The sequence below is a fragment of the Varanus komodoensis genome, unplaced genomic scaffold (genome assembly GCF_004798865.1).
Source record: "Varanus komodoensis strain SLA01 unplaced genomic scaffold, ASM479886v1 scaffold2, whole genome shotgun sequence".
Taxonomy (NCBI): Eukaryota; Metazoa; Chordata; class Lepidosauria; order Squamata; family Varanidae; genus Varanus; species Varanus komodoensis.
In genome coordinates this window covers 12,839,676-13,066,432 of record NW_025335568.1, presented here as the reverse complement: position 1 = coordinate 13,066,432, position 226,757 = coordinate 12,839,676, and the positions used below count along the sequence as shown (strand labels likewise).

General features: G+C 44.1%; 2 protein-coding genes across 11 annotated transcripts; one reads left to right on the top strand and one right to left on the bottom strand.

Moving 5' to 3' along the window:
• The first annotated feature begins 352 nt into the window (after window positions 1-352).
• Window positions 353-8,950, top strand: SLC10A6 (solute carrier family 10 member 6). The gene is made up of 6 exons (XM_044428488.1): window positions 353-720; window positions 3,129-3,247; window positions 4,548-4,636; window positions 5,101-5,276; window positions 6,732-6,889; window positions 8,748-8,950. The coding sequence occupies exons 1-6, from the start codon at window positions 353-355 to the stop codon at window positions 8,948-8,950; spliced, it is 1,113 nt and encodes a 370-aa protein (XP_044284423.1).
• Window positions 8,951-11,113: 2,163 nt separating this feature from the next.
• PTPN13 (protein tyrosine phosphatase non-receptor type 13) lies at window positions 11,114-172,481 on the bottom strand. Of its 10 annotated transcripts, none has more exons than XM_044429300.1 (47): window positions 172,201-172,481; window positions 135,829-135,948; window positions 114,302-114,471; window positions 110,862-110,927; window positions 107,954-108,139; window positions 104,213-104,306; window positions 95,244-95,804; window positions 88,438-88,533; window positions 85,671-85,773; window positions 78,176-78,395; window positions 74,930-75,004; window positions 71,808-71,982; window positions 70,228-70,381; window positions 67,943-68,081; window positions 65,983-66,135; window positions 63,773-63,955; window positions 61,276-61,438; window positions 58,757-59,180; window positions 55,833-55,930; window positions 52,049-52,138; window positions 50,357-50,464; window positions 48,839-48,970; window positions 47,013-47,470; window positions 44,616-44,759; window positions 41,284-41,377; window positions 40,020-40,105; window positions 39,415-39,577; window positions 37,676-37,890; window positions 37,479-37,577; window positions 36,068-36,432; window positions 35,232-35,406; window positions 33,838-33,996; window positions 32,276-32,447; window positions 31,695-31,905; window positions 30,555-30,625; window positions 30,032-30,093; window positions 28,654-28,780; window positions 24,772-24,906; window positions 23,240-23,319; window positions 22,517-22,572; window positions 21,369-21,472; window positions 19,909-20,087; window positions 18,285-18,375; window positions 15,839-16,176; window positions 14,172-14,387; window positions 13,012-13,074; window positions 11,114-12,032 (listed from the first exon to the last, which is right to left on the bottom strand). In XM_044429300.1, the coding sequence occupies exons 2-47, from the start codon at window positions 135,941-135,943 to the stop codon at window positions 11,952-11,954; spliced, it is 7,449 nt and encodes a 2,482-aa protein (XP_044285235.1). In that variant the 5' UTR covers window positions 135,944-135,948; window positions 172,201-172,481; the 3' UTR covers window positions 11,114-11,951. The 10 variants fall into 10 exon arrangements, with proteins under 10 accessions (XP_044285235.1, XP_044285239.1, XP_044285236.1 ...); XM_044429304.1 differs by having other exon boundaries at window positions 19,909-20,057; XM_044429301.1 differs by having other exon boundaries at window positions 24,772-24,903.
• Between the last annotated feature and the right edge of the window lie 54,276 nt (window positions 172,482-226,757).

Sequence of the window (226,757 nt, the reverse complement as noted above, 5' to 3'; positions counted from 1 at the left end):
AGAGGCGCTGACGCGTGCGTGTGTAACAGGCCGTTCTGTTTAGGACCACAGCAGGGCAAAGGGTTAAGTCCCCCTCCTCCCTCACGGTTCTGACCAGACTTGCTCCCATCAGCTCCACACCAAGAATCTGTTGAACAAAAAGCATGCATGCTACACCAAACGTTGTGGCAATGTGTATCTGGCTGGACCGTCAGTTCTCTAATTAGTGAGGCTTGGATAATCTGCTCCAACAGGCAATCCATTCCATGCTGGATGTGCGTGTGTTGCGTTACTTATTAAGGATTTTGAGAAGTTACCTGATGGAATGGGCTATGACAATTCCCAGCAGTGCACTGCACAAAGGAGGTGTGAGATGGCCAACAACTCTGATATTCTGTCTACTTGGAATGAAACATTTGGAGAGAATGAGCAACGCTATGGAAGCAAAAGCTACGAACTGGCAATCTCGGTGGTGGTGCCCGTTGTTACGATCCTTGTTATGCTCTCCATTGGCTGCACCCTTGAGATGAAGAAACTGTGTGGCCACATCAAGAGACCCTGGGGAATCGCTGTGGGGATGATGTGCCAGTTTGGGCTGATGCCCCTCCTAGCCTGCATCTTGCTGATGAACGTCTCCGTGGGATCGATCCAAGCCCTCGCCATATTCTTCATCGGCTGTTGTCCTGGGGGGGCAACGTCCAATGTTATCAGTTACTGGATAGATGCAGACATGGACCTGAGGTAGGACCACAGCACTGCTTTGTTTCATACTTGTGTTGCGTATCAGCTGGGTTAGTGTTGAGTAGAAACCAGTCTGTGCAAAGAATTCCCTTCTAGGATAAATTCCCTTGGTGTGCAGTGAAGCCGCACTTCACAGAGAAGCTTGTGCTATTGAGTCTCTCTCTCTCTCTCATGTACAAGATGCCTCCTGTTTTCCACAAGGGAGCATTCAAACATGTGATCCGGACTGTAGCACGTCACCCATCTGAAGTTGTCCCATGGGTATATCATCTTTTAGACATCAGGCCTCCTCCTTATTTGCTATAGGGATACCTTTGGCCATGTTTCTGTAAAGCAGCTTTCTCCTATCTGGGGTGGGACTGAAATCTTGTCACCTCACTAGCACATGTGGACTGGGGAAGCTGGGAGCTGTAGTCCAACACATTTGCAGAGCACTAGGTTAATCAAGGTCAATAAAGAAGTTTATTTTTTAAATGGATGAGAAATAGATATGTTTCTGTTCTGTGTCAAAGATGAGTTCTGAGATGTTTGTGACATACTGCAAAGTTAATTCCACAGAGAGGAATTCATACAGCCCTAGGGTTGTGACGATAATTTGAATATCAAGAAACAGCACAAAGCAACCCTTTACTATTTGAATATTTTAAAATACAATTTTATTTGTATCTCCCTAGAGATAAGTTGCACTAAATTCAATGGGGCTTATTGGCAAGTCAATGTGAACAGGCCAGCCAGCCTTCGTCCATTTGTACTGGTTTTCTTATGGTTTTAACTGTAATTATTAAATATTGTTTGTTTCGTGGTATAGTAAATGGTGGGCCTATTTCTTTCTGTCAAGTTTTTAGGGCTGCATTATATGGCCACTCCATCATAAGCAAGAGATGAGAGACAAGGCAGACCTAAAAAAATAATCATATCAGAACAAATGTACAAATTTCTTTCTGAAGATGCTGTGGAAGCCTAAGCTGTGAGGTCAGAACATGGTATTCAAGACCCATTTAACTGCCAGGGTGGAAGGGGCAAGCCATTCCCCATTGGAAAGGAGTTCCATCGATTTGGGGCTACCAGTGAGAAGCCACCAAACCAGCATAGTGCAGAAGCCATCACCATGCCCACAACGTTCCAGATTACAAAAAGTGAGCATCAAGTACACCGTCCTTCAGATGGTCTGTAGAAGATCCATGTATTTCTGCTCAGCAGAAGACAACAACTGGAGTGCAGGTGGGAAGGACCCACTTTGGGAAGACGTTAAACCGCTGCAGTGCGATAGCAGTGAGAGTCAGGGTGCTGTACTGTTTAGAGGGCTGGACGGGAGTTCAGAAGTCGTGAGTTCTAGTCCCCACTCCACCACAAAACACACTGAGTGACTTTAGGCCAGCCACTGACTTTTATCCCAAGCCACTTTACAGGGTTGTTGTGAGGTGGGGGGAGGGGCATGTATGCCACTTTGGGTTCCTTTAAAGAGGAAAAATGTGAAATATAAATGTAATAATACACACATAATAAAATTCGCAAGGAAACCCATCTTGCATACTGACTGACCATCCCTCAACTGTCAGGAGACAGTGATGGTGTTGCTAAGTGAGTAGATGTAGGAATAATTTCTAAGAAATCCCAACCCCTGCTGGTGTGGATGTGTTTATTTACACATACCAACTTTTCTGCCACTATCACATAGAGGTTCAAAGAACTATTACAATAGCCAGTGCAAGGAAATAGAAGAGAGCAGCAAAAGGGGAAAAACAAGACACCACTTCCAGAAGATCCAAGAAATCAAAGGGAAGTTGATTAGGAATCCTAAACCCCAAACAAGGGACTCACTATCAGATCAGGAGAAAATAAAGAAAATGTGGAATGAATATACAGAAGAATTGTACAGAAGGATGACAGACCTCATTAAATCAATCTCATGAAGAAAAGCCTGCAGTATTAGAGAGTGCACTGAAAGCTGCTTTGAAAGCATCTCAAATAATAAAGCACCTGGAGTAGACAGGATACCAAGAGAACTATTGCAAGCTGCAGAAAATGAATGCAGATGATGAATCTTAAGACCCAATATGAGATGGAAGAGCTGAATGGAGCTGCCATGGACAGGATATTTTGGAGGGCTTTCATTCATACGGTCACCATAAGTTGTGGAAGGCTTGAGAGCACATAACAACTACAAAAATTGACTGCACACAGTTGCCACATGTTGATGATTTACATGCAGGCTGAATGTATGTGGGTTGCTACTTAGAAGCAACATCTGAAACTCAACTTTAATTGGCCATTTCTGAATAGTGAAATATGGAGGGCTGGGGGAGGTCCAGTTGGCACTGTTGGGGAGGTTGCTGTGGTGGACGCCATTGTCAACCGGCATCCAAGCCACTCCTTGTTGTTACCCATCCCTCTTTCACCTATTGCAGCATCAGTGTGACTGTCTTCTCTAACGTGGCCACCTTGGGAACTATGCCACTTTTCCTCTTCCTCTTCTCATCTTTCTGGGAGTCTGAAGATAATGTTGAAGTTCCGTTCAAGACCATAGGTACTACTTCCGATTCTCTTCCCTCAAGTCTAGCAGATGTGGAGGCAGGTCTTCGCAGAATGTGAGAGAAATCTAGGCCACTTCCATATTTGGAGACCCTCCCATTATATTAAAGAAGGAAGGAAAGTCAAAACATGATCACAGAAATTGTTATATTTTAAATATTTCCATATAAGAAATCAGTGCTTCAAACACAAACAAGATACAGTGCAACCATTTGTAAGAAATGTGCCCCTTCTAGCTTTCTTTGCAATTCCCCAATTATTGTAGAAGAAACTGGGGTTTATGTTACGTATAGCAAGGCCATTCCAACCATCTTGTCCCAGAATTGAATGGTAGTAATTCTCAACCTCCTGAAGCACAGTGGCTAATCTTCTTACTGCCATTGGCCGCAGCTGCTGCTCCTTTTTCCTACCCCTACCCCTACCCCTGGTTTGCTCAGATGCCTGCACCAGAGCAAGAAGCTGGTGAACAAGCAGGTTGTGATGTGGAAGAGGAGAAACAAGTCCAGGAGACTCTTGTCTGTAGGCCCCTGCTGGGCAGGTGCCCTTGTCATACACCCGACTGTGCCTAGCATTGGCAGTGGCACTGGCGATAACCTTTCTGCATGTACAACACTGAGGAGGGACTGCTGACCCACAATCTCGATGCATCCCATTGTGAGGTCATCCCTTCCTTCTTTCTTTCTGGTTATCGAACTCAAGGCAGCCCTATGAAGTGCAGCACTTTTGTTGAAACTTAACCAGCGTCAGAACAGTATGAACTCTAAATAGCCTTCTACCAATGTTCGTTCCAGGAGAAGCATCTGCCCAAGTAGAGCTGAATCCAAGCTGAAAAACCTTCCCCTCTGCCCCCAACCCCCTTCAGTAAAGCTTCTGACTTGACCTTCAGGGTGGGCTCTTGCTTCCTAACACCAAGACAGTAGGAATGATGGAAACCCTCTAGCTGAGCAGATCATTTTTCCTGATGCCACCTTACTGGTTCAAGGACTGGGTCTGCCTTTCCTCCTTCTCTCCTCCCATCCTGAGAGCACTTCCAACTGTTCCAAGCAGGCCAGTTCTCATGCTCTGCCTGAAAACATTCACTGAGTAACCTTGAAGCTTCAAAGTCTTCACCCGAATGAGGCCACCCCATTGAGAAGGAAGACCACCTCTTATCCCAGCTACAGGGTGAGGAAGAGAGCAAAAAGGAGTTGGGAAGCCACATCATCAGTTATGGAGATGGCTGCTAAAGGGAGGTTCAGTGCAGTAGGTTCTAATTTCATCTGCATGCAATGTAACCATCTCTCTCTCCTTTCTAGGGACAATTTTTCCAGGCTTGCTCATACCCACAGCTTGTGGCATTTTTGTAAATTATAGATGGCCCAAACAATCCAAAATAATTCTCAAGGTAAACTCCTGCTAAATGCTTGCAGAAGACAAGAATGTCTTCGTAAATGCTGGGGCTGTCGCTTAGTCATCTGTTATGTGGTTTATTTTATGCTGGTGTTTGCAGTTTTTAGAGTGTTTGCTGTCAATGAGCTTATGTTATACATGGAATTACTGCACGCCACCTGGGGAGGGCTCCTTTCCAGAAATTAAATATTTATTACATTAATCATTTATGATATAATAAAGCAGTCCAGGGAGTTCTACAAATACATTTCCTAGATTCATAGACTGCAGCCCTCCCCCAACTTGGCTGGTGCTCCACAGAAGTGTTGGTGTAAGTCCAGGAGAAAGGGGCATGGTCTTCTGAAGAACCTCAGAGGACTAATTCAGAGACCCCAGGTGGGTTTACCTCCTGGACCTAAAGTTTTGCACTCCTGGTCAACAAAGACCTGACCCGCCTCTCTCTGATCCTATTTGTATTAGGTTGGAAGCATTGTTGGAGCCATACTTGTTCCAGTTCTTGTAATACTCAACGTTGTGATGTATGAAGGTTCTTGGGATGTTGGTCCCTCTCTTCTGAGAGTTGCTGCCATATTCCCATTGGTAGGCTACCTTGCTGGCTTTCTATTGGCCCGTCTCACCTGCCAGTCTTGGCAAAGGTACCCAAGAAATGCTTTGTATGGACAATTTGCTGACATTGAGCTAGAGAAAGAGGAGGTGGCTCTTTCTGGCAGAATAGAGGGAATGGCGGAAATAAACCCAGTCTTCACCAAGAAATGAGGCCCCAAGGAAACAAACCTTGGCCACTTATGGCCACAGGGAGCTCTAAGTATACTAGAAAGGGGATGAGCCCTGGCTGGCTTGCCAAGCCTGGCTGGCTCACGCAGTTTGTTCACTTTGTACTAAATTTTATTGGATAGGAGGTTATGAAATTGTGGAGTTGGAAGGGAATGTGGAGTCCATCTAAAGGTGAGCAAACCTCTGGCCTTTATTGGTGTCCATCTACTGGTGGGCAAACTTCTGACCTACTGCTGTACAGGAGGCATCTATCGTGCTCTTGTAATTCCTTAGAAATGGTAACTTGCAGGTGCCTTACACCAGGGTCTTTCCTAAGCTTTCTGAGTATGCCCATAGAAGGTGAATGATGAGCTATTACAGGCCCAGTGCACTATAAAACCTTACAGTACGGCATGCATTTTTGCAATTCCGCTTTACCACATTGCCACCTTGTGGTTATGTAATGGAACATCTAGAAAATCAGTAAAAGAAAAACCCAGGGAGCGGGGGAAGTGTAAAGGAGACACCCGGGTGCTGCAAAGAATCCAGAAGCATCACTAGAGTGGAACATGAAAACAGGTTAAAAGCCAAATATAGCGAAGCCCTAAGAATTAATAGGTTGATTCTGAGCAGATGATTGGCCCAGGCATTTATAGGTAGTACCACAACTCAGCTCAGAAGTCCTTTCATACAAAAATCTGCTCCTGGTTTCACCCAAAACATGCCTATTTAGGAACTTGATCTAGGAGTGGCATTTTTAGTGGTTGCTTTTGCTAAGACAACTGAAATTCAGAACCTCTTGCTAATCCATTACAAATCAGACCAGGAGATCCTAATCTGCCTACTGTGTGGCCCTGCTGCAGTCCAGGGCCCTGCTCGGTGCAGGATGTGATGAAACAGCCACCTGGCCTCTTCCTACATACATCCACCCCCTCTGTGGGCCGCATGCTCCACAGCTGAACAGCTGCTGCTGCTGCTCCTTCTTCTCTTCCTTACTTACATCCCACCGTTTTTCTTTTGCAAGGAAACCAAGGTAGCTTACCCAATCCCCCTCCTCCCCATTTTATCCTCACAACAACGCCTTGAGGTGGCACAGGCTGAGTCAGTGAATGACCCAAAGCCACCCAGTCAGCTTCACGGACAAGTGGGGGCTAGAACCCAGATCTCCCAAGTTGCAGTCCAACACTCTGCAGTCAGTTGGGCTGACTCCCATCTCACACCAGCTGAACCCCAAAACATGTCTCCAAATGCTTCCCTGCAGTCTCCACCATTCCCATTTTCCTGCTACAATGCTCAATGAATTCAGTTGAATACAATTTATTTTTTTGTGCTTACAGGTGTCGGACAATTTCTGTGGGGACAGGGACTCAAAACATGCAGTTATGTGTCACTGCACTTCAGATGTCTTTCAGCGCAAAGCATTTTGGCCAAGTACTTCCTTTCCTTATGATCTATGCGATTTTTCAGCTGCTATATTTGCTTGGAATAGCGGCTGGTAAGTTGTGCTATTCTGGAATATGCTCTGAGGAAACGGGGGATGCAGGCAGTCAGACCAAGAACAAGGGTAGCTTTAAATTAGCAGCAGCCTGCCTGTGCTGCTCGAGGGCTGTGGCAGGGCCCACCCTGGGTGCCTCAGCTCTCCAATCCCCCCCCTGCTGCCACCCCCACCCATGTGGGGCCCTCAAGAAGAGTCATCCCTGCCCACCCACAACGGAGCCCTCAAGGAGACTCATGCTACCATATCCCACCAAACACCTCCTTGCTGGACTGCCAGGAGCTGCCTTCTGCATGGAAACAGACTCCGGGTCAAGATGGCTGTTTCCCTGCTAATAATTTTTATGGCTAGGAATGAGGAGGTGGTGACACAGTTAAGCCCTCCTCTTTTGGGGTCCTGTGTGTGTGCATATGGGGTGTGTGAACAGCTGCAGTTTGTTGTGGGTATCTATGGGCCCTGCCCACCTGGGCAGTCTCCAAAGGGTCCCCCCTCAGGGCATCTGCAGCCCCACCAGTTCCAAAATGTCACCCCCTTCCTCTAAATTGAGAGATCAGTTTTTGGCATAATGAATGGGCAAGTGTCAATCATTGTATGGCGATGGGGCCAGATATGTTTCTTTTTATTATTACAAGTTTCAGTGACTGGCTTTTCAACAAGAGTGCATGCAATGACACACAGTTTTTAAAAGTGGCAACAAAAAGCATTGATGTTAAAATTCTACCTGGTGATTCCTTTTAATCGGTTACAGTAGCATCACATGGATTTCTAGGTTTCTTTGCTTTAAAAGTGACTATGATAATACACACATTATTAGATATATATGCACATTAGAAAACTAGGGTTGACTAAGTTGTTAATGAAATTCAACAGCAACCTACTACAAGGATGTGTAGTATCTTGTGGAGAAGTCCAGGCATGACCTTAAAATAAATATGCATTTGTATGTAGAGTGTGGGCTTTAAAAGAGGCAAATGTTGTCTGCTGGCAAGGGGGCTAGAGCAGGGGCTGATAATGAATAGGATCAGCACAGGTGTGGAAAGGGAAAAGTAACCCCTTCCTCCCTGACTCAGTCCTAAACACACTTTCTCTTATTAGCAAATACTAGCTTCAGAAATTAGCTTCTAGGGATTCCTCCCAGAAACACAATTGAGGAAAGGGTTAAATTTCCTCAGCCTGCCTGCTTTGATCCAATTAACTATCACCACCTGATTCCATATATTTCTTTTTCAAGTTCTGCCCCTTTGCTGCACAGATGAAGTCTGTATTTTCTGGCCATTCAAGACCACATTTCTCTTCTGGGTAGAATATATCTTCTCAGCTCATAAATGATAATAATTCTTGCTATTGGAAAATGAGATTCTGACCTCACAACTCTGCAGCAATGGCAATTTTTAATGCCATGGAGTGTCACCACTAATGGGCATTGTCTCCAAGTCCCGGATTCCATGTAACAACAATCCAGATCACAGGGTATTGTTGCATATGGGTTATGTGTGAACCCTGCACTGTGGTTTAATTGTGGGTTCTTAACCACAAACACTGCGGAATTCAAAACCCAACAACAGCCATGGGTTCCCTTTCTGGGCTGTTCATGGTTAACAACTCAAAGCTAAAAAACAATGGGCAGGCCTCAGTACGAATGTATTGTTATCGTATAAGCAACGGTAGAGATTGCCTTGGTCTCCAGCTGTTTTTGGTCTACACTTCCCATTATATGACCACTGGCCATGCCTCTTGGAGTTGATGGAGACTGATGCCTGCAGGGCCACAAATTCCACACATGTCCCTGGAGTACGACTGAAAGGCCTGCATAAAATGTTGCCTGCTATGATATGCCATGCCCGTGTGTGGTTTGCAGCTTACCAGACTTACAAGAAACTTCTAAGGAAACCAGCAGCAGAAGAGAGGCCGACTGATCCAGATAGGAAAACGTCAGACAATCTGCATGGCGAGGTCAACCTGGGATTTGAAAAAAGGCAAGGAGCAGATGGTGAATTTCAAGAGGGACAGGAATTCCAAAATGGCTTAGCTGAGCATGGATCTGAATATGCCATGTGTTGAAGAGTTCACAGCCAAGTCAAAGAGGAATCAATAAACAATACCAGGATTGCTGCCTAGGTACGTGAGTGCACCTATTACACCTGCCCTCCTTTGTGCCATTTTACAGAATGCTCTTCTTTGTTCTAAAGAGTGGGAAACATTACATTATTGCTGCAAGCCAATGTGCAATGTTTTCTTTTATATTTTTGATCAATAAAGAATGTGCCATTAAAAACACATTTCTCATTTTTCCACGATTACTTCAGCATTCTCGCTCACAGACAGCATTTTATGCTTGGTTTATCTGTGCAGAAGTCCTTGCTCCAGGCATAACAAAACCTTGAGAAGATTAACACTGATAGTTAATGGGATTGCATATTATCAGCTCCGCTGCTGTGCTGGGAATGCCATAAAAGGGAGAGCACGTCATCTAGTTCAGGCAAGGGCAGATTCCCCTAAGCCCAGAACGTGCAGCTTACCAACCACAGCCAGGTGCCAACTGGTCCTTGGCAGGTGGGGTGGAGGAATACAAAATCGTGGCACAGATGCCGTAGTCAATGCCAGGTGCATTCAGGTGAACCAGAGTGAGGTGACCTACATAAACAAGTACAAATCTGCACCTGAGAATTCTTACAGGCAGAGCTTCTCACTGCCTCATTTAGAGAGGAGGCGGCTTTTTTGCAAATGCAGAAAAACCTGGTGCTCAGAAACCCTTGCCCACCCATTGCAAACCACCCAGCAAATCACCTCCTGCTTATTCCTGGGATACTTGCATCTCTCGCCGCTGCTGCTCCGTCTGAACACTCACAGACACGCATCCTCCTCAGCTGTTCCGCAAATGGAAGAGCTCAGTGGTGGTTGTGACCGTCCTGCGTGGGGCCGGCTGGAGCCCGGGGTTCAGACTAGCTGGCCCAGGAGGCCCTTTCTGACTCACTCTGTTTCTGTGTCAATCATTAAGGGAGCATTTTTATCAAGGGACTCCTCTGAATTCTTGCCAAGTTACAACAGGAAAAAGCAAAGCATTTGAACAGCATATTTAGTACTTAGGTATGGCTCCTTTTACCCTTCTTAATAACTATACTTAATACACTCGTAGCACAAGAGACATGATTCTTAGAACCTAAGGCATGTACTCTAGGTGTCTCCAGTGCTAGTTTTGAGAAGGCTCTTGGGCAAGACACTCACAGTGAGACGCCTTCCTCACCGGGTCTACCACCATTTCACCCGCTGTGGTCGTTCATCTTCCCGTTTCCCATCATTGGCCACCATTTACTTACTTGATAGCCAGTGAGCAAGTAGGCAGTGGAATGATTGCTGCTTCTCCTCCCCACCTCCAGAGCATGGGCCAGGTGAAGAAGCAGGGGGCGGTGGTGAAAACAGGCAGCAAGTCGCAGGGCCTGTCGTCAGTGAGCTCCCGAGGGCTGCAGGCCTCCATCAGGTGCCCAACTTTGTGCACCATTAATACTGGCCCTGCAGATCCCAGTGCCCAAGGCCACTGCATGCATAAAGCCACCGCCAGCAAGGTTCAGACTGCATGAGCAGGCACCAGAAAAACGGCCATGCTAGCAGGAGACAATGGAAGTTTAAGTCCAAGGTCTGCTTCAGTCACGAATAAAGCAGGGGGTGAGACATCCAGTCACGGAGGAAGGTGTGCATAAGCTCCTGTCCTCCTCCATGGATCTGTTCTCCCACAGTCTCTGTCCCCACAGCTGTTCATAGATTAGCATGGCTGGGAGAAAAGCACTTGCAGGACTGGGGTGCGGTGGAGAGAAGATACAAGGCACAAGAACAGACAGGCACAAGAAGTGTTCTGTTCCCCCTAGCGGCAGGATCCTTTTGCTCTTCGCACCCTCTTTGTGCTTCCTTTGTGATGAGCTGGCCAGACAGTGATGCCCTTGGGGCACCATCACCACTGGACTGAAAAATGGGGTGCTACAATGACTGTTTGCTTCTTCACTGACTGGCCTCCAGACGTGCCTGGCCAAACCAGGAGGAACCTGACTCACAGAAGGGCTGGGCCATTTGTGGCCCTCCAGATCTTTTGGTCTACAGCTCCTAACATCAGTCTCTGAGTTTTGCAGGATTCAAGTATTCTTAGAAGCATCTGGGATGGAAGAGCACAAAGTGGAAGGGACCTGAAGCCAGGGAAAAATGGGTCAAATGAAAACAAGACAGGATTGCCACTTTCCATATTTTAAAAGCATCCTTTTATTTACACTATGGAGATGTCTCAGCTGTTACAGGCTCAGGCATCTGATAATTCATCTTCTTTTTGGAAAAGTATATAAATATATACACAAGACTCTATATAAAGTAAACATTGTAACGTGATACAGTAAACGTTTGCTATTTTCCCTTACACTAATATGATGTTCCGCAAAGCTTAAATACTGATTTCAAGTATTTTCTATAAACAGTTCTACTGTATTATAAGTGTTGCAAAAAGACTGCTCTGCTATAAACAAAGTTGAAAAAGAGGCTAATAAAAACGTACCTGTAAGAAAGTCCACCAGGATAAAATATCGCTTTCGTTTCCCACCCTCATTCCCTCTAACATCAAAAATATACTATAAAGCGGGGAAGCACTAACACGTTTTTAAAAAAATAATAAGGTTTTGTTTTTAAAAAAGTCAATTGATTACCATAGTTTGAAATAGCTGTAAAAATGCAGCTGTATTAAAAGTAAGTGGAGTACAAGGATCCCACCCATTAACAGAGCGGGATTGTAGTGGTACTTGGTAGACTGGAAATGGAATTATATAAAGGGCTTACCCACCCTACACATGTACATTGGTTTTTACCACGTTAACTGTCCTGCTTTCCACCAAAGAATGCAGGGAATTGTAGTTTAATGAGGGAGCAGAGGATTTTCTATTACCACTTTCTGTCACAGAACTGCAGTCCTCTAAGAGGATGACATGAATGTTAAACTAGTTTAATTTTGTGGTGTTAATACACCCAAATTAATAAAGAGCCTCCTCTCTCAGTTTCCCTGTTTAAGTGCATATTCAGTTTTAATATGTTAGTTGTTTCTTTGCTGTTCTTCTGCTTGGAGACGTTTTAGGACATATAGAATAACTTGATAGCAGAAAATATACTGGTCCTGCAAAAGGAGGAAGAAATTTATAAACTCATGGGATCAGAAATTATAAGACATATTCACAGGAGCAGATTGCACTTCACAGTTAAGTACATTCCTTTCCACGTTGTAGTACTGTGTTCCATTTTAAGTTTTAACACCCTTCTTTCCTTTATTCCTTCTAAAAAAGTTTCAGGGCTGAATTGCCGGGAGGGGTGGTTGGAGAGGGTCAAATGTGAATTCAAGCTGCATCCAATCTTCACCACCCGTGTGTGTTGGTGAAATTAGCCCATGTTGCTCCCTTGTCCATCATCATCTATCCCGGAGCAACACGGCCACATTTATGAAGGACAAAAGGGGAAGCAAAGAGGAAAAGGCACTCAGTGCATGAGAACTGAGAAAGGCCCCATCGGTCACGGGTACTGTTCAAACCATGGCCAACCAGGGGCTCAAGACTTGTGAGAGAGGGAGAAAATGTCTCCCTTGCACCCACCACATGCTGATGTCCAGGATCGCAACACAGCGTCAGTAAAAGTGAGACGCACTGGCAGAAGCCACATCTGTCGACAGAAGTATGCATGTACCATGGGCACCTAACTTCCTTGCTTTAAAATGTGTCACCTTTGCATATTAGATTTCATCCTTGCAGCAAGTGGAAGAGGCTGGCCAGTTAGAGCGGGTACCGGGGCTTGGGAAATCTAGGCTCTGGTCCTCACTTGGCTATGGAGCCCCATCAGTGAGGGTGTTCAAGGATGGGCTGGACATGCACATGGCGGGCATGTCACGAGCGGAGCCGGCTGGTGCCGGAGGTCAGACTGGAAGGCCCAGGAGGCCCCTTCTGACTCACTCTGTCTCTATGAAGTTCCTTGGGTGACTCTGGGCCAGTCACTCACTCTCAGCCCAACCTACCTCACAGGATTGCTTGGGTTCCATCCAGAAAAAAGTGGAATATAAATAAAATAGAATATAGAATTAATTAAATTAAAAATGCAGAACCGTATACCTCAGTTTGCACCATGCCATGTCTCTGTAGGCGCATTGTCCGCACCACGTCAGAGATGTCAAACTGTTAAGAAAGAGAGAAAAGCATACAGAAAACACGAGTCTGGGATGTGCTTGGGGAAATGTCATGAGAGAAAGTGCCCGGAGCATCATCTCCGGTGGACTGGAATGACACGTTCAACAGCAGATTTCACAAGGCAGCTCTGAAGCGGCATGATGGGAGATACCATGCAGGGGATGCGTCACGCTTTCCCACATCCTGCTTTGCCTCTGGACACCTGCCACCAGCTGCTCTCCCCTCGGGCAGCACAGGCCGCACCCAGGATGCTGCCTGGGGACAAGCGGCTTGGGGCGAGTGGGGTATCTTCAGGGAGGGAACCTGCCAGTTCTCCACTGCAAATCCACCATCCTTACAATCGGGAGCTGCTTGTAGGAAAACATCATCAGACTGGGGAAGCGTTAAGCAACCTTCTTCACATCCACCTGCCACTGCAAATCTCTCTCTTTCCCCTGGTATTTGCTGTGTCTGGTGAAGACCTCAATTCTTAATTTGGAACCACTCCTAAATGCCCAGTGCTGAACTTAGGGAATCTGTGCCCAGTCCAAAAACACTCTGACTAGCTACACACAGCAGGAGGAGTTGCATCATTTGGTACCTTTCCATACATGCTTAATTTACACACATGTCTGAACTCCAAACAGATTTGGATGTTAATCCAATGCTAGTGTGATAAGAAAGTTAGAAGTTCTGAGAAAAGGAGAATCCTTGCATTAGAATTTACGGAGATGGCACTGTATTGCCAAAGGGAATACAGTATACCTCCGATTGCAAGGAGATCGGTTTGGGCTCGCTCAGAGAAAGCAATCTCTGCATGTGCCCGCCCCCGTTTCGCCACGCGTGTGCGCCCGCCCCCCGCCTGGCCCGGCCCGGCCGGCGCACCCTGCCTGCACCGCCTTGGTGGCCGGCGCCCATTGCTGGCACCAAAGTCCCCGTTTTTCACAATTCGCAGGTGCTCTAGGAACACAACCCCCGTGAATTTCGGGGGACTGCTGTATTGTCTGTATCAGTCCTGTAAAGAGAGTTTTGAACGAATATGGATGAAACTGGCTCAAATTTCTGTTCAAAGAAGAATGAAGAGAGTTCTCTCTGAGTTCACATACCTCCAGATCTTGGCTGATCAGTCCCAAGACTACATCTATGCAAATAAGAGTCCCTGATCGTCCAATGCCTGCACTACAATGAGTGATGATTGGCCCCGATTTGTGGATGTGCCTCATGTAAGATATAAACATGAGCAAACAGTCCGGCTGAGAGGGCGTGTCGTGATCGGGCCAGGCAGTAAAGTTCAAATGGGAAATACGCCGAAGTTCGCCTGTCTAGATTGTAAATTTTAAAAACACAGAAAGAGTAAGTGTTAGGGCTTCTGTGAAAAGAAATAAGAAATAAAAGAAACACTAAGCAAATGCAATATGGGTTTTTGATAGCTCCCTCTCTGGCTTTAAAAATCCAATTCAGAGCTGCTTTGCCTAAGCTTCTACCTCTTTGTTGCTCACACAGGGATGTGCAATTCAGCAAAACTTGAGCTCACAGAAGTTCTCTGGATTCCACCTAAAAGTTTGCTCCCAGTCAAGTCTGTGAGAGATTGCAAGCTTTGCTTTTCTTCTTTTTGCATGAAAATCTCTGTATAATTTCATGTGGATTTCCCAAATGTACCCATCAATTCTGTGAATTCTTGAATTCCCCCATTGGTTAAGGCAGATTTGTGTGCGATTTCAAAAGTACACAACTTTCATGCACTTGTTTGACAGATACTCTCAAATGCACTTTTGGTCCACAAATCGCAAGCATGGAAAGAGGCAGACTTCAAATGCGGATCGTGTCCAAGTCCACATTCAGTCTGGAATATATGAAATGAACACAATCCTGGTAAAAAGGGAATGGAAATCTATTTCTGATACATTTCCAGTTTCACATGAGAATGTTATAGAATCAGTTCCAGCCGCCTGGATACATTTCTGCCTGGAAAATGTATCTAGGAGGATACAGTGAGAATGTGTCCCGAAGAAGAGGGGCATCATATCCATCCTGTATGCCCATCTTTCACAGATGCCAGGCTCTTTCCTACGACAGCCAATAGAAATCTACCTGGCCGGTGCTGGTCAGGCTAGACTTCTGCATCCCATCCCTATGCCCCAGCCTTTCCTCAAAGAAGCCTGGGGCCACGGGTCGTGTTTGCCTGTACCCTTGCAACTCCTGCCTTGCCTGGCCCCAAGACCACCTTGGCTCAAACTACCGTGGCTCCCAAGAGGTGAACGACTGGAGCGGCTTGCTTCCTTCACGCTGCTCATGGGGATGAGCCAGGATTGAAACCCTCGCAAGCAAGCTGAGAGAAACCGCTGTGACAAAATCCTGCACCAAACAGGATGGGTCCCCTTGGATGCTTCTTTGGTGGATCCCCAACGGCATGGTGGGGGCTCTTCCTTCTCTTACCTTGCCAGTGTGTGGTGGACCATCTACCCTGCCAGGCAAACTTTGCTGCTGGCACCCCAGATAATTTCCCCACAATTCCTCTGGGGACCCATGGTGCCCCACAGCGATTTTATGCCGGGAACCCAAAGGGGTTGTAGGGAAGGAAACAAAATGGCAGGCATCAGCCACAGCTGCCTGGGCTCCCACACTGGGTGAAGACGCTGGGTGGCTGTGGCCTCAGTCCCGAAGGCTGGGGGCATTAACAGCTGCCCAACCTGCCAATGGCTGATGCCTGTTAGCTTAGGATCATTACAGGAACAAAACTATCCCTCTGCATCCCGGCACCTGGCTCACTTACCTGAATGTCCTCTAGCTCCATCACTCTGATGACAAAGCCTTTGACCTGCTGCAGCCTCACGAGGGAGAGACGGAGCCGGTCACTGATCATGGCGGTCTTCCCGAGGGCGTCGGGCCAGTAGCGCTGGCACTTCACCTTCTCTCCTTCCACCTCCTGGGTCATCATGGCGATGACAGTGCAGCCTTGCTCCCAAGCCATTTGCCAGAAGTCGGACACAGTCGTAGGGAGGGGTCCTTGGCAAGCAATATAAACATATGTCTTACTCCCCACTGGCATCCGGATAAAGCTGGCGTTGATGTAGCCTCCTTCGGCACCCAGCGGCACTCTTGTGCTGTCGTCTGCAATCCCCAGCACAGAAGAACCAGGCGTCATTATTATGGCACGGATACGCTTGGGCACTGTGGCCTGCAAGAGGGCAGGTGTTTGCCCAGAGGCACGCACAATCTAACACTGGACAACAGAGGAAGGAGATACACGTGGAAGCAGGACAAAACAAAGAAAGGACACACTCTTTTCCCGTTCCACCTATTCAGGCTCAGTCCCAGGTTTAGCTATAGGGAAGGTGCTCGTAGGGGTAGCCTCGAAAGTCAACACCCCGAAGACAAGTTCAAAAATGCAGGCTGTTATAGAACAGAACAGGAGGACCAGAAGGGCCCAAGAAGGCCATCAGGTCCGACTCAGTGCAGGACTCCAAGAGAAACCAACTCTCTCAGGTGCAGCTGAGAGCGCACCGTAAATGTCTCCACTGCGGGAGAGCCCACCGCCTTCCTAGGTCATTGTGTTCATTGTCGTTCTTCTTCCTGATGTTCAGCCAGAACTTGTCTTCTGGTAACTTTAACCCCTTATTCTGTGTCCTGCTCTCTGGGATGATCAAGAAGAGAATCTGGCCTTCCTCTTTGTGACAACCTTTCAAGTACTTGAAAGGGAGTATTATATCTCCCCTCAATCTTCTCTTCTCAAGGCTAAACATGCCCAGTTCTTTCAACCTCTCCTCACAGACTTTTGTTTCCAGTCCCTGGATCATCCTTGTTGCTCTCCTCTGAACTCTTTCCAGCTTGTCTGCAACTGTGATGCCCAGGACTGGATGCAGTACTGCAGGTGAGGCCCAACCAGCGCCGAGGGGAACTAATACTTCAAAATAGCATCTGCCCTTTCAGCAGCCACACCGCATTGTTGCCTCACACTAACACAACAGATCTAGTAGATTTACCACTGCCAGGAAAGGTTTGCCCATAAAGCTAATGGATCTCAGCTGCCCATTTCAAGCCATTCCAGGGTGTTTTGCATTACAACAGGGTATCTCACAGCAATATACTCTTGCTGGGAAAATCCTGGATCTCCTCAGTATCATGAAGTTTGCAGCTAAGCAAAAAGGAAACACAGAAGCCTCTGGGGCACACGGAAGATGACTTCATTCCCCAGTGCGGGGACGGACGGAAAGGCTTGCAACATAGGCTGGCTTGCAAGCTGCCATGTCCAAGGGTGTGATTCCTTTGCTTTTTCAAAGTGGGGCAAAGCTTCACGCCTGTTTCTTGAGATACTGACCTGCATGCTAAAAAGCCTGGAAGAGGAATGCCAATCAGGAGAGGCTACAGAATATTGCCAGCCCCCTGTATTAGCTGGAGGCCAGCTAAAGCACGGCTTGAAACTGCTTCTGATGCTTCTGGCACCAAGACAAACGAAGATGCCACTCCAATGCCCAAGGCAAGGCAAGTGGGACTTGTGCTACAGAGCCAAACCGGTGGCCATGTTTCTATTTTGCTTGGTTGGTCTTGCCTGTGTCTACTTTGGCCAACAGAGCTCACTCTCGTATTACTGCCTCACTTCTTAACTTTCTTATTCTCAATCCTTAGAGGCGCTTGGCTGTCTGATACTGTAACAATGGATATCTGTCCCCTGACTGAGCTGCCCTGGTCACCCAACAAGCTGACAGGTGAAGTCCAGGATGGCTGAACAGAGGACTTGACAGCCCTCCTTCCTTCTTCTCCTACTTTTTGCCAACCTGCAAGCAAAACAAATAAAAACAGCAGGCCCTTTGAGTTTTGGATGGGCCATTATACATGGCAGATGTCCCGCTTCCATCTTCACAGACCACGATTTGGTTAGGCTTGTAAATGGTTCAAGGACCCTAAGCCATGAAAACAGCCACCCTGCCCATTCTCCTTCTACAAAGTTCTTCCAGCTCTGGAGAACTTCCACTGCACATCTTCTGACAATCAAAACATGTTTCTCCAGGCACAGGAAATCCCTGTCCAAGGGTCCTTAAAACACCTTCGTTAAATGGCCATAAAGGCACAGAGATAAGTTATTTATTTAGAGAACTTCTATGCCGCCCCATTCGCCTCGGGGCGGCTCACAATCATAAATAAATAACATAATATACGACAATATAATTTAACAGTATAACAGTTAAATGATCAACTGTCTGTTGGCAAGCATGACTTACAGGGCAGTATGTTCTTATATCTATTCTTCTTCCGGTTTTCTTTTGTTTGGCCCACCAGACACTGATCCAAAGGTTTTAAGTCATGAAGATTCTGTAAAGAGACATACAGATTACATTTATTTGGAAGGGAAGGCTATCAATAACAAAATTTTAAAGTTTCCCGACATGTTTGAGCCGGGCTTAGCACAGCCCGAGGTGAAAGAAAGCCAACAGTATCCAGTCCTGGAAACAGATGCATCTGTGTACTGATTATTACTGGAGTATTCACTGATTAAAAAACTTTCAGTGGGTCATTTGCCTTTGAATCACCTTTAACTGAGTTAAAATGTATTTGCCTCTTCCCGAAGTCTGAATATAGGTGCCCTGTTCTAAGGTCACTGGAGTAAGCATGAGACAAGCTTTAGTGACTTGAAAGTTAACTTCATGTTGAAGTTCATTAACTGCAATTTGCCTCCATGGATTAATCAAGTAAGTTTCAGTCAGATCAACTACTGGCTCAAAGCTTGCCATTCTAACTGATTAAGCAAGCAATTTGTGACAATTAAGGGTCATGTTACTCATTGTAGCTATTCTAGACAGTGAATGACTGGAAAACGTTGGGGCACTTTTAAAATTAATAAATACTATACATAAAATACTGAAAAGGCGATTCACTGTGACCAGGTAAAGAGAAAATGGGTTAAGACCATGAACACCTTAGGTTCAAAGAAAGAAAAGTGGAATTCAAATATGAATTGAAAGGCAGGTGTCCAGGATTAATACCACCCCACCCCCTTAGAAACCAGCCTTTGAACAAAACAGGAAGAATTGCATAGAAAAATGATGCTTTGCAAGCTTCTGCTCATAATGAGTCAAGCACAATTTCAGCACTGCTCTTCATTTCTCTTAAGTCATACATATATAGCTGGTTTCCAGAGGTGGCCCACTGAGAGAACGAGGTCATGATCCTGTGCATGCTTTCATAGGAAAGGGCCTACAATCCTGAGCTGGGAAATGGAGTTACTGTTCTAGTTACTGCCTGTGGTTATTTATGCATGACCTTTTCTTTGACTGGTGCATCTGAATGGCTACCGAAATAAAAGGTTGTAAAAAGCAAGAGCCTGCAGATATACATAGTTTGAGCTGTAAGCCCATTTGCGCTGTATTTTGGCATGTGTACAGTCACCTTCAAGGGGGAAAGCTCAAGGGACACCTGCCGTTCCAAAGGTCAGCAGCAAGTGAGTTTGCACCACTGCACAATACCAGCAGGCTGGCCTCTCCATCATGGAAGTCCCAACTCTTCTCAGGACAGGGCTACTATGCACAGTGCTGATTGGCTGAACCCCCTGCCAGTCACAAAGCAGCATCCCCACCATCTACAACCCGTTTCAAAAATTTAGAAAACAAAAATCCAACACAGAACCAATGCTGGATCATACGAGTGTGAAAGCAATGTGAGAAAAACAATCGCGATGCAGATGGTCCAACTGAACTTGGGAGGAAAAGAGTGGAGGTGTTCATTCCAAAGGCATTCTGCAGCTCGAAGGGAGGAGATCAGAGAACTCTCTGTCCCTTTGCTATACAAATGGCAACATTCTCCTATTTGCAGGTAAGGCTGCAGGCAGCCTATGTGAGTGTCACTCACCTCGATCTCCTTACAAGGAATTCCTTGCTCCAGCAGGCCTCGAAGCATCCGGATAGTTGACTTTAATTTGGTGCCCGTGTACTTGCCCGAGGGAAGCACTTGGACAACTGGAAGGGCAGCAAGTTCTTCATTGGTGACTAAGGGGCTATCTGGCACACAGGAGATGAATTTATTGGCATCTATAAAAACGCACATAAAGAGGGGAGCCCACATTGCACTGCCGTCCCCTGGAATACGGCCCTGGTTCCCTGCATGGCAGCGCACCTCCCTTTCAGGTGGTCGGCGGCTGATTAAAACCTAGCACAGCAATTGCTTTTATAGAGGCCACTCATAAATAACCCATGTGGCAAACGGTTTTCCTTCTCCATTATTCCACATGCTCAATGCTTCCCACTTTCTACCAACAGCCCCTTTCTTGCATTTTCCTAGCAGAAAGTAATTTAACAAACTGACTGCTTTGCCTATTTCTCAGCACAATCTGCAAAACACAACTCTTCTCTCTGGGGTCAATTCCATAAAGATGAATGGTGAGAGATTCTGGGGAGGCAAAAGGCGTTCTTGATATAGCCGGACTGTCAGACGAGGGAATTTGCTACCACAGGGTGCCATGACAGCCACAACCTAGAATGGCTTTAAAAGGGGAACAGCCATATTCATGGAGGATGGGCTATGAGTCCTGACGGCTGCATGCTACCTCCAGATTCAGGGGGAGCTGGCTTTTTTTGCCAGGTGCTGAGGAACAAGGGCAGCAAAAAGCTCCTGTACCCACACCCTCTGTGTGAGATTCCCATCGGCATCTTGCTAGCCACTGTGGCAACAGAATGCTGGACTACACAGGGCTTTGGTTTGACTGTCATCGTGTAATTCATGGTGTCTAGCAGAAAGAGGAGGCTTGATAGTAAGCTGTAGTCTTGGATGCAGGTGCCTAGAAAGTACTTGGCAATTCTTGAGCCCCAACTGGGCGAAAAGTAGCCATGCCAAAGGAAATCAAAGGGAGGCATTTTCTGACATACTGACCAGTCATCCTTGTTAAGAATCAATACACCAGGCAACTCTGCAACCGGGGCTCGACTACAGAGTTGCTGGCTATGCACCGTCACTTCTGAACACAGAGGAAACAGGTGCTTCGCAAAGAGTAGGTCACAGGCCCAATCCAGTTAAAGGGATGGGAAGAACCTCTTCTGAAGACTCTGGAAAGTCACTGCTAAAAGTAGACTATGGTGAGCTAAAATGCTTGGTTTAAGAAAGCTTCCTATGTGGCAACCATTTTATATGGGAGACTATGCTGGACGCAGCTGGAGTGGAGGCTCCCGGCTACTGGAATTTCAGCCTGCTCTGAATGTGTGACTCTGTCCAGGGCAGGGCAGGGCAGGGCAGGGCAGGCTAATTTCGTCACTGAAATGTGATAAAATGTGGCAAGCTGAACCGTATCTACTCAGAAAATTCCACTGGCTTGTTACCTTTCACAGACTGTGGCTGGTTTAATGATTCAATTGGCAACTCCTCGCTTCCCCAGGTAATCTCGTCTTCCTCTCCCTGACCCATCAAAGGTTGCTGAAGTAATCTTGAAAAGACAAACATTTCCTTAAGAGACCTCAAAGAGCTGTGAAATAATCTGGGGGAAAAATCTGTCCATGATGGCATGAAATTGGCCCACTCTTTTGAGCTGTAAACTCAGTAAGCTCAGTTGTAAATCAGAAAATTAGGGCAAAATTTGAGCGGGATGGCCTTGGGTATCTGGGCAGCCAAAATGCTCACAGCACATCCCATCCTGGAGCTCTTGTGCTTTTCCAGATCTGTTTCTGAACAGGCCTGTGATCTGCTATCTCTCAGGAGGGCACAGTTGCCAGTCGTGATTCCAACGGCCACGTGGTGCAACACCTGTCGCATCCCAAGGCCTTAACTGATCCCTCAGCCAAATCCCCACAAATAAATGCCCACTAATGGTGCCCTTGCCTCTAGCAATGCAAATTACCTTTTCCACTGAGCAGAGTGAGCTATATAAGCATTTTCCAGGATTTCCAGGGAAGGGAGACCCTTTTCTCCACATCTTCCCTGCAGCAATCCGAATATGGATTGCTCTTTTCCTGCTGCTGCTACCATAGCAGAAGCAGTAATTTTACTAGGATTGCAAGTGTGTGTGTGTGAGTTACTCCCAACTCCTTGCCAGTATCACATGCAGTCCTCAGGACAAAAAGGTTGTGGATCCCGTCAAGATCCTCCGGTTAGCTCCTTACTGTTGGGTGCTCTAACTTAGCTCAGGTCAGCAGTGCTTCTACGGCAGGGGTCTCAAACGCGCGGCCTGCGGGCCCATTGCCGGGACGGGCGGGGCACGGGGGAGGGGCCCTGCGGCCTTCAAAGCACCGGCGGCGCCTGGGCCGGCCGTGGGATGAGCGGCCCACCACCACCGCGGTGGTGGAATACTTGATGCGGCCCAGCCTCACCCAGACTCTACTCCCAGCGGCCCCCAGGTCAGTTGAGTTTGAGACCCCTGGTCTACGCTGTCCCATCTCCAGGATTCTAGGCCAGCTCAGGGTCCCTGTGTGACCACTGAATGCTACATCCAGCCCTATATGAGCTTGCGTACATTTTCGGGAAAAGAGCTCACCTTTCAGAAATCCTTTTGTCATTACAGTGCTCTTCGCAGCCATTTATTTGGGGTGGCTAGGAAGAAAAACAAGGTAAAATGGTTGAACGAATAGTTCAGTGGCTCATAACTCATTCCAGCAGAGGTGGGTGTGGACTTTCCAAGAAGGAACAAAATTCCCTGCCTTTCCGTAATGGATTACTCTTCGTGAAAGAGGAGAATCTCGGCAAATGTTGCACTGGCAATTCTTTCGCGCTACTATCTTGCTTCAGGGCCTTGTTAGACAATCACAGGCCTTTTTAAAAGTCTTCAAAGAGTTTCTGCTCTTGTGGGATTTTTGCCATTGTGTGATATTCCTGCAGGAGACTTTTGCACCAGAGAAACAGAGGTACTGAGGAAGGATAACCTGGCTACAGGTGGATACAGAGACCATTTCCCCTCTTTTTTTCCAAAAAGAAGGAAAGAAACAGGGGAAACTAGGGAATGTAGCGCCTTCAAAGAACTGGGCAGCATCTGGTTACCAGGTCTAGTACTTTAATTTAAAAATGGATATCCCAAATTTTAAAAAGCAAATTAACAAATTGTGATAAACATATTACAATTAAAACATGTATAAAACTAATCTAGCAAGAGATTCAAAAGCAGAAGCAGTAAATAAGTAAAATGTATTTCTAATGTGTTTGAGAAGTTTGATATTATTCTGTTTAAATGATAATGCCATAATTGCCTCCACATCTATTTTACCTCTGGAAAATCTTCAGGCAGGGATGACCCATCACAGTCTGTGTCTTCCGATTTCTCTTCTGAAAGCTTCCCATTTGTCTCTATAGGAAACGAAACACGATGCATAATTAACATTTATTAAAACATTAGGTGAGTTTTAAAAAAAAACGGCGAGAAATCCAAAAGCAGCACTAGAAAATGAGTCACAAGATTCCATACAGTAATCAATGCAACTTAAAAGCCTGTTGAAAAGGATGTCTTAAGGGTTCACTTAAACAAAGAGAAGGAGTCAGGTGGAATTCCCCAGAAATGATATTTCAAAAATTAGGTGTCACTGCAAGAAACATTCCTTCTCTCAATGAAAAATGGCAGTTTTTTGCAAGTTTCACATAAATGCCATATTGCTCAGTTCCCAAGATTATCCTTAAACAGATCCTCCAGTTTTGGATCTGTAGCTATACACACCGAAACAAGGGTAAAAAGTGTTTTGCTACTGATACAGGTCAAGGGATTTGCAAACAGATTACTTTAAGCAGCGCGGCTGGTATTCTAGGGACAAACGTTTTATGTGAAGTTAATGAATCTGCAAACTAAAATAGAATGAAGAAGACTTCTGCACTATGCTGACCTCTGCAGCAGACCTCCTAAAAATCAGTCTTGCAAAACTACATCAGTTCTGGAATGGCCCCGTTTATAGAGCTGTGCAGTTCCTCTTTGCCAGTATGTGCTACGAACGAAAGGGGCAGTTATTCTTGGCATGTGTTCCAAGGTCAGGCAGACTTGGACTCATCAGATGAGGGATCCTGGGAACCAGAATCCTCAGAGGTTGAAAGGGAAGAAGTGTGGGGGCAAGTGTTATCTAAGGAAACCCTCTTCAGGTGTTCAGGTGGACATTGTGAATAGTCTGGAATTACAAGTGCAGGGAGGGGACATGGGAGAAACAGAGCGAGTCAGAAGGGGTCTCCTGGGCCATCTAGTCTGACCCCCGGCTCCAGCCAGCTCCACTCACGACATGCCTACCATGTGTATGTCCAGCCTATCCTTAAACACCCTCACGGATGGGGCCTCAACCACCACCCATGGAAGCCCATTCCATACCCTCGGAGTCTTAACCGTCAGGAAATACTTCCTGGCATCCACGCTAAAACTCGGTTCCCTGAGCTTTGCTCCATTGGAATACATTCTGTGGGCTCCTGCAGCCAGCTGAGCCTGGCATGACTCCGGACCACAAGACATGATGTCAATAGAGATGGGACAACCAGTTGAAGGGCAAAGAACAGAAAAGAGGCTTTCCCATTCCCAAAGGGGTCCTCCTAGAGGGAAGCAGCCCAAGGATACTCAAAAGGAGGGTTATTGGAAGTAGTTGCTAGATTGGGTTCAATGATCTACTCTATGCATGCTCAGAGACACAATCTTTGTTATTTGTGTTTATTGGAAGTGCACTGGAGAATAAAGAGCCTTTGCCAAAAAATGGTTTGTCGTTCTGGAAGAGCGAAGGGGGAAACCGAGCTCACAACAGCATGCAGGGTAGTCTAACAGTTATGCAACTGTACCTGGCACATGGTTTGCAGCTATGGCGTTACTACGGTTTAACAGGTTCTGGGCTTCCTCATCGACAACATCTAGAAGGTACTGGATGACTTCATTGTGATCCTCCTCATCATAAGAATCTTCATCTTGTAGTTCTGCTTTAAAATTAAAAAGACACATCAATTATTCTTGCAGGAGAAAGAAAGCACAACATACATGCAATCATGTACTGTGAGGTTTCGTGTATATCTTTAAATGTCATACCAGTGTTTAGATTCCTTTTCTTTGCTTTTTAATATTAGGCAAACCTTCAAAAATGCCCAAACACACCATCCTTCTACCGTCCCTGGAAACAAATGAAAGCATGACCGTGCTATCCCATGCTGGTGACTCAGACGTAAGTGGGTCTCACTCTTCACAAAGTGTTTCGGTTTGCAGTCATACCATCTAAAATCCATATAATAGGTTGTATCTAATCTGAGTTGCAGTACAGGCAGTCCCCGAGTTATGAGCGAGTTACAAACAACCTGCATTTATGAGCTGCCATAAGGCCTATTCATTAAAAAAAAATATTGCAGAAAGTCACCATAGAGAAGAAGTGAAAGGGGAGGGAGGGAGGCCCCCAGAGCATGCCTCCCTGCCCTGCCCTGCCCATCCGGAGGGGGAAATCTCTCTGGCGTCTCCTTGCTACAAAGAGGAGACACTGCCGGATCTGGGCAGGGAGGGCCCTAGACATATCTGCAGTTTTTCCACTTTCCTGTGCTCCTAACACCCACGAATGTGGAGGGCAGACTCTATGTGGTCCGACTTGCATACAAATTTGACTTAAAGACTAATTTCCATTTTCTCAGGAACGGAACTCGTTAGTGACCCAGTGACTGCCTGTAGCAGTACCTGACATTTTATCCCATCTTTTCTCTTATTTATTTAATTTCTATACCACCCAACAGTCAAAGCTGTCTTGTAAGGAACCCAAGTTACTTAAGTCATAACTAACCAAAGCCTCATTCATTTCACCCAGTGTCCTTGAGTAGGACTATCAATGGGTACAACTCATAGGACCACCTTGGATGCAACACTTACTGACTGAATAATGAAAGGTTTCACACTTCCTTGGGATTGTGCACTTTCCCATCCTTTCAGGTGTGGCTCTGAGTCTTGATCTTTGATTGATAATTTTTATCTTGTTCAAAGCATAGCCAAAAGTGTGTTGTCTAAACTAACTATGGTTAGTGAAATAATTCTTTTTCAAACCAGTGTATGAAACTGGCTTGCATCAAGTAACCAGAACTGGTATTAACGCAGTTTAGGGTTTGGACAACACATGTGAACTGTAGCTGAAACGAAGGCAGAAGCTTCTGATCGCCATCTTGCAGCTGGGCCAGAGAAGAGGGGAGCACAAACCCAGGGGAAGCTCGGCTCGTTCCCTGTGCAATAAACTTGGGTTTAGTGTTATGCCCAAATACAGCCATGGTAGGACAGAAATGGGGATGTGCATGTACGGCATTTAGAATGGCCAGTGTTCAAAGCTACTCCTGCAGCTATCCTTGAAGAGCACACTGAACTGAAGCAATTAGGAAATGATCACAATTAGCTTCCATGCGATCGTGCAAAACTTTCCAATTTCTACATATCAAGGTTTTGTCAAAGTCTACCTGGATTGAATCTGGTAAAAGTGGAATTTTCTCACCATCCCATGACCATGGTCTCTCTTTTGCCATGCTTCCATCTCCTTACTCTGCTGCCACTCATAATTAAGAAATTTGTATTGCAAGCTCATCAAGGAAGGCACCTATTTTCCACAGTGTCATCTATACTGATGGCACTACAAAAATCAATGACTGGACAATGTGATTGTTTAATCACACAGATCAGAGGTCCTGAGCCTGCAGCTCAGCTGAGGCCCACTGTGAGCGACTGACCAAATTCCTTCTTCTGATTTGTTTCGCCATAAGACATCCCCATATGCGATGTGCTTTTCCCACTGCTGCTAGCAGTGAGGAATGGGTGACCTATTTGTTATGCTCAAAATCCTACGAGCTAGGCTCCAGCAGTATGTGGACCGAGAACTACCAGGAGTACAGGCAGGATTTTGAAGAGGGAGAGGGACTAGAGATCAAATTGCCAACATATGCTGGATCATGGAGAAAGCTAGGGAGTTCCAGAAAAACATCTACTCCTGCTTAATTAACTATGCTAAAGCCTTTGATTGTGTGGATCACAACAAATTGTGGCAAGTTCTTAAAGAGATGGGAGTACCAGACCATCTTATTTGTCTCTTGAGAAACCTATTTGCGGGTCAAGAAGCAACAGTGAGAACTGGACACGGAACCACTGATTGGTTCAACATTGAGATAGGAGTTCAGCAAGGCTGTATACTGTCGCCCTGCCTATTTAACTTGTATGCAGAGCACATCATGAGAAAGGTGGGGCTGGATGAATCTCCAGTTGGAATTAAGATTGCTGGGAGAAATATCAACAACCTCAGATATGCAGATGATACCACTCTCATGGCAGAAAGTGGAGAGGAACTAAAGAGCCTCTTGATGCGGGTGAAGGAGGAGAGTGCAAAAGTTGGCTTGAAACTCAACATTAAGAAAACTAAGATCATGGCATCCAGTCCTCTCACTTCCTGGCAAATAGATGGGGAAGAAATGGAGGTAGTGACAGATTTTATTTTCCTGGGCGCCAAGATCACTGCAGATGGGGACTGCAGCCAAGAAATTAAAAGACGCTTGCTCCTGAGGAGGAAAGCTATGGCAAATCTAGACAGCATACTAAAGAGCAGAGACATCACCCTGCCAACAAAAGTGCGTATAGTCAAGGCTATGGTTTTCCCAGTTGCAATGTATGGCTGTGAAAGCTGGACCATAAGGCTGAGCGCCAAAGGATTGAGGCCTTTGAATTGTGGTGCTGGAGGAGACTCCTGCAAGTCCAGTGGACCGCAAGACGATCAAACCGGTCAGTCCTAGAGGAGATCAACCCTGACTGCTCTTTACAAGGCCAGATCCTGAAGATGAAACTCAGATACTTTGGCCACCTAATGAGAAGGAAGGACTCCCTGGAGAAGAGCCTAATGCTGGGAACAATAGATGGCAAAAGAAGGGGATGGCAGAGGATGAGGTGGCTGGATGGAGTCACTGAGGCAGTTGGTGTGAGCTTAAGTGGGCTCCGGGGGATGGTGGAGGACAGGAAGGCCTGGAGGAATGTTGTCCATGGGGTCGCGATGGGTCGGACATGACTTCGCGACTAACAACAACAACAACAATCCCTGTGTCAGCATCATGCACAGTCCTTGGCATGGTAAAGGCTGTGCGCCTTTTGTATAGCTAATTACAGTAATACAGCAAGTACAGACAACATAGTCATAAAACAAAGAAAACTGTAGGGGTGCATTATTAGTAATAATAATACTCAGTGTATTCCAGTGCACTCCAAAAAGCAGGAGTGCATAAAGGGGCCACATTACCTGAAGGATAATTTCTTCTCACATATACCTGCCCAGTCCTTGCAATTCTCTCTCTCCAGGTGCCCGTGCTGAATGAGCTGAGGCAGATGGCTATGGGGGCTTTTTCAGTGGTGGCCCCTTGGATGCAGCATGTCCTCCCCAGAGAGACTTGCCAGGCATCACCACTGTAGTCTTCTTGGTACCAGGTGAAGACCGACTTATTTTGCCAGTTTTCAGTTATGTTTTAAATGCGAATTGCTATGTTTTCAGATATTCCTTTGCCACTGGTTTTTCTTCCAGCTCTCTTGTGTTTTAAACCTTCAAGATGTGCATGCTATGGTTTACTGTATCATTGCATTTTATGTTTTTAAGTTTTATGAACCAGCTTCAGTGACTGCATGTTACAGAAATGTAAACTTCAATGAGGTCACAACTTTTACCACTCCATTCTCCTTACCTGAGTTGTTATTGTAGCTGGAAAAATCAGAAGCCTGACCAGCAGCGTCACTTGGGGGCATTTCTTTACAGACAGAGACATGTGCTGGCCCTTTTGGCTGGTGGCTGCTGTTAATTTCACCATTAATCTAGCAAAATCAAGAAGTGAGAGTCAGTTTTCTGTTTAAACATGAATTGCAATATGGGTTTTGATGCTTTGGCCCAAGGATAAAATAAGAGCTATAAGTCCTTGGTGAGGCATATGATTTATATGGATAGGATCTTAGGTTCAGCCTACGGACTGTTCAGGTGCAGGTGAAAAAGACGCTTCTCTGAAACCCTAGAATGCTCTTGTCAATCAAGAAAGCCAATACTGAGCCAAACAGATCAGTAGCTGGACTATGTACAAGAGCAGCTGAAGGCGGTACTGGGGTCAATTCTCCCAGAGTGCAGCATTTCAAGGAGGTTACTTCAGAACCTGACTTTGAGCTGGGAATTCCTAGCTGAAATGCCATGAGATAAGCCAAGAGGCTGTAGAAAGCAGAGCTCGTGTGCTTTGAGGAAAACACTGTTGAACAGGAAGTGGCAGCGTGAGGGTGGATGTAACATGATCAGTCCCACAGTCCAGTATCAGATCAAAAGACCTGACCAATCAGTAACATCTAAGATCTCACAAGCAGCAGGAACCTCCCAGAGGGTGGAGCTAACTCCAATTGGGTGAAAAGGGGAAACCAGCCCCCAACAGCTTCCTATGATGCTAAGAGACAGCATTTGGCAATGACATCAAACCATGAGCTAGGCTTGGGTTAAATGGTTTTTCCTAGACCATGTTCACTAGGGCACAAAGTTTCCCATGGGCAAGTGTTCTGAAAAATATAGCTGTGATCAATGCTAGTGCATTCACCCAAGGATGATAACCACTGGATGACGCTTGTACATCTTGCTAACAATCATGCCCCACACCTGGCTTGCATCCACTGAATTCTTGAGTCACTATGGGTGCACGATGCCACTGATCTTCAACAGGTGGCCCAGGTTCCACATATGCATTGTGGCTCTTTCATTTTCTGAGGATGAAGGGCCTCCTTCCCTTCCCAATCTGCCTTGAAAACTGACATCACACCACTGGTTTGCCTCTTCCTACTGACAACCATCTGCTGAGTGCATGGATTCTGGGAAGTGGGCCTCACCTGGCTAGGTTGGAGGACCCAAGGTACTTCTTCCCATGTGCTGAGAAGAGGAAGACCATGACATGAGGTTCCCCCGCCCCATGTTTCTACTGATGTAAAATTTGTCCTGGGCCAACTGCTGTCCTTTAAAGAGACGCCTCTCATAGGACCCCTTTCCACCTGCAGAACCTGCAAGGGTGAACACAGCCCAACTGTATCCTGACTACTTACCTTGGGCACATGTGCTTCAGATCCTGTTTCTGCTTTGACGCAGGGTTCTCCATGAAAGTGGCCTTAAAAACAGCGGGGGAAGAGGACAGGATGGGTAATTTGTCGACAAATTACTTCTAAGGTTTTGTATCTCCAGAGACAGCAGATCTAACCATTTGGGACGAAAATTGGCATTCCTCATGGGAACATTACAAACTTGCTGTGTTCATATCCAAACCCTAGCTCAAAAGGCTTTCCATGACATCCGTACTTCCTAGGAAATGGGTCCCATGAGGGGAAGGGTATTGCTCAGTGAGCAGGGCCATACACTCCGATGAAAGACCCCAGCTTTGACGGCCAGGTAGCCCTGAAGAGTCACTCATTCAAGACAAACATGGTCTGGTTTGGGATAAGGCAGCTGCCCGTGTTTCTGTGCAAATTCGCTTAAACATCCATTTGAGAAATCACCCATAGCATTATTTCTCATGTCTAAAGCATCAGCAGATGGCCTTCACAATGCGCATTTAAAATACAATACGCTTACCATTGTGCTTGACTGAACTCAGGCCAAAGCTGTCGGAGTTTTTGGACCTTGGAAACACTGGATGACCGTCCCTGAAAGAAGAAGAAGAAACCCCATATTCAAAATTCTGCCAATGATTTAAAATGCACCGCCTCTCTCTCACACACACCAATATATACATTATCAGTAAAAGCAATGTTTCACAAATTTATTAAGTAGGAACTGATCCCATAAGGTCTGACCAAAGAATTCTGAGGCTAGAATTACTGTGAACAGAAGGGCATGTTATGTGGCACTTCATAGTGCAGAGAAGAGTTTTCTTTTATGAATGCTAGAAGAAGGGACTTCTTGTAAATTGAATCCCGTACGTTGCAAATGGGCCTTTAGGGTCAAGGTACAGGTCACTTGGCAAATTTCACTTCGTTATCACTTGAAGGGCCAAGCTACCAAGATAAGGCAGGTAACAAAGGTGGAATGCTGCCCTCTGCCAATCTCATTACTAAAGTATCAGATTTTATTATTTTTTTCCATTATACAATGAATGATTAGCAGTTCCTTCAGTAAAATTCTACCTAATGACCATCTTTACATTCATCTGTTCTAGCCCACAAATAATTTTTTCAGCAGGAGTGAGAACGTCAGATCTGAGGACCACAATTGACCTACCAGGATTCCCCAGGTGGTTATTTTCCCTCTTCTAACCTCAGTCTTTCTCCTCATCCTCTAGTCCTTTGGTGACTTCTTGGCTTTGTGCAGTTTTCCTCTTATTCTAAAAGGCTGAAATGTTCACTACTAAGAATTACTTTACTGACAGTAAGCGCTTAAAAGCTACTAATATGTTTGGTGCCCAGGCCCTTCCAGATTGAGAGCTTTCCAAATAGAGTTCCCAAGATGGTCTGAAATCTGCTTGGATCTCCCTCAAATGCTCACTCTTCATTAGTGCAAAGATTACTATTTCAATCATCCGTAACTGCAGTGCAGGAGGAAAGTCAGCGCTCCAGAGTTGGACTGGCATGGATCCCAGGGCCAGGAGAAAGCTGCCATGGTGGAACCAAGCAACCAGGGCTGCCACCAGTGCCTGGACCGGAGATGGGGCTTCTGCTATTTCAAATTTCACCACGAAGGACAGGCAGCAATAAATTCGACGGTCGTAGGAAGTACCTGGTTCCTTTCAGTATCACAGTGGGAAGCGACATTTCCAGAACCCTCTTCGCTTCTTTCAGAGTCATTCCCTGAGTGCTGATCCCGTTAATGTAATGGATGATGTCCAGCGTGTGGAGAGTCCCCTCCAGGGCCGCGGCAGATTTGGGACTGATGTCACTAATGTATACGACCTGAGCAAGGCTGTCCTGGCCGCCGGCGAGGGAGAGGCCTGGAGGGAAGGAAAGGAAGTAGCTACATACATGTCCCTCCATTCTAGGCTGTTATACAGAAAGTGCTGCTTCTGCAGCAGGGCCGAGCAACGTCTATGGGTCAGGAGGCCGCATTGCTTGAATGGTTCCCACAAGGGGCCACCACCCTTTCACCCTTCCATTCTGCCAGGAAAAAATCCAGGCGATTCTCCTTTGAAAGAAGGCCTGAAAGAAAACACACTGCTAAAGAAAAACAGCAATTGTGGCAGCAGGAGCTGCAGAGCAAAGCCCAGCCTGCCCACCACGTGAAGCCCCAAGCTGCTTGCCCACGTTCGAGAGCAACGTATTGCGCTCCCGTGCAGGGATGCATGCCACAAAACTTTTGTTTACCCAGGTCTTCTTTGTGGCATGTTAGGACAATGTCAGGCAGCAAATGTGGCATCACAGGTATCTTGGGTAACTCCAGAACACGTCCGAGCACCAGTCGGACCATCTTTGGGGCAGCTCGGAGAAAGCTGACTGCATCAGTGTGGCTCATATTTGTGACGTCTGTATCATTAACCTGTGAAGAAGATGAATAGCAGTCAGAGGGGGAGAGAGAGAGATTTAAGCAGTGGTGCTGATTAAAACAAGCCAACATTTCCAAATGGATTGCCTGATGCTGATGCTGGCTAGCAGTAACATGCCTGCCATGATGACAGTAGGGCAAGGTGGAGAGAAGTCACCGCTTCTTGAGGATCTCTGTTGGAGGGAGGAAACGGTCTGTTTCCAGAACCACCAATACTGTTCAATAAAAGAGAACTACAAATACTATTGATCAGGGATACTAGAACCACAGTCCTCTGCCCTCTTCGGCCAAATCAGGAAGTTCATTAAAGTATATCTCACCTTTCTTCATAAAATATATTCAAGGAGGCTCCCAAGATGTAAAATAGAAGTAATAATATATAACACCAAGTAAGCTGCAATAGCGGACTGCAGGTGGTGCAGTGGTTTAAACCGCTGTGCTGCTGGATCGAAAGGTCGCCGGTTCGAATCTGCACAACCGGGTGAGTTCCCGTTGCTCTGTCCCAGCTCCTGCCAACCTTGCAGTTCGAAAGCATGCAAATGCAAGTAGATAAATAGGTCCCACTTTGGTGGGCAGGTAACAGCGTTCCGTGCACTTCGGTGTTTAGTCATGCCGGCCACATGACCACGGAGACTGTCTGCGGACAAATGCTGGCTCCCTCGGCCAGGAAACGGAGATGAGCACCACCCCCTAGAGTCAGGCATGACTGGATTGCAATGTCAAGGGGAAACCTTTTACCTTTACCTTTAAGCTGCAATAAAAGCAACCTTATAACAAGAACGTGGCAGAATAAAAAAATCACAAAGGAAGTAATTTTAAGAACCATGTGCTGGTCCATAATGAAAATAGCTAGAGAAGCCCAAACTAAATTTAAACCATTATCACCCTATTAATATAAATAAAAACAAACACCATTATGTAAAAACAATACAATACACAAATGTTCATGTACAAAACAGAGTACTAATCTCCTCCCAATTATCACAATGTAGAACACACCTAGCAAAATTGGGCCAGAACGAAATGCCTTTGAAAATAAGTATATTTTCTATCATACCAACAATTCCTAAAACACGACTATAACTCTAAAAAAGCTTTCCCTGGAAATGGACATTTTTGGCCGAGGAGGTCTCTCAAGGAGCCCATGCTATTAGCATACTCATCACATGTCCAAGGACACAGGTGTATGAATCACCTTTAGCTAGTTTGAGCAGCAACCTCAGCGTTGCTGTTGGATCCTAACAGAAACTCAGGGTGTTGAGGGCTTTCCCACAAGGCTAGCCTGCATTTGCACCGTCTCCTCTGAAGTCCTTTTGGCCTGTGTGGCTTTTGCAACATGACAGTCAAGGGGCCAAGAGATTGCGGTTTTTCAATTTCACCTCACCTTGATCAAGCGATCTCCAGGTCGCAATCTCCCATCACTTTTGGCAGGGTCCTGAATAACGTCATGGATGTAACAGCCAATATTATCATTGCCTTTGGTCACCGTGAATCCAAGGCTGCCCTTCTCCGATTTGGTAAGGACAACATGAAGTTCCACCTCCTGCAGAAGAAACACACATTGGTGCCTAGCAAACACAATGCCACTGGGCAGAGTTGCATGTCACAATAAGCCCTGCAAATGAGTCACAATGGGCACAGAGGTCACTGAAGATCCATGGTGCACCTGACAGGTCACTGGACTGTGGGTCCTCAAGTTAGTTCCAGCATGCATTGCAGGGGGTAAAAAACCTGTTTTGTCTCCCCTGTGAAACAGATTTGGCTGAGACGGAGGTTACGCAATGAAAGATATGCTGGGCAGGGATCTGAACATGGCTTAGTACAGTGCTCTGCCTACCACACCACACTGGATCTTTGCTTAATCTTGAAATACAATGTATCTTGGTTTGCATATATGGAAACTATTGGCTTAAAACATGGCCGGTCCAACATGCAGGCCACAAAGAGCGTGTGGCCCCACTGCAGGCTCTGTCTCTGCTTCCTTTAGCCACTGGATTTTCAGTGGTGGTGCAGGATGAAAAACTTGTTTTTAGGTAGAATCACTCCCCCCACACCCCAAGTTCCAAACAGCACATGCTTTACATGGCTGGTCCAATCCTTAGCATTTGCAAGCAGGACTGGGAAACACCCGCACCTGCAATCCAAGAAAACTGCTGCGACTCACTGACTGGGTGCAGATGACACAGTACACCATACTTGAGGGTTGAATATGGGAAGAATGTGGGTTGTCATTGGAATGTGGGTTGTTGTTCAAACAAGGCTTGTTAACTGTGAACAACTCATGAAGAGAACCCATGGTCTGTTTTGGGTTGCAAACTGTGGGTTGTTTGCTGCAGCTTCTCATCTTGGCTGGGCTCAGCCGACCGTTTCAACAACAGTTGTTCAAGTGACATCCCATACTCAACCCTTGAATGTGGGTTGTTGTGCTGTTTGAACACAATTCTGAGCTGGATAAACCAAGAGTCCTCATGTTCCTATTTATTTATTTATAGCATTTTTATGCCGCCCCCCTCGCAGAAAGCCTCGGGGCGGCTTACAAAGAAGATAAACAACATAGAATAACATTAATATTAATAACTATTATGTGGTACAGTCCAGAAAACTTCACCTTTTCGTTCTGTGTAATGTGCAATTTGGCTAACATTTTGCACAAAACCCCAGCAGGGAGTAACTATGTAGTTTTCATGTTTTGCTGAGATTCCACAGCTTCCCACAGAACAGGTGCGCGCGCGCGCACACACACACACACACACACAGAGGAAAAAAGTGGGAAATTACCGGTTCATATTCATCAGCATGTTTTTCAAGCTGGTTGAAAAGCGATACCAGGCCCCCCTGTGGTGTGGCGAGTTCAGAGAGAGAACAGCTGTATTTCTCATCCGTTGATCCAGGTGTGATGGTTCTACAGCTTGGTATTGGTGGCAAATCCATCAGCAGAGGAGATGGAGGGGAACTAAAGGTTGAAGAACGAGAACAATTAGGTAGGCTCCAAGGTTGTCAGGAGAGGGCTGGGTTTGTATTGAGTCAAACGGCAGCTTCAGTAACATGAGGTTTATTTAATATAGTCACTCTATTTCTCCTCCCACCTCTTGGTTCCATCATTGGACCTTCAGGGTGGCTCAGCCATGTTTGTTTAGGCATCTGTCTAAGTTATTTTTGGCATAGGAGGCAGAACATCATTCAACCTTCTCTCTTTGCCCCTCATGGTAAAAATGCAATAATAACTAAGTAACTTAAAATTTGCTCCCCTTCATGACACACAAAATCTACTGTCTGAGGAAACCTTACATTACCTGGGGCCAACTCTGGACCTAATTTTTCCCATCAACACAGGAGCTCATTCACCCAGGTGTTTTCCTTTTAGTTCACATTCAATGTCAGAGACAAAAAGTGAAGAGAGAGAACTTAAGGTGCTGGAAGGGGGTGTCTAGCTCTGATAGTCTGCTAGATGCAAAGATTAAAAATCAAGTCCCACATAATATTTGAATGGGAAAGATACCTATGTCCTGAACTTCACAGCAAGTCCAGTAAGCTCAGAGCCACAGTTATCAAATTAAAAACAAACAAGGCTATATAAAGAAAAACCTGCAATGAAATAGGCCCACAAAACATACCTGTCCTCCATTTTTGGTTGCCTAGGTGACTCATGAGAAGAGTGATATATCGTGCGAATAGCTTCCTCCTGACTGCAGGGCATTTCATAAGGACTATGTGCTTGAGTGGGAGATTTGTTTGGAGTCTGGTACAGAGCAGAACCCCACTTGGCGCTTGCTATTTGGGTCATGCTGGAAACAAGCTCTTCCCCTCCACTCCCGCTGCTATCACTGTAGCTGTCTCTCCGAGAGGGTGACTTGGCACATTTCCTGCTCTTATCTGTGGCTTCATTTTCATCAGAACTGTCATCTTGTTCTCTGTTAGATGGCTGAAGGCTTCCTTTGCTGATATCAGGGAAAATCTGTGGTGGGGAATGGATAGGGGTCTGCAGAAGAAAAAAGGAAGATGTTTGTAAGAAACAAAACCAGCTGGCATTTCAGGGAGAGTTCCATCCTTAAAGGCAGCCTAAAACATTTTAAATGTTGTTGCTGTTATCATTATATCTATCTCCCACCTATTCCCAAAGATTGGAACTCTAGGAGGGTAGATAATTAAAAATAAAGATATTTAAGGTAAATACAGGCATTTTGAACCTTAGGCCTGTGAGCCAAATTTAGCCTATCTGGGGTCCCAATCCATTCTGCGGTTGGCCACACAATGATTTCCTTCCTCCAGTCATTTGGTATTTCCTGACTTGCAGTTTTCCCTTATCCAAAAAGTTTGACACGCCCTTCCAAAGCCTTGGCTACTAGTAATCACAACTATAACATATTGATACATGGGGTATTTTCACCCTGGCCCTTTGTCCCTGTTCCATTTTGTCTTTCTCTCCACCCTCCTCTAGAACGTGCCCCCCAAAACTGAATTCAACCCTTGGGCTGAAAGCAGTTCAGAAGCTCCTTATCAAATAGGGTTCAGTTAATTAAACAAAACTGAACTGATCCTAAAGAATCCCCTGCAGTCAGCAAATCAGCAGATCTAAAGTGGTGCTTATACATGCTAGAACCACAGAGAGCAAACGCTGTCCGAGAAGAGACGAGTGTTGTTGCAAGATCTCTTACTTAGGCCTAGTTTCCCCTTAAAGCGGACACTTCCATTGCTCCTGGCCTTTCGTTGTTATTTCACTTGCTTACCAATCTAGTAGCACTGAAGCCTAGTTACACATTAACTGAACTTCAGAGCTTTTAATTTAGCATCTCATATAGAAAAGAAATTAACCCCACAGCATGCAAACCAGACTATGTATGAAATTACATAAGAGGCCTATGTCCCATCACAATTGCTAAAGGGAAATGTTAAATATAACCCACGTTTGCATCTTACCTTCAACCCTCTATCTCAGCTTAGTGCAACTACACATTTGGAAAATTACATGTGATGTTTCACAAAAAGGAACTTCTCTCGTCTAACCCAATATGCTATAGTTCTTACCAATAAAGAGGGATCAATTTCTGGAAGTATTCCAGGAAGTGGCCTGCAGAGGAGAAGGGTGACTTCAGGAGATGTTCCTCTGAGAGCTGAGATAACTTCCTGGAGGAATAGAACATGGAAAATAAGGCACAGGTCTAACTGATGTGGATAAAGGTGCCTACTGCTAAAAGAACGCAATACAGCGAAGCGCTGCTCACCTGTTGGGACAGTCCTTTCAGAGAAGACCCATTCACTTTCAGGATGACATCCCCAACTTCAATCTGCCCACTTTCTGCAGCAGGCTGCCCGGGAAAGAGCTTTTTGACTCGGACTATGCTGGAACCTGGCTGTTCCGGGGAAACACTGTCTTCACGACAGAAGCTGAACCCCAGGCCTGAACTGTTTTTCACTAGCTTCACCTCAAACGAGTTGTCTGCAAAAGATCAGTATGAACCACGTTATCACAAGGATAAAGATGCTTGCTGGGTCATGCACAGCCGTGCTGTCTCAGGAATCTAAGCAGTTGCGGTACATTCACAACAGACAGAAATCTGAGCATTGATCCATGTGCAGCCGAAGATGCTTGGATTGGTAGAATCGATGATAAACAGAATGGTTTTTACGTCTCCCATGAGAAACTCAAGAAGAAAAGCAGCAAGCCAAGAAACACAGAGGAGTGTGGGAATACCCCATCACAGACAGTCACAGGTGAGGACGTGAGAGATTTATAATGGCAATGAGGAAACTTTGGGCACCACCTGTGCTCCTACACTAGTGCTACTGATGCAACACTTGGAGAAACAAACATTTGCACAATGATAGCATTTCTAGCACGACAGTTTGCCCAGGAAACCCACTGCACTAGGATGTGCTATTGATTATCACTAGCACACAAGCATTGTTGGGATACCCTGCAGACAAGACGGAACAGATGGGCCTCACATGCTAACAATGCACCGCACACAAACACACTGTGTAGTCCCTCTGCCCTACACTAACCACTGCAAAAAGGGCAAGTGATAAACCTAGAACAAGCATGGTGTCTCTTGCAGTGATGGATGTGAATGGTTTTGTTTTACGAAAAAGGAGCTGATGGCATGACCGCTCTTCATGCCAAGAGCCCCTGGGAACGGGCCCTTGACAGACACAGACTGTTGAATGGGAAAGCAAATCGAAACCGTGCATTTGTGATGCAACTGGAAAGAAAGAGAACATGTCTCCATCATTAAAGCAAGGCCAGATGATGAAGAACAAGAAGCAGCAGATTGAGGAGAGAGAATAAGGGAACAGGGAGCCATGGAAAAACATATCAGGAAATTCAGGTGAGCAAGCAAGACATCCAAGACACAGAGAGAAAGACGAGGAAAATAATTTGGCTCCATCATCATCATCACCATCCTGACTATTCTCAGTAACTTGGACTCAAGGCAGCTCACATTAAAAAAATTATACAATTAAAACACTCAAAAATACAGAAATTAAAAATTTTGTTTTTTTTAAGTTTTTATTATTTTCTACCAGAAATTAAAAATTGCATTGGTTAGATATTAAAATTACACAAAATATCCTTATTAAAAACACTACAAACAATATAGAGAGTAAACTCACAGACTCAGATCATTCCCAAAGGCCTGCTATAACAAAATAGATTTTGCTTACTTTCAGAAACCCAACAAGGTGCCAAGCCAGCCTCCCTGGGAAGGAAATTCCAGAGCTTTGGGGCAGCCACCAAGAAGGCCCTCTCCTACATTCCCACCAGAGGTTCCCTGTGAGGGTGGTGAAACCAAGATAAAGGCCTCCCCAGAAGGTCTTAAACTCTCTGTGCAAAGGATTTGCCCAAGCAGTTACTTTAATGTCACAGTAAATCTCAGTCAAAACACCTAATATTCTAAAGATAAACCATTGTTTGTAATCCCTGTGAGGTCTGAGAGCACCTTGGATTCCAACAGGTCCTTACCATCAGTGACAAAATTGTACTCTTTGGCACTTGCTGATTTCCTCACGGGCCTCTCTGGAGCCCCACCATGACTGGGCTGGTTTGGAGGTGTACTCTGTGGTGTCACTGGAGCATGGACTCTAGATGATGAAAGCTGCCCCTTCTCTAAGACCAGGTGAACCTCCTGCAGACACAATCACAAATGAGTGAGCACTAAGTCACAGAGACCCCTCTTAGCAGATTCTCGGTTTCCGAATCGCAAAGCAGCAACCGATGTTCAACTAAGCCGGCAGAAGGGGCGGAAAAGCCCTACAGGATTGGCCAACTCCTTGGCACACAGTTCTAGAGAAGAGAAAGCACAGACACATCTGTCCTAATCCTTCATGTCGACAGCAGCAGCACTTAGCTTGGTCAAAGCCACCGCACCTGCGCTTGCTCTGGCAGCAGCTACTCTTGCCCAACAGGGAGCAGCCGTTGCTCTCAGGGCAGACAATCCCTGTCACCATGACTAAGATTGGGTTGGTACAGGATAGCAGCTCCTCCTCTACCTCTGTGGGACCTCTTCCAACTTAGAAAGAGAACACAGGAAGTGAAAACATAAGAAGGGCAGGGTGATAACCTCCTACCTGGCCAGTATTCCTCAGGATTTCCACAGCTTGTTTATGGGTTGCTCCTTCCAATGTAACCCCATTGACAGAAAGCACACGATCACCTAAGAACCAAGGATGGGAAAATTACAGGGAGACTGGGAAATGTGTATGCAGAGGATGGGCATGATTCCCTGAAGATGTCTTCTGTTCAAGGCCTACTCAGTAGCTATTCCTTTGATTCATGCAGGGGAATGTCCAGCAGGGTGCACAGATGAGACAGTTAAAAAAAAAACCTCCCTCTGCTCCAGCATCCCATTCGCAACAGCAGACAGAGAGAAGTCCTTGGGGCGCTCACAAGCCACGCCTGCCCAAGACGCTTTGCTGCCTGAGGCAAATGGCAAAATGGTGCCCTCACCCCAAAACTGCAAGCAGTCCAGACAAAATGTGTTGACCATTTGATTTCAAGCCAGAATTTCTGCAAAGAGAAAGAAACGAATCCATACCCAGAGTAATCCTAGGGCCCTTAGGCAGCATCCAGGCCAGAATTCTGAAAAGAGCTTGGACTTCAGTCCTGCTGACCTACGCTCAGCTCACCCTTCCCTACTTGCAGCTGGCATGGAAAAACTGTGCCAGCTGCCATTCTGAGATTGAGAGCTCAATTTTGAAGAGGAGTTAATGGGGGTGTTCCAGAAAGCAGGTTGGGGAAGAGATGGGACCATTGGAATACTAAGTATGAAGTGCTAAATATGTGGATATTTCTCGTCCTCCCTTTTGCCTTTTAACTCTATCCAGTCCTGGAATGCAGCCACCAAGAGCTTCTCTGAAATGGAATCCAGCCTTTGGGTTGAAAGAAATTCAACTTGATTGCTGGAATACATCACTTTGGGCCAGTCACTCACTCACTCCTGCCTAGCCTACCTCACAGGATTGTTGCTCTAAGGATAGAATGAACCTGTGTAAGCCATCTTGGGTTTCTCAGAAGGAAAAAAAAGGCAAGATATAAGTGTAGTAGAATAATAATGATAATTTTATGAAAACTTTAAAAGAAATGTCAAAAGTTATATTGGACAGTGCAGCAGTGCAAGAGAAAGGGCCAACAGTACACGAGGAAGGGGACCCTTTATGGAGGGTCCCAGAGCAAGCTGGCCCAGCTCCTGCCTCCCAACTCCAAACCAGGAAGGCCCTATTAAGAGTACCTTGCTCAAAGACTAAAGTTTTCAGCATCCCGCATATCTCGTAATCTGCAAAAGATATAATTCCAACCAAGTTCTGATACGAAAATAGGAATAATTATACATGCCTTTTTGAATTCTACCATCAGCTTCTGCAGCTCCCTTAGGAATAATAGCCTTCACATAAAGGCCTCCATGTCTCACGTTGGTATTCACACCACCCTATGGGTCATTAAAAAGAAGATTTAATGGAAACAAAGGTCTCTAACCCTCAAACACCAACACAATCTCTTAAGGAGTCCAGTAAACAGCCATGCAGGCTATCAAGCAAAGGGAAGCAGCCAAAAATGACACTCACTACATAATCACACTATTACTTTCTGAATCCCATGCAAAGAACTGCAGATGGAAAAACACATTCCAAGGCTCCCTTCAAAGTGACAGTTGTGAGAAGAGAGTGACCAAGAATATTTATGCAAGTTAACCAAAGCTTGAGTCTCTGTGAGACCATCATGCATCTTCAGCCATTCAGAAATAGATATGAAAGGAGTAGAAAAACTAAGATCCACTTCTTCCTTATGGAAAGCTGGAAAAACAAAAAGACTGGATAGTCTTGGTAGCGGTTTCTGTTAATGTTTGACGGTCTGGTGAAGTTTGCCACTGTGCCTTTTTTTCTTGATGAGATCCCTGTGCCTTAAATTGCTAACTCCAAGCAAGAACTCAACATGCTGTATTGCCAGGATGGGAAAGGCTCAGGTGCCTCAGTTCATCCTGTACAACCTTGCAAAAGCACTACCAGGGAAAAACTGGCCACTTTAAGTAACCCATGGTTCCTGGAGAGAAGTTCCATGTCAAGGAAAACAGGAGTTAGGATGGAGTCTGTCAATACATTCAAAGCTGAAAACTTCCTTTAAGAGAGCTTGCCTCTCGTGGTTTTAGATGAATTCTATGCGTATGTACTTGGAAGCAAGTCCTATTGTGTCTGGTAGGCCCACTCCCTTCCTCAACCTGATAATCCCCCAGATGTGTTGGAGGACAACTCTGATCGTTCCCAGGCAGCATCACCATTGGCCAGGAATGATGGGAATAAAGTCCAACACATCTGAAGGGCAGCTGTGCAGAAGTGAGAGATCCCGGGATACTTTGGCTTTCCGGCTCAGGTTGGAAATCACAACCAGGGAATGCAGAGCACACCTGTACAGCAAGCTCCTCAGAAACAGGGAATTTGTTTTCCAAGGCCTAATACAGGTGGCAAAGTGCTGCACTATTTTAAAAAAAGGCTGGCACTCTTAATAATTTGGACAAATATCTCAGAACTCAAGACTGAGTTGCTTTTCTTGGGTTGAACCATGCAGGTCTCTATTTAACTATCTACATTTGTTATCCTGCTTTCCACAGCCAAACTGTTGTCAAAATTCTGAAACGCAACCCTGCAGCCTAATCTTTGGATTGTGTACCAAAGATTGCCATTTAAAAGCACTTTCCAACACCCCTGTGAGCAGCAATGAATGTAAGCACATGGCATCCTATAGCCACTTTCTGAGGTTATCTTTAAAGTGACATTGTCAAGTAGCTGCACGACAAATACACAGCCTGGGTAGATCTGATTGCTTTATAGGAAACAGGTGCATAAGAAGAGGTTAAAGTTGCCAAGCTTGTAACCCAGAGATGCTGCATGAAACTACCAGAATGCTGAATGGGCAGGAGCTAGTGCAGATCCATAGCATCTCATGCCATTCCTCCCTCAGCTAGTATGAGACCTTCTTCCCCAGCTTGCTGGAAGTGTGTGTGTGTGTGTGTGTGTGTGTGTTGGTGGGAAAACTTAAATCCTGCTTGGTACAGCAGCTTCAACAGGAGTGTGAAGGAAGGGATGGGAGAGGAAAAGAGTGGGAGACACAGAATCAGTACCTTCTATTTTCTTGGCTCTTTGAAAGCAATGCAAGCAATACCTCTTGGTTGCAAGCCAGCCATCCAAAAATAATGTGCAACTGGAAATACTTGGTGGAATTCTACTTTGCACCAGCAGAGGGAGCTCAATCCTATGGATATTTAGACAGGAAGACTCCCACACCTCCCAGGTTTCAGAATTGTGTCGAATAGGATGCCTTTGCACTCAGGGTCAGATCAGAAATGGCGTATGGTATGGAATCCTGGACATTATAGGGGCTTTTTCTATTTAAGCATGCACGGGATTATGCCCTCAGTGACATGCCAATACATTGTGGGGGGCAGGGGGAAGCCCAAGGATAAGGCTTCTGTCATGCAATCCCATTGCCTCATCCATGGAATTTTACAGGGGGACAACATCTCACGGTTTTTATTTTGTAAGCTTCTCATGTTTCCCCACTGCTGCTTCTAAAATCGACTGCAGAGGAAAGGACAGAAGAGCTGCATGGTGCCCTCTGACTGGAAGCGCTAACAGCTCTCCATTTGGAAGCCTGCAAGGTCATTGTTAACCCTGATAAGAAATGCACTGGTTTTCCTGCAAGGACCAGGTGGATTCCCAGTGCAATTGAACTGCCTCAAAATACAAGACAGGAAAGAGTCTATTTTCTTCTTCTGTCATTTTCAGAGTAGTAATCTGTCAGGAAATGGGTCTGCAAAGGGGAACTCTATACATTACAGTGGTGGTCAGAAATGCTGGCGTTTCATGCAGGAGGCACATGAAATGTGTCTGTGCTCCATTAATGTAGAAGAACTCTGGACTGCATTTTGCAAATTAGCCTAATCTTTTCCAGACCAATAAGGTGCTGGTTATGTTGCATACTTTAATAGCCTAATTATACTTTTTGCATTCTATTTTATTTGACCTGCTGTTCTATTCCACTGCCACAATTTCTGTCATAATAATGTCATTTTTTAAAGCTTGTGCAGGACCCTGCTGTTTTTTTCTGGGCCAATCAGAATCTCAGATGTGTGAATTTAAGTGCATTGACATTCATGGTAATCCTTTATGCCACTCAAATTTGCTTCTAGATTTTTAAAGGGACTGTTGTTTGATTCTACTCTTATTTAACATATTACATAATTTGTTCTGCATCCTTGGCTCTTGGTCCTTTTCCTAAAGTCCTTTCATAAGAAAGTCACCATGTTGTTATTGTTTTGAAGGTTTTTTTGTTATACAAATGTTATTTTACTTATCGTAGAGAAAACCTTGTTGCAATAGGATATGTTTAGTTACCTTTATTCTATTCAAAGACAGTTGCATCAAGGTATTGAATTGGGTCTGTTTTGCAGGAAACCAAATGTAACCCTGTGTTTGTTCTGATAAACAGAGCTACTTTCTGTCCCATATATTTGCACAGTTGTACGATTGCAGCTCTGATGGCTGTTGGAAAAGGCTGCAGTGTAGCAGCTGGCAAGTACTTGACTGTGCCTCTTTAAAGTCCACTGCTTCCCTGTAAATCAGACATTTTAACAGGTCACTTGGAGTGGAGAAAAGGAGAAAACAGCTAGAAACCTTGTCAAACAGTACCGTGACACTTATTCCCAAGCCGTTATCATTTTTGACCAGTTCAACCTCAAAGATATCTCCAGGCTTAAGAGGTGGTGCAGAAAACTTTTTAGAATTCATTGAGTTGGCCAAATTCATGAACGATGCCTCCTTTATGGGGAAATAAAAGTACAAGAGAAAAAGGATACTCTGTTAGAGAAGTAATTGGTAAGTATGATGGTACACCGTACTTAAGGGATTCAAGGGATTATACACACAAAAATATCCACACACACACAAACACAAGAGGAAGGCTAACACTTTTGTCCAAACATCATACAGACCCCCCAGTCTAGCAGTGCACAGTAGTTTTGGACTTCACTTCCTATTATCCCTAGCCAGGATGCCTATATTTGATTATGAGAGCTGCAGCTCAGCACATCTGGATACAATCAGGTGGGCAAGGCTGATGAAACAGAACGTTTCAACAGGTCCTGCGCACAAAGGGTCATTCGACATTCATCTGCACCAACTCTAAAATGAAGGACTGATGCATCAGAAATGACACAGGCCAGTAATTTGCTGAACAGCTTGATGGGTGATATGGGTAGTTGACCCAAAGGAGCATCATATGAGCTTTAGGGCTGTATATGACACCGGAGACATCCTGTGAATCCTTTTGGATTTAGTGAAGGAATAGAATAATCTCAGCCTAAAAGAAACAGGCAGGACAGAGGGCGATGAGCTATGCAGCCGTTCTGCATTTAAGCACACACTCAAAAACATTAGGGCTTCAAAAACCCTCCAGGTTGATCATGGATTTTTAAAAATACACGATCAGTTCAGTATGGATGCTTCGTGAATGAGAAAAGTTTGGGCTGCAATCTTATGCAAATTGCCAGGATGCACGACCCATTCAATGGGTCCGACTTCTAAGGGGACACAGACAGAATAGTATGACTGAAGTTTGTTCTTCTAGGTTCAGACAGGAACAGATGTATCTTTTGGATGCAAACAGCAGTGAAAATCGTAATGGTCACCCTATTTCTAGCCAGGAATGTAGTAAAGAGTCTCAGAATAGTTGCCTTCCTAGCCTTACCCCATGAGTGAGAATTAGCCTGCCCTGCACCAAAAGAGCCCCAGTTAATTTCACTATTTTAAATTCATTTTAACCTTGTTTTGTTGTTACGGTATCTGTATTATATTTTATTGTTTTGTTTTTTGCACTGTTGAAAGCCACACAGAGTGTTGGTTATGAGGTGGTATAGAAATGAAAATAATAAATGTCCCCTTTTATTGTGTCTTTTAACTTTCCATGGTCCCTTCTCTCTAAGCTTCTCCACAATCTGATGTGCAGATGGCCAGCCTTCACCTCTCTTAGCTTGTGTCAGCTTGTGTTTGTTGTGAACTGTCTTCATGACCCTTAAGGTAAAAGGGTGTCCAGGGTAGGTATAGCAGGGAGGGACCCACAGACAACGCCCTTTGGATGTGTTCCTTCCCTTCACCATGGCAAGCTGCTAATTCTCCTCCCCCTAATTCCAGCCCAAAGCTGCTTATTTTTCCAGCCATTTCAGTTTTTCAAGTTTTGGTTGAAATGTGTGTTGTCGTGTTTTTAGATCTTTCCTGCTGCTGGTTTTTATTCTGGCTTTACATTATTAAAAGTATAACGTTATATGTTTTCTCATATTGTACTCTCGGGTTCTGTGAACTGCCCAGAGAAGTTTGGCTGTGGAACGGCATATGAAATTGCTCAATGAATAAATAGAGTGGAAGTTCCCTTTTTGTGAATACAGAAACCATTTTAAAAAACAGCACTGCATCAGAGCCAAAAGGGAAAGGAGGAGAGAGCGAGAGAGCGTGCACACGGGAGGAAAAATATATCGCATAAATGGCTTTTCCATTTGTGCGCTAACTTCATCACAATATCCAGCTAGTATGTTGTGCTCTCTAAAACATGAAGCTTGTTTCTGTGCTGCACATAAGCAACAGCCCTATTAAAAAGATTTGTATCCACACCAGAGAAAGCACTTAATACATTCAAGACATTTCAAGCCTCATTTTTTTTTTTTTTTGGCAGTACTTTTTTTATCAAGCCTCATTTTTCTGGGCAGGCTGGTGTGTGTGTGTGTGACTCTCACATTGTCCAGCAGCAAGCAAACTAAATGAGTTTCCAAGAAGCAATGCTAGGCTCTTTTTCTGTGATCTTAGTGACTGTATAACACTGAAACACTTGCAAGGAGTTTCACCTTGAAAACCTGTACCCAAAAGGTTAGTAGGAAGTACAGGTGCAGGTAAGCAGTAGAAGCACTGCTGTGACATACTATCCCATCTACCCAACCTCTCCTATCCTCTTTTCTGGGAAAAAACCATGCTGTAATTAATAAACGGCATGCGAGAATGGCAAGCTACAGAAATGCACTGTGCCTTTTTGGTGGTCGTTTGCTCCTGGCTGCTCGAGTAAGTGGCTTCATCCATATCAGAATCCCCTCGGTCGGAATACTCGACTGTCTCCACCATCCCAGGCTTTTTCGCCTTTGCCAGGTGCATCTCCAAAGAAGATCCATTCCTCTCCACGCATTTGGAAAGGGCAAGCTGGGAATCACTGCAAGGCTGGAATTCCTGCTGGGTCCTCTCACTGATGTGGTTTCCAAAACCACCATGTGCTTGACTTTGGGACAAGCTGGCGCTTTCGGTCCTGGAATCCTGAGAGCTCAGGCTTCCATCCCGTTTGCCTGAGCAGAGGCCCGATAAACTTCCAGAGACGGGCCTTGGGTGACTTAGCAGCCTGTTGTGTTCTTCTGAAGAAGATTCAGCTTCGTTGTCTGGTGTGAGTGAAGGTCTCTTTAAATACCCCTTAGTGCCACTGAGAAGACTAGACAATGCTATGGAAAGATGGAGATACCACCAACAAACATTATTGAGTTGCTGTCGAACACACTGGCTCAGTTCAAATACAAATATCTCAGTTTAACATTTCAAGACGTGCACAAGCCTTGAGCAGGCCTATATCTTGTTCTGCCCTTTGGGAACAGGTTTTCCAAGTTGTTGCGATTCGATATCTTGGTGTTTTTATTAACCATAGCTTCCTGTTTTGTCTGAAACAAGGAAACTAAGGTTACAGGAATATAAAAAACCACCATCCTAAATCTTGATTTGAAATTGGTTTAAGAACCTGTTTTGTTGTGATCATTGATGAAAGGAAGGGAGAAATGTTACACAATGGAGCATATGGACCAAAAACCCATTATGTCCAAACAAATCATTGTTTTACCCCACATTTTAGCATTCTAGAGATGCTGCAATATATTGACATGATAAGAAACATAAGGCAGAGCTTCAGACTGGGCTGACCAAAGTTATTTTGATGCCTCAGCAAGACAGAGAAGCTTTCTGAGCGCCAGTGTGGTATAGCAGTTAGAGTGCTGTACTATGACTCAGATGACCTGGGTTCTGGGCCCCACTTGGCCAGGAAACTCACTGGGAGACCTTGACCATCATGGACTCTGTCTAAACTACCTCAAAGAGTTGTTGTGAGGATGAAATGGTGAGGTGGAGGTCCCTTCCTTGCAAATGGAAAATTTGACAATATATAAATGCAATAAATACATTGAATAATACTGGGATAATGCTTAACCTTCAGTACTTTCAACATGATAGACTGCACTCTAACCTAGGTTGTCCAGGTCAAGCCATGCCAAGGACATAGCTCCGTCTTCCAAGAGGGGAATGACCCAGAGGCCTCAGAAGAAGCACCATGTGTCCCAGCATCTGCCACCTGAGGCGGTTGCCTCATGCAGCCTCATGGAAAGCCCAACCCTCTCCAATGGCTGCCAACTAAGATCTGATTAAATGAGCTGCATCTACCTGGAACACACTGACCATTCCACACCTCCACACCCCACAGCTTCCTCCCTTTCTCCCAGAGACTCTCTTTGCTGTTTGCTCGGAAGCCTGGGTTTTGCCACAGGTCTCCACCAGCTGAACCATCATGGGAGCTGGATGTTAACTGGTGAGTTTAAGTACCACAGAACTCCTGGAGAAGGGGCTAAAACCTGCCCCATCCCAGGGCCTCACAATGGACATGAGAGACTAACTCCTACTAATAAGAACATTAGTAGGTTCGAGCTGTTAGAACAGTGCATCCACAAAGAAAACCCCCCTTCCCATTTTACAGACGATTTGCAAACAGGAAGAGGATCCGTCACAATGACTAATCCAAGAGGCAGTTTTTTTTTGTTTTGAATGAATACCTTTGCTAGGCCCCTCCTTCGGCTGCGAGATGACAAGCGTCACATCATCTGGAGCCTGGTCAATGATCTCTAGAGCCCTGTGATGGCTGACACCTTCCAAGCTCACGCTGTTCACCGATATGAGGCGGTCTCCTGTGCAGAGAGAGCGAGGCAGAGGTTAAAACCAACTGGTCCACATATTCCGCCCCGTTCAGGACAGCTGTGGAGCAGCCGACCAAACACGCAGATGCACCACTTGCGCCTCCCACATTGCGCACGGTCCCGTTCCCAAACTACCCCTCCCGTCACTTACACAAGGAGAAATTGTGCGGCAGTAATGCATGCCAAACAGCACTGTGGCTCTTTCGACAGCTTGCCGATTGTCATGCTTCAGTAAAGGAGTTGCAAAATAGATGGGCACATAGCTTTTCCCCCCAACAGAGGGAAGACAGACAAGGCACCAGAAGTTTGGTGTAGACGAGAGGGCCGTCCAGGAACTGGCTAGGCAGGCAACACCGGGCTCGGCTAGCTGGACTGTGCTTGCTCCTTAGTTCCTCCTCTCTCGCCACTGATTTGCCGCTTGACCTGCTTACTGTTGGGTGCTCAGAACGGGACCAGGCTTTTCCCATGCTGTGCTTTCCCCCAGAGCCTTCGTAAATCTTTTACTTGGTTTTCACCAAAAGATTGTGCACTCTGCAGGTGAAATGGGAGAGGCCCGCTGTATTTTGGGACATGTGGCACAGTTTCAATAGCCAAGCTGCACAGAAGCTGCTGAGGTAACTTGTTGTGCTGTGCTAAAGATCCAAAGGGGCTCCAGGAAGCCCCACGCAAGGGAGCCCCTAGGTTTCTTTTATTCTCATTGGTGGCAGTCAGTACCAGTTGACACTGCTCCTCCAGATCTTGGGTCCTCATATGGAGTTGCCTGCAGGCATCAGATCTCTCTCTCTCATTTCTATCCTGCCCCATAGACAAAGCTCTCTGGGCAGTTTACAACAAAACAAAACAGAGTAACTAATAGAATGTCAACAGTTTCCTGCTGTTATTTCACACACAGAGAGAAAGGGAGAGACACTGGGAATGTTATCTATGGATTTACAGAATGCACCAGAAGAACTCCCATCAGATTAATTTTTGAATCCAAAGCAGTTATAAAATAAATGTCTCGTTTACAGAGCCATAATCAGGATGGTTAGGATTGGGAAAAAACAATATTACTGTGTTTAGCTGTGGATTGTTCAAAACAGTTCCTAAAAAATCAAAATAAAACAGATCATTACCCCTTTTTTATAGCATTTCATTTTCTGAAAGAAATAGGAAGTGAAATGCGTATTCGTGTCACTCTGAAGTTAGCATCAACATTTAATGTTTAATATAAAATATTCAATGGCTTTTGCCCATTATGTTGATTTTTAAAAAACAGACCAATTTTAACAGACTAACAGACCAGTTTTTAAAAGACTATTAACAGACTGAATATTTAATATTAATTCAATTTCTATTTCCTATTTATTTCATTGGACAAATTATACCCAAAGTCACCTGGCTTTAGTGATCCCTGTCGATCAGCTGGTCCTCCAGGAGTGATTGAATGAATAAAAATTCCAAGATCAAGTTTTCCAGTTTTCTCCCCACCTGTGATCTGAAATCCTGTTAAAAGCATCTCTTTAGTACCTTTCAAAGATGCACAGTAATACTCTATGAGCTACACATAGTTTGCCTAGATATTTCTTTGGCAAAACAGCATCCTCCAAAGATCTTACTGTGGCCTTATCCAATCTGGTGCCCTCCAGATATTTTGGATTTCAATTCCCATCCTCCCCAGACTGCAAGGCCAAAGGTCAGGAATGCTGGAAGTCCAAAACATTCAGAGGTTATCAGGTTGGGGAAAGATGCCATTGAGCAGCGCATGGATTATAATCAAATTACCTCAGTAGAGAAGCCCCAGGTGCCAAGGTTGTCCAACTTGACAACCTATCCTGAAGGTGTATGATCAGGTTATCAGTCTCTAAAATGGGAAACCAGAATGCTAGTTTCTCTGCCACCAGACTGCCTCTGCAACAACTTTTCAAGCAACTTCTGATATCCACTGTGACAAGAAATAGTCATGCCTTCTATCTAATATTGTTACCGTTGCTAATAATGATGATGAGAATTATCATTATTACACTATTGCTGCACTGCACCCTGTCCTCTTTTGAGGAACCCAAGGCAGCTAACATAGCTCTGTTTTTATACTCAGAACAACCACCCAGTGAAGTAGGTTGGGCTGAGAGTCCGACTGGCCCAAAGTCACCCAAGTGAGCTTCCTGGCCAAGTGAGGACCAGAACCTGGATCTCCCGGGTCTCCAGGGCAACATTTTCACCTCCACACCACACTGCTGCAATTCTTCTATTAGTAATTAAAGAAGAGTTATTGCTAAAAAGCCATCAAGGTGGTACGCAAGCTTAGAAGGCTTCCAAAACGAATCTGGGCTGGTTTGGATGACGCGGCAGTGTGCTGTGCTGGAATCTTCCCAGTGCACATGGGCAGCAAAGGCAGGCCCAGATTGGATGCTTTATATACTGCCTGAACTGGCTCATACCCACATCCGCTGAGATCAGCATCTTCTCCCAACAGCTACTGGCCATGATTGCAACATGGAATCCCTGACCTCATTACACCACTGCGCACCTGGTGCTGGGGATCGTCTTCCAGCATCGTATGCTGCTTATGAGCCCCAGGAAGATTCTGGAGGCTGCTGCTGGATCAGGACACCAAACCAGAGCAGCCTTCCCAACCTGGGTCTTTTACAACTCCCATCACAGCATGATCAGGGAAGCTGGAGATGCTAGTTCAAAATATCTACTGAGCCCAAGATTAGGGAAGGCTGAATGAGAGGTACTCCTGACTTGCTGCTTCAAATGGATCAAGAAGCCAAGGGAACAGACACTAAAAGAAAGAAGGGGAGGGATTAGATAGGGAGAAGGCTGCCACAGGTGAGGTCAGAACATTGGTCCAACTAGCCCAATATGGTCAGTGCTACACGGCAGTGGCTCTCCTACATTTCAGGCAGGTGTTTCCCTTGCCTTACGTGAAATTGCTGGAGCCTGAACTGGGACATCCTGCATGCAAAACATGCAATCTACCACTCTTCAGGTAAGGCTGTTAGCCAGTCACAAGCTTGGCTGCAAGCATATTGCATGCTCCTTTTTGGTTTGTTTCTGAATTTATATGCAATGCAAGCCACGTACCTAAACCACATTTTTCATCTTTTCTCAAGGTCACCAAGTTGATCTCCCTTTCTGGCAATTGCACGGCATTCTGCTTTGTTTGCAGAACATCTGAGAGGGAAAAAAAGAAATAAATAAAAAATTAAAATTGACACCGACACAGTGGGGTGTATTTATTTCTCGAAACATGACGTGACATGAAGGCAAGCTTCATTTAGGTGCAGGGTATAATTAAAAGCAGCAACTCCTACAACCCAAGAGGCATTAATGATAGACCTGAAAACTATTTCAACATTTTGGGAAATGGAAGAACACTGATCAAACTATCCTACTAGGATGTCTAATTCGATGAGCACTCAAAATGTACTGGTTCAAATCCAGGTACTGAATGAAATAGCTTTGAATACATGCACTATCAGTGCAGTTCTTTCACTATCACATATCCCTTATGATGCATGTCTGAGATCTTCTTCCCCTGGTGGAAAGAGTGGTTCACCCTCAGCATGCAGGTAATGAAAGAAAAAGGCACAAATGGGATTTCCCACGGGATGGACATGTGGATGAATTACGTTCATTTTCAGCTTCTTTCAATACAGTCAATTTCAGCTTCTCTCAGTTTCTCATTTTTCATTCTTGGTTTCTCCTGAACACTTTTAAAGTTCACATGAAAAGTCATACACAGGTATGCTTCTGTTAAATATTCTGCTGAAATGCAAGCAATGATTTTTTCGTACACCCTGCTTGGTAGAACGATGCCATTACAAGATTCAGAGAGGTATGAAGTTTGGAGGTTTGAATTGTGATTGGGGCGAAAGTGCAAATCCTCTGGAGCCTTGTTTTGCTATGTCAAAGGCCTGTGCACTAATTCTTTAGTGATGTTCTGAAACGTGAGAGACAATCCCTTTGACTAGTGTTAGCCAGGGCCTGGACCAAGTACCTTTCTGATGGGCAAGCATTTAAGCCAGGCGAAAAAGAACAGCTGGAAAATCAGTTGAGAAGGTAGTTGACATGTGGGAGCGAGTCTGCAGGGAATGAAGGAACTGGGGTACTGGTTGGTATGTGAAGTTTTAGAAGGACTAGGAGAAAGCTGAAGGGAAAGTGAATAGCTAAGGCCTGGATGTTAACTCATTCGTTTTGTGTGGCTGGTGGAAATCATGTGTAGGAAACAGGTGGCTCTATTACGCCAAGAAGCCCCATTCAGATCTTGCCAGAAGCAGGTTGTACAAGCACACAGTAAAACCCCGAAAACCTGTGTAAGCAGCTAGTAGCACAATCAGAGCTGCTTTGGGGTGAGACAAGGACAACACCCAAAAGCTGCACCCGGTTGTGACAGAATATGGCTGAGGTGGAGGTTTTGGCATGAGATAAAAGAAATCAAGAAGCTGTAGCAAAAACACATCTCTTGAGTCCTTAAAATTGTCACCAAGCAGTCTTTGGAAACCTCCAAGCAGATACGAGTAATCCTTTATGTATGAAATATCCCTTTAAAAAATTATTTGCTTAATGGCTCTTCTTTGTCTAGTGTTGATGCCCATCCCACGCCCAAGCTTCTTATTCCACTTGAAGTAGGTTTAAAAGTCGTCTAACACAACTGGTGGCAGTGGGAAAGGGTCAGGTTGTAGAACTCTGAGTAACAGTGTTTCTTAAGCCCAGAAAAACAAGAATTTGCCATAACTAAGAAAACCTATGTGTGGAATTGCCCAGTGAAAGAGCCGCTTTCCCCTGGGTGATGCCGGTTCTGTGGAGGGAAAACTTCTATATAACCCAAAGCAAATAAATGGGAAACACAGATGTTTCAGTGTCAAATTAAGAAATTGAAGCCCTGAACCACGCTGCTTTTCAGACTCAGCACCCTTGACTACAGGTTGAAGGAGCACCTGGGTGTTCGTAAAGCCTGGATCTACAGAGCAGTGAATGAACCTACCAAACTGCATTTTTTGGAAAAGTATATCACTGCAATTGTAACACAAGAATAGGATGAAGTAACTTCCTTTGGCGTTGCATCCTGACCCAAGCAGAAGGTAGACAATTTCTCAGCTTTCCACCTGGGAGCTCAGGGCCATTTGCCTCCTCTTTTACCTGCAGCTTAAAAACCCTTGTAGAAAAGATGGGCTCAGGTGAAGGAGAAGCTTAGCGTTGCTGGCATGCCTCATGGCCGGCTGGGGCCGTGCGACTAGGTCACTCCAGTAGATTCAGTGGCTTTACTGTTTCAGTGAGTTCTCCTGAATTTTCAGTTGGGTGCTAAAGCAAACAAAAGCACTGAACCGGGACGTGTGCCGATGCAGATGCACCCTTGCACTGATGGCCGATGCTGAGGGCAATGGGTCCAACCCAATCCTTTCCTTGGTTTTTTGCAGCCATGGGCGTTGCTGATAGGACAGGCACCTAGCTGTGTGCCACTGCAAATTTTCATTCATTCTGAATAATGAGTATTTAAGTATTGGGGTGTCATTTTATCTATCTTTCCCAAGCTTAGAAAACAGGTCTATTTTCATTTCAATCTGTCTATCTTTCATGCTGCTGAAGAGGAGTAATACATGCATTCCAGACACCAGCAACACTTGCCAGGACTTGCTAAAGTTTTTCCAGGTTGACTCCTTTAAGGCATACTGTGGAGTCTTAAGGCCTCCCTGCTTCATCTTTTTCATTTCATCTTGCTCCCCCTTCTCCCCAGGATAAGTGATGCTGCCTCCTTGTTTCTGTGTCCCCTGTTATGTTTAGGAAGGCATGAGAGATACTCCATTCAGCAACTCCCCTGTTACAGTATTGCAGAAATCCTTGCCTAAGTTGCTCTACTATTCCCAAACCTGTCTGGCCCCAGATGTGTTGGACTACTGCTCCCATCATCTCTCAGAAATTGTAATCCAACACATCTTGAGGAAGTGAGGCTGGAGATGCTACTGTTAAGCCCCTGCCATTAATGCTTAGCATTTAAATAGTCCTTTATCTGACATGTTTCATATCAGGACCAATCAGGCAAGGATAAGAGGGTGCTCTCTTGCACAAATGTAAGCTAGCCTGTTGAAGGCAGAAGTTTACTTCTGCAATAGCAATGGGATAGTTTGGCCACCACCTGTGAAGCAGCAGGCAGGTCTGGGGAGGCCCTATGGGTGGTCTGGTATACACAGCCCTCCTCCAAAGGAGAGGTCCTCTTCTTTGTTCTCCAGAGCCAGCATCCGTCAGCATCATCTTACTTTGTCTAACGGTAGAGCTGGCCCTGCATGATCCACCCATCCACCCTCTTCTCCAGCACCCTTCCGACAAGTCCATAAAGCTGAGGATGATTCTGTTCTTCACAATTCAGAATGAATGAAAGCAAAGCGACTTGAAAGTGAAAGATATTGGTTTGCCCAAACTGTTGTTTGCCTGACAGGAAAACATACTAGGATAAATCCCTTTGATGGAGAAGGGGCATTTTCAAGCAGAAAATTTACTGGATTGGCTTGGGACCAAACTACACATGAGAGATGAGAATATGTCTGTTTTCTTTTAAAATAAAAATTAATAGCAGCAAAGGGGATATTGGGTTTGCTGGTCCCAGTGAATCCATGGCTACTTACCAATTTACAGCTGCCTCCTTTAATCACTACACTGCATTAGTTGTTGCAACACTTATCTGGGAACGAACGTTTTGCTCTTCATAAATTGGAACGAAGTACTTGGATAGTTAGGCACTTAGATTAGGAAAAAAATCAGCATCACCCAGAGCAACTCAAAAGTACACGAACAGTGCAAGGAGATTGCTAAAAACTGGATTATATTTCTAAATGTCATAGTAAAGTTTACAGAATCAAATAGTGCTGACCTACAACAAAGGCTTGGCCAGTTTCTTCAGTAGATGAAGAGTCAGATTCATTTTTCCTTCTTTCTAGGCTGGCATCTAAACCTGCATGAGAGTGTGAACTAAAAGATGGTTGAAATAGTAAAGGAGGAGCAAAGAGGAAAAGAGGAAGCAAAGGGGGACAAAGGAAAAATTTAATGAAATAATGATACAGAAATCTGACTCACAAAGCACACAAATTGATGGAAAGGCGCACAGTTCATTGCCTTAAAGAAAACATTGGTGGAAATTTATGAAACATGAAGTTTCTTCTATGCATGTGGAAGCAGAGCATGTGGGAATAAATATGAAACAGGGTGCTGCAAATATATTTCTTTTGAGAAAAGGAGATGAAAATGAATCCTTCAGTTTTACAAAATGTACAGTACACCCTTATAAGAGAGTGAACCTTGGAAGCTGAAGCATGGTGCACTGGATCGGGAAAAGTTCAGGCAGGTACAGCAACAATAAATATCGGAAAATTGCTCTGAACCTCAATTTCTACCTCCAGAAAGTCTCAAAGTGGAACTCGGCTTGCCTTTGATCAACTATACCAGCCATTTAGTCTCATCTAAGGATCTCAGATACTGACTGTAGTGCAGCCTTCCTTACCTGGCATCCTCCAGATGCCTTGGATTGCAACTGCTTAATTCCTAGCCCATCAGCCAAGTTGGCTAGGAAGGTAGGCGTTGCAGTCCAAGCCATCTGGAGGACGCTGGGTTGAGGAAGGCTGCACTGCAGTGCATTGGAAATAAAAGAGAGGACCTGAATTAGAGAATGTGCATTTTATGGTCTGTGACCATGGTACAGGCAGTCTCCAGGTTCTGAATGAATTCTGTTCCTGAGAATATGGAAATTCATCTTTAAGATGAATTTGTATGTAAGTCAGATCATGTACAGTCGGCACATTCTCAGGGATTAGTGTTACTGTGAAAGTGGAAAACCACGAATCTCTCCCAACTCACCAGCACCTCTTTGTGGCAAGAAAATGCTGGAGAGATTTCTCTCTCTGGATGGGCAGGCAGGAAGACACACTTCGGAAACCCTCCTCGATACCTTTTCACTTCCTATGGATACCTTTTCACATCCTCTATGGGGATGGTGATTTCCCATAGCATTTTTTAATAAAAAAATTAATAGGTTTTATAGCAATTCATTCATAATATGAGTTGTTCATAACTCCAATGTTTGTAACTTGGGACTGCCTGTAGCTGCCTTTCCTAACAAGATACACACATAGTAACCGGAGTTTGCCATTCATATAGCTTCAAGACAAATCTAAATACTGCAGTCTCCTCAGGGGGCCACTGAAAAAGTGCTTCAGTTGTGATGGTGGTGTTGTTGTTGAGGCGGGGTGCCCAGAGGACCTCTGAAATAGTGCCCATTTGGCCAATGCCAGCGCCTTGGCCGGTTCCTTGACCCGGAAGTCAAGGCCCATGTCATCAACAAAGAGTGGGGGCTGGGGTGCAGCAACGCTGGGGATCCAGAGGGACCAGCGCTTCAGTGAGTGGTCCTTCTCCTGGGATCCTGAGCAGTGGGATGGTGTGACGCGGTGTCCTGCAACAGCAGGGGGTTGGGCCTGATGGTCTCCATGGGCCCGTCCAGCTCTACTCTTCTGTGTCCTAGGTGGGATCGACGGAGGCTCAGTGGCAGTGCTTGTACTCCCCTCAGCACCACTGAGTGGCCAGACCACAGCTGGGCCAACAGGGGCTCATCCTGCTGAGTCTGGACAACCCGGCAGTCCTGAAGCCTGGAGCAGTCCGTGTAGACCAAGGGTCCTCAAACTAAGGCCCACGGGCCAGATCTGGCCTGCCATGCTCTGTGAACCAGCCTGCCCCACAGGTTTTGCACTCGCTGGGCGTACATGCGGCTTGCTCGTGAGGAGGTCATTTTGGAAACACTTGGAGAAAGCGATCTCCTCATGAGCAAGTTGGCGCCTTGTCTGGTGGCAGCTTGCTCGCGGGGAGATCGTTTTGGACTCACTCAGAAACAAACTCCTCATGAGCGAGCAAGCAAGCCCCTTGCCCCGTGCCCCCATCTCTGCCTCCCCTCGTGTGCGCCCTGCCTCCACACCGGCCCACGCCTCCCCGCGGGCACTGCCTTGGCGGCCCGTGACCACCACTGGCACCTGTCAACTGGCTCCCTGTTCAAAAAGTCTGAGGACCCCCGAGGTAGACTGTGGACGTTTGAGCATGAGTTGGGAGTGGGTGGCAGATGAGCTGCTGGAAGCAGCTTTGGCTGCAGGGAAGGGATGGGGGCAGGCAGGGATCAATGAGGCAGCCTCTTTGTGGGGGATCCCGACAACCCCGTAAGGGGGACCATTGCTTCGAAGCAGGCACACGCCCTGCCTCAAGCCCCCTGAAGGCCTGTCATCTCCATTGCGATGGTGTTCCACTCACTGGGCACCACGATGGTGCCGTCTCAGCCACACGCAGTGTTTCCATTTTACACGTATGGCCTGAAAGCGCTAGGGCCTGCAATTTATGTCATGCACAGGAGGTTTGAAAACCATTCTCTGTATCTTCTATTGGCATGCTTTTATGGCTACAGGCAGTACAGAACGCTGCATTGTCACTAGACATTGTACCAGTGTGCAAATGTAAATTATCCCTAGAACAATGCCAGCAGCACTTTCTGGTGCAACGAGTTTTCTGGAGAAACCTGTTGTGCCAGCAGTTGCTATTGGCACTGTACCAGAGACAGCTTATGCTTGTGCAATGATGCCTACATTAGCAGTAATGTATCGTTGGATTTTATGTTTTAAGATCTTGTTTTTAATCTATACTTTAGTATTGTCAGTCAGTCAATCAATCTTCTACCTATTCCATGTATCACCAACACAGGAATGCAAGTCGGAGTAGCTACGCCTGGGATGCACTGTTAAAATCAACCCAAAAGAAGGTTCTTACTTGTTTAGTTTTGCTCCTCCAGCCACCGATTCCATATCAGATTTTGGCACCTGCTGAAAGAGCTTCCCCATCAATCCCTCCATCCTGTGTGAGGGCGAGTCCACAGGGGCGAGAGCAGTTTTCGGAAGTGGGCTGACAGTCACTTGATTCTGGGTGAGGTCATGAAAGGATTTGCTCATAATTTTGGGTCTTTCCTCCCATGCTGCCTTCTCATTTTTGTCTCTGGTGCAGCCTTGGGTGGGCTGGAAGAGGGACAGTTCAGAGTAGGAGAGCCGCTTGAGGATTTCCGCTTGCACTGACAAAGGCCGGACCGCCAGTCTGTTTAAGGTGCTGCTGGCCAGGCTGCCGGTGCTGATGGCGCGCCCCATGTTAAACCCTTTCGTGGAATCCGTGTGGAGGTTGAGGCTCCTAAAGGAGGCTCTCTCTGTAAGAAGAAAGAACCAGGCTCATGCACACTGTAAACGCACATAGCAAGAAATGCCTTCATTGAGCATTGGGACACTCAGCAGAAAAAGAGACGGCAGCTCTGACTTGGAAGTCTGTAGGGCTCCAATACATAAAAAGTTGGCTGCAGAGACCTAAGACTGCGTGGCAAAGGGAAAGAGAAGACATCACAGTCAGCTTCACATAAGCATGACAGTTCACGGTAACTTATTTAAGCCACAGTGGGAAGCAGCACATGCTGGTGGCCATTTGGAATATTCAGCCTCTAGAAGAGAGTTGCCATGATTTGTTGTGGCATTTGAAATCAAGCCCTGAAAAAGAAGTCAGTGTAAGATCATAGCCCCTTCTTTGTGAGTAGAGAGCTTTTTTTAAAGCATGGATGTGTGACCACAAGCTCACTCAAGACTACCCCTCTCCTATGCTCAAGGAAGTAAGCAAAGGGGCTGAGATTGTCTGGACCAGTTCCATTAATGGAAATAAACGTTAGAACAGATGTGAAAATTCCCGAGTCCTAGAAATGTTCTCATGTCCTTCCTGTGATGTGACATCATTAAATCTAGTTTCATCCTCCTCCAATTCACTTCCATCCGTGATGGGCAGGGAGGAGAAAACCTCAGTTCTCTATAGCAAGGGTAACGAACCTCAGACTGCAGTCAAGAAATTTGAAGAATGCAACTTGGAAGGGCAGTGACGAAGGAACTAGAAAAGATAATCAAGTGTAAGGAACTTTTAGTGAAGACCAAGGCCAAGAAACACTATGAATATGAAAGCTGGATGATGAAGAAAGCTGACAGGAAGAAAACTGATGTGTTCAAACTATAGTCCTGGAGAGCTTCACAAATACCCTGGAGTGAAAGATGAATAAATTGGTCACAGATCAAATCAAGCCAGAGCTTTCCCTAGAAGCAAAGATGTGAAAACTGTGGCTGTCATACTTTGGATGCATCTTGAGAAGGAAAGACTCTCTGGAGAAGACAATTATACTAGGGAAAGTCACAGGAAGAAGAAGAAAGGCTAAATATGAGATGGGGTGGCACCATAAAGGGACCCTTAAATTTAGAAGAGCTAGGTAGTAGCTGTCATGGATAGGTCGTTTTGGAGGACTCTCATTCATAGGGTCACCAGTCGTTGGAGATCCCTTGATGACTTGACAGCACATAACAAATGGAACCCCAGGCCACAGGCCAGTTTTGGCCTTCCTAGCATCCTGATCTGGCTTTCTTGGATTTCTCAGATAGTCACACCTGCTTCTTCTGGCCACATCTTATGACTGTTTGGTGGCAGTCTAGCTTTTGCACATTTTGTCCCATGCTTGGAATACTTTTCCTAAGGCGTAGCATTAAGCAGTGGTATTGTGCTAAATTTTGAAGCACAGTTACTCATCATGCGTTGTTGGGGTTGCAGAGGTGCATAGTCCTCACGGAGAGTCCCCAGATGCCAGCAGCTGTGTTGATCCTATTCTACACACCAGTTCTGATGGCTTTCCTCTTCCCAGGAATATGTCTTCCCTACAGCTGATGAGCCCTAATAGTCAGTTCATGACTAAGCTACCCCAAGAGACTTTGCATCACAGTAAGGAACAGTATATTGCTGCTGGGAACACCTGGTAGGACTGAAGCTAAGCTCAGGGGGAACGTTGAATTCTGACTAGGGTGGAAGGTGATGCATGCATCTCTGCTAATGAGCGAGTACCTCTGCTGCATTCCACTACTTGAAGTAAGAGTTTTAAATCGCCCAGGGGGCTTTGTCTGCGGGGTGGTACAGAAAAGAAATTAGTAACGACAACGATGAACATGATCATCTAAAGTATGTTGGTGCCTCACTCACCACTGGAATGCAGCCCTTGGGTGAAAAGAGGCTCATTACCCCTGCCCTAAAACGTCCTGCCCCACTTTCTCCTCACTCATTACACATCACAGGGGAGAGGGGAGAGGGTGAACCGTGAGCTTAGAAGGATTTCAAAGGGAATCAGACAGATTCATGGAGGAATCACTCTGTGAATCACCACAAGGAAGTGCCTGACATTCATAACAAGAACAGCAACAAGAGCAGGAAGAACGCCAATTAGCACTTACCAATTTCTTGGGTATCCTGATTACTTTGCCTGGCTCTCATCTGGAGCTGGAATTTATGCTGTGAGGAGCAGAGCTGTAGCAAGTACTGGCAAGTCTTGCTGGTGTCCGTTTGGAATGCATGTTTTATGCCATCGGATATGTTCTGCAGTGTGATCTTTCTCTTCTGTGGTGTGAAAGATAGTTAGATGAAATGAAAATGGGTCTGCTTTCCAAGCTAGGTAGGTACATAAAACAACACTCAAGATATTCTAATGAGAAATACTTAAATACTCATTATTCAAGATGAATGGAAACTTGCACTGGCACACAAGCTGGGTGCCTGTTGTATCAACAACATTGATTGCTACAAGAGAGACTCGGAAAATGCAGTTAGCTTAGGGCAAAATGCTGTGCAAGTCTGGGCAGAACAAAGAGCTGCTGGCTGGGGAAAGCAGTGAGTTATCGGGCCTTTCTTTCTGTCTAAACTTGCAGAGGATTGCACCTTAATATTGAAAGCATTTAGCATGGGCAATTGCAATTCTTTAAAGAGGAGATTTAGGAGGAGATGGGAATGTCCTTCTGTCTCCATCATGGTCCTGACAAAAATACCCCATTCCTCAGCTGCTGTTTGGCCCAGGAGGAAGTTCCTATTAGCACCATATCCATCTCCTGGGACTAGCAGCATCTTTGGTAGTAGTGGGGGAACATCAGGGCTGAAGCTTACAAGCAAAGGATTAATCTTCCTTCTCTGCATGCATGGCACGTTTACATGCAACTATCTTAAAAAACTGAAACAAAAACAAAGGCAGGAATGTTTAATACTCTGCCACCTAGATGAAACCTACTTCTGTTGTTTCCATTAATCATCACTAGACGCTGGGATTCAGAAAGCCTACTGCAATTCAACAGCTGCTTGCCATACTCTGCAGGGACGTAAGAAAAATGCAGTGGACTTGAATGAGTCTGGATCGCTTTGAATCCAACCTGCAGATTATGGAGCAGAACAGCTTTTCCAAGGTTGCAAAGATTCCACAGGATTACAGAATGTCCTTTTATTTTCTGTAATTTTGCACACAATCAGTTGCAGAAAAACATGTGAAGAACAAAAAAAAACCCCTGACCCCAAATCGACATTTTCTCCAATAAGAATATAAATTTGGGAAGGACTTGCCCATTTTCAGAAGCACGAATATGTACAAATACACACGGACACATTTGCGTGAAGTCTGATTCTGTAAAAAAGAGGTGGATGGGCCTCCACAACCACAGATGGAATAGAGTTTGCACAGTTCATACATCCGGTTTCAAACATAACCAGCCAATGCACAAATGAGTTTTCCCTGCCCATTCATACAAGACAGCGTGCAAGCCTTTGCAAATACCAAAAAGTATCTGATGTCAGAAAATGTAGCCTGCAGGAGGGCATCCCTAGAGATGGGATGCAGGATGTGGGGCGGGGGGGGGGGAGTAAGGAAAATGGACCACAATCCAGGCAAAGCAAAGCATTTTTGCCATGCACTGATTTAAATGGAAGAGATGGAGGCACCTGTGTAACCTTCCCTATGTCCCTTCCCATCCCTTAAGATCAGGTGCAGAGGTCCTTCTTCAGGAGCCCTCCCTGAAGGAGATTAGGAGGGCAGCTACCCGGAGAAGGGCCTTCTCAGGGGTAGCACCCCAGTTATGGAATGCGCTCCCCAGAGAGGCTTGCCTGGCGCTGACTTTGTATTCTTTCCGGTGTCAGGTTAAAACCTTTTTATTTACCCATTATTTTAAAAGTTGATTAGGTTTTTAATCTATGGTTTTATTACTAGATGCTATGCTTCATATTTGTCCTGTTTTTATTGTAAGACTGTCCCGAGACAGTCGTAGTCAGATGGTATACAAAAACCTTAAAGAAATAATAATAAAATAATACCCTCACGCTGAAATAACTGAGACTTAAAACATGCTTAACTACTGGGTGGATGGATGGTGTTCTTTATGTTGGGCAGAGAGTCAAAGACCTAAATGTTTTTTAAAAAAAGCAAATGGAGTATTCATGCTGTAGAAAGGCTGCATGTCAAGAAGACAGCTAGTCTAGACATGAACAAGGGCCTTCTGATACTCGAGGAAAGGAAGCAGCAATACATGCAATGTACCGCCTGCATTCTGAAAGGGCCCATCCTGAGAAGGGACACACTGTATGCTTTTTTAATGAGTATTACTACTGGTCTGTGATGCATGAGGTTCCTCATGTTCAGGAGGAACTCTCTTCAGGTCAGCCTCTGCCATAAACCATGTTCTGCCCTCTCCTCAGTTCATCTTCTCTTGCTTCATACAGCTGGGTCTGTTGCTTAAGCCATCTGGGATATATCAACCACGATTGCCTACCCAGCGTGCAACACCTTGTATCATTTCCTGCATGGTTTCAGTACACTATAATTTTAACAGTGTTGGTGACCCGAGCAAGGACAGGGCGCGGGAGGATAGACACTAACTTGTGCCGCCTGGGATTCTATAAGCAATGTTACTAACATACACTGAACGAAATTTTCTTTGTTTCTCTCCATGGGAAACGAAGGACAGGCGTACGGGCTCCATTGTGGACCTCAAAAATCAGGACTCCTTTGGGGCAGACTCCCAGCAAAATTCCAGTCTGAGATTTTTTCTCTGGCAGCACACGATGAAAATGGACACCATATTCTGTCAGCCTTTGGCAAATCTACAACAAGGGAGAGGGAGAGAGAGAGAGATTTGTGAGAAAAAATGTGAAGATGATAAGAGAGCAATAGGATGCTGCGGGTTTAAAAATATGGTCTTACAGCTCTCATCCTTCCACCAGCTGCATTTGACCAATCTAAATTATTATGCTCACACACATTTTATTTCTTGGTTGCTGTTTCCATAGATCACTGCTGTGGTTACCCAGAAGCAGCTGCAACTTTTACCCAGAGGCTGCAGATCAGCCAGTAGAATTCAGCAGCAATCAAACAGGGATAATAACATTCAAAGGCAGGGTAGCCAATGCAGGAACTAATGAATACTTGGAGTGGAATAGACAGTTGTATTGTTGGCCAGTAGCAAAGATCCTTCTTTTCCAACAGGGCCGTTCTCTCTGCCCTTGAACCCTGTGTGAGAAAGGGCAGGAACTAAGGACAGCCATGGCCAGTACACCCTTTCTGTGCAGTGTCAGGCCATAATCCTGGAAAACATCCACAACTGAACATGTTTTTGGAATGAGTTCTCCAAAGAGGTGAACCTGGCACTTAATTTGCATTCTTTTCAGCATCAGGTGAAGACCTTTTTTATTTATTTTCCCAGCATATTAACAACCTAACTTTCAAACTTTTTTATATATTCCATTTTCTGAACCGCTGCTATGCTTCTTTGTTGAATAATAGCACTAGCAATTGCTAGGGTTCTTTTGTTTTTTGTTCTCTTAAATTCATTCATGTGAGTGTATCTTTTAAACTTTTGTTTAATTTTAACTTGTGTTAACCGCCCAGAGAACCTCGGCTACTGGGTGGTGTAAAAATGAATTAAATAAATGCAACCCACCCACCCCCACATGTTTTAAGAAACAGTGATCTCTTTATTTATTTATTAAAACATTTTTATGCCGCCCCATTTGCCGAAGCCTCGGGGCGGCTTACAACAATAAATTAAACTATAATCTTAAATTAAAAAAATATAAACATTAGATTAAAAATACAAAAATACAATATAAAATAAGCCGCTCTTCTCTTTAAGAAACACAAAACACCTCAAAGGAATCCATGGCTCAGAGTCTTTATTGCATGCAAGGTCAAAATTAACTCAAATAGTAGAAATCAGAAACAGGGATGTAAAAGGCCAGCAGTATATTCTAAGACAGGGATTCACAGTCATGGAATTCAAGGCACGGCTATCATTCAGGGTCCAAGCGAGGTCCACGCACGGGAATATCTGGTACTAATAATTTGGTGCCCACACACCTCTTTTGCCTGTGCACCCGCTTTTATGTGGCGGTGGGGCAACGAGAGCTTCCCATCTGCCCATCCAGCCCTGCAGAAATCTTAGCCTGAAAGCAAGACTGCTGTTCCACTTGCTGCTTTCCCTGCTGCCTTTCCAGCTGCCAACACAGCCTCTGAAGCAGCCTCAAAGGTGCCTCTTCTCAGCCAAGTTCCCCTCTTGGTCACTGGCCCAAAGGGCTCCTCAGGCTGGGGCCACTGGGGCGCTGCAGCTCTAACTGTGCCCCCCCGACCGCCTTCTTTGGCAATATGAGGCAGAGATGAATTCACAGCATCCCGACAACCCACACGCTGATGTGGCCCTAAAGCAGCTCCTTCTCAGGGTCTTCCTCTGAACCCACGGCAGCAAGAAAAGGCTTGGTGGGCATGGCAGGGAGGAATGGGCTCCGAAGGAGAGGGCAAATTCCTGGGCGGAAGCAGCATGCAGGTGGCACGGAGGCAGGGCTGGATGCACTGAGAGGAGCGTCCACTGACGGCATCTTGCTCAAGGCACCCAGGACCAGGACCTGCCACGGACAACCCACCCATTCCCACAGTGCGTATTCCCTACCTATGCATCCATTTCTCCTTCAAATGTTGCAGGACAGTCTTAAACTGGGGGATTCAGCATTTCTGAAACACTTGCATGAAGTGGCTTTCCTATGCCTTCTCTTTCCAACGGGCTTCTTTCTCTCTATCCACTCCAGTGCAAGCCGCTTATGAAAACTGATGGGGTCCATGCGGAACTAGCTGCACTAACCTTAAGGAATTCCAATTCAGCCTCTTTTTCAGAAGCACCAGCGTAATTGCTGTGCAGTTTTGGCAATTCTTCTTTGACATTAGAGAGGTCCAGGTTTTCCATCACTCTGGGTGGCAAATAGTGCTCAGACCTGAAATAGGAGAGGCCATGTACCTACAAAAAGAAACATCAGAAGATTAAAAGTGTATAGACCTGGTGACCCATCCTGGCTGTAGCTGGTGCTGCTCAGTAAAGCCAGAATGGTGAAAGCGGGAAAGGTCCTTTTACAGTAAGCTCCAAGCTGCTGTTCAGGAAAAATTACACTGCTGGGCAAAAACTGCTGGTGTGCCGCAAGATTTTTGCCTGGATTTTGTTTCCTCTATTACGAGGACTCCCGAAAGAGGAGATCAGTTTCCATCCAGAATTTCTTTTGGTCCATTTCCTTAGCTGTCCGGTTTTGTGATTGGCTGGCAAAAATCCTGGCTCTGGAGACAGCCAAAGCACCCTCCAATTGGCTGATGCAGATTTATGCAAAGAGGGGGCACCTTGCAGTCTTCCAGATGTTTGGTTTGCAACTTCTATGATTCCTTGCTTTTGGTGATGCTGACTAGGCCTGACAGGAGCTGTAAGCCAAACACCTGGAGGGTCACAAGTTGCCCAGCTCTGCTCTACAACTTTCTTCTGGGGAGCTGTGGAGGCAGCTGTAGTCCTTTCCCGATCCATCCACCACTGCAGACTTCATCCGTGCTGGAGTGGATGCTTCCTTTGGAAGGGCTGTGCTTTGCTCTTTTTCTTCTTCACATCTGCCTCACCTGCTGCACCCATATGTGGTGTTGCACAGCAACCACAACTACAGAAGACTGCATGCTTACCTGGCACGATGGCTCTTGGAGCAGTCATACAACCCACTCTCCTGCAGGTACCTTTATACGTGTGTAGTTCACTCTTCCTTCTTCATACAGCCACTGTGGTGGCCAGAAGAAGGTGGGAGTTATGCCCTTGTGAAAGGTAGGGCACCTGCCAAAACCATAGCCTAAGTTTGGAGGTTTCCTGAATGGAGCTCTGGGCATTATATAGAAATTACAGAACCACTACAAGAACTAGAACTGTCTAAATAGGTATCTTTGATTTCAAATGATTTCTTTGATTTTGATTTTTTGATTTGAGTATCATGTTGTACATCTTTCCTAAGGTTGGAAAGCAGACTCATTTTCATCTGCCTATCTGCCTGCCTATCTATCTACCCACCCACCCACCCAATAGCCAAAGCTCTCTAGTCTAATAAAATTAACTACAGTAACAGCTATGCAACCTGTCTTTTAGTATGATATGAAGAAGCCCAAAGCATCTGCCCACAAAGGAAGATGCTTGCTGTCTCTATGCAGGAGCAACTGCTGTGGTTAACCCATTTTCCTATCAGCAAATTGCCCATCGTCCTCTGTCTCTCTGCCTCAGGAGCAATCCTGGCATGGAATGATCCTGGCATCGTCCAGGCCGGGGGCAGCAGCAGACTTGCCCAGCTTTGGACGAGGCGGCGCTGGGTGTGACATGCAAGCATGCTAAAAGACAAACTTTGCAGTTATTGGAATAGAGCATGCCTCCAGTTTTACACAAACAACACTGCATCAGATATGAGACATCTGGAAATGCTGCCCTGTTTCTGAGCTCTGGGCTCAAGTCCAGTCTTTTCTGACCTCAACAGTGAACCTCCCTCTGCCTTTAGCATCACATTAAAGCCCCAAAGGACCACATCACTTTGGCTTCAAGACCATGAATGAAGAAGCCATTCTATTTCTAGATCCTGTTCTTGAGCCTGTGGCTGAAAAGAAACTCCATTTGGAAGGCCAGCGTGTGCTTTCCCCCCTCTGCATCAGATACGCACAAAGGACAGGCATTTATATAGCACTTCAGAGGATGGAACAAGAACAGGAATTGAAAAGCAGAATTAGAAGGCCGCCCACAGAGGACAAGACATTCTTACTTCAGCTTGGTAATCTCCATATTCTGCCTGGAGGGCCAGTGAGGCCAACAACAAAGCCGTCTCTTCATCACAGTGCATCTTCTCCTCCAGGAGATCTTTCCTTAACTGCAGATAATACTGATGACACGTCAGAGTATGCCTGGCCACAGGGAACAATGGGTGGGGGGGAGGAGAAGAAGCACAGAAAATGTGGTGTGGAGATGATGCTTGACACGGATTCATTGCGGTGGTGATTATCTTTACAGCTGGGAGAAGACAGTAAAGGTCACGATGCGCTGGAATGACCCCCAATGTATGCAGGGGGTTCTAACAGCTGCATCTTGGTGCTAGAAAAAGGCCCTCCATGTACACTTGCTAAGATGTGCAGTGAGAGAACCCTTTCCCAGGATCATACCTGGGTACAAGTAGGTGAGGTGTTCACTGAAGAATGAGGCATTTATGTATTTATTTACTTTTTGGGTCATCACTGTTATATACGGTTATATGTACTGGGGTTTATAAATAATTTTTAACATCTACAGTTGCATTTTCTTTTCATTTTCATTTTGTTTTTAGTTATGAATGTTATTTATTGTTTTGTTATTTAATGTCTTAAATTATTATAATTATTATTGTTTATTGTAATTATCACTACTGTAATTGTTATTGGCTTTAATTACTGTAAGCCATCCTGAGACGTTCTTCCACATAGGATGGGGTAAAAATGTTTTAAATAAATATATATACCACCTTTTGGCCCTAAAAGAGATCCCAAGGTGGTTTTCAGTGACTAAAATCTTACTACAATTAAAGCTAGAGAGCATTTAACAAAACAGAATAAAACAGATTCACAAAAGGTAAGGATAAAATACATTAGCGAATGGCACAGCACTTTAGAGTGATCAAGATACCTCAATAAAAGGGAAATTCCCCAAAGAACAATTTGCAAGATTAGGAACACATTTTGCAACCGTGCCTCCTTAAGAGAGGTTAAAACAGCCAAATAATAATGTCTTTTACATGCCTCATATGAGCGCAAACTCAACCAGCTACTGCTCCGTTCCAACAAATGATGGTTTACGGTTGACCAGGGATATGTGAGGACTCCCAGAAATCAAACTCCACCTACTGCACAAGCAGCACCCCTTCTTGGAGGCAGGATCAGCCACCGTGCTGCAACTGGCACCAAAGAAAGGTCTGCTTGCAAAGGGCTTGCCAGGAAAGCAGCCCACCCACAAGCACTAGCCGCTGCAGCTGACACAAAAGAAGGTTGCCAGTTGCACAGCCAGGGATCCCCAAGCAGTTGTGCCCATCCTCTTGGCTTGGATCACTTTGGAAGATGGGGCTGAGCACAAGGGGAGCCTGAGAATGCTTGGAGGGGGATTCCAACAGGGTTCATCCCAACCCAACTGTTGACCCAAACTGGCAAACTATAGTTGGCTGATGCATTCCAAAACATAACCCTAAAACCAAGATCTGAAACTGTATTTCACTTCTTGTTTGTAGGGTGGTTCAGGTATCAAGACAAATGATGGTCTACCTGAATCATGAAATAATGAACTGATTCTGGGCAGGAGGAGAGAGTGTGAAATACGTTACCAGCCCACTGTGTTGGTTCATACAATCAAAATATTTATTTGAGCCACGGTGGCTTATCTGAATTGCAGCGCATGTCATTCATGATATCCATAACCACCACCCAAGTGCAGCTACTTAGGACATCTGTACCTGGGTGACACAGCTTGTTGGCGGGGAGTCAACCCTCAGATAACCCATGGGCTGCTGTAAGTTTAAATAAGGCTTCAATAAACAGGGATTTACAGTTATCATGTGAACCAGGTCATTAACCGTAATCTTGTAAAATAAGGGTCACAGAAGCCAAGCAAAAGCAGATTGCCTAAAGCCACCTAATGAGTCCATGGAAGAAGGAAGAACTGAACCTGGGCCTCCAAGCAGTTCAGTTTCTACTGATACTAGCAAAGGATTGTAACTAACCCACAGAAGCTGCTGGCCTACAAACAGATGAGAGTCCATGCTTCCATGCTGCTCATGGAGGAGACAAAGAGTCTCAGGGCAGATTCAGGCCCTTTCTTCCTGCAGAAGCAAACTCATTTGCCTGCACAGAATTCCCGGTTCCCTTTGATGACCAAGCCAGTACTAAAATTCAAGGCTGCTCTGAAAACTTCATCTATTTCCTGTCCTACAGGTGGCACAGAAGCAGAACAGAATCTTCACAAAGTGGAAGAACTTGCAGAACACACACCCATGAGGAAAGGAGGATTTAAAAGTGGCATGCAGGCACTCACTGTATCAAACTAACATCATCCACAAAGAATTTAATGCGGAAGAACAAGGTGAAGTTGATTGTATTTTTACTCTTTTTCTTTGGTTCTTCTTTCCAGCCTTCAGGAGCTACTTTTGTTAGTTTCAGCTCTGGATCAATGAAGAAAAATTCATTGTCTGTCATCAAAAAGAAAAAAAAAAGTAATAAGTTATATTGATCATCTGGCTAGTGTTCTATTAACACAACTGTAAAGAAATATTCAAATTCTGGTAATTCCTGCTTGATCATTAACTATTTTATGTGCACTTGATTCTTAGGATGGGATCTAATACCCCTTTTCTTGAAGTAAGTTCCCCTGACCTCAATGGGACCTATTTTTAAGTGGACATGTACAGGGTTGTGTGACTAATTCTTAACTTGTCCTTACAGCAAGGAGGGATAGTGGTATGAAATACTGCAAAATGGACAACTGATAAACTGCTGTGAGCCAGGACAGAGTCAGCAAGTTTGCAGTGTGATGTGAAATAAGGCCAAAGTTACATGTTTGCATGTGACCTGCAGGTTCCTCTGTCCCCCAGCTTGAAGAATTTGCTAGCAGCGGCTGAGACTTCATGTAAGAAATCTAATAGATCTTGACTAGTCCAAGACACTGAAGTCTTTTGCTAAAAATGATATTCCAGGCAGCTACAGCTCTGGAAATACTCTAGGAATCTAATGCCCAATAAAAAGGCATCTTTGCTAACACAGGGCTTGTTCAGTAAGGCTGCTACTATAAAGCTAAAGCAGGCTGTTCATGGCAGAATCCTTGCATGGCCACAGGGGAGAAGCAGAATCCAATTTCTTTAAAATAAACTTATTTATAAACAGCAGCACCTGGGGAATGTTGGTTGGGCCAGTGTATCCACCTGGTGGTTCAGGAGCTATGCATGCTGCCAAACCTACTTGGGAGATAGTATCATCACCAGAGGCAGCTCCTTAAAGCTTTGGACTAAAACTCATTAGAATGGCTACACATTAGGATGGTTATGACGCTGCACTGTCAGGGGTGGCTGGTGGGACAGAACAGATACTCTGGAAGCAGACCGAACTTTCAAGGAGCTATCCATGGTGCTGAAGCAGCTCAGGGGACACCTAGGGGTCTGGGTTCAGCACCTTGAATGACTCATTCAAGGTTCTGGCTAAAGCCATGAGTAGATGCATTACCACCAGCTTTCACTGTAAATAATTTGGACTTCGGGCTCAATGCCACATTCAAAGCAGGAAGCCAATCTTCACCATGTTGATTTTTTAAAAATACTTGTTATGGTTGCTTGTTCTGTGTATAGTCTTAAAAGTTCAGGACAAAAAGCATGCATCACAAAGGAGAGATCTAGCCAGATACAGAGGAAATACAGCCTGGTTCACACGTAATGCTACACCATGGTGTGGTTTGCTGAAATGCCCCTTGTTGTATCTGAAGTCATCTTTGCAATCCAACCATTATGTGCTAACTACAAATATTTGGTCTGTTTGTGTACATGTGTCAGGGAACACTGGCTGCTGTGATCATCGTCTGGTGAGCACACATGCATGCACCAATCCCAAATACAAACCTGTTCTTACCTTTTGAAGTAGCTAAACCGAACAAGTGATGCTCCATTAAACCTATATGGGCCACAACCATGTCAAACACATCTTTGCACACAGTCTTGGTGTCACAGGTGAGTTCCAGCCTCTGTCCACTTAATAGCATGACATTTACTTTCCGACGACTGTCTTCATTTTTTCCTTTCTTGTTCTGTATTTCAGGAAACAAAGCAGCATCCACAATTGCAGAACTGAATATTGAGGAATAGGTAATCCTAATGCAATCCTGTTTATTTTTAACATTTACAATCCACCGTTCTACCTGAGGAGGGCCAAGGGAACTTACAGTTTAGCAGAACACTTCAAAGAAGTGACATCTTTAATTTACACTAACATCACACACAGAGTACAAAGGAATGCACACAGACCCTTTTACAAGATGCTAATAAACTTCAGTAGCTTGTTAAACCGTGTGTGTGCTGCCTGTGTGCCAGATGGATTTACATATTTACCCACACAGGTGCGACTTATGATGTCTGAACCCAGCAAGACTGGTTGGGTAGGTTAACAACCCACTCAGATGCCATGGTCTCCTTTAGAGTCACTGGGTGAACTGTTAAGCAACTCAACCACTCAGCCTCACCAGGTTCACAACAAGCCACATCAGCAAATTGTGTAAATCCATTGAGTATACAACCAGCACATGCAGGGGGGTTAAAGAGCCACTGTGACTTATTAGCTAACCCACAGTTGTGCGAAGTGGCCCATAAACAAGGACTGTAGAATGGCAGGGTAAGTCAAAGTTTTGCCTACCATAATTCCTTTTATACTCTGTGCACTTGGTCCTGCCTAGCATTCACCCACTTTCAGAGAGAGGACGTGTGGGCAGCTACAGTGGTTTCTTTTACCTCCCTGTGCAAGCTGGTTCTGAGCTGCCTATTTAGCAGAGTTATCCTTGCCCAAGCATGGGTTTTTCTTATGTCCGAACTCAGTGAGGGTAGCTAATTCTGGCTTGTTCTGGTTGTGGCTTGTCCTTAAGCATCATGTTGCTACTAACTGAGATAATGTAGACTGGATATGAAATAGAACACGAGGAGTATGTGAAGAAAACACAGGGTACAATCCAGAGGCAGTGAAGTATTACTAAGTCACATTGATCACCATGGAAGAGCTGCCAGTTCAGCATTCTCACTGAGATTCACGGGACTTAAAATGCACAAGTACTATCCTATTTGCTGGAAAGAATAAACGTTGATCTTCATATTCAGAAAAAAGTCAAGCTATGTGGTTGCATCCTCCTGAAATGGTCCCCCATCAGAATGTAAGTGAAGGAACACCAGAAGGAGCCTCATACTTAGTCAGCACGCTGGTCTGTTGAGCCCAGTACTGTTCACACTGACTGGCAGCAGCTCTCCAGAGGACTGTTTTCCATCCCATCCTCAGGATGCCATGCAATCAACCTGGGATTTTCTGCATGCAGTGCCTATGTTCTGCTACAGAATTATGCCCCCTCTGAAAGGCCTGTATATTGAAATGAGGCTGTGCTTTTTTAGAAAGTCTCCCTGCATGCAGAAAGATTGTATAGGAAGGAAAAGACTAAACTTGTAGCCTAACAGGATTAGGGAGTTTTTTTAATCTTGGGGGAGAGGAAGCAATCATGTACCAAGCTGGGAAACAGTTAAAAATGTGTGACAAAAAATACTCCCCAAAATATAAGGCCACCTAACCAGTAAAATAATCTCATTCAAGCAATTCAAAGACAGCTTATTGAAAGACTGCTGCTTTAACTAACCTCCAAAGTAATAAATAAGTAAATAAATGAAAATGAAGGAGAAAGAAAACAAAATAAAAAAGCTACCACTGAAAGATTTTTCTAGGAAGGGAGAGTACATGTTGTGAATACACAAGATCCAAAGTTCAATTTCTCTATCTCTGGTTGAAAAAACCCAAGTAGGGCCAGAAGGGCAGGAATATGGGAGTAATTTGTTCAGTTCACGTTTTAAGGCAAATGTACCCGACTCACGCTTCTTGAACTGTAACGTAGTTATCTGTCTGTATTCACATTTAATTAAATTTTGTGAGGCGGTTATCCAATAACTGTTTACAAAAATGCTTACATAAGAGAAAAGTGCACACAAAACTGCGGGTACTGTGAAAATAACATTCAGAAATGCGTTACATTATTGCTAGTGCAGCATAATGGCTAAATAGTTGGACTAGGACTCAGGGAGTTCGGGTTCTAGGCCCCAGGCAGCTACTAGGTGAATTTGGGCCAATCATGGACTCTCCGCCTAACCTACCTCACAGGGTTGTTGTGAGGATAAGATGGCAAAGAGGAGGAGGTCAGTGAAAGCTTGTGGGAGAAAATAAGGAATATAAAAAATAAAGAATGAATAAATAAGTAAATACATAATATTCTGTTAAGGACAATTGCTTGAAACTGTGTTTATTAGGCAGAGTTGTCCCAAAACTGCATATATTGGGAGGGATGTACACAAAAATGTTTTACAGCAAGTTTTAAAAATACTGCAAAAATGCAGTAAATGCAGACATGAGAAAGCAAAAATGCAAGATGAGAAACTGACAGACTCTGGAAAGACCGTTTCCTGATATCCTTCAGTGCCACAGCCTGCAGTGGACAGCAATGGACCATATAGGCCTGACTGATCATGCTTTCTGAGGCAGTGTCCTACACTTTAAATAAGGTTGCCACGAGTTAGAGTCATGTGAACAGACTCTAGAACAGCAGCGGCCTTCCTCCAGCTCTCCACATATGGGCTGGCAATTGAGATGGAGGAACGCAAGATCAGTGCAGACGTGAATCCACTCTGTGTTTTAGCCTGGGCTGCAAAGGAATTGCTCGTGGTGAACAACTGTATCTGAAAAATAAGTTCAGCACCAAGGGCCACTCATTAATCACTCTAAGCTGCACTCAAGCAGATCATTTAATAACAGTTGGATGTTAGGGAAAGCCAAAGGCAGCTTGGGGTGTTCCACCTGGATTAATGACACTGAAGCAGGGAAACCCATTAAGAGATGTAGGGCAGGGGGAGAAGCTCAAAGAAGATTTTGTAAGAGAAAAAAGATAGGGCCCCCATATCAGTGGAAAACAAGTTATACTGCTTCTAGTGATGGTACATTAACAGTCGAAATCTTACCAAAATTGACTTTGGCAGGTCCAAGGAGGTAAATGGCTCAATGGTGGTTTTCACAAATTCAGGGCCAAAGAAATTCTGCAAATCACAGAATCTTGTATTAGTATTCAGCATTTAAGCAAGCAGTGATTCAGAAGCAATTAAAGATTTGGCAATAGTGATGCTTCCTGGAAAAGGTGTGAGGATTGCCGAGTGATAATAGCACTGCATGTATTGAATAAGAGGTTCTGATGCACAAAGACACAGGCTGTGATAAATCCATTTGTGTCTAAGGTTACTTCTAAACTTTTTTTTGCACCTTCACTCTGCTTCATACATGGAATTTTGTGAGGGGTATCGGTATCGTCATTTTCCTCCTGTAACTCTCCTAAGTTTTCCCACCATTTCTTCCATCCTGTTTCTTACTGCAGAAAATCTGTTAAATAAAAGGCAGAATAGCTGCTTAAAGAAGTCCTGGTTTTCAGAGCTAGGATGGGCTTTATGGAAAAAAGGCAAAGAGGGGAACTTCCCCAGCAATAGGATAGGCTTTGGGGGCCACACCAAGGCCTGATGGGCATCAACTTCTAACGAAGGGCACCAGGCTTAATTGGCTTGGAGCTGTCTTGCCCAAATCATCTCCAGCAAGTGGGGGCTGCTTTTGCTGTGAGAACGAAACTGTTTGCCCATATTCTGTAAGCCGTCTTGAGACATTTGTGAAAAGATGGGATGAAAATGTTTTTATTAAATTAAATTAAAAATGACTGAAGTAGCTTTGTGCTGCTCATGTCCCAGGAAGGAGATGTTAGAGCAGAGCTCGCATGCATATTGACAGACTCCGAAGTCACGAGGAGGAGGAACTTTATAGAATTCAGGGAAAGAGGAATTGTCTTTTGATCTCAGTTTGGAGAGAGGAATTGTGTAATCGGTCACCCAGGTGATATGAAGGCCTAAGCTTGGACTATACAGGAAACCTGCACGGCCATAGATAAATAGAGTGTATGTTTCCTTTTGCTTGTTTATAACCTGCACCCATATTTCATTATTGTATTCAATAAACTGTATGCAATCTTCGACACAGACAGCTTCATTTCTTCCTAAGTACTGCTGAATCTTAAATGAGGAGCCTTGGCTGCACCAGGCCTATAGAGTAGTACAGACCCTTCTTTTGGCAAGCAATTCCAAGTGTCACACAAAGTCTATCTCATATTCCTACCTGACTGTTACGAACATTTTGGAAGGGTCTTCCCTGAGCACCACAATCCACAAGGCTGTGATGGACGTCTACTAGGTAGGAGCCTTCTCTGTAATGGCCCCATCCCAGTGGAACACCCTTCCCAGGGAGACTTGCCCGGCATCTTCACTGTATATATTAAGAGACCAGACTAAGGTTGTCTTCTTCCAAAGAGCATTTACTAAATTTGGTGTCTTTATGGTCAGTTCTACTGCTAGCTCTTTAATATTCATAATATTTTAGTTTTTTAATATTGGTATTTTGCTGTTGCTTTAGAGTCTTAAGAATCTAAATTGCTCCAAGGGCATTTGTCTGTTGAGCGGTATATCAATCTCATCAACAAACAGGTCAGCCTTTCGAATAGTTCTACCATGCCGTAACGAGACGACAGTGTAGAGAAAGAAAAATTCATAGGCGCATTCACATGAAGCTCTGTGCTTCATGACGAGCTGTCGTTTTCCTAATCTGATTGTGCCACTCAGTGAAAGCCTACGAGAGAAATCCAATCAGCATCTCCAACCACTCAACGCAGGGTTGAGTGGCCTGTGTCATCAAACCCTGATGGGAGACATGACAGGGTAATGCACTCAAAAATGTTACCCATGCATCTGTGCATATAGTATACACCCCCTCTGTAGAGCAGCTGCAGCTGGGTCAAGCTACCCCATGTGGTGGCCATCTTCCAACCTTCTCCCATCAGGGAAGTGTGTCTGCACGGACAAGTGTGCTGTGGGACATTCATGAGCTGCAAGGATTCTGGGTACCAGCCAGGCCTCTCACATGGGTATAAGCCTACATGCGTACCCAACATCCCACAAGTCAGAAGATTCGTAGGATTAGCAGGTTATCTTTCAGGGAAGCTTGTCTGCCATTAATGCTCTTCTAATCGAAGAAGCCCTGATAAGATTCCAAACCACTTCAGGTTTGCCTGGGATGTGGCTTGAAAACTACTGAACATACAAGAAATCATGCACACAATGTACCAGGGAGCTGTTTGGACTTGTTCTCTGGCTTTCTGTACTGTCTCATGGGCAATCAGACAAGGACTTTGGTCAACAGCAGTAGGATGGAGAAACTTGAGGAATGTGTTGCTAAATGACTTCACAGTTCTCAACTTGCTGGTGTTAAAACCAGACACTGTAGTCACAGCCCACCTACTCAATAACCTCGACTGCTGCTGGGACATTCAGGATTCCTGGTAAGAATCTAAGAAATTGCATTTCTAATCATGAAAACACACTGAAAGCCACCAGTGTCACAGCCAGAGTATCAGAATGATGCTCACAGGGTGACTTTGCACCAGTCACTGACTCTTGGCCGAAGCTACTTCACAGGGTTGTCGTGAAGGCAAAATGGAGGGGAGGGGAAGGTGTATAAAAGCTGCCTCGGGGTTTGCTGAAGGAAAAGAGTGTGATACAAACAACACAGGTAAAATAAATCTTTAAAAGCTAGGCAAGCCCACGTCTTTAGGCTTATAAGGTGTTGTGAGCAGTTCCCTTCCCTTTTTCCCACTCTCAGGAAACCTTACAAGCACAGTGCTTTTATGAAAACAAGTGACAGGACAGTATAAATCAAAGCAGCATTATCTTTGACATGCAGGAGAAGCATCTGCCCATGGAAAGAGTGGAATTGAAACTGAAACATCCCCGGTTCCCTCCCTTTGAGAAAGAGTCCAGATGTTGCTGGAGGACTCGGTGGCTGGAATATTGGACACTTCTTAACTGGTCTACTTATACTGCCTCTTGCCTCCTAACTGGTTCAAGGAACTCCATCTGCATTAGGGCACCAGCTATGGATATTTGTGCTTAAAAACAAAACCAAAAAAGGCCCAGTGCACTCTGAAACACGAGGCACTTATGGGGTCACACTTAATTCAGTGCACAAAGAGCAGGGATGCACATTTGCATCTGGGACAGGCATTCTGGGAAATGCTCCCAGCCTCTTTCAAGAAAGGGCTGGTGCACATGCTTGCAGGAACAGAAAGCAGTTAGCCTGGAGTGGAGTATCTCTAAAGCATCCCTGCAGGTGAGTTGCATTACCCTTAATTTCCTTTGGGTCATGGCTGTTTCCAGTGCAATTTCTCGCAGCGGGTCTCTCGACATATCAGGCAGAGGCGGCCTCATGACGTCTCCAGGGTAGAGGCTCAGCCGAGACTGCCGGAGGGCCATCTTGGCCTGCAGGTGCAGCATCTCCTCCTCTTGACGCTTCAGCATGACTTCTTGGCTTAACATGTTCCCCTCAAGTGGTGCTTCATATGGCCTGTTGTTGTGGAAGAAGTGTGGGGGAGAGGGGATTACAAAGGGGAAGAAGATTTCAGCAGGGATGCTGTCAGCCGAATGCTCTGTGTCACAACAGAGGAGAATACAAAGTTGATACAGGACAGCCCTTCAGTATCTACTGAAAATTACTTCGGACAGCAAGGAAGCAAAGACACATGGGCTGAGCAGCTCATGATTTAAGAAAACATGGATGGAATTAACCCACTTGCATTCCATGTGTAGATCATTAGAAATAATGGCCACACATGTGGATTCTTTGATGGAGCACAGCTTTTTGGCTCATGCATACACAGCCTAAAACTGGTCGGCTTGTCTGTCATAGGATACAATCCACACCCAAGCTGCAAGTAAATGATTATACAAAAGTGCCCTCAGTGCAGGAATTTCAGAGCACGTGAAGCAGCCCTCTGCAGGAATGCAACATCTTACCCATCAGGAGGGCCTGCAAAATGCCAGCGGCCTTCCGGAACGATGGCATTTAAGGCCTTGAGGTCCGTCTAAATGTTCAACTCTACCCTGAGCTTCTGGGCTTGTGTTCTTAAGTCAAGCCATCAGATTACTGATTAACACTTTGCTGGTAAGATTACCAGTCAGCTGGAAAATGGGACTGTAGCAAAGGCAGAGGCTACAGTAAGCAAAAGATCGTCCACTGTTCTTACCGATTTGCACATTGGGGTCTAGAGAAGGAAGCCAAGGCTAAGGAATGGTTTAGGGAGTGCAGAGTGAAATATGAAGCAGAAGATGCAGAAGCGGAACTGATGGGAAAGGACTAGACATTGTGAAGGCACGAGGTGAAAATAGAACCTGCTGTGCTAGAACTAAGGTTCCTGTACAGCAATATAGGTAGGCCAAAGAGACCAGAGTTTCTGCTCCTTTAAGAGCTGAGGAAGGTGCAGCTTCTCCCTCCACAGTGCTGTGGTCATGAGGAAATGATGGGTGTTTTTGGAACTGAGGCCTATTAACCAAAGCTTCTGGGGGCAATACCTTTGTGGCTTGCCAGATGTTGGAGGAGTGCAACTTCCATCACCCCTCACTTTGGGCCACACGAACTAGGACTGGAGGGGGTTGCAGTCCAGCAACATCTGGATGGCTCACTCCTGCTTTCACCCCTTCTGGGTCCCATAATAAAGCAACACTTCCAATGGTGCTTCCTCTTCACTTAAACCAGATGTTTGGATGCTTTGCCAACAATCAAGATGTGAGAAAATAGCCTCTACTTAAAAAGAAGAAACTTACCAAAATACCAGATGCTCCCTCTAGGCCAACCTTCCCAACTTGGTTTCTTCCAGATGTTTGGGCTTATACTTCCATCAGACCCAGCCTGCAAGTCCAATGGCCAGGGCTGATGGGAGGTGTAGTCTAAAACCTCTGGATGGAAGGCAGCTTTAGGGCTACACACCAAATAGGGAAATAATTGGTGGGGTAAAAGTTAGAACCCCCCTTCTCTCTTGTCACACCTTCACACACAATTTTAGCCTCCTGAATCTGCTTTACATATGCATTTATTTTAATATGAAGTTTTACTACATTCACATGAATGTAAATGTAGTTTGTCCCTGGAAAGAATCAGACTGAAGGAGCAATGGGAAGAGCAGTGGGGGCCAGTGGGAGAGAGAGGCAAGAACAGAAGGAACTGAGAAGGTGCAGTGGAAGAGCTTCAGCAGACACAGCGGGCCCATAATATAAGATGCAAGCCCACGTTTCTCGAATGGAGGGGAGACGGTGGGGATCCTCAGTGGCATGGGGCCCGGACTCAGGGGTGCAGTGCCAGCACCTCCTGATTGGCAAGGATGAAGCTTCACCTACCACCCCTCTTAACCTGAGCTCAGCTCTGGTCCTCACAATAGCTAGAATGCAATGATTTTTTCCAGCAAAAGTATATTGCTCCCTGATGGAATGCAAAGTATTTTGAAATAGAGTAGACTTCAGTGTGCAATTACAACTCACTCGTTTGACAAAAGTCCTGCTCCTGGTGGAGCTAAAACTGCTAAAACAACTCTTTTGATAAGCTTTTGCTATATAACCTTTGCATGACAACAAGCTCATAATTTAGAGATTTTCTAAGCACAGCTGCCAACTGGCACTGAATCTAGTGCATTTCCTTTCACTTTTGCCACAGCACTGAGATCCTAGCACCGCATGCAGTGCTTCCTTTGCTGCTTTTCTTCCATAGCATCTCTAGGGGGCACTGCAGTACAGCAAAGCAGTGCATACAGACAAGTGGAAAGAAGTTTTACTTTCACGATCAAATGCTGCATTTCCTCTACTTTAAAAAGTCTTGCTGGAAGTGCACGTTAAAAACAGCTGTGAAACTGGAGGGTTGCTGTCACATTGTCTCAAAAACCCATGAACAACTGTGAGTAGGGAATGATGAGTGCCTGAAAAATGCCTTCTGCAGTGAAGATCCCAGTCCTCCCCTGACCAAGAACTCACACATCAAGGCCGGACTGCTGCAGGGTCTATTACCTCAGGGTGCAAATGAAGCACAGATGTGGATTCATGCTGGCATGGATACATCTATGCATGCATACAAGCTGGTCAAGTGAGCAAGACCAGGATTTAATGCTTATTTTTATTTATTATAGTAATATTCAAGTCATTTCTTTGCAAGGAACCCAAGGTAGCATACATTTTCCTCCTCTCCATTTTATCCTCATAACACCCCTGTGAGGTAGGGTAGGCTGAGAGTCACTGACTGGCCCAAAGCCCCCCAAGTGAGGATCATGGCTGAGGAGACAAGAGTCCCAGTCCAACACTCCAATCACCACACCATACTGGCTCTCCCGGCAGGAGCCAATCAAGGAGATGACTGGGCTGAAAAAAATTCTGATGTCCTAGTAAGCTAATTCATCAGCTGCGCCCCTATCTGGAGAATGACTGCCTTGCGACAGTGACACATGCGTTGGTGACTTCCCGTTTGGACTTCTGCAACGCGCTCTACGTGGGGCTACCCTTGAAGACGGTCCGGATACTTCAATTGGTCCAAAATAGAGCTGCCAGGCTGCTGACGGGGACTGGACGTTATGTTCACATGACTCCAGTTCTCCGTCAGCTTCACTGGCTTCCCATTGAAGTCCGGGCCCAATTCAAGGTGTTGGTTATGACCTATAAAGCCCTAAACGGCTTGGGTCCTGGTTACCTGAAGGAGCGCTTACATCCTTATATGCCCAGCCGCCCCCTGAGATCGGCGGGAGAGGCCCTTCTCCGGGAGCCCTCCATGGAAGAAGTTAGGAGGGTGGTTACTCGGAGGAGGGCTTTCTCAGCGGTGGCGCCTAAGTTATGGAATGCGCTCCCCAGAGAGGTCCGCCTGGCGCCGTCGTTATTTGTTTTTCGGCGCCAGGCGAAGACCTTTTTATTTAAGCAGTATTTTAAATGTTAATATTATTGAATTTTATTTGGCCAGGGCGGCTTGTTTTATAGTGTATATTTGTATTTTATTGTATATATTTTAAAATGTTATTTTAAATTTTTTGTTGTAAGCCGCCCCGAGGCTTCGGCGAATGGGGCGGCATAAAAATGTTTTAATAAATAAATAAATAAATAAATAAGCTAAGAGGCACAATGTAACATCAAAGACCTTAAAACCAGCGTTGTAGATCTGCCTTAAAATTAGACCTGGCTCTTTTCTACCTCGGGAAGCTGCCCCAAGGATACAGCTAACCAGAACATGACATTTGAATGTAACTAGCACAATTAATCAATTGCTAGAGCTTCCTGCATCCAGCACAATGGTGCACAAGGATGATGGGAGTTGTACTACAACTCATGTGAGGGGTGTCAGGTTGGAGAAAGGCTGCTCTATAGGTCCATCAAATCTTGAAGAAACCAATTATTTTAATTGAGATTGAGTGGGGTATGGGGATTAAGCACTTGTATTACTTAGTTCTAAGTCACTGGGTATTCTCAAATAGGATCAATTTTAGAAGGAATAAATAAAATATATTCCTTGAATACCATTTTCATGAATCTGACAGGTGCCAAATGGCTATGGCACATGTTTCATGCATTCTGCACGATTCCACCATTGCTAGCTTGCTTTTTCTGTTACTTGATTTTTCCAGCAATGCCTATAAAACTCTTTGAACAGCAACTTCTGCAAGATTATTAAGCAGGTTGAGCTGAAGGGCAGGCTGCTGAGTGCGGTGAATTCTGTGAAGAACAGAAGTACAGCATTGGCATTTCTGGCTTACTGATCTTATCTCAAAGGTTTATGAACTGGAGGAGGAAAGAACTATCTTCTCCAATGCTTAAAGGCATTGCAAAGGCAGAGGAAGCCCCCAGCTGTAATCATCTTGAATGTGAAAAGCAACAAAACATTTTCAAACTGGAGAAAAGGCAGCAGCCAATAAGTCATTTTCTTGTGGGTGGATAAAGAAGGGCAGGGCTGATTTACAACACAATAGGGTGCAGCATCTTGGAAAATAGCTATACAGCCCTGCTGTTAACTTCGCTTAAGGTTATTTTTGTTGGCACAGAAATACCACTGCGACAGAGGTCCTGCTCTGAAAAGTGATCATACTATTCAAAAATAACAAGGCATCTTCTTACACCCAGGGACAGTTTGCAAAACACGACAGCTCGATGGCTGGCTGCCAGCTGACATATGCAACTTCTGACGGGGGGTTGTTGTGTTGGGCGATTGCAGCCATTATGGTTAAACAAGCCTTGCATAACCCAGAAAAGACCATGGCCTATGTGAGGGTTCTTCAAGCTTCACATACATCTCGGTGGCCATGTCTCCACCACACAAGAAGACCCAGACTTGTGTGCAAAATGATGCCCATAAGCTCTAAAGCTCATTGTGGGTTAAATAACCCACAGTGAGTCATGGCATGTCATAGGAACCAGGCCACTTCAGGGAATGTCCACACTATGCTCCGTGCGCAGCGATTTAAACAGCACGTCCCCTCTTTGCCTCTAAAGGGTCTCTCTCCCAGTTACAGTGTTTTTTTGCTTCATTCACTTGGTCAGTCTTTTCACCTGCATCAGCCCAGCACCACTACAAACCAAAGGGTTGCTAGACATCCTCTTTGGTCAATTCATCCAAGGAGCCACGAATGCGCACACCCTCCATAGAAGGTGTTGTGGTTCTTCTTGAGGAAATGCACTCACATGCACAGTAGATCCCACATGGAAGGTGAAGAAAGGTGCATCTTGAAGGATAGTGTTCTTCAACATGTTTGCCCAGATAGCACAAGGCATGCTGTGAAACAGTGAGCATTTCTTCCATGAGAAACCATGGAATGAAGTTCTAAGCAGAAATTAGGCTCAAGGACCGATGTAGAATTTGCTGGCTATTTGGGAAATGTTCAAATGCACACTGTGCAAAAACCAACCCTAACTACTGTCAACTCCGTTCTTGGGGTCAGTAGTGCCAGGCCCATGTCAGGGCTTGAGTCCTTACTGCGGGGTCCTGATAACTAAGGTTGGGACGAAACTTACTGGAATCCATCCCTTTAGCATTTGCAGACTTGCTCTTGTACTTGGCCTGGCCTTAGAAAGCAAGCCAAGTCAAGAGGAAAACCACAAACACGCACAGAAAGACAGGCTGCTTACCCATAACAGGTTCTTCACGGGGTCATCTATGCACAGGCACAGAGCCTGAAGGTGTGATGCACAGAGACCACGAAGAATGAAGATTGCACAATCGGCACGAAGGTTGCCTCAGGTAGCATGGAAAAGGGACACTGCTTGTTCAGCATGTGACGCTTGACCCCAGGTGACTGGCCCACAAAGGCTGGGTGAACTTGCCAGGAGTGTGGACTCAGGGCCATGGAAAAACGGACTGCAGACCACGGAGCTGAGCCACTTCCCTCCTGACAGCTGTATGGATCCAAGTGGATTTCACCCAAAGAAACTGTGAGGCTGCTTTGCCGGGAATGCAGCTGACGAGCCCACACTGGCCTCAGCATCACCCACATTCCCCTTTGACTCTTGCTGCAAGTGTCCCAAAGCTGCGCCTACACACTCTTGACTTCCCAGACACATATTTAATTCCTGTATGGCAAGACAGAGTTTTTAGTTGTTGGCTTTTTAAAAAGCAAGACAAAATACTCCTCGTATTTCAAGTCTCGCAGATCAATCCCTCTACACCCACACATTTCTTAGGAAATGAGTCAGAAATACCTCTTTCACAGACTTTACCTCAAACTGATGAAACCTGGGGCTGTTCAAGTCTGAGCAAAGCTGATTTAGGTAGGATATCAGGAAAAATTTACTAGCCTTAAAAAGCGATTGAGCAATGCAATACATTCATCGTTAAAACTGTGGAATCTTTCCACCTTTGAGGGTTTAAGAAATGCATGCGGATCTATAGGGATTTGTGTCAAGCCAAACTACTAGGACCAGGACGGAAGAGGAGATGAACAAGAAAAGAAGCACATGTATTCTCATGCTTCCTCTCTCCTGTACCTCTTTTGACTGTCTGAAACACAATGTTTGCTTCTCCCCTCTTGCTAAGAGGCACAAATTACTTTTCCTATTTGGGGAGGGACACGTGAAGTTCTATTGTAGACAATATGGGAAAGGACGTGTAGTAGAAAAGGCTAAGTGCTCAGGCTTATAAGATTCCATAAGATTTTCCTGTATAGATTCCACAACTGAAGTCACTCTTGCAGGATACAAACAAATCAGACATTTTGGAAGGAAGTTCCAGTGGGCAGCCACTGAAGTTCTAACAATTAGGGTCGCAGGTGTTTCAAGTGGGCAGTTGAGGCTGTCTTAGTCCTCTGGCCTGGTATCTATAGAGGAAGCTGCTTTATACGGACTCCAATGTTGGTCCAGCTTGCTCAGGTATGCCTACACTATTCTCCATGAATCAGCCAGGGGCCTCCCTAGCCCAACCTGCAGATGCAGGAACTGAATTTGGCAGTTGAAGCAGGCACATCAGCTTATGGACAGAAGGCATGTGCTCCATACTCTGAGCTATGGCCCCTCCCAAAACACTTTCACAATAATGAACGAGGGGTGACACCTTCCATAAGTGCAAATAGATCATCTTAAATCAATTACATTAGTTCTGTATAATCAATTATGTTAGTTCTGTATAATTCATCACCACCCTGCAGAGCCCATGTTGGTTTGCACCTAAAATACCATGTAGAAGAAAGAAGAAAATATAATGTTTAAATAATATTTAGCCTGCATTCAGGTGAAATCATCCCAAGAAAATTAAGATGGGATATAAATGTAACAATAAACAAACTGCTTTACACCCCTGTTGTTAAAATTAGAATTCCTCTTTTTATTTTTTTACCTTGATCTTTGCCCCTGGACTCGGCCTGTTGGAGAAGCATCATCTATTCCTGGGCAAGGACTGCTGGAGTCATCCTTCAGTGCCTCAAACCTTCTCACTGACACTTGAAAAAAGAATGGGACAAAAGGTTGTTTAAAATACATTTTACTACAGCAGCAAATACTTTACTAAATGCAAGTGGTAGCCTCCCAGAGGCACTTCCTAGAGGGTCAACCTATGTTCTGCATCAGTGGTGGCGAACCCACGGCACGCGGGCCACAGCGAGCAAGAAGAGGCATCTCTGTCGGCATATGAGCCAAGTAGCCCAGGATTGCCCGGCAGCCGAGCACTGGATAACAGCGCACAGAGGAGCCATGCGCACGCGTGGAAAGGAGCAGCAGTACCAGGCAATGACGTCATGAGCCACAACCCATTAGCTGTGACTCACCCGAGCTTTCGTGTGGCAAATCAGTCAGATGCCAAGGATATAAATATTATTGGCTGAACTGGCTGTGAGTTGTTTTTCCTGAACTAATAGCTCAGCGTTCAGGTTTATTGCAGTGTTGGAACTTTGTGATAAATAAGTGAGTTTTGGGTCGCAGTTTGGGCACTCGGTCTCTAAAAGGATCACCATCACTGGGTTACGGTTGCTTAAACAAGGTCTCCTGGCATGATTTTGGTGGTTGGAATGTGCTTAGAATGGGCAGAAAACACGAGCAGTGCAGAAAAAGCTACTCAAAGAAGGCTTTTTCAAGATTGCATTATGTTCATATGGAACTTTCACCCCCTATTAGGGATAGGGGTGTGCACCAGGGTAGGGTTAGGATTAGAAAAACAAGAAGCCCAGGCATGATTTTGGTGGTTGGAATGTGTTTAGAATGGGCAGAAATGACGAGCTGTGCAGAAAACCTACTCAAGGAAGGCTTTTTCAAAATTGCACTCATTTCATATGGAACTTTCACCCCCTAACAGGGTTAGGGGTGTACACCAGGGTAGGGTTAGGATTAGAAAAACAAGAAGCCCAGGCATGATTTTGGTGGTTGGAATGTGTTTAGAATGGGCAGAAATGATGAGCTGTGCAGAAATAGCTACTCAAGGAGGGCTTTTTCAAAATTGCATTGTTTTCATAAGAAACTTTCAACCCCTAACAGGGTTAGGGGTGTACACCAGGGTAGGGTTAGGGTTGGAAATATAAGGTTTCCTGGTATTATTTTTGTGGTTGTAATGTGTTTAGAATGGGCATAAATGACGAGCTGTGCAGAAAATGCTACTCAAACAAGGCTTTTTCAAAATTGACCTCCTTTCCATGGAAATTCATCCCTCTATTATGGTTACAGGTGAGCACCAGGGTAGGGTTAGGAAAGTGGCAGTGAACCTATGGGATGTGTGGCACAGCAGGCACGCAGAGTTCCCTGTATCAGCACATGGCCCAAGTCACCCCAGTATTACCCGAGCATCGGATAACAGCGCACATAGGGGTCATGCACTTGCTTGGAAAGCTGGAGCAGCGTCAGCAGATGACTTCACGAGCCACGACTCATTTTCTGCCACTCATCCGAGCTTTCGCGTGGTTGGTCAATATATATATACATTTTTTTGCTTGGACTGACTGCGAGTTGTTTTTTCTAAACTAATGCCTCAGTTTTCAGGTTTTATTGTAGTGTTGTCACTTTGCGATAAATTGGTGTGTTCCGGATTGCAGTTTTGGCACTCGTTCTCTAAAAGTTTCGCCATCACTGTTCTAGAGGCATCTCCAAAACGTTTCTTGCACAAGTGGGAATTCTTACAGCAAAACATGTTGTCTCTAACGTCTGTTCTTCCTTCTCTGCATTTACTGTTCATGCTCAGAACAATAAGATGTGACAATCAGACTGGGTTCACCCTACATAATAAACCAAGAGTGGCTTGTTTTGTTGTCTGAATGCAGCAGTATGGCTTGTAGGCCACATACAAGGTGCTCTGGCTGGGTTCAGCCAACACAAGAAGCCATCCCAGCTTATAAACCACCCTGGTTGTGGGAACCCAGTCAGAATTGGTAGTTTGCATTCAGAACCAACTGCCCAGAGAGGTCTAGGGGTATTCTTGGGTTGAAAAGGGAACACACTAAAGAAAAAAGATGGTCACTGCTATGAATGCCAAGAAGTCAGTAAGTAAATATGGGCACTTCCAACCTGAATTTTAATGACATGTATGAGGATTAGCATGGAGCAAGCTATGAATACGGTGGAATATCAGATGGACAAGACGCATGTGAACCTCATGCTTCCAGTTATCATTCCAAATAGAACCTTTGCCTATCTCCTCTTCTGAAGAAATGCATGGGGTGGCTCCTTGTTGGAGCTTTGTCTAGGCAGAGGTCAAAAAATATGTTCTTTCAGACAGTCTTACAGTCTGGAGCTCAGCCTTCAAGACAGGCCTGCTTTTCATTCTTCTCAGCCTCTTTTTATTTTTCCTTGGGTCTTCTCTGTCTTTCAGTTGCTTACTTTCTGGTGCAGCCTAGCTGGACTGTTTCCCATAAAATGCTGTTGTGGAAGAACCAACTAACAACTAGCAACTCTTTCAAATGTCTTCTTCCTTCTTCATTCATGACTCTCTGAATGTGTGTCCAACGAACCCATTACTGATCAGCAATAAATACAAAAAATGTTGCCAGCAGGAAGATGATGAAGTCAATAGCACTGCAGCATCATTTTTAGGAAGGTCACAGCGCACCACTGCTGTACAGTATGTGTTAAACATGTTATCTCCCCACATTTTAAAATAAAACAAAAATTCAAACAGTTCTGACCTTGTTTGAAATCTGCCTCCGAAGAAACGAAAGAAGGGCTTTCACTGTCTGTGCTGTATATGTCATTGTGGTAAGATTTATATCTTTGAACATGCTCTGAAAGAGATTTAAGAAAACAAAAGAATATTCCACACTCAACCAGAATTCAATAATGCAATATGCCACGTGATTATCATTTCAGCATGTTCTCAAATCATGGAAACATGCCATCCAGTTGGTTAGAGCCAATGTGATGGAACTAATTTTCACTTGAGTTCCAATAATTTCAATGGGTCTATTTGGAGTAGAAGTAACACTGGATTCTGCCCCTTGATCTGTTTTTCTGGAATGTCTGAACACAGGATACTGGTGTGAATGGCTCTTTAAAATATGACGCTTAATCCTACAGTCCTCTTGGCTGGGCCACATTACCTGGACAGAACAAACAGGATTCGGACTGGGCACGTCAGACAGTCAACCTGCTCAGATTATTATTAATAAAGGATAAGTCAGATGCAAACAACCTAGATATTAACTATAGAAATGAAAAAAATCTCTTGGGATACTGCTTCTTTTTCCATGCTTAAATCTTTCTGATCCTCTCCCCAAACCAAGATTCAACATTACATTTTGCCATTCCTATCCAAAGTAATGGGTACTTTTAGCCTTGGTTGAGAAACCAAAGTTAAAATATGGTTTCTTAACTAGAATTTAGGGGATTGCTTTAGCATGGTGTTCAGTGATCAGACCCATTATTGCAGAGCCATAATTGAGAATGGAACCAAGAAGGTTAAGAGAAGGAAAAAGGAAAAAAAGCTGAGAACATCAAATGTATGGGAAGCACACAATTCTTCAGCCTGTTCCTGACCACCACATTCTGGTCTGCATTTGGCTAGTGTTACATCTGCATAGACTCTAGCTGTAATTAATTATAATTGATTTATTGACTAAATAGTTGATGCATGAATTCAGAAAACCATTTGCTAAAAGGCTTGGTGTGGACTTTAGCCATTTCTGGAAAAAAATGTGATCAGAAAAGCATAGCTTGTCAACATATGTTTGAAATAAATTTCTTCTTCACCTATGTCTACTATTCTCTGTGCTTTCAGTTTACAACAAAAAGTGGTCCCCCAGTCAGGATGAGGAAAAGAGTATGCAGAGAAGGAGAGGAACTGGATTTAAGTAGAACGAACTGTACATATCAGGACACAATAATCTTGCACATAAAAAACCATGCACACACAGCAAGAGGGCGAAAGGGAGAATAAAATGAAAATGTAAACAAAACACAATGAAGGCTAATTGTTCAGAAAATGTGCTGAAATGGTTATTGCAGTACACACATACAGAAGCCTGGATAGTCTTCTGTAAAAAAAAGGTATTAGTAGAATCAACTAGGGATGTGCAGTGCTGAAAAATCCATTTTGTTTGAGCCCAATGTCTTTCTGCAGCACTTCTGATTCAGTGACCGGAAACAGATGATGCCAGGCTTCCAGACGTGTATGCAAAATAATCATATTTGATATCTGTAGCACCTTTTGTGCAAATAGGGCCTAAATCATTGGATTTATAAAAATGGCTCCGCACCATTTTTAATATGTTCTTGCATTCGGAAGTCCACTCTATAAGCCCAGGCCCAGCATACTGCCTTGGTAAATATCCTTGTCATTTTTGCCCCCTCAGTACTTTGAAGCTGGCTAACCACATTCCCTACTTTACACAGAATTCATCACTGTCAATTCTGTCTGCTTCAACATCAGCACTAAGGTTTTTCACTAAAGGTACCTGATTACTGTACATCAAATAAACACCCTTAATTATTATTTTCAGTTCCCACGATTCATGGAAATGGAGTGAACATTTTGATTTTCTTCTGCCCAATAATTCTTTCCACCAATATGTGTGAGTTTATTGATTTTTTAAAAGCTGAAGGATTGTCTCATTCTATATACACCTGCCAGAATCTATGCAATCTTTCCATGGGAGCCCCTGCCAAACGAAGTAAGGTGTATAGTTTAGTAAAAAGAGGGTCTTTTCTGCTGTGGCACACTGGTTGTGGGATCAATTTACCCTGGGAGGCTTACCTTGCACCTTGTACCCTTTGCAGGACTTGGGGACCTTATTTCCCCAAGAATTTTAGTTTTAAATCCTTTAAAATATTTTAAACCTTTGTACTACTGTTAGGCTTTACTTTGGGTTTTACTCCAAAAGTTTATACTGTAGTTTTCAACTTTTAACTTTTCATAGCAAATCTTGTGCTGTATGTTATAGTTTTTATCGTTCTGAAACACCTAGAGAGCAAAAAATGTAACAAACAAATACATTAATAAAGCTAAAATTTGTACTGCCCAAAATTCACACAAATTTCAGGATCTGAAAATTGCACAAATTTCTTGACCTTTAAAACAAATAAAAGCAAGCAAACTCACACATGATGCTAGCTTGAAGAATAAACCAATGTTGTGTGTGGAGGGGGGGGCAGGGGGTAGACTAAAAATGACCTCATTTGCACAAATCATGGCAAAGGGATATAATAACTGAAAATAATGTAAAATATCTTTTTAGTTCAAGAAGTCAGTACTTGACTAAAGTGTACAAAATTAAGTCTGGTGCTGGATAGAAAATAATGCTAGAAATCAATGGGGTCATCCAATGAAGTTGAACGGTACATGATTCAAGAACCAAAAATTTAGGATTTGCAGAGGTCATTCTTAAATTAGGGAATTCACCTTCTCTGGATGAGGCGGCGACAGTCTCTAATCCAGTTGGAAAATTTCATAAAGATTATGGCTACTGGGGACTACTTGTTACCACCAGGATCAGAGGCAGTGTGAACATGTGTTGCAGGGGACAAATGCCTCCCCCTTCCCTTTGTGAATTTCCCAGAGACATCCTGCTGGCCACTATGGGAAACTGGATATTGGACTAGATAGAACTTTGGTCTGGTTTAATAGAGTTGTTCTTATCTTCAGTTGGATTGTGACGATCCAGCTTTCATTGTCATAGCAATAAGGTTGTTGTATGGCAACAAAGAATTAATAACCATTTTATTGAACATGGCACTGTGTGCACCAACGCCTTCCTGCTAAATTTATCCTGCAGTTCACAGCACGGGTGGAACTTTGTAACATTTAGAATGTTTCAACCTTTCCATGGCTAGATAGGTCCAACCTGAATTAGAATTTCTTAGGATCGTGCCATTTCTTAGCACCACTGCCAAGCATTTGGGGTTGTATCTCATGGGGGCTTTGCACTAGCACAAAGTATTCATATGAGTACAATGTAGGGCATCTGATTTTCACCAATCTTTCCTAACTGTTGCAGCCTTCTCCACTGTATCTGGGACTCAAGAGATCTGGGTTCTAGTTTCTGGTCAGCTATGAGGCTCACTGGGTGACTTTGGGCCAGTCATGGACTCACAGCCTACTCTCACAGGGTTGTTGTTGTGAGGAGAAAATAGAGAGAAGAGGACCTTTAAGCTGCCTTGAGATTTTGCAAAAGAAAGAAAGGCACAGGATAAATGCGATGTAGCAGTAATATCCCATACTGTTCCAGATGGCTCCCCAACTTTAGCTTTTCAAGGTGAGACCTCTTCAGGCTGCAGAAAGGCAGTGAATGGGTGGCATCTGCAAAAATTAGGTGCCCCAACCTGAGTGAGCAGCAGTGCTTCCTGCCAGGTTAAAAGCATTATTGGATGCAACCATCTGGCTCTAAACTAAATCCTGAAACAAAGAGCCGCAACTTCAGAAGGGCCAGTACAAACTTCCATATTTTGCACATTCACGCTAAAATTTCCCAGTCAATGTGCTTCCAAGTTGCAATGTCTAATTTACAGCACAAGAGCCTAATAGTCACATTACCAGCAACAGAACTGTTTGCTTCTCCCTCTCCCAAATGACAGAGAATGCAAATATTTAAAATGTGGGTGGAGGGACCAGAGGGTACTTCAGCCTGTGCATTTGCAATGGGCTACAGCTCAAGCAGTTACAGCAGAAATGTATTTCTTGCTATATAGATGCTATCATTGCAATACTGCCAGCTTTATCACGGACCACTTTTATAAGGAAAAAGGACAATTACAGGTGAGGACTGAGCATCACAAACACTGCGTGAAAGACAAGGGAGTGGCAAGAATGCGGCAAGGATGCCCACTTTCAGTGTGCCACTTTGTCAAATTTTGAATTTAAAAGCCACAATTCTTAGCATGTCCGAGATGACCAAACTGGCTGCAGTGGTGCAGAGAAGGCGGGCAAAGCTCAGTATTGTCCTCACTCTTGGAACATCAGTCTGTTTAGATACTCTGGGAGACAGACTGACACTCACGAAGACAACTGGTGGCTCATACCGACCAATTAACACCAAACTTCAAGGAAGTAGCAAAACCTGGTCTATTTACAACAAGGACTGTTAGGCCAGGAGGGCTACAAAGTGTCAGAGCATGTATTGCAGACACTCTGTGCAGATTTCACACAACAAACACATGAGGCCATCGAGAAGCGATGAAAAATTTAACACTACAGTAGCCCTGAGTGATCCAGGGCGGCTGACCCTGTAATTCCTAAGCACCCTCCCCCTCTTCATACAGCTATGTCAGTTTGGTGGTTCAGCAGGGAAATAAGGTCAATCGAACAGGAAGGATGAATCCAATAGCTTGAGGTAGCTGATCCTGCTTAATCTTGAAAGCTAAGCAGGGTTGGACTGGGTTGCACTCTGGATGGGTGACTTGAGTCCTGCACTGAGCAGGTGGCTGGACTTGATGGCCTTCAAGGCCTCTTCCAACTGTGTAATTCCATGGAATGAGGATCTACTCTGCAGCAATAAAAGCAGCTAAGCAAGCATTAATCTCCACCATCACTGGATCCACACAGAATAGACCAGAGATGTTTTTCACACTAGGCTTGGTCTTCTTTGCCAGAATACTTTGCAAAGAGAGTTTCATGCTCAGCACTTGTGTGGACAGGCAGAATAGGGCTTTTGTCCCAAGGAATCAGAGGGATATGAGCCATCTTATTTTATGGTACAATTTGCAAAAGGGTCAGATATAATCTCCACAACCTCTGGACAGTTCTAACTGCAAACCACTCAGACAGCCTGTGTGCTATAGGGGTGGTATATAGAAGGAAGGAAGGACGGAAGGAAGGAAGGACAGAAGGAATAATATGCACATAAAAGTTAAGAGGCTGAAGTATAAATTCAGGAGTTCCCAGTTCAAATGCTGTTGTTGCCAGGATCTCACTAAGTGACTTTGGGCAAATCACTCTCTCAGTCTCAGTATCTCCCATCTGCAACATGGGCATAATTACTGTGACCTGCCCTAAGCGCCTCACCCATGATCTAAAACAAGAGTGCAGAACAGTAGACCTGGGGCTTCTTAAATGGCCACATCTTGTCTCCCAGATCCTGACTACCAACTGCTTGTTGGTTTCCCATTTTGTGCAGCTTTCCCCCACAGTTCATAAAGAATGAAATGCCTCTTTCCAGGCTTCATTACTGGCAATAAAGGACTGAAACTAAAGTACATCAGTATTTTGCTCCTGCCCCCACTGGAATGCAGTCTCCAAAAGCATCTTTGAAGTGAAATTTCTTCATCTGGTTGAAAGAGTTTTTGTAACCCTGATCTAAACTGGCAGAACTAACTTTCTAACTAGCTTTAGTATAAAGTTAATGAGTCAAGAGGTACACGGAGGTCACAGAGGAAAAGGGTTGCCTCTTGCACCATCAGGTGAGCGGAGACACTTGCCAGAGTCTTACATCGGGAGTGAGAGATTTGAACTTGATATATAAATCTGAATGAATCTGACACAGGTGAGAGATACACAAATACTGGACAGTGGAAGTCTCAAATCTGCTTGCAGAGCACACAAAATCACAGAACAGCAGAGTTGGAAGGGGCCAGAAGGCCATCACATGAATGTCAGGGATGGAAAAATTCTGGCGTTCCACATGCTGTTAGACTGCAACTCCAATAATGAGGTAGCCAATATTGAGGGACAATGGGAGTTGTAGTCTGACAACAGGTTATTTATCCGTGATACAGTCTCTATGAATTTATTTGAGATTTGCACCATTTCATAGAACAATAGAGTTGGAAGGGGCCAATAAGGCCATCGGGTCCAACCAGTTCACACCATCCCACTCAGATGGCTGTCTAGTTTCACTTTGAATATCTCTAGAGTGGGAGAGCCCACCACCTCTCTAGGCAGCTGGTTCCACTGTTGTCTTGCTCTGACACTGAGGAAGCTTTTCTTGATATACAGCCTGAATATGGGTTGTCGCAACTTGAATTGATTATTCCGTGTCCTGCACTCTGGTATCAGCAAGAAGAGATATTTACCTTCCTCTTTGTGACAGCCTTTGAGGTACTTCTAGAGGGATACCATGTCCCCGCTCCGTCTTCTCAAGGCTGAACATGCCCAGTTCTCTCAGTCTCTCCTCGTAGGGCAGTGTTTCCAAACCCTGGATCATTTTTGTTACCCTCCTTTGGACTCTGTCTAATTGTTCTGCATCTTTCTTGAATTTGGTGCCCAGAACTAGACAACTGGACCACCTAATTACTCAAGTGTAATTATTTTTGTTTATTTCTCACCTGTGTCAAATTCATTCTGACTTAAAGATCAAGTTCTCAGACTGGCTGTGTCAACCTTTCCTTTAAACCAAGGTACTGTGCATACTAGGCTACACCAGAAGCAAGTAAACTAACATAAAAGACTTCATTTAAAAAACAACAACAGGCAAAACATACAACGCAGACACCATTGCTGGCTAAGCAGATTGCTGTGCACGGGGGACTTACAGATGGCACACAACAAGCAGGAAGCTTCACTGACCTTCTACATTCATGGCTTCCCTCAGCAACTGCAACTTCTTCTGCCTCTCTTTGATCCGGTCAAAGGCACTTGATAAGGCTGCAGACATGGATGTTTCGGGCACATGACGCACCTGATCTAGTTTTTGAGGGCCAAATATATCCAGGGCTATGCTCCCGTCAGAGTATCTACCCTCCTTGTTTCTGATAGCTGCTGAAGTCCGTACCGACACTGTCCCCGCATGCTGATGTTGCCTCCAAGAATCCCCAACACAGTCTCTCTCCGTTACTTTGTCAGTTGGGCATAGCAAATCCGAGGAAGAGGCCCAAACCTTCCGTTTGGGGCCATCATCAGCTTTCCTTTCCAAGTCAGCCGCTCGGCATCGGTATGGGCAGCAACTGCCTGCATCATCATTGCGGCCCGAGTTGTAATAGGAGGAAATGGCCTGGCCATGTTCTTCTTCGCCTTTCAACCCTCTGATAGACAGGAACCCCATAGACTTACTAAGCCCTTTGTTAAGCATGGCCTGCTGCGAGAACGGGGCTGTATGCACATCTGGAGCATCAGACATTAAACTTCTTCCTGCAATGAGAAGAATCCTTCTTGGATACGTATTGCTTTACAGACAACAGATTGGGTTTTTTGAAATGCAAAGCATACAAAAACAAATATTTAAGGTGTCTGCCAAAATTCTGAAAGGGCAACAAATTTAGTCTGCACCCTAATTCTTGAGCAGACCCCTTAACTTTCTTCCAAATAAAACATGTATTTGGTATTAGTAAGATGAAACAGAATGTGCCCTTGGAAAGCAGTAAGGTCCTGCCCATAGCTGCCCTCCATCGTTAGTTCACCATCAAGGATCATGTAGGGTTTCATGTGCCAAGTGGGTCTCCACCCACTTGCAGATAGCGCCTTGCAAGGACTGCAACGCTGCAGTCAATGCCAGAATTTTGAGGACCTCTAGGCAAGCCAGTATGACCGGGCCCCTTGCTCAGGGGGTCTGCCTCCTTGCCACCACCATCATCAGCTGCTTTGCCTCCTCATGCTCTTTCCCATCATTGACACCTCCTGCGAAGGGCAGACAGCTACTGCATACGTAGGCCATGGCGTCTCCTGCTCTCCACCATCAGTACCTGGGCCAGAATGAGAGGCAGGTGACCAAGCAGACGGCCACAGAGAAGAGGAGCAAGTCCACTGGGCTCACATCAAAGGGCTGGGCTGTTGGGTCTTGACAGGCACTCAACCATGCCTACTCTTCGTTCCAGCCCTGTTGTGGTACACACAAACTCACCTTCTGCCATAATGATGAGCATATTTCTTGGACTGATCAATAGGATTAGTTGTAATAATCCAAACCACTGTGGTGGAGTGGTTAGAGTGCTGAACTGGGACTTGGGAGATCCAGGTTCTAGTCCCCACTCAGTCATGAAGTTCACTGGTTGTCTCTGGGCCTGTCACTGCTTCTCAGCCTAACTTACCTCTCAGGGCTGTTGTTGTGGGGATTAAATGGAAGGCAAGAGAACTTGTAAACTACTTTGGGTAACTAGCAAGAAGGAAAAAGTGGGATATAAATGTAATTTTAAAAATTCAGAACAATGGAAGTGTACAATATATGTTGCCAGAAAGAACTACACTACCACACTGCATCTCCTTAGCCAGTATACCTAAAATGAAATTAACTTTTCCCTCATATTTACTTATTTACAAGAAGTGTAATGTTCAATTTAATCTGCTTTACAAATACACAGAAAGATAGCATCCATTTCAGAGAGCAATCCATAGAAACCTTCTACTGCCGTCCCTTTGGTCTTGTTTTCTTGGGACTAAATGTGGTAATTTCTTCATAAACTCCTGCCTGGGCCCTTCACAAAGTGACCAAATAGGTCAGACTGAGGGAAGGATACTTTAAAAATCCAGTTAAGCAATACCACAAGCCATCTGACATTCTTGAATTTCATTCCAACCCAACCTCCTGAACATTTGCCATGGCTTGCTGAGATGGAAACTTCGATGGAAGTTGGTATAAGCAGGAAAATAGATCTCGTATCCAGACGGAAACAAAACGCAAGGGTCAAAGCATGCATTAAAGGGCAGAATTCAATTTAGTCCAAGGGATAAATATAGCCTTTATCCACTAACTGTCAAACATAAAGTACATCAACCGTGTACATACTTACATAACACCTAATCAATTGTCATCACAATACAACAAGGAATGGCCTCCCAGCTTCTCCCACTTTCAAAGTCATTCCATTGAAGCCAATGGAATTGTACTTGAAGATCTTTGCTCTTTGTTTTCTGGTGCTCCCAGCATATTTACTTCTTTGAGTCATGAATATAAATTTTCTCTATACCAATTTCCTTTCCTTTCCTACTTTTTCTCTTCTTTTCAAAAGCATCTTCTTCATCTATCATTTCCATGCATTTGTTCTCATCCAGTTTCTGTTATTTAATTTGAAGAGGTCTGTGACTGTATTTAAAAAGCCCAATTTATATTTTAAAAATTTCTTCTAAATGCCAACTGATTATTTACTCTTTTGCCCTTGCACATCTTACTGCTAAGTCACTTTAAATTTCTAAATCTGCCTTTCCTCTGCCACCTTCACAACAATGACTTCCTCACTTTTTAAAAGTAATTTGCAAATTATCTTCCCTTAACAAAACATCAATGCCTTTATTATGCTCTTTGAGCAACTGCTTTTATTAATTAGCCTGTCCCTTTGTCATTCTCCTTTTTGTCTTGGTTTCAGGAGTTTTAGTCTGACTAGGTTTACTTCTGTTTTGTTCAAAGAGAGGTTTTCCAGATGCTGTTTATCAATTGACTATAAGAATAAGCTTCTGGCCATCACCACCCAGGACATTACAGTTTAGCAGCATTTAAAGCCTCACAACATTGCTATCCCAGCCAATGAGACCATAGCTTAGTGTTCACTCTAGGGCTTGCTCTCTCGCTCTCTCTCGTTCCTGAACAAATATTTAGAAGGCAGTGTGGTATAGTGGTTAGGAGTGCAGGAGTGGGACTCCGGAGATGTGGGTTCCAGTCCCTACTTGGCCATGGAGCCAACTGAGTGATAGATTCTCAGCCCAACCTACCTCACATGGTAGGTTGCCATTCGTACTATTCATAACGGTGGAACCAGTTGCCTAGAGAGGATGTGGGTTCTCTCGCATTCAGGATGAAACCAGACAGTCATTTGAGTGGGATGGTGTAAGTAGGGTCCTGCCCCCTTCCAACTCTATGTTTCAATAGGGTTGTTGTTGTGGGGATAAGATGGAGCAGGAGGCAGAGAATTCTATGAGCCACTGAGTTCATAAGGAAAAAGTGGAATAGAAATCTAAAAAAATAAATAATACATAAACGTACATATTTCAACATGACTAATTTCCATGGGCTTCTACTTCTTAAATCTTTTATTGCTCTCCTTGACATTATTCCAATTTCTTCCATATTATGGCTAAACATTACAAAAAATGTGCATCATGTGATCCATGATGCTAAATGTGTTTTTAAGCTGCTCCAGTGAGCTCAGTGTGGGAGTGCCCAGAAGAATTAAACATACTGGATTCCGTCTGGAGCATGCCCACCTGCTGAATAAACTTTCTGTATTCTCCCTTCCTTCTCTTGCCACTTTAGGCACACACACAGATACCTATCAAGGCAAATACTGCCTGGGATTCTTCATAACCACAGTTGGTAAATTGACTGCAACTCAAAGAATAAAACCCTGAGTGAAACAACATCAACCACTCAGGTTTTGTTGTTGCCTGCTGATTTTGCAAACAATGATTTTACATCTGCTACAACTCAAAGGTACAATCCTATGCTTAATTATGTACAGCTGGCTGGGATAAGCTAGGAGTTGTCGGGCTTTTCTCTGTCTAAAACACACAAGATTGTACTCTAAACTTGTTCAATGGACCGGTTGAGTTGGAGATGCCAGCTCAGCAAGGAACTGTCTTAGAAGATGATACTACTGTATATCCTTTAAAAAGCCCAGCTTGGTCACTGCTGTGTAAGCCAACATAGGAGTGATCTTCTAGATAAAAAAATAATGACTCTTTGGAAGACTGGGGCAGGCCAAGTCTGAGACTGTAACGATGCCTGGGGGAGGGCAGAATTCCCCACTACAGCAAGGAAGTGGTTGTTCACTGAAGGATACTGACACTTCTTCCAGGCCCAAAGGAGAATGGAGTTATATTGTAATTCTCCATTCTGCCTGTTTATGCAGTAGCAGGCTTCACTGCATTCAATGAAACCTACCCCCAAGTACGGGTCCACAGAACGGCAACTCTGGAGGGGAGGGGAGATGACAAAAATGAGCAGGTTTTCTGATTCCTTTTGGTGGGAGGAGGGGAAATTGCAATGCCAGGATGGCCAAGACCAGGCATGTGTTTAAAGGAAGAATGTGAGGCCTAAGCTATGTCCTACAGTAAATCCATAACATGTAGGTGATGTCAACATTTTATTTATTCCAGTGTAAGCACATGGGGGCTTGTTTCCCCACTGCATGGGGTGCAGGGAAGCTTAAACTTTCCCACCACTCTTTTTTCTGTAAATTCACCACTCCCCCAAAAAACACATACATGCGCTCTCATACATACGCACACTCATTCACACACCTAGTCTTGTGTAGAGGCTAAAAGAAAAAAAAATCTCCATTGCTGCTAATACAACCTTTTTTTCCCTTTGGCTGCCACATGGCTGAGGGATTTAAAGGAAAAAAAATTGGCGAGGTAAGGATTCATCCCGTTGACCATGTGCATGGTAAGGACTGGGGCCTCACAGGTTTGCACTGGAATAGATAAAAACACCAAGATCTCCTACAAGATGTGCATTTAACAGTGCGCAGGGCTTAGCTCCCTGTAACAGAAAATTAGTGGGTGGCGGGGGAACGAAGGAGATGAATGGGATTGCAAAAGACAGCAGTGATTGGAGTTGGAACAGTCCAGTAATTTTTCCTCCCTTTCCTTTCCATTTCATTACTTTTCTTCCACAATTTGTTGTGGATCTCCACTTGTTCAGAATAAGTTTGTTTCAGTTCAGAGGCTTCTGTTCTGGAGGGATTTATTTACAGAGTTCCTCATAATACTTCCACTACGAAACAAAGAAATTAAATTATTAAGTGGCATTTGCATTATTGTGCTACTTTAATAGTGACACCGAACCACAAATTTTGTAATTTAGATACGTGGGCACCTTGTAATGAATGCATTATAAATAATGAGATAAATATTTTAGCATGGCTTCATTTGGAAGAAAAAGGGAGCATATATTTTTGTACTAAATACTAGTCCCAGAAATTTGCAGTAAGCAAATAAAACACACAGCATCCTACGGTTTCAGACTTTGAAACAGGCAAATATATCCTGCTTTTATTGCATATTCAGTAAGCACTTAAAAAGCAGGCATTAACCTTATGGGTTTAGTTTTAGGCCAATCAATGTTGGGAGCTGGGTTTCCTCTTATCCATGTCAAACAATATTCTCTTTGTAAAAGTGCTCTTTATTTCCAATTCACAGCTAACAAACTATGTCCAGAAGAAGGTGAGTCTCTGCATGAACAAAGTGATGGCTGAATGCAAACTAGAAACTATTTCCAAAAGCTCTCCTTTCTTTAGCCCTGGTCTTCATGCCTCTGGGTGCACCTCTCTGGAGAAGGGCTGGTCTCCTAGATCTATGGTGGCCCTCTAACTGGGTAGCCCATATAGCTCAACGCCACATCATCGGTTCAGGAACTGGACTGGGCTTGTCCTCTCACTCTTCCCTTCTCTTCCCTTCAAAACCCTGTCTGTTTCCATGATCTGCGGAACACCTGCATACAGAGGCTTTGGGACAGCCTCATTCTCTTCCACCATCTCATTTCCCATCCCTTCCAGTTCCCATCTGAAGAGATGGTGCCACACCCCAACCCTAGAAAGTGCACCAAGAATAACCGCATCTTTCATTCCCAACAAGAAGAGGACACTGAATGAAAGGAGGTCTCCGTAGGGTACTAATTAGGGTAACCTAGCCTGTGGATCGCTTCAGGACAGAGCACTCCTACTGCTGCAAGTGGAAGTACACCATGTACTTACTCGATCTTTCCCACCTTAACTTTTGTTTTTGGAGTTCAAAACAAGTAAGGAAGAAGTGGTGGGAACTGGGAAAACATGGGAGGTTTACAAATGGAAGACAATGCCATCTGGACACCGCCATAAAACTCCTGAATGAGAGAGAGCAATTGGAGAGTAAAAGCTTTGCCTGGAAACACTTCCTTGGTTATTTAATTCCAATTTTTGCAAACCAGAAAGCCAAATTGTGCACTGTGTAAATCCTGTCTAGCTTTCAGCTTGTGATCCTTGGCACACAGTATTTACCACAGAGAAATCTCCAGGAGGTAAGTACTGTGGGTACATGTATGTCTTTCTCCCATCCCATCACTATCACAGAGAGAAAAATAGTAGTGATTCCAGGCTGAAATACACCTGGGCATGAGCTAATGAGGAAAATACCCAATCTTGCTAGAAAAAAGAGTGTACGTGCATGAGTGTAATTTTGTATGTGCCTATGAAAATCTAATGCTTTTACTACACTGAGTGTCAAAGCAATTGCATGAAATTTCTTTCTCTCCTCCCTCCCTCCCTTTCATTTTACAACTATCTCCCACTTTTCCTTCAAGAAGCACAAGGCAGAATGCATGATCCTGCTCCCTATTTTAGCATCACAACAACCCTGTGAGGTAGGGTAGACTCAGAGTCAGTGAGTAACCCCAAGTCCCCCAGTGAGCTTCATGGCTGAGTGGGGACTAGAACTAGGAATTCCCAAATCCTAGGCCAAAACTCTAACCACCACCCTACAGTGATGAAACCAGTCAAAGTGCATGTTTAACATAAGCAACTCTCCCTTCATCTCTATGTTGTGCTTGGAGAGGGGGGGCATTCAACCCTTTTCCACCCACACTGCAGTCCAAATGAATATCACCCCCACCCCCACCCCTGTCAAGCAAGGAAGCTGCACTGCTGCAATGGAGCACCCCCTCTTGGGATAACAGCGTCTTGCTGGTGGCACAGTGCGTGTGTAAGGGGGTGAAGGCACAGATAGAGGTTTTCATCGGGATTACAGAATGAGAAAGCAGGGAGAAACCAGACCAGCGAACAGGTGCTGTGAATTCCTTGCCTCATCCCTACAGTAAAGATGCTTACATGCTCTTTTATGGAAGTTAACTGAAACAGCACAACCTTATCTCCCTTCCTTGTCTCCCACGGAAGGAAGCTTTTATATACGGACAGCTTCTGAAGCAGAGGGCAAAAGAAACTTTATAAAATCCACGGCAACAGGCACTCATTTGGCTTTCCATTTGGATCCACCATGTGCAAGGCATCCAAGTTACTGGTGCTCAAGAAACCAGATTTGTCACATCAAGAAGTCATCTGTGACAAAAGCACCATCAGCAAGTTTTTCCTTGGCTTTTTGGTTGACAGTCTGCATCCATATTTCATCCCTGTATATCTTCAATAAACTATATATCATCTTTGATAAGGCTTTTTTCCCATCCTACAGTCCCCATCCCTCACCATGGGCTTTTCTGAATTTTGTTGTATTTCAGTCTGGAATTGAAATGGATTGAATTGGCGCATGCAATTGGCACTGGTGCCCCTTGATATACATAAGATACTCAACATGGCAAAGATGCAAGGTATGTGTACTGTGACACAAAAGGCAGGTAAATAAACACCAACTGGCACCTGTTGGTTGCATAAGTATGCATTGCTGCACGAGCCGCTGTGACATGCCTAGATAAACTTATGTCCTCCACTGCCTCCAGAAGTCGCATACTGTACAGTAAGAAGCTGAATGGAGTCCACTTGTGTGCAATTCCAGGGCCACTTAATACCAGTGCTGGAGAGCATCTCTAAGCAAACAGCAACATGAAGACCAAACAGCTATCAAAACAACGCTGGGATAAAGTTACACAGAAGTACTAATCTGGGTTGTTATCAGAAATATCCCAAAACACATATGAACATCCCCAAAGCACAAGTAAATCCATTATTAGAAAATGAACAGAGTATGGCTCAGTTGTGATTCTGCTTAGAGAAGTTTGTCCTCCAAAACTCAGGGACCAGGTAAGAGGACGTGAGCCAGAGAAGCAGCAGCTAGGGAGATCCTTAGCTAAGATGAGAGACACCGTCAATGGGGCAACTATCACCTGGATGCTCCACAAAGCCGTGAGACTTTGGAGCCTGTAAAATGTGAGAAATACAGCAAACAGCCGATGTAGGACAAGGTTCTTTGGCCTGATGAGGCCAAAGCTGAACCTTTTCATCCTTGCTGCAGAGCACTCCATGCAGCACCAAGCCAGCAATGCTCATTGCTCTGAGAACACCATTCCACAGTGAATATGCTGCTGGAAGAATCCTGTGGGGAGACCTTTCCTTGGAAGCAAGTGCCAAACTGTTCAGCATGGAGGGCAAATTGATGGAAGCAAGCACAGGGCAATTCTAGAGGAAATCCTGTTTCCACCTGCAAGGGACCTGGAACTGGTTTCAGAACAAGAACCTGAACGCTTTTAAAAGCCCAGTCAAAGCCCAGACTTCAATCCCATTAAGAATCCGAGGCAAGACTTGAAAGCCGGTGTTCACCAATGGACCCCCTCCAACCTGACAGAGCTGGAGCAGTTTTGCCAGCAAGAATGGGCAAACAGCACAGGATCCAGATGTGTAAAAGGGATAGAAACATTCTGAGGAAAACTTGCAGCTGTGATTGCTGCCAAAGGTGCTTCTACCAAATATTGACTCAGGGGGATGAATACTTGCGCAATCAACAAGTACCAGTTTGTTTTTGTGTCAGGCAATGAAGTGAGCAACCTGTTTTCTGAAGCAAAACCAGTCAGACTGATCGTAACATCAGAAGGCTCTTACCCAAATCACATTATTTATCTAGAAGCAGAAGATTAAAAAGCAGTCGAGATTTCCACAACAGGAGCCTCCCTTCATTTGTAAAACACTAACCTGTGGGAAGTCCTCTCCCTCTCAGCCTCTCCCGGATGGCTTGGCTCCTGTCAGTCTGAAACTTTTTGTCCCCAGTGCAGGAAAGCTGATCTACCTATTAAAAATATGAAATGAAATAAAAGGCAGCTGAAGCAGAACTGGAAGTGGGGGGAGGGAGAAATGATGCCAGCAAGTACTGCATCAAAAGTGAGGATAGTTCAAAAAATTACACACACCTTCTTTTGCCAAACCACAAAGATCTTAAAAAAAATGATTAAGGCATATCTGTCATTGAACCATTAAATTTTTCTACACTGAAAGAACGTGGGCTTAAGTTGGATTGCCTGCCTCTGCAACTGTTGTTTGGTTATGTTGTAGGTATCGTTGGCTGGGCTCCTTTCAGTAATATTTGGCTTGGCTTGTAGTCTTTGTTGAGGGTACTGATACTGAACAATAACTGTCACAGCCATTTTTGCACACGCTAAAAAGCTAAAATGATAAAAGCTAAAATGAAACCAAGCAAAGCAATTTCTATCTGGCTTCATTTATTTAGCCGCAAGTTCTCATACATATATGTAATCTTCATAAGTTGCTTCCAATGAAATGATGAGCATTTCTAGCTGATATGCAAACAGAAGCTTTCTGAAGGAAATAAAAAATTCTAAATAACTATACTTCTAGATAATTTGGTCTGCTGTTATCCCAAAGAAACCCCATTTTAGCACTATGGGTACTTAGCCTATTTCATTAAAGTTATACTGTGACCGCTCCAGCCAGCCTAAAATCAGAAAGAAAAATTGAGTATTTCCTGCATTAAATGTGAAGTGACTTTGAATTGTTTATAAGGGTTAGGACTGATGGATTTCGTTGAATCCAGTTCCATTTCTGGGCCTTTCATTCTCTCATAAACTCACTAGTTGAAAAGGCCTTTTCACAATTTCCTGAACTTGTGTTTCTTCTGGAAAGTGTACACTCAAGTAAATGTGCACTTTTGAAAAGGAGCAGATTGTACCCAAATACACATTTTTTATGCTTTAGCCTATGGGTGGGCGGGGAGGGGGGGGAATGTGCATTTTCACAGGTGTTTTTCTTATATTTCTTACATTTTAAAAATAAATCGGTCAACAATTCCAGAAAGTTTACTAAACAGCAGTCCACAGGTCCTTGGAATATATGCCACTCAGAAAAAGCTGGTCCACTGTGGAGTTTGTGGTAAGCTTCATAAAAACACAACCAATGACTATGTAGTGGATTTCTCCAGCATCCTAGCAGACACCCAGACATGCGTCCAAGGAATTGCAGAGGCCTGTCTGGTGGCACCTGCCAGCAGTTACCTGTTTGGTCAGCATGTGAAATGGGCCTTGGTTTGTAGAACACCCTTTCCATGAGCTCAGTTTTGAGTTGCCATTAAGCATCTCCTGCCCTGAGCCAGGGACTGGCCCCAGTGGCCTTCTGGCCCCTTCCAGCTCTACAATTGTGTGATTCGATGTACCTCCCATGTCCCTGGTGGTAGCATAGCCAATTATCAGCCAATGTCACCAATCCCAAGCAAAAACAAAGCATTTCTGGGGCGGGTTGAAGTCTACAGCTAGGCAGCAGGGCACATGGTCTGCGCACAAGGGCTTGCCAGGAGAATCCCTGGCTTGTGCAGACAGGGCTGGTCTGACACTCTGAAAGTCCAGGGCTGAAACGCTGAAGAGTCGCTGGTTGGGTTCAGGCAGCGTAACAGTCCACACTCAAAAGATGAATATGGCTTGAATGTGGGCTGCTGTCGAAACACGAGTTATCATGCTATCTAAGCCCAGATGAGATAATGAACCACAGAAGGGGTTTTGCGGAAGCGACAGACTGGAGTGACTCATGCCTTTGCCAACACTGTGTGTGATGACACATCTTTATGTACCTGACAGATGGCCTGGGCCTGACAGCACTTGGGAGACTGTCATTCCCTAATTTAAGCAAACAGAACAATAAGAAGTGCAATTACTTGATCATATCAGTCATGCGTCTCCAATGTAATTTACAGGCAAGATGAAGCAGGCCAAATTTCATCCTAGTCTATCGTCTAACCTAGTGAATTTTCCCTAAATAAATCTATAGAGAGTGTTATGCTGCCACACAGGTCTATGAGAGCCAATGAGTTATTTGAATAGAGTTGTTGGAAATAATTTATAATGCAAAGAAGAATAGGGACCTACGTGTTCAGCATCAATCATGTGTGAGAAAGATATCTATCTTAAATTTGCCAAGTTGGATGTCACTGTGAGGCTAAGGCCAAAATTAAGTTCACCTGCACGGTGTGTTCCAGGCTGAAATTATACTACGTAGGTGTGCTGAAAAAATAAATACAAAGGTCATCACTTCCCTTCTCAGCCTAAGGAGAAAGAGTGTCCTTTAAAGGCTGTGCTACAACCACAACTTCCATGAGTGAAATGAACATGCAAAAATTCTGAGACTGTTCACTTGGAGCAAACCTGGCAAGTTCCAGGGAGAGAGAAAAGAGGAAGAGTCAGTCCAAACTGTCTCTTGGCAAGGAAAAGCGGAAAGGAAGTCAAGTCAGAAAGAGGGAAATCCATCCAAGATTCTGTCAGAGGGAAGACTCTCATCCATTTCCAGCCATTGTTCATGTCATGAAAGCAATCTCTAACAAATCAAGATGATGGTAGCGCAACCCTACACATTTACTCAAAAGTAAGCCCTTTTGTTCCAAATAATGCTTACTCTCAGGAAGGAGTGTACAAGTTTGCAGCTCTAACCTTTAAAGGGGGGGCTCCTGCATTTGGAGAAGAGCGGAAAGGATACACAAATTGCCATCATGCCTCAGAATTAAGGTTAATTTGGTCCAGCATTCTGTCGGCCAGAAGGGAAGAGAATTCCCACTTACATCTAGAATTCAGAATTGCATTATATTTGAATGTGGGGCATCGAGTTATCAGAATTAAAGCTACAGCTAGACCTATTCTCTGTGAATCTGTCAAGCCCTTTAAATAGATATCTGACTCTCCCCACATCACACGGCAGCAAATTCTGCAAACTGCTTGTACAGGGGAAAACCCTGTTTGGTTTGCATTTTAATTTGCACTTACTTTCAAGCCAATATGTAAACCAAAACTCAGGCTTTGAAATGTACACCACTCTGAATTTTGCCATAGACTTCTTCAAGCAAACAATGCACACAAAAATGGGTATGTTAAGGAAAAGTGGAAAATAAAATGGCTATATCAGTAAAAGCAACATTAAAATTACACAAATTGCTTGCAAAAAGGGTTAGCACTTGGGAGACTGTCATTAGGCAACACTGTGTTCTTGTAGAGAAATATTTAAAAACAAAACTATCACATTTCAGGAGGAAATCTAAGAGAGGGAAAAAAGAGAAACTGAACCAAACAGAAATTGACAGGTTTCTGTTGGCAGAGAATAGATCAGAGAACAGACTGGCAGAATATAGGCTGATTGTGGCTATTCGCAGGAATTTACACCTATATGCCTGTCTGATGTTTAGGCAGCCTATGGACTGCTTTATCCAGTACAGTTTTCAAGGTAAGCACAGTGTGCGCGCCATGTGATCCTCGCATCACTAGTTCTCTTGCAAGTCTCTGCCTTCTGGGCGAATGAAAAGTTTAAAATTCTCTAAATGATCTTCTCAGTCATTTTTAGAATGTTTCTTTGTGGTAGGTTGAGAAAGTAACTAAGATTTGCCCATTCCTTCACAGAAATTTGGCAAACTTTCAACGATTGCTCAACTTGCTCATTAAGACTTACCCCAGACAAACTCCCCAGAACCAGTTTCACCAACTGTTTCACGTAAGAGAAGGAAGGTGAACAGTTACTGTTCCGTATGTGAGCACTGCAGGCATCCAGAACGGTCCGTACAGACACGCGGGCATAAACGACATCTTCACACATGCCAAGCAGTATGCTGTTTAAATGATCTCCGAGTTTGATGGGCTGATGTTAAAAATAAAATAACATAACATGAACACTCTGTGAATGTTTCAATCACTAGATGATGACATAATCTGGTTAAGGAGGTTTTAAGACAACTTTTCACACACACACACACACACACACACACACACACACACACACCAACAAAAAAAAAGAGAAATGAATGGCTGGTTAAGCAAGGCAAATAGCTTTAAAGGCAAGTAAGTTGGAATTGAAGATCCTGTTTCCAACAGAAGTCTTCCCTCTACAGAGCACCCTTTCCACCTTGGATTCAATCCTTTGACAGCAATCCTGTACATAGTTACTCGGGAGTAAGTGCTGCTGAACGTGGAGGGACCTCTGAGTCAATACTTTCTAATGATCCCAAAGCCCAATCCTTCCTAAATTTACATTTCTAACATTCATCTATTGCTTTTTCTAGTTACAATTGCTTAAAACAAAAACATTTTAAAATGTACCATCAAGATGGAGAACCACTTGAGGATGTGGCAGCTCCTTAAAGGCTAACAAATTTAGGGTAATATAAAGCTTCAATAAATGGGGAGAAAGAAACATATGCATTTGAAAAGTCTATTTACTGCAAGATGTTACAAATTTCATGGACTGGGAAGGTTGCCAACGAAGGAGCATTATAAAATGCAGAAAGCTGTGTTGGTACTGTAAGGAGAAATGAAAAATACAGAATATTGGAGCTGATCATGTGAGATAAAATACATGGGGAAAGAAGTGCAGGAATAAGAACTTCTTTGTTAAAAAAAACCTTTCAGAACAGATGGGGTGGGGGCAAAACAATATCATTGTTTAGGGTAGCTATAACTAAAGACTTAGCCAAGCTGACATTCAATCTCTGGTTAGAGAAGAATGAGAAGAATGCTATGATATGAATGATATGGGAGAAATCAGAAATAACATGCCAATGTATTTATATTACTAGGAAAAATATTTCTAGCAAACCAGTGAAATACATAGAAATAGAGCGAGTCAGAAGGGGCCTCCCGGACCATCTAGTCTGACCTCCGGCACCAGCTGGCTCCGCTCATGACATGCCCACCATGTGCAATACAACACTTCCCTGGTGATATGAGAAGGATAAATCAATGATGATAAGAAACTGCCTCTTATGGCAGTTGACCATTGGTCAATGTGGCTTGGTACCTTTCTACTGTACCAAGAAGCAGTCTAAAACCATCTGTTCTGAAGTATGTTGTGTCTGAGCTGACATTGTGTGCCTAAGTCCCATCAAGTCATCTCTGACTTATGGCAATACTATGAATGAAAGCCCTGCAAGGTCTGACTGGGGTAATTCATTGGCAATTCCATATGGATGGAAGTAACAGCTCTATACTGCAAACAACAGGCGGTAGCTGCACTCTGCTAGGACACAAACGCTCACAATGAAGAAGCATTATGTGAAGAAAGACAGAGTGAAGGAGGCAAACTGACTGGAAAGCCAAAGCCAGCCTGGTCTTGCAGTTACGTGACTACACCCATATAGCTGAGAACTACTTAATTCTTTTCCTGTATTACTAGTTGATCATCTAGTATATTCTGTTGGAAACACACACACACTCCAGGGTGTACGCTGTCTGCTGCTATGATGACTTCCCAGGCACCACAGGTACTTGGATTTCCTCCTTTCAGAATTCACTGTCAGAATTCATAGTGGGTGGTTATCTTCTGATGACATGCCCTGTCGTACAGGACTCATCCTTTAGCGCTCTATTTCCCATTTTTTCTCTAGTTGTTCAGCAGCAGCAATACAAGTAAAACAACAGCAAACCACTACTCCAAAAATCTCGTGTTGTTCTCTGATTTTGCAGCTGCACCGCTCCTCTGTGAAAACACACCCATTTGGGACAAGTTCCTTCCATTTGTGGTCATGAATCAAAGGGCACAGGCAAAGTTTAGCAGCACTGCTTCCACTTCCTATTTCTCCCCAGCAATTATTCTTTTTCAATGTGGATTGCAAGAAAAGCCAACCAACATCATTTTAAAAAATCATTTCTCCAGGATAAATGGAAATAGATCACTTGGAATAGGTGCACAGGAAATTTACACCTATGAATATATAAGTGTATAAAAATACAGGTATCAATAAAAATAGCTATGCATAAGCTGCCAAAGGGTGGATCAAATATTCATATTTTTATCTGCAGGAGGTATCTAAATAACACCTGTACAAATGTTGAAAGCTTCATTAGGTCCTCTATCCATTAAGTTACAGGTGGTACCTGTTTAACTTTCCAGTGTTGCAATATCAGTCTTTTAGTTGTCAAAAAGCACTCAGAAAACTTATTTACATGGACTTGGAATTAACTTCCAAGTAGCAGGTAAATAATTTAAAAGAACATGTGCACTGGAAAATATTAAAAGACATTCCAATACTGTTGCTTCATATTACAGTCTCCTCCCCAAGAGAGGCAGCTATGGGGCATATGGGTAAGAGGAGCATTAGTGGTATTACCCCCCCCCCCCACCCCAGCTGTTAGCCAACACAGAGAAGCCCAAACAGTTTGCTCTCAACACTGCCTTGCAGTGAAGCAACAGCCAACACAAAGTTGTCTGGTGATGTGTTGTTGTGTCTGTAGTAACCACATCATTCTTAGTCTACCTCGCTGTGTTTTTGTGAGGATAAACAGATAGAAGAAAGAGATTTACGTCAGCTGGCAGTAAAAAGGCAAGGTATTAATATAATAATAAAAAACGTATCTTCAGTGCTTACTTGGCTTTGTGGAACATCATAATCAGCTCCCCAATAAAGTGTCATTCCAAGAGAATAAACATGAATCTGCAACACAAGACACATGAGTGGTATTGGGAGTAGGGGGTAGCATATAAGTGCAAAATAAATAATAAGTAAACCTCAAAAAACAAAACAAAAAAAACAAAAAAAAATGACTTATAACTACATGGGATTATGAGAACTGGATTATGCAAAACAGCTGCTGAAAAAGGCAACTTCTTATGTAAACATTTCTGTGAATTGGTAGTTCTGTGTAAGGCTCTTCACAAAATCAGCAATCTGGTTCTTCTACGATGATTTTGTTTACAAGTTTCCAACTCTATTTTGAAAGAAATGAGCTGCATTCAAAACCTGTTATCTGACTAAAGAGTTGAAAAATCAAGAAAACCTGGCAATATTAGAGTTAATACTGATTTCTTTTCTTCTCTTTAGTTTGAATTTAGCAAGTGACTAACAATGCATTATTTTGTCTATCCAGCAATCTGCCAGAAATGTATCACAAAGTACATCATTTCTTTGGTTTAGGAATGAAGTCATAACCCAGCGCTCATGCAACCCTATCATTGTGTTTCAGGAGGTGATTATAGCATGGAAATCCATGCTGGTTTTCAGCACTTTTGTGGGAGAGGCTCAAATTTCAGGCACAAGAGAGGAAACTAAGAGAGACTGGTCCTCAGAAACTCCCTTGATGAACCACAGCTGAAAGCAAAACACAGTGGAAACCAGAAGTAAGGAGCTGAGGCTCAGTGTGCACAACTGAAAACTATTAAGGGTGTGATGCTATTGCAAAAACCATACGTTTCTGAACTGGAAGTCTTCTGCCAGGGAAGGAAGAGCAGCATCCATCTCTGCCTCTCCATTCTCCTGTGCAGATTTTCATGGGAAAGGCCTCTTGCCTCCCCTTGCAGCAGCATTTCAGAGGGGCAGGACAGGTGGCTGAGAATCCCTCAGGATTATTCATCTCTAGACCTCTCCAGCCTCTTACTCTGCCATGCCACTGGAATACCCCCTTTGTGAGCAGGGGAGGAGAACTGGAGCGCCATTCGAACTTGCACAGTTCCTCCCTTCTCCCTCCCTAACTTTCTGGTTTGGGCAAAGCACAGCTTGCCATTATGGGAAAAACAGTTTCCTATTGAAGATGTGAAAGTCTACATCAAATGATAGTTTCATGGGTGCTCATTTGACCACAACCTTTAGCTGGCATTAACTATTGTTGTCCAGATTTGGACATGATGTGACGCTGTGGTTTGCCCCAACTATGAAGGGGGAGTGCAATAGCACGTGTGAGGGAAGGAGGGGAAAGGAAGCAGCACAGAACCCTGTGAGCTCCCACAGCTGAGAGACCTGACCTTCATGCAGGCCCTGCATCTCAACCAGAGATACCTTCCATGGGAACAGGGCAGCAGTGGAGGCCTCTGCCAGAGAAGGGTGTCCTACAGTGCTCTGCTAAAGAGACACCTGGTGAGGCTCAGCAACCTGCTGAGAGCTAGGATTCCTTGCCACAAGTGAACATTTGACTTTCAGTGGCTACTCCCCTGCATTTATATCAATGCTACTCAATGGCTACTTTCAGTGGCTACTCCCCTGCATTTAAATCATTGCTACTCAATGGCTACTTTCAGTGGCTACTCCCCTGTTATTTAAATCAATGCTACTCAATGGCTACTTTCAGTGGCTACTCCCCTGTTATTTAAATCAATGCTACTCAGTGGCTACTTTCAGTGGCTACTCCCCTGCATTTATATCAATGCTACTCAATGGCTACTTTCAGCGGCTACTCCCCTGCATTTAAATCAATGCTACTCAATGGCTACTTTCAGCGGCTACTCCCCTGCATTTATATCAATGCTACTCAATGGCTACTTTCAGCGGCTACTCCCCTGCATTTAAACAATGCTACTCAATGGCTACTTTCAGTGGCTACTCCCCTGTTATTTAAATCATTGCTACTCAATGGCTACTTTCAGTGGCTACTCCCCTGTTATTTAAATCAATGCTACTCAGTGGCTACTTTCAGTGGCTACTCCCCTGCATTTATATTAATGCTACTCAATGGCTACTTTCAGCGGCTACTCCCCTGCATTTAAATCAATGCTACTCAGTGGCTACTTTCAGTGGCTACTCCCCTGCATTGAAATAAATGCAATAGGCAGCAGACTTTGCATTTTGGTAAGCTGGAACACTTCCTGGTTTCACTGGAACTATACTTTTTTTGGATTTATTCCATATGCTGAACCCAGAGCTAACTGGGTCTCTAGTTGTGATGCTCATGAACTGATCCTGATCAAGCAACTATGCTGCAATCTGTAATCTGAAGATCTTTATTGGTATTTCAAGGCTTAGAGTTAATTACTGGAATTAATGCAATAAAAGGTGTTCCTGAGACTTGTGCCTTGGCTTCCGGAAGTCAGGCTTTGTCACCTACAGCCTGACTTGTAGGCTTCCCTACATGTCATAAGGAAAACTAAAGATATTTGCCCTGCACTCCCACTCAGCTTCCCATCTCAGGTAGAATATTTCAGGTGAGCACACTGAACCACTTTCACTCATCAGCAGAATTAAATATCACAATTCAGCACATCGTATTTCCATTATGCAAGTGAATCTTTGGTGTGAACCAAGGCCTAGGTGCAAACAATCATTCCTAAGCCTTGCCCTCTGCATGTAGGACTAACGAGGGAAGGGCTGAATGGACACAGGCTTTCCTGCTCCAGGTCTTCACAATGCACCCCACAGAGGCCCTGCCATTGGTGTACAGGCATGGGGCATGGCCCCATGGTAAAGGGGAGCCTCTGCATAAACTTCCTCTGATACATACAGCCGTACAGAACACAGCGGTGTTCAGGACGCAGCCTGCACAGGGGAGAAAACAGTCTTGCTCTATGCATGTCTCTGTACATGGAGGACATGCCCAAAGGAGGCTGCTTGTATTACCTGTCTGCCTCAAAAAGGAGACAGGTGTCTCACAGGGCCCGAGCCGATTTGCATATGAGTGCACTCACTGGAGCAATGCATATGTGGTGTGGGTCCCATTTGCCCGGGGGCTTATTCCTACCCTCAGCTGTATGTAGAATCAATTAGACTGGGCACAGCATGGATAAAGGAGAAGTTAAGGGCACACTCCTAAGCGTGTGTACACAGAGGGAAACATCTGACAACTCCCAGCATGACTCAGCTAATCCTGCTGGCTGAGGAATGCTGGGAATTGTAGGGCTTTTGATTGTGCCTTAAGTAATTTTGGCAGTGTAGCCAGAAAGACCATGGAGAAGATGCACGGGCTGGATAGCTAGATAACTGAACTTCTGGTACAGAAATAACTAAGCAAACTCTGGGATATTTAAGCTTCACCATCATTCTTTTCCCTTTGCCTAGAAGCAGCCGGAAAAAACCACACACACAACAGAGGCAAGTTGCTGTACCTTTTCGACATCAGAAAGTGATGCAAGCGACTGGTTTTGGAGAACTTCAGGAGCCGTGAATGCTCGCAGGTCTTGGTTAGAGATATTTTCATCTGTAAAGGATACGCTGCCTGATGGAAGCAGCAGAAGAGACCACGGAGAAATGATGAAGCCCAGGGCTGTTGGATCAGCTGCATTTGGAAGGGAGGAAAACCAAGTAGCAATTAAAAAGCAGATTAAAAAGACTTCAAGTCCATTCATTCAACAAAGAAAGTTGATGTACAACAGCAAAGAGGGTTCAAAATGGAGAGCTTACAATTTCTCTTCTTAAAACGGACTCCTTACATTGTTAGGCATATGAATCATCCCCTTTTAGATCTGTAGGAACAAGTTGAATTAACTGGAAAAAAGCAACTGGATAAACACAAATATCTTCCCAAATATCACAGAAATGAATGGTTTTGCAGGAGTCAGTTTCCCCCAGCCATGTGATTTTTTGCAGCCATCTTCTGAAATCTCTGTATGGAGTCAATGCACTTACAGACCTGGTTCAAACATAATGGGCTCATCCAAAAAACAAGTCTTGGTGCTTTATTGCACATTTCTTCTATTTCTCCTCCCACTCTTACCCTCCAATCTTCAAGCAAAACTTCTTGGTTTCTTACGCACAGTTTCCCTGATACATACATCAGTATTCTGTGGTTTAAGAACTGCCTCTGGGCAACACGTATCCCTCACTTTATTGGCAACCTATCCGTATTGAATTTGGCTCAGAAATTCAATGGCCACGCAGCCAGAGAGTTGAAGGCATGGTCTGCTGCCAAAGTCCAGCAGTTTGGCAACAAAACAAGGGAAAATGAGCCCCTTTTTGCTGCCATACCACTGAATTTCTAAGGCAAGCTTGATGTGAGCACAATGTGGTCCCCTTTATGTTTAGAGGGGATCAATCCCCAGACTCTTGGAACTTTTCCACTCCTGCTGTAAACCAAGATTACAAACCAGAATCACCATCATTTTGAGATCTCTTCAATCACAGATTTTTTAGAATTTTGGAGTCAAATTCTCATAGTCCCTCCCATTTTAATTATCAGTGATTGCATGGCCTTGTCAAAATGATGGAATTATGTAGAAAAATCCTGTAACTCGTGTATATTACTTGTGTTCGTTCAGAAAGCTTGGCAAAAGAGTATGAAGTTTTCTGCAAGAGGCCGAGGTTGCATTTGGTCTGCAATTACAAACCTATGCCTGTTGATTTGGGACTAAACTTAGTGCAATTAACTTCTCAGTGCGTGTGTACAGGATCACAGTAATCCAGAGGGAATTTCTTTCCCTTGCTTAGTAGATGAACAAGTCCTCTTACATCATGCGAGGGACATGTCAAATGACTGGACTCCCAAGTCTGCCTACAGGCATCCCCCAGCCGGCCACTGTACAGGTAGAATGCTGAAGCCTTCGTCTGATTTAGCATGGCTCTGCATCAGCAATGAAATGCAAGGTCGTTTGGATTCTACCTTATAAATTAAAGGGGTTCTTGGACTTATGGCAGTAACTATCTTCCCTGAGCATGTCTCTTGGTTTTGTATGAGGACTCCAGCTGCTTCACGTCAGGTTGGTGTAGTGTTAACTGCTACATGATGGAGTTGGACTCAGGAGATCTTGATTCTAATTCCCACTTGGCCGTGGGGTTTACTGGGTAACTTTGGGCCAGTCACTGCCTCACATCCTACCCTACCTCACAGGCTTGTTGTTAAAAGATAAAATGGAGAGGAAGAGAGACTGGTGGGTTCCTGGGAAAAGGAAGACAGGCAGTGAAAAGTAGTAACAATCCTAATACCTGATTTTACACAAGGGAATCATCATTCACTTTGTCAATATGGGAGGACCTACCCAAACACCGTCACCTTCTAGAATAAACCATTCATCAAAACTGTACACCTGTTTCTCAAATGTATTTCAGTCCACAAATCTGAGTTTCACTCCATTGCTGAAGCTGAATCTTTGCAAACAGAATTCTGGAACACGCATAGGTTAACAACCTTGGTGAAAAAATAACAGATACTCTTAGCATCTTTGTGTAATTTCAGTCCTATAATCTATTTGCAGATCATGTAGCTGATCCAAAAGGGGTATCTGTGGTTTCATTATTAATAATATCTTAGCACATCCTCACCCTTGCCTTCCCACTGCAAAGAAAATTGGCAGTATTTCATAGACTCTGTTTTGTACAGTGACCCAATGCCACCTTTAATAGACAATCTAATATTTTTTTCTTTCATTTGTCAAGCAATTATTCAGCACATCAAAGCAAGAGTGGAGCCCTGCAAACTGGAACAACTCTCCTCCCTTAGGCTCTCTTTTTGGCTTGGAAAATTAAGCTGCCAACTAAAAAGAATTACAGCCGTGCCTGTCATATGCTCGTTATCAGAACTAATTCCTGCAGAAAAGATCTGAAGTTACTTGATGCAGCAGTGGGAAACTGTGGACAGAAGAGTGACTCCATACTCCCCACAAGAAACTTCATTCATGCTCTGCGAAAATAATATTGCCATAAAAGAAAAGAAAACACTGAGGCGATGGCTGCCCACACTTGACCTTTTCCAAGAAGAAATTTACCACCAGAAACAGCAGCCCTTGCAACAATAGACCTCGCTGTAGGGAACACAACAAAACTGCTAGATATGCTAAATGATGCATTGCTGAAGCTCTCCTAAAATGCTCTAACCAAGGGAATTATCTGATCCTCTTTCATAATAGTAGGAGCTGAGGTCTTCAGGACAGACAAAAATGGGAATCTAGGGACTCAGTGCACTCCATAGGTTTGGAAGTACAACTCCCATAAGCCATTTTATTTTTATTTATTTTTCGATTTATATCCTGCCTTCTTCCTACAAAGGGCTCAAGGCAACTTACATCCTTCTCCTCCTCCATCTTATCCCCACAACAACCCTGTGAGGTAGGTTGGGCTGAGAGTCTGTGCCTGGCCCAAAGTCTCCCATTTGGCTCCATGGCCGAGCGGGGACTGGAATTGTCTGAGTCCCAGTCCCATGCTCTTAACCACTACACCACACTGGCTCTCGTTGGCCATGATGGTGGAAGCTAATGGGATTTCTAGTCCAAAACATCTGGAGGACAGGGGGTTGCCTACCCCAACTGTATGAATGTGTCCAAGACACAGTCTGGCCCTCTTTCGTGGGAGAATTATCCCACAATTGCAAACGGTAGACAAGGTGCTTGGAGGAAGATAGCTTGTCAGTACCAGTTTGCTGGGAAAGGCAAGTGAGAGGATGCTAGTCCGCTAGTGTGGGCCTCTTGCAGGCATCTGGTTGGTCACTGTGGAAGCAGAACACTGGACTGGGTGGAACTCTGGCTTGGTGCCACAAGGCTCCCTCTCCCCCTTATGTTCTAGCAGAGGGTTGAAGAAACGGGCTTGAGGAACCTGCACATGGCTTGACGGGTGGCAATTTACAAACAGCCTGGAATAACGTCTCAGATGGAAACCAAGAGGAGACAGGCAGACTTCTACCAAGACCTGAGTTCCTCCTCCATGTTCTCCCTGTTGCCCGAAGCTGGGTTCAAGGAACAGTGCTCTTTCCATCATGGCATTCTTGCTCTGCAATGCTCTTCCTAAGGTTTCTAGTGTCATGAAACCTCCACCCCGCAGGTGTTGAGCTCAGCTCCAGCTGTTTCATGAGAGACATGTCATTTTTCTTCATAGCTGCCCCCACAGGGTCTGCTGATCTGAAAGCAAAAGGGCAAATGCTGGCAAAGCGACGTGACAGTTCGTTACCCCATCCTAGAAAGCACAAACCAGCCAGGCACTCTGCATCTGGCATCACTGTTTGCCATCGCTGACTGCTGTGATTGACTGCCATCAATCAATCAGTCAATTGGCACTAGCTCTGGAGTGTTCCAGGTTCCACCCCTGGGCCATGTCCAGGCACAAGAATTCCCCTGTTCAAAGGTTAGGAAATCTTATCAGGCTGGGATATATCAGGAAGACTGCCAGGCAATGGGGCCACCATGCAAGCGGTAGAGCTAGGCTTCCAAAACTGGGAATACTTAGCCTAGCCTTCCCCAATCCAGTGTCCTCACAAAAGGTTGGACTACAGCTCCCATCACCCCCAGCCAGCATGGCCCATCCAGTTTGGGGAAGGCTGACTTGATCCAAGAAATCCAACCTGAGAGGTTTTTAAAATACTGAAAACTATAAACTCATTTCAGGAACTGACCACAAGGCACTCTTTCAAGGAGCTTTGCAAGTATTAGACAACAGGATGCTAGCTGAATGGGGAAAACACAGAACCTCACCACTGTGCACACAAAAGCACAAATTACTGTTGTACCGCTTGTTTGCAAAATAAATTTCTTCTGTTCTCGGCAGCGCGCCCATGAATCCACTTCCAATGGTATGCCAAAAGATGAATGAGGAAAAGCACACAAGCAAAACTATTTTTAAAGCCTCTTCATGTGAAAAGACTTCTGTCTGCTGCACCACGTGCCGGTTAAGATTACCTAGCTGGGATAAAATCCACAGCAGATTAGATATCATAAAATCCCATTTGCATAGAATCAAATGGAAACCAGCCTATGTTTTTGTCACATTGTATTTATTTATTTAAAGGTGTTTTTTTAAATAAAATCACCCTCCTCTGCCAAAAATTAAAAATAAATCTCCCAGAACAGATTAAATGCAATCAGTAAAACAAGATAATTTCTGCCTACAGGTTTATAGTTTTAAAAGAAACAACACACAAGGAAAATGATGGAAAGGGAAAATGAAGAAATTAAGCCATCTCTCAGTAGGGATGCTGGAATGGTTGTGACCTTGGTCATCCGATCAAGATAGGTCCATGGGCCAATTCAAAGTCCTCCAAAAGGCATACCCTCTCCAATGGTCTGAAGATTTCCCAGTTTTTCTGCATATTTCCCCTTATGTTCAAAGGTTGAAATGCCTCTCTTAAGGCTTGATTATCAGAAGTAAGAGCTCTGAGCTGGCGCTTGGGGGTTGGGATAGCTTTTCTGCTTTTGCCTTCAGCCCCACCTGCCATTGGAATGCAGCCCCTGAAAGCTGCTGGGAGGGTGTTTTTTTTTAAACAAAGCATGAACTACTGACAGTCCAGTTCTCACAGTAATAGAGAAGTTCTCTGTCGCTTTTAGTGGTGTGAAAGCTTGGGTGGAAAAGTCTTCCCAGATTTTCCAATTACCCCTGCAAATGTATTTCCCTATTTTTTCTGGTCAATTGTTCTGTTTCCCCCTCCCTTGCAGCAGACAGACATACAGCAAGGAAGACGCAAATGGCAATATGAATTTAATTCTATGCCTTAGCGAAGGCCACAGGCCTTCCGGAGTTTGTCTGAGCACACCACTTGTGTGACTCGCACCAGGTAGGGCTTGTTTCACCCCAGGGAAGAACACTGCGCTAAAACCATTAGTCTTGATATGCTTGTTTTCCACATTCAAAAAGTTATGATGTGGGGAAGCACTTAAACAAGCAATTGTGGTGTTGGGTGTTTGCATGCTGGACTGGGACCTGAGAGTTGAGGGTTCTAGTCTCCTCTCCTCTCAAGAACTGGTGTGGTGTTGGGTGTTAGCATGCTAGACTGGGACCTGAGAGATCTGGGTTCTAGTCTCCTCTTTGCTGTGAAACTCGGGTTACTTGAGTCCAGTTGCTTAATCACGGCATAACCTATGTCACAGGATTGTTGTTGTGGGAATAAAAACAGAGGGGAGAACTATGTAAGCCACCTTGTGTTCCTTGCAAAAGGAGAAGGGCAGGGTGTAAATAATAAAACTATAATAATAAACTATTATGTATTAAGAATACATTATCACGACAACAATTCTTACTGACATGCATGGAAGGGTGAATCAGATGCCTTTTTGCATGCTCAAGTAGAAAAGGATGCTGCACTTCACAATTCTCTCTGAGCTCACTCATAGCACTGCTTCAATAGACATGGACCACTCAGTCTTCTTCACAGGTTCTCAACTCGTTTACTGAACGTGTAACAAGAAGAACACTCCAGGCTCACACCCTCCTTTGTTGCTGTCACAGGGAGGTCATGGTCTGAATCAAACAGCCCCCTTGTACCTTTGGATGCTCTCTGTGTGATTCAGGACTCTGCTTTTCATTATATTTCTGTACCGTCTGGTAGCAGAAGCGGTCTCTCTTGCTCTCCTTCACAGATATAGGAAGCCTTCCTGTGTAGACCACCACCTTCCAGAGTGATGGAAACATGCAGGGAGTGGGACAGGGCTGAAGAGCTCCCCTCCTCATGCATTTGGTCTCCCTCCAGTGTGGCTTTGGCTATATCCAACAGTGAAACCATCCAATGAGTCCTGAGAATGGAGCGCCGAAGGTGCTGCAAGCAATCAGGTCAACCAGCCTGTCTTGAAGCAACAGACCTGGCCTAGTGCTGATACATTTAGGAGCATAGAAAGCCGCCTTGGACCAGCCTGGACCACTGATCTGTCTAGTTCTGCACTGACTGGGAATGACTTTCCTGGTTTGCAGACAGGACACATTCCCTGCCCTTTGTGCACAAACATGGGACCCTTTGTGTGCAAAGCAGGTGGGTTTTTGGCTGAGTGATAGCCCTTTCCTTCACTCAGCCTGCACAACCTGTTAACTTCCTGCCTATTCTCTATGCACAGTCCATCATTTTCACCCTGAGTTTTCCTGCATATCTCGTTGGATTGGCGGTAAATTTCAGAGCCAGCAGCACTAAATAGGGTCTTACGTCCTTCCTATGAGCACACACAGGCAATGCGGTAGACCTCTGCTGTAACTTACGAGTACCTAAGTGAGGGATGGGAACCTGATGCACCTGGGTGTCACATTTTAGTGATGGTGGGTAGGTGGCTGGGGTTGGCAGGACCAAAAATACTAGCTTAAAGCTCTTGCTTCCAGTGGCTTAGGAGAAGCATTTCAGTCTTCCAAACTGGGGAGAATTGCACCAAAGTCAGGAAACCACAAAAAGACTGGTTTTTGGAGAAATGGGATATGAGCCAGGGGAACTGACAGGGCCTTCTGGGGAACAGATAGGGCTGGAATGGAACCCCAGAAAGGCTGGATATTTCCCTCTCCTAATGCAAATTGAAGCAAACAAAAGGATCCTCTACAGGACAGCACATCTGATACCTTAATCTTATTCCCATAGCTACTGATTTGCAAGATTTGTATCACCCCTTCCACAATATCCCAAGAGGTGGTCATAGAAAGGTTCTGCATCTTCAAGGCATCTTCAACTAAATCTCAGACTCCTCTCCGCTTCTATCTCTGGCTGGATTCAGTCAACACAATAACACACACTCCAAGGTTTATTTGTGATCTGAGTCCAAGCAAAATAACAAAGCATGGCAAACAAGCCACAACCCAACAGCAAACTATGGGTTTGAGACAGACAGACAGACAGACAGAGAGAGAGAGAGAGAGAGAGAGAGAGAGATCCTCTTGTTCTAATGCCAAGCTTCTTCAGTGCTCAAGAAAAATCTGCTGATGTCAAAGTAGACCATCTCTCAAGAGTTAGCTCCCCAAAACCAACCTCTCTAGGCTGTTGATAGTAATACTTGACCAGGAGCACCAGCAATTCCCTACTTCCTGATCCTACTCTGGCATGTCCACTTGGCTTCCTCCATTGCCTGGCCTCTTGCCCTTGCTCCAGACCTATTCTTGTCAAAACCACCCTCTGCTCTGTCCCTTGTTACGGCTGCATGCTCTCAGCTCAATGTAATTAAACAAAGGGTGTCTCTTGACAATATGCCCTGAGAGCCATCCGGTTATGCTTTTTACAGCTTGCACAGTTGTATCCTCAAAAGTAATGGGAAAAACAGAGAGGTTTTCCATTTGGAAGCTTCCACTTGGAAGCCTTTTGATTCATAAAATTCGTGCCATCTATAAAGAGATTAGCAGAGCCCTTTAAGCAATAATAGAGCGGAACAAGAAGAGAAAAATCACTCCTGTTTCTCAGTGAGTCCTCTTCTTTTCTCCAGAGTTCATCTTATCATTGCTAAGCAGAATGGAAAAAAGGTCCCTTCTTTCCCCCTAAAACATTGAAAACTTTCCAGCAAAAGAGAATGTTAATCTTCTTTGCAGGACCACTGGATTTTTTTTGGTATGGCTCCTGGTCAGATGTGTGTCATTTTTAGCAATTAGCTACCAGATTGGTGAGCTAATTCCAGAAGTATGCAATCTGGTGAAAGAAACTAGGGAATGTAATAAGTACTGCCAAAAGACAGCTAAAAATTGTGGTTGGTTGGTTTTTCTAAATAATATATCCATTTGGAGACAATGCAGCAACATCATTCTAGCAAACAACATAATACAAAGGAAAAACATTGGGAGGACAAATGGACATTTCTGCCATTATTTTTAGTAGGCATGTAAAGTTTCAAGAAAAGCCGTAATGATTTTGTGCATCTTAAAAACTAAACAGATTTGCAGGTGCACAACCAGTGCCTACACAAATCCCTAGAACAACGCCTCTCATCTTTTAGCCACCTGAAAGTAAGGGTGGTTAAGGGGCTGCTTAGACCAGAGAGACCCTGATACAAATATCCCCTCCCAAGCAAGACAGTCTCTCCAGCACTTCTTGCAAGAGTCTTTATTCTACATAGAAAACTCTAAGTGTGCTCTGAGCACACACAGGGAGATGCGTTGACCCCTCTCTGTCCCCTTTCACCAAAGCTTTGCTAATGAACCCTTCGGGGCCGGTCTCCGGAAGGAGGGGCGCTGTGGAACCAGGTGTGCCTGCATTAGGGTGCCCCCTAACTGGCCCAGCCTGCAGTCCACCTCTTCAGGAGGCTGGCCTTCTCCATCCAAGACATCCCCCCTCCCCCGCCCTTCACCTGCCTCATTCCCACAAGCTGGAGGGAGACTGGGCCCCGTGCACGTCCTTGGGCTTCTCTCGTCCAGAGCAGGCTCGGACTGGCACTGCAGGGGGCAGTGCGCAGATGCAGGCCAGCCTGTTACAACAACAATTCCGTTATCAGAGGGTGAGCTCCGAGCCTGGTCTGGTTCAGCCATCCTCGTATCATCCTCAGAGCCTGAGCTATCAGTCCCACCAAAACAGGCCTTTTCCTGTGTGTGCCTGGGAATCTTGTCAGAGCGCACACACGTGACACCCAGGCATCCAGAAAGGTTATTCAAAGAACAACAGGGAGTTTTGCAGCACCTTGAATACGTCTCCTTTTCACTCCTCCTCTACTGGACATCACCACAGACAGACGATCGTTAGATAAGTGCTTAGCCTGTTCACTTGGAAAACATAACTGACCGCTTTCCCTTGCCTTCCACACTACAGTGCCATGACCTATTATGATGGCTCCCAGTTGCCCCCCGTTTTCCTTAACAAAACCCCACCAGTATCCCTTCCCTTGGCCTCCAATCAGTAATGCTCCTGTTGCACCTGAGTTGAGATACAACATAGAGATGATTTAATTTCCTGAGGCTCCACAAGCCTCCGGATCAAGCTCCACCACCCAAAACCAACAGCTTTTCCAGGGGTCACACTGTTTATCTCCACTCTTTACCTTAAAGAGAAGACATTTTATTATGTCCAGAGGAACAGCTGTGTTAGTCTGTTGCGGCAGAAAGAACAAAGAGACTTGTGGCATTTTAAAAGACTTGCTGAAGATTTCTTGGACTACAACCCACCTAACTGGATGCATGGAAGGGTGATCTGCCATTGTAGTGATGGACTCTCAGCCTAACTTCTCTCACAGCATTGCTGCTGAGAGGATATAAATGGAGTGAAGTGATATTATGTAACCTGTCTTCAATTTCTTGCAGGAAATTAGGCAGGATATAAGTATAACAAATTAATAAACAAAGGTGGGGGAGGTAAATCTTGGAGTTCAAGGTCAATTGAAAGCTTATAGAACCTTGGTCCAATCCTCCTCTGTCAGCTTAATCTACCACATTGTCTATTTTTGAGGATGACTTCAGCTCTTTGTCATTAGAGTGGAACTGACACATAAAATAATCTATCCCCTTCTCTACCAAGGGTGGACACAATCTGAAGGAATAAGGATAAAAGATACGTTTTTGCAGAGACTTGTTGGGGCAATGGACAAACGGCAGGAGTGCAGAAGCTCTTTCAGGCCTGGAGCCAAAGTCCATTCCAGAGAAGCTCTTAACGGCTGTATCCTTGTGGTGGTTGGGGTCAAGGCAAAAGGGGAAGGGCCAAATATCCCAGTAACTTCCCAATAACCTGGTCTGAGGAGAAGCAATTCAAGCTTTTAGGTGGTGGTGGTGGGGGTGTGAGGACAAAAGCTGGAAAACACCAAACAATCATAGGATGGGGAAAGGAGATAGAGCAAGGGAAAGGGAACCCCCAAGGGCTTGATTTGGCCTCCAGGTCAGGGATGTCAATTCCACCTGTTTCATTACCCACAAACCCACCCAGCCACATGGGCAGGAGAAAGCAGGTAGGATTCCAACGGGGCCTTGAAACATTAGAACATTTTTTTTCATTAGAAGCTTGGCATGCCAACAAATGCAGATTTCTTCCAACCCAACTGCCATGAGTGTGAGATGCTGACACATGGTTTGGTATCCACCATCTTCCTGGGTCCTCAACTTCTTTAATTACAGGGGAGGCAGAAGCCTTGCATTGTAACTTTATAGTTAAGCAGGGAAGTGCTTAACTAGGATTACTGAACATCATTTGACTCTCTTGCACATTAAAGGAATGCAGAAATTGTCCCTTTAGTTAAGGTGAGTTGCAGAAGACAAGCCAATCAACACAGCTTCCACCATGCCATGCCTCGAAGTCCCACTGTTTATAAAAATTATTAACTGTTTAGCTAACAATGTGAAATTTTGCATCCACAATCCACCAAGTGTGGTTGATGGTTGTGCAAAATTTCAAAGCAATCTGATCAAAGTTACTGCAGGTACAACAATAAAAGGAAGTTGTACATTTTACTCCAAATTGTGGCACATAATATTATATATTTATTTCAGAGGCTGGGGCAAACTACTGATGTACTTTATTCAAGTTGATTGAGGAAGGTGCATCTTTCATTGATTCTGGGAAATTCTGAGCAGCGGTAGAGAAGTCATTACAGTTCTTTCGCACCATGAAAGCTCAAGGAAACAGCGGTTGGCAAAGTTGTATCAGGCATGTTTCATGTCCTTTTGAAGCAAGAACGCTGCCAGTACTCCAGCATTTCATGAAGAATTTGCAGTGTCCCTTTGGGAACGGGGTAACAACAGGAACCTGAGATAAGAGCGAGGGAATTTTCAAGACTGAAGCAATCATTTTCACTTTCTGAATGGAGGACATGTCTATTCATCAGTCTACACAGATGCGTAAAGCTAATGATGTGTGCACATATGTACTGCAGAATTGTTCTTTAAATTGGAAATGCTACAGAGATATTGTGATGGTATTATGCCCATGCTAAAATGCATAAGGATCTGCAGAAAAGCATATGAAACAGGCTCTAATGAATGAAGAATGTACAGCATCTCTGCCAGCCCCATCTATCTGCCCAATCTGGACCTGGGCCTCGAAAAAAAATGTGGAGTGTATGGAGAGTAATTTGTAAACAAGCACAATTTGTGATGTTGCACCCCATCATTGCTGCATGTCCGTTCAGGCATCAGACTAAGATTCCAATTCCCTGGCACTTGGGCCAACAAAAGAAAGCATCAACTCTGGTTTTAAATCAACAGGAGTTTTAATCAGTATATGCATGCTCATATATGTAATTTAAAACTGCTGGGTTGTTGGTAGTCATGAGATTATTCAGTGCAACAAGTTAATTGCGAAATATTACAAAGCTATTATGCCTCTCCGCAATTTAAGGGGAAGGCCCAAACCTGATACTGTAAGCAACTGACTGAGTCGTCTCTATTATTCTTAAATTCCATAACTAAGACTCAACTGTTTGCATAGAACTCCACGTTCCACCAGATTAACACTGGACAGGACTGAGCACTCCCTTTTCATTAGAGCAACAAGAATCAGTGCCTCCCATCCAACTGTCAAAAATGATGAATGTCTCATCACTCCATAAACACTTACCAGTTGGATAAGTCTCTCTAACATGTCATAGCCATAGAGTGGTGTGAGACTGGTGGACACTTGCATCTGCGATATGATTATCTACATCATTGTGACCATCATTTATATGGTAAACCCATGAACAGAAGAAACGTTTTAATCCCTAAAATGATCACTGACGAAGTCTACCCAAAAACTTGAGGCTATCTCCGCCCCGTTTTCCCATATGGAAGATGCTAGGCTAGTATGTCTGGCGGCTCTCCTACACCATCTTTTCCTGAACACTGCACCACCAGCATGGGCCTCGCCACTGTCCTCCATCCAAGAGACTAATCAGATCCATAGCCACATAGTTCCAGGATCAAATGTGCCTAAACTTGCCTGCCTTGGTCTTTTTGTATTGGCTCACTTGCTTTTTCTCTCCATCTTTTAGGGCCTAGAGGGACCCACCAATACTGAACGCAGACCTCACACTGCACAGCCTAACAAGGCTCTGTGCCATTTTAAAGAACGACACACCTTCTGATATTTTTAGCCTCTGTCACTTTTGTCAGCATTCCAGTTCCAGAGACAGAGTTTGGAAGGATGAAAAGGAAAGACCTGCTCTTCTACATGCACAGATACCCATAACAGACAAAAGAAACATCACTGGAAAGACCTGTTGCTTCTGGCCTCATGCAGTACAAGAAGCAAGATACAGCATGCATCCTCATGAATGATAGCACAGAAGAGACAGCATGCACAATCTGAATAGCAAATAGTGAGGCAGGTAATGAAACAGGTGGAGTAATAGCACTGGCTGAAAACAGGTGTAATTTTTGTGAAGATCAACCCGATATACAACACTCCATCTTTTCCTCTCTGCTGGGCATCTCCTTCCAATCTTGGAAATTAGAATGGGGAAATTGTGTTTTCTGAGGTAAACTTCCTTGTGTGCTTCTTGCACAACACCTTGAGCTCACATTGTGGTGGTTTAGAGCATGGATGGGCAGAAGGTAGACAGAAACATAGAACACAGAAACATAGAAACAGAGCAAGTCAGAAGGGGCCTCCTGGGCCATCTAGTCTGACCCCCGGCTCCAGCTGGCTCCTCTCATGACATGCCTACCATGTGCATATCCAGCCTATCCTTAACCACCCTCACTGTTCAACCCCGAGATCTCCATATGTTTTGGACATCAGCTCCCTGAAAGCCCTGCCAGCATGGCCAATGGTCAGGTTTGCTGGGAGCTGAAGTTTAAACTTCTGGAGATCTACTTTCTGACTTCCTCCAGTTTAGGTGGCTTTAAACTGCCAGATTTGCAGAGGATGGGTCACTTAACATTTAAAATCATAGTCTCCACACTAAGAACCACTATTTCATATACCAACAATGACTGTTCAGAGAGAAAAATGGCCTTGGTGAGGGGAACGCACTGGCACATCCTACAGCAGTATTTTTCAACGGCTGATCTGTGGGCCAGCACCGATCTGCCTACATTTCCTGCTACTGTTGTGCGCGCACACGACAACCACATCCTGCTCACCCGGACCAGTGTGGCACTAGCTGCTCTCATTGACAATCCCCACCTCTTCCTTGGCCGAGGCCCCGGAGGTAAAAGACAGCTCAATGGGAGTCAGCTGGGAGCAAGGTCCCTCTGGGGAGGGCCCAGAAGACCAGCCCTTTCCCTTTTTCTGTTGTGTTTTCTGCTGGGAAGGGAAATGCTGAGGCAGGGTTGCGTCGACTGTGTTTTCTCAGCAGGTCTGTGCTGGTGTATACGGGGGTTGGGGGGGGGGGCTTTGTTGTATTTCATTATTTAACATTATGAATACTACTGTATTAAGTAACTTTGATTTTTTATTGTTCTGCTGTTAATATTGTATTTGAATGTGTATTTGCTATAAGTATAGGATTGCATTTACAGTGATTCTACATTTTGCTATTCTAAATTGTTGATCAAGTATTCTTGAACAGGAGCAACAGCAGATTTTGCAGTAGCCTTATTTCCATTACATTTAATTTCAGTATTTAAGTGAATATTAAATGCTCATTTATGAGCATTTTTTGCTGCTTGGTTTCTGGTTATTTTGGAGAATTTTCATTTTTTGGTATTATATTTAAAAATTAATACACAAAATACTATACTATGCATATAATGCTTTTTATTTCTGCCTCAGTGGCCCCCAAAATAATTTTCCTATTTTTCCTGGTCCCCAGCTGTAAAAGGTTGAAAACCACTGTCCTAGAATATTGCTGGCTATCATGAAGGGCAGGAAGAAGCCTCCTTGCAACACTTCCTGCAGATCTCACTTGTATCGCTGATTTGCGAGCGCTAGGGACGAACACCAGCTCTGCAATGGTCACGTTCCTTAGAACATTAAGCTGGCCACTGCTGGAAACAAATCTCTGTATTAGATTTACCTTTGGACTTATTTGGCAAAGCAATTCTTATGTTCTGATAGATAATTCTTGAAGTTAGACCACGAAGTCAGCATTGGTTACTTTGACATTGGCTAGAAGGCAGGGTGGACAACTCATGACTCTTGAGTTGTTTTGGTCTGCACCTCCCATTACCTTAGTCAACATTAGTCAGTTGTGAAGGATGGCAAGAATTTTAGGTCAAAACATTTGGGGGGCCACAAGTTGTTCAACCCCGCTTCAGAAGCTGTCTCAGAAGCTCTCCCAGAAGTTGTTTCAAGTCCTGCCACTGGAGATCCTTCAACTGAAGATTCTGAAGTTAAACCTCAACTTTCCCACTCTAAAACAGAGCTGTTAGCTCCTGCCACTATACATTGACACAGGAAAGGAAATCCATTCCATTGGACCATTTTCCTTCTCAAGTTTTGAAACTACACATAATACTGCATTTCCACTTTTGCATTAGGAGCACCTGAAATACTCAATTCCAGCCCAGCCCAAAAAACACCCCCTCATGAGTACTTCCACTGTATATATAATGGGGGAGAAGTTGAAAGATCAAGACAACATTAGAAATTCACAGCCAAGCAATATATAGGACAGAGACCTTCTGAGTCAATGTCTGACCACAGGAGAACCCAACTCTTAACTTGTATTTCCAGCAGTCAATTACATTCGTCAATGTATCTAAGTCTTAAAACCAGGTTGGATCTAGCATACAACAGAGCAGTCTTAAGGTACGCTCAAAGTATTCTGTTACATATGTTAGGGTGCGAAAAAAGGATGATGGATACAAATGGATGTAATCCATCAATGCTGAGCTGGGAGTCATGTTAGAAGAGTGAATATACATGTAATCCTATTGTCTGAGAGTGTTGCCTGGGAATCCCAGCAAAAGTAAAACGTGGCTTTGTTTTTATCTCTCAGATCTTGGCCAGGGCGACTTATTGGCCAGGGTAACTTATTTTATACAGTTATGTGTATTTTATATTGTTATTTATGTATTTTAATTTATTTATTTGTAAGCCGCCCCGAGGCTTTGGCGAATGGGGCGGCCAAGAAATTTTCTAAATAAATAAATAAATAAAATCTTTGAGGCTGGTATTATGCAAGCATCCTGGCAGCTCAAGAACATTCTCACATAAACTTCTGAAGTACTGGCTGCGTCTTCTCCTTACTATTCTATTACTGATTAAAAAAACTTGCTGGAAGGCTGGGACCAGTGGTACCCAAATCAGGGTCACTGAAGCCTCTCCTGGGGCCATGTCCAGGGTTGCTATGTCTCACCCATAAAACACTTCCATATTCAAGAGTGCTCAGAAACTGCACATGTGTTCATTTTCCTGCATGCATAAGAAATGGGAAGGCAAGAATCACTGAGGGTTATTTCTCTACCCACAGTCATTATTGTGTTTACCTGCCATGAATGAGGCATGCATGCGATCACCATACCTGGTCATCCACAAACAATGCTTTCAATTTTGGAAATCCGTGCTATCTGGACTGGGCTTCAATTAGGTCCTATGAGTTTTCCCAGTAGAAAGAAGGTGTAATATTTGATGAACATCTTCAGAAGAACTGAAGTGGGCTGGTAGAGGGAGTCCTAGGTAACTGTACTTCTACAAGCACATTCTACAACAAACGTTTAGCGTTCACCTTCTAACGTGACTGTGTTCAGTGTCCAACCTGCCGTACTTTCTTCCAGGCTGCTACAAACTTTGCCAGGAGTGCAAGAAAAGCATTCCACTCCCTCATTTCCTCTAATTTTGGTTTTCTTTCCTTAACCGACAGTCAAAATTCCTTGGGGTCACTATGCATACATGGCCCCCACTGTCCTGCTGGCTTGGGGTTGGGTGGGGAATTCCTTAGATTTTTCAAAGCTAACCTTTTTCGTACTTCTGTAAATCTCAGGTTCTCCTAAGCATGCTGAGACCTCTGGCTTGCTTCTCAGTTTTGGCTCCATTCCTGTCGGCATTCACATCCCCTTATTGGAACAGGGCAGTCCGACTTTTTGTACCGCGAGGGCTACATGAGGACTCCGACACAGAACCCACTTGTACTTGATCCAATGAACGCTCCCAGCGACCTCGAGCTCATCAGCTGGTGAGGCACAGGGTGAGCTGGGGAGAGCTCTCGCGAGGTCGCCCGCCCAAGCTGCTCTCTTCCTGAGCCTCAGGGAGAAAGTGGATGGGACGGTGGTCTCAGGAGAGTTTGCCATAATATTGCCTGGGTCATCACTGGGTTCCAGACGGGGAGGGAACAGAGGGGGTCTGAGTAGCCAGAGGGCCTCAGAGCAAGGCCTCGAGGGCTGCATGTGGCCCACGGGCCATGAGTTGCACCACCCTGTATTAGAAGAATGGTGTCTTTACACAAAGGAAGAAAGTAAAAGAAAAGGGGCAGAAGCAGAGCTACACAGAACTTCAGGAAAAATAATAAGATTCCTGATGGAGAGCACATATCTTTAGCAGTTATGCAGCACCAAATATCAAAATTTAGTGTTTATAAGCAAAATTTGTCCTGCTTGGTACTCTGTAGCCTCTGTGCTTTGTATTGGTACAGAGTGGCTTGTCACCAAATTTTGACTGCATTTTTTCAGAGGGTGCCTCACAAACTACACTGTACCCCCATGGACTGCAGCACGTGGCGGGGGGGGGCATCCAAGTTGCAAAAATGACCTCCCAAAGTTTCCACCCCTTCCAACAGATCTACACCAGCCTAGTGCTAAGGTCACAGAGCTCCCTCTCTAATCTGGAGAAAAGCAACAAGAATGATATAAGAATATGTCTTCAAAGGTTCCTGTTGGAGCTTACTCAAGGGTGAGAGTCAGGGCTGTCCTTGTCACAACCTACAAAAGGGATGGGCCTCTTGAAAAGGGTCTGGTGGCCAATTCTGGGCCCCCTGATTGCAGTGGGGAAGTCAAACAACCCCCCAGCATAATTGCACCAGACTGCTAAATTTCAGTGGCACGGCAGGGAGAAAAGATACACATCAATTTCAAAAGGAGAAAAAAGCGCAGTGCGGAGAGCTCAGAAGAGAACACCCACTTCGTGCCTTGCCTTAAGGGGACATGCACCTTTCATGCCACTGGGCCACTGACATTCAGCAGCTGCACTTTGATGGGCCACAAAACAGGAGCAGGGGCTGCATGTGCGTTGCTCACTCCAGATCCACAACATTCATGCACAGAATTAACTTGCCATCTCTAGGTTACTCATTCCAAAACAACAGGAATATTCTATAACAGGAATATAACTTGCCCAACCTATTATTTTGTTGATAGGCTGAGCCCCAGCTCATCACACAGAGCGGATGCCAGGTGCCGACACAGTGTGTGTCTGTCTTCTTTGCTTCTTGAGCGCCATGGCATTTCTAGTCCAGGCACTGCTTTTAAAAGAATCAACAAGGCAGCAAGGTTTTTCTGGCAAACCAGAGCCAACAAAGCAAACTAAAAAACCATCAGTTAAAGAGAAGGAGATGGATTGTAACATTTCCTCATCCCATGCAGTCAATAAGATATAAACAAATGATGGTATAAAATAAGTGAGTGCTGGTGGAAAACTCTCCAGGGTGACTAATCAATACCGTCAATATTGCGCTAGACGAGTAATTTGTTCCCATCCTTCAGACGATCATGTGCAACAAAAAGCAGATACACTGTGCTGTTCTTTAAGTGTCTCATTTCGGTTTGATTTTACCACTGACTAATACAATCCCAATTTATGAAGGATGAAATTTCCAAGAATGTTTATCATGTCATCAGTGCAGTTCTATCAAATGGTCCAATGTAAGTACACAATTCAGATATGAATTAGTTGAGGGATTTACCTGTGCGGGGGGTGAGGAATCAAACTTCTTCTGAGATCACTGTATTATGACCATTATTAAGATCATTTATACATTACCGTTCATCGTAAAAGGTGGCCAGACACTTCACAATATAAGGCCAACTTAAGGAATAGCAATGCCTGAGGAAGACTGCATTGCTAAAGTCAAACAGCTTTCCTTGCAAAAGGAGAGCTAACTGTTTCACCAGCTGCCTATTTCTTTTTGCATTTTGCTTAGCAATTTTGTCATTTAATGCATTGTTGCTGGCCACATCAAAATGAAAGGAGGGAACAAAAATGATTTAAATTATCATGCAGCTCCTGCACTGCAATCTAGCTTCGTCCAGAGATTGGAAGTGTCTTCAAACAACCTTCTAAGGCAACCTGATGCCTCCAGATATTCTGAACTACAACTCCCATCAGTTCCAGCAGACATGGATCATGAGACATGCAGTCCCATGCTTCTGCTTAAGTGTGTGCAGCAGGGACACAGGCGATCTGGGTTCTAGTTCCCATGCAATCATGGAGCCTACTGGGTGACTTTGGGCCAGTCCCAGACTCTTAGTTCAACCTACTCCACAGGGTTGTTGTTATGAGAAGATTGAGAGGAGGGGGAGAATTATGCAAGACACCTGAGTTCTTTAAAAAGAAAAAAAGGTGGGATATAAATATAATAACTAAATAATACATACTCTGTAAGCAGGCCTATAAGTGCTCTGGTCATGTCAAATGCTATGGAAATACTAAGCATGATTATTATTTCTATATGTCTGATACACAGAGAATAACTGATACAGCTTGTCTCTGTGCCATACAATATTTTGATTTTACCTTCCCTCCCTAGTGCCCTTTATGAGGTATGTAAACAGAATCCTTTTTATGGCAGAAGCAAGATCCAGCATGATGCCTCCTCTGGTGGAATCTACCTTTAGTTGTGAACTGGGCTGTATCGAATTAGCTGAACTGAAAAGAAAACAGTCACATGGACGGGAAAAGAACAAGCAAAGGAAAAAGAGAAAGGGTTTTGGATTGCTCACACTTGTTCACTTCTCAGAGCAAAATGGATGCCAAATACTTACAACTCTGCTCATGTATGCATTGAAAGAGAGGATGGTGGGTTTTAGTGGGAGGGTTTTTCATTTTGTTTTGTTTTTTGGAAAAGCAATAAAACGTGACCTTTGAGACTCGTTTTTGTGTTGAGAAGCTTGGAGTAGGAGGAGAGACGGCCTCGGGCCTCGCTCCTTGGTGCGGCGCCAAATGTGTCATCACAAAGCCAGATTTCCAAATGCTGTGGACAGGAACTTACAGCCCAGCCGTTTCTTCAATACAACTTTTCATAATGCTGATAAATCAAAGCTACTGACACAGCCGTCCATGCTGTGTTCAGAACTGGGGCCCACTGTCTGGTGACAGGCCATGGGAATCTTTCAGAGTTCTTCCTTCAATGTTCAAGCTTCATTCAAAACAAAAACCTCAACTCTCCAGTCCTTTTGCTCACTGGGATAAGGGGAAGTATATTATGAGGACCAGGGCATGGCTGGCTGGCTGGCTTGGACAGGATGAATGCTGAGACCAGGGTGCCGGTGCAAGGCAGAGTGCCATACGAGTTTGTAGCAGCAGCGTGCTTAACGGTCTAGGGTCGAGAAGGAGGAAGCAGACAGTCCAATAAAACACAAGAGAGAAGGTGTGGTCTACAAACAGTCCACAAGTCAAAACCTGGGAGAGCAGTCATGGGAAAGTGATCAGGGTTGAGGAGGGAGGGTGTGGAGATAGGCAGGAGCAGAGGCGAGCATGGCAGGGATGGGTAGATCCAAGCAGAGACTAACTGGAGCAAAGAAGGAACAATCAGAGCACAGCTGGAGTGCTCTGTTTGTATGCCGCCCCGAGGCTTCGGCAAATGGGGCGGCATAAAAATGTTTTAATAAATAATAAATAAATAAAATAAGTAGGGACAACTGGGACAGGGCTGGACCAAGACAGCCCTGGAGCAGGAACCTGAAGTGAAGCACGGAGATGCGGAGATCCAGAGCACCAGGAGCCATGCGAACGGCTTGTGTGGCAGAGCGCAACAGTGCAGAGAGGCGTTTTATGCAGCTGCACCACATGATTGCCTCTCAGCTGTTCCCTGCAAGCGCCTGGGGCTGTGTGCCTGGTTCTGCAGGCGCAGGCACTTGCAGGGTCTGTCAAGTCCTGGTCCTGACATATACAAGAGGTTAAGATCTCTTCTTGCTGGTGCCAGAGTGGAGGACATGGAATAATCAATTCAAGTTGCGACAACCCAGATTCAGGCTGGACATCAGGAAAAGCTTCCCCACTGTCAGGGCAATACGACAGTGGAACCAGCTGCCTAGAGATGTGCTGGGCTCTCCCACACTGGAGACATTCAAGGCGAAACCCAACAGCCACCTGAGCGGGATGGTGTAACGTGGTATCCTGCCAACAGCAGGGGGCTGGACCCGATGGCCTTCATGGCCTCTTCCAACTCTACAGTTCTATGATTCTATATACAAGCCAGATTACTTCCTCTAACAGTGAACCAAGGGGAAGCATCCCAGCAGAAAGAGAAGCAAAGGAGAAACAACAGAGAGCGACCAGCATGCTTGGTGGAACTCAGAGTTGCAGAAGTCCAAGAGTTGCTTGAAAAGGGAAAGGGGATCCATAGCCCAGTGAGCACTGGGCATGCTCAGCAGCCACAGAATGCTGAACACAGCTGGAAAAGAAAAGGTGTGTACACACGTGTGTATAAAAAAGCAGGATATTCTAGAAGAGGACCTGGCGGGACGGCCAGCTGGCACCCTGAGCAGGAGCACTCATTCCAGAGAGGAGGATGCTTTGCAGCATTTTCTTGCAGAGCTCACTTGTTCTATTCAATTATTTAGTTTTCCACATTTTGGCCAACAAGTACACTGGGACAACCGATGTGCTCCGCACTTATTTTTGACATGCCTGACTGGGGGCCACATTGCTTTTCCTTTGCTTCCTGAGTCCTTTTAAAGTATCCTAAACATTTTAATGATTTTTCTATTTACTTTATATTATTTTAGCCTATGTGAGCAAGCTTTACATTTTATCCCTGAAGGTCATTTTGGCAGGTACACTTATCAGCTGGATTGCTTTTGTACTGCTTTCATTTGCACACTTGTGTTATTATGCCTTGTACAACAGCACTTGAGGGAAATATATTTGAGGTGTTTCATACATTTAAGAACAATACTTCTAAGCTTCCCATCTTTTGCAGGAATCAATTTTAGTGTTTCCCAGTAAGAGCCCCAACACCGCAAGGTTTCTGGTGCAGGCCTGGCTACATTGCCTTACCTTTTTGGAACAACTCCTGAAGGCTTTCCGCACTTTGATTCAATATGGCCCATAATTCTTCTTCATGCAGTGGTCCTCCGCGAACCTCCAGGGCCTCGGCTAGTGATACATGCATGTTATCTGAGGAAGCAAGACAGGATGACACTTGTTCAAGAATGTGCCTGAAACTCCACTCAGCTCTTGCTTTCTGGGCAGCTTTTGCATAGAATCTGGGAGGAATTTTCCTCAGAAAGCAACAACCCTTTTGACAGACAGCTGCTGCAATTCAGACTTGCCTGCAAAATTAATTGCTTGAATTCCTGGACACACTGCACAATTGCACAGGCACTGCACACACAGAAGAACTGCTGATGGTCTCAGCAATGAATGAAAGGTCTGATTGGTGCAAAGCAGGTTCAGATAGTCACATTGATTTCCATATTAAGGGAGCAATCCTATGCATGTTTAAACAAAACAAGGACATACAACTATGGCAGTCCCCAGCCAGCTATGCCAGAGTTGCAGGACCTTTTTTCCTGTTTAAAACAGCACAGGATTATGCCTTGTAGGTGCTAAATAAAACATTAAGAACATCTTTCTTTTCTCTTTGTTTCACTGAATGCTTTGCCCTGGCTAGGTTCTACAACTGCAGGGGTAATTTTTATGCTCCTCTAAGACGCTTTGTCCACATTTAGGGACTGGCAGCCAAAAGAGAAACTTAGAAAGCTGCCTTTTATGTTGTCAGGACGTCCATCTCAGCACAGTACTGTCTGCACTGGCTGCGGGTTAGGACAGGGGTCTGTCCCAGCAGGGGTCTTTCCCATCCTTACCTGGACATGCCATAGACTGAACAGGGGGCACAGGTTCCACCTGTGAGCAGCAACCCTCCCCTTAAGGCAGTCTGTGAGCAGTTCAATCTGCACCCGAACAACAAGATGCTCACACTGAGTCAGGGCCGAATCCACCGCTTCATAAGGCCAGTGAGACCCCACTGGCTGCTTCTGTCACCTGCAGAGTTGCAACCTGCGGTAACACCCTCTAGGCATTTGCAAAGGTGGTGCTGCAGCATCACTGCAATTAAAGTGACATTTCCTCCCAGACATGCTATAAAGCATCAGTGCTATTTGTTCACATTCAGTGCATTACTCAAGATAGCAATATGCTAACAAGAGATTTAATGACCAAAATCTTCTGAAATATTTGTTCAATTGTTTTTTTAACAACTGTATGACTGTGACTTGCAAGTTAATTTCAGCAGCATACCTACTTTATATCTTAGGCTTTGTGATTCAGGGATTAAAAAAAGAAACACTAGGTTCAGCGTAATCCAAATTCTGCAGCTGGTATAAATTATGGAAATTCAGTTCCACACATTTATGAGTTCCCCCCATTGTGTGAGGTACAGTAACGTGCAGGATGCAACGAATGGCACAGTAGCTTTACTCCCTGAAAAGTTTATTGAGCAACTCTTTTAGTATTCGATATATCACCACGCATAGCCCCTATAGTCTCAAGCTGGTCTTTGCAACCATAAGGACTAGCAACCTAAAAGCCACAGAAAACTCGATGGGTACAGGGGATGAAGGAAATGGAGACCCAGTTGTGAGAACTAATATTGTGTCCTAGAGAAAGACGCAGCTGATAGCTTCAACACAGAAACATGCTATAGGTCCTACTTGTTAATTAAAAAAGCAATCCAAACTAATTTAAGATTACATTTGTCTTTTATGATACCAATATCAGTGGAGAGAGGCTCAAAAGCCATTTTGGTTGCACATGCAAAATCTGCCTGAGTTAGGATACTGCCCTTCTTATACTGGAATTTTCAGGAAAATATCAGCCCACGTGATAAAACGGAAGTAAAAGCTCCTCTCTGAGCTCACAGAAATGCCTCAAGTTACTCCATATTTGCTTGCAGCCCCACTGACCTGTATTGCTAAGAATTGAATGTTGTGGATATATTCTTGGAGAAAGATGCATATAGCTGCTAGAAGATGAGGGAGCTCCCCGTTTGATAATGCCCTTGTTCCTTCAAAGCCCTTTATTTCAAGCATAAAACTGCTCTGAAAACTTTGGTTGGCTTAATAACAAACACGAGGAAAACAAACTCATATAAATTTGATGTTCCATATGTTCTAATTCTGTTCCAAATTACCTCTAGACACTGTTGGAAAATAATTGTAGCTATAAAAAGAAAAATGGGTGGGTCAGAGTCAAGGGGTCCAAGATGTCTTTGGACTGCCTGCTGAAGCTTGTAAAAGTTTTGAGAGCTTCACTTTCCATTAAGAAAAAAAAAAGGGGGGGGAAGGGAGAGAGAAGGAAATTCCTAGCAGTCAGTTTTGCAGGTCTGAAACTGTCATTCTAAACATACAGGGGGCAAAGTCCCAAATTCATTTCTCTCTTTCTTTTCCACTGGGTTTATTAACAGAATGCAAAGGTAAAATGAATGCAAAATGAAACAATGGGCCAATGCCAATTAACAAAGCAATCACATCCAAATTTGAGACTCTCTCTCCCTCAAGATATAACTGAAGGTTTTCAGGTCAGTTAAAAGCGGAAAGGGAGAACGCCATTAAACTGTGTCTTCAGTCCCAGGATGGGCTGAGGAGGATCTGGTGAAGGAGGGCTTATACAGGAGGTAAGAGGTTTGACCATGCCTGGGTTGGCCTTGGTTGCGTCCATTTCTCAAAGAGGGCCTTGCATCACACATGTCTTGTCTGGATCAGATACAGCACAGAAGCTCCACCAAGTTTGGGGGCTGATCAAAGCATTCTTGGGGTGGGCCTCTCCCTTTCCCACCCCTTTTTTAGTCTTGTGGTACTGGCACCAGCTCGTCTTCCTCTCCCTGCCCCTGCTGGGTGGCTGGCAAAGGACCCCTGTGCCCAGCAAGCTGAGACTGCAGCCCTGTGCCACTTTGAAGTTTTTCCCAACTTTGTAGGCAAGAGCACAGAAGCAGTGCCAGGAATGTCCCTTCATTACTCTGGTTTCCTCATTATCTGCATCCTCACTGCAGGAAGTGATTGCTTGGTTCAAGCTCAGTGCTACTCATATGTAAGCTAGGTTTCCCACTTTGCACCACCAAAACACCGGCCTTTTTTTTTTAAGCAAAAGCTCTTTATTCTCCAATGCACTTCCAGCAAGCGAGTCAACCAAGAATGGGTCTCTGAGCATGCACAGAGCAGTTTGTTGAACTCAGTCCAGCAAGTGCTATTGAGCAGCCTCCTTTTCAGTACCCTTGGGACCCCTCCCTCTGGGATGGCCCTTTCGGAGATGGGCAAGTCTCTTCTCTGTCCATTGCCCCTCTACTCGGTTGGCCCAACTCTCCAGACACTGCACCTCCCTGGAGTTTTAAATCCCGGCCATTCTCAGTGTCCTCCTGAGTACCCGGGCAGGGTGCCCTTGAGATAAGCCCCTCCACTTCTTCCATTTCAGTGTCTGAGGATTCTGGTTCCCAGGGCCCCTCCTCACCTGGTGAGTCCAAATCCGCCAGACTTGGGAAAGCACACCAAGCGTAACTGCCCCTTTCGCTGCCTTATCTGCAACTATTCAGAAAGGCACACATGGATTCCAAAACTGAGTGAAAGCTTATACCCTTGCATTAATAGTCTGAAATCCATTTAACTCTTTCAACATAAAGATTTCTGAAAACCTTTCACTAAACATTTTCAAGGGCTAACAGTCACCCCCAATCCCTGCTCCAAATGGTAAATTTCAAAAAAAGACGGCTAAGTGTTATTTATCCACCCAATATAGCACAACAGAAGCCAAGAAAACTACACGCAGGTGTGTTTTCATCCCACTAGTATATGAAAATCAAGGACAGCGTTCCATCTTGCCTTGTGCAACTGATCACTACCTGCCTGGGCCTTCCTCTTAAGTGATGCAATGTATTAAAATGGCATTTCTAGTTGGAATCAACCCTGTATGGTGAAAACAGTTTATGCAGTTTATGAAAGATCTAAATCTAGGCAGAAGCTGGACAGTCACCTACTTGGGATTCCCCAGCAGCAGACTGCTTGCTCCAAAGTCCTTAATAATACCATGCTTCTAAAAGTACTGCACATTTCTGCATCAAAATATGCCAATCCCCACCCACATTCTCAAAACCTTCATATGACACACCTGCCTGGTGCAGATATAACATTCCTGACCTCCACTGCATGGTTTCATCATCAGAAATATGGTACAACCTGGTATGGGCACCTTCCTTCTCCAACAGGAATCCCCCAGTGCCTTCTATGGCATTTTACCATAGAAGCTACACACTGCAGCTATAACCGGCCATAGATTCAAGGCAAGTTCAATCAGCCTTAGGATGCAAACGTGCACATGTCTAGAAGGGTCAAACTTCTCTCAGACAACTAGCCTTTATCCACCAATGTGGATGCAATGAACTTTGTATACAGCAAACCATGGAAGGGAGGACAGATCAAGAATGGATGAGAGTGTGGAAAGAAACAGCTTTGTGGAATATCCCAAGAGTCTTTTGGGATTTGGAGTTAGGGACCGTGAGCCTGTACTAGGAAGGAATTGGAAGAAGCAAATGGGGATGGATGGGAAAGATAATCAAGCGAAGCCAGAATGAAGTGACAGAGGCCAAAACTCTGTGATAGAGCACATGAGCTGCATGCAGAATGGTCCTGCATCTCCAGGTATGGATGGAAACAATCCTGCCTGCAACTCTGGAGAGCTGCTGCCAGTCAGTGCCAGCAATACTGGGCTAGGTGGATCCATGGTCTGACCCATCAGGACCTACTTGTTCTTAATTATTCTTGGGGAGCTGGCTGGTCAAAAGGAAGGCAGCCGGACAGAGGGTACAAAGTGTTCTTAGGACCAGACTAAAACTACTCTTTTATCCATTTAACTATCAACCATGACGAGGAGGGGACAAGCAGGATCAGACCATGGCCCATGGGGCAGGGAAGTTAATCCTGCTGCCACCTGACATAATCCTGCCAAAACTCTAACTCTCCCCAAAGCTTTTGTCAGCCCTGAAAGGGCAGCCTCTGGCAGTGCTGGAAGAAGCTTCTATGCTCAGCCTAACAGTACCTTCTGGGGAACAACCTTTGATATAGCAGGGAAGGGCTAAATACCTCTCACATGACCTGCTGCTCTCGTGGCTAATACCTCTGATAGATATTGCTGCTGAAGGCAGCATTGCCTTGTGGGTGATCCATCAGGAGACGCATGTGGGTGGTAGACAAGGCGAAAGCCAGAAGCAATCTGGATTACCCATTTCTCTTTGCGTGCCATCCCCTTTTTTCTCACTCCCTCTTCCTTCCCATGCAGCCTGCTTCTTATGGATGGACAGACTGCCCTTGCCGACCGACTGTACACAGAGAAGTTTGAAATTAGGCTGAGGGCTGGATGTCGGACAAGGGCTGCAGGTTGCTCAACAATGGGAGGAGAAGCACTTTGCCAGTATCTACAGAAAGCTTAAAGAGAGAAAGAAGAAAATCAGTGGCAAAGGTTTGCTCTTGAAATTAATGTTGTGGTTATTGAAGTTATAGATGTAATGAGGCACCTGCTAAAGCTGTACAAAAGCACACAAATGTTAATGCACCACAGGGGCAAAGGGCCTGCTGTAGAGTACAATTACAAGTGTTTGCAGGAATCAGATCTTTTCAATGTGCCAAATCTTCCATATCTTCCAGTTTTTTTGGTCCCGTTGGATCTGCTGGCTGGGGGCGATTGGAGCTGAAGTGCGGCACATTTGGAGGGAATCAGGTTGAGAAAATATCTCTATCTGATGTATATTTTATGCAGGCTACCCAGACAGAGGTTCAGAGCATGCCTCTAAAAGCCAACCAGACATTCAAAGGGGGCAAACCCTTTTTGCTGTCCCTTACTTCCATTTTCAAAAATGTATCATCAATCTGTTTATGATGATTTCAAAAGCACACCAGTTTTCCCTTTAGTCAGCAATCCTTCCAACCAGAGCCCTGCCCTCCATTGCTGCTTCTCTGTTTTATTGATTTAAATAAATCAATAAAACAATCACAGAGCGAGGAAACATATGCTACATGCAAGGTAGGGCTTCAAATATTATTTAATCCATGACAAGGGAGGCCCACCTGGAACTGCTGCTGTCCACTGAGCCTGTTTTGAAGAATTTCCAGAAAGCAGCTGTTCAACAATTTGTTCAGCTATTCTTACATTTAGGAAGTGTCTTTCCCAGATAGCCAACTTCTTTCTGGTCTTCACTGTAGCAATTTTGTTTTACAATGGGTGTCTTGTACAAAAGCATATGCTATTTTTGTGGCCTTTACTCATTCTTCTCTATGTCAACAGAACCAAAAGTATGAGCACAACATCCCTAAGGGATGTGTAGCGAGGCTCCAGGAATACATGAAATTCAGCAATAAAAAAAGGTAAAGAAAAAAGTTATTTCTTATGACCATATCCTGCTTAAATTGTACCATTTATTTGCATAGATCCTTAGGACAGACAAATCTTCAGTGTTTCGTTTCCTCGCACATTCTCATGTTTTTTAATTGCAAGTATCTTTTGTCCTATGCCATGAAGACACTAGTGAATTCTGAAACATTCTAACAATAAAAAACCCAACATTCCTCTCCTTTCTGTACTGGCCAAATTCAATTTGCACAGCTATTCCCAGTTTGGGCATAAGCATGTATACTTGTCTGACATATAGCTGATGAAAATGAGAAGCCTAACTCAGTATCATGAAGACAGCTGAATATGAAGGGATTCAAATTCGATTTTTTAAGAGCTATGCACTCCAAGCCTTTGTCTTACACAGACCGATCTGTCAAGTTTTGGTTTCTTCCACCAAAAAAAAAAAAAAAAAAATCAAATCTGTCCTACACCATTTATGAAAAAAAATACCAAGATATTTATTTACGAATTTTAATACCACACGGATGTATATATACATCCCAAACCGAATGCAATAACCCTAGCAACTACTGTAAACCAGCCAAAGAACCTTGGCTATTGGGCAGTACAGAAATGAAATGACATCTTAAGCAGGTGGCTCCCTTATTAATACCAAACTGATTTCACAATGTTAAATAACATAATTCAGTTGCCAAGTTTAACAATGCTGACTTGAGTCTCAACTTCACATCTCATTCCACACTGCTATTCAACAAGCTGGATAATTACAACTACAAAGCAAGCTTAATTCTTGTAAATGTGAATGACCTGCCTAAATAATCACAGGGTTCTTGACTCACGTTCTTCAAACTAAGTGATGGATTTGGCTCCTGTATTTTTCAGGTGCTTTTATACCACCTTGGAAGAGTCTGCTCCAAAAATGGACTTCTAGGTGCACTTTCTCCTCCTCCCAACTTTCAGTTTTAATTGGCATGTAATACAAGTGACTGGAACCGGGGTTAATCCAATAAATAAAAGCGACTAGCAGCATTTCAGAGAGCTTGTTAGTGTGGGTAACCCTATTTAAATAAATAGGCAGATGAGCTCACTGGATCTTGGTATTTGTGACTATTAATAATTTCTGACCAACAATTAAAACAAGTATTTATTTCTTTTTATGAACCAGTTGTTACTAACGCATAGAAATATGTTACATGCTATTCTCTAGCTGGTCATTTGCCTAACTGCTCCATGAAGCAAGACACTGGGCCCAGCTTGCACATCCAAGTATTGTGAATGAGTGAGCACACTGGTGCACACTTCCAGATCATTCCCCCTGTGAGCAGAAAGGGCCAAACAAACCACAGACCTTCTGTTCATAGTTAATTTAGCTTGCCCTCTAAGTCCTTCTAAGTGCACCCAATAACTGCCTGACTTTGAATCTTGGATTCAAATCATGGTTAAGCAGCCATGAGAGCTAACCTTAATGGCAGTTAAAATTTTAGCTGGATTTGTTTGCTTTTAAATTCATATGCTACTGACTAGTCCAAAAGGATTCTCTAGGCAGCTTACAATAAAATCAATAAATACAAATGCTAAAAGCAAAGACAATAAAGCCAATTATAGTAAAATCACAAGCTATTTCAAACAATTAAACATTATAATTATATCAAGTAAGAAGGACAACATGGTATCTTCATAAATAAAAGATCTTAAATCAATTAAAATACCCCGAGAAAAGTTGGTAGTTAAGGTTGGTAGCAAAAATCATAATTCAGAAAGGAGGGTATAGCAGAAGGGATCACATGATCTTGCCATATGCTCTCTGGTTAAGAAATCTGCAACATTATACAGCTTTTATGCATTATATCTAAGGCTGCCTTGATTTCATATAAGGAATTAAATTTGGCTTTATTCAGAGACAGCATAAGCTTTCACTATATTCCTGTGAAACCCATATTGAAAGAAAGGGAGTGTTCCAAACTTTTTTCAGCAAACATACCACATGTAAGGACACACACAAATGCTTTTATGCCAAAACCTCTCAGCACTAAAACCAAACTAGGCTAGATAGCAGAAGATCCATGAATGAATTTCTGCTTTTTTTTAAGTTGCTGATTTCTCTAACTATGGCCACCTCTGTATGCAAAGTAGTAAATGAAATAATCTCATTCTGGACATTAAATAGTAAATGCATTAAACAAATTATTACTTGGCTTCCTTTCTGACATAAACTACTAATTCAAAGCTTTAATGCTGTGTAACAGAAAAATGTGACAATATATGGAGTAAAAACTCCACAACTGCACAGTGTTCTGAAATACTTAGATAATATTTTTCTTTGCTTGACTCAAAGGCTGAGTTACTCAACGCAGATTTTAAATTCTGATCCTGATGGTATAATGCTATGAAATACTGGAGAAGGCTAACAGCAAATAGGATTGTGTGCACAGTGCAACATCTGTCTTGCAATCTCATCAGGTGACAACAAATTCTGGATGGTGTTGGGAGCCAGCCATCAACTGTGGTCTCATGAACCCCTTCTCCAAGGCTTCTGACACCAGCAGAGACTTCAGGAAAAGGGAGTGCCTCACTTTGCATCGGTCTGGGAGTTGCTCAGAATTTGCAAAAATCTTCCTTACCACGTTCAAGTGTCTCCAAACCATGCCATGGAATAGGTTCCTCTATTTCACTGAATCCCTGGGAAAGAGGATGTTTGGTCATTCACACTGGTCAATCCCAAATTCCTGTAGGAAGTAGCTTGCTGTCACTTTGTTCCAGGCACTGGGGAGACTAGAAAGTGCTATGATTCTTCTGCTCACCCCACAAACTCCACATGAAATAATATAAGGACGACTTGCTTTGCACAAGAACTCAGAATGGAGGGAAGACAAGAGAGTTCATTCACACGCTGTCCTGCTTTTGAAGCACTCAAAAGCAGAACTTTTCAGCTTTATTGGGAGCAGTCTCCAAATTCCTTGCTTACCAGTACAAGATGTTCCAGTATCTCTGCCAAATAGAGGCAACTATGATACTCATGTGTTGAGCTCAGCTCATGCACAAGATCTTCTGAATTCAAGATGGCAGCACTCAAAGTCAATTCATTGCTACAATCTTGGCATTATTATTTTCAGTTCTCCTAGGCATAAAGTGTAATGGACGTGCAAAAAAGTCAAGATTTCTGACATTATGATGCCAGTGATGGCAGAGGTCTTGAGAAGTCTGTTCCCTATTGTGGACGCCAACAAAAAATTATGAAAATTTGGAAAGGACGCTGCATGAGGAACAGGATGATCAAAACCATATTTCCTTTACAAACAGCAACATTTTATTACATTTATAACCCGGTATACCATTCTGTTTCCATTGCAGACTGTTACAACTTAAGCATTTGAGGAAGAAAAGACAACAGAAAAAACATATTTCAGACTCCACATAAACTTGGCCTATGATCAAAACCTTTCCACTGTACTGGGTACCATTTTTGACAGAAACTCAATGTACACATTTAATAAACAAATAATCATTTGTTCTTCCTTGCCCAGCTCTTTCCACCATAGGCATCTCCCCATGACACTTATCTTGTCCCCTTTTTGCATATCGCACCTGCTAAACTATAAGCTGCAGGATCAGCTGCTGACCACCAGTACTAATGGTGCAGAGAGAGACCTCTGGACTTGGCAGAAGTCAAGATTTTATCCTGAGGATGATCTATGATGAACCTACTGTCTGAACCAAAAATTTGCACAATTCCAGGGATGAGGAGTTAAATAGACTGGACTGGATTTAATTGCCCATGTAATAAACTGGAACCATGAACAGATCCTTAAAAACTACCCTCTGCTAACAAACCTTCTGCAAGCTTGCTAAGTCACCCAGTGAAAGCACTAAACAGAAGCCACTTGACCTTCAAACTGTTTCTACCTAGTTGGAAAGGCTTTTCTACCTTCAGCTGAGAAAAAGCAGAGATTTTCTGAAGGACAGGTGGGTCGTTAATCTGCCAGGATTGTCCATCTATTTTAGTTCCTGCAAGGGAAGGGTTGCCACTGTCAATAGAGGGAATCCCTAGAAATCTGATTAAGGTTTAGGAACACAGACAGTTTACAACAGGAAACAGCATGTATTTTCAACTCACTTGGGTTGTTAACACCAGATGGAATAAGGAGGTGGAATCAGCTTTCTCCTTATCCAAAGAAAGGAAGCTTCCAACCACCCATTTCTACTTGCATGCTTAAGGCGCTTATGCAGGCACTTGTTCTTGCAAGTTACAACTAGTTTAAAAGCTCAGACATGCAGGTATATCTGTCATTCATGATGAATGACTGCATTCTGCAGAAATTGTGATAACTGTGAATAGCCACAGGGTTCACCAAAAGAGATGGCTCATCTAGAAGGTTAATCATCTTTCCCTACAACAAGGAAAATTCCAGAGGGGGTAGCTATGTTAATTGGTTAGCGCGTGCGCGCGCACACACACAAACACACACGGTCCCCAGGAGTTTCACCACAGTATTTGTAAAGCTGGTCCAAACAAAAAGAAAAGGAAAGCACCCAAGAATGGAGCATATACTCATGATGGAAGAAACAGTAAGGTCACAATCCTATGCATGTTTAGACAGAAACAATTCCATCTTCTAGCATTTCCCATAAATGTAGTACTTTTCTCTGTCTAATTTAGAAAGAAGTCTGCCCATCTCTCTTACAAGAACTATAACATGATTAAGTACGTGAAGACCTTTGAAAAGAAAAAGGCAAGCCATGCAATGCAAGCACAAGGCTTTCCACCATGCAGAAGTCCCAGTACATCTCTAGCAAGGTTGTTCTTTGCTCCTGCTACAAGCCCAGCAACTAGTATCCTGAAATCTTCTGAATGCAAAGCATGATCTGAGGTATGGTTATAATTCCTGTAATGCACACATGCCATATAATTACTGTAGTTCAGTTAACAGAATAATGGAATAGAGAATTTTGGTTATTGGGAAGTACAGAAATTAACTAACTAACTACCAGGGAGGAAAGAAGGAAAACGAGTAGAGGATAGGCAACCTGGTGTTTTCCAGATGTGTTGGACAACTCCCACAAACTCCATCCAGTGGCTATGGTATTGAGGATGTATGGGAGCTGTAGTCCCAGGCATTGGAAGGGCACCAAGTCACCCATGATTTGAAGTAGACCATGGAAACACAAGGCAGGAAAGGACAGATAATCTCTTCCAGAGGAGACACTTGCCACTCAGTTTTAGCACTATCGTGACAGTGGTGCTAGACTGGAAGTCGCCTGGCCAGAAAAGGCATGTCTGCGAAAAGACTTGCATCCCTGAAAAGACTTAAGCTGAACTGGGTTGCTTCCACTGCTGTGATTCAGTGGTAAAGCCACCCCATTATAGAATTAATTACAGTGTTCTCGGGCGTGTGACAAGAAGAAATAAAGAGCAATGAAACCTGAGTGCTGATACACTCTCCCTCCTATTCATTTTTTAGGTGTTGCGCAAATTGATTTCAGTGAAGGAAACCAAAGGGCAGTGACTCCCTTCTTGGCACAGGCTTTGCACGGGGATCCCTCCTTTCCGCCTGGTCCTGCACTTGCGGGCCAATACAGCTCAGTGGTACATTTGCACGCAGAAGTCCTGGTTCCAATTCCTGGCACACTCAGCAAAACGACTGGAGGGCTGCTGCTGGGAAAGAAACGCTGACATCCTGCAGAGCTGATGCCAGCAGGGATGGCTGAGATATTTGCAGGGGGACAAAGTCCAGTGTTCTCTTAATCTGACCTGCAGATTCTGCAGCTGAGTCACATGGAATGCACAATCCAAATTTCCAGGAGGATTTATGCTCATTCCCATTCATTTTAATATGGATTAGTATAAGACTGCAACTACACAGGAGCACTAAGGTGTACTTGTGCAAGAGCACTAATCCACGTTAGTTGTTACTGCAGTATCTCATGTGAATTAGTGCATTTGCCCAAATGAAAATCACCACTAGTGCCAATCAGTGCAACTAGAATCTAATTCTGGTCAAAAAGAATCCAATTTCCATCAGTGAGTAGATGACATAATGAAAGACACAATTTAATCTGGAAACACAGACAGGGCATCGGAGTGAATTATCTCAAACAGATCCGACATCTTCCAACCTGGTACCCTTCAGAGGTTTGGACTTCAGTTCCCATCATAGCCAATGGTCTGGAATGCCATTTGCTACAATCAAAAATATCTGAAGGGTTGGAAAAGTCAGAAGGACCAAGCGTTGGTCCTTTGCTTTTTCAGTTTTTCTCTTATCGAGGAAAAGCCATGACATTTCATAAGCACCAGACTGTAAGCATTGCTTGTTCGTGGACGGACAAATGCTGTTTTGAGAGGCTTATGTTGTCTAGCGCAAATCTTGCAATTAGGAAGATTTAGCTCCAGATTAGTTGAACTAGCCACTCTGGAGGTTTGCATGGTTAGGATGAGAAAGCAAGTGTTGGGAATTGGTGTGTGCAACTAAGCATTTTAAAAGAATCCATTAAAAAGAATTAAATCAGATTTATTTAAACAGGTTGCTTAAAAAAACAAAAGGCAATGTAATTTTAAATTTTCACTTATATTATTACTTGCAAAACAAAACCAAACAACAACTCTGATATAAAATGATCTGAATTTTTAATACAAATAAAACATGTCATTTTGACATGTTTCTCTTACAGCCAAATTCATAACTTTCTATGAAACACATTACATTCAAGTCTGTCTTCACTATGTAAAAGTGGAGGGTAGGGCGGGGTGGGAAACACTTCTAAGGCCAAGCATTATGCATTTACTGTATAATTTTGGCAAATGAGCAGTATTTCCAACTATCTATTTCTGGGCAACCAGGGTTTAAAAAGGGTACAGGTGAAAGTTCTGTTTCACACATTAGAAACTGTTTTTGAATGGTGTGCATCAGTGCTCACTTCACTCTTCACTTACACTGATGGTTCAGAATGGAGAAAATGTTGGTGTCCTTATTCATTCATTTTGTTTATTTATTAAATTTGTATAAAAGCTGCCCATTGGTATCATGCTGTCTGGGCGGCCATTACAATAAGGAATCAATAACAGCATCAAATAAAATACAGTTACATATTATAATAAATAGACAAGATAAACACAATATATAAAAGCAGACAAAATATAAAATAATAAAATTAATAAATTAAAACCAGTGCCATCAATATAGATGGTCTAAGTAGGTGCATCAAAAAAGAAAAAGTTTTCATCAGGGTTAGGGGTAAAAGTGCATCACGTTTTTATATTTATATCCTGCCTTTTTTCTCCTCTTGTAAAGAACCCAAGACACCTTAATTAGTTCATCTCCTCTGCATTTTATCATCACAACAACCTTGTGAACTAGGTTAGGCTCAGAGTTAGTGGCTGGCTCTTAATGAGTTTCATGGCTGAGTAGGATCTAGAACCCAGATGTCCCAAATCCCAGTCCAACACTCTCACCACTACACCATGTTGGAAGGAACCGAAAGACCTGCTAACTATAGACCAACTAGTTTTCTTGATGTTCTTGAGAATGTTTACACTAGCCATCTTCTAATTAAATCAGAAGGCCAGTGATGATAAGCAATAATCATTGGCATATGAAAAAATACACAATTGCTCACACCTTATTTTTATACTATCTTGTGCAAAGTTACACTGCAAATTGCATATTAAATCATAGTCTTGTAAACAAATGACTGAAAAGGTCAGAGAAATTAAAGTTAAAACACACCACCCAACCAATTTGATATCGTATTCATCAAAACTGCAGCTAAAGGGTAAATTTAGACAAAGGTTGCTTTTTGAAATAATATCAACTCAGTTTTTTCTGACTCTTCTTTAGAAGGCCAGATACTGAAGATGAAACTCAATTACTTTGGTCACCTAATGAGAAGAAACAACTCACTGGAGAAGACCCTGATGCTGGGAACAATTGAGGCAAAAGGAGAAGGGGACGGCAGAGGCTAGGTGGGGTCACTGGGGTGGTTGGTGTGGGCTTGGGTGGAGGACAGGAGAGCCTGGAGGAATGTTGTCCACAGGGTTGTGATGGGTCGGACACAACTTTGTGACTAAACAACAAACGACAAGAATATTGGAACTCTGATTTTTCTTATTATTATACAGAACAGACCAATGCATAACTGGATATACAGCATCCAGTTAACATGCCTTTTTCTTCGGGAGATGCATGATTTACAAAATGGAAATAATTACTGAAATAGGTAATTTGAATCAAATTTCTTGGTGATTTAAATTGCTGTTTTAAATTGCTCTGATTTAAATCAATTTAAAAATTCCCCTAGAGGAAGCAGACAGGGAGGGATATTACAGCTCTTTATCATAATATTCATGCAGGTGTGAGGAACAGGATGATCTGGAACAGTGTTTTTAAACCATTTGGCTCCATTCATTTCCTCCCCCCTCCACTCCTCTCTCTCAGAGGAGGGGGGGGGGACTATTTCCCCAAATGAGAGAAGATCCGCAGAGCAATAGCAGGGTCAGAAGGTTTAGCAGTGGCCTCCCTACTAGGGCGCTGATGTTAGAAGATATCCAATAATGCTGTCAGCAGCCCAGATTCCATTTTATCCTCACAAAGATCCACCAGTTGAAAACCAGTCCATCACACTGCACTGCACCCTGGCCACATCTGTACACGTAAACCAATAGGTCTAGCATTACGAGGAACTGCTGCAGTGACCTTCCAGAATTACCATGAAGAGGTTTGAAAGTTCTTCCATTTTAGACCAGCCAGAGTTAGGTGATTAACTTAATGTGATTAACTATAACTGGAATTCCCCGACTGTGATGCTCTCCAAATGCTTTGAGCTGCTTCCCTTGGTCCCTTCCAGCCAGGTCAAGGGTCAAGAATGATGGAAGCAGTTAATCAGAACATCTGGAAGGACCCACACTAGGAAAGGCTGACATTTTGATCTGCTGAAACAAGCTAGCTTAGTAACTGATGGCTAGAACCTGGTTTGTTTCAGTAAACTATGGTGAAGATTTATCACAGTTCACATGGATTCAGACATCAATACATACCAGAGTTAATCTAAATGTATGCAAAATCCCTTGAAATAATGACTGTGACCACACCAGAGAAGGAAGGTGGAGCCTGCAAGCTCAAGACTCGAAACTCACTGTTATCATGTAACACATGGTTGGGGGTGGACCCGATGGCCTTCTGACCTCTTCTAACTCTATTATTCTATGATTTAGTATTCTGGGCAAACAAAACCATCACTTCTAGACACTTGGGCATGAGAACCATTTGCAAGGGATATCTCAAATATACCAAAACAGCACTATCGCAATTAAAGAAAAGTATGCCAAGTTTGAGGTCATTGAGAATGGAACACATATATTAACCACCTACTCATAAAAAGGCCAGTTTGAACAGATATGTTTTAAAAGCTATAATGGCCTATGCCAAAAAATTAAATAAGGTACAGAGCAGCAGAAAGGGAGTTCCACTACTGGAGAAGAAAAAACACACGTATATCTACAACAATTCTTAAATATATAGCCTGCCTTAAAGTTAGGCAACCTCATGCTCTCCAGATGTTTTAGACTACAGTTTCCATGAGCTCCATTTAGCCTGGTCAATCCTCATAAATTATTCATCCATTTTATCTGTCATTTTTCCTCTCAGAAGGAACCCAAGGCAACTTACAATAGCCCTCCTCCATTTTGACCCACACAAGAACCCTGTGAAGTAGGCTGGGCTGAGAGTCCATGACTGGCCCAAAAACACCCAGTGAGTTTCATGGCTGAGTCAGGACTAGAACCTGGATCTCCCAAATCCCTGGTGCTTTTGCTCTAACTCATACATCAAACTGGCCCAAGATGAAGTGGAAGGCTAAAATAATTGAGGGCAACAGATTGTTGTTGTTAGTCGCAAAGTCGTGTCTGACCCATCGCGACCCCATGGACAACATTCCTCCAGGCCTTCCTGTCCTCCATCATCCCCCAGAGTCCACTTAAGCTCATGCTGACTGCTTCAGTGACTCCATCCAGCCACCCCATCTTCTGCCGCCCCCTTCTTCTTTTGCCTTCAGTTGTTCCCAGCATTAGGCTCTTCTCCAGGGAGTCCTTCCTTCTCATTAGGTGGCCAAAGTATTTGAGTTTCATCTTCAGGATCTGGCCTTCTATAGAGCAGTCAGAGTTGATCTCTAGGCCTGACCGGTTTGATCGCCTTGCAGTCCAAGGAACTCGCAGGAGTCTTCTCCAGCACCACAATTCAAAGGCCTCAATTCTTCGCCGCTCGGCCTTCCTTATGGTCCAACTTTCACAGCATACACTGCAACTGGGAAAACCATAGCCTGGACTATATGCACTTTTGTTGGCAGGGTAATGTCTCTGCTTTTTAGTATGCTGCCTAGATTTGCCATAGCTTTCCTCCCCAGGAGCAAGCATCTTAATTTCTTGGCTGCAGTCCCTTTCTGCGGTGATCTTGGAGCCCAGGAAAATAAAATCTGTCACTTTCTTCCCCATCTATTTGCCAGGAAGTGAGAGGACTGGATGCCATGATCTTAGTTTTCTTAATGTTGAGTTTCAAGCCAACTTTTGCACTCTCCTCCTTCACCCGCATCAAGAAGCTCTTTAGTTCCTCTCCACTTTCTGCCATGAGAGTGGTATCATCTGCATATCTGAGGCTGTTGATATTTCTCCCAGCAATCTTAATTCCAACTGGTGATTCATCTAGCCCCACCTTTCTCAAGATATGCTCTGCATATAAGTTAAATAGGCAGGGCGACAGTATACAGCCTTGCCAAACTCCTTTCTCAATTTTGAACCCATCAGTGGTTCCATGTCCAGTTTTCACTGTTGCTTCTTGAGGAAAACAGGTTCCCTATCCCTTAACTTATTTGATGTGTATAAGACTGAATCAAATTTCTGAGAAAACCGGGGGAAATAACTTCCATTCCAACTATTTGCATGGACTCAGAATATTTCCACACTTCAAAAGACCAGAGTAACAGAATGCCCTCCAGACAGTCCATGGCTGGCAAGAACGAATATGTGTTGCCAGAAAGTGAAGAGGAAAATAAGAGCTCCTCTTATGACGGAAGGCCAAGTGTGCTGCAGCCAGAAACTAGAGTTCATGGAACTTTCACAATGTGCAAAGGATAAATCCTTTCATATTATGAGAATTACTGGACAAAGGGACGCATTATACCCATGGCTGCACAGCAGGGGCATAAAATAGCACAAGTTCTTTTCTAAGTGAACTTCCAAATCCCAAGAGAGAGGGACAAAACCTCTAACAGATCATCTTCCTCCACCAGAAGCTTTTCAGGCTACAGGAGAAAGAGACCAAGGGTTGAGAAGTGGGTAAGTTCAGTGGAAGAAAAAGAGACGAGGAGAGGCCAACATGAAGCAACTGTAATCAGGGGCAGAAAAGGCTGCAGAGGATTTCCTAGCTGCTAACAGAAGGATTTTGAAGGATAGCAAACAAGTCAGAAAAAATATGACCATTTTTCACCCAAGAAAAGCCCCACCATTCCTTAAAACTTCGTGCACCGAGAACATAGGAGGTACTGCAAAGAGCGCACACAAGTGACTTTGTAAGATTGCAGCTTTTATTTGCATATAAAATGAACAGCAGAAACTCATGCCCTTTACTTAGATGGCTACTTAGAATTAAGTTCCACTGTATTCAGCGGGACTTGAATCTGCGTAAACATGCACAAGATTGTAGCTGCTTCTTCCTCTTTCAAAAATCTTTTGCCAAAGATGAATGAGATGCTTCCCTGTAAGTGAAGCTACAGGGAACTCTCCCAGAGTTCTCCTCTTTGTCTTGCCACAACTCCTTGTAAGCTAAAATGCTTCTTTGCGTTATCATTTATTTCTTGATCTATGCATGTTTGAGAGAGTCAGCTCTATAAGGTTCTCCCCCGCCACAGATAAACTCAGTTGGTTTTGAAGATCTCAGACACCTGGGTTCCTTTTTTCTTTTGGCATCCACTGGGACCTTCCATTTGCTGAAAGGCACCCAGCCAATCAAAATAAAACTTCCCTCTGATGTAGGTCAGGAGAAAAAAAGGGATCTAAGAGAAACAGCTAGCGTTAAAAGAACCTACATTACTTCAATCCTTTTAGGTAAACAACAGTGTGGCAGGTGGGGAACGAAGCAGGTGTCCCAGCAAGAAATGTTGAGCCAGTGGAGTGGGTTGTGAACACAAGTGTCTATTATCCAGTGTATATGAGAAAGCAATTAAAAGGTAGTATACTCAATATTTTGATCAAAGAAAACTATTTTAAAAAACACCAAGTGTTTGGCAGTCATTCCAGTGCCTTTGCACTTACAGTCAGAACACAGATTAGTTTACCTCTTCAGAAGGATTTTACAGGAATTCTGCCTGAATACCTTTTCCTCCTAGGCTGGCTCACACACCATAGCAAAGCCAGGGGCAAGGGAGCATTTCTTAATGTTTTGAACTTGCATAAGCCTCTCCGCACATGACCCATCACCACGGTTACAAGCCTTGTGGCCTAATAGATCTAAAGGACACCAAGTTGACTATTCTGGAGCTAGCCATGGTTTGGCTGATGTGGTCATAGCCCAGTTCTGTGCATGCTCTTCTTCCCAATCAACGCCATGTGCTCTCCGATCTTGTTATTCACATCCTCTAATGACGGTCTGCAAGCCAGAGAACTTCTTCCAACTGAATTGCATGAAGGGGCTGCACAAGTGATGCAGGGGGACAGCAACATGGGCACAAGTGGCTCTGTGCATGAGACAAAGCCTCTCTGTGGGTGATTCACACATTGCAACGGAAGTGGTTTACCTCCAAACTAGAAGTGGAAACCTTCAAAATCTGGGTCAGCAATTCTGAAGCCTCAACTCTAGTCTCCGCACATGTCTCTCCAACTGGAATGTGGTCAGCCGAGAGGCTGAACTGGTGCCTACTTTGATGCCATTCTGGAATGGTCCGTGACTCCTGACTCAAGAACTTTCCATCAGTTCTATCTTGGCTGGGTCCATCAGGTTTTTAAGTTGCTTCCATCTGATTCTGCTCTTTGTTTTGCACATCTCAAAAGCTGTTCTTTGGATTTTACTGAAAGGATGCATCTCTTGAGGGCTTAAATGGCACATTCTGGCTTGGATTCATACTATGGCTTGTGCAAACAGGAGGGTAATCAATTTGGGCATACCACAGACAAGGAAGTATGTAAGGGATCTGCATATTCAAAGGGAGAGGGAGTGAAGGAGGTCTTGAGATAAGGTCACAGCAACCAAGTAAACCTTAGAAACTTTCACAGTAATGTTGACAATTATAAAATAGGTATCTTCCAGTTACGTGACTCTAATTTTTTATTTATGTTAAACTGTGACACCTATTCCCAAGGCATTCCCAGAAAGCCACTGGAATTCCTTTGAGACAATCTGATCCCCCCCCCGCCCCCACACACACCTTTTTGGAATGTAACTCATCTCCCTTGGCATTACCCCAGTGTGAGTCATCTATCCATCAGACAGTTCTCTTAACAATTTTAGTGTACCAGATAATATCTGACAATTACAGAAGACAAATGACAAGCAAGAATTACAAGAAAAAGTATCGAAACTCTGCCACGATCAAGCATTTGTAACACACAGCTCACCTAACCTGGATCTCCTCTTTATTCACTACCCTATGTTAAACCTCCAGGCTGCGCTTAAAGTGTAATAAACAAGGCACAGAGCTGTTCAATAAATGACAATGAGCCTCTGAGCTGCTTAAGTGAACTTTCGGCACTCCTTATTTTTTATAAGGAGATAATCTTTAACATTCATATTAAGGTCAATCAAAGGACTGCAATGGGCTGAGCGCACCCGGGAGAGCAGCCCTGCATGCCGTCACCCAGAACACCGAGTTTTGGATGATTAAGCTGCTTACTGAAACACCAGTGGCAGGGCAGCAACATGCAGAACAACTGTTATCCATGCTCGGGTGGCCAGGTGGGATCCATTTTCCCCAGCTTACACTTCCGAGCCTGCTTCTAGATGCTTCCTGAGTTCTTCCACAGACTTTACACACCTATGGGAGTTTCTGGGCAAATTCTTACACGGATTATCCCAACAGGCCGTCTAATTAAACTAAAAATAAAACCCACACTGCTCAATAGCTTGAACTTCAAGCAGGTTACCAGGAAACGTATTCTTCTATGGCACATAAACTGTGGCCATCCTCCTTTCACCACCATGTATGCAATATTGAAAAGGCATGGAAGTCCTCAACCAGGTTCAGCATCTGGGGCAGCCATGGCTGGGCAAGCCGCCCCCCAGCAAGGTCCACTGACAAGGGCTGTGGAGCGCCTCTGCCTCTTCATTTTGCAACCTGCTTGTTCATCTGCCTTCTGCTCCAGCCCAGACAATGGCGATGGTAAGAAGAAACCACTGCGGAAGGTGCTGCTCTGGCCTGACAAGCAAGGGAGGACAACCATAATAGAGGAGGAGAAATAGCAGCTGAAGAGAAGGTTGCTACACAGAGGGAGGTGCGCACTGAAGGTGACTTGCCCAAAGGCCACCTGAACCCTGGAACCATCACTGCCCGCAACCGTTTCTCTGCAGAGCAGAGGGGAGGGGAGGCGAGGGAAGAAAGGGCAAGGGCAATTCCATCAGGACAGGGTGCAGAGCCACTTTCCACCCACAGTCCGATTTAGATTTTGAAGAAGTTCTTGGGCACTGCCTACTGATGCTGGTCAGAGCCAGGGCCAAAAGAGGCAAGGCAAGATACCAGTGCACTTCAGTTTAAAGCTCCTGATGCCACTGATGAAGACTTAGGAGAAACACTAACTTTTCAGACTGGGGGAAACCTGCACAAAAGCCAGGAAGCCACAAAATGGGTGGTCAGGCAAGGGGACAGACCCATCTAGGAACTGCAGCAGGGCGGGGTTTGGTCTTTGGGGCTGCGGTTCTGCACCCTCGGCCCGTTATTGTACTCCTGACTGCTGCCAGGGGGTATGAGGCCATGTGTTTGTACACTTAGCTCCAGACTCTTGACCAGAGGATTGGATTAGCTGACTTCCAAAATCCCTTCCTGCTTTATGATCTGAAGACAACGGCTCTGCCTGTGGATCTTCTAGGCCAGGTGCAGGAAAGCCTGCCAAGAGGAGACACCCACGCCCTCAGCAAAGGGGTAAGTGCATGCTCTCGTAGCATCCCACACAGAAGCTGGTGCACTGGGTGCAAGCTCATTTATCCACATGCCCCATGTCACATATGGAGCATTCAGTGCAGGGTCACAGACATATTTTTCCAGCACTGCTCATCTGTCTTAACAAGAGCTGCACGGCAAGCAGAAAACCACTGGCACCACTCCTTCGGCTGCTTGCTTAGTTGCCCTGGAATGGAACAAATTTGTGGGCTTGGCATAAAGCTGGAACAGACCACAAGAGGACATGGCCAAGAATGTTAATATGCACCCACTTACTTACATTGTTCCTAACTTCTATTTAAATCATCTCAGGGTACAATCCTGTGCATCTAAATAGACAGAAAAGTCTCCAACTCTCAGCATGCTGGCTGGGGCATGCTGGAAGCTGGAGGACCCTTTTCCTCTAAACATGGAGTAAGGATTGTGCACTTAAACAGAAGCAGCTGAGCCCAAGCACAGCATGAACTAAGTTCCCAAGTTCTTCCACCTCCCTATTCCACATCACAGGTTTAAACTAACATTGAAAGCAGGAATAACATTATTTATGTGCTACGCGTATATTTCCACAGGATCCATTGTATGTCTCAAAAGTTAGAGTTTATTAGCCCACTCACCTTCTTTATGAAAGTGCTGGGGGAAAAATTTATCCCTTTTCCTTTACACAAGTCCACCGTTGCTGCCCTGCTTACGTAAATACCACACCACTGTGCTGCATGCAGCAGGCTGGCATTCATCCCCCTGTGCAGGGAAGCAGCTCCGAAATTGCATGAAAAGGAGCAAGGAGAAAACCTCTGCTAGTGTGTAGGATTAATGGCTGGAAACAGGCTTTACTTCATAAACTCCGAATTGCAAATCACAGTACCTATATTCCTCATGATAATGAGATAAGTCACGTTCCATCTGTTAAAAGTAACAACAGAGACATAGTCGACTGCTGGACTTGTTTTTCCCTGAAACAAGCTTAAGAGTTCCCCAATCTTAAAGCATAAGCTTTAATATACTTCTTCAACCTGTTACCTTCCAGATATGCAGTTCAATACACTTAGAGGGCACCAGGTTGGGGAAAGGCTCAACAGGCACCTGGCCCGAAGTATCTCTCCCCTTCCCACTGCATACTTCCGCTGCCTCCTCCAACAGAGGCTGAGCTGCAGAGTTGATCAGGGGGAGAATGAGATGCTAGAATTGCCACACCTCAGAGCACAGGTGGTGGATCTGGTTTTTGGAAACGCATCTCCATGAAAAGAACTCCCTGCAGTGAGAAAACTCACATAGCAAAGGGTCTCTGTCCTTCACCTGGTTTTCTGCTTGCAGGGAGTTTTTAACACAGGAGAGGATTCAAAAGAAACTATTATCACCCACCCACTGTCTGAAGTGGCACAATCTATTCTCCTATCACATTTTGCTGCAAGTGTGGACAAGTAAGATTTATTGACCTAACTTCCTTGTTGGAATGACAGTGGTTTTGGTAGGGCTCTTCCTTTTCTTTAATGCACCTCAGCAGCTCACTCTAGGAACCATGCAAAGGACACAAGTGCTACTTAAGGCAAACTATAGTCAAAGAGGAGGTTTTGGCAAGAGACTCAGGAGAAACTGGAAGCAGAAGAAGGTGGCACTGGTACAGGCCTGGCATGGAGACATTCTGAGCTGGGCTGAAAGTTGGAGAAAGTTTTGCATGGCCCATAATGGCTCTGGACAGGGATTAAAGGCCCTAGTCAGCATCCTGGAGAGAAAAGAAAAACATAATAAGGTGTGCTGGTGGCACATTTTGGAATGCAGTGGGTTGGAATATAGTTCAGCAATTCAGCAGCTCCAGGGCCATTATGTGCCTAGCAGAACCCCTCTCCAAGTTTCAGCTCAGTCCATAATGTCTCAGTGTGGTTCAACTAGTAGAACAAAAGCTTCTAAGCAGCAGTTGTAGGTTCAATCCCTGGCATCTCCAGGTAGGGCTAGAAAAATTCTTGCCCAAAACCTGGAAAACCACTGGCAATCAGTACCAACAATATTGGCTTAGAAGGACCAAGGGTCTGAGTCAGGATATGGTGGCTTTAAGTTCCTAATGCCAACCTTCACCAGTGCCAGCTTTCCCAGCTATTTCTTCTTACCCCTTTCCATACTTACCAAGTTGCAATGAGGAAGGAAAGAGAACCAGCAGCAAAGAAGGCTGGTGAAAGCAGAAGGCTCATCCCAAATTTCCAGTTCTTTGGGCAGCCCTGTAAATGGGAAGTTCTCTGGGCGAAGCAAACCAAAGTGAAAGCAAACTAAAGAAAGCAGCAGTACAACAAAACAAAACACAGCACTAAAAATGCAAAATAAGAATGAAACCTAAGCAAACCCAGTTAGCAACCTTACAGCCATTTTTTGTAGCAGCCAACTATAGTTTCTGGACCATTTTCAAAGGCAGCACATTACCACACATTGCAATGCCTCAAACAGGAGACTACCAGAGTCCATCCACTGAAGAAGTGACCTCCTTTAGTATATGTTTTAGTGAAGTTTCCATTCTTATGCACCAGGCCCAGATCATGTAGAGGTCTTTCACCAAGGTATGACTGCATTAATGCTCATCAAAGTTAGGGAGATACCCATGCAATCTTCCCATGCATTATCACACCATCTGCAGCAATTCTACTAACAACCCAACTACCTCCTCAATCCTCTCTTGTGCCCAGGAGGAAAACCCTCTTCTAAACCAACATCTCAAAAAGTAATTATTTCCAGCGAGATTACAATTCATGCTTCCCTTCAAGAAAGGGAATCACTCACAGTCAGTACCCCCAAGCACCCACCAGTGTATGAGCACCCCAAAGTAGCAGCATTATTCTAGATCTCATTTTCATTGAGAAAAACAGCATGGCAAAAATGTGAGATGCTCAGAAACAAACAAACAATCCAGCATCATTCATAATGATTTCCCATCTTAAGATTTTCAACTTTAACAGTAAAGTGTTGTTGCTGTTGTTGCTGATGTTTTAAGAAACCAGTTCAGAGTGTTTGAGGGCAGTGTTTTCAAAAGATGTGACTACCACATAAAAGCAATACACCCATCGATAGTAGTTGAGCAATCAACATATTTATAAAAACAATGTGCACTTCGTATTACTGTGTAGTACAAAAGCTATGACTCGCAGTGTCTCCCCAGTTTACCATATATTTCTCATGTGACTCACTCTGTTGAAATTCTCTGGTCTCTTAAACAGAAAACATCCTTATTTGACTTCTGATCAAAGCTTTGCCTAACTGCCAAGAGAAGTCTCTAGTGTGGAGCTGTACGTGGAATATGCATGTCATGCTACAAATGAGATGTAAAGGAAGATGGACTGAAGAGTCTAACCCAGGTTAACCTTCAAGAAACAACATGCCTACTTGCATGTTGCAAGTAGAAGCAATCCCACTTGTTATCCTTCATAGCAGTATTCTAGAATAAGCTTGCGCAAATCACTGTTTGACAATCTGGTCTCTTCCAGATGCTTTTGACTATGACTCCCATAAACCTCAAGCAGGAGAGCTCATGATCAGAGAGCTGTGGTCCAAACCTTCTACAGGCCCCATGCTGCCTGCCTCTAGTTTAGAAGTTCTTTCTCCAATCACACTTGATTTTCTCTTTATCAAGTTTGGTGAGTTACATTTTAATACAACTCCAAAAACTTTGGTGCTAGAAAAGGCTGTATGAATGCACCTCATTGTCTTCTGTAGCCAACCCACCCTTTTAATAGAGCTGGGAAAAGAGACTTAATAAGAACAGGTGTGCATTCAATTAAAACTGTTTCCAGTTTACAACATATCATCAGTTCACCTGTAATTTGTACACGGGCAGGCTAACCACCCAGGTTGTCTTTCAGTACTGGATAGATTTTGGCAAATGTCAGACACATTCAGACATGCTTTTATTTCTCTCTTTCTTTCTCTCCGGAAGCAGGTGTGAAGGAACCGTATTATAATTCAACTTTCAAAGACCACGTCATTAGTGCCTGGAGGCAAAATCCAGGTTATTTCCCAACACTCATCATTCAACTCGTAAGACCTTCCTTATCAGTTTGAAAGAAATACGTTTGGTTTTGACACTGTCACATTTACCAAAGTAGCATGTTCGCTACTGATTGCAATATTTTGAAACAGACTTTTCCCTAAGTATCAAGATGGGTTTTACTTTTAGCAGGCAAATCATAGTTCATAGAATCACCGAATCATAGAATAGTAGTGTTGGAAGGGGCCAAGAAAACCATTGGGCCAAGAAGACCATTGAAGCGACACATGAAGAGCCAATAAGATCTTATCTGGCCATATAAAACAGCCAAATGTGGCTCGGCTCAAGTTTGTTTGTCTGACTACCTATCCATGCGGTCACTAGCTTGTTTGGTCATCTACTTGAACCATGTGCTTCCCTCTAGGTTCAATGACAATGCATTCTTTCCAACTCTGCTCTTCCTCCAAGCAGAGGAGGAAGGAACACAGAAACCCGAAGTCTATATTCTGTCTTACTTCAGTGGCCAAGCAGTGACTGAGTGGGCTGTATGTCTATCCAGCCCAGCCTACTTTCTTCAGCTTTCCACATGAAGGTATGAAATAGCACTACAGAAAAGCAAAACCTCAAAAGCACATGAAGATGCACCTCTACTAAGACAGCTTTGGTGAAGAATAAACAGCCATGTTGAACATAATTTCATCCATAAAGGAGGAAGGCAACACACACTTGTGAGCTTTCTTTTCCAGATGGCTGGTTATTGATTGTTAATGGTGGACACTGCCAAGAGTTTTGAGACCTTTTCTGCCTAAACATGCATAGGATTGCATTCTTAAGGAAGCCTAGGCAGTCCTTCTTGCTCTTTGCTTGCACTGTAGGACAAAGCAACAGCCCAGCTTATGGGTGCTTCCAGAGAGATGGACTCAAGTACTATTACACTCTGCAGAGATTCCATCTTTCCCTTCTTAATGGTAAAAGAGAAAAACAGAAGATGCTGGGAAGTTAACATAGGATGATTACAAATGGAAGGATTTGCTAGATCCTGCAAAATTTTATGACTGACGCAGGCAATAGCTTAAAAAAATAAAAAGCCTATCTTCTGCCAGTATTTTTTCATCATGTTTACAAGATTCCATTTCCTTGAATCTCAGATTTTGTTTTTACACAGTTGCAGATGCATTTCAATCGAAGAGTTATGCTGATAGATCTGCAGGAAGTACTGGCCATACAAAACTGCAATAAGAGAAAGACAGTGTTTAGGCTACCATCTTCAATGAGCAAAGCACTAAATACTCAGCATGACCATCACTGTTGGATGGAAATAGCCTGGGGTACCTTAATTAACCGTTAATCACTACAATAAGGAACTTTCAGCAACTGTTTCAGTTGTCTATATGCAGACGGAAGTGTGTTCCACATTCATGGAACTACAGTTCACCATGTGTAAAAAAGTAGGGCTGGAATAAAAATTCAGCATCCTGGGAATTTCAAAATTCAGTTAGAAAAAGTCAACATGCTTGTGATACCAAATTAAATCTTAGCAAATATTCCTGGAAGGGGGCAAGGAACCAATATTTGCACAAGTTCGAATGCTAAGTTTCACAGCCCCACATGAAGTCTCTGCCTCTTCTCACAATTAGAAGAAGCGACATTATGTAACTTACGTAATTATATGCAATTAATTTACGTAATATAAAAATGTGAACAGAAACGAGAAAGTTGGCAATGGGTGAGGTGAAGTGCAGCTGCCATTCCGGTAGAACCACAACACTGGCCAAACGTGTTTGGATGGCAACAGAGATGGATGTTGGTTTGAATGATGCCCTGTAGAAGCAATTGTGGGTTTCCACATCGCCTGGGAGAAGGAGCAGTGGAGGCAATAAAGAGGGCACAGCAAATGAGCTTGAGAATTCTGCTCTAGCTCAAAGTCAGCCACAAAGAAGCAAAACCAATAAGCTTGGAGAACAACTTAGCACAGTCAGTGCGGGTTGCCGGGAGCTGAAGTCCTACAGACCTGGAGGGCACAAGGTTGGGAGAGTCAGCCCTTAGATATGTCTTGATACCTTGTCTGGAAATATCTGCAACAGGGACTAGCAACTTGAGGCCCTCTAAACGTTCTGGCCTGTGAGTTCTACCAGCCCTAACCAGCATTTGTGAGGGATGATGAGACAAGTTGCCTCCTTCTGAGCTGCAGACTCCAGCTATGGGGAAAATGCCTCAAACAACGCAATTCAGCATAAATCATGTGATAGCATGAAAGATAAAGCAGTCGTTTAATATGAGAAACTGTGCAAAGCAACTGTAATGCTTCCTTATCACATTTTATTAAACAAGGCAGGCTGATTTTGGAAATACAATCTGAGTCTAAAAGTTTACTTTCAGTAATGAGCAAAGCAGAGAGCCAGTTCTCACATAACATTTGCTTCACAACAACATCTTTGGATCCATTCCATACAGCAGAATAGGCACCCTTCTGCTGTATGTAGTTGATATTTTGAACTCCCATAATCCCTGACCACTATCCTGGATGAGGCTAATGGGACTTGTGGTTGAAACCAAATGGTGGAATACCAGGAAAAACATTGGTGCATTTCTGAAAAAAATCTCAAAAATGCACTGAAATCTTCATTTGGAGGCAACACTACGGCCAAAAGACAGCTCAAGAACAATCCATGATTCAATAACAACCCATACCCTGCGCTATTGTTACATGTGAACCAGGTCTTTGTGAAAACCTATATAACACTGGGAATGCAGGGACACTCATTAAGTAAAAAACAAGCAAGCAAGCCCCCTTGAAGCCTTAAAAAGTAATAGATTTATTCTTGTGTAAGCATTCGGGAACTAGAGGCCACATGATCAAATTCATAAAGCATTGACTTGCGTGGGGAAATATCCATGTATATGGGCTTATATAGCGTGTGTTTCAGCAGACTAACACAACTACTGGTCATAATGGTTCTACGGTACCTTCAGTAGTGGAGTCCTGTCTACAAGCTGGTGGAAGTAAGAGCAGGAAGGTGCTACTACGCTCTTGCCCTCCACAGGGGCATCCCATGAGATCCAGCTTGGCCACCGCCTGATGTTATGCGAAAACGTTCCTCCTTCGGGAATTCAAAAGCCACAGGCTATTTTCCTTGCACAGCATTCTTTACTGACCCAGAAGAGACCCAGAATTAATACTGAGCATGCACAGAGTGGTTTGTTGAAGCTGATCTAGTATCCACCTCCAGGAACTCTCCTTATGAGCATGCCCGGGTGCCAACCCTTTGGGAATGGTCTTCTGAAAGCACACCTGCTAGCCATGTGCTAATCCTCTAATTGGGGTGTTCTCCTCGGATGATGCTGCATCGTGGGGTCAAGAGCCAGGGCTGCCTGGTCTGCGTCTGAGAAACTCCCCTGCTCTGGGTCCCCTCCCGCCAGCTGCACATCTGGTTATTCTCAGGAGCTGCCTGCCCACCTGGAGATCTGGCCTGGCGATAAGCACCTTCACCTCTCTAATCTCAGTGCGGCCCACACTTCCAGCTCCCTCCCGTCCTGCTCCACATTCTGATCCTGATCCTCATGAATCCCAGCTGTTCTCCCTTGAGAAAGAGCAGCCCTTCGTCTCATGCCCAACACGTGACAAGGCTGGCTTCTCGGTGGGTCCAGCAGGGCTCTTCCTACATCCCTATCAGACTGAAAGCTGCCGCCGCCGCCACAGCCAAAGACAAAACATCTCTGGTCATTACCTTGAACTCTCAGTCAAGAGAAAAGTTCTGAATGAAAGCTGAAAAATGGAGCAAGTTCATGCGAAAAGTAAGTCGTAGGCAGCCCTGTCCTGAGTTCCAATGTTTTTTCTAGATACCAAATTGAAAGCAGTTCACAGTATACATGTGGGGGCAGGGGAGGTGCTGAAAGCCATGTCAGTCTGCCTGCCACATTCATCTACTCTGTTAACTAATAGTAGAGTTCATGAGAAATGTCTGCCAGATAAATACTGCAACTTCTTTGCAACTGTTGTACTCACTCTCATAGTACCTCTACGATTATTATTTCATTATCACCATCTATACCAATTACAGGCAGTCTCTGAGTTACAAACATCTAAGTTACAAATAGCCCGTACTTACAAAGTATGTAACCCATGAAGCCTATTATTATTATATTGTTGTTGTTGTTATTATTATTATTTTAATTACAGCAGAAAACTTCATCACCATAGAGATAGAGGAAATGAAAGGGAGGAGAGGGAGGGCCTCCAGAGCATCACCATAGAGAGAGAAAGTAAAAGAGGAGAGAGGGAGGCCTCCAATCCATGCCTTCCTGCCCCATCCATCCAGGGTAGGAAATCTCTCAGGCATTTCCTTGCTGCAAAGAGGGGCACTGGTGAGTTTGGGTGCAGAGGGGGTCTAGCGATATCTGCAATTTTTCCACTTTCATGGGGGTCCTGTACCCCAATCCCCACCAATATGGAGAGCCAACATATAAATTCAACTTAAAGACAAATATCCATTTTTAGGGATGCAGGTGGCACAGTGGTTTAAACTGCTGTGCTGCTGGGCTGGTTGATTAAAAGGTCACTGGTTTGAATCTGCACAATGGGGTTGAGTTCCCATTGCCCCATCCCAGCTCCTGCTAACCTTGCAGTTTGAAAGCATGCAAATGCAAGTGGATAAAAAGGTACCACTTCAGTGGGCAGGTAACAGCGTTCCGTGAACTTCAGTGTCTAGTCATGCTGGCCACATGACCATGGAGACTGTCTGCAGACAAACGCTGGCTCCCTCGGCTAGGAAACGGAGATGAGCACCGCCCCCTAGAGTGAGGCATGACTGGACTTCATGTCAAGGGGAAACCTTCACCTTTATTCACTTTTTTCCTCTCCCAAGACCTCCTTCTCTCCATGTATCCCATAACAAGTCCATTCCACAGGCTGGGCTGCGAGTCTGTGACACTGGGAGCTTCATGACTGAGTGGGGACCAGAATCAGTTCGATGCTCTAAGCTCTAACTGCACGGGTTCTCCTTATTTGCTTAAAAAAATGAAGACCACATGCAGTGAAGGTAATGCTTCCGGATTTTATGCTCCCCACTCCTCCGCCTGTACTATTTGCCTTGCTCTTTTGGTTGAGGTGGAAACAATTCAGTGAAATGCAAAAACAAAACACGCTTTTGCTAATAAGCAAACATTGCAATTAGATGACAGCTACTATTGAAAAAGATAAGATCAAGCTGCAAATCAAAGGGTAATATGTGAAACGGACAGAATAGCTGACAACTGCTTGAAAAGATTTCTAGGCTTTAAATGTAAGGTTTGTCTGCACACTTCCCAGTTCAATTTGGCTTGGCTTAATACCCTGCAGGCTTTCTGTTCTGTTCTAATCTGAAGCTTTGAACCAAATGGGTAGACAAGTACAATCCCCTCTTTCTAGCAACATCACTTAAGCAAAGAAACCTCTCACACGGCAACTGACATCTCCATCATTTCAATACATGCATGAGGACATAGACTAAGCTAGAAACAACCCAGGACAAAGTGTATGCTTTGATGGCAAATGCTTGGTCCCAATACACTTTTCAGAGATAACAAGAATGGGCACTGAACCACTCCCATGCCTGCCAATTCTGCCGTGCAAAGTAGCGAAGGGACCACAGCTCTGTGTGCTTTGTGTGTGGAATCAATCTCTCCCAAGTCAAGTTCAAAGGATCAGGCAGAAGGTGATGGACTGGTCAACTGCTAGTTCAAGTAAACAATCCTGGACTATATGAGCAAATACTGTAAGCTGGTATAAGACAATTCCCTACATGCCCAAGTCATTGGCAGAGAGGAGGCTTATACTGAGTCAGACCTTTGGCCCATCTAAGAGTGGCTCTCCAGGCTCTCCAAAGGTTATAGACCCTGAATTGCTAACATTGAATGATGACCCTTCTTTCCCTCATGCAAATTTTGGACATGCCTGCTAGGTGAGGGAGGACTTCAAGAATAAGGTTGCCCATCCAAACACCAAACTGGATTTCCATTTGTATATATGTTCTAATGTATTCCTGTCCTATCTAAAAAGGAGAAGATACTCCATAATTTATATGGCCAAACATAATCAAGGGGGAAAGGAGCAAAACTATGTAGAAGAGAGATATTCACAAGCATTGTTTTCCTCATTTCATCTTATATTGCAGTTTCTGCAATGCTTCCTCAGGAACTTCTCATGCTCTCGATTTCCTTCTTTGTCATCACACTGAAGACTAACATTGTTAAAATCCACAATCCTTTTTCCAAAAGGAGCACATGGGGAATCCTTTCCTTCCTTCTGAAGCACATGCTTCAAAATTGCTGAGATTTCAGAATACAAGAAGGGAAAAAAGGACATTGGCATAAATCGTGTGGGGACTCTATTTCTGCAGAACTCTAGTGATCACATAGGGCACCAGTGTTGTGTCCTTCCTTTAGGAGGTGTTCCTGGGCTGACCAAGCACTGGGTTTTGTTTTTTTACTGATACTGTGTTTTCATGGTGTCTTATTCCTTGTATCTTCTAATAAATCTAACACTACTAAATATGGTTCACCACGCTAGAATATGTTAGGTGTGGAGCAGTTTATAAAATCTGTGAAATATAAAAATATCCAGTCATCCATAGTCAGAGTGGTGGCATCTCCATAGCATCAAAGACTGAGAAAAGACCTTCCCATCATTGGTTGCATCATCTTTTTATCAGGAGATTGCAGAAGTTGGGTTTTCTAAATGCAAGGCACGTGTTCTTCTATTCAGTTCTTCCCTTCTCCTCCACTGTTTCACTGTGAAATACTACAAGGTGTCTGTACAGACCAGAGGTGAGCACAAAGGATTCAGTTTTGGAGAACTCTTGGGACTCTCAACCCACCTAGTCTTAAAACTCTGTGCAATAGCTGGAAAACCATGAAATGGATGAGTGAAAAGGGCTTGCAGTATGCAGAGCTGGCCCATCCAGGAAGAAAAGCGAGGTGCCTGCATGAGCTGTGCTGCTTCTTCACCCCCAGCCCAATTCAGAAGAGCCCACCATCACCAGCACATCCTCAAGAGAGCCCTGGCAGCTGGCTCCCCATCTTGTGCAGTGCAAAAATGGAGGTGCCACATGGAGCCCTCATGAGCTCTTGGCATCTACCAGACACCTTGCAACATCTTGGCCATGGACTGAGGTCCTGAGAGGCCAGAGCCAGGAGATCAGAGCTCCCTGCTGCTGTTGCTATGCAATCATCTCTTACCGCCACTGCTGGTTTCAACCCCAAAAGGCCCTGGCTGAGTAGGAAGAACATGATGGCAAAGGAAATGGAGTGGGCTCTCCCGGCTGGGGCAACAAGGAGGGAGGGTTCTTCTACAAGGTGGGCTCTACTCTTTCAGGTGGCAAGAGAACCTGCATTGGGCCGAGTGGCAATCTGAGGAACCCAAGCTGCCACCTTTGGCCAAAGGGCTGCCCAATCCCAACACAGACACCTTGCATAGTACTAAAAATCATTTATTTTCCTAGATTAGCATCACGAATTGCCTGCCCGTTGGCTCCATTTTATGTATGTATGTATGTATTTGGTGCTGTACAAATCCCTAGTGTGTTGATTATACCCTTAAATTGGCCCATTTCTGATGTTAACGTAGTGCTTCTCTTTCTCAAAACTGTTTAGGGGACATGCAATCGCCTGCTGTATAATTTCTTAGAGCAGCCTTTCCCACTTGGTTCCTCTTGGTTCCCCAAGTACTATCAGCCCCGACCAGAATGGCCACTAGTCTAGATTGCTGTAAGTTGTAGTCCAAAACATCTGGAGGACATCAAGCAGGGAATTCACGCTTTTTTAAGTTGCAGACCTCTCCGTAGTCCCTTGCCCTAGTTATATTCCCAGTTCAGCTGCAGCCAGTAAACTTTTTCCCCAGTAAAATTACTTTTATAAGGCTTCTAACTTTGAGTGATCTTCCTATTTTGGGCCCTTTCATTACTCCTCACACTTGTACCTGATTTGGAAATAAATTATATGCTGAAATGCAAGAAGCGCATGGAAATCATAATTCCTTGTATTCATATGTTTTAAATTTCAAACTGAGAACGCATGTATCTCTCTTTGGGCAGATGCAGCATTATCTCCACATCTCTTCTTGTAGAGCTGCACAAATCCCTGGCTGGAACACACACTTATTGCTCATCTCTTTAAACCGGCAGGTTCTCCGGGCAGTGCACAATGCATGGAAAATGAGAAACCCAGTACTGCATCTTAGGGTTCCAAGTCAGAGGGACGTCTCTGCACTGGGTCTCCTACTAGGTACTTGTTACATTAAGGACAGGGCTAGGCGGTGAGGTCCCACCTCCACTTGCATATGGTATTTTCCCCTTGGTGAGGATGCCTGAGCAAGGAAGGCTTGTACACTGCTTGCTTCCTCTGCAAGGACACATCCCTACCAGCTTCTCAAGCGGCAAACAGCATCCCCATCACCAAAGCCTACTGGAGGCATGCAATGGGTGGGCCAGTAGCCTCCCACCCGTTTTCTGCATACAGAATGGCGCCAGCCTCAAGGGTAGGCACAGCTGGGCACATGATGAAGGCCCATAACCCAGCAGGACCTACCACCAAGCACTCCCTGGACGTGCTCCTCCTCTTTAATTTTGCAACCTGCTGCTCACCAGTCTCTCACTCTGGCCCAGACGATAGTGAGAGTGATGGGAGACATCAGTGTCGTCTTGCTCCCTGGCTCGCTGCCTGAGATCAAGCAAGCAAAGGGGAGCTTGATAAGAGAGCGGAAGAAGATAAGAGAGTGGAAGAGTGATAAGAGAGTGGAAGAAGAATAAGCACAGCTGGTAAGGCGGCTGACTCATGGGGGAGAGGCCCACTGTGAGTGTCTTGGCCAAGGGGTTCAAGAACCCGGAGCCAGCACTCAGCTGGGAGCCAAAGACTATGGAGTAGAAGAGTGAGTAATGACGGAGGTCCTATCAATGCCTGAAAAGTGCCTGGACCGAGGAGGCTAGATAAAGTAGGGCTACCAGAATGCCCCTGCCCACGAAAAATAAACAGCTGCTGATATTTCAACCATGGCACCCAAATGCTGACTTGCACAAAGTGGTCTGGTTCTCATCCAAAGCCTGCCAAGGACGCCACCATCCTCCTCAGTCAGTCTGCATGGCCAAACACTGTGTGTTATTTTGTTTAGCATGTCTTAAGTTGCTCCAGATGCAAAGTGTCAAAACATCAGCAGAAAAAGTAGCCTGTTATCTCTTTCTCTACCCACTCCCCGCTCCACCGCACCCCACCATGTTGTGACCACAATCTAGGCCAAACTGCAAGAACAGGGGAAACACATCGAACTCACTTCATAAAGAAGTTGTTTGAAAGGCACCAGAAGTCAACAATCAGCTGTGGCCCCATCCTTAGAGGTGTCTTATGCTTAGGAGATTGGGATCCACCCAGCAGAAAAAAACCAGTTGCCCCATTTTAATTCCCAACAAACCAGAGTTCCACAGAGCGCAGTTCCTGCCAGTTCTCTATGAAGTCACTGCCTTTGTTGTTCTAAATATGCAATTTAGAGAGTGACACACTCACCAATATGAGAGAGATTATGATGTGGTTTTGCAGAGGTGTTGATTGTAAGCAGATAAAGTATCAAATGAAACCCATATTATTTCTCATGACTTCCCCAGTAGATTTCTTCTTCGATTCCCACTTCTCCCACAATCATCTTCTCTTTCTGTCTCTTTCTCTGAATCTTAACTGACTTTAAAAGATGTGCAAAGGACTGAAGCCCATGAAAGCAAGAATTCCAAGACCCTCTGAAGAAGAAACTATGAAAGTTACCGGGAATTGTTCACATAGGAAGAGTTTTGCATCTGGGTGTCCCTCAATTTCTTAACTTTCTAAGTTCAAGTCTGATTCCAAACATTTCCCTACAGCTCTGTAAATCTCAACATTCCGCTCAGTGCTGAGGCTTTTGGACAGGAAGAAGCGGGAAGCCATAATAACAACAGCAAAACAACTTGCATCAGATTTTCATTCCTCCCTTGCATTCTTCTGACCAGACAGCACATTTTCCACAATCATTTGAGAGAGAGAGAGAGAGAGAGAGAGAGAGAGAGAGAGAGAGAGAGAGAGAGAGAGGAGAAAACAAGACGCACACAAGTGCTGTTTGAATAAGACAGACACACAAGAAGGGCCCTAAAATTCCATTTCCCGTCTAACCTGAACCTCTGAACTGAAGTCTTGCACAGACTACAACCCTTTCATTAAAAGCTTATAAAGGGCCATCCCAATTCCAAACAGAGAAAGGCTCAATACAGGGTATCTGTTCCCTGACTTTTAACTCCTTATGGAGTCAAAAAAGCTAAAAAATATATATTTAAACATTCCAGGTGGAACAGATCAGCACAAGTCTCAAAGCACGGAGCGTTAAGTCTCCCAAAGCCATGCCCTCCTTACAGCTTTTCCTCGGGGGCTTCTTTTAACGAGTTGTCTCACAGGTGTTTTCCCATCGCACATAATCTCCACCGTAGTGGACACTAGCAGCCCCATCCCTTTGCATTCCCCAAAACTTTTTTATGAACAAGAAAACAAACCGCGGCTGTGGTATGCCTTCCCTCCTCCAAACCCTCTCCTCGGAGGCACCCCCAACCCTCTGCTTCACGCCCCTCCCTCAGACTACGGTGTGCTGGCGAGGGGTGGGGGAAATTCACCCCAGCACATGCAACCCTTCACACTTTCATTCACGAGCACCTTCAGCAGGCCAGCACGCAAGTAACCGGGCATCGTGGTCTCCAAAAGACTTTCTCTCCCCAGAGACGGCCACACATGCAAGCCAAACATGCAGAGCATGGAAAGGTGTCAGGGAAGTTTGGGACAGTTTGAGCCTTTATATTCGCTGATTCCACCCCCCCTCCCCCGATCACGTTTAAATGCAAAGGCAAGGACACCCGATTCCCCGCTTTCGCCGCCCTTCCCCATCCCAAGACTTCACTCACCAGTCGCTCCGGGTTCCAAACCTCGATGCTGGAGTGCAGGAAACAAGGGGAGGCGGGGCGGGGGTCTCTCGTCGCTTCCCTCCTCCACAAGGGGGGCTAAGTAGACTCTGCAGAAGAGCCCAGGGAGGGGAAGGCAAGGCGCAGGGGCCGCTGCAGCCGCATCTCCTCCCGGCGGCTATTTCGCACGCTCGGAAGCCCCCATCTCTGCTCCCGTCCAGCCACCCGCCGCGCCGGTTTGCCTGGCGAGGGGGCGGCAGCCGCTCCAAAGGCGCTGCCCGTGCCGCCGCGGGCTTCTGCAGCCCGGCCCGCTGAGAAGACGCAGGCGGGGGGAAGTCAAGCCAGAGCCGGCCCGGCCCGGCCTCCCCTTCCCGCTCTGCTCCGCGCCCCCCGCCCGCTGCTGCCCCGCGACAGCTCCCGGGAGCGCGTGTGCATGTGCGCGCGCGTCACTCGCCTCCAACGCGGCTGGCTGCCGCCGCCTCTGCGGGGCTGTAACTATTGTAACCAGGCGCGCAGCCTGCCCCGCCTGCGCTCACGCCCCTCTGGCAGCGGGGAAGCTGCTGACACAGGCTGCTCGGGCTCCCGTCTCCCCGCCGGCCCGCCCCGTTCTGGGGCCCTGGCAGGTCTACCGCTCTCCGGTTACTACTAAGCCAGCCTCAAGGCCTGGCCGCCGCCTGGCTGTTCCTTTTTAAAAGCCCAGCTGGAAAAGCTGCCATTCCCCCACGGTGCCTGCGCAGGGCCGGCTTCAGCAGACTTGAAGGAGGATGTTCCTTTCATAATAAGCGGGGTTTTTACCCACTTAGCGTATTTCGAGGTTTGCCACTAGCAGAAGCTGCCCGGGCGCTTCAAGCCAGGCGAAACTTAAAATGCAGCAACACCGCAAAGCGTAACTGAAACACCAGGAATTTCAACAGATTAAAACCGAAGCAAAAACAAGACAACCTAAGGTAAAATCCAGCAGCAGTGCAAAAATCTAACATGCACCTAAAAAAAAAAAGTTCAAAAGCCTGGGAGTAGGTCTGTTGTTAGTATTATACTTGATTAGCATATTTGTTAATTTTAAAGCAAAAAACAAACTTTAAGTGGTTTACTAAGGTCGGGTCCCCAAGCAGTCCCTGGACTCAAGTTTACAATCTAGAAGATACCACACACAAAAAGAATGGTATCGGGAAGGAAAAGGAGGAGGCAGGGGAAGCAAACTGTCAGTAAGTCTTCGTTGCAAAGTTCTTAAAATGTTGCAGTCGTAAACACCTGAGAGTAATCCGCACTGAACACAGTGGGATTGCCAATTAAGCATGCATAGGTTAGTGCTCCCCTATTCTTTCCGGAAGCTGGAGGGAGCCAGGATGCCCTTCCATACAGAAGCCTTTCTTCCATACACAGTTCCATACAACTTGAACTCTTATGCATGTATCCTCTGATAACCCACTGAATTGAGTGGGGCCTTCTCTCAGGCCTTGCCCTACAGAACTAAGCCTGCATAACTGAAATAACTAACAGAGGGGTATCTTATTGCAGCAAAAACAGCAAAGAGTATTGTGGCATGGTAGACGAATGCATTATTCTGCATAAGCTTTTGTGGACATTGTCCACCATCAGATACATGAAACGTTAACCTTAAATTGGGTGGGGCAGGCTGGGGCAAACAGAGGTCAACTGTGCTGTCAGAAGAAACTGAAATGCAAGAAGTACAGTGATAATTCCCTTAACAGCTGCCATTCACAAAATACTGTTGAGTGATTATTCAGACATCTTTGCAATGATGCAGTTAACATAAGCAGTGCAATAGAAAATATCTGGTTTTATTCAAAATAAAGAAAATAAGGCAGGATCTCTTGATTACTTGTATTACAGAAATTTAGTGTAGCTATCACTCTTTAAAACTTTTCTTCCCCCAAGAATAACCACCTTTGTTCAAGAACAGGGTGCTCAAGTTAACAACACAACAGAGTTAAGGCCCTCCAGTGATGCTCATCCAGAGAAACCAAATCCAAATTAAGATTACTAAAATAAACTAAGCCTCCTAAGTAGCCTTTGGACATGTGATTATCTCAAATTCTCCATTCCTTATCTATAGTATGTTAGTAACTGTGACCACACTGATAGGAAATGTGCAGCTGTGATTACTCAAACTTCCTCCTCCTTTTCTGAACAGATCCTTGAACAGAAAACAGGTAAAGACTTGCAAGGATACAACAGATCGCAAAATTTAAATCTCCATAAATGATCTGCAGTCAGAACTGGGGCTCTGACCTCAGAATGCCCTGCTTTATGGTTCCTTCCATGCTGGAAGGGGCTCCATGGTCAGGAGACTGGCCTCAGAGTCAGACCTGGGTAAGCACTCCCAGATGCTGGGAAGGAAGGAGTTAAGCTCTGCCACAGTGCAGAATGTGGTGGGTGTACTTCCTCCTCATGAGCAGGCACCAAAGACTTAGATGGGTGGCCCCTGTACTTCTTGTAGGGCACAAGAAGTACAGGGGCCAGCATCATCTCCATCTTCCTTCCACCCTCAATAAGATGCCCACCATCCTCTGAGCTCATGACTGCAAATGGTTGTATTGTGCTGTAGGTTGGCCAGGAGTTTAAAGGACACGCTGAAATTAAGATCTCCCGAAATCCCTAAACTTATCTTCTCCTATGGGTAGAATATTAAAAAGACCCAGGAGTGAAGGAGGAAGCACTGCTTCTGCAGAATGTAGACAAAAGGGTGTCTTGCAGCTGTCCTGCAGCAGGTCTCGGTGGTTCCTCCCCACGCTCTGTTATCCACTTCTGGTTCCTTCTCTAACAGATTTTCCCACAGGGAGTGTAGCCCTGCAGCAGAGTGGGAAAGGTTCCCCATCCATGACATAAATGGTTGCATAGATGGGGCTGGTTGAACATATGGGCTTAATTTATGTTTCCCAGTCGGCTGCCAACATAAGACTGGAAAGTGTAAACTCCTGTATCAGGGAAGTCATCAGAGGTTTTCCAGAACAGTAAGCTCCCTTATTTTACTAATGTTATTTGTGGATTTTATATTGTAATGGCTGCCCAGAGAGCATTTGCTAACAGGCAGTCTTTAAACAAATTTAATAATATTACTTGTTAAATACCCTTTGGGCAAGGGTTTGTCTCATATTTTCAGTTCCTCATCTAAATCTTGTAATGTCTATGGCTATAAGCATAGAATTCCTTCCCTTGGACATCACAATTAGTATAGATGAACTGTAGATAATAATACACCAAGTGTCATTATATCCATCACATGATACACACATAAAAGGGAATAAATATGTACATGATTTACTGCAAATATAATACAAAGTTTTACTGTTTTATTAAAAAGCAAATAGACAAATGGCATTTCATGGTGCTTTAAGGACTAGATTTTTTATGTCATAAGCTTTTGTGGACTAGAGGCCAATTCATTGAATGCATGAAATATTAACAACTAATTGTTAGATTTAAGCACACATGTTGAGAAGTGTAACTGTGTTCCCAGAGGGAACTGAAATGCAAAAAATATAAGTTGTGATGATTACCTGAACAGTTGCCATTCACAAACTTTTGCATGATAACACAAACATCATTGCAATGTGCTCCAATTAACATATGTAGTGTTTTGTTTTGTTTTAATCCTGCCTTTGCCTTCTTTCAAGCTGGAGAAAATAGAGTTGAATCTCTCTTGAATATTAAGATGACTACCCCTCTGGAAACTGTGTTGTATCCTAGGCAGAACAAGAGAGCAAGTAAATGATTTCAATCTCAATTGCTTTCTCTTGGAAAGTTGCTGTGTTTGCTTGCAAAATGCTTCCTCTGGAAGGTCCACAGGTGTACAAGACTGAGTTAACATCTTGGAAACGCCATGTCTCCAGAGCAAACACTCTGAGGAAAATTTGCTGCCACAGCCCTTTCACAACAACATTTTAAAGCCTCTATCCCACCAGTGAGGACTTTCTGAAGATTGTCTTCTGCATAGGAACCGTGTGGGGCACCACTACCTTGAGCTGCATGCATGCCAGCCCTTCACATGCAGCTTTGGCAATTGCCAGCCAGATGGTTGGAGAATAGAATGACTTGTGCCACATTTTCTATGAGAAATATGAAGGACAATGCTGCTCTTTTATGGAGAACTCTGGACTTGGAACAAATTGTGTGGGTGTATGCATAAGGGTCAAGTTCCTGCTCTGCATGGAAGAAGGCCAAGATTCATTCTCTGGCATCTTCACTTTGAAAAAAGGAAGGGAAAGTGAAAGGGGCTCGAAAGACTCTAAGTCAGAGCAGGGGTGGACAGACAGTAAATTGCCCAATGTCTGGGATATTCACTCTTAGTTCTTCTGGTAGGGGCTTCTGGGAGCAAAAGGCCTGCTTTTTTAAGTGGAGATGCCAGGGATGGAACCTGGGGCCCTCCACATGCAAAGAAGGCCCTAGTATTATACTCCCTCGCCCAAGATAATTGGCTCACGCTCCCATGCTCTGTAGAAAGGATTCAATAAGAATCACCAAGGGGTGCTTATTTGGTGACCCTGGCAGAGAACCAAGGAACGGTCTGACCATCAGGAACATTAAGAGGGCACTGTAACTGGGGAAGGTTTGTGTCCTACTTTATGGAGGGCAATGCTCTCTTAGAAAGAATCTGTATTTGATGGGCCGTCTGGTCCAATTCTAGTTTAAAGATCAAAAGCTATAAAGCAGTGTAGAGGTTATGCAAGTTGTCTAGCACAGACAACTCCTAGACCAGGGATTGTCATGTGCAAACCTTGCACCATGGTTTAACCATGGGTTGTTGACCATGAACAACCCAGGAAGAAAGCCCATGTTTTGTTGATTATTAACAACCTGTAGTTAAGCTATAATGCAAGGTTCACATGTAGTAACAATCCATACTCTGGATTTCTGTTATGTGCAAACTGGGTCAGTATGTATTATAAGAACCCACACCCTGCTATCATGGAGAACTAAGACAATACATTTATGTGATACAGAAGCGTGTGTGTGTGTGTGTGTGTGTGTGTGTGTGTGTACTGGCTGCCAATTGCAGCCCAGGCCCAATTTAAGATGCTGGTAATGACCTACAAAGCCCTGAATGGCTTGGGTCCTGGATACCGGAAGAAGCGCCTTCTTCACTATGTGCCTGCCCACCCCTTGAGATCTGAGGCAGAGGTTCTTCTCCGGGAGCCCTCTTTGAAGGAAATTAGGAGGGTAGCTACCTGGAGAAGGGCCTTTTGGCGGTGGCACCTCGACTTAGGAACATGCTCCCCAGGGAAGTTCATCTGGTGCTGTCACTTATTCTTTTCGGCATCAAGTGAAACCCCTTTTTCCCCCCCAACATTTTAACATTTAATTGGTTTTATCTTTGTTTTTATCATTAATGGTCAGATGCTGTGTGTTGTTTGTTGGTATGTTGTTGCTTTTTGCCTTTTTTTTTTTTGGTAAGCCATCCAGAGACTCTGGTATTGGACAGTATATAAAAGCTTTAAATAAATAATAAATAAATATAAGAATGCTATAATGCCACAAAAATCCCATCAGTAAGAGTTCTGGGATTAGTCAGAGTTTGGAAAAGAGGCAACGATTAGGGCTGTGAAGGATCTAACCCAAAACTTTCTAAACTCAAAAGGAGAAATGAGCTCTGTAGCATTTTCAGTATTTCAAGCCTCTTCGGGCTTCCTGTTGCTTTCTAATGCCTCTTACTTGGCGCAGGGCAGGATGCGGGTTCACAGCCTTGCATGCAGCGTAGAATACTTGATGCTCCTGTCAAATGACGCAAGCACGCAGGCACGGCTGCTCCTCGGAGCTCTGGCCACGATCCAGCAGAGCAGCCCCATTTGCAGTGGTCACGTCTGCAGTCCCAGGACGGTTTCTCATGCATTATGCAGAGGCAATTTCAGGACTGTGGCTGAGGGTCCTTGGGCCAGGTCATCTCTGGGGCAGCTTCTTAGCTGCCGTTGCTCACCCTTCTCGTTCTCAGCATTGCTACCCTGTGCTTGCTTGCCAGCAGGCAGGCAGCCAGGGAGAAGGAGGCGGGGGGGCCTATGGCTCCCACGGATGATTGTGATCAATGTGTGTGAACCCACAAGTACCTGAAGGGTGTGTTTGGCAGAGAGTTATGAAAGTGCACCACTCTTCCTGGAATGCACACTCAGCGACAATCCTGGAATTGCCTCTGCGTAATGTATGGAAAGCGGTTGTGAGACTGCAGACATGGCAAATGCAACTGTGGCAGCTCTGCTGAATTGCGGCCATAGAACAGAGAAGCAGCAGTATCTATGTCTACCGAACCCCACTGTGCCCAGAGCATGAGGACAAGCTGGTTGCATTAGTGGAAGGGAGCAACTCCAGCCGCTCCTGACAGTGGCCCCTGGCTGGAGTGTGGGTCCTCGTGTAACTGTATCTACTACAAGTGTGGGATGGAAGAAAAAGGATAACTTGAGAAAAATGGAGCAGAAAGATTCAGAAAAACAAGGGAAACAGAAGAAAGGACTCCGGAGGCAGGTGATCCCCGTTTCACTGGGGCTTCTTTGCCACTGCAGTGATTGTTTTGAGCATTAAAGGGCCTTGCCTAGTGGTGGCGAACCTATGGCACGCGTGCCACAGTGGGCATGCAGAGCTCTCTATGTTGGCACACGAACCAAGTCACCCCAGCATCGCCCCAGCAGCCGAGCATCGGATAACAGCGCACATAAGGGGCCATGCGCATGCTTGCAAAGGAGTAGTGGCGCTAGGTGATGACATCGCGAGCCGTGACTCATTAGCTGCGACTCATCCGATCTTTCCCATGGCCGGTCAGTGAGCTGCCAAGGATATGTGTGCACCAGGGCAGGGTTAGGGTTAGAGAAACGAGGTGTCCTGGCATGATTTTGATGGTTGGAATGTGTATAGAATGGGCAGAAATGATGAGCTGTGCAGAAAAAGCTACTCAAGGAAGGCTTTTCAAAATTGCATTGTTTTCATATGGAACTTTCACCCCCTAATAGGGTTAGGGGTGTACACCAGGGTACGGTTAGGGTTAGAAAAACAAGGTGTCACAGCATGGTTTTGATGGTTGGAATGTGTTTAGAATGGGCAGAAATGATGAGCTCTGCAGAAAAAGCTACTCAAGGAAGGCTTTTTCAAAATCGCCCTCTTTTCAATGGAACTTTACCCCTCTATTAGGGTTAGGGGTGTGCACCAGGGTAGGGTTAGGGTTAAAAAAATGAAGTGTCCTACTGTGATTTTGGTGGTTGGAATGTGGTTAGAATGGGCAGAAATGATGAGCTGTGCAGACAAAGCTACTCAAGGAAGGTTTTTTCGGAATCGCATTATTTTAATTGAACGTCATCCCTATATTAGGTTAGGGGAGTGCATCAGGGTAGGGTTAGGGCAGTGGTGGCGAACATATGGCATGCGTGCCACAGTGGGCACGCAGAGCCATCTCTGTCAGCATGCGACCCAAGTCACCCCAGCATCACCCCAGCAGCCAAGCATCGGATTACAGCGTGGATAGGGACCATGCGCATGCTCGGAAATGAGCAGCAGTTCCACATGATGACATCACGAGCCACAACTCCTTAGTCGTGACTCATCCAGGCTTCCACATGGCTGGTCAGTGCGCTGCCAAGGATATATATATATATTTGCTTGGACTGGCTGCGAGTTGTTTTTTCTAAACAAAAACCTCAGTGTCCAGGTTTTATGGCAGTGTTGGCACTTTGCAATAAATAAGTGGGTTTTGGGTTGCAGTTTGGGTACTCGGTCTCTAAAAGGTTCGCCATCGCTGGCCTAGCCATTTGCAGGGAGTCGCATTCAACACCATGGATAGCTTCTACAAAGCACAAATAAATGCTGCCATGGATAAGGAGCCCCACGGATATGGGAGTCACCAACCTTCTCCTGAAGGACTGTAGCCCAAGGCTATGGCAAATGCTTTGCTGCAAAAGGAACAGTCCCCAGCAACGGCAGCCAACAGGCTCTGTAGCAGCAGGGCCCGGGAAGACAAGGGCTGCTGCCAGGCAGAGTAGCTGCTGCTGGGCTAACTGGCCTAATGGGCTGATTCAGTGTAAGGCAGGCTTAAATAGACGTCATTTCCAGGAGCAGTAGAGATGGCCACCCGTCTGGACGGCTTTAAAAGGGGATTGGACAAGTTCATGGAGGGGGCAGCCCTGATGTCTATATGCTATCAGAGACGGTATGCGAATACATACCAGTTTTGGGGGTACACAGCCGGGGAGGCGGGGGGGCAGTTGCATTCATGCCCTGCATGTGGACAACTGGCTGGTCACTGTGTGAACAGAACATTGGACTACAGGAACTCTTGGTCTGAGCCACGTGGCTCCACATACGCTCTTGCTTAGAAAATGCTTCCATGTGAATCTCAGCCTGGCATGCCTCACACAGCTGACTTCCAGCTCTTTTTGCCCAGTTATGCAACAGATAATTCCCATGGGATTCCATGCTTCACAATCACAAATTGTCATGTGATAAAGCAAGCTTCCCAAGCCAGTGCCTTCCAAATATGTTGGATTACAATGCCCAGCATCCCTAGCCAGCTGGTTTCTTATCTGTCCTCCAAAGAATGGTGTGTTGCCCCACCCTGCAATGCCTTGAAATAACATTCACACACACTGATGAATGCTCAGGAAGCATGCTGGGTGAATTTGCGGTAGGAAGGAAATGTACAGCCTTATTAATGTTGTGCTGTTGTGTTTTATCACTAAGTATCAGACTTCGTGATAATTGGAGTGGACCCTAAGCAGAAATAAGTTCATTAATTTCAGTGGTTTAACACCACATGTGACTATGTCTGGATTCAGACTAGTGTTCTGTAGATTTTGGCATAGGTTTTCTTGGATATTTTACATCTAAATTATGTTTAATTGTAAAATTAGATCTAATTAAAGCCGAGATTTTAACTACTGTTCTCTTTTGCCCTATATTTTTTTTCTGAAATACTGGGTATAATCTAATCAAACTGAAGCATCTTTAAGGCCTGCAGATTACATAACAGTTACACCCACTTCAGAAAACCTGCTGCACTTTTGCTCACTCTTCCTTGGAGATTATTTGACAAGTAACAAAAGCAGCAAGTCATATTTTCAGAACTTAAATCCTTATCTTAAGGTAGGGACAACGGTATTGGTAAAACTCTTTTGCCAAGGTGTCAAGCCAAGGTGACCATGTGGCATGGTCTGGGGCATGGGTGACGGGAGATAAGGCAGGTACTGGGACCAGGGCAGCAGAATCCAAGGCAGTGCAGAGTCCAGAGTCCATTAGTAAGTCCAAGCCATAGTCATAGAACACAGAACAAGTTCAGGACCAGAAGTGTGTATCTGGGTAAGATAAGGGTGCAGTTATAAACGAGCAAGCCAAGAGTCAAGAAGCAGGAGAACAACCAGTGGTCTGGGTACCTTGAGGTAGGACAACTGGGCAGGATACACAGCAAGGCAGGGTGCCGAAGCTGAACCACAACTAGCAGGAGGACCTGTGTTGCTCAGGCAACACAGTAAGGCAAGGCAACCACCAGATGCAGAAACTGGTCTGCGGCTAGCAGGGAAACCAGCCTAGCTGAAGCAAGAGAGCAAGACAGGATACGTACAGCAAGGCGGGAGCTGGGGCAGGCAAAGTACAGGCACTGCAGCAAACAGAAAGACTTGCATTGCTGAGACCAGTTCTAGAAGGAAGAGTTGACTTTTTTGTAGCTCTTTCTCTAGGGCTCCCAGCTGGCATTCATCCGGAGGCTGAGAGCTCCAGCAGGGCCTGGGACCCATCCTGGGAATACTGAGGTGGGTGTAATGGCCACCAGATGGCACCTCACAGCAGCCCAGCCCCTAATAGTGAAGTCAAGCTGGGATTTCGGTAAGTGTGAGTCATTTCCCCAAGAGGTAGCTGAGTGAACAAGAACACTGTCAACAGTCCAAGAATTGTGACCATGACACCAAACAAGACCATTGATCTCCCTCCTTCCAGATGCCCTTTTGCCAGATTAAAAGTACCCTTACCAGTGTGTGTCTTTAGAACTTGTGCAAGTTTGTTCACATTTCTAAAGAAGTGTATTTGGTAACAAGACAAGGCAAATGATGAGAAGAAATCCAAAACATGTATTGCATTCTCCAAAAAATTATCAACCCTGACAAGAGTATATACCCCAAGTTGGGCTTTGGCTTTGCTATGGATATTTCATATTGTTCAACATGTCAACAGAATAACAGCCTTTTACTTGCTGTAAAATATTCCTGGCTCACAGAGTTCAGGCAGTTGTCCTGAACGTTCCACAACTGTTATTTGAGGAACACACCTAAATCTTGATGAACAAATTAAGAATACATTATTTTTCCAGATCTGATTGGAGCAACCTTATCCTTCTTTCTGGAGATTCAGTCTCTCCTCAGTTTATAAAACATTTTAGAACAGAAGAAATAAATGATCCTGTCCCCAGAGATGGACAATCCAGGACAAGGAATAGGACAGGGAGGAGAATACATTGTGTTGTCCATCACATCTTCGGAACATTCCAGGTAAAGAGTCTTGAAATTCACAACTGTTCTTTAGGCCTTGAGAGCATCTCATGAACATCTCATCTCTTGTGCGCCTCTCAATTAGCAGAACACCCAGCCTCTTGTTCTGATGTACAAAGTAAATCATTTTAGCAGCAATGTTGATTTTAACCTGACCCTAGTCTGGCTTATAGTTTTATTTTAATTTTAAATGCTTTATTTAAAAGTTTTGATGTAACAGTTTTAATTAATTTATTAAAAGCCTTTCTTACCCGTCCACTACAATCGTCTTGGGACAGCTTACAAAAAATTAGTAGAATAAAACAAACACCACCACAATAAAGCAAACACCACAGCACTGAATTGTTTTGTTATACTTTTGGATGTTTTATCAATGCTCTAGTGTTTTAGATTTCAAAAATGTTATGTGATTTTAATTGTTTAATTACATTAGCTCATATATTAGCCCAAGTATGAGCTAATGTAGCAGCTCAAACATTGAAATGATAAATAGATAAATAAATAACTATGTTTGCTTGGAACTGCACTGTGATTGGTGCAAGGGCATTGCGGGGGTGGTGGAATCTTCACAATGAGTATGCATGCCAGAGGAGGCTAGGCAAGACACCATCTGCTTCCTAGAAGCAAGAGCATTTCCCAGCACTGACTGAAACCCATTCTTTGTATGGGAAGTCGCTGGGGAGCTGGTTCAGGCCCACTGCCCTCCATTTTGGCAGAGGAAGTGGTAGAAATGAAAGCATCACAGAAGATGGTGCTGAAGCCTCAGCCTATCCAAGACTGAAAGAGAGATTCAATTAAATAAACTCTTCTTTGTTCAGGACTTGCAAGCATGCAAATCATAATTGTAATGAACTGACTCACTGCTTTTTGGATCATTTATGTAAATATGGTTGCACTCTCTGGCTCCTACTTGCATATCCACAGCAGGTAATTGTTAGGCAATTTGATAATTTGAACCTGGCTTTTGAGCTGTAACAGCTACATTACATGGCACTGTAACTTTTTCAAATTGAAAATTTCCTCCAGTGAACCTGATAGAAAAGAAAACATGCTTTTCATTAGTCGTGGCAATAGTTTCCCATTAGTTCTTCAGCACAAAAGTAAACCAGTTTGGGTAGCAAAATAAGGAGTACAAATGTGATGTGCTGATGTGTATTAATGAAGCATTCAATGGAGGTTTCTACCCCTCTCTCCTGTGGGGTTTCCCTTATCAATAGTCATTTAGTTCCACTGCTGATAGAGATCATATGCACTTAACTTTCCCTTCAGAATCATCTCTGCCCCTTTATGAGAGCAGGTCAGCAAAATAGCCACCAGGATATCGTCGTTTAAGTAAAAATCTCCCGCCTTTGCAAGACGACAGCTAGAATTCTGTTTAGAATGGGGAGCAGCTGAAAGGCCAAATCCAGCTCTGCTGAGGACCAGTGTCTCCTTTGGCTGGTCCCAGTCCCCCTCCTCTGAACCACCAATTATTTGTGCTTTCCTCCTTTTGTGCAGTTCTCCCACCCCCAAAACTTAGAAAGCCTCTTGTAAGGCCCACTCAGTGGCATTAAGAGCTCTATGCTACAATAAGATGCTTTTTTGGGTGTGTGGGGCAGCATCTCTTTTGCATTCAGTGCAGCTCACTGCTAGAATCAGCCCCAAGGTTGAAATGAAATCTGGCCCACAGGGTAAAAGAGGTTCCACACTGATTATTTGTGGAGTTTTCCCTGCTCCACTTGTCTGCATTTTGACCACTTCTGGTCCTTGTTTGTTGGTTTTTGCTCAATTGGTACATCATTTTTGAAAACTACAGAAGTTTTTATGCTTGCTTGATTCTCTTCGGGGACATAGTGTAGACTTCTGTTGGTCTCCAATATGCACATTTTGTGTGCAATCATTGATACTGCTGGTCAGAAAAGGACTACAGCATTTGGAGATTAAGATGGCATCTCATGTACTACAAGAATGCAGACTGCTTGTACGGATGTTGCCATATTACACACTTACTGTTACAGATCTATGTGCTGTACTTTTGAAAAGTGTGGGACTTTGGGCCAATCACAGACTCCCAACCCAACCTACCTCACAGAGTTGTTGTGTTGCGGATAAGATTGAGAGGAGGATGAGAATTAGGTAAACTGCTTTTAGTTCCTTGGAAGGAAAAATGGTGGAATATAAATATAACCAGCCTTCCCCAACTTGGCAGTTCCCAGATACTTCAGGCTCCATCAGCATCGCCAATGTTCATGCATTCTGGAAACTATATTTTAAATCATCTTAAAGCAGTAGCTTTGGGACAAATGGTCAAAAGCATGAATCGAAAGATTGAACATTCTTCTTTGCAGCCTTTGAATGAAAAGATTGAAAAGCTTCTCTGACAAAGCTAATTTTAAAAATCCTTTATCCGCCTTGGGTTCCTTGCAAGAGGAAAAATGGCGGGATGTAAATGTAATGTAATAATAATGTATGCATAGAGATCTGGTCTCCTCCTCCATTGTGCCTTTGCTGCAATCCTTCTGTTATTGCTTCTCTTGTTCAAGGAGATTTAGGGAGACATCCACAAATTTCTCTCATTTTTAGGTTTTCTGTGCATGAGAGGTTTAACCCACTGCTTTTACTAAGGCTTCTTCAGGTTTGTTGCAATTTTAATTGGAAGGTTTCTTTGCATGAGGCACTCATCATCCTTCACTCACAGTAATTTGCTAAATTACTAAATTAAATTAAATTAAAGTCTAATACTAAATTTCAAAGAGGAACTAAAGGCTTGTGAATTTTTCAAGTTTGCTATAGTGATTGATTAATAGAATGTATAGAAATACATACATTTTCTATACACAAAACTGAAGTATAGCCCATAAAGCAGCAGGTTAAACTCCTCATATAATAGCTGGCTTCTCTTACTGTAATAAAATCTCCATTAAAATGACTGGAAAACATGGAAGAATCCCTGAGAACGACAACACTGTGTAAAGGCGCACAAACTCCCATGAGTACACAATTAATGTTTTGTGCAGAGAAGCCCTTAGGCTCTTAGAATCTTGCAAAACTGTCTGAGTACGCTGAACAGAGCTAACTGAGTCAGATTCCATATGTTCTGATCATGCTTTCATGCAGATACCGTTATCTGGTTCCTTTCCAATACATCAGTCATGTAGTTTCCATTTCATGTCTATCTCAGCAGGAATCTCTCCTTCCTATAAATGCCTAGAGGTCACTGCCTTGTTCCAAGAAAAAAGAGGAGGCTGCCCCATCCTTGGTTGGCTGACATCTGCTCATAGGCTCATTGTTTAGTTGTTCCCATTTTGTTTTCCTTTGCAAGTCTCTGTGGAGGAGATCCACCTCGCATGCATAACATTTGGTACACGCCTGCCCACTCAGTTGGCTAGTCTGAGTTTTGCTTCCTTTCAGCCCTGCTGGGGCTTCATCTGCTGCTGCCCAGCTCTGCTTGAATTCATTGTCCTGCCTGAAAAATAATTTAGCCAATTTTACCAGTTTGCTCTTGTACACATTCCTACTATACTCATGAAGAGGGAACATGAAAAGCAACAGCTCCTGGTGCAGTGGGGAAAGCCATGTTTTCCAGCACGGAACACTCCCTTACTGGGATTCCTTTTGTGTGTGATGAAAACTATGAGGACAGCTACATGAGCACGGATTACTCTCTTGACTCCTGGGCAATATATACATTCTGAGGTTAACTTTTAACACGGACTTTCCCATATTTACTGAAAAGTTAGTTCCGCTGTATTCAGTGAAGATTACTTCCAGACAGATTTACAGTTGATTGTAACCTAAACTGCTATAATAAGGAAGAGTTGAACAGATACTTCATTGCCAACTTTGTTTGCATCCCAAAGTAATCACAGTGAATTTGCAGCCTCGCTCAGCTTACATGCAACATGGGGGATTCGTGGCATTTCACTTTCTTCATTCAGCAGATCCAGCAGAAATCTCCAATTCTGATCAGAGTGGCAGAGATGGGGAGAGGCTTATTTTTAGCCCTTTCCTCAGCCTTTTATGACTACTGGAGAAAATCTACAAACACAATACTGATACTTGGTACTGGTACTTCTTTCCCCACTGCTGGTCTCCCAGTGCTTCTGGACACAATTGAGACCAGGGAAATGGCATGGAGGAATGGGTTAAATATCTCTTTTCTCACCGTTCCTATCAGTACCGGAATGCTTGATGATACTCAAAGAAAGACTAAACACTCTGAGAGATGCAGTGATGGATCTCCTACTTTGTGTGTTGTTTGGGCCTCGGATCTCATCTGTTGCTGTTGTTATCTGCTGTCAAGTCATTTCCAACTTGGAGGGACAAGCATCCTCCAAAGTGTCCCATCCTTTGGTGCCTTGCTCAGCTCTTGTAAACTGAAGGGTATAGCTCCCTTTATGGAGTCAACCCTTCTCATATTTGGTCTTCCTCTTCTGCCTTTGATTTCCCCTAGCAAGATCATCTTCTGCAGTGAGTCTTGCTTTTTCATGATATGCCTGACGTAGGACAGCTTCAGTTTTGCCCTTTTTGCTTCCAAGGAAAGTTCTGGCTTTTGATCTAGGACCCACTTGCTTGTCTTTCTGTCAGTCCATTTGCAAAGCTCTCCTCCAACACCGTGTTTCAAGACCATCCATTTTCTTCCTGCCAGTTCTTTTCATGATCCAGCGATCATATCTCTGCATATGGTTCACATCCATACTTAATGACTGCATCTTATATTTTAACTCTCTTAATAGCACCTAGAAACTGAGGACATGGCGCAAATATTTCATCTGTCTTGAGAAGCTGCTCTCTCCTCCTTCTGTGAATGGTAGCTCTGTGGCACATATTTTGACCCAAGTGGGCTAACTATAGAAAGATGACAAATTTGAACCCCCAGATGGTTTTGTTAATGCAATCTTGTCTGTGCTGCAAGACCAAAACTGTGCTCATCACACACGGGGGATTGTATTTGAATGCACATCTGTTCTGCTCTAAAAAACAAACAATGGAATCCCTTTTCACCCTTGGCTCTTTTCCTTTAAATGTTAAACCAAGGAAGAATGAACAAAGTCCTACAGCTGTAAAATAAAATAGCTCACGTACAAAGTCTTCTTGCATCCCTTTGGCGATTTTGAGGCCTTTGCCGGCTGTGCTGCTTGTGGACTGTGCCAAAAATATTGGAGGGGGCTCTCGTGTATTTTATAAATATGCTGATGTAGTGATTGAACAAGAAAAAAATCCCCTGGACTTAGTATGCCTAGAACACTCCATATGAGGTCACTCCAGCTTTGCAGCTACTAAAATAAATTACATATACTATTTACAGAATTTTATACACTGCCCCATATTCCAGTATGGAAATTTTGGAGGGATGAACCGTAACAGATGAAACCCATGTAAAAGAATAAAAGAATATGTTAAAAGCAAAATCGGTAAAACGGTGGCTGGCTAGTTCAGAAGGGCTTCCTGAAATAAGTTTGGTGTCCAGGAGGCACCAAACACAAAACAATGTTGGTGACTGTCTGACCTCTGGGCATTGCAAAGAAATGGAGCCACCACACTGAAGACTCTGCTCTGGGCAGACTCAGGTGCAGAGGCCAGAGAGGCATGTGCAGCCTGCAAGGACTTGCCATCTGATTGGTGCAGCAGAAGGTGCTGCTTTACATATCCTGGTTCCAAGTTGTTCTGGGCTTTCTGCATTAACTCCAAAGCCTTGAACTTGGCCAGCAGTGAATGGACATCTCTCCCCCCCCCCCGCTCTCTCTCAATTTCCAAGTCAAAGGTTCTTCTGCACTTTATGTCTAGTGTGGACCTGCCATACCTCCTGGATTCAGGTTTCATGGGGCATCCTGATGCTATTGGCACCAAAATTGTCATCTTCCTGTGCTTCCCTGGAGCATCTTCCATCTTTTGATACCATTGAAAACCTGAGTTATTCAACTATATGAAGCATCCATATCTTGAGTTCCATATGCAGTTCTGCTCACCACACCTAAAAAAGCATATTGTAGAGTTGGAAGAAAAGCATACATGGGCAAATATAATGTTCATGGGGCTGGGCAGATTACAACATCTGGGATTGTTCAGCTTACAAAAAAGTGAGCAACGGCAGACATTATAATAGGTGTGCAAAACCTTGCATGGCTCAGTTGGTATCCCCCTAGGTTTTGAGCCCAAGATCTTTGGAAGACTAAGTGGCTCACCAGCCTGTTCTTTATGCTGAAACAAAGATTCAAGGGTTCCGACCGTGACTGTTGCATCTGAGAAGACAGATTAGCTGGCTTTCTGCGCATATATGCCTTACCTCCTACGGCTCCCCCAAATCTTTCTGTCTGAGATTTTGCTGAAATCAAATGTTCTCCTCTCCCCCATCCATACATCCCTTGTGCAATAGGGTTCTTTGTAGGGGGGAAGATCCTTTAAGGATGCACACAGACTTGCACGGAGTACATGCAAACCAACAGATGCAAATTTGTGCATTGGTTTTGTCCTGTGGGCTTAAGGCCCAGCACTTTTTGATGCTCAGCACCTCCATGATGCATAGGGTGAGAAAAGTGTATAGGGAGACGTTTTCTGCTTCCCCTATAATATCCTGGGTTGGCTGGTGGGAGATTCAGAATAAATAAGAGGAAGCCTTTCTCCAGACAACACTTAGTTAAATTATGCAATTCATTTCCTCAAGATGTAGGGCTGGCCACCATTTTGGATGGCTTCAAAAGGGGATTAGAGAAACTCCTGGAGGAGAAGGCTAAATGGTTAAATGTTGCCTCAAATATCAGAGCAGCATCTACATGTCTATGTACGTAAGTTGCTGGGGAACTGCTGTTGCTCACATGCCCTCCTTATAGGACCTTGTGGGCAGATGGTTGGCCAGCGTGTGAACAGACTGCTGGACTAGATGGACCCTTGGTCTGACCTGGCAGGGCTCTTATTATGGCCATTTGTCTTCTTAAAAAACGGAATATTAACCATCTCCAGAGGTACAGATCATATTCAGCACTGGTCTTCCATTGTTCCAAGAGATTTCAACATCAGTGGTGAAGTGCCAGGAAGGTTAAGTTATTACAGGATGCTGTCCCTTCAGTATTACTTTTCTGGGGGAACCATCTCAGCTGCCTCACCCTGCTTTTTTATGCTTAAGCTTCAGTGTTTACATTAAAAATAGAAGATGGTGTCTTGGTTGAGCATGGCTCAAGCCTAGCCTTCAACCTAAATTCATCAAGGAAGCTAAATCAGAGCATACCATGGGCTAATTCAGTCCTGGGAAGAACAGGTGAACATGGGTAGCAACTAACCTTGGGTAAAAATACTGTTTCAAGCAGTGATAAGATCAAACCTGGAAAGGCAGTCCAAGAGGGACCCAGGTTGTTGAGCAGAACGAAGCTCAAGGCAAGCACAGAGGATAAAGGGGACAAGCATAGCCCCAAGAGCAAAGCAAGGCTGTACACGGCAGCCAGAATATGGTAGGTTCTCTAAGAAGCAACATCTTCCAACCGTGGATGGATCAGGCCTGAAGGCTCATGGAGCCTGGTCTGCCAGAGCTCCACTCGGACCAGATTCTTGAGCTATCTTCCTCCTGGTTCCTTTGCACCCAGACATGTGTTCCCCTAAGAGGAGGTCTCCTACCCCTGTGTATTTTGGCACTGGCGTTCCCAAGGCTGGGCCTCCTAAGACTTGGCCTGCTTTTCTGACTTCACAGGTAGGGTAGGTTCATAAGGATCGTGTCCGTGGGTATCAAAGGGCTGCCAAAGGGCCTGGTATGGACTCTTCAAGCATGCCTGTAGGAGAACTGAGTCAGGGAGTCTCATGGGGCCTTTGTCCTCAGGTTTCTCCTTATGGGCAAGGACTACCTGGCCCTGGCGCAGAATAGGCATGGCATTCAGCTGGTTGGTACGCCTAACAAATGGCAATTTAACTATTTTCACACATTTTACTGTATCTTGGGCTTATGCATTTCCAGTTTATCTTATGAAGAAGAACTTTTTTTTTACATTGGTTGGTATGTTCTATGCTGTTCCAGATTTTATGGGGCTCACTTTTTAAATAATTCACAGCAAAAGAAGCACGCTTATTCAAATCAAAAAGCAAACTTACACAGATGCATGAACAGAAAAAGTACACATGAATAATGAAAAAATACATTCAAAAGTCAAATTTTATATTAATATGTTTATGTTTCCCATAACATATTTTACTGATGATAAATATTGTTGGAAATTGTTTATAAAGGAAAAGTAATAAATATCAAACCTTAAATCTACTTTTATTTCTTTATTTGCTCTTTTAATTAAAACTTCTGCCTATTTCTTTTAGATTAGATTATCAAAAATTGTACATTTGGAAAAGTCATATTCCTTTTATAAAAATCAATGAAATATATCTAATTTTTATTTTTGTGCCCCATCCTCATTTTCATCACTTTTTGTTCAAAGTAACTGTTACTGTTTGTTATAGATACAGAAATGCAAAATGAATAAAAATAAAACAGAATTAAAGCTAATATAATAAGAGAAAATGACAAACTAATATATCCAAATATCTTCAATCAGGGAGACAGCAGCATCTCTTTCCAAATCTGCAGTCATAAACAACTTGGCAACCTCTCCAGTAACACAATAAAAGACATCTCTTAAATATATCGATACCAAGGTGGTAGGATTGCTATTACAGAGATGTGTTATTAATGGAATAATTCCTTCTCTCCACATTCCCCATAAAATTCCAATGGAAGAGAATGTGTTTGACCCATTCTGCTGCAGCAATACAAAAACATGACTGTTCATTGACTGGAGTCTTACTAAAACATCCTTTTAATTGTGCTGATGGTAGCACATTAAAGCAGGCCAGATATCCGTCTGTACTTTGGAAACATTAGTTTATATCATATTTGGATTTGGGGATTTAGTTCCCAAATGGAGTCAGTCTATTTTTCTTAGGAAGCTATTGGGGAAGCTGTTCCTCCCTGGGAGGAGAAGGCAGCCATCTGGAAGCAACATTCCTTCAGCTGAGTGTAAACTTGGATCAATGCCTTTCAATGGTGACCTTCTTCATTTTTATATCTTGTTGTTCAAAGATTAATAAACAAAGATTGCAGCATCCGGGAGGTGCAGCCAGCAAATCTTGTTTGGCCTACTCTAATTGTAATAACTGCCATAATGCTGGATTCACTGCAGCCTCATATCTGTACACACGAGCAATTCCAAAGCACAGAGGAGCATTTAGTTTGGCTCACTTTAATGTGCTGCCATCAGCAATATTAAAAAGACAATTTAGTAAGACTCCAATCAATGAACGGTTATGTTTTTGTGGTACTATGTCAATACTGCTATTGACTTTAACTTAGTGAGTGATTTGCAATCCAGTGGCTTCCACTCTGCCTCTGAACTTGGAGGCTTTCAAATATCTAGCGCCTTGTGCAAGATTATGTTGGCTAGTGCACTGCCTTGTGCCCTCCGCTTCACTCGGTGGCCGTTTTCCTGATCTCTGAGGCCGGCTTGTGACTTCAGAGAGGCAGGTGCTGTGTTCTTTCTGCCCAGGGGGTCTGCATAATCCTATGTACCCCCACCCACAACAATTTTGGGAGGCCCTCTTTTCCAGCCACTCTTAGAATGAATTCATATATCTATACGATCTATGAAAAATGTATAGAATAGAAAAATAGAAATGTATAGAAAAATGTATAGAAAAATCCAATGCTTGACCAATTGATATGATGGTTCTTTGTTTTTTTTCTGTTTGTTTGTTTAAAATGAATAAAATATATTTTAAAAAAAACAATTTTGGGAGACCATACAGTAGCTTCTATTTCATGCTAAAAGATTTATGGAGAAATTTGCAAGTTTTGCTAAATTTTGAAACCAAAACAATTCTCAGGCATCTGCAGCAGCCAAATTTGATAGCTACAGTTCTCAGCATGGAGAAGACTAGGTTACACCTGTCTGTCATGTGGATCTTACACATGAGAAGCCTGTGGAGGAAAAAATGGAGGACACCCCATTTCAGCACCCTTGATCTGGTCAAATACCCAGGGTTTGAAGGCTGGGCTGTGAGAGCTAAGCACTCAAAATTCTCTGTCTTGATGGACACATCTCTTAGTTACTTTCTACCACATTCAATTAAAAAAATCAAATTATTTCCATCTTGTTTATGAAGGCATTTGTAAGTAATCTTTAAAAAAACAACAACTAATCAAAAGAAATTCTCACCTATTCCAAAGTGCAACCAATCAATCTCACTGCATAAGGATTTTCAGATATACCTTTACCTCCCTCTAGTGGACTTGAGGGGAATGGCAGATGTTTCTGAGAACCACGGCAAGACAGTCCCTGAATTTGGATGTGCATCCAGTGCTTCATAAATTATGCTTTATGAAGCCTTGGACAAGAGTCCAAGCATGTTCCTTTGCCACATGCCACCATCAGCACAAAGATCCTGAGTTATGTTAACTACCCGTTTAACCAGAATTGCCCCGTTCAAGCATAACAAGAAGCAGTGGTTTAATGCAAGCCAGGATCTCTCCACCAAAATGGGAGAAAAAGACAGAAGGGAAGCTGCAAGGAGAGAGTGCACAAAACCAGGGAACAGTAACTTCATAAACACAGAAAATGACACTTTGAATAAACAATCCGGCCATTGTATGATAATAACCACCCAAGATATATACCACATGGGGGACCTGCTCACTTGGATACGGGGGGCTTGTGAGATATGGTGTGCTGCTGTCCTTTAGGGAGCTCATATACTTAATAAGTGTGAAGATGGTCTGGATACTTCAGTTGGTTCAGAATAGAGCAGTCAGGTTGCTAACAGGGACCAGCACACACACACACATAACGCCGCTCCTGTGCCATCTACACTGGCTTCCAGTTGATACCTGGGCCCAATTCAAGGTGCTAGTGATGACGTATAAACCCCTAAATGGCTTAGGGCCTGGATATTCGAAGGAGCCTTTCCTTCTATATATACCTGCCCACCCTCCAAGATGGATCTTTGTGAAGGAGATCTGAGAGTGGCTACCCAGAGAAGGGCTTTCTCTGTGGTGGCACCCCGGCTATGGAACAGGCTCCTCGGAGGTGTGCCTGGTGCCGACACTTTATTCATTTATTTTCATTTTCATGCCAGGCAAAACCTTTTTATTTTTTCATTGTTTTAAATGTGAATAGTGTTTTGAAGACTGGATTTTATTTATTGTAACTTTGATGCTGTGTCTTATTTATTTTATCATATTACTACCCTGAGACCTTGTGAAGGGCGGGACATAAAAGCTTCCAAATAAATAAATAAGTGCAGCAAAATTGCCAACAGGATTCTGAGAGAGAAGGCAATCTATTTGTAAATGGTATGACTTATTTATTATTTGAGAGTTTTTAAAACCTGGACCAAAAAGTCTCACAGCATTGGTTATAGTTAATCTGTTAAACAGGATTCAGGCTTACAATCTAAAATGATATGACTTACAAGGAAACGAAACTGGGAAGGAAAAGGGAGAAACCACTTCTGCAGGGCGGGTCGCATGGCCCCGTTCTTGTGGAAAGGCTGCTATAGAGGACAGCAGAGGAAAGAGAAACAGTTTTGAGAAAGGCCTTCTGCAGCTTTGGTAGAAAGCACAGGAAAAGGCAGCTGAAATAATCAGGGGGTGATGCCCCTATGAGAAATGGTTATGAGGACTGTGATGGTTTAGTTCAGAAAAAAGGGGAGCATGGAGACCTGATGCATGGTCTGAGGATGATGGATAGGGAGACATTTTCTTCCTCTCTCATAATATTTGAACCCCGAGGGTTTACCCAGGAAGCTGGAGATTTAGGAGAGATCAAAGGAAGCGTTTCTTCATGTAGCACATTGTTAACGGAATTCACAAGAAGTAAGGGTAGAACCAGTGTGCCTAAGCACAGCAGTTGCTGGGGAACATGGGATTAAGGCTGCTGCTGCACTCAAAGCGACTTGTAGTCTTCTTGTCTGGACTGGATTTATGTACACCATTTCCATTCCCACCTCTGCAAAACCTGCAGTATAGAACTCCCGATCATAAAACATGGAAGAAAACCAAAAAGAATTATTTTGATAATGCTGCTGCTGACACCGCCACAGCCAAAGTGGGCAGGGCAAGATGGAAAGGCTTTCCAGGCCACGCCACCCAAGACTGAGGTCGGAATTATCCCCTAGGCCCTGTGTATGTGTGTTTTAAGAGGGAATACCGATTTCACAGGTGCTCCTTATATCACCCCAGTTACTAGGAGGAATTGTAAAGAAAAGGGATGCAACCAGCACCAGCCCCCAAAACAGCTCTCTCGGCTTCAGTATTTAAATTTTTGTTGCCATGGCTACAAGGGATCACAGAATTGCATTGGGTATGTGGACCCCATGGGCTGATGACTGATACAGGCCTGATTTACCATGGGATAACATGTTGGGGATGGGTGTGGATGTGATAAAGGGCAGAGACCTGACCTAATATTTTCAGGGAGACGCTACTGACATAAGGCCCTAAACAACTTCGGACCAGGCTGTCTGAGGGAGCTCCTTGACCCATATCGATCTGCCTGGCTCTTTTAAATGAACCCCTGCTGAACCTTTGTTTTAATACTGCCTTTATCTGCCATTTCTATCTGCTTTTAGTATTTCACACTGCCGTGCTTATAATTGATCATTTTGTGTTAGTCTGTTGTGGAGCCACCTTGGAAAAATGCTTTTTTATAGGGTAGGATAAAAGTTCCCAAATAAACAAGCAACCCAGGCTGCACTTGCATTTTCCATGCCACAGAGTTGTTGAAAACATAAGATACGCCTCTGTCTGTAATGCCTTTGCTACCCTAATTTAGATCTTCTGCACAAGGGTTTATTGTCATCGGCATTTGGCTAAAATAGCCCCCCCACACACACACACACTCCCTTTTAATAGCTTCTTGGTCATGTTTTCATCAAGGTCATTTTTTGCTACTCCCACACCTCTCCAAGAAACACATGACTTCAGCACTGTCTTGTCAGGAACTGGGGCCTCTATCAAAGGTGAGAAGCTGTTAGTTTCACCCACGCATGATATTATAAATTGACTGGTTAGATCAGAACAGACACTGCTACACTGTTCTTCAAATAGCAAGTCTGGATTTCAAATGTGGGCCAGAACCCCAGCATAGTGGTACTGTAACTATTCTTGCTTAGATTGTTAAGACACAGAGAAAGACAAAATCATTGTCAGAAGAGGACCAGTTCAGATATTGTGACTGAACCACAGATATTGTGCGCCATCATGTGCTGGGTTCATTCTCACTCTTTCTCCTTCTGCCCCCAGAAGTTCAGGTCCTCTTCTTAACTGCTGGCTCACAATAACTACAAATGCTTGGTAAACTACTCACAGTAACATTGAACTAGGGAAAAATATGTATAATCTGGCCAGATAATGGTATGGGATTGGTTCAAGTTCATGAGATGACAATCATCTTTTGGAGCTCCAAACATCCCTTTGTAAGCCTTGACTAACACTGATGTTGTGAAATTGCTCCAAGACAATTTCCAGAGACATTTGATGCTCACACATCTATTTATCCCTCTATAAGTACCTCAAAGGCTGTCACAAAGAGGAAGGTTAAGATCTCTTCTTGTTGATGCCAGAGTGCAGGACACAGAATAGTCAAGTTGTGACAGCCCAGATTCAGACTGAACATCAGGAAGAGCTTCCTCATTGTCGGAGCAATATGACAGTGGAACCAGCTGCCTAGAGAGGTGGTGGGCTCTCCCACACTGGAGACACTCAAAAAGAAACTCAGCCGTCTGAGTGGGATGGTGTAACGTGGTGTCCTGCAACAGCAGCGGGTTGGACTTGATGGCCTTCTTGGCCCCATCCAACCCTACTATTCTATGATTCTACATGGTGTGCTTTATTTGTAGAATGAAATAACCTGTAACTCAAAATGTGTAAAAATGTATCATCTTACTATGGCAGTAACAACCTGTTGAATTTACTATATTAGCATCTCTCCAAGGAGAGTAGGGTGCAAAGGTAATTCTGCAGAGCAGGATGCCAGTCTAATAGTTGTCCAGAGCAAAACACACTTATATTCTCTCTAGATTATGTGTGGTCCTCTTGCTGGTACTGCTTAAACCTGAAAACAGAATGATCCATCCTTAGTCAGTGTGCTCCAGACACATGACTTATTCTGTAAAGTTCTAAATCTTTCAGGTGGTGGGTTGAATAACGTTTTGCCTCTTGTAAAGGAAATGCAGTACTTTGTTCGTTGGTGAAGTGCAACCACCTCCCTAAACACATTTTCCTCCTTAAGAAAAGAACCCAATAACCAGCAAGCGAAAATGAGTCACTGCAAGTCATCATTTGTCTCCAAACCATGAACTACGTTTATGGTTCTGATTTGGACTATTCTGAGTTTTCCAAACTATTCTTTGCCTTGTTCAGATGACTATGGCACAATATTAGTTACTATGATCCAGGAAATGAAGCAGTGAGTCAGAGTGCGTGGAGTACAGGATGACTGACCTGTTTAGAAAGCATAAACGTCCCATCCATACCATGAGTGTATTGCGGGGATGAAGAAAGATGCCAATAATAAAGAAGAGAGATAGAGAAAAGAGAAATAGAGAAATTAGAGTTGCCACAGTGGCTTTTTCCAACTTGATGTCTTCCAGATGCATTGCTTTACATCTCTTGTAATCCCCACATCTGTGGAGTACCAGGTTGCAGACAGCTGCATTTCAGGAGAGGAAAAAAATGAATCTGTGTCTCATGTTATGCCCTCAGCTTGATGGTAAATTCTGAGGCTGAAAAAGTTGAGGATGGACGCATGCCAAGTTAGGATGGCAGTGACGGCCCACCTGTCTGTAAAGCTCTGCTAGTGCCACCATTTGGTACCTTAGGTTCCCTGTTGTCTCAAAATGGGCAAATGAAAGAGCGGCATGAAAACTTTCAGCTCTGAGCAGAAGTGAAGCCCGTGCTTGCTGCTTTAAGTATGTAGTTGGCTTGGCAGGGTACACTGTTCAAGCGCAGCCAGCCAGACGGTGCCTTTGTGAGTTCTGAAAGTGGAGGAAAGCAAGATTTTAGCAGTCGTTATTTCAAGCCAAGGCAGAATGGCTGAAAGGCATGATTGCAAGATGCTGCTGAGAAAGAAAATAAGGAAATGCTCTATGTCAACATTTCCTAACCTGGTGCCCTCAGATGCTTTGAACTTCAACTTCCACCAGGTCCAGCCAGCATTGCCGATGGTCCAGAATGCTGGGAGTTGCCATGCAGCCTGGAAGGTATCAGGACGGGAAATGCCACCCTGGTCTATGACAAATTGAAAGCAGCCATTGGTTAAAACAATATCGGACATTGCTTAGAATTCAGCCTTGCCCAACCTCATGCCTTCCAGATGTGTTCGGACTGCAGCACTCAAAATTCCCAGTCAGTGACCCTGCTAGATGAGACCATAATTCTGGCAGTTGTGATCTTCTGAAGGCCACCACACTGGGGAAGGCTGGCTTAGATATTTTTTCTTTAGAAAGGCATTTTAAAACTATCCCCTCATAAAATAAGCACCCTGGATCATGTTGGGAACCTTGAAAAATAGAAATATCTCTTCTTTTCAGACTCTTACCTTGAACTTCAGGGGTTGAGCCTGAATGCTCCTTCTCCTCATGCTTAGGCATACCTAAGAACGGCCTGAACAGGGTTCTAGTCTTTAGAAGCATCACCTGCAATGTACCTCTTGCATGGGAGATCACTCATATGAATATTATACCCACGTGTTTCGAATAATTCCAGTAATATGGAGTAACACCACAGGCTGTAGATTCCATGTTCTCATGCGTACACAGAGCAGGGTCTGGAGAGTAAAAAAGGGCAACCAAAATCATCAAGAAGCTGGCACAATATCCTTATAAGGTGAAGCTACAACTGTTGTGTCTGTTTAGCTTAGTAAAACGATGAGTTGAAAGAGACACGACAGAGCTGTGTCAATGGACACATGGTGTGGGAAAAAGTGGACAGAAGGTTTTCTTTCCTGCTCATTATACTAGAACAGAGCAGCATGCAATGAAGTGGAATGGTGAGAGATTCGGAAGAGAGAAGAGGAAGTCTGACTCCACGTACTGGAAATGCTGTAATCCACTAGGACAAGACACAGTGATGGTCTTAAAATGAGATTAGGGAAATTCATGGAGGATGATGGTGCACTCAACGGCTACTTGTCACAAAACTATATATGCCACACCAGAGGCTGTATGGTTGTCAATGCCAGTTCCTGGGGAGCATGGCTGGAAGGAAGCTGTTGCACTCATGCCTGGATTGTGCACCTGCCCATGCTGCTCCAGTTGGCCACATAAACAGAAAGCACCTCTAGATGTGCCTGTCCTCCATGATAGTCTGTGCTCAAGGTAACTGTAAAGACTCCTGTGCTGATGAGAAGTGCTACTGCAATAGCCAACAGTGTGAGCGCCAGTGTGGTGTAGTGGTTAAGAGTGCAGGATTAGGACTCAGAGGTCTGGGTTCTAGTCCCCGCTCAGCCATGGAGCCAACTGGGCGACTTTGGGCCAGCCACAGACTCTCAGCCCAACCTACCTCACTGGGTTCTTGTGAGGATAAGAGTGAGAGGAGGAGGAGAATGATGTAAGCCTCTTTGAGTTACTTGGAAAGAAAAAAAGTGGCATATAAATTTAATAAGTGCATAAAGGATTTGAAAATTAGCCCATCATTTGAAAAATTCTTGGGCTCTACCTGGAGGCCAGTGCCTAGGATATGGTTTCTTATTATACTTACACCTTAATGCATCATGGCATTTATCGAACATTTTCCTCTTCAGAACACCACCCCAAATATTTAAGCTATGTAATGCAGTTAGAGATCAGTTAACTTGTTCCAGCTATCAGGACCTCATGGGATCGAATCATAGCCGTATACACCAGCTGCTGAGGAGCTGGGCGGGTGGAACCCTTGCACTCATCCTGATTAAAGGATCCCGTGGGCAAATGGTTTTCCACTGGATAAACAGAGGTCTGGACTAGAGGACCATTCTAGAGGACTAGAGGATTCAGTGTGTCTCTTCTTAGTTCTTATGATTCCTACCTGGCCCTTTCACTTCATTTTGCACCCTCTGAGCTAATTTTATATAACTGTTTTCTTCTGCATCTGTGTTCCTCAGAAAAAAAAAAGTTGCTGGGATATCACACATCGTTGCTGCTTTGAAGTCCACACAGGTGCTATTGTTATCTATTAGCAGCAGGAACAGAATTTGAAGATAATGTGTCAGCTGTATAGAAATCTGAATATGTTGAAATCGCCTTTTATGATCGCACAATGATGCTGTGGTTTGGTGGGAAAGGAAGAACAGGGAAGACACAGCATGAAAACGTGTGCCTGTGCAACTATGGGCCTATGGAGGTCTATACAGCTTGCAACGCAGCTAGGCCAATCCAGTCCTCTTCAAGCCATGGACCATGAGCCAAGGGACTGACATCCCTTGCCATGTTCAAAGTGTCCATGGGTTAGTTGGGCACCATTAATGGTTTGATATGAATAGCAATGTTCAAAAATTTAGCGGCTGAAGCAGAAATCTATCAAAACATCCAGGAAATAACACCAACAGAGAATGTAGCGAATATTCCCTGGCTCTTTTATAGGAACTTCAGCAGAACACCACTTGAGAAAGAGTCTCACTGGAGTTGCAAGGGCTTAACCTTGGTTCAGTTGGGATTGCTAAGAACTAGCCTCCCAATACTACAGATGGTCAAACCATTAAACTTTTTCCTGGAATAGGACTTTCAACTATTTTGGTAATGTAAACTTCCCATATATGGATCTCATTTGCTTAAGTGAGGTGGCCATGTGTCTTTTAGTGAGGACTGTCCTCTGTTTGAAAGAATGTCTGGTCCAATTCTAATTTAAAAATAAATAACTTTATGAAGAAAGAAACAAGGTTCCCAAATTAGCTATCAAATGTTAGCACCTGGACAGCAGATTGAACGGGAAGGTATGCAGGTCACCTGGTCACAGTCTTCCCTAATGCATTATTGTATTTCTATTAAATTACAATCATTATTTCTAAACATAAGTACATTAGCAAATGCAAACTGGTATTATAGCATCGTACAAGAGGACAAAAGACGTGTCCTCTGTTATGGTGATGAATCAGTGGCCATGCTAGCAAGGGAGACCTGCTTGAAAAAAATATGATTCTGGATGTATCGTGGCACTGGAATGGAAGACTGCTTTAAGAATGCCAAAAATACGAATTGATGGAAGGTCAGCAGCAAGATCTGGACCTTGCATAGCAAATGTAAAACCTGCCATGCTTTTGTGACACTATATTAAAAGAAGAATCAATTAGGAGGGCAAAGGTTGCCGCCAGGGGCTTGGAATGCTTCGTTTATCATTAGCCCATTGACTTGTGGTTGCTGTTGCAGGGAAAAAGATAATGTTGTGAAAACCACACCGAAGTGGAACTTTGGTGATATTTACAATTTATGAGCTGGCTTAGACACTGCTGAAGTACATCAACAAATCCCACAGTTAGGGTGGCCATGGACACATCTCAAAAGAGGACAAGCATCACATAAAAAAGGGTTGAAAGCTATTTGCAAAAGATGTGCATATGCTACCTTGTAAGCATAGCTGCAAATCTGGAAATAGTTGGTCAAATTTCAATAGAGAAGTAGCTCACTGTAGCAGGGAAGGCAAGAGCCAGGTGATCTCGTGGCCTGCTGTCCATTTGCTAAGCGCTGATGACAGCCTCAAAGTCCCAGCTACTTGTTCTGATGGTTCTTTATATTTCAACTGGGCTCCAAGATCACCGCAGATGGGAACTGCAGCCAAGAAATTAAAAGACGCTTGCTCCTGGGGAGGAAAGCTATGGCAAATCTAGACAGCATACTAAAAAGCAGAGACATCACCCTGCCAACAAAAGTGCATATAGTCCAGGCTATGGTTTTTCCAGTTGCAATGTATGGCCGTGAAAGCTAGACCATAGGGAAGGCTGAGCGCCAAAGAATTGAGGCCTTTGAATTGTGGTGCTGGCGGAGACTCCTGCGAGTCCCTTGATCAAACCAGTCAGTCCTATACGAGATCAACCCTGACTGTTCTTTAGAAGGCCAGATCCTAAAGATGAAACTCAAATACCTTGGCCACCTAATGAGAAGGAAGGACTCCCTGGAGAAGAGCCTAATGCTGGGAACAATCGATGGCAAAGGAAGAAGGGGATGGCAGAGAATGAGGTGGCTAGATGGAGTCACTGAAGCGGTTGGTGTGAGCTTGAGTGGACTCCGGGGGATAGTGGACAGGAAGGCCTGGAGGAATGTTGTCCATGGGGTTGCGATGGGTTGGACACGACTTCGTGACTAACAACAACAAATATTTCAGCTGGATTTGCGTTGGGCTATCCTTCAGATAGAGAGCTGTCCTGTAACGGGGAGGAAGGGGAAGAGGTTTTTGAAAGCAAGTAGGAAGTAAGTCCAAGAAATGTATTTAAGCAAGAACAGGGGTCATGGGAAAAGTCAGCATACCTTGCGGATTGCTGACTGAAGCCTTTGCCCTTCAGCTTCTGGGGAACAATCCTCCAGTTGTAACAAGGTTAGCTGCAGGATTCCTCCACAGCCATGAACTCCATCATGGTTGCTACAATGCATTTATATCCCACCTGTTTTCCTCTCATGAAGAACACAAGGCAGCTTTCCCAGCTGCGTGTAATACTAGGGTTGGGAGTAGCTTCTGAAAGCCTTTTCTAGTCTATGATTCAGTAAATGAATCAGTGAAAAAGCCTGCCAAGAATGGTATATTACCATCTACAAGGGGGAGTGAAAAGTGTGAGGCACTAGGGAAAGTTAGGAGGAAAGAACAAGGACAATCTAATTCCAGTGGCCCGATATGGTCCTGGCAAGCCCTCCAAAGTTCATCAGTGGCCTACAGTGCCCATCCATGGAGTTCTAACCAGGCTCCAGCTTTGCAACGCGAGGGCGTGAAGCAATCCTGAGCCTGTGTGCCCCCCAGCCATGCTTGGGACATTTGCGCCCTTTCCTCAGAGCAGCCCCCTGTGTGTCCAGGGACACCCTGGAGCAGGTTTAGGGGGTTCCAGGGGGAGCTGGGGGTGGGGAATTCCCACTCATCCCAGAAGTCAGTTCACATGAATTGGATTTAATTCCAGCTCTGCCCCTCTCAGACCTCACAATGCAGTGGTCATTCTGATTTCACAGGGTGTCTTTTGCCATGCTCAAAAATATGCATGCACGTGCACAGAGACACATGGGTATTTTCGAATAAAATAGGTCCAGGGTGGCATACTTGGAGAGAAAATACATGTAGAAATGCACTTTTTTCCCTGCTGGCTTCCTTCCTTTTTTCGCTTGAGGAGGAAAAAAATTAAAACATTGTAAGTGCTTTGCAATAACTAGTGGAGGAAAATGAACACATTTTCCAAACGACTGCGGGTGAATTCAATTACTGGTGGGGTTGCATGCACTTTTAAAGGGTCTGAATATTAAGCTGAATGTGCATAACAATAGATTTCTGATTAGGGTATGGTCCTTGAGTGAGAAGCTCTTTGAAAGTATAGCCTTTGAAAATTCTACCTGGCACAAAGCAAACATGATTAGGTGGGGTATGTGGTTAGAGGAGAAAAACCACCTCATATTTAAAAATCTTGCTTATGCAGATTTGATAGGATGGGTTCATAAATGTTTGATTTAATATAAAATAATTGAAATAATGGAGCGGATTTTATGAACTAGGATTTTGTTCACTCCTTAGAAGGAGAAAATCACAGTGTGATTATTATACAGCTATGTGAGGACTACACAATATCTGAGGGTCCAATTTGAACATAGTCAGCCAGATGTGTTACCACCCAATCCATTCACTCATTTCCAGGAAGGACACAAGTGTGGCTGACTTGTGCAACCCCTGGAGGGCTTCAAACAGGTGGCCAGTGATGTGGCATCTTGCACAAAAAGACAAGGGCCCTTAGCACTTGGCCAGGTGACTCCAGCACACCTGGCTGGCAGCCTGCATTTGGTTTGAGGGCCGCAAGGTATATCCCACTTTTGTACTAGATTAAACTAATGGTGCTTTTTGCAACTTCTGGCTGTAGTGGGTGGGGGTGGGGGATAATTAGGACTGGCCCAAGACATGCTGCTATCTGAAGAGAGCAGTAAATAGGGCAAAGTAAATGTCCCTCTAACCTCATGGGGCAAAGTACCCAAGTCAAGTCCACTTCTTTTAACACCGGTGGCCAAGAAGGCCACCTTTCTTCCTCCCTGACAATAAAATGTAATGATAGCTTAAGCAGAAGAGGTAAAATGGAAAGACAGCGCTGCTAGACACAGCTGTAAGTCATGTCAGCTTTGGCCCTAAGAACCTAGGAGAGCCCCGCTGGTCAGACCAAAGTTCAGCATTCTGTTTGCACAGGAGCCAATCTGATGCCCATGAGGAGCTCGCAGCAGGACATGAATGCCACAGCAACACCTCTGCCCCAGGGACTAGCATCAACAGTGCAGAACATTAAGAGCTGTCCATGGTGCTAACCCCCAGAATTATGTTCAGCGTCATCCCACAAAGCTCAGAGTAAAGGCTTCCATGGTTAAGCAGCCCAATTAACTCTGGGCCAGTCACAGACTCTCAGTCCAACCTTCCTAAAAGAATCCTTGTTGTGAGGATAAGACTGATGGGAGGAGGGGAATTATGTAAGCTGCCTTGAGTTCCTTGAAAGGAAAAATGTGGAATATGAATATAATCAATAAGCAGACAAAGATCTCCCCAGCCTCTCCACAGGATTATGAGAGAGGCTCATGACCGCCTCTCCCTCCATTTTCTTCACACCATGCATGATTTTTCTATCTCTCTTGCTACCTTTTTCCTAAGTTAAAAAGCTCCAACCCCATTACCAGTCGCTGTAGAGCAGCTGTCCCTGTCTCCTGATCATTCTGCATCTCCGTTCTGCAAATTTTCCAGTTCCACCATATGCTTTTTGAACTACAGAATCCAGAAATGGACAATATCCCAAGCATCATAGATTTCTGTAGAGATATATTGGCAGTTTTATTTTTAGTTACTTTCTTAATGATCCCTAACATGCAATTTATCATTTATGCAGCTTCTGCGCACTGGATCATGGTTTTCATAGGGCTACACACCATAACCCCAAAACCCTTCCTGGTCAGTCACCACCATTCAGCTCAGATCCCTTTGCCTTTAGGGGACGTTTGGGTGGTTTGCATCAAGGTACATACTTACATTCAACTGTACTTGCCATTCTAATCCCATTTCCCCAGTTTGGAGAGATCATGTTGAAGCTCACTCCCCTTTCCTTTTTATTCAGAAAATGTCACCTTCCTACAACCCCCTAACGTGAGATCATATATGCATCAGATGAATAGCGCAGATCCCAGCACAGTTCCTTGGGGGATGCTACTGTGTACATTTGTCCATGGCTAGAAGTGCCCACTTCTTCCTACTCTCTGCTTTCCGTTCTTCACCTGATCCATAGGAGGACCATTCTTCTCATCTCCTATTAGTTCAGAAGTCTTTCGTGATAGACTTACACATTGGTGGTGAATTATTTCACCATCTAATTCCAAGGGTCAAATTGCAATGGAGTGAACAGATTCTTTTTTTTTTTTTTTGGTGGTGTGAAGGTGATTTCCCCCTGCAATTAGCAAAAATTAATGTAATACCAGTTATTTTATTTTGGCACACTCTGTCCACTGACTATATTGCAGCCTATATATTTTTCTCTTTTTAAAGTCTGGTTCGGTTGTTGTTGTGTGGTTAGCCTAACAATGCCACTTCCCTAACAAAGATTTGGAATAAATAGGACCTGGGAGGAATGGAGCAGGGACAAAAGAACAAGACAGAAATAGGAACACCAATTTAAATGTTTTGACAGCCCAGTCAAAAGAGAGAATTGCTTCAGGCGGCCATACACTTTAACCTCAGCTGTCTGTGAGACATACATTCCCCTGAGGTCTGGCCTTCTGAAACACAGAGCACACTAATAAATTCTCATAGCCAACCCTCCCCCCCGCAAAAAAACCCCCCCAACCAGTTACAACATTTGGAGGGAACAAATATAAAGGATGACTTTTAAAAACTTTATGTGCTTAGATGGTGTACTAGTATAAAATATAATCCCACAATATGTTCAATGTTATAATGCAGATGTTATCAAGCATGCAATTAATATAATGCCTTAGCTTTTGAAGCACATGCCCTCTATTTTCTCCCTTGAATGGGAAAGAAGGGTAAGTTATCAAGATGATGCTAAAAAGAACTGGCTGCAGGCAGAGCTGTGACATACGTTTTCCAGCCTACACCAGGTGAATTGCCCAGGAGCAAAAGCATACCTACTTGAGGGTTTTACACAAGAGGTACGTGTCCCCACAACTCCATCTTATGTTCTGATGGAACCCTGAGGGCCCAGTGAGATATGATATTACATATGCAATTGCATTTTCATGTGCATTTAAAAAAATACAAATAGACTCATCTGGGGCAGGAATCATGACTGAAATTATTGAGATCACGGCAGGTATGACATAAACATGTAAACCTTTCCTTCCCTGCTGCTGTTCTAAGAAATCCTTCATCTGAAAATTGTATTTGCTATGCACATGTTTGTGGATTCCCCCATTGCAGTGAGATATATAGCTAGATGCAAACTCTGAAATGCCAGGGAAGAAAATGTGCAGTCCAAAATGCAAGGCATTGACCAGTTCTAGTTGACCTGAAAACAATGTGAAAAATAACCTAAATAGCCTAGGCTTCTCAGGAACCCCAGATGATCAAAGGTAGTTATTTCTTCTCCCACTTTACTACTACACTCTGTATTAGGTTCACCAAAGTTTCCATGATGAAGGAATTGGTTATAAATCATAGGAATCCTCTTCCTGACAAGTCATTTGATGTTATAATAAGGACAGTAAAGCCAGAAAATATGACAGTCTTAACGGGGACTGTTGTATTGTTCTAGTGAATCGATTCTTCCCCCTCTTGTTTTTAGTTCCTCTCATAGCTGTCACTCCAAACAACATTTTGTTGGCATTTGTGATGCCTTGTGGAAAGATGGAATGTAACAGTCTTCTGTCAAAAGATGGTTCCCCTGGTTTTGTAACTCCCCCCACCCCCATTCTGAAAGCCTTTCCTAAGTTAGTTTTTCCTGGTAAAAGCTGTCAGTTAAAATGTGTTTTGCCTTACGTCTCCCCGCCCCCATTGGAATATGGCTTCCATGAGCTTCTTCAAAAAACACTGAACTCCATGTGTAACATCTCAAAAGTAGGCCTTTTTTGTAGTGGTACCACATACTTTTCTGAATCTCCTTCTCCTGCATTACTTGGGAGACACAAACTGTGGCAATTTTAAATTCCGCCTGCAACGTACTCCTTTATGCAAACTTTTCCTAGCTTGCTGTTCATTATCATAACTCTGCTTCACTCAATTGCTTCTTTTAAACTTTTACTTACTGTTTCTGTCACTGCAACCATTTACTGAGTATTTTAATCATGATCTTTATATGTTGGCATGTAAACTGCTTAGAGACTGTTAAATTTCGCCATATACAAATCTTATAAACAAATACATAAATGCTAAAATCCATTACTAGCACAAACTAATATCTGGACTGCTCAGTGCCATCATTTTTGAACCCTCCAGTCTAATTTTAAAAGGCTAAAAGTGAGTCCTATTAACATAAGGCAGGATATACATGAGTTTTTGCTCTGAGTGCACAAAGCCGTTGGAAGACTGAAGCCATAAGTCCGTTGTTTGCTATCACAAAACACTGTCTGTGTTGGAAGTTGTAAAACAAATTAACTTCTCCATTGTTAGGATAAGAAGCTAATTTAAAATCCAGACACTCTGAACTGTGTGTGGAGATGAGAGGGAAGAGAAGAAGATTAACCTTATGTAAATTTATCCTCTTTCTCCCCCATGAGTTTCTGAAAAGCGAGTTCTTACGTCCAATAGAATTCTGGTCTGGACTCCTTTAGAGAAAGCTCCTGCCTGATGGGTCCTCATTACTCTCTCCAGTAGAAATTGGTTCACTCATAGCTAGGCAGTCAAAACCAGAGTCTGCCTTCGAGTGAGGTCAAAGCAAGGTTGTTGGCACCCATTCCAAGATGCTACATTCTCAGACACAGAGTTTTAACTGCATGCAATTATAATATTAACATGGGAAGCTCCTTGAACCAGGGACCTCCAAATCTCTTTGTAAAAAGAGGCTTTCCTCATGGGAATGGCGATGACTACAAAGAGTGGGGAGCCAAAGTGCCAGTGGTCAGGCAGCAGGCTAGATTTCAAGCAAAAGCAGGGCAAACAGAGCACTGGCTTTATGGCATCTCCAATATCAGAAGCAGCATATTTCTGTATGTTGGTTGCTCGAAATGTAAGCAGGAGGTACTGTTGTCCACATGTCCTGTGTCTCGATTGCACAAATCCACAAACAGGACATGGTTTGCTCCTGGGTGAAAATAATGCCGGGCAAGGTAGAGCTTTGGCCTGATCCTGCACAACTCTTCTTATGCCCTTTCAAAAAGCTTTCCACACAATGACCTTAAGAGATGCTTGCTGAAAAGTCAGAGGCAGGTCGAACCTATATAGGCCTCAGTTTTTCAATCTCTTTGGATCTGTCCCAGTAATAACATTTTCTGCTTTCAGGAATCAGTGTCAACATATTTATCCTCTTCAAATCACACTCAAGAAATAGAAATTAAAAAAAAATTGGAGTATGTATTTTGGAAACAGGTAGAATGCTGTTATAACCTTTTATTCTTTTGATTAAAGTCACCCCTTGAAGTTGCCCAAAGCAAACATACAACAAGAAGAGCTATTTGTTGTGCAATTTTCTATGGAAATGTTAAGACATGAGAGCAAGACCATTGCAGAAAAATGTTTTACCTGAACTATGCAGACTATTGGCTCATGTACAGGTGATCTTGGGGCTTTCTGTAAGTTTGAGAGAGACAGAGGTGTGTCCCCAGATGTTTATCAGACTGCAGACACTCCATAGTGCTTATGTAATTATAGAACAATTTGTGCTTTAGGCAAACAATGACTTTCATTGGTAATTTAATTATCCTAGCTATGTTTCAGCATGCTGTCAAACGTTTGGACCTTGTTCAAAAAAGGAATTTCTTTAATTATTGTATAATATTAACCATCTATGGCTAAAGTTATACCAAGTGATAAAAAGGCATTAAGTTTAGACTGTACAGGGATCAAATTTCTGCACAACAATATTAAGAAATGCAGAAAAGGCAATTTCTCATCAGGACAGGTTCAAATTCAGATTAGGATCCTTGTAGTCTGAATACTGGTTCATTTGTAACTCCCAGTTAAAATACATGATTGTATTAGTCCTAATCCCAGATGCACTTATGGATCTGATGGCAATCCTGCAAATACTTGCAAGATGAACCAGGCTACCTTCTCTACCAAACGGTTAGCATTGCTGGATCACTCTGGAAGCCCTGTCAGACTCTACTGTTCTGTGTAAGCAGTAATGGCAGCACAGATCACCTGTTCAGAGAGAAATAGTTCAGGTTTTTGCCTGCAAAAGGATAACAGGCATGCCAGGCTGTATGCCAGTCAAAAAAGAACAAGTGTGGCACTGTGATTAGAGTGTTGAACTGTGGCCCTGGAGATCTGTGCTCTAGTCTCCACTCAGCCATAAAGCTGACTGGGTGACGGTCGCATTCTCTGTCCCACAGCATTGTTGTTGTGAGGATAAAATGGAGAGGAAAAGAATGTTGTAAGCCACCTTTACTTCCTTGCAAGAGGAAGACAGATGGAGTACAACTATAACAACAATGGCACCAGCAACAGGAACAATGATAAGTGTGGATAAGAACTATTGCACTCTCTCTGTGTGTGTGTGTGTGTAGATATAGATGATATAGACAGAGATCAAAAAGATGTTTAAGTTTAATGGAGCACGCACAATAGAGATAAGCGAGGATAAGAAGAGACCGCAACACAATGCAGCTTGTGTGGCCATGGGACTTCACCTGCAACCTGTAGTTGTGGGAAGATGCCAAAAGCTAAATTCATGCATGAGCTAAGAGCCTGACTTTCCTTCAGTCTTAACTGAGAAACTAGTGCAATGGGTGTTTTCATACATTAGGCAAGCTTTTCCTCTTAGTTCTACACTAACAAGTAGATTAGTACGGAGCTACGAAGGAGGCTGCCTACAATTTCTAGTTAAAGTAAAACTTAGGAAATTTCTAGTTCTTAATGAAAGCACCACATACGACAACATGCTATTGGCAGGTGCAAGCAGAGCTTATGCACTGTCCGGATGCCATTCTCTTTGGTTCTAGGACAAACTTTTAAGAGCAACATGGAATATGCAGAATGAAAACCTGTTTCCTGTTCTAGCAGTGATTACCATCTGGCAGAACAGTTGCTGGACTGTGGCCATGGAACTGAAAAAGACTAATCTTGGCAATGCTGTAGAATCCATCCCTTCTCCTAGCTTGGTACTTTGCATGCTGGAAGACACAGAAGAGATTTATTGACCTCATTAAAATGCTACCCCCACAAGCAAGATTTATAGGAAGTTGCACCTTTATATGGAGGAGGATACTTAAATTGTTGCGTGGCCCATTTTGCCAGATGACCGGCTGATGTGCATATCCTCAGCATAATGGGTCTTCATTTGTAGCACTCCCCTTGGAACAGTATAAAGCCAAATGGCCAGGATTTCCAATGTCAGATCCAACATAATCATTGCTGCAGGTTTCCATTGTACACCTAATGTGATGGTGCTGCAATTGCAGTAGATTTATTACAAGGTGAAGTATCTGTTTACATCCCCATTATCCTTCAGATGTTATGGGATAGAGATGCTTCAGGTGACATGAGATGAACATTAGTATCACCTGCTTCTCTGGTTTGTTACAGTGGTACAAAACCTGCAAAAATTAGGTCTCCTCTACAGATGTCACAGAATGAGATGATAAATGGGAGAATACTCACCAGACTGTACCATTTCAAGCTGCAGGTAGGTAAAGAGTAATTTCTGAAGACTTCCCTATTTAGATAAACTTGCCAGCAAGCAAAAAGAAAAAGTAGCTCCACGGTGAAAAAGTTCTAATGTTGCCTGTTCATTTCTGAGCTAGCTTTCCCAGTTGCAGGGAGGGTTTAAAATAAAAAATGAGAAGCATTCAGAAATGTGACTCTTCCACCAGAAAAATGATATAAAACACTCGACTTCACCATCTCGGATTAGGGTGTTACCACCATCTTCTCACATGATTCTGGTTTGGACAGTTCATAGGCTGGCCATTTAAACATCACTGAAACTGAGGACAAAACTGGACACAGGTTCGCATAAAATGTGCATATACTAATTCACACATATAGAAGCTAATTTAGAAATTATAACTAAAATCTAAATAGAAATACCAAATACCTCACCAGTATGTGGGAGGCCATGACTAGGCGACCTCTGTCTGCTTCCTCATTCTGCTGTTGGTGAGCAACTTCAAGGCCCTGTGTTCCTGCTTTTACCTTTAAAATAGAATTGGATCGGATGGTTGGACATCTTCAAATGGAGGAATGTTCTTTGTAAAGAGCCATGACCACACCAGAAGTAGGCCAAATGTTAAATGGCTTTTGTTCTGGGTGTAAGTTGTGTGTTGAAAGGAAAACAGAGGCCAAGAATCTACCTTTCTGCTCCCCCGTTCTCTGGGGCAGACCTCCCAAAGACCAGTCTGTAAGCCTGCAATCCTAAACACACCTCCTAGGAAGCAAGACTGATGGAATACCATGGGGCTTACTTCCAAGTAAACCAGAAAAGCACTAAGTGTACATTACTATAGAATATACAGTGGAGGTGCTACTGATGAACATTTTGCTTCTCTTTGCTTTGCTTCGTTTGTTTTCAGAGGACTGCATTATGTGCATCACATCACCCGTGTATCAATTTTCTTCTGAGAAAATTCCGAGCTGAGCTGGGGAAGGCGCTGCATGGCTATTTTAAAAAATGCTATGACATGAAACTTATGCCCAGTCAAGTCAGAATTCACAACTGATTTTAGATTTCCTGTTATCCCAGGTCTGGAATGCTGTTTTCAGAGAAGTCCAGGAGTCCAGACCACATAACAAATTATCCTATTATCATAATAATTATTGTTTATTTTATTTCTATACCATCTGATAGCCAAAGTTCTTTGACCAGTGAGCAACAATAATACAATATCAATTAAAACAATAAACCCCCATACAGTTACATTAAAAAGTAAAGCCATGTTTCAACCACATTTTTTAAAAACAAAAAACTAAAACCAGTCTATAGTGCTAGGCCAAAAAACAGGTGGCAACTGTTTTTGGCACCAGGCAAATACCTAATTGTTTTCCTGAGCTTTTTTAGATCCAATTTCAACTTCACTTACTGTTGCATGTTGCTGCTATTGTGGTTTGGGGCTTATTATATCTTTGTATTTGCATGTTCATTATTTTATTCTTTTTTCTAAACCACCTTAGGACTGACATGGTGCTTCTTGGCTTTAATCAAGCATGGCCAGGATCTAGGGTAGGTGTGAATGGGCATCTGCCAAGGACCCATGCCCTAGTAGGGGCCCATCGCCAAGAGCATCCTGGACTTGCTTCTCCTGTTTACCAGTGGAACCTGCTTTTGCATCTGCCTCTCCCTCTGGCCCAGTCAACTGCAGTGCAGAAGAAGAGGAACCGTAGATTCCACTGCCTACTTTCTCATTGGTTCTCGCTGTTCAAACAAGACGGTGGTAGCAGCAATGAGAAAAAGGATGAGTAGCAACAGCAGCTGATGACAACGCTGATGAGAAGGTCCATGGAGCGTGCCTTGCCAATTGCCTTCCAAAAGTTGAAGCCAGCATTCCTCCAAGGAGAAAGACGGGAAGTTTAATTGCCCCAGTATATCAAGGAATCTTTTGTTTCTCTCTTTTGCCTTTCTTCCTTGCCTCCCAAGAGGTACGTTATTCTGGTATGAGTGTAGGAGAATTTATCTTCAGAAAGTGAACTGCCATGCCTTAATGCACACACCTTATCACAGGTCTAACGACAGTATAAAACCATCAGGAGTGCTATTATTTTGCCAAGCCTCTTCAAAAGAAAATTGAAATGTGAAGCTGTTGTGATTATTTGCTAGTCTAGATCAATCATTTGGAGCATTCAAAACCTCATTTTTAAATTAAGGATTTCTTTATCCTGAACACACTTGGGACCAAGATTATAAGTGACATAATCCAGTTGGGAACAAAAGGAAAAGAGGGGAAAGAAGGTTGTATTTTAACACTTTGAATCTTTCATGAAAACGATACAAATTGTACCTCTGCAGTTCTGAGGGGAAAAAAGTCTTTGCAGAAAAGATTAACAAAAGTCATGAATCTTGCTGTAGCATCTCCATAAAACTAACCAAGATGGCAGAATTATTTCCTGGAAAAGTGAAGCAAGTATTAAAATAAACTTTATTTAAAGCCCACCATGTTTTATTTACAGCATTTGTGGGCAACTTGCAGCCCAGGCTGAACTCTAAAAGTCTGGTGCAGGCCATCAGCTCAGCTCTCAAGTAGGTAAGTGTGGGGTGGCCCTGGACAGTTCTCTAAAAGAAAGAACAGGTGCCACCCAAGCAAGGAACAAAAGGGGACATTGTTACATAAAGTTCACATATGCTAATACATATGGAAACGTTATAATTCAAATGGAAATATAGCTCACCATAGTGTGGCCAATTTAGAGAGCACTTTGCAGATGAATTTGATCTTGGGTGCCGTAGAAAATAAGGGAGCGGTGGATATAAATTTGGGCCCCTGCTAGTCTAGTCACAATGGATACTTTTCAAGTCATAAAGCCTGACGACATGGACTAGATCCTTGGAGAAGTGAAGCTATCACTTGTGTGCTGGACCCATACCTTTCCTGGCTTATAAAAATAGCTATGGTGGACAAGCTATACCCAGACTGTGCCCAGGCAGCAGCATAAACGGGCAAGTTCTTCAGTGTGGTCACAAGACTTGTTTAAATGTTTCTGGACAACTGACTAACGCAGCTACTCTTCTGGATGTTCACATTCAGGGAGTTGCATGGCCTGAGTCAAAACTCATCAGCATTTTCTCCTTCCTTCCCTTATCTCATGGATATTTGCCTCTCCAAAATGCATTGTTAATTCCCACGCAGAGCAGAAACTCAGTCAAGGTGTGCATATGTTTTCTTCCTAATGTGGAACAAATAAGATCAGCAAAAGTAATTTTACTTTTTATTCTTTTACTCTACATCCCTAGGTATATTTTTGCACAATGTTAGTTGAAGAAAATGATATTTCTTTGCTGCTTTTGTGTTTTACTGCCCATCCTTTCAATGACAGCACACTATTTTCATTTAAGAGAGGGACAACTTCTCTCTACCACCAGAGGGTAGCAGCATTTCAGGCTGTTGTATCATGTTTTCTGCAAACTCTCTTGCTAGGATTAAGTGTTCACCTATACTAGAATATCTGAAAACATGGCTATTTCTTCTTCAGTCCCTCCCAATCATAATATTTTTTCCAGCTTCCCATGTGAAATTAATTGTGTCAGTCTGTAATTGTCTGTCATTCCAAAGCTAGGCATACCTTTTCCACAAAGATCTTAAAGCATTTTAATAAGCTCATAATGCAATGTATATCAAGTTTTACTTTCTACAGATGGGAAATCCAAGGTTGCTAAGAGCATATATAGATAAACTGAAAAACACTGCATATGGTAACCATATAGTAAAACTGTCATACATAATGTCTGTGAAATCACATGTAAAAGTTCCTTAGTCCACAGTCTTATGGGCCATGCATAGGCATCAGGTGGGCAGTTTCAGAAGTTCCAGGATCCATATGTGTCCCCACAGCCCTACTGTAGGCTGCCCATCCCACATGGTTCCAAAAAATGGAAGGCAGACTGGAAGGAAACAACGATCAAGGTAATTTGATGCCTTTGGTATTCCATAGCAGCTCCAGACATTATGTAGATGCTCCTCCAAATTTTGGAGGGCTGGCAAAGGCTGTCCTAGAGGCCACAGGGGGTGCAAATGGCCCCTGTGATCTAGCAGATGCAGCTCTCCTCCACAGAAAGAGAGGATTGTGAGGGACTGAGGAGAAGTTGCAGGCATGGAGACAGCCGTCGTCCTTGCTCTGATGGCCATGCTGATGAAAATGGGGTCTTCTAGGGGCATATTAGGAGAATATAAGCTGGTGGTGGATCCACAACCCTTCCATTCCCCCCAGTGCACCTCTGGGATGGGGGAAAAGCACTCCAGTGCTGAAGTTGTGTCAGGGATGGCTTAAGGAGAGAGATGGCTCCTCGCCTGCTGAAGGTCCACTCTCCCTGGCGTTGCTTCTTTTCTTCACCTCTGCATTCTGCTTTCTCAGCTGCCTGTCAACTCGGGGGAGGCAGTGGGGGTGGTGAGAAGGAGGGCCAGCAGATGCCCCTGTTTCCTCACTCACTGTCAAGCAAGGGGAAGCAGAGGATGGGGAGTACTGGCAGCTGGTGGCCATGCTGGTGGGAAGCTTCAGGGCCTTGGCGGTGTCTTGCCTGCAGCTGCCACTGGCTGGCATTCTTACCTTCCCTCCAGCTGCCTTCCCACCAGCATCCAACATACCGAGGGGAGGCTGGTCGGGGTTTGATTTGGCAGCTTCGCTTTGCCTTCCTACCCGCCCCCCCCCCCACCTTTGAACTGCTTTGTTAAAAGGATCAATAGTTCAGAAACTTACTCATAAGCTATCTTGTTTTGACAAGTGTTAGAAAAATGAAAGGTGGCCTTTGAAAAACAGGCCATGTGGGACTTTTAGGGGCAAATGATCTGCAGCTAAATGGGAGATCATCTCTCTTGCATGCAGAAGTGACCAAGGTTCCAGTCCATACCCTTTTCAGCAGAAAATAGGAACACTTGCGACACCCCCATTTTTATAACAACCAGGATTTATCATTAACACAACTGGGTATGAAATAATACATCTTTAAAGATGATGGGGAAGTCAGAACAGTTTGGGCCTCTTTTCTGAATCAGAGGTACAATATTCATAATCTATCTGGCAATAAATGGTACCTGATGTACCTTGAGGACCTCTGCCCATTTTATTTCAAGGCCTTGGAGAGTCACTGCAGTCAGAGGAGACTGTACCACAGCATTCTCCAACCAGATGTCCTCCAGATGTGTTGTATGAAAACTCCCGGCATCCCCAGCCAGGATGGTCATTAGTGGCCTACAGTACTTAGGAAGATGGCCTAGAAGACTGCTTCAACCTAACGTCTCTCTCTCTCTCTCTCTCTCTCTCTCTCTCTCTCTCTCTCTCTCTGTGTCTGTGTGTGTGTGTGTGTGTGTGTGTGTGTGAGAAAGAGAGAGAGAGTCCCAATTCTACAGAGTATCTCTCCTTATAGCTTAAAAGCTAAATTACACCATGCTGTATCATGTCCCTACTCTATGTCACTGGACCTCCTCAAACACTTCAGCTTTAATTTTCTACCTTGCAGGAGCTCTCCATGGTGCTCCCCGGTGTCAAATCTATTTAGGAAATAAGAGTTCAGCAGCTTTATTAAATCCATTGTGGATTGCAGTTATTATTATTTGTCTTTGGTGGATCGCTGGTTGATGCCCCAGCATGATTGGTTGGCATTTCTGTAACATGATCCAATAAGAGCTTGAGGAAGGTGACACACCCATGCGTGCTAAAGGCAAGGTGCTGGACGAGGCAGATCCGACATCAGTGCCAGCAAGTTGAGGCAAACGCCAAGGGCCCCAGAGCTGATACCAGCTTCCCATCCTGCTTACTAAGGGATTACTATTTTTGTTAACAGTCCAGTGCTGTAAAGAGAAGTTTAAGGCAGGGGCTAGAGCTCCCATTGTTTTCCTTATCCCCAATACCTTTTTGATCTGTCCCTTGAGGCCATAGGTGGATACAGAAGTATACAGAAGCTGCCAGAATGCATTGGGGATACAGAAGAGGAACAGCAGGTGTCTCACCTAACAGGTCTGGGCTGAGGAAGGACTGGACAGTGGGAGCTGTCCTCTAGCCTCCTCTCTTGTCAGTTGCTCTCAACCAACTTTATCTGCCTCTTGGGGTACTGTTAGGTAGGCAGCCAGATGCCCTTTGCTCATGGCCGCCTCAAACGGGGTGCCAGTCTTGTAAAACCACCCACATGCAAATTAGAAGGGATGGAGAGAGCTGAAAATTGGTTGAAGGTGAAATACGGTGGGTGCAGCCCCCCCCCAGGATTTCCACTTATGCTTGCAAATGGATAAATGAAGCAGAAACACTATAGTTCTCTTGTGCTTTTTCATCCAAGAAACCAAATCCAGATGGCGCTGCCCTTGGAGTGTCTTACCCCACAGCAAAGCAGGGAGCCTGATAAGTTATAGGAAGGTTTCTGTGATCCCCCTTCCCTATGTTGAAAGAGCCCAAGGGGGACTGTGGGGCTGGGCAGGCTAGTCCCATCCAACTCACAGTGGCCAGGCCCAGATGCCATTGCCTGTGGTGGAAAGGCTTCCCCACCATCAGCCCATTCAGACAGAGTGGCAATGATCTCACCAAGTGTAGTCATGGGGAACTCCTCCCTAGAGGAAGACACCCCCAATGGGCCAGAGTTCCTCTTCATGAAGAAGAGCTCTATAGTAGCACAGCCAAAAAAAGAGGAGACAGATTTGACTAAAACTTGCACATGCTAATGTATATGTTGAAATAATGAGTAGAATTTACACAGCACTTAAGTGAAGCACACAGTGGAAAGCTGGGTCCGGGTGACCAGGGTGCCTGCCTGTTCAGTCCTCTGTGTAGGTCCTGTGCATGGGAGCTCCACAACCGCCCCCCCCCCATCTCTCTTCACATTGTTCTTTACCTTTAAACTGGGAAAGAATCAGAGAGCCTTTCAAATAGAAATTCTGGCCACCCCAGAGGACTGTCCTCTGTAAAGTAGGCCATCCTGTCAATAGGCATATATTAATATACCTGGAGTGCACCGTCATGCCTTCTGAACTCATGGACAGTAGGGAAGCATTTCCACCATGGGGGTTGGTGGCTTTGGACACGGCACCCTAACCCTAACCCACACAGCCCTTCCACCTTCTCTTGCATTCTTTCAACACGTGTGTGTGTGTGAGGGAATGTGAGATTTCGGCCCTCAAATATTCTGCTGATGCATCTCTCAGTGGAGTTTTGATACTTGGAGTATGTGGTGACTGTGAGTAATAACTGAGGACAGAAATGGGCAAAAGAAGGCCCTACTACCACATTTTATTCATTTTCAGCTCCATGTGAAGCATAAAAATCTGCAAGGTCCAGTAGCTTGTACAGGGGAGATGAAATCCAATTAACAAAATGTGTGGAAACCATTCCAGGCAGAAGAAAAACAAGAAGCGATTCAAGAAGAACCTCTGATTTTGGTTCTATCTTTTCTCAAAATAAATTGTTTCACTGAGCTATTGGGCTTTCACTTGCAATTCAGCTTGCGTTAAAGCCAATGTGATGGAGTGGAGAGCATGGCTGATCTAGCTTGGCGAGGACAGGGTTCAAAGCTCCTCCTCTCAGCTATGAAGCTCACTGGGCTAGGGATGAGCAGAATTAGTTCCTTCTGTGCATTGTGTATTGTTGGACAACTGTATTATTCATTTCCTTTTTTTCATATTCATACTGGCCAATAGCTGAAGCTCTCTTATGTTCCTTCATCTACTCATGGACAGTACCAGAGTTTTTTGTGGGGAGGGGAGGATGCTTGAGACTTTTGTTTCACTTACACTAATGCACTAGTGCACCTGTGCAGATTAGTGCAAGGATGAACCTGTGTGCAAGATTTACAAAACAACACAGTTTGCAAATTTGTGGAATTCGCATGACTTGGAAAAAGGTGGGCCACTGTGGAATTGACAGCTATGATTCTTAGAACTCCATACATATTTGGATATGTTGTGGATTATTCTGACATCCCTACTGTAGGGACTCAGCCTGCTTCTCCCAAAATATAGAATTCTGACATGGTTACTTCTGACTCTGAATCTGAACTGGAAGAAGAGAGGGGTCAGAATTTTTACCAGAAATACCAAGACTGGCAAGCCCCAGAATAAGCCAAGCAGTTGGTAAGAACCAGACCACCTCTGATTTGAGGGGCAATACTGAATAGGTAGGGCCAGAAGTGGAAGTAGGCAGGTAATATAATCAGTCCATTGTTTGGCATCTGATCAAGCGAGTTGACCAGTTAAGCAGCACCCAGCAATGCTGCTTTCTGGCCCAGAAGCAACAGGAACTTCCCTGTGGGTGGAACTAACTCCTTTTGGTGGGGGACAGAGAAGGATACTGTTTGGAATCTATTTCCTAATGTGAGCAGAACTCTCTCATTAGCTCTCTCTCTAACCTGAAGCATGCCTTTGGCTAATGACTCCTTTCCTATCATAATGTCAGCCAGGCTGTCCTACATTGATATTAAAGAGACTGTAGTTGGGGTGGTGACGGGAAGACTAGTATTTGGAAGCGAACAGAAGAGGGTGGGGAAGACTGACTCATGACACCTCCCTTCAGAGAATTGCTCTCTCTCCACCAAACATACTTCAGCGTTATTCTGAAGGGGAAACGGCTGTAGAATTGTGGATGCTGCCCTGAACTCATAGCTTTCCTTGCAGAAAACCTTCTGGGATTCCCTCCTCTGAAACCCAGGAGAACCATTGCAAATCAGTGTGGACAATACTAGGCTAGATGGAAGCAGCTTTTATAGACTGATCACTGGCTGAGGGATGCTGGGAGCAGTAGTGCAAGACTTCTGAAGGAGAGCAGGTGCAGGAGTCTTTCATTTGCCGTAATAGTCATGTAACAGTGAACGTTATGCATTTTTTCCTGGCCTCTGCAATTCCTGATAAATGATAAGAAATTCAGAGAAAACTGCAAGCATGAAACCAAACGGAAGACGTCACTTCACCTTTTCAACCTTTTTACACTTGGGGACCAGCAAAAATAGGTGAATTATTTCAGGGACTGCTGAGGCAGAACTGAAAAATATTATATATATAATATAGTATTTTGTGTATTAGTTTTTAAATAGAGTACCAAAAAGAAAAAAGAAGGAAGGAAAGGAAAGTCTCTAAAATAACCAAAAACAGCAGTAAAAAGTGCTCATAAAAGAATAAAATATTGAAATTAAATATAAAGGAACACAACTGAAATTTTTAGAGGGCAATATGTAATTTAAATAAGTCTACTGCAAAGTCTGCTGTTGCTTTTCAGGAATACTTAATCAAAAATTTACAATAGCAAAATACAAAATCAATATAAATGCTATCCTATACTTACAGCAAATACGAATTCAAATACAAAATCAAACAAAGTTAGTTAATACAATAATATTCATAATATTAAATACAACGAACCCCACCTACTCAAACCCCAATACACACCAGTTCAGACTGGCTGGGAAAAGACAGATGACACAACCGCACTTCAGAATTTAGTTTTCCAGCAGAGAACACAGCAGGAAAAGGAAAAGGCCTGGTTTTCTGGGGCCCACCCAGAGGGCGGACCCGGCACGGCTTTGCTCCCGGCTGGCTCCCATTGAGTGCCTGTCCCCTCCCAGCCTCCTCTGCCGAGGAAGAGACGGGAATCTGCAGCGAGAGCACAGCTAGGCCCGGGCTAGTTGAAAACCGCTGCTCTACATGAGCCCTGGTGCTTTTGTGATCCCTCACTCATGGAAATTTGTGGGGCCTTTTCATGACATGTTTGTCTTCCAGGGCCAGTCCTGAGGTCTCCCAGCATTTTTTTTTTTGCAGGGTTTTTGTTTGTTTTGTTTTCAGTGAGAAAAATCTGGTATTACATTTTAAAGTGTGACAACCAGAACAAAGAAATCTTCCTGAAAAGACTAAATCCACCATACTGCAGTTACACTATTGACTCACTTGGTGGATGATTGATAGCATATTCATTCATTCCATTCATTCATTCTTTTATATACTGCCCCATAGTCCAAGGACTCTCTGGGCAGCTTACAGTAAGACAACAATAAAACAACAGTAAAATAGTAGAACAATTAAAACAATTAAAAACATAAAATCCATTAAGAGAGTACACAATCTAATACTTGGCTAAAAATCCCAATAAGGCAACACAGCAATAAAATTAAGGCAATATTAAAACCATTAGCCGCTGAAGTCTGTTAAATAAAAATGTCTTTACCTGGTGCTGAAAGGCGAGCAGTGGAAGAAGGTAGAAGGTATTCCATAGCTGGCGTGTGATCACAGAGACTCCTTTTCTCTCCTCACTTTGTTTGGAGATGGCTTTCAGAGAAGGACCTCCATCAAAGAGCTTAACGGTCAGGAAAAGATATAGGGAGACAGGCATTCCCTCCGTTGTCCTGGCTCCAAGCCATTTAGGGCTTTGCATGTTAATGTCAGCACTTTGAATTGGGCCTGGGCTACAATATATAGACAGGAAGAGAAATACAAACCTCCAGAAAAGGCCCTGTCTAGCGCCCTCATTTTTCCTCTGCTACAAAAATGAAAGAAGATGCTGTCACGCAGCAGTGGGTTAAACCCATTCATGGAAGAAACTCAGATTATCATGGCTTCTCCCAGAAAATCTAGGAGATGTTGTTCCATGAGAGTGCCTAAAATGGTCTTTCAGAAAGCCCCAACCCCTCTTTGACCGTGACTTTTCTATCGTTATACCTTTAGGAAAGGGCAAGTTCTGATAGTCAGATGGGCAAGGCAGATCTGTGGATCCTTTAACAATCAGATTTTCTGGAACTGAAGCTCCCACCATTCTTGACTGGTTCCATGCTGCATGGCATTGATGCAAGCTGGAATATAACAACATCTAGAGGAGCACAGATTATCCAACCCTAGCAGAATGCGTAAAAGTAAGTGTGTCCCCTAATTTTGGCAGGTTTGCAAGTCAGGCTGGTATGGCTTGTTGCCACCAAACAGAACGGCTTTATGGCAGCTTCCAAGGAATTCAATAAATGGTGGTTTTTGACATCAGCCTTTGGCTTCAATTACTCAAGGCAGAAGGCGGACAAGCACCTAACAGGCACCAAGACATGGATGGTGCACCATATCCAACATTATTATTTGCATAGGAGGCCTTCAACAGAAGTCCACAGAAGCTTTTCCTAGCAGGAATCATGAGAAATCACATCAAAGGTTAAGCATTTAGTTAGCATCTATACTCCTGCAGTGGTTCACCAGAACCTTGGACCTATTTCTCCTCTTCATCATTGCTACCTGCCCGATTACCTGTTCTTTTGCTCCGGTCTGGACCATGGCGGCAGTGGTTGTGAGAAGGAGAAGCAGTAGTTGCCACTGTCTACTTACTCACTGACTTTCTGCCTGTCGAGCAAGTAAATCATAGCAATATGAGAAGGAGAGAAGAAACCAGAGCAGCTGGCAGTGAGAAGAAGTCCTAACTGAAGGAGTGGGCCCATAGATGGTATCTTCTCTACAGGGCCCTCAAAAACACAGAACTGGTGCTGAATACAATAAGAGGCATTGAAAGGGATTAAAAAGGCCCCTTAGCCTGCAATTAACTGGGCCCACAGTACCTTCTGTTCTCCCCATTAAGCTGTCTGCCTTACAGGAAATTAAGGAGAGCTCTCTAATTTCCTCCCACCATGTTTAAAACATGAAATGGAGGAGACAGGAATGTCTGGTGCAGAGGATTTGGTGGCAATGAATCAGATAATGCCGTCTCTAGGTTCTTGACAACACTAAACTCTCAGAGAAGAAAGAAACACACGGAGGGAAACTAGACTGTGAAAAATATATTTCAGACTTCAGTGGCATCTGGTCCACTTCTATTTTAAAAAAATCATTGTTTACTGAGCTCACTTAAGTAAATCTATGGAGGAAATGAATTCTCAGCCTGTGGATTTTATATGAATACTTGATTTAAAATGTTCCAGATTCCCCTGAGAGGTAGTCATCCCCTGCATATATATGCAAATCTATTCCATTTACTATTAGTTTATAAGTTCACCCACCAAGCTAATGATAACCTTGAAATGAAAACAAAAAATGAAACAACCCCACAAGTGCATGAATATACCCTTCCAATAAATATGCAGAAGCAAAAATGACTATAGTAAAAATACGTTTGAACCAGAAAGATTTGCCAGTTCACACTATCTGAAAATTAAGGCATGTCTAAAGCTTATCAAAATTAAATTGTTTGCTTTAATAATTTTATCAGAAATAAACACCCTTTGAGGCAGAGCTGGTTCATTGTCTGAGGGCACACCCACAGCCTTATCTAGCTCCAGTGCAGGTTCAGACAACGAGTGTTGACGTAGATCAAGAAGCATTCTGGACTGACTTCTCAGCTGTACCATGATGCTCAACTGGGTGGTCTTGGGAATGGAAAATCACAATTTTCAGTCTACCACACCTAGTTGTTATGAGGATGAACTGAGAATGGGGTGACCATGTCTATTACTCAGAGCTCCTTTTGAGGGAAAGCTAGCATTAACCTGCCATCCATAAACAAGCGGAAGGTCCTACTGTTAGGAAGAATGGGCTGGCTGCCTTAGGCAGCAGATGGAGTGGGATGGGGAGATTTGGAGGACGGAGCTGTGCGCACGACATGGTCGGCCCTGAATCCTTTAAGCTTGGCTGCTGCCCTCAGGATGCTGGAAGGTGGTGGTCCACCACCGGTGTTGAAGGCTGGTCAGCTTCTCCAGGTAGAACAGTGGGGACTGCCATCTTGTTCTTTGTCTCAGGCTGCAAAATGTCTTGGATTTATTTCTGTAACTCACCATCGTGGGAAGATTTTGACCAGGTGACCATTGCGTCCCCTCAGTCTGCTGTCTGGCATCTTTAAGGCTCATGTTCTGCTTTCTTTATCTTTAGACCAGGCTTGTGAGAAATCTGCACTAGAGCCCCTTCTGTTTTACAAGGGAGTACAGTCACGGTATTTCTGCAAACCAAGCTGATCACAGCTGGGGAACACACTAATGAATACATTGTAGTTGAAAATGTGAGCTTCTTTCACACACACATGCAACTGTGGGAAAAGTTGAAGGAGCCGGAAAGGAACTGTGTGTAAGGAAATGGACCTTTATGTTTATTTTTGTGCTGAATTAGCTGAATTAGCTATATGAAGGTGTGAAGGAATGGAAATATTTGAAACGAGGAAAAATGACCTTTCCTGTACCCTCACATAAAATCATGGATTAAAAGGGGTGGTTCTACTTGTTCCTGTCCTCTCAGCCCTCTTATTATGAAGCCCATGAGATAAACACCCTTATTCCCCTCCTTCCAAAAGCAAGCTAGCTAGCAAGCACAGTCCCTCTTGTGGGCAGCTTTCCCCATTGGAGTCAGTGGAATTTACTCATGAGCAAGGCCATTGACCATACAATTAACTTCTCAGTAGAGATGCATCTCAGTTGGTTGTTATTCAGTAAAAGGAGCCAATTGGGAAGGCTTGAAAAGATGGCTCAAACTTTTTTTTTCAGAGGAGAGAAAAGGCGACTGGGCAGAGAAAAAGTCAGAGAAAAAGAAGTCATGGGTACATGTGCAAGGGAGGTGAGGAAGCAACTGAAGAATCTCATAGTTGTTATTCTTTTGCTGATGCCCCAGTAGGAAATTTCCTCTTCCTTCCCAGCCAGTCAGATTACAGAAGTCACTACTCCTGGCCCCAGAAAAGTACCACAAGTTTAGCATCCACTGATGTATGTGTTTTTGCAAGCACACAGGGGGGGGGGGGGGGGGGGGGACTGCAATAAACAGCTGTGCTATAACTGCTCTGAAGAAATCCAGGAAATGATGGGAGAAAGAGTGCAAGGAGGTCAGATTGGGTTGAGTCAGGCATTACAGTACCAATAAAATGCCTGGCATAGTTTACCCCCGCTTTACTGGGGAGCCATTCAAACAAAGGATGCCTTCAAATAGAACACTGTCCTCCTGCAGCCGTTCAAATAAAAGTCTCTCTGAATTCCCCCATAAAATGAGGCAAAGCAATGGCACAATGAAAGCTTCACCTGGAAGCACAAGCACTCATCTTCTCAGAGAACAGAGTTAAATCTTAATCTCAAAGTGTGCACCTTACAGAGAATTAGGAAAAAGTCTGGCCAAGACCTTCTAGGAACTGCTTTTAGTACTCTGTTCTATTGCCAGTTTTGTTTGGTTTTATGATATAATAATGAATTCATTCTTTGGTGCTGGTTTTCCCTTGGATTTATTCTGTGCAGATTTCTTTGTGCTTGTATTGGATATTTTTAATGTAGTGTACAATGCCCAAGGATCTTGGGTTATTACTTAGTTTGAAAGTATAGGAAATAAACAAATTCTGTCTCCATCCACCCAAAGCAACATTTATTCTATTGCGCTTTTGCTTAACTGGAAGGCATGCAGACTGCTTTCCAGTTCTCTTTGGAAAAGCATGCTTCCTCCCCTTGCCAGTCATGGAAGCAGGCCGCTTTGTTTCCTTTCCTTTCCTTTCCTTTCCTTTCCTTTCCTTTCCTTTCCTTTCCTTTCCCTCTTAACCATTGTTGCTTGGTGCTTTGCCTGCAATAATGCATATTTTCCTGTGGAACAGTTTGCTGTCGATGCTGTTTAGTGCTAGCCTGAGGAGGATGTGTCTACTACCACAAAGGCATTTCTCCACCGACCAGCATCTCTGCCCCAGAGACTCAGGGGAACTGACGCGGGCAAGTTGGAATAATTCGAGTGAAGTGTGAGCTATTGACAGACTGACAGCTCATTTCTCTCATTCTGCCAATGCTCCTCATTCCAAGCTTAAAGTGAGCCCCCTGAAACCATTAACCAACTGCTCTTCCTTTCAGCCCCAGCAATTCTAGTACACCGTGTCCCCTGTAATTGGTGGATGTGCTGTTTTCACTAAAATGTGAAGCTAGGATTTCTAAAAATGAAAAAACAAACAAACAAACAACAACAACAACCAGTATTTGGAACTAGCATTTATTTTTCAAACTTTGTTTTAAGGAATTCCTTGTGGATGTTTTGATTCTGGTCTGTCTATTAGGTCTGGCTATTTATTTCAGCTCACCTTTCCTTGAAAGAGTGGTATTCCTTGTACCCTACTTTTCGTGTTGTCCTAATAACAACCCCGTGAGATTAAGAGAAGGGAGTTTCAAAGCTCCCTCCCTTATGGAGTTATGCTACTTAGCCGTGTCCTCCTGCTCCTCCTGTTCTCACTCTCTCCCACCCAACCGCAGTTTCGGTGGCTATGTAAAGGCACTCTACATACGGCTGGCAGAGGCCAGGGGCAGTGTATGTCCCATCAACAGCAGGTGGGACTAGTCCCAGTAATCCGCCATTCACATGTGCTTTCTATGCATGGGTTGGGGTCATGTTGCAAACCTCTGGGAGAGACAGAGAGTGTGACTGGGTTCATACAACAGTATAACTTGTACTCAGATGTTGAACCATGGGTTGTCTTGCTGCCTGAACCCACCTGCAATGACAAACCATGGCTTGCTGACCAGTGGTTTGTTGTCAGGTTGTGGACTGTGGGTTGTTCACCATGATCTTCTCTGCTGGATTCAGTCTATATGATAACCCACATTCCAACAACAACCTACACAGAGCCCATACTGAATCCGTGAGTGTGGATAATCATGCTGTCTGAACCTAGCCAATGACTTGCCTAAGGTCACATTTGAGCTGCATGTTTGAGTGAGGAATTAGAACCTGGGTCTGTATTGTTACATTAGATATTAATAGAAACATAGAAGCAGAGCAAGTCATAAGGGTCTCCCGGGCAATCTAGTCTGACCCTGGTTCTACCTGCCTCTTCTCATGAAATACCTACCTATCCATATATGCCCGACCGCCCCTTGAGATCTGCAGGAGAGGCCCTTCTCCGGGAACCCTCTGTGAAAGAAATTAGGAGGGTAGGTACTCGGAGGAGGGCTTTCTCTGTGGTGGCGCCCAATCTATGGAATATGCTCCCCAGAGAGGTCCGCCTGGCGCCGTCGTTACTTGTTTTTCAGCGCCAGGTGAAGACCTTTTTATTTAAACGTCATTTTAATTGTTAACAATATTTACTTATTTATCTGGCCAGGGCGACTTCTTTTCTTTTATAACTTTTCTAACTCCTTTTATATCGTTTATATTTTTTATTTATTTTATATTATTAATTTTAATTTTATATTGTTATTTTTGTATTGTATTTTATTTTATTGTGTTGTAAGCCGCCCCGAGGCTTCGGCAAGGGGTGGCATAGAAATG

What these genes read in the sequence shown, in the direction of transcription:
- SLC10A6 (XM_044428488.1), top strand. Translation starts at nt 353, where the DNA reads ATGGCCAACAACTCTGATATTCTGTCTACTTGGAATGAAACATTTGGA. An exon ending in GATGCAGACATGGACCTGAG is followed by an intron (nt 721 to 3,128) that starts GTAGGACCACAG and finishes CACCTATTGCAG; the next exon opens with CATCAGTGTGACTGTCTTCT. An exon ending in ACCTGCCAGTCTTGGCAAAG is followed by an intron (nt 5,277 to 6,731) that starts GTACCCAAGAAA and finishes TTGTGCTTACAG; the next exon opens with GTGTCGGACAATTTCTGTGG.
- PTPN13 (XM_044429300.1), bottom strand. Translation starts at nt 135,943, where the DNA reads ATGCATGTATCACTAGCCGAGGCCCTGGAGGTTCGCGGAGGACCACTG. An exon ending in GAAGGAGGGGCCTAGCAAAG is followed by an intron (nt 47,471 to 48,838) that starts GTATTCATTCAA and finishes ATCTTTCCATAG; the next exon opens with CATTGTCTAGTCTTCTCAGT. An exon ending in TGCCTGAAGATTTTCCAGAG is followed by an intron (nt 22,573 to 23,239) that starts GTAAAATAGATG and finishes TTTTCTTCCTAG; the next exon opens with CCACCCCAAATAAATGGCTG.